General features: G+C 38.9%; 2 protein-coding genes and 1 non-coding gene across 5 annotated transcripts; 1 reads left to right on the top strand and 2 right to left on the bottom strand.

Annotated features, from left to right (window-relative positions):
* Window positions 1-30,230: 30,230 nt before the first annotated feature.
* Window positions 30,231-30,306, bottom strand: TRNAA-UGC (transfer RNA alanine (anticodon UGC)). Its single transcript has one exon. It is a non-coding gene; the product is annotated as a tRNA-Ala (tRNA).
* Window positions 30,307-72,308: 42,002 nt separating this feature from the next.
* On the top strand, window positions 72,309-146,712 carry TEX9 (testis expressed 9). The gene is made up of 12 exons (XM_066343243.1): window positions 72,309-72,353; window positions 72,454-72,545; window positions 81,241-81,304; window positions 84,100-84,179; window positions 96,061-96,106; window positions 96,857-96,939; window positions 100,157-100,335; window positions 103,129-103,211; window positions 103,578-103,751; window positions 140,693-140,827; window positions 145,730-145,864; window positions 146,514-146,712. The coding sequence occupies exons 1-12, from the start codon at window positions 72,327-72,329 to the stop codon at window positions 146,589-146,591; spliced, it is 1,176 nt and encodes a 391-aa protein (XP_066199340.1). The 5' UTR covers window positions 72,309-72,326; the 3' UTR covers window positions 146,592-146,712.
* Window positions 146,713-146,930: 218 nt separating this feature from the next.
* On the bottom strand, window positions 146,931-247,619 carry MNS1 (meiosis specific nuclear structural 1). Of its 3 annotated transcripts, none has more exons than XM_066343240.1 (10): window positions 247,563-247,619; window positions 176,709-176,930; window positions 166,187-166,314; window positions 159,406-159,508; window positions 154,003-154,232; window positions 152,855-153,071; window positions 152,654-152,761; window positions 150,517-150,774; window positions 148,939-149,064; window positions 146,931-147,455 (listed from the first exon to the last, which is right to left on the bottom strand). In XM_066343240.1, the coding sequence occupies exons 1-10, from the start codon at window positions 247,590-247,592 to the stop codon at window positions 147,363-147,365; spliced, it is 1,515 nt and encodes a 504-aa protein (XP_066199337.1). In that variant the 5' UTR covers window positions 247,593-247,619; the 3' UTR covers window positions 146,931-147,362. The 3 variants fall into 3 exon arrangements, with proteins under 3 accessions (XP_066199337.1, XP_066199339.1, XP_066199338.1); XM_066343242.1 differs by lacking the exon at window positions 247,563-247,619 and adding an exon at window positions 177,289-177,329 and having other exon boundaries at window positions 146,943-147,455; XM_066343241.1 differs by lacking the exon at window positions 247,563-247,619 and adding an exon at window positions 177,779-177,847 and having other exon boundaries at window positions 146,947-147,455.
* Between the last annotated feature and the right edge of the window lie 40,739 nt (window positions 247,620-288,358).

The raw sequence follows: 288,358 nt of genomic DNA, 5'->3' as shown, positions 1-288,358 counted from the left end.
CTAGGAGAAATGGTGACATTGGATCACTTATAGAGGAATGGTGGAGTCTTGGTAGCATTGTGCGGGGGTGAAATAAGCGAATCAGAAAAAAACAGGAACTGCAGGATTCCATACATTGGTGGGACATAAAAGCGAGACTAAGAGGCATGGACAGGAGTGTGGTGGCTATGGGGAGGTGGGGGGAGGGAAGGAGGGAGAGGGGGAGGGAGAGGGGTACAGAGAGAACTGGATGGAGGGTGGCATAGGATGATCTTGCTTCGGGTGATGGGTATGCAACAGAACTAAATGACAAGATAACCTGGAAATGTTTTCTTTGAATGTATGTACCCTGATTTATTGATGTCACCCCATTCAAATAAAAATTTATTTAAAAAAAAAAAAGAATAATAGGTATATCAGAGGGAGAAGAGAGAGAAAATGGAATGGAGAACATACTCAAACAAATAATAGATGAGAACTTCCCAAGCCTGTGGAAAGAACTAAAGCCTCACATTCAAGAAGCAAACAGAACTCCGAGTTTTCTTAACCCCAACAAACCTACTCCAAGGAACATCATAATGAAATTGGCACAAACCAATGGCAAAGAAAAAATTCTCAAGGCAGCCAGGGAAAAGAAGAATACAACATATAAAGGAAGGCCCATTAGATTATCATCAGATTTCTCAACAGAAACTCTACAAGCTAGAAGAGAGTGGACCCCAATATTTAAAGTCCTGATAGAGAGGAACTTTCAGCCATGAATACTATACCCATCAAAGCTATCTTTCAAATATGAAGGAGAAATAAAAACATTCACAGATACAGAAAAGATGAGGAAATTTATCATCAGAAAACCCCCACTCCAGAAATTACTAAAGGGGGTTCTCCAATCAGATACAAAGGAAAAAAAAAACAAAGCCACAAGTAAAAGCTCCAAGAAGAACACAATAAAACCAAATTTAAACTGTGACAACAACAAAAAGAAAGGGGGGAGAGGATGGAGATTAACAGTAGCAAAGGACGATGGAGTGCAAAAGTACTCACAAAAGAGTGCACTACAATGAACAGGGTAGGAACCCTTTTCATTACTTAAAGGTAACCACCATTGAAAAAACCACCACAGAAGCACATGATTTAAAAAAGATGGCAACAGAGGAAAGATGTATGGAATACAACCAAATAAAAACAAAAGATAGAAAAATGAAAGAGAAAGATCAAACAAGACACAAAACTAACAGAAAGCAATCTATAAAATGGCAATAGGAAACTCACAAGTGTCAATAATTACACTAAATGCAAATGGATTAAACTCACCAATAAAAAGGCACAGAGCAGCAGAATGGATTAAAAAAGAAAATCCAACTGTATGCTGCCTACAAGAAACTCATCTAAGTAACAAGGATAAAAACAAATTCAAAGTGAAGGGCTGGAAAACAATACTCCAAGCAAATAACATCCAAAAAAAAGCAGGTGTAGCAATACTCATATCTGATAATGCTGACTACAAGACAGCAAAAATACTCAGAGACAAAAATGGCCATTTCATAATGGCTAAGGGGACACTGAATCAAGAAGACATAACAATTCTTAATATATATGCACCAAACCAAGGAGCACCAAAATATATAAGACAGCTACTTATTGACCTTAAAACAAAAACTGACAAAAATACAATCATACTTGGAGACCTCAATACACGACTGATGGCTCTAGATCGGTCATCCAAACAGAGAATCAACAAAGATATTGTGGCCTTAAACAAAACACTAGAGCACCTGGATATGATAGACATCTATAGGATATTTCATCCCAACGTGACTGAGTATACATTTTTCTCCAGTGTACATTGATCATTCTAAAGAATTGACCATATGTTGGGCCACAAAAACAACTTTAGCAAATTCAGAAAAATCGATGTTGTACCAAGCATATTTTCTGATCATAAAGCCTTGAAACTAGAATTCAACTGCAAAAAAGAGAAAGAAATCCCACAAAAATGTGGAAACTAAACAACATACTTTTAAAAAATGAATGGGTCAAAGAAGAAATAAGTACAGAGATCAAAGGATATATACAGACTAATGAAAATGACAATAGGACATATCAGAATCTATGGGATGCAGCAAAAGCAGTGATAAGAGGGAAGTTCATATTACTTCAGGCATATATGAACAAACAAGAGAGAGCCCAAGTGAACCACTTAACTTCACACCTTAAGGAACTAGAAAAAGAAGAACAAAGAAAACCCAAAACCAGCCGAAGAAAGGAGATAATAAAAATCAGAGCAGAAATAAATGAAATAGAGAACAGAAAAACTATAGAAAAAATCAATAGAACAAGGAGCTGGTTCTTTGAAAAGATCAACAAAACTGACAAACCCTTGGCAAGACTTACCAAGGAAAAAAGAGAAAGAACTCATATAAACAAAATCCAAAATGAAAGAGGAGAAATCACTACGGACACTGTAGCTATACAAAGAATTATTGTAGAATACTATGAAAAAATTTATGCCACTAAATTGAAGAACCTAGAAGAAATGGATAAATTTCTAGAACAATACAACCTTCCTAGACTGAGTCAAGAAGAAGCAGAAAGCCTAAACAGACCTATTAGTAGAGAAGAAATAGAATAAACCATTTAAAACCGCCCCAAAAATAAAAGTCCAGGCCCAGATGGCTATACCAGCAAATTTTATCAAACATTCAAAGAAGACTTGGTTCCTATTCTACTGAAAGTCTTCCAAAAAATTGAGGAAGAAGCAATACTTCCAAACACATTTTATAAGGCCAATATAACCCTCATACCAAAACCAGGCAAGGATGGCACAAAAAAACAAAATTACAGACCAATATCTCTAATGAATACAGATGCTAAAATACTAAACAAAATACTGGCAAATCAAATACAACAACATATTAAAAAAATAATACATCACGATCAAGTAGGATTCATCCCAGAATCTCAAGGATGGTTCAACATACGTAAAACCGTTAACATAATACACCATATCAACAAAACAAAGAACAAAAACCACATGATCTTATTAATAGACGCAGAAAAGTCTTTTGATAAAATACAACACAATTTTATGTTTAAGACTCTCAACAAAATGGGTATAGAAGGAAAATATCTCAACATGATAAAGGCCATATATGATAAACCATCAGCTAACATCATATGAAATGGCACAAAAGTGAAGGCTTTCCCCCTTAAATCAGGAACAAGACAGGGTTATCCACTCTCTCCACTCTTATTTAATGTGGTACTAGAGGTTCTAGCCAGAGCACTCAGACAAGACAAAGAAATAAAAGGCATCCATATCGGAAAAGAACAAGTAAAGGTATCACTTTTTGCAGATGATATGATCCTATACATCGAAAACCCCAAAGAATCCACAAAAAGACTACTAGAAACAATAAGCCAATACAGTAAGGTCGCAGGATACAAAATTAACATACAGAAGTCAATAACCTTTCTATATGCCAACAATGAAACAACTGAGAACGAACTCAAAAGAATAATCCCCTTCACGATTGCAACAACAACAAAAAAAAATACCTAGGAATAAACATAACAAAGAATGTAAAGGACTTATATAATGAAAACTATAAACCATTGTTAAGGGAAATCGAAAAAGATATAATGAGATGGAAGAATATTCCTTGTTCTTGGATAGGAAGAATAAATATAATCAAGATGACCATATTATCCAAAGCAATATACAAATTTAATGCAATTCCCATCAAAATTCCAATGACATTTTTTAAAGAAATGGAACAAAAAATCATCTGATTTATATGGAACTATAAAAAACCCCAAATAGCCAAAGCAATCCTAAAGAAAAAGAATGAAGCTGGGGGCATTACAATACCTGACTTCAAACTATATTATAAGGCCACGACAATCAAAACAGCATGGTATTGGCAGAAAAATAGACACTCACACCAATGGAACAGAATAGAAAACCCAGAAATAAAACCACATATATGTAGTCAAATAATTTTTGATAAAGCGGCCAACAACACACAATGGAGAAAAAAAGCCTCTGCAATAAATGGTGCTGGGAAAACTGGAAAGCCACATGCAAAAGAATGAAACTGGACTACAGTTTGTCCCCCTGTACTAAAATTAACTCAAAATGGATCAAAGATCTAAACATAAGACCTGAAACAATTAAGTACATAGAAGAAGACATAGGTACTAAACTCATGGACCTGGGTTTTAAAGAGCATTTTATGAATTTGACTCCAATGGCAAGAGAAGTGAAGGCAAAAATTAATGAATGGGACTACATCAGACTAAGAAGTTTTTGCTCAGCAAGAGAAACTGACAACAAAATAAACAGAAAGCCAACTAAATGGGAAATGATATTTTCAAACAACAGCTCAAATAAGGGCCTAATATCCAAAATATACAAAGAACTCATAAAACTCAACAACAAACAAACAAACAATCCAATAAAAAAATGGGAAGAGGACATGAACAGACACTTCTCCCAGGAAGAAGTACAAATGGCCAACAGATATATGAAAAGATGCTCATCTTCTTTAGTTATTAGAGAAATGCAAATCAAAACTGCAATGAGATACCACCTCACACCTGTTAGATTAGCTATTATTAACAAGACAGGTAATAGCAAATGTTGGAGAGGCTATGGAGAAAAAGGAACCCTCATCCACTGTTGGTGGGAATGTAAAGTAGTACAACCATTATGAAAGAAAGTATGGTGGTTCCTCAAAAACTGAAAATAGAACTACCTTATGACCCAGCAATCCCTCTACTGGGTATATACCCCCAAAACTCAGAAACATTGATATGTAAAGACACATGCAGCCCCATGTTCATTGCAGCATTGTTCACAGTGGCCAGGACATGGAAACAACCAAAAAGCCTGTCAATCGATGACTGGATAAAGAAGATGTGGCACATATATACTATGGAATACTACTCAGCCATAAGAAATGATGACATCGGATCATTTACAGCAAAATGGTGGGATCTTGATAACATGATACGAAGTGAAATAAGTAAATCAGAAAAAAACAGGAACTGCATTATTCCATACATAGGTGGGACATAAAAGTGAGACTAAGAGACAATGATAAGAGTGTGGTGGTTATGGGGGCAGGGGGGAGAGGGAGAGGGAAAGGGAGAGGGGGAGGGGCACAAAGAAAACTAGATAGAAGGTGACAGAGGACAATCTGACTTTGGGTGATGGGTATGCAACATAATTGAACGACAAGATAACCTGGATATGTTATCTTTGAATATATATATCCTGATTTATTGATGTTGACCCATTAAAAAAATAAAATTATTAAAAAAAGAAAAACTCTCAGCAAAGTGGGAATACAGGGAAAATTCCCCAACAGGATAAAGGCCATCTATGACAAACCCACAGCCAACATCATATTCAAAGGGCAAAAATTAAAAGCAATCCCCTTAAGATCAGGAACAAGGCAGGGGTGCCCCCTTTCACCACTCTTATTCAACATAGTTCTGGAAGTCCTAGCCACAGCAATCAGACAAGAAAAACAAATAAAAGGTATCCAAATTGGAAAAGAAGAAGTAAAACTATCATTATTTGCAGATGATATGATATTGTATATAGAAAACCCTAAAGTTGCAGTAAAAAAACTACTAGACCTGATAAATGAATACAGCAAGGTGGCAGGATATAAAATTAATACTCAGAAATCAGAGGCATTTTTATACACTAACAATGAACTGTCAGAAAGAGAAATTAAAGAATCAATCCCCTTTACCATTGCAACCAAAAATATAAAGTACCTAGGAATAAATTTAACCAGGGAGATTAAAGACTTGTACTCAGAAAATTATAAAACATTGATAAAAGAAATTTGGGAAGATACAAACAAGTGGAAACATATACTGTGCTCATGGCTAGGAAGAATAAACATCACTAAAATGTCTATATTACCCAAAGCAATTTATAAATTCAATGCAATACCGATTAAAATACCAATGATTACTTCAAAGATATAGAACACATATTCCAAAAATTTATATGCAACCAAAAGAGAACACGAATAGCTCAGCAATCTTGAAAAGGAAGAATAAAGTGGGAGGTATCCGGTTATCAAGTTATACGACAAGGTCATTGTACTCAAAAGAGCCTGGTACTGGCATAAGAACAGGCATATAGATCAATGGAACAGAACTGAGAACCCAGAAATAAACCCACACTTTTATGGACAACTGATATTTGACAAAGGAGGTAAGAGCATACATTAGAGTAAAGACAGCCTCTTCAACAAATGATGTTGGAAAAATTGGACAGCTACCTGCAAAAAAATGAAACAAGACCACCAACTTACACCATTCACAAAAATAAACTCAAAGTGGATAAAAGACTTAAATGTAAGCTGTAAAACCATAAGCATCTTAGAAGAAAACATAGGCAGTAAGCTCTCTGATATCTCTCACAGCAATATATTTTCCGATTTGTCTCCACAGGCAAGTGAAATAAAAGACAGGATAAACAGATGTGACTTTATCAAACTAAAAAGCTTCTGCACAGCTAAAGACAAGAAGAACAGAATAAAAAGACAAACCACACAATGGGAGTACATATTTGACAATGCGTCTGATAAGGGGTTAATAACCAAAATTTATAAAGAACTTGTAAAACTTAATACCAGGAAGACAAACAATCCAATCCAAAAATGGGCAAAAGAAATGAATAGACACTTCTCCAAAGAGGATATACAGATGGCCAATAGGCATATGAAAAAATGCTCAACATCACTAATCATTAGAGAAATGCAAATTAAACCCACAATGAGGTATCACCTCACACCAGGCAGAATGGTGCTCATCAACAAAACAACACAGAATAAGTGCTGGTGAGGATGTGGAGAAAAGGGAACCCTCCTGCACTGCTGGTGGGAATGCAGACTGGTGCAGCCACTGGAAAACAGTATGGAGATTCCTCAAAAAATTAAAAATCGAACTGCCTTTTGACCCAGCTATACCACTTTTAGGAATATACCCCAAGAGCACCATAGCACTGTTTGAAAAGAAGAAATGCACCCCCATGTTTATGGCAGCATTGTTCACAATAGCGAAGATCTGGAAACAGCCCAAGTGTCCGTCAGTGGATGAGTGGATTAAAAAGCTTTGGTACCTATATACTATGAAATATTACTCAGCCATAAGAAATGATGACATCGGATACTTTACAACAACATTGATGGACTTTGATAACATTATACTGAGTGAAATAAGTAAATCAGAAAAAACTAAGAGCTATATGATTCCATCCATAGGTGGGATGTAAAAATGAGACTCAGAGACATGGACAAGAGGAAGGGGGTTACAGGGTGGGGGGGAGAAGAGGGAGGGGGTCGGAGGAGGGGAGGGGCACAAAGAAAATCAGTTAGAAGGTGACAGAAGACAATTGGACTTTGGGCAATGGGAATGCAGCATAATCAAATGTCAAAACAACCTAGAGATGTTTTCTCTGAACATATGTACCCTGATTTACCAATGTCACTCCATTAAAATTAATCAAAAAAAAAAAAAAAAAAAAGAATTTGTCTCACGGCTAATTCAGGCAGTTAGAAGAATAGTATAAGGATGCTAATTCTGCTTCTCAGGCCACATCCTGCAAAGGGGGCCCCAAGAAAATTGGTGATTTGGCTCCTCTGATTTTGCCAATTGGATTAAAAAAAAAATAGGTCAGGATCGCCCTGAAATGGAACTAACAATACATGGGCATAGATTTAAAGGACTTTTAGATACTGGAGCTGATGTATCTGTTACTGCTAAGCTACATTGGCCTCCTTCCTGGCCCACTCATGCAGCAGCCAGAGAATTACAAGGTATAGGGCAGAATAAATCCCCTCAACAAAGTTCTAGTTTTTTACATTGGGAAGATTAAGAATTGGATTTTTTAAGCCTTACGTTGGATTTTTACATTGGATTTTTTAAGCCTTACGTGCTCTCTGGATGGCCAGTAAATCTGTGAGGTAGAGATGTTTTGAAAAATATGGGAGTGTTGCTTGTCAGTCCTAATGGTCTCAGTACTCAGATGCTTGATCAGGGATTTTTGCCCACTAAGGGACTAGGGAAAGAACAGCGAGGAATTCTCACCCCCATAGAAGTGGCACTCAATACCAGAAGGTGTGGATTAGGATATCAAAATTTAGCATAGGGGCCTTGGTAGCTTCTGCTACCCCAATAATGCATTGTGCAGACCCAATTACTTGGAAATCAGATAATCCTGTGTGGGTAAACCAATGGCCCCTTTCTCAGGAGAAACTTAGGGCAGCTGCTCAATTGGTACAAGAGCAGCTACAGCTTGGGCACATTGAACCATCTAATAGCCCATGGAATACACTTCCATATTTTAATCTTGTTGCCTCCTGGATTATCAAGGGGCATAGGCGACCCTTACAGCTTATAGGTTCTGAGCCTCAAAATTATTGTTGTTCTTTTTTTCAAAGGATCAACAACAATGGCTCTGGGAAACTTCCACTAAATGGCAAATCGCTTTTGCAAATCAATGGACAACTTTATACTGAAACAGTCAACTTAAAATCAGCACAAAGACTAGAATTATATGTCATTATCTTGGCTTTTCAGCAATTGCCATATTCCTCCTTTAATCTATATACAGACAGCAAATATTTACTTATGGTGTTTCCACTATAAAGACTGCTGTCTTAGGGACAAATGCTGATGAACTAGTTCAGCAGTTCCTCCTTCTTCAAAGACTTGTATGTCAATATAGAGCTCCATGTTTTATAGGACATACTCAAGCTCACTCCATGCTCCCTGGAGCTTTAGCACAAGGGAATGCCCTTGTTGATCAAGCTACCCAAAAGAAAATTATTTGGAGCAACCATGACAGATCGAGCAATTCAGTCTCATACTATTCATCACCAGAATGCCGCAGCCCTGTGTAAACAGTTTCAACTTTCTCGGGAAGCAGCACGGCAGATTAGTAAATCCTGTCCAATGGGGTCCTATTCTACAATCTGTCCCTTCATTTGGAGTTAACCGTCAAGGACTCCTACCAGGACAACTTTGGCAAATGGATGTTACTCATATACCTTCATTTGGCAAACAGTCCTATGTCCACATTACAGTGGATACCTATTCTGGATTTACAGTAACCTCTGTCAGAACAGGAGAGGCTGCTAAGCATATTATAGCTCATGTCTGTATGCATTTTTCTATTATTGGATTTCCTAAACTGGTTAAACTGACAATGCTCCTGCATATGTAGCAAAAGCATTTACTGTATTTTGTCAAACCTTTCGAATTATGGGTATTTCTTACAATTGTTAAAGTCAAGGTATTATTAAAGCATACCCAGCAAATATTTTAAGGTCAATTTAAAAAAATTTAAAAGGGGGGATTCATATCCTGGAACTCCTACGGGTCTACCATATCATGCTTTTTATTTAAAATTTTTTAAATTTCTTTTGAATACCGTTGAACAGGAGACGCCAAATCTTTTTCTCCTGCAAACTTCTATCTTCTTTTATTTGATCCAGCTAATAACACTGTTTTGTCTTTTTCCAAATAGCTCCAGATATATGGAAAAGGTTTATATAGGCGGATGGGGATCCTCAAACCCCTCAGCGAGATTTTCTGAGCATGGCTTTTAAGGTACCAAGAGGCAGAAAAAGCCCAATAGAGATCAGGTGAATTACCAGCTTTTAGGATACACCCTTAAAGGCTCCAACACCCCAAAGGTGTCTCATAGGATTCCATCTGGGTCCTGCTACAATAGTGAATAAGAAGGTCATTGAGCTAAAGCCTGCCAGACTTACATGTCTTTGCTGTGAGGAGCTTCCCCCTTGCTCCTCTAAGGGAGGGTTCAGTCTCTTCCAGCTCTGCTTCAGCCACCTATGACCTAACCTTGCCCAGAATGCTGGGGTTTGCCACTGAAGGCTGAAGGTGCCCAGGGCCGTCGGCCCCATCTACAACATTGTGGACGAGCCTAGGGTATTTCTTCCAAGAAGCAGGCAAACTGATCTCACTTGCACAAGGGCCACTTAACTATTAAATGTCTTGCCTGAATAGTCAGGCTTTTTATTCTTCCCTCGAAGATCTCTGTTGTGAGTGTTGATAGTCCTGTTTTCTGCTGCTTTGTTTAATATATAGTGTTTCCTTTATTCCTCCTACTTCAATGCCCCACTCATATTTCAGGCTGGGACCTACTCCTAATTTAGAGCTCTCTCTTCCCTTTTTGCCAACTTCTATTGTGAATTTACTTTTGCCACCCAGCTTAGTGTATCCCAAGGTTCTCTTTACCAAGCCACAGTCGCCGAGCTCCAGGGAAAAGTAACCTGGTCTCATTTCTCCAGGCAGAGGAGAACAGAAGCTTCATCTCCACACATGCTGCAGATGGCTTTTCCAGTCTACCTGAATCATTACCAGCTAGAATCAGCGGTCATTGGGACTTGGACATGAGCTGCAAAGTATAGAATTGTGAGAACAATTCCAGTACCATGCGGACTTTTCCTGGATGTGGACTTTTCCTGGACTCCTGCTCCTTGTGACAGCTCCTAACGGACAGAACTGGGGTTGGATTGCATTTGCAGGGATTTGGAATGGTGTTGGTGCCAACTTGGACTTGGTGAACATGTTAAGGACACTACTCTTCTATGGATTCTTGCTGTATTGGCCAAGAGTTTGCTTAAAGGCCTTAATCACTGTAAAAAAAAAAATTAGAAGACTGGATAAAGAAGATGTGGCACATATACACTATGGTTTACTACTCAGCCATAAGAAATGATGACATCTGGACTTGCCTGGTCAAGGCACATATGGGAGTTAATGCTTCCTGCTCCTCCCCCTTCTCTCTCTCTCTCTCTCTCTCCTCTTTCTCTCTGAAAATCAATCAATAAAATATATATATATATATATAAAAAGAAATGATGACATCAGATCATTTACAACAAAATGGTGGGATCTTGATAACATTATATGGAGTGAAATAAGTAAATCAGAAAAAACCAAGAACTGAATGATTCCATGCATTGGTGGGACATAAAAACAAGACCAAGAGACATGGACAAGAATGTGGTGGTAAGAGGGGGGGGGCGGGGGGGGGGGCGGAGAGAAGAAAGAGGGAGAGGGGGAGAGGGGGGGAGGGGGGGAGGGGGAGGGGCACAAAGAAAACTAGATAGAAGGTGATGGAGGACAATCTGACTTTGGGTGATGGTATGCAACATAATTGAATGACAAGATAACCTGGACATGTTTTCTTTGAATATATGTACCCTGATTTATTGATGTCACCCCATTAAAAAAAATTTTTTTTTCTGAAGCTGGAAACGGGGAGGCAATCAGACAGACTCCTGCATGTGCCCGACCCGGGATCCACCCAGCACGCCCACCAGGGGGCGATGCTCTGCCCATCTGGGGCGTCGCTCAGTCGCGACCAGAGCCACTCTAGCGCCTGGGTCAGAGGCCAAGGAGCCATCCCCAGCGCCCAGGCCATCTTTTGCTCCAATGGAGCCTTGGCTGCGGGAGGGGAAGAGAGAGACAGAGAAGAAGGAGAGGGGGAGGGGTGAAGAAGCAGATGGGCACCTCTCCTGTGTGCCCTGGCCGGGAATTGAACCCGGGACTTTCGCAACGCCAGGCCAACGGTCTACCACCGAGCCAACCAGCCAGGCCATAAAAATTAATAAAACTTTATTTATAAAAAAAAATTTATTTATAAAAAAAAAAGGATTGTTGGTACATGCTTGTTTAGCTCTATCTTATGGGTAGTTAGGCTAAGATCAGTAAATCAATAGCATATTTATTCCCAGTTACAATATGTCTTCAATAAACATGAGGAATGTCCAATCTTACGAGTAATCAGAAAAATGCAAATTAAAATGACTTTCTATTTTTCACTATAAATGTAACAGATTTTTAAATATTGGTAATGCAATTTCTAATGTTAGTAAGATGCCTGCATTAATTGCTGATGAAAATAATTTACATTTATATCAACGTATGGTATAAATATTTTAGAAGTATATATTTTAGCATTATAAAACAACGCACTAAAAATGCTAATTTTTTGGTCCTAGTAATTATACTTGAATTTACCCTAAGAAAATAATCCTAAATATTAAAAAAACTTTATAAGTAAAATTTTGTATAAATATTATTTAAAATGGTGTCCAGTAATAAAAGAATGACTAAAGTATGTCATCATCTAGATCAGTGGTCCCCAATCCGCAGGCCACGGACTGGTACCGGTCCGTGGGCCATTTGGTACCGGTTCGCAGAGAAAGAATAAGTAACTTACATTATTTCTGTTTTATTTATATTTAAGTCTGAACGATGTTTTATTTTTAAAAAATGACCAGATTCCTTCTGTTACATTCGTCTAAGACTCATTCTTGATGTTTGTCTCGTAAGTTCGACAACTATATTTAAAAATACCAGTTTTTACACCGGTCGCATAATTTTATTTTGTGCATTTATCCATCCCACCCTAAAGGCCAGTCTGTGAAAATATTTTCTGACATTAAACCGGTCCATGGCCCAAAAAAGGTTGGGGACCACTGATCTAGATCGAATACTGTACTTCCGTTGTACCACGTATACGTGATTAGAATGTAAAAATGCCTATGTTGTACTATCCTAAGTAGAAAGAAGCAATATAAAATTATATTTAATGAATAATTATTATAGGGTTAAATATAAAATATATTTTTAAAAGATGGGAAGGAAACATAATGGAATATAGTGATGACTTTGATTGAATTAGGAGACTGAGATTTTGGATTTTTTTTTTCTAATTTCTCTAAAGAAAGTGTTTTTTCCTAAAACGACAAAATATGACAAAATCAACATTTTGAATATTCATATTACCGGTATAGTTCTACTTCTCCTTTCCCTGAATTTTCTTTTAATTTAAAATAATTTAGTTGAAAATAAAATAATTAATTTTTTTTGTAGTATATTTTTTTCATATTAAACATCATACTTATTGTGAAAATTTGAGAGTTTTTTCTCTAAGATCCAGAAGAAGACAAAGATGCTCACTATCTTAATTGTATTCACTTATTTTACGTACTTATTTTTTGCTGCCTATTATTTGGCAAAAATTTGCTTTAAATATTTTTAGAACATATCGTTAGGACAATAAAAATTTGAAATGCTTATATCTTCCTGATCAACTATACTTTTTAGATTATAAAATGATCTTTTTTTTTAAACAGAGACAGACAGAGGGGGGATAGACAGACAGGAACAGAGAGATGAGAAGCATCAATCATTAGTTTTTCGTTGCTCGTTGCAACACCTTAGTTGTTCATTGATTGCTTTCTCATATGTGCCTTGACCGCGGGTCTTCAGCAGACTGAGTAACCCCTTGCTCAGCCAGCAACCTTGGGTTGAAGCTGGTGAGCTTTTGCTCAAACCAGATGAGCCCGCGCTCAAGCTGGCTACCTTGGGGTCTCAAACCTGGGTCCTCCGCATCCCAGTCCGACGCTCTATCCACTGTGCCACCGCCTGGTCAGGCAGAATGATCTTTTTTTATCTCTAGTAATTCTTTCCATGTTTGCATTATTTGTTTGTTGATTTAAGATAGCAACAGCTACACCAACTTTTCAGTATTTGCATGATTTTTCACTCCTTTACTTGAATCTTATTGTTTCAGATGTGTTTCCTATAAACATCATATAGTTATATTGTGTATTTACCCAGCTTGAATCTGTCTTTTTCTTCAGTTTCCCATCAGGCAATTTTCAACCTATTTGGGTTGAAATCTCTCATCTCAATCTTTGATTTTTTTTCCTTGTCCCAACTTTCCTGTTTCTTTTTCTCTCCTTCTTTTTTACTGATTTTAAAAATGATATTTAAATATTATGTCTTTTCTAGTTTGGAATTTATAGATTAGGTTTATCTTTTCTTAATGGTGAAACTAGAAATTTAAAAATTCATCAAAGTGTAATCAATACTTTTACTCTCCTCCAGCACAATACACATTTCTTAGAACACATTAACTTCATTTCCCCCTTCACTTACATGTTGTTGGCTTTTAAAATCCTATGTTATAATTTCTTATTATTTCACAAGACAGGATTGTTTCTCTTTATTAAGTCCTTGTTCATTTAGATTTACCCATATATGTACACCTGCTTTGTTCTTTATTCCTTCTTGTATCAGACCCCACATTTGAGATGCCTTTCCTTTTGCCTGGTGTATCATTTAGAATTTGCCTTAAGTCTCAAAAATGTTTTTTCTTGATACATGGAATCCTAGGTTGGCAATTATTTCCTTTAAGAACATTTGGAGATATTCTACTGTCTTCTGGCTTCCATTGTTATTATTAAACAATAAGTACAACAGTTACTTTCTGAAGGTGATCTCCTATATCTGGCTACTTTTTTTTAATCTCCATTTTTGTTTTTACTTATTTTTATATTTTATTTATTTATTCTTAGAGAGAGAGGACTGAAAGAAAAGAGGGGAGGAGGACCAGGAAGCATCAACTCCCATATGTGCCTTGACCAGATAAGCCCAGGGTTTCAAAGCGGCGACCTCAGCGTTCCAGGTTGATGCTTTATTCACTGTGCCAACACAGGTCAGGTACTTCTGGCTTCTTTTAAAATTCTAATTTTGGTGCTCTGTATTTTCAGTATGATGTATCTAGATTGTGATTTCTTTTTATTTATCTTATTTTACTTGAATCCGTGGATTGTTTTTCATCAGTTGTGGAAAATTCTTAGTCATGACCTTTTAAAATATTGCCTCTGTCCATTCTTTCTTTCCCTTTCTCCTTGAATTCTGGTAATGTATATATATTACCTTGTCACTCTATCCCCATTTTTTCCCCATATTTTGTGTCTTTTTGTCTTATATGTCACATTCTGGATAATTTCTTTCAACTCATTTTTCATTTATTTATTTTTTAGCTGGCTATAATATGCTGATAGACACATTCATTACAATTTTTTTTGGTCTATAATAATTGCCAGTTTTATTCCTCTGGCTAAGAGATCCAGAGATGACTCGAAGTTTACATTTTAATAGTTATTTCAAGAATCTAGGTGCCTCCATTACCCTTATAAGCTGATTGCAAATTACTTGATTCTCTTATTAAAAATTAGTAGTTCTGTCTGTGACACGTGTTCATTAAAAATTACATATAAGCAAAAGGAAAACTCATACCACACAGAAATACACACAGTTAAGTTTTTCATGTATGTATATATGCACACATGCATGCACACACACTATTTGGGTTTTTAATCCAACATTTGTGAGCTGGTACTAAATATACTGCTTTGTAACTTCTTATGTTTTACTTTACAATATGAAATGAACATATTTTCATGCATTTATGTGAAACTTCCCAATTAATCTGAAGAATGGATCAAAATACAAAATCCAGGAAGATATTGGTAACAAGAAAACTACCTAAAACAAAATTCCCCCTGATGATTAAAAGTAAAATGAAAAGAAAATATGTCAGAAAACTCTAACAAAAAGAAAGCAGGGGCCAGATTTTACTATCAGATAAGAAAAACAAAAGATAGAATTCAAGGCCTAAAGTACACAGGATGAGGATGTCTGTGTAAATGTCTTTGCTTCCAATACATCATCACAAACTTGTTTCCCATTCTTCTTATTTCTTTCATAAGCCTTTCCAACTCATCTACACCTCTTAGCATTTCTTCAGGGACCAAGTGCCTAACGGGAGTGTCCTCTTTAAATTCCTGAACAAGTTAAACCAGTCAGTGACTACGGTTTCCTTCTGTTTCCTGGCTTACACCTTCTTCAGAGGGTTGAGAATTTCCTTCTGCCTCCTGCGATACATCTTCTGAAGCATGGTCTTCATTGACCTTTGGCATGTTCTGTGGTTTTCCTTCATTTTCTTCAGAAGACTTTTGTATGTTTATTTTTCTGTTATTTTCTCTTTGATTAAATTAATCACTGACCTGCAGGAATCCAGGAGATTTTCCTCTTTACCCCACTTGATTTGTGTTGTGCCCAAAAGACCCAGAGTCCTGAAAGGATCCAGGGCACTTTCATCCTCCAGCAACACCACAGCCATTGCATTTTAAACTATGTCTGTGTATTTTATTTTTTCTTTCTAGAAGTTTCTAATTGGTCATTTTCCATCTATTTTATACATGTTCTCTACAGAAAATTTCAAAATAGCTCTCGTTTCTTTAAATATAGTAGGCATAGAGGGTTTTAAAACTCATGTTTAATAGTTCTTATGTCCAAATACTTGGTGCATTTATTTATTCTGTTATTTCATTTATGGCACTTTGTATTTTTCTATACTTGGTATTTTGACTGTGTATGGCTCATTGCTTTTAAAAATTATTAGTGGGGAGTCTTTGAGGCCTATGATGAAGGTACCTGTATAAATTTCCAATTGCTGCTATAAAAAATAACCATGAACTTTACGACACATTTGATCCTCTTGTAATTCTGAACTCTAACACCAAGTCAGTAGGGCTGTGTTCATTCTGGAGACTCTAGGAAAGAATCTATCTCCTTTTTTTTTTTTTCAGTTTCTAGAGGCTGCCTGCATTCTTTTGCTCACGGCCCTTTCTTTGCCTCACTTCAACCTTTGCTTCAGTTACCATGACTTTGACTTCTGCCGTTGATCCTCTTGCCTCCCTTGTATTAAGAACCTGTGGTTACATTGCGCCCCCCCAGACAATCTGGGATAATCTCCCCATCTCAAGATTCTTAACAGCATCTGCAATGTCTCTTTTGCCAAGTAAGGTAATATATTCACAGATGACAGGGATTTGAATATGGACACCTTTTGTTTTGGGGGAACGAGGCATTATTCAGCCAACTACAGAAACTTCTGCCAGGCTCCAGTCCATGACTGTCTCAAAACAAGTTCATGGCTTATAGCCAGGTGATATAAATCGAGACATTCATGGGATAATATGCTGTATAGCCAAATTCTCAGAGAAGGTTTTAGTTTCTTCTTCTCTTTCTGCTCCTCCTCAGCAGCAAAGCAAAGTGAAGTTTTGGGATTGTTTTGTAGATTCCTGGAAGTGAGAGAGCAGATTTACTTGTTGTTTATCTGTACCCTGAGACTATAGCCTTTTGCGGCCTCAATTTAATTTGGGTAAATCTTCTAGACTTTCTACGTCTCACTTAGAATTTGACATCTGTCCCCAGTACCCTGCAAGCTTGCCAAAACCAAATTCAAGTTTTCCAGGAATGTTAAAAACCCTCAGGCCAAAAAGTGGCTTTGGTGTTGTGACTTTTTTTTTTTTTGATTTTAGCTTTCCTTGGATTTGGCTTGGTAGTTTTTTGTGATCTTGTCAGTTCTTCATTGCTCTTAACCAAAACACATTTTTTATTCAGCATTTTTTGGTGTTTTCAGCATTAATTCAAATGATACTTACCTGACATGATACAAAACTAAGTTCCCAAACACATTTTTTTTTGTATTTTTCTGAAGTTGGAAATGGGGAGGCAGTCAGACAGACTCCCGCATGCGCCTAACCGGGATCCACCCGGCATGCCCACCAGGGGGTGATGCTCTGCCCATCTGGGGCATTGCTCGGTTGCAACCAAACCCATTCTAGCACCTGAGGCAGAGGCCATGGAGCCATCCTCAGCGCCCGGGCCAACTTTGCTCTGATGGAGCCTTAGCTGCTGGAGGGGAAGAGAGAGAGAGAGAGAGAGAGGAAGGAGAGGGGGAGGGGTGGAGAAGCAGATGGGCGCTTCTCCTGTGTGCCCTGGCCGGGAATTGAACCCGGGACTCCTGCATGCCAGGCTGATGCTCTACCACTGAGCCAACTGGCCAGGATCCCAACCACATTCTTTATACTGAACACATATTAGTTTTGCAATTAAAAAATGGGCAAAAACTTCAGAATATTTGAAGAGCAAGAGTAGTCCCAAGATTGTCCATGATTATTACCAAAAGGATGAAAATAGTGATAATTATTTCTTGTGAGTTCAGAAGAAAATTGATTCACCACAGTTTGAAATAGTTTGACAAGTTTAATGGCAGAACTGTGATTTAAAGTGCACAATAGACCAATAAATTTAATTTAATAAAATAAAAAAATACTGCATTAATTTCCATGGCTTCATCTTTATTCAGTGCATGATCAAATCTATATGGATGGGAGCTATTTTAATGAAATAAATCAATGGGGTTTTGATCCCTGTATTTCCCCTCATTTTACCTCCCATTTAAGCATGGAGCTCTCTGAACATTGCCTTGAATGAGATATGCAGCAGAAGGAAAAGCAGAAATAGCCCACAAGTCAGCTTGGTTTTTGCATTCCCAAAGTGTAAACCCTTAGGAATAATTAAAATGGAAGTTAAAAGAAAAGTAGAATAAAATTCCTAGGCATAAGTTGCATGTCACAGAAGAAACAGGAAAGAACAAAGATCTACCTCAGACTGAAAGGATATTCTGTTGGATTGAGTGTAGGAATGACAAGATCTGTGGGGTCCAGTGCTTAGACATTGGGGTCCTGCTTTCAGCTAGTGCCACCAGGGAGACAGCAAAGAGAAAAAAAGCAGCCAGAGAGAAATAGCTTTTGGAGCGTCTAGACAGACAGAGCATAGATTCCCCAGGCGCTAACTGGCACAAAGGCAGTAGAGAGCTTCTAGAATAGAAGAGACCATGGAGATAGGACAATGTACTCCCAATGGGGACTGTAAACACTTTTCTTTGCCCTGGCACTGTACAAGACTCTACAATTAGCCCTGGCAGGATAGCTCAGTTGGTTAGAGCATCGTCCCAATAAGCAGAGGTTGCTGGTTCAATCCTGGGTCAGGGCCCATACAGAAACAGACTGATTTTCTCTCCCTCTTTTCTCTCTCTCAGTCTCATTTTTTTTCTCTCTCTCCTCCTACTTCTCTCTCTCTAAAATCAGTAAATAAAAAAAAATTGTCTTAAACTTCCTGAAATTATGTACAATCCAGAGAGAAGGGGTTTCCCAAGAATGACCAAGACCAATTTTCCTGTTAGCCCAGGGAAGTGGAGTGAGAAAGTAGGTTGAAATTAGGGGGAAAAAAAAGTGGTGACTGACATTCAAATGACTACATCTTTATCTCTGTTTCTGACATTTTTCTCAAGTTCCACCCAAGTGTTTACTGGAAATTTCTAGTTGGGTATTTGACTATCACCTCAAATTTGGCTTTTTTTTTTTTTTTTTTTTTTTTTTTTTTTTTTTTTTTTTGCTATACTGCTAGTATTCCCACTGAGGTAGAGCCAGTTGGGACAATTACCTCTATACTCTTCTTTCCTTTAATCAGGGCAGAAACTCAGGCATAGAGAAAAGCAGTATGAGCAGAGTTTCTTTTATTGTTACTCCAAGTCTGAATGCTTAGTAATTTACCTCAGGCCAAGGGGGATATTATGTTCTTTTAACATAAAGCCTAAGTTTTCAGTAAATAAAATCAAACTTATACCAATTGAATTATGAATCTTGTGTAGAGAGATTGTGTTAAAGAAAATTAAACTTCAAGGTAGATGGGTGCTTGATTATGATTACTTAGAAGAACCCCAACACAGCTAGAGTGGACACTTTCCACTCCTATTCTTTCCCCCACTTTCCATGGGACAGAACCAAACTGTCAAGAGCAGTCAAGGATCTGAGACTGAATCTTACTCTCACGCTAAAAGTCAGCCTGATGCAGTTTCCAGGTTGCTGGCAGAAGACACAATACTCCTGGGTCAGAGACAAAGAACTTTTTACTGATGGCACAGTAGACAGCATGAACTTCATGTTTCTATTGGTTCCCTTTGTCCCCCAAGTTCCATGAGGGTGATACAGAGGTGGATCAAGTAGGTTTTGCTCATGCAATGGATGTACATCAGTCCCCAGGGAGGGCTGGGGCTGAGGAATGGGTGAGTTCTATAGGGATAGGTGGCAGACTCTAAGGAATTGGAGAGGCAGACTGTGCCGAAGGAAATAGAGTAGGTTCAATACAGGGAAAATTTCAAAGTAAGACAGAGAAGGGGAGCTTCTAATTACTATCTGAAGGTCTAGAGAGTGAAGCCTTATATGGAAAAGAGCCAATTTCAAAGACCAAGGACCCATATTCTACTACTGCCAATCCTGGAGAAGCTGTGAGTGGGAAGAGTACTCACTGTGGCAGGCAAGATGATCTGAGCGGTGCAAGGTGTGGGCTAGCATGCTGTCATTCCCTCAGAGCAACATTTTGATCAATGAAGCACCCATATACAATGGTGGTCCCATAAGATTATAACATCTGAAAAATTTCTATTGCCTAGTGAGGTCGTAGCCATGGTAGAGTATTAGAGCAACGCGTTGTTCACATGTTTGTGCTGATGCTGGTGTAAAAAAAAAAACAAAAAAACACCTACTGCACTGTCAGTTGTATACAAATACTGTATTACAGAAAGAAAAATATTTGTAATAAACTTAGTGTAGCCCCAGTGTATAGTAGTCTACAGTAGTGTACAGTACTATGTCTACATTCACTCACCACTTATTTGCTGACACGTCTAGAGTCACTTTCAATTGCAATCTTTATTCATGGTAAGTATCCTACTTTCAGGAGTACCATTTTTAAACTTTTAGACTCTATTTTTACTGTACATTTTCTAGGTTTAGATACACAACTACTTACCATCGTGTTACAATTGCCGACAGTATTGAGTACAGTAACATGCTTGTATAGGCGTGTAGCCTAGAAGAAAAAGGCTATATCAGAAAGGCTAGGGCACTCTATGATGTCCCCACCATGACAAAATCGCCTAATGATGCATTTCTCAGAATGTATCCCTGTCGTTAGGTGACCCATGATGTAAATGCTATTGGTGGCCCACCCAGACACCCTTTACCAGGTTAGTGCATCTGTTTTTGAGCTGCTGCCATTGTCGCTGATACTGGCTCACAGCTGCACCCAATTCTGGAGAATTGACTTAGGCTATCAGTTGCTGTCTAATCCAGAAATGCCCTCGATTACCAAGGGGAGATCTTTGGTTCTGTGGAATGAGCTGCCTGATAGGAGGATTTTGTTTGCCTGGGGACCTTGGGCCACGTCGAATTGATTTTGCCTCCAGAAGGGACTGAAGACTAATGATATCAGCCCAAACTTTAAGGGGAGTGGGGTTGGAGACCACAGGTCAGCCACACAGGCAATATGTAATAGAAGCCCAATAAAAACTTTAAATACCAAAGAGTAAAGTGAATTTCCCTGGTCAAGGAGCATGTTTTCATATATTGGGACCAGAAGGAGTTAACACTATCCCTGACTCCACGCAGAGAGGACAACCAGGAGCTCCACGTTTAGACCCCTTGGCTGATTTAAATCTCTTTTTATCCTATAATTGTGAATATAGCAGCTTTCAGTGCCTCTGAGTCCTTCTAGCATAGTATCAGAACTGAAGGTGGTTTTGGAAAAGCCCTGAATTTACATGTGGTGTTTTAAGTGAGGACAGTCATATGTGTACTCTGCTCCACCTCACTCTACAATTGGCTGAACTCTTTCTCACAGCTGGCTTGGGTCTCGTCTTCATCTCTGGAGCCATCACTAGGTCCAGGTGAGTAGACGGCAGCCTGTTGGCACATTTGATTGGAGTTGGGAGGGAGGGGACCTGGTAGAACAGATCGATGAAAAGATATTATATTCATCAGCGTTTTCTGGAACCTGGAATTGGACCTGCCCTGACAAAAGTCATTCAGATTATTGTTGATGTTGCTTCTTTTCCTTTTTTTCCTTTTACCTGCATCAGAGAGACACTCCCCTTTCATCCCTAATCTTGACCTTCCTCCTCCCTTCAGATGCTCCATGTATGCTTTTGTTTATTGACACATCTGATATTATTTTCTTTGGAAACTGGTGCTGTCTTAGTGTTGCAGCCTTCTTTATCTGGTGCATGTATTTACTTATTACAACTCTTATACTATTTTTCTCTCTGAAAATTGAGTTTCTTTTTAACAGTAGGTTTTAATTATAAATGTTCCTTTATAATTAAACTTCTTTGTAAGTAGATTTAGTATGGCATCCATAGCATCTTCTTTATTAATTTAAGGAGTCTGTGGTCATTTTCATTGAAACTTTCATCATCCTAGCTAATAATATTACCTCATTCCTTAACTTTTTCTGTCATTAGGTATTAGTTGATGTCAGGTACTTGAGACTAGCTTGGAGGAGGCTCCACGGGACTGTTTGGGTGTGACCCAAAGAAATGGAGGAAATGTAGGTTAAAATTTGAATAACAGCAAAGTTTAAACACAAATGCTATTTTACTTAGGATTAGTGTAGGAACTGGGGTAATGTATCTGTAGACTAATTGGGGAAATAAAAAGCTGGATACTAAGAAACCAAGACAGAGATGGAACAGGGTAGACACTATCTAAAGATTTCACTATCTGAATAAGAAAGGGCCAGTGAACATTAGAACATCACATTAGGGAAGCCTACATTTTATCTTCATTTCACTATATATATAAATACATCTATTAAAGTAAGTTTAAATATATGTGTAAATAAAATTTTGGCTTAAATTAATTGGTGATAAACTGTACATATTTTATTCTGTAATGTAAGTCTGTTTCTTCTCAGCTGCTTTCCTGGAAGCAGACCCAGTACAGCACCTCATCAGCCGAGTGCCTGGAGACCATTTAATCTCTGAGTCTTTGTTTTCCTACCTGTAAAATAGCTATAAATTTAACTGCCATGTATTCTAGATTATAGATAATTTATGAAAAGTGCTTGGCTCAGTAGAGGTGCTCAGTAAATGTAGCTATTACTATAAGCTCTCATAACATTTTGGGTTTAAAAAATTAACTCACCAAGCATCCTTAAGGAGGCACCACTCTGGTCTCCTAACTGGATGTACCAGTTGAGCAGCAAACTCTTTTGGATGTACAAACCATTTCTTTTTGGGTACTCAGTTCTTTCTCTATCATGAATAACTTCTCAAGGACTGGACTTTTGGTTTCTGCCTTCTCTGCCCTCTTCTTTTGAAGGCACTGACATTCAGCCTCACCAGGGTCCCGACCATCTTGTACCCATTGCTTTTCTCTTTGTTTTGAAGAGGTAATATTTTATCAGATTCAAACAAGAGCTCTTGGACTGCTGGGTTAGTCTTGCCACTTTAAGCCTGAGTTCTGTATGCCTGGGGTGTGCTCTGTCTTCTCATACGCCCCAAAGCCACAGCTTCTGCTGGCGCCTCTGTGTTATACCAGGCCATTTGAATGGGTTTCTCTCTCAGTCGACTGTTCAGAATTCAAACTCCTCCTTAGGCAGGAGCACTAAGCTAAATTCACATGAACTGAGGGGCTGAATCCTGTGATCCTTAAGCCCAAAGCTTTGTTAGACTTCTGCTCCTAAAATCCATAAAACCGTTGACTTTCCTGACTTCATTATTTTCTAGTCTCTATATCCTTTCCCACTGAAATGGACTAAATTTCTTTCTTTTTTTAAAATTAATTTTAATGGGTGACATTGATAAATCAGGGTACATATGTTCAGAGAAAACATCTCTAGGTTATTTTGACATTTGATTATGCTGCATTCCCATCACCCAAAGTCCAATTGTCTTCCATCACCTTCTAACTGGTTTTCTTTGTGCCCCTCCCTTCCCCAAACCCCCTCCCTCTCCTCCCCTCACCCTGTAACCCCCATCCTCTTGTCCATGTCTCTGAGTCTCATTTTTATGTCCCACCTATGTATGGATTCATATAGTTCTTAGTTTTTTCTGATTTACTTATTCCACTCAGTATAATGTTATCAAGGTCCATCCATGTTGTTGTAAATGATCTGATGTCATCATTTCTTATGGCTAAGTAGTATTCCATAGTATATATGTACCAAAGCTTTTTAATCCACTCGTCCACTGAAGGACACTTGGGCTATTTCCAGATCTTCGCTATTGTGAACAATGCTGCCATAAACATGGGGGTGCATTTCTTCTTTTCAAACAGTGCTATGGTGTTCTTGGGGTATATTCCTAACAGTGGTATAGCTGGGTCAAAAGGCAGTTCAATTTTTAATTTCTTGAGGAATCTCCATACTGTTTTCCACAGTGGCTGCACCAGTCTGCATTTCTACCAGCAGTGCAGGAGGGTTCCCTTTTCTCCACATCCTCACCAGCACTTGAAATGGCCTAAATTTCAATGTCAGTCTGAATAGTGGTGAATTTGTCATTTGAACACTAGCTTGCTGTCCCCTGGCCCCATGACCCAAACCTATAACTGGATCAGTTCCTCCTCCTGTCATATCCTGGTTTCAGGCCCCAGTATATATCAGGATCAAGCTCATACAAGCATCATCACTGCTAAGTGCACTTAAGTATCACATCTTTTAAAAAATTCACGTAAATTATGTTTCTTTTAATACCTTGTAGATTTACCTGCTCCCTACTGGATTACATGTAAGCTTTAAAAAAAACTAATTATCTAATTTTTTTTACAGTGATTCTAGTTTGCAACTGAATTTCAAATTCCATTTTGTTTTTGAGCCCTAGGAAAATTGCACATTGCTTTAATTAGTGTCAATTTGGTTGTCAAATGTTCAAAATGAAGCCATTGTGTTTTAGCCTTATTTAAAGCTGGGACATTAAAATTAGCTGGGGATTTTTCAAGAATTACTCATTATGACCCAATTTAAAGTTATTTTAAATATAACATTAAAAAGAATTATTAACATGTCTGTAATAATCTTTGGGCTACAATATCTCAAAGTTATATAAAAAGCTAATTGTTTTCCACTTTTCATTGCATAAAATATAATGTCAACTCTATTGTCTGTATTAGGAGAAGCACAGGTTGAATAATCCACAAGTAATTTATATTTGTCTTTGGAATGCTTTTCCCCTTAAATTTGAATATGGATGAGTCTAATATCTAGGAAATTCATGTCAAAATAATGAAGCTATTTTATAATGATCTTAAATCAGAAAGCTGACAAATTCAATTCTTTTTTTTCTTTCATTGCTCTTCCAGGTTGAAAGAAGCAAGTTAAGATGAGCTCCATTTGTCTTTGGTAGATTAGAATATTGAACACAGATGTTAAATCATGGGCCTGGGAATTCGGTAGCAGATTAGAAGTTGCTGAAATAACGATTTTTAGATTCCTACTGGGTTATGTGATTAGGGTATATTGGTGTGTTTTTTTCAAAAAAAAAAAAAAGAAATGGAGGAAACAAAAAAAAGAAGATAGATTATATCACAGAAGAAACATTTGCAGAAATTTTGTACAGAGAACAGGGAATGACATCTGACCAAGCATTATACTGGCTTAGAATATAAGTACCACATTCCGCAAGTTGTATGCATGTGGGGAGAGGTAAATTAGAGAAAGAGATAAAATAATAAGCTAATGAAATAAAAACTAGTGTCTTTGAAAATTGTGTCCTCGTGCATAAGAAATGCATATATTCATATATGATATTTAAAAACAAATACTTATATTATTTGAATAATTTTTTTTACCATATACAACTTTTATCTACAATTCAAAAGCAACAAACTAGAAAGTAGACTTCTTGGATTTGAAAATATATAGAATTTGCCTAACCAGGTGGTGGTGCAGTGGATACAGTGTCGGACTGGGATATAGAGGATCCAGGTTCGAAACCCTGAGGTTGTTGGCTTGAGTATGGGCTCACCAGCTTGAGCACGGGGTCTCTAGCTTGAGCATGGGATCATAGACATGACCCCATGGTCACTGGCTTGAGCCCAAAGGTTGCTGGTTTGAAGCCTAAGGTTGTTGGCTTGAGCCCAAGATTGCTGGCTTCAGCAAAGGGTCACTGGCTCAGCTGGAGCCCCTGGTCAAGACACATATAAGAAAGCAATTGGTAAACAACTAAAGTGCCACAGTGAATAATTGATGCTTCTCATCTCTCTCCTTCCTGTCTGTCTGTCCCTATCAGTCCCTCTCTCTGTCTCTCATGCTAAAAGAAAAAGAAAAGAAAGAAAATATTTGGAATTTAACAGTAACAGCAAATGTTCCTCCCAATGACAAGGACCTAACACTCTATCTACTTAACTTAGTTTTCCACAAAATTTCTAAATTGAAAGACAGCATGCTTTGTTTACCTTTTATATGATAGCTAGACTGTAATGCCTTGAGGCCAGTTATTGTTTCATAGTTCTTAATATTCATCATGGGCTCTAGGAAAACACATTGCACATAATAGGTGCATATTTTTTGAATGAAGGATGGCATGGATACTGAATGCATGAATATGTCTGATTGGTTCTGGATGCTGCAAACAACAACCCAGCAATCTGATAGTTTCAGCCATTTTAATACCCCATCAAATTGCCTCTTCTATGTTGATAGTATGATCTGCAGGGAACAATTATGGCTCTTGCAATTTCTTTTATTTATACTCTACCTTGTTTATAGAGAGGTATTTGGATGGCATTAAAATTGCTCTCGTGACTTGCCACCTTAGTGTTTTTTTGTTTTAGCTTTGTTTTGTTTTTAATGCTAACCATTTCAAAGTGCTGTGCCATGTGTGTTTACCTTTTCTTTTATAGTGTTTTATGTTTTGGTAAAACTTTCTTTGCCTCTGAAGATATACTGATTTCCCTTAACTATGCCATACCATCTTTGTTATAAAAATACAAGACACGGGAGATAGTCCTTAATGTTTTAAGCTATAATTTAATAAAGGAAATTGATTTACTGGTGTGTAGATAGCTAGGCTTTTAAAAGATGACTGTCTTTTTCTCATTTCTTAACAATCATATAGATGACCTTTCAGGAAAACTAATATTTAGCAATAATATCTAACATTAATTTAGTATTGACTAGCTTTCCAGCACTGTGCTTTGTAAGTGCCTAATCTTATTTATTAAAAAAAATTTAATATATGCACATACACTTTTATATAAATTTATAACTATGATTATATCACAATAGTGGCAAAAGTGTGAGATTGTGTATGATTTCCTTGTACCTGAAGGCAAGAAAGAGGAACTCAGGGGAGCTACTTATAGTGCTTAATATGTATTTCTGCAGTGTGTGGGACACAGAAGACTGGTGTCGGAATTATACCTGAAAAACCTAAAGGATAAGAGTTTAGAAGAAGTGGCCAATGGCTATAGTTTGGGAAGTAGATGCCCTTTCAGTCTGTCACCACAAGAGCTGTGATGTTTCCCAAGAATCAGATCTGGGTATATAATGTGCGAAAAAGTAAGCTTGGGTTGTCTTTGTTCCCCCCCAAGATAAAGTCTCAAAAGAAGGAGCCCCAAAGTGGACCCCATATATCTCAGAGTGTGGAACAAATAACAAATGACTAGCTAGAATAGAGATGAACTTAAGATACCTAGCCGTGGTTGTGATGATGGTAGAGTTTGCAAAATAACCCAAACATCTTCTAGGAGAGAAAGAGTTAGATGTAAACACCTGCCAAGTCTAAAGGAGCCAATGCAGTCAGCATCGGTATCAGTTAAGTAAGAGTTTCTCTGCCCTTGTCTCCACTCCTCTCTGTGCTCTAACCTTGGAGATTTATAAAACTGGGGGAGAAGCAGTAGAAATGTAATAAAAGGGAAGAGAAGTGAATCATACTCCCTTTCCTGCCTTCTCACTTCTCTGGGTGCAGTAAATCTGAGCCAGATGTGTGAAGAAGCCTAGAATATAAAGTTCCTAATTTTAATAGTCATAGAAATGGAGTTTTTTTGTTTGATCTTATTTGTTTTTTTAAAATATTTATTGTATTGATTTTTTTTTTTTTTAGAGAAAAAGAGGAAGGGAGAGAGAAACAGGAACATTGATTTGCTCCTGTATGTGCACTGACTAGGGACTGAATCGACAACCTCTGCACTTAAGTACAATGCTCTAATCGAGCTATCAGGCCAGGGCCTACATGATTTTTTAAACTCATTATTTTTTCCATTGCAATATAATTGACATATAGCATTATAATATTAGTTTCGGGTGTACAACATAATGAATATATATAGATATATATCAAAATGATAACCACAACTAGTCTAGTTAACATGTGTCACCATACATAGCTATAATTTTTTTTCTTTTTTTGTGGCAGAGATAGAGAGAATCAGAGAGAAGGACAAATAGGGACAGACAGACAGAAAGGGAGAGAGATGAGAAACATCAATTCTTCGTTGCAGCTCCTTAGTTGTTCATTGATTGATTTCTCATATGTGCCTTGATGGGGGGGCGGCTACAGCAGACCGAGTGACCCCTTGCTTGAGCCAGCGACCTTGGGCTCAAGCTGGTGAGCCTTGCTCAAACCAGATGAGCCTGCGCTCAAGCTGGCAACCTCGGGGTCTCAAACCTGGATCCTCCACATCCCAATTCGATGCTCTATCCACTGTGCCACCGCCTAGTCAGGCCATAGATATAATTTTTTTGATGAGAACTTTTAACATTGACTTTCTTAGCAACTTTCAAACATACAATACAGTGTTATTATTTATAGCCACCACGCTGTACATTATATACCCAGGAGAGCCACCCTGTTTTTATTCTAAGTTTCTAGATCTACTTATGTCAACAAAAGTTTCTTGTTATCAATAAGAAAATTAATCTCTAAGCAACTACTTGGCTTCAGTCACTTCCATACTTTTCCTTCAAATAAATATATATTTGCCCTAAAACAAAAGTCACTTTTTGACCTTTCTTTTTCTCTTTATCCTCAATGGAACAATACTGTAATGAGATAGAAATCTAAATTAAATTGTATACTGGCTTTTACATAAGTTAGTATTTAAGTTTCTTTGATATGATTTATGCAGGTTTGTAGTTATTTTATTTAAAGATTATAAATCTTTTTTTTTTTTTGTTATACTTCTTTGTTCCTCCAAACTCTCTATATTGGGCCCATATTATATAATCAGAACAATAAATTACTATGATTTTTTTTCTACCCTGCTTTTTCCTCAAGCTGTCTCATCTATCTTTCTCTGTACTGCTGAACTGGGAAAAGGAGTCCACACATAGTTCGCTTTTCACTGCCCACTCTTTAATCCTCCCATCTCTGGTTCATCTCTCTAATGAAACTGCTTTTCAAAGGTCACTGCTGTCCAACATAAGATTAAAAGTCTCTCTCTCAGGCTCTATCGTTCTGGGTCATGTTTGTGATGGTACTTAATACTGTACCTAGTAAACAATCAATTTTTAATATATTTTAGTTCTGTTCCCCCAAAATTTGTTTAATGTTATTAATGAAATGAATACATCTATGTATAGTGTTCTTTATCTGCATGAAATATATTGCATTGAATGAAACTTATACAAGTTCAGTTATTTCTGGTTTACCTGTTGTTAATATATCTTAATAAATTACAATAATATTTTTTACTCATATTCAGAGTATAGGACCCAATATTTTATAAAGTCACTCTCATTTGTTGTTCTTCATTGCCATACTTAGTAATATAAGTTTTAGGAATGTAATGCAACTATAGTTAACAGTACTGTATGTATATTGTATTTGAAATATGCTAAGACAGTAGATTTTTTGACCAGGCGGTGGCCCAGTAGATAGAGCATCGGACTGGGATGCGGAGAACCCAGGTTCGAGACCCTGAGGTCGCCAGCTTGAGCGTGGGCTCATCTGGTTTGAGCAAAGCTCACCAGCTTGAGCCCAAGGTCGCTGGCTTGAGCAAGCGGTCACTCGGTCTGCTATAGCCCCCCCACCCCCATCAAGGTACATATGAGAAATCAATCAATAAACAACTAAGGAGCCATAACGAAGAATTGATGTTTCTCATCTCTCTCCCTTCCTGTCTGTCTATCCCTATGTCCCTCTCTCTGACTTTCTCTGTCTCTGCCACAAAATAAATAAATAAAAAGGAGTGGGTGCAGGAGCAGGAAACAGCAACTCATAACAGTTGCTTCTCATATGTGCCTTAACCAAGCAAGCCTGGGGTTTTGAACCAGCAACCTCAACATTCCAAGTCAACACTTTATCTTCTGTGCTATCACAGGTCATGCAAGATGGTAGATCTGAAAAGTTTTCATTAGCCAAAAATAGTATTACTATATATGTGAGTGATGGATGGTTTTTTTATTTGTTTTTCTTTTTTGGGTATTTTTTCAAAGTGAGAAGCAGGGGGAGGCAGACAGACTCTCGCTTGTGCCCGACTGGGGTCCACCTGGCATGCCCACCAGGGGGTGATGCTCGGCCCATCTGGGGCATTGCTCTACTGGCTGCAACCGGAGCCATTCTAGTACCTGAGGCGAAGGTCATGGAGCCATCCTCAGCACCTGGGCCAACTTTGCTCCAATGGAGCCTTGGCTGTGGGAGGGGAAGAGAGAGATAGAGAAAAAGGAGAGGGGAAAGGGTGGAGAAGCAGATGGGCACTTCTATGTGCCCTGGCCAGGAATCGAACCTGGGACTTCCACACGCAAGGCTGACGCTCTACCTCTGAGCCAACCGGCCAGGGCCAACTGGCCAGGGCCTGAGTGATAGATGTTAACTAAACTTCTTATGGTAATCATTTCACAATATACACATATATCACATCATGTTGTACACCTAAAACTAATATAATGTTATATGTCAATTATATCTCAGTAACAGGAAACAATATTTAGCTGTCTGACAGGAAAATGACTATATCAGCCATGATATAATGAGTGGGAAACCTGCTCTAGCTCGATAAGAAATCAAGCTGGCAGTCAAATGACACTCAGAGAAGGGGATATAAGAACCTGTTAATTGAATTAAGGTGCCTTTAGATCACAAGCCACTGGTCTCTTGTTAACTTTTATGCTCCATCCTCCTCTCTAGTTGGAGTGGTCTTTGGTGAGGGAATCTGTATCTGTTCCCTAATTTTGGATTCCCCATTCTTTACAAGAACACCCCTCCCCATCCAACAATGTGGACGGCTGTTTCCAATTTCCCTCACTGGCAACCCTCAGGCAGTTCTACCTGATGGCCTGCCAGGGCTGAAGGGGATCAAAGCTGTTAAGTTCTGGGCAGGGAAGAGCCTCAGCTCTGTTATCTGAATTTAGGCTGATGGGAATGAAACCAACTGACATTTATTAAATGCCTACTGTATGCCAGAATTTTTTTAAATAACAGTTTTATTGAGATATAAATCACATACCGTAAAATTCACCCTCCTTAAGTGTACAATTTGGTGGCTTTTACTATAGTCCTTGAAATCACTCATCTACTTTTGTTTCTAGGGATTTGCCTATTCTGGACATTTTATAAAGATGAAAGCCTTTTTTGTCTGGTTTGTTGAACTTAGCCTAATATTTCCAATATTCATTCATTTTGAATTCATTTTGTAGCATGTACCGGTACTTCATTTATTTTTGTAGCCTAGCACTATTTCATTGTAGAAATGTATCACATTTAGTTCATTGATTTATTAGTTGATGGGCAGTTGGGTTGTTTCTACTGTTTAAGTACTATAAATAATGCTACTATGAATATTTGTATACAAGTATTTTCATGAACATAAATTTTCAGTTCTGTTAATTATATATCTAGGAATAGAAATACTGGAACACATGGTAACTCTATGTTTATGTTAAACTTTTGAGAAACTACTAAATTGTTTTCCGAAGTGACTGTACACTTTTATATATTACCAGCAGCGTATGAGCATTCCAATTTATTCAAATCTTTGCCAATACTTGTTATTATTTATTTTTTAATTATAGCCATCTTATTTGGTCTGAAACCTTATTATGGTTTTTATTTGCATATGCTAAGGGACTAATATGTTGAACATTTTTTCACGTGCTTATTGACCATTTGTTTAGCTTCTTTGAAGAAATGTGCACTCAAATCCTTTGTCCATTTTTAATTGGTTTATTCATCTTTTCATTATTGAGTTGTAAGAGTCCTTTATATACTCTTATTACTAGGCCCTTATCAGATTCATGATTTGCGAATAGTTTCTCCCATTTGGTGGATTGTCTTCACTTTCTTGATGATATCCTGTGAAGGACAGAAGGTTTTAATTTTGATGATGTCCAGTATATCTATTTTTTCTTTTTTGTGTGTGTGCTTTTGGTATCACACCTAAGAAACCATTGCCCAGCCCAAGATTATGAAGATAACCAATATTTATGCTTTCCTCTAATAGATTTAGTTCTCACATTTAGGCCTATGATTCTTTGTGAATAAGTTTTTGTATATTGAATAAGGGAGGGATCCAACTATTTTTCCTTTGTATTCAGTGGTCCCAGCACCACTTGTTGAAATAATCATTCTTTCTCCTTGAATTATATTTCACTCTTGTCAAAAATCAATTGCCATAAATAAAAGTTTTTTTATACTCCATGGACTCTTTTAAGTGTATGCCATAGATGTATATGTCTGTCCTTATGCCACTACTACATTGTCTTGATTAATGTGGCTTTGTAGTAAGTTTTAAAATTTGGAAATGTCTTTCTATTTTGTTCTTTTTTAAGATTGTTTTGGCTATTTAGAATTCTTTGCATTTTTATATAAATTTTAGGATCACTTGTTAATTTCTGCAAAAAATCTAGCTGGGATTTTGATAGCAATTGTGTTGAATTGTAGATTACTTTGGTGAGTACTGTCATCTTAATATTGTGTTATGATCCATACATGTGCAATGTTTTTCCGTTTACTTGGGTATCTTTAATTTCTTTCAATAATGTTTTATAGTTATTATTGTACAAGTCTTGCTCTTTTGTTAAGTATATTTGTATTTTATTTTTTTTGATGCTATTATAAATGGAATTTTTTAAAATTTCAATTTCAGATTGTTCATTGCTAGTGTATAGAAATATAATTGATTTTTCTATATTGTTCTGTGTTCTGCAACTTTGCCAAAATCTTTTCTTAGTACTAATAATATATTGTATAGTTTCCTTAGGCTTTTCTATATACAGGATCATATTAACCAAAAATAGAGGTAGTTTTTTTTTTTCCAGTCTGAATGCCTTTTATTTCTTTTTCTCAACTACTTGCCCTGGCTAGAACCTCTAGTACAATGTTAAAGTAAAAGTGCCCAGAGCAGATATCAAATTCTGGTTTCTGATCTCGGGAGGAAGACATTCAATCTTTCACCACTAAGTATGTATGATGTTAGCTGTGGATTTTTAATGGATGGCTTTTATCAGGTTTGACGAAATTCCTTTCTACTCTTAATTTCTTCATCTCAAAGTATTTATTAAGAAAAAATATTAGAATTTGTCAAATTCTTTTCCGTGTCTATTGAGATAACCATGTAGTTGTTGTTGTTTTTTAGACTTTATTTATTCATTTTAGAGAGGAGATAAGGAGGAGAGAGAGAGAGGAGGAGCAGGAAGCATCAACTCCCATATGTGCCTTGACCAGGTAATCCCAGGGTTTTGAACCGGCGACCTCAGCATTCCAGGTCGATGCTTTATCCACTGCGCCACCACAGATCAGGCTAGTTTTTATTTTTTATTCTACTGTGAGTCAATTCTGACAAAGAACTGCAAGGCAAACAAAAGCTTTTGGGGGGAGGGGCCTTTTTGCGGAATTATAATTTGGAAACACAGATTTGGTTAGAAATTCCAGGCTGTCTTTCTTCCAATGGGGAAAGACAGGGACAGAGTTTATAAAGACAGAATAAGGGTGTCATCCAAAAACAGTTACACAAGTTGCCTTGAAAGAGCTGTGATTGGTGCTGGCAAGCAGACTTAAACTATGCTATACATGATTAATTGCTTATGTCTACTGCTAGGTAAAAAATTTATTTTTTAATAGAGAGTTTAGTGATGCAGAGCCAGTTCCAGCAACTGTAAATGATGTAGCTTTTGTGGTTTAGCCCAGTTCAAAAGTTCTGTTTCATATGGAGGGGTATATTAACTCAGATTTCTGGAGGCCTCCCAACTCAATTTAAGATTGATCTCTTTACGATATCAACTCCATTTTGCTGTTTTTCTTTCTTGCTACCAATATTACATTGATTAATTTATGACTGTTCAATCTGACTGCACTCTTAGGGTAAATGCCATTATGTCATGGTAAATCATCATTTTATTATGTTGTTGAATTTGGTTTGCTAATATTTTGTTAATGATTTTAACATAAATATTTATAAGAAATATTGGTCTGTAGTTTTCTTCACTTGTGGTGTCTTTGTCTGATTTTGATATAAGGGTAATAATGGCCTCTTCAAATGAGTTGGTGTTTCCTCTTCTATTTTTATGGAAGAGTTTAAAAAAGATTGACGTCAATTATTCTTCAAAAGTTGAATAAAATTCATTGGTAAAGCATCTGGGACAGAGCTTTTTAAAAATCTCTAATTCAATATCTTTACTTATGGGTTTATTCAGATTTTCTATTTCTTCTTGATTTAGTTTGGTAGTTTGACTTTCTAGGCATATGTTAATTTCATCTAGGCTGTCAAATTTGTTGGCAAACAATCGTTCATTGCCTTATGGTACTTTTAATTTTAGTAAGATAGTAGATATCCCTTCTTTATTCCTAATATTAGTAATTTAGACTACTTTCTTTATCAGTTTAGCTAAAAGTTGTCAATTTTGTTGATCTTTGAAAGAACTACTAGCTCCATTCATTTTCTTCATTGTTTTTCTTTTTCCCATTTTATTTATTTCTATTCTATTCTTAATTATTCTTTTCCTTCTGCTTGCTTTGTATTTTGTTTCTTCTTCTTTTCCTAGTTTATTGTAAGGCAGAAAGTTAGGGTGTCAATTTAAGATCTTTCTTCTCTTTTCATACAGGTGCTTACAACTATAAATTTCCCTCCAAGCACATATTTAGTTGTGTTCCATAAGTTTTACTGTGTTGTATTTTCATTTTTTATTCATCTCAGAGCATTTTCTAATTTCCCTTGTGATATTATTTGATTTGATTTTTTCGGAGTATGTTTTTCAATTTCCACATATCTGAGAATTTTTCAAATTTCCTTCTGTTAATAATTTTTAATTTAATTTTACTGTTGTTGGACTCCAATCCTTTTAAATTTATTGGGAATTGTTTTGTGACCTAACATTTGATCATTCCTTGAGAATGTTTCATGTGCACTTGAGAAGAATGTGTACTATTGTTTTTTTCCCCATAGTTACTCGTGTGTGTATGTGTGTGTGTGTGTGTGTGTGTTGAAAACACTTGAAATTTACTCTCAGCAGATTTCAATTATACAATACAGTATTATTAACTATAGTTATCATGATGTATATTGGATCCCCAGAACATATTCATCTAATAACTGAAAGTGTTTACCCTATGACCAACATCTCCCTATATCCCCCATCCTCAGCCCTTAGCAGCCACTCTTCTACTTCCTGCTTCTGAGTTAAATTTCTTTAGATTCCACATATAATGGAGACCATACAGTATGTACTGTTTCCTCTCTGGCTTATTTCATTTAGTGCCTTCCAGGTTTATCCATGTTGTCACAACTGGCATGACTTAGCTGAATAATTTTCTACTCCGTGTGTGTGTCTGTGTGATGAGTGAATAATATTTTCAAGACATGGAAACACTTAGGTTGTTTCCATGTCTTGGCTATTGTAAACAATGCTGCAATGAATATGGGAGTCCAAGATCAAGGTTCTGGCTGATTCAGTTTCTGGCAAGAGCTCTCTTCCTGGCTCTCAGATGGCTACCTTCTCACTATGTCCTCACATGGCCTTTCTTCTGTGCACAGAGGGAGAAACAAACTCTCTGGCGCCTCTTATTATAAGGACACAAATCCCATCAGATATGAACCCCACATTTATGGCCTCATTTAACCTTAATTATCGCCTTATAGGGCCAATATCCAAATATAGTTAAATTAGTGAGTAGAACTTCAACATATTTTGGGAGCACACAAACATTTAGTCCATAACAGCCCCTAACACTTAACATAATGGTTTATATGTAGTTCTTGAATAAACTAGAGAAGAAAATATGTGCCATTTAAAAAAACCCTGAAGGCTAAAATTTGGTAACTACCATGGCAGTTTGTTAGCATCTGGATATATATTGATTATTTTCTTCATAGTGAAAGAGTGAAAAAAAAAGAAATAATTTAATTATCATGAGAACCAAGAATTTTCATGCTGAGAGAATGACACCATTGGGTACTAACTACTGTTTTGTCAGGTGTCCCATCTTAACATCCTCAACTGTGTTCATCTTAGGACTTCAACTTGTCTAAATGTGTCTGGAGGACCCATAGAATGAGGGTGCTGAGGATCTATTTGCTTTACGAAAGAACAATGCTTTAGGGTCACACTGAAGGAAACACCCAAGGAAGAGCAAAATGCCTGACGTTCAAGATGCTATTGTGTTGCATTTCTTCCATTTGTTTCTCCTCTCCACCCTCTTTTACCCTGTTTTTTCCTCCAGAAGTCTGACCTATATGAACTGCTGATTTGGGCCTCCCTGCCCTCTTGGCTTTTATCCCAAGACAATTACCTAAATTGAGGTTTAGAAAGAAGTAGGGTAAATGACTAGAAACTGGTCACATGCCTAAATGAATCCTGATAAGGAAAGCCAGCAAGGCCTGAAACTGAGGAAGGTGATGCCCAAAGGAAGCTGATGTTGGACAAACATATTCAGGGTAAATGGAGAGATTCTTAAGTCGATATAAGGCTGCCTAAGTCTGTAACAGGTTTACTGTATAGGTCTTGGCTGGTATGAGCCTATAAGACTTTCAGAGAAGCAAGAGAAGAGCATATACAAAGCTCTGGGGTTTAGCAATAAGAATTCAGAGTGCAAGCAACATATTCAGGCATTTAAGTAATCGTTGTTACGTAAGAACAAAAAACTGCAGTCCAACCTAGCCCGTAGAAAGAAGAATTTGATTTCTGTACAAACTCATGAGAACAAAGGCTATAGCAATGGTTTTATTTGGATCTAGATGTTGTGTGGCACGACACATACCAAAAGTCACATTTCTGGGATAAAATACGTAAGATTTTATATTTGTAGAGTGAAATATATTGTATTTTGAACTTCCGGTGACATCACTTAAGATGATACAAGAGCATGAAGTAAAGGGGGTAATCATTCTTCAGGATAATCATTCTTCATGGCCATCACAAATGTCAAAATGAAAACAGCTTACATGTAACTAAATAATAATGCTTATAAATGGCTATTGCTGGGCTAGGGCTGGGGATGGCCTTAAGCCTCATAATTTTGTTCCATAGGAGACCCATTTTCAATTATGATCATAAACAGAAAGTGATTCTTTTGTCTCACAGCAATGTTGTGTACAACTAGGATAGGATTACCAGATAGCATATAATAACCCTGCTTGGGCCTCCAACCCCACGTGCCCCTCCCCCTGCTACATGCCATGTTCTAGTGCTCTTCACAGGGACATGCATCCTACCTCTGAATATCAGGACCTTTTCATGTTCCAGAAAGAGGAGGCCAGACAGATGGGAGACTGCAAGAAGAACCTCAGTGTCCAGGAGAGTATAGAGGACAGGAAGGACAGGACTCCTTCCACTGAGAAGTAGAGCTTGGTTAAGTTTTTTAGTTGTTCCTGACTGGTAGGAAAGATGAAAGGAAAGAGCCAGCTAGGATAAGCCTTGTAGGTATAAGAAGGAATAGAGAATTCATGCTGTACTCATGCATACGTGCATTCGTGTGTGTGTGTGTGTGTGTGTGTGTGTGTGTGTGTGTGTGTGTGTGTGTGTGACAGAGAGAGAGCAAGAAAGAGAGAGAGATCTTTAGTGCATGATGGTTCCATCTCCTATGGCAGGTGATCCAAACAGACGCCTGGAATCTGGCCAATCAGTTTTTTTCAGGAGCAAGGAGAAGAGTTAGGAGAAGAAAGGCTTCCATGAGAGGCCTTCTTCCAAACTGCCCGGAGTGCTCAATCCATGTTTTCTTCTTTTATTTGCTTTCTGTCATCCTGAATGAACATAAAGTGCCTCTTCTCCTCAGGAGTTTGTTGCATCAATTTAAGAATGATAAACACAGAGCATTTTTAGAAGTACAAAGCCATAAAATCACTAAATTGAAAGGAACCTTCAATAACATCTAATAAAATCCAGTGTACCCCATTTGTTTCTGGAGATAAGGGACCTCAGGCTCAGAGAAGTTAAATGAGCATCCAGGTGCTTAATGGTAGAAGTAGAGCTGCCTACAACTTGGTATTTTTTTTAATTTTTAAATTTTACTTAGAAAATTAATTTTAACATGGTGACATTGATCAATAAGAGCACATAGGTTTTCAGGTAAACATTCCTATAACAGTTGAGTTGTTGATTATGTTGTATGCCCAACATCCAAAGTCAAATCATTTTCTATTACCTTATATTTGTCTCTCTTTACACCCTTTCCCCACCTCACCCCTGCCTCCCTCCCCCACGTCTCCTTCACCCTGGTAACCAATTCATTTTTATCTATGTCCATGAGTCTCAGTTTTATATCCCACCTACATGTAAAATCATACAGTACTCAGTGTTTTCTGATTTACTTATTTCACTCAGTATAATGTTCTCAAGATCCACCCATGTTGTCATATTTCAAGATCCACCCACTATGTCATCATTTCTTATGGCTGAGTAGTATTCCATTGTATATATATGTACCACATCTTCTTTATCTAATCCTCTATTGAGGGATACTTTGGTTGTTTCCATGTCTTGGCCACTGTGAATAATGCTTCGATGAACATGGGGGTGCATGTGTCTTTATATACAAATGTTTTTGAGTTTGGGGGGTAGATACCCAGTAGAGAGATTGCTGAGTCATATGGAAATTTTATTCTTTTTTTTTTTAATAATTTTATTTTTTTAATGGGGCGACATCAATAAATCAGGATACATATATTCAAAGATAACCAGTCTAGGTTATCTTGTCGTTCAATTATGTTGCATACCTATCACCCAAAGTCAGATTGTCCTCTGTCATCTTCTATGTAGTTTTCTTTGTGCTGCTCCCCCTCCCTCTTTCCCTCTCCCTCTCCCCCCTCCCCCCGTAACCACCACACTCTTATCAATATCTCTTAGTTTCACTTTTATGTCCCACCTACGTATGGAATAATGCAGTTCCTGGTTTTTTCTGATTTACTTATTTCATTTCGTATCATGTTATCAAGATCCCACCATTTTGCTGTAAATGATCCGATGTCATCATTTCTTATGGCTGAGTAGTATTCCATAGTGTATATGTGCCACATCTTCTTTATCAAGTCATCTATTGATGGGCTTTTTGGTTGTTTCCATGTCCTGGCCACTGTGAATAATGCTGCAATGAACATGGGGCTGCATGTGTCTTTACATATCAATGTTTCTGAGTTTTTCAGGTATATACCCAGTAGAGGGATTGCTGGGTCATAAGGTAGTTCTATTTTCAGTTCTTTGAGGAACCACCATACTTTCATCCATAATGGTTGTACTACTTTACATTCCCACCAGCAGTGTATGAGGGTTCCTTTTTCTCCACAACCCCTCCAACATTTGCTATTACCTGTCTTGTTAATAATAGCTAATCTAACAGGTGTGAGGTGGTATCTCATTGCCGTTTTGATTTGCATTTCTCTAATAGCTAAAGAAGATGAGCATCTTTTCATATATCTGTTGGCCATTTGTACTTCTTCCTGGGAGAAGTGTCTGTTCATGTCCTCTTCCCATTTTTTTATTGGATTGTTTGTTTGTTTGTTGTTGAGTTTTATGAGTTCTTTGTATATTTTGGATATTAGGCCCTTATCTGAGCTGTTGTTTGAAAATATTGTTTCCCATTTAGTTGGCTTTCTGTTTATTTTGTTATCAGTTTCTCTTGCTGAGCAAAAACTTCTTAGTCTGATGTAGTCCCATTCATTAATTTTTGCCTTCACTTCTCTTGCCTGTGGAGTCAAATTCATAAAATGCTCTTTAAAACCCAGGTCCATGAGTTTAGTACCTATTTCTTCTTCTATGTACTCAATTGTTTCAGGTCTTATGTTTAGATCTTTGATCCATTTTGAGTTAATTTTAGTACAGGGGGACAAACTGTAGTCCAGTTTCATTCTTTTCCATGTGGCTTTCCAGTTTTCCCAGCACCATTTATTGAAGAGGCTTTCTTTTCTCCATTGTGTGTTGTTGGCCCCTTTATCAAAAATTATTTGACTATATATATGTGGTTTTATTTCTGGACTTTCTATTCTGTTCCATTGGTCTGAGTGTCTACTTTTCTGCCAATACCATGCTGTTTTGATTGTCGTGGCCCTATAATATAGTTTAAAGTCAGGTATTGTAATGCCCCCAGCTTCATTCTTTTTCTTTAGGATTGCTTTGGCTATTTGGGGTTTTTTATAGTTCCATATAAATCTGATGATTTTTTGCTCTATTTCTTTAAAAAATGTCATTGGAATTTTGATGGGAATTGCATTAAATTTGTATATTGCTTTGGGTAATATGGCCATCTTGATTATATTTATTCTTCCTAACCAATAACAAGGTATATTCTTCCATCTCATTATATCTTTTTCGATTTCCCTTAACAATGGTTTATAGTTTTCATTATATAAGTCCTTTACATTCTTTGTTATGTTTATTCCTAAGTATTTTATTTTTTTTGTTGCAATTGTGAAGGGGATTATTCTTTTGAGTTCGTTCTCAGTTGTTTCATTGTTGGCATATAGAAAGGCTATTGACTTCTGTATGTTAATTTTGTATCCTGCAACCTTACTGTATTGGCTTATTGTTTCTAGTAGTCTTTTTGTGGATTCTTTGGGGTTTTCGATGTATAGGATCATATCATCTGCAGAAAGTGATACCTTTACTTCTTCTTTTCCGATATGGATGCCTTTTATTTCTTTGTCTTGTCTGATTGCTCTGGCTAGAACCTCTAGTACCACATTAAATAAGAGTGGAGAGAGTGGACAACCCTGTCTTGTTCCTGATTTAAGGGGGAAAGCCTTCAGTTTAGTGCCATTTAATATGATGTTAGCTGATGGTTTATCATATATGGCCTTTATCATGTTGAGATATTTTCCTTCTATACCCATTTTGTTGAGAGTATTAAACATAAAATTATGTTGTATTTTATTGAAAGCCTTTTCTGCGTCTATTGATAAGATCATGTGGTTTTTGTTCTTTGTTTTGTTGATCTGGTGTATTACGTTAACCGTTTTACGTATGTTGAACCATCCTTGAGATTCTGGGATGAATCCCACTTGATCATGATGTATTATTTTTTTAATATGTTGTTGTATTCAATTTGCTAGTATTTTGTTTATTATTTTAGCATCTGTATTCGGAAATTTTATTCTTAATTTTTTAAGGAACCACCATATTTTCTTCTGTAATGGTTGTACTAGTTTCATTCCCACCAGCAGTGAATGAGGGTTCCTTTTTCTTCACAAACTTTCCAACATTTGTTATTTATTACCTTCTTATTGATAGTCACCAATCTAACAGGTGCGAGGTGATATCTCATTGTAGTTTTGATTTGCATTTCTCAAATAGACAATGAAGATGAGCATCTTTTCATATACCTGTTGAACATTTGTATGTCCTCTTGGGAGAAGTGTCTGTTCAAGCCTTCTCCCCATCTTTTAATTGAATTGTTTTCTTGTTTGTTGCTGAGCCTTGTGAGTTCTTTATATATTTTGGATATTAACCCTTTATTGGACCTGTTGTTTGCAACTATCTCCCATTTAGTTGGCTGCCTATTTGTTTTGTTGTCAGTTTCTTTTGCTGTGTAGAAGTTTGTAGTTTGATACAGCTCCATTCATTTATTTTATGCCTTTGGGGTCAAATTCATAAATTGTTCTCTATGGCCTAAGTCCATGAACTTAGTACCTATGTTTTCTTCTATGTAATTTATTGTTTCAGATCTTATATTTAGGTCTTTGATCCATTTTGAATTAATTTTGTGAAGGGACAAACTGTAGTCGTTTTATTTTTTTTGCATGTGGCTTTCCAATTTTACCGGCACCGTTTATTGAAGAGGCTTTCTTTTCTTCATTGTGTGTTTTTGGCTCCTTTGTCGAAGATGATTTGACCATATATAGATGGTTTTATTTCTGGGCTTTCGATTCTGTTCCATCGACCTGTATGTCTGTTTTTCTGCCAATACCATGCTGTTTTGATTATCATGGCTCTATAGTATAATTTGAAGTCAGGTATTGTGGTACCTCTGGCTTCATTCTTTTCCCTCAGGATTGCTTTGGCTATTCAGGGTTTTATGGTTCCATACAAACCTGGTAATTTTTTGTTCTAATTCTTTAAAAAATGACATTGGGATTTTGACGGGGATTGCATTAATTGTACATTGCTTTTACAAGTAAGACCCATATAAACCAATCACACTTAGCTTACCTGACACTTAGATGCAGTACCCAAAAGGAATAAACTAAACCAAAAGTCAAAAGAAAAAAAAAGTGTTCTCAAATGGCATTGCAGAATCAGTCTATTTTCTTACACATGACAATCTCTCTCATCTTTATCTGATAGGGTATTTTACTTGCAAAATTGTCTCTAATGTGCAACATGCCTAGATAGAAATAAGTTGGGATAAGAGAACATTTTGTTGACTATGCTGTTTATCTGGTTTTCTCCACTCTCAGTATTAGAATTGTTACTATAAAACTCAGGTAGGGCCAACCTAGCTGAGTTTAGTCTTACTTAACTCAAAATTTTGTTAAAGTAGTTGTAGATATGCTGAAAATGATTAAACCTGAAGACTGGAATAAGAACTAATTTTCTTCCAGAAAATTTTATATAAATGAGAAGTTTTAGTTAATATTTGCAAAAGTGACATAGACCCCAAATTTATCCATGGAGCTCAAGATAAGGTCCTTTGCCATGTCATCTTTCAGGTCCTCTTTCAGCTACTGCAGCTAAAGGATTCATCTCTGTACTGATCCATTCTGCATGGCATCTTTCCCCTGCTTGGCTCCACTTCTCTTGTTTGGAGGTATCACTCTCTAGTTTTGGTGGCTCTCTATTAGTCTCTGTATTTGAGAAAAGTCAAATTCTACCCTGAGAACTGCCTTTATGGGTATGTGGTTTCCACTCCAAAGGCATTACAAAATTCTTGCTGCCAATTTTACTTGTCAAAAATAGCAATGACTTTGGTCTTTTTTTTTTTTAATCCTATACCCCTTGTCTTGTCTATCTAATTTCTAATATCTTCATATTGCCTCCAGATGGGGAGGGAATAAGTTATACATTGTGTACATGTGCTATATATAATTAGAGTAGCCATATAATTTATAATAAAAATTGGTACACTTTGAGAGTGAAAAATGTGCTGTCAATAATTACACCTGGATATCTGGCATGGTCCCTGCAAACAGATCTAAGACTAAAGTGCTGCTTGGTTTTCTTTTGCCTTTGTTGCTTGAGCATATAGCTCGCTCAGAAATCTTGTGAGAAGGAGTGGCTAGAACTAGGAAATGAAGGGCCCTCCAAGGTGAACTCAGGGCTAGGACTTAGGGTAGACCCTCCTATGCATGAGTAAAGCTTGAGCAGATTTGTGACTCATCAGTGGGTGTTCAGGCTACTTTGCAATCACAGCCTACCAACCCCTGGTGTTGATATAGGTACAGAAGTCACAATAACTCACCTGTGATATTTCTTGTTATTCCTACTTCTTATTTTCTACTCCTGGGAAACTCAATCCCTTTATGAATTCATGGGACAGAGTTTCCTTGCATGTGTAAGATTAGTGGCTGTGAAATGGTCAAACAAGAAGACCCCAAGGCTCTAATAACCAAGCTGGAAATTAAAAATTGGCACTTAAACCTTCAGTTACAGTACATACTCAAAATACAGATGTGGCAAAACCAGATAGCCAAGGGCAGAGCATGGAACAGTCAAGTTAAGAAGTGACTGCTGACCCTGGCCAGTTGGCTCGGTGTTAGAGCATCGGCCTGGTATGTGGATGTCCCAGGTTCAATCCCAGTCAGGGCACACAGGAGAAGCGCCCATCTGCTTCTCCACCCCTCTACCTCCCCATTCTCTCTCTCTCTCTCTCTCTTCTCCTCCTGCAGCCATGTCTTAGTTATCTCAGGCACATTGCCCTGGGTGCTGAGGATGGCTCTGTGGAGCCTCCGCAGCAGGCACTATAAATGGCTTGGTTGCGAGCATGGCCCCAGACAGGCAGAACCTCAGCCCCAGATGGGGGTTGCCAGGTGGATCCCGGTTGGGATGCATGTGGGAGTCTGTCTCTCTCTCTCCCCTCCTCTCACTTGGAAAAAAAGAAAAAAGAAGCCACTGCTGCCTGAGCCAGGGAGCACAGACTTAGAGAGAAAGAGAAAAGGACAGGGAGCTGCAGGAACTCAGTAGGTATCCGGCATTTTGCAAACATCATCTGAGACTCATCTTCAGCAATTCAGTGACAATAATTCTGTACTTAAAAGGGACTTTGGGCATTTGTAAATTCAAAGAAGAAAATACTGCAATTAATACTAAGGGCATTACCTAAAGAAGTGATTGTATGAAGGGCAGGATCAGATATTAGGAAGAGAATTAGCAACACTTGATAAAATAGGAGAGAAGGAACATGAGCTAAGCCAAACCAGTACAGAAATTATTCTTTTAACTACTCTATCTTAGGTTTTGCCCTGACACTATATTACATCCCTATGAAAGGTCATATATCATTTATTAAATATATCTATACTTAACATTCAGTCACATTCAACTAATTATTTTGTTATCAAGAACTGATATGTATAACTCCCGAAGACATTAAGACTTTCTAAACCTTGAATAATGGTTACAGTCAAAATTCTAGGACCTAACTACAGGGATGGAAAACTAACAGTGGTTGTAGAGGTTGGGGGAGGGTGAGAGAAGAGGTTGACTACAAAGGGGCTGCATGAGGGAATTTTATAAGACATAAACGGTTTTGTTTTTTTTAGCGAGCGAGAGACAACAGAGACAGAGAGAGACTGACAGGAAGGGAGAGAGATGTGAAACACTTTAGTTGTTCATCGATTGCTTTCTCATACATGCTTTGACCAGGGGCTCTAGCCAAGCCAGTGACCCCTTGCTCAAGCCAGCAACTTTGAGCTCAAGCCAGTGATCATGGAGTCACGTCTATGATCCCACATTCAAGCCAGTGATCCCATGCTCAAGCTGGTGACCTCGCAGTTTTGAACCTGGGTCCTCAGCATTCCAGGTCTGTGCTCTGTTCACTGTGCCATTGCCTGGTCAGGGAACTGCTTTCTATCTTGATTGTAGGGGTTGCTACATGACTCTATATGCATGTGTCAAAATTCATTGAAGTATACATCACAAAGAGTGAATTTTACTGTGTGAAATTATAAAAATAAATAAAAATTAAAATAAATAAAAGAATCCCAAGCCTAAATAGGCAAAAACAGCTGAATAATCTCCCTTCCCCCCTTGCTATTCTAGACTGTTACTTTATATCTTTCTGATGATACGAAGCTATATATACCTTTAAAGTACAGGTATGTTGTAAACCCTATGATACAGTAAAAATAGAACATAGAAATATGTAACTTGCAGCATCAAAAATTCCCTTATATGGTAGTAAGTAGAACCTCAAATACTGATATTTCTCAACACTCAGGCTGATAGAGTAAGAAAGTGGATAGGTGTGGAAATAAAAGAAGGTGACATGTGAAGAGAGTCCTGGATGAAGTCAGGGAGTAAAACCATCACAAACTCTAAGGAGGAGTATTTCAGTCCAGGAAATAGCAAGTGCAAAAGGGGTAGGCATGTGCTTTAAGCTTGAGAATCAGCAACAACTCCAGTGTGGATAGAAAGGGTTAGGCAAGACGTGGGAGGCAGCCAGACCATGTGGAGTCTGCTAGGCCTTCATAAGAAGTGGGTTTACGCCCTTACTTGCCAGCTCAGTTGGTTAGGTAGTTTTCCCAATACACTAGGGTTGCAGGTTTGATCCTGGGTCAGGGTACATATAAGAATCAACCAATGTATGCATAATGCAATGCACATTGATGTTTGTCTCTCTCTCCCTCCCTCCCTCCCTCCCTCCCTCTTTTCCTCTCTTTCTAAAATCAATTTTAAATTTTTTTAAAAAAGAAGTTGTTATAACGTAAGTGTGGCAGGAAGGCATTGGGAATAAGCAGGGAGATTAACTGGTCTAATTTGCATTTTAAAAGCTTCCTCTGGTTGCTCTGTGGACAATAGACATTCTAGGCAAGTATAAAAGCAAGAAAGCTATTGCAGCTGTGCAGAAATGGTGGCAGTGTGGAAGGGTTTGAGTGTGGAAGGATTGAGCGAGAGGGAAAGGTTTGTTCTATTGTCTGACCACAACCACATTGCTGGCTCAGCATAAGTTTAATATCTTAGAAGTCCTTCTTGTCCTGGGCTTTAAGTAGACATTGTTGTAACTGTAGAATTGCAGCTGGGCAATTTGAAACCAAGCAATTTGAAGTTAGAGACTAAGAATTTTCCTGGCTTCAAAGCTCATGACTATATGAGAAGGCAGATGGCTTAATTAATCTATAATCAAGGTTTTGCCAGATGTGTGTTAGGGGTGAATAAAGGGGCCAAAGAATATCACCATAATCACTTATTATCTTAATCCAGTATATAATGATATTATAAAAGACTGTGATATCATAAAAAGAGGAGGCTGTGAAGGATGGTAAGAGGACAGTAATAAGAATGGTAAAGAGAGAATGGAATGAGCAATGGTAAAGAGAGTGTTGGGAGAAGGAGGGTGGAGGAAAGAGAATGTCACAGCATATAATCTAACAAAAATGAATTATAAATGGTGCAACTCCAGGTCTTTTTGGAGAGTAGTCCTTCCTGGAAGCCCTTACATCATATTTTTACATCTTTATAATTTACTTTAGAAGAGTTCATTACTGACAGTGTGATATATGTGTGTATAATTTTAATCTACACCTCAGGCTGGCTAATTACCATTAATTTTGTACGCATATCAGTAGTGTGCCAAAAAAAAAAAAAAAAAAAAAGGAAAGAAAGAAAGAAAGGAAAAAACCTTCACATTTCACAGGTAGCATCTCTAATATCTTTAATCAGCACAGAAGACTTGTAAATTAACATAATACATGTTAGAGATCACTTTTCATTTGTAAAATAGGCAGTATTCAAAAGATGTAGATAGGCTAGGAATGTTGTATGGCCCTTTTCAAGTTGCATGAATGGGGACAGGGGACAGTCACCAAACCAATCAGTCTCTTCCCTTTGGAATGGTACTCCATGCTTAGAATTCCAATTCATCCTGGGTGCAGTCACATAAGAAGGATTTTGTGGCCTGACCTTGAGTAGATGATTAGCTCAATAATGTTGTTTCTGCCTTAAGTGAATCTTGAATGTAAATTGCTTGTTCAAGAGCTTAAAATTACAGAGGTCTAGGGCTTTAGTAAGCATACACTTCAGTCTGGGTGACTGTTTTTACTCCTGCTTGCTAATAGAATGTGTAAGGGTGGCAGAATTTGACCTTGAACTTGATTGCATTTATAACAATCCACATAATAGATTGTAGAGGATGAGACTGCTAGCTCTCCCTTTCCTCTAACTATTGGAAACTTCTAATAAAGCCTAATAATCAGGAACAATTAAACTGGCATCAGTCACTTTAGGAATACACCAGATCAAAGAGTCTGCTTCAGAAGACCTTTGATTCTTTGGTAGATGAGTATGTGTTCTTTCCTTTCATGTAACATTGAATACATTTATATTTCCTTGTAGAAATATAAACTGCCAATGCTGAAAGGAAACTTAAAAATCATAGTCTGATTCTTCATGTTACACTTAGAGAAATTAAAGCTCACAAAGATTGTTACATTCTCAAGGTTAATGCACAAGCTAGTTAGTGGTGAAAGAGGGACCACGTAGATGGTAGATCTCATGACCCAGGAGTCTCACTGCTACACATGGAGCCATATTTTCCAAGCCAAAACACATGAGATAGATATATCATCTAGAAAGTCTAATATGACTTAGAGGGCTTATAGGACAGAAGACTTGGAATTCCAAAGGCGTTAGCAAAGCATCCTCTTTGCTTTTAGCCATCCTTACTGCTGCTCCATACTTATTAATTTTCCCACTTCTATGATTCTATATTTTCTAGTCTCCTCTAACCACACAAGGCAGTTTCTCATTAGCAAAATTGGGGGATCCATCAGTATACACACTGGTCTTTCTTCCCATTTCTGCACTCTCTCATAATATAGGTCAAGAAGAAGTGTGTTTCCTTTTGTTTTAAGGATGCAAATGAATTTTCCTATTTGTCTAAACTGACCACTTCTTCATGGTCTTTGGCTTACCCAGAAGATCATTTCAAATGCTGTAAAAGTATATAAGATAAGACCTGTTTCATGGTTTGACTACAGCCAGTGTTAATAATGGCAATTTTTAAGTCAAGATTTTTTGGGATTCAAATTTAGTAATTTATTCAGTGTCTTAAATCTTTCTTTACCTGTATGTTTTGTGAATGCATTCTTACCATTTGCACAAAATGTGCAATGGTCCTTTCCCTCAGGTTTGAAGGTCTAGGAATGAACATATAGTTTCAAATAATCCAACACTCCAAGTATCATTAGTAAGTATAAGTGGTTCCCTGATAGCCACATCAATTGATGAATTAGACTCTAGGTTGAAAAGGATGTTTAAGGTCCTTCAGGCCAACTGTCCCTAGCAAAGGGTTACTCAAGTTCTGTTCACACACTGTCACTTGTCACTGACTGAACTGAACTGTTCTTTCCCAGAGACAGTTTATTCCAATTTTGGGCAGCTTTAACTGCTAGACAGTTCTTATTTGAATAAATATACTTCGCCTTGTGACTTCTACCCACTAGCATCTTTTTCTATGGTTTCTTTAGTGTTATGATGAATAAATATGTCCAATTTTCCTTTTTCTTATCATCCATTTATTTTTTAATGTTTATTTTATTGGTTTTAGAGAGAAAGGAAGGAATATATAGTCAGGTTGATGAAAAGGGTCAAACCACCAAGAAGATGTCACAATCCCAACTGTGCATGCACACAAAGCAACAGAGCTACAAAATATGAGAAAGAAAAACTGGTAGAAAGGAAACATAGACAAATCCATAATTATAGTTGGGAACTTGAGCATCCCTCTCTCCACAAGAGTTAGGACAATTAGACAGTAAATCAGTAAGGATATGGAAAAATCCAAGAACAGCCTCAACAAATAGGATTTGACATTTTTTTTAACATGCCACTCAATGACAGCATACAGAAGAATAAAGTGGGAGGAATCAGTCTATCCAATTTTAAGACTTATTATATAGCTATAGCCAAGATTGGGACATATCAGTCAATGGAACAGAACAGAGGACACAGAAATAAACCCACAAAAATATGTCCAACTGATTTTTGACAAAGATGCAAAAGCAATTTGATGGGGGACAGACAGCCTTTTCAACAGATGGTGCTGAAGCAATTGGTCATCTATAGATTGAAAAAAATAAACCTTGACCTGAGTTTCACACTGTATACAGGAAGTAATTCAAAATGGATCATGGACTTATGTAAAACTTATTCAAACACTGGAAAAAGTCTCCAGCATCTAGAGCTAAGCAAAGGGTTCTTAAACTTGCAAAAACATAATCCATAAAAGAAAAAATTGATTAACAAGACTCCATTAGAATTAAAACATTTGTTTTTGAGGAAAGACTATTAAGAGAATGAAAAGACAAACTACACAGTGGTAGAAAATATTTACAAACTATATATTTGATAAAGGATCAGTGTCTAGACTACATAATGAATTACTAAAACTCAAAAGTTTAAAAGAAATCAAACAATCTAATTAGAAAACTGGCAAAAAGACTTGAAGAGATATTTCACCAAAGAGGATAAATAAGATGGCAAATAAACACATAAAAAGATATTCAACATCATTAGCCCTTAGGGAGATATAAATTAATACCATAATGAGGTACGTATCTCTATGCAGTTATCAGAATGGCTAAAATAAAAATAGAGACATCAGCCCTGGCCGGTTGGCTCAGAGGTAGAGCGTTGGTCTGGCGTGCGGGGGACCAAGGTTCGAATCCCGGCCAGGGCACATGGGAGGGGCGCCCATTTGCTTCTCCACCCCCCCTCCTTCCTCTCTGTCTCTCTCTTCCCCTCCCGCAGCCGGGGCTCCATTGGAGCAGAGATGGCCCGGGCGCTGGGGATGGCTCCTTGGCCTCTGCCCCAGGCGCTAGAGTGGCTCTGGTCGCCGCGGAGCGACGCCGGAGGGGCAGAGCATCGCTCCTGGTGGGCGTGCCAGGTGGATCCCTGACGGGCACATGCGGGAGTCTGTCTGGCTATCTCTCCCCGTTTCCAGCTTCAGAAAACTACAAAAAAAAAAAAAAAAAAAAAAAAAAAGAGACATCAAGTGTTGATTAGCATGTTGAAGAATCTAGATCAGTCATGCATTCCTGGTGTCAATGTAAAATAGTATGGTCACTGAAAGATAGTGGTAGTTTCTTAATAAATTGAACATGTAACTACCGTGCAACATAGCAAATCCATTCCTGGGCATTTCTTCTGGAGAAATGAAGGCTTATGTTCACATAAAAACCTATACATGAGTATCTATAGCAGCTTTCTTATAATAGCTCCAAACTGAAAACACACTTGATGTTCTTCTATGGCTAAAAGGTTAAACAAACTATGATGCATCTATACCAGGAATTCTACTCAGTAATAAAAAGGAATAAACTGTTGACACATCCATCAACCTGGATGAATCTCCAGAGGATTATGCTGAGTGGGGGGAAAAAGCCAGTCTCAGAAGTTGCATATTGTATGATTCCATTTATATATATAACATTCTTGGAATGGCAAAATTATAGAAATGGAGAATAGATTTGTCATTGTCAGTGGTTTGGGAAGGGTTGGAGGTACTAAGAAAGTGGAGGTGTCTATAAAAGCGTAACATGAAGGGTCCTCCTAGTAATGTAAATGTTCTATATCTTGACTATATCGCTATCAATATCCTGGTTGTGATATTGTATTCAGTTGTGCAAGATACTGCCATCGAGAAAAAGTAGGTAAAGGGTACATGAGTGTGATTTCTTACAACTGCATGTGATTCTAAAATGATCTCAAAATAAAAGTTTCAGAAAAACAAGGGAGAGGGTAAGGTCATTAAGATAGTTTGGACTGACATCTAAACTGCTCACAAGAATTAGGAGATATTTTAAAATGAATATGAAGCGATAATAAAAAAGAAGCATTTTATTTTATTTTCTATTAAACCAGGAAATCAGAAAAGCAAACAAGTCAAAGAAAGTTGTTTGATTATGCAAATGAGATGTAAAACCAACTTTTATTTCAGTGGTGAAAATGCACTATACAAAAGGCTGAAAGTACTGGAGTATCTGCATGTCCCCTGATCCCCTAATTTTTGTGAGCAGTATATTGTGTCATGGGAGTTTGTGAGGTAATTCAAATGGTCTGTAAGGGACAGAAATTACTCGGCAGTAGGAGTGAGAAGAACTGGGATTCCAGCTGCTGGGGACCCAGAGAGAAAGTTTTTTTGTTTGTTTGTTTTTTAATTGTTCCTTTCCAGGCTTGTGACTTGGGACCACCTGGTACACAAAGTTTGTAAAAGCATATAAATAGAATTTAGTAGATTTTTTTTTGGTGAGTAATTTGCTTTAGTCCATGGGTAGATTTACTTTTTCATGCTCTTAAGCAAATGCTAATTGTAATTTGTTTAGGTTATGTTTAACATAGCATAGGTGGTGTGGTGAAGGAGATAATGCTTGTCAAAGGGGCATATGGAATTCAGACGTTATGCCTTAGATAAAACTGAAGGAAGGAAAAAAAGTCAGAAATAAAGGAGTTGAGTGTATGTCATAGCTAGATAAGTCAGAAACAATTAGCTATAATTATTTCATCTGGTTATTTGAGGAACTGACAAATTCATTCTGTTTGCCCACCCTTTAACATTCCTTTCCAGTGACAGGCTAATCACCTCTGTTTCCTTTCTTCATCCATCTAATTTCCTCCTTGAGAAAAACTGGGATCAGTATGCAGCTCTAAGTATTTAAAGCAATTTAAAGGAAAAACTTTTCTTGTTCCTTCATTTCACTCAATGGTGCAGATGCAGTAGGGGAACACTTTTAAGCTGTAGTTTGGGGTCTCTGTGCTAGAGTTCTCTGCTCCTGGCTCAGACACTTTGCTCTGTTATTCTGAATTAAACGTGGCAGTGTTTCAAAGCTGGAGTACAGGGAGTCTTTCTCTAATAATAATCAGGTACAGGTACTATGCTTCTTACCCATTTTACCTAGGCTATGATCCTAATAGAACAGCTGATTTAGAGAAAGTATAAGAATTAGCACCTGAAGAGCTATATGCAAAAAAGCCTTCAGTGATTTGACACCTAAGGGAAACACAGATGCATTCAGAAGGCGTGTAATCTCCAAAATTTAAGTAGTCAGCACTGCATGAGGTCCTTATGCTATAAAACCATTAATATCGGTAGGCTACTTGATTTCAAGTCCAGAAACATATCCATCACTGGTATGGGTACATTCTGAGAATTTCAGACGTTTTGGAGACCAGAGATAGTGAAAATAATGGCAACAAAGTTGGCAATCATTTAGCTCAGGTTTTTAGTTGGAAAGAATACAGATGTTCGAGAAACTTCGTGACGTGATGCAGTGGAGTGGAGGGTAATGCAGGAGTAGAAATGGGATAATAAGCGGTGTGGGGATTACAGAGGAAGCAAAAAATGAGGCTGTAAGAAACTTGACTTTACAGAAACTGGCACTAGAAAATCATCCTCATTCATTTATTAGTTTGTTTGTTCACTTATTTATTATCCCATCCAACCACAAGTCAGCTCGAAATCTGTCTATGCACGTGTGATTCAGTGGCCAGCTTGAGATTTGGGCAGTGTTTATACCAGAATTTTAGGCTATCCCTCTCTGGTGCTCTTTTATAGTTGCTTCACACTCTGCTTTCTGGTTCTTCCATCCTGGAAGACTGTGAATTTTTTTTCAGAGTTTTAGCCACCCTGTGTTATGCTGACTACAGCTTGCCCTCAGGTTAAAAGCTATAAAAATGGGAAACTCCATGTCAGCCCTTTACCCAAGTATAATTTTCCTATCATAAATTACCTTCTTTTTGTCACCTTCCAGTGTCTTTTTATTATTATTATTATTATTATTATTATTATATTGTCTCCAGAGTTTAAACCTGTTAACTGCAAAATGGTTGGTTGTTGGGCAAACAAGTGTGTTAGGCTTGCTCACTTGCACATTGCCTGACTGGGCATGAGCACTGGGCAGCAGCACCATGTGTGTATATACAGTCTCTGTAAGACTGTAGGTGCTTGCCCTCAGGGCGGCAGATTGTAAATTGCAGATTGCCTGCTGCCATTGGGAGGGGCCATTTTTGCTATTGTTTGCCAGAGAAGTGACCCCCCTATCTGTTTTGTTAAGCATCCTGAGAGAGAGAGGGAAGCAGTTTTCTCTGCCTGCTTGCTCGTCCACTGTTGCAAGACTCCAATAAACGGAATGACCCACCAACCTCTGGCTTCACAGTTCCTTTACCATCTGCCCAAATCCAATGTGAACTTGCCTGGCCATGACCACTGGCCTTACATTGGTCCAATGGATTACTCAAGCCTACCAGAATCAGAGCCCTCTGATTCCTTTTTAAAGAGAGAGAGAGTCAGAGAGAGGGATAGATAGGGACAGACAGACAGGAACGGAGAGAGATGAGAAGCATCAATCATTAGTTTTTCATTGTGACACCTTAGTTGTTCATTGATTGCTTTCTCATATGTACCTTGACCATGGGCATTCAGCAGACCGAGTAACCTCTTGCTCATGCCAGTGACCTTGGGTCCAAGCTGGTGAGCTTTGCTCAAACCAGATGAACCCGCGCTCAAGATGGCGACCTCGGGGTCTCAAACATGGGTCCTCGGCATCCCAGTCCGATGCTCTATCCACTGTGCCACCACCTGGTCAGGCACCCTCTCTCTTTTTAACCAAAGAACATCTGTTCATTTGTCAAGAATCAGTTAAGACACTACTTCCTTAAAGAAACACTCCCTTTCTTCCATCTCCTTCAGGTTGAAAGTTAGCTACCCAAGGTACTAGCTAGTTAGGTGTTTCTCCACTGGGCTTTCATAGGCTCTTGGATCAACTTTGCTTTTTGTGTATGTTTCTTTTCCAACTGACTGTATAAATTTGACCTTAGGTACTCTAGTTTGTCTTTATATCGTCAGTGCCTACTACAAGATCAGTATAAAGGTTCAATATTTTGTTGAACATATATATGTTTATAATACAAGATCCTCTCTCTCTCTCTCTCTCTCTCTCAGCCTTGAGCTTGTACTCATTCTTAAAAGGCCCTAATTAGACTGAACAGGCGGTGGCGCAGTGGATAGAGTATCGGACTGGGATGCGGAAGACCCAGGTTCAAGACCCCTAGGTCTCCAACTTGAGCGCAGGCTCATCTGGTTGGAGCAAAAAAAAAAAGCTCACTGGCTTGAGCCCAAGGTCACTGGCTCAAGCAAGGGGTTACTCGGTCTGCTGAAGGCCTGTGGTCAAGGCATATATGAGAAAGCAATCAATGAACAGCTAAGGTGTTGCAACACGCAACAAAAAACTAATGATTGATGCTTCTCATCTCTCTGTTCCTGTCTGTCTGTCCCTGTCTATCCCTCTCTGACTCTCTGTCTCTGTAAAAAAAAAAAAAAAAAAAAAAGGCCCTAATTAAACTGAAAATACCTGTAGGAAGGGTAAGGGTTATAGATGATAATCAATTAACTGATACCTACCTGAGACCAGGATGAGGCTACAATGTGACACATGATGAGTATGTAAAGAAAGTGTTTGTGGCATGTGTGACAATAGAGTGGGTAAAAAGGAAGAACAGCAACTATGAAAACATTTCCATAGCTTCATTGAGGGTCACTGTTTCAGGAGACCCTTGGTCAATAATAATGGAATTATGATAAGATACCATTATTGTTGAACATTTCAGCCCAAAAAGCAACAAAAAGAGGCTTAAAACTCCATTCTCCTTTAGAGAAGATATCTGATTGTAGGCAAGAGTCTGGATTTTCCACCAAAATGCCAGGGTGTATAGTTCCATTTGAACATAAAAATAATTTTTGTCACAAGCAGAGGACTAAAAGTGCATGAGTTGGATTGCCATTCTGGCTGGTTGGCTCAGTGGTAGAACATTAGCCCAGTGTGTGAATGTCCCAGGTTCCATCCCCAGTCAAGGCACACAGGAGAAGTGACCTTCTGCTTCTCCAGACCTCCCTTCTCTCTCCCTTTCTATCTTCCCATCCTACAGCCATGGCTTGATTAGTTTGAGTGCATTGGCCCGGGCACTGAGGATGGCTCTGTGGAGCCTCTGCCTCAGGCTCTAAAAATAGCTTGGTTGTGAGCACAACCCTAAACGGACAGATAATCTGCCCCAGATGAAGGTCGCCGGGTGGATCCTGATTGGGGCACATGCAGAGTCTGTCTCTCTATCTCCCTTCCTCTCACTTGGAAAAGAAGAAAGAAAAAAAAAGAGTTGGATTGCAGCCAGAGTGGTGGCATCTGCATATGTGTAATATTGTTTTGAATGGAGAAGAATGAAGGGACAGCCGGATAATACTTGACTGATCTTTAGGTCTCTAGCTAGACAAAAAAATAGGCCTAGTTAGAGGTCATCAGCTCTAGTTTCATTAAAGTCTGAAGCAATCAGAATTAGCAGTTGCCTGGTTTCACGAACTCATTTAAAATGTAGTCACAAAACTTGGGTTAATAATGTCCTATGTGTGAAAGAGAACTGCTCTTTTATTTGGCATCATGTAGTTCTGTAATTCAAACTAGTATTTCAACTAAAGTACCAAGATCAAGGATACAAGCTGCTACCTTTTGGTTTAAGTCCCCAGTTTGTTAACAAGGTACTTTAGATCCTATTGCAATCCTTCTTAGCACTTTGACCAGTGGGAGAAGATGCATGATAAGTACACACTGAAGTTTTTGGTCTGAAGTTATCCCTATAAATGAGCTTAAAGCTATTTTAAAGTGAACAAGATTGAAAAAGAAGCAACTTTAGTAATACTTTGGGGAATAAACTGCACTTCCAGGAAGTTAGCATGTGCAGGTTTAAAGGGAATCCCAGATGGGAGTGAGTTGGAAACTGTTGAGTGATAGGGTGTTTAAGGCACACCCACATGTTAATTGCTGCATTTCTAGTTTAAGCTTTGCCATGTGTCTTCCATTAGTATTAACTTATTTAAATAATTCATTCTCCTTTTGACAATGCAGTGGCTGATAGCATTTCTATTCTTGTTTATTATCTGTTTTCAGTATTTTTTTTTTTTTTTTTTGTATTTTTCTGAAGCGGGAAACGGGGAGAGACAGACAGACTCCTGCATGCGCCCGACCAAGATCCACCCGGCATGCCCACCAGGGGCAACGCTCTGCCCACCAGGGGGCGATACTCTGCCCCTCCCGGGCGTCGCTCTGCCGGGACCAGAGCCACTCTAGCGCCTGGGGCAGAGGCCAAAGAGCCATCCCCAGCGCCCGGGCCATCTTTGCTCCAATGGAGCCTTGGCTGCAGGAGGGGAAGAGAGAGACAGAGAGGAAGGGGGGGGGGGGGTGGAGAAGCAAATGGGCGCTTCTCCTATGTGCCCTGGCCGGGAATCGAACCCGGGTCCCCTGCACGCCAGGCCAACGCTCTACCGCTGAGCCAACCGGCCGGGGCCTGTTTTCAGTATTCTTACCACATGATGCTTTATATCGGTTGGCAGAAAATGGCAAATATATTTGTTGTCACATCAGAAATATATTGCTTTAAAATTAAAAAATAAGCTTTTCATACAAATTTTACTTACTCCACCCAAACTTTAAAATAAGATATTCAGTCAGTTAAAAAAGATTGAGTTCTGTTACATAACTTCATACTATATGTATAAGCATGCTTGAAAAATACATTTTTACATATCTTTGAATAATTTTCTCCTCTCCATCTTCTCTCCAACTCAGCTCATTATCTAAACCACTTAAGGTAAATTCTTCCCTATTCTTATGTAAAACTGATGAGCAAATATTTGGATCCCTGTGACATAGAGCATAGGGTATCTGACCTGCTTACAGCTCTTTTCCAAACAAATAGGCCAGAGGTAGCCCTTAAGCATAGGTGGCCATGCTTAAGTTTATAGGATCTCAATACAATAACTACAGTTGATTAGACCTAAAGGTAGCAAACAACCTGGCAAGCAGGTGAATGAGCTTATCGTGAGAAATTTGGCTTAAGAGTAGTGTCCTTGTGCCCAATAACTGGCCAATACCAACAGAGACTTCTTTTAGAGAGTTTGAATGAGACACCAGCTGTGAAAGGGCTATTTCATTGTTATTGACAGACAGGAACAGTAATAATAAAGATAGTAACTGAGTGTACTATTATTGGTAAAATGAAGTAAGCAGATTGCTAGAGTTATATCGTTTCTATAATGTTACCCCAGTTCTCCATTGCCTGGTTGTATGGTTATTGAGACTATTTCCTTTTCTTCTAATGACCTGCCATCTGTATACCCAAAATAGATCTCCTCAGTTGAAATAACATGAATATACTTCTTACAGTTCTTAAAATCTGAGAGCAGTGCTTCTCAAATTTTAACAAGCATACATATGTCCTGAGGAGCTTGATAAAATGCAGATTCTAATTCAGTAGGTCTGGGGTGTTGCCTGAAACTCTGCATTTTATATGTGTATATAAAAATGTTCAAATATTTGTAGAATTCAATCATGAAAAATTAGTTTTGAATTGGCAATTTCTATTTACAGTAGAAGTAATCAAAACCATTATCACAGAGTACTTCTTTATTTAAGGAAGTCACTCTGATTCTTATAGTCATTTAGTAGGTAGACAAGTATTATCTAAAACAACACCAGAAAATTGGTATTATCAAGTCAGGACTTGAGTAGACCTTTGTCATTTGGGGGATGTCAGTTCAAAATATGGTGCAGTTTTGCAACCAGATCTAATAATCATTGCCCATAAACATTGGCATAGATAGAGGATTTTAAGTAATTACAGCTAATACCCTGCGTTTGCTCAGGAAGGATTTAACACACTCCTGCCTGACCTCATCTGACATTAATTACGCAATGGTTGAAGGTAGGGAACAGCTGCTGAAAAATACGTAACAAAGAATAAGGGGTGTGAATGTGTCTTGTTGTTTGCTGCCAATTGTCAATCTGCTGAGGAAGAAGATCCAGACATCATCCCTCCCTCCCAAAATAGATTTCTAAATATGTTTAGGGACAGCAATGAGAGGGCAAAAATTTTTTTAAGTATTCATTTTATGTATTCAACATGACTCGAAAAAAAGTTGAATTTTCTATAGCATTGGATTAGTCTGTTTCTTATAACTTAAAAATTTTCTGGTAATGATTTTAAAGCAAATCACTTTAGTAAAGAGATGGTTTTTTGTTTTTTTTGTTTTTTTTATATATAATTTTATTTTTTTAATGGGGTGACATCAATAAATCAGGATACATATATTCAAAGATAACAAGTCCAGGTTATCTTGTCGTTCAATTATGTTGCATACCCACCACCCAAAGTCAGATTGTCCTCTGTCACCTTCTATCTTGTTTTCTTTGTGCCCCTCCCCACCCCCTATCCCTCTCCCATTCCCCCTCCCCCCCGTAACCACCACACTCTTATCAATGTCTCTTAGTTTCACTATTATGTCCCACCTACGTATGGAATAATACAGTTCCTGTTTTTTTCTGATTTACTTATTTCGCTTCGTATCATGTTATCAAGATCCCACCATTTTGCTGTAAATGTTCCGATGTCATCATTTCTTATGGCTGAGTAGTATTCCATAGTGTATATGTGCCACATCTTCTTTATCCAGTCATCTATTGACGGGCTTTTTGGTTGTTTCCATGTCCTGGCCACTGTGAACAATGCTGCAATAAACATGGGGCTGCATGTGTCTTTACGTATCAATGTTTCTGAGTTTTTGGGATATATACCCAGTAGAGGGATTGCTGGGTCATAAGGTAGTTCTATTTTCAGTTTTTTGAGGAACCACCATACTTTCTTCCATAATGGTTGTACTACTTTACATTCCCACCAACAGTGTATGAGGGTTCCTTTTTCTCCACAGCCTCTCCAACATTTGCTGTTACCTGACTTGCTAATAACAGCTAATCGAACAGGTGTGAGGTGGTATCTCATTGCCGTTTTGATTTGCATTTCTCTAATAGCTAAAGAAGATGAGCATCTTTTCATATATCTGTTGGCCATTTGTATTTCTTCCTGGGAGAAGTGTCTATTCATATCCTCTTCCCATTTTTATATTGGATTGTTTGTTTGTTTGTTGTTGAGTTTTATGAGTTCTTTGTATATTTTGGATATTAGGCCCTTATCTGAGCTGTCGTTTGAAAAAATCATTTCCCATTTAGTTGGCTTTCTGTTTATTTTGTTATCAGTTTCTCTTGCTGAGCAAAAACTTCTTAGTCTGATGTAGTCCCATTCATTAATTTTTGCCTTCACTTCTCTTGCCATTGGAGTCAAATTCATAAAATGCTCTTTAAAACCCAGGTCCCTGAGTTGAGTACCTATGTCTTCTTCTATGTACTTAATTGTTTCAGGTCTTATGTTTAGATCTTTGATCCATTTTGAGTTAATTTTTGTACAGGGGGAGAGACTGTAGTCCAGTTTCATTCTTTTGCATGTGGCTTTCCAGTTTTCCCAGCACCATTTATTGAAGAGGCTTTCTTTTCTCCATTGTGTGTTGTTGGCCCCTTTATCAAAAATTATTTGACTATATATATGTGGTTTTATTTCTGGACTTTCTATTCTGTTCCATTGGTCTGAGTGTCTATTTTTCTGCCAATACCATGCTGTTTTGATTGTCATGGCCCTATAATAGAGTTTGAAGTCAGGTATTGAAATGCCCCCAGCTTCATTCTTTTTCTTTAGGATTGCTTTGGCTATTCGGGGTTTTTTATAGTTCCATATAAATCTGATGATTTTTTGCTCTATTTCTTTAAAAAATGTCATTGGAAGTTTGATGGGAATTGCATTAAATTTGTATATTGCTTTGGGTAATATAGCCATCTTGATTATATTTATTCTTCCTAACCAAGAACAAGGTATATTCTTCCATCTCATTATATCTTTTTCGATTTCCCTTAACAATGGTTTATAGTTTTCATTATATAAGTCCTTTACATTCTTTGTTATGTTTATTCCTAAGTATTTTATTTTTTTTTGTTGCAATCGTGAAGGGGATTATTCTTTTGAGTTCCTTCTCAGTTGTTTCATTGTTGGCATATAGAAAGGCTATTGACTTCTGTATGTTAATTTTGTATCCTGCGACCTTACTGTATTGGCTTATTGTTTCTAGTAGTCTTTTTGTGGATTCTTTGGGGTTTTCGATGTATAGTATCATATCATCTGCAAAAAGTGATACCTTCACTTCTTCTTTTCCGATATGGATGCCTTTTATTTCTTTGTCTTGTCTGATTGCTCTGGCTAGAACTTCTAGTACCACATTAAATAAGAGTGGAGAGAGTGGACAACCCTGTCTTGTTCCTGATTTAAGGGGGAAAGCCTTCAGTTTAGTGCCATTTAATATGATGTTAGCTGATGGTTTATCATATATGGCCTTTATCATGTTGAGATATTTTCCTTCTATACCCATTTTGTTGAGAGTCTTAAACATAAAATTGTGTTGTATTTTATCGAAAGCCTTTTCTGCGTCTATTGATAAGATCATGTGGTTTTTGTTCTTTGTTTTGTTGATATGGTGTATTACATTAACCGTTTTACGTATGTTGAACCATCCTTGAGATTCTGGGATGAATCCCACTTGATCATGATGTATTATTTTTTTTAATATGTTGTTGTATTCGATTTGCTAGTATTTTGTTTAGTATTTTAGCATCTGTATTCATTAGAGATATTGGTCTGTAGTTTTCTTTTTTGTGCCATCCTTGCCTGGTTTTGGTATGAGGGTTATGTTGGCTTCGTAAAATGTGTTTGGAAGTATTGCTTCTTCTTCAATTTTTTGGAAGACTTTGAGTAGAATAGGAACCAAGTCTTCTTTGAATGTTTGATAAAATTCGCTGGTATAGCCGTCAGGGCCTGGACTTTTATTTTTGGGGAGGTTTTTAATGGTTTTTTCTATTTCTTCTCTACTGATAGGTCTGTTTAGGCTTTCTGCTTCTTCTTGACTCAGTCTAGGAAGGTTGTATTTTTCTAGGAATTTATCCATTTCTTCTAGGTTGTTGAATTTAGTAGCATAAAGTTTTTCATAGTATTCTACAATAATTCTTTGTATATCTACGGTGTCCGTGGTGATTTCTCCTCTTTCATTTTGGATTTTGTTTATATGAGTTCTTTCTCTTTTTTCCTTGGTAAGTCTTGCCAAGGGTTTGTCAATTTTGTTGATCTTTTCAAAGAACCAGCTCCTTGTTCTATTAATTTTTTCTATAGTTTTTCTGTTCTCTAATTCATTTATTTCTGCTCTGATTTTTATTATCTCCTTTCTTCGGCTGGTTTTGGGTTGTCTTTGTTCTTCTTTTTCTAGTTCCTTAAGGTGGGAAGTTAAGTGGTTCACTTGGGCTCTCTCTTGTTTGTTCATATATGCCTGAAGTGATATGAATTTCCCTCTTATCACTGCTTTTGCTGCATCCCATAGATTCTGATATGTCGTATTGTCATTTTCATTAGTCTGTATATATCTTTTGATCTCTGCACTTATTTCTTCTTTGACCCATTCATTTTTTAAAAGTATGTTGTTTAGTTTCCACATTTTTGTGGGATTTTTTCCCTCTTTTTTGCAGTTGAATTCTAGTTTCAAGACTTTATGATCAGAAAATATGCTTGGTACAACTTCAATTTTTCTGAATTTGCTGATGTTGTTTTTGTGGCCCAACATATGGTCAATTCTTGAGAATGATCCATGTACACTGGAGAAAAATGTATACTCAGTCACTTTGGGATGAAATGTCCTGTAGATGTCTATCATATCCAGGTGCTCTAGTGTTTTGTTTAAGGCCACTATGTCTTTGTTGATTCTCTGTTTGGATGACCGATCTAGAGCCGTCAGCGGTGTATTGAGGTCTCCAAGTATGATTGTGTTTTTGTCAGTTTTTGTTTTAAGGTCAATAAGTAGCTGTCTTATATATTTTGGTGCTCCTTGGTTTGGTGCATATATATTAAGAATTGTTATGTCTTCTTGATTCAGTGTCCCCTTAGCCATTATGAAATGGCCATTTTTGTCTCTGAGTACTTTTCCTGTCTTGTAGTCAGCATTATCCGATATGAGTATTGCTACACCTGCTTTTTTTTGGATGTTATTTGCTTGGAGTATTGTTTTCCAGCCTTTCACTTTGAATTTGTTTTTATCCTTGTTACTTAGATGAGTTTCCTGTAGGCAGCATACAGTTGGATTTTCTTTTTTTTTTTTTTAATTTTTTTATTTATTTATTCATTTTTAGAGAGGAGAGACAGAGAGAGAGAAGGGGGGAGGAGCTGGAAGCATCAACTCCCATATGTGCCTTGACCAGGCAAGCCCAGGGTTTCGAACCAGCGACCTCAGCATTTCCAGGTCGATGCTTTATCCACTGCGCCACCACAGGTCAGGCTGGATTTTCTTTTTTAATCCATTCTGCTACTCTGTGCCTTTTTATTGGTGAGTTTAATCCATTTACATTTAGTGTAATTATTGATACTTGTGAGTTCCCTATTGCCATTTTATATCTTGCTTTCTGTTAGTTTTGTGTCTTGTTTGATCCTTCTCTTTTGTTTTCTATCTTTTGTTTTTATTTGGTTGTATTCCATACATCTTTCCACTGTTGCTATCTTTTTTATCTCATGTGCTTCTGTGGTGGTTTTTTCAATGGTGGTTACCTTTGAGTAATGAAAAGGGTCCCTACCCTGTTCATTGTAGCGAACTATTTTGTGAGTACTTTTGCACTCCATCGTCCTTTGCTACTGTTAATCTCCATCTTCTCCCCCTCTTTCTTTTTGTTGTTGTCACAGTTTAAATTTGGTTTTATTGTGTTCTTCTTGGAGCTTTTACTTGTGGCTCTGTTTTTTTTTTGTTCTTTGAGATGGAGAACCCCCTTTAGTAATTCCTGGAGTGGGGGTTTTCTGATGATAAATTCCCTCATCTTTTCTGTATCTGTGAATGTTTTTATTTCTCCTTCATATTTGAAGGATAGCTTTGATGGGTATAGTATTCGTGGCTGAAAGTTCCTCTCTTTCAGGACTTTAAATATTGGGGTCCACTCTCTTCTAGCTTATAGAGTTTCTGCTGAGAAATCTGATGATAATCTAATGGGCCTTCCTTTATATGTTGTATTCTTCTTTTCCCTGGATGCCTTGAGAATTTTTTCTTTGCTGTTGGTTTGTGTCAATTTCATTATGATATACCTTGGAGTAGGTTTGTTGGGGTTAAGAAAACTTGGAGTTCTGTTTGCTTCTTGAACTTGAGGCTTTAGTTCTTTCCACAGGCTTGGGAAGTTCTCATCTATTATTTGTTTGAGTATGTTCTCCATTCTATTTTCTCTCTCTTCTCCCTCTGATATACCTATTATTCTTATGTTATTCTTTTTGATGGAGTCAGATAATTCTTGTAGGGCTATCTCATTTTTTTAAATTTTTGAGTCTCTTTCTTCTTCTCTCTGTTGTGCCTCAAGTTGCTTGTCTTCTATTTCACTAATCCTCTCTTCTATCTGACCTGTTCTATTAGCTAAGCTTGTTACTTCGTTTTCAGCTCGTGAATTGAGTTTTTCATCTCTGTTTGATTTGTTTTTATAGTTTCAATTTCCTTGGACATATATTCTTTGTGTTCATTGAGTTGTTTTCTGAGCTCCCTAAATTGCCTTTCTGTGTTTTCTTGTATATCTTGGAGGATTTTTTAGGATTTCTATCTTCAATTCTCTGTCATTTAGCTCCAAGGTTTCCAATATATTAAATTTTTTCTCCATAGATTTTTCCTCATCTAGTTGTGTTAACTCTCTTTCTTTTGTATCCATGATATTCGATTTTCTCTTCCTTAATGGCATCTGAGGGTGGTTTTGTTGATAGTATTAATGAGATTTAATAAAGAATAAAAAGTTTAAAAAAATTAAAAAAAATCGAAAAGAGTTGTTTTTTTAAAAAAAAATTAATAATGAAATAAAGAAAAATAAAATAAAATAAAAATTTAAAAAAAAAAAAAAAGGAAATTATTCCCCCCCTCCTTTTTTTCTCTCCTCTCCTCTCCCCTCTTTCTTGATAAAATCTTGTGGTGGACTGTGAATTATAACAAACAATGCCTGTGATGGAGGGCCTGAATTGGGGAAAAGTAATAAAGGGGCAAAAAAAAAAAAAAAAAGAATGAAAAAAGAAAAAAAAGAGCGTATGGACCCACAAAAAGCAAATAAGGAAAAAATTTGGGTCAAGAATAAAATGATTTGCTTTTAGGTGTTGGTTGTCTAAGAGTTATGATGAGAGGATTAAGAGGAAAACGGAAAAATGGGGGGACAAATTAAAAAATTACTATTGTATTTAGTGGAACAAGAACTAGATAATATGGAGAGCCAGGGATGGGAGCACTGCTAGTGAGTTAAAAAGGTGAAGTAAAAACCCCCCAAAATGCCACAAACATAAGTTTGAGTCCCAGATAAGATAATTTGTTTGTTATTGAGGTTTGAATGAGAGGAGATGTAAAGGAGAAAGGAAGAAACTAATATAGAGGGAGAAAAGAAAGAGAGAGAGAGAAAAAAAAAGAGGGAACCACTAAAAGAAGAAAAAAGAAAGGAGAGAGAGAGAGAGAGAGAGTTAAGGGTTTTGGAGTGCAACCCTCATAGAGAGAAAGGAAGAGAAGAGAAAAGATAATGGGAGATGTAACACTTATGGGTAGTGTAGTTCAAGGAGAGGAGAGAGTAAGACCAGTAGAGAGTTAATCGGCCAAATTGGAGGAGGAAAAAAAAAGTATCAAGAATGAAGATAAGAGAAACAAACGAACAAATATAATAAAATGGGATAGGTTATAAAGTCTGCAGATTATTCTTGATTTTGAGAGGTTATCTTCTTGCTTTTTCTTTTCTCTCCCTCTTCCTGGTCGGTGACTCTGTACCCCGGGTTTTGCCCCTTTGCCACGCTCAGGTGGAGGTTTGCAGTTGATAAGTCTCTATGGCAATGTCATGTATTGTGCTTTAGTCTCGTTGGCAGTCGAGGCTATTAGCATTTATAGGCTCCGACAGTGAGAGAGTCGTGTTCCTGGAGCCTTTCTCCTAGTCTTTCCTTCCTCAATTAGTAGCCTGATAATCCAGCTATGGGGTTGCTGCTGCCTCTGCCTGGATAGTAAGAGGCTCAAAGAGCTGGCAACTCCCCACTCTATTTCACTCAGCACAGGGCTCTGGGTAAGGCTCAGTCAGTCAGAGCTGCTAGCATAATCAGGCGGGCTTTCCAGCCATTCAAAGACCTCTGGCTCTGCCACTCTGTCCGGTAACACAGGCGGGCGCCCACTTCTGGGGCGCTTGGAGGAAACTCTCACTCACTGGCTGCGCGCGCAGACCAGGATATCCGGCCAGCAGTCTCACGCTCTGAGTGAAACCCCCAACCGCAGGGAAAAGTTGCAGCGTTGGAATTGAGTCTCGCTCCGTCCCCGTGCGCGGCTTTTGCAAGGCGCTGGGGCGGCCCGAGATTCCGCTTTGGCCCACACAAAGGCCCCTGACTCTGCCCCTCTCTGCGATAACACGGGCGCGCACTGCCGAGGCACTCGGAGGAATCGCTCACTCCTTATCTGCGCGCAAACCAGGATATGAGGCTGGTCGCGTTTCCCTCTGAGTGAAACACCCTCCAGTACGGAAAATCTCCACCGTTGGAATTAGTTCTCACTCCCTCCCGTGCGTGGCTTTCCCAGGGCGCTGGGGCTGCCCAGAGACTCTGCCCTCGGCCCACAGAAAGGCCTCTGACCCTGCCTCTCCGTGGGGCAACACGGGCACCCCCTTCCGGGGCTTAGGAAGAAATCTCCCGCCCACTAACTGCGCACCAACCAGGAGACCGGGTAAAATGTCCGCGCCGCTTGTCTTTCTTTGTTTGGGTTTGGCGCGAGTGTTAGCTTGTATTGCCCGGGTTGCCACAGGATCAGATTTTCCTCGGCTTGGATCTCCGTGCCACAGCCTGGTTCGGCCGTTTGTGTCGCGGCCTGGATGTATTCACCCCCTTTGCCCGCCTCAGTTTCTATATTCACAGTTACCAGAGAAAGCCGCCCTGTTTAGGTTAGTGAGGAAGGCGGAGCATTTCTTACTCCCCTATTTCCTTCGGGGTTTGGTTATATATTTAGCCAATTTTTCACTCAATCATACCTTTGGGTGTATTGCGAAGCATCTGTAAGCTCCAAGTATAGGTTTTTCTGTTTCTGGTTGAAGATCTTGTTGAGTTTTGGGGGAGATTTATCGGTATCGCTTCCTACCCCGCCATTACTCTGACGTCATCCTCCGAGATGGGTTTTACTTAAACATGTATATTCATCAAAAAATATTGAAGGGGGCCCTGGCCAGTTGGCTCAGTGGTAGAGTGTCGGCCTGGCATGCAGAAGTCCCAGGTTCGATTCCCGGCCAGGGCACACAGGAGAAGCGCCCATTTGCTTCTCCACCCCTCCCCCTCTCCTTCCTCTCTGTCTCTCTCTTCCCTTCCCGCAGCCAAGGCTCCATTGGAGCAAAGATGGCCCGGGCGCTGGGGATGGCTCCTTGGCCTCTGCCCCAGGCGCTAGAGTGGCTCTGGTCGCAACATGGCGACGCCCAGGATGGGCAGAGCATCGACCCCTGGTGGGCAGAGCGTCGCCCCTGGTGGGCATGCCGGGTGAATCCCGGTCGGGCGCATGCGGGAGTTTGTCTGACTGTCTCTCCCCGTTTCCAGCTTCAGAAAAAAAAAAAAAAAAAAAAAAAAAAAAATTGAAGGGATAACCCATATTTTAATAACAGTAGCTTTTTCTGTGGGTGAAGGGAAAGTGAGAACTTTCTCTATATGAGTTTGTTACAAAGTTCTTTGATAACGGAAGCTGAAAAAAACTTTTAAAGTTTTTAACTAAACTTAAAACCAAGAAGAGATAACTTAAGTTGGTTCCATAATCTTTCTCCTATTGACCTTACTAGACTGGCCTTGTTTTTTTTTAATCTACTTATAACTATTTACACATTTTAATGTACATTTGATTTATTATATTGTTTGCATTTGCTTGTTTTAATTATATTAATGCATATGCTGTAGTTTGGGTTCTAGTTATTAGCCTTCATGACAGCCATGTTGAAAAATGAATAGTCAATTCCCATGGATACCTTAAAGAAATATTTAGCTTTGGATATTTTTAAGTAAAAAAATGGTAAATAACAATTATTACTTAATTTCCAAAATCTCTATAAAACTACTGAGGAAATAAGTCATACCAGTATTCTAACAAAGAAGCACGTTGGAAAATTATAACTTACAGCTTTCTGAGTTGTGCATCACAGCTTTTTTAAAGGTTACATTAATTTAAAAGGAATCAAATAATTATTAAAAGAAATTCTGACCATAATTAAAAGTTATTTAAAATGACTTGTTGAAAAGAAAATCTAGCAAAAAAGAGAGAATGTGGTAAAAATTTAAAGTGACATGTAAAGAAACCAACATGAGGCAGTTAGTCAGGCTAACTGAGCCTCAGATTTTCGAATATGGACTGATTGACAAGAAATACGCAAGCATACTTTGGCACCCAACTCCTCAAACATATTGTTGTTGTAATTGCCTTTCACTCATTCCCTTGAAACATGGCTTCTAATTCTTCTTCTTTACGATAAATAGCCTTCCTGAGGCCAGCAGGGACTTCTTTCCTGCCAAATCCAGAGGCCTTTTCTCAGTCTGCCTATTGCTCAATCATTCCTTCTGTTGGTTTCATTTTATTTTTAGCACTCTAAATATTATAAAAGTAATGTGTATTCTTTGCAGTGAATTAGAAGATACATTTTTAAAATATCATTTGTGATGACCAAGACTAACATTTTGGTTAGCCTGGCTTTTAAACCCATTTCTACACTTCACACATTTTTATCCTAAATTATGTCAGTTGGGGTCAAAGAATAGGAATCATTCTTATATTAACTCTCATATGTCTGCTTTTGCAATATCTGCTTACAGAGGACATTAATCACTTCTGCAGTGTCCTTCAATTATTTTTGGAAGTCCCTAGAGCTGTGTCTCTGGTACTTACAAAGAAGTCTTACCTTAATGGTACTGCTGCTGCTCTGTGAACTGTCCACCTCCCTCCCAGCAGGCATTGCGGTCTCTGCTAAACACTGGCATTGGCTCCTTAGAACCCCTGAATTGTGAAAGTAGGGTTGATCTCCAAAAGTAATGAGATCGGGAAAAAGATAGACCAGGAAAATCAATTATAAAAATTCTAAATTAGTTATATTTATATCAGATAAAATTGACAAACCAAAATTCATTATTGGAGGTAGATTATTGCATAAGAATAAAAGGCTTCACTTCACCAGTGTTTAAACCTTATTTGTTTCTACCACATTTCAATACAAAGATATCCTTATTTTTCTTCAAATTTTAAAATATCTGAAGTCAGAAGGCATTTATAGTCACAGCCAGATAAGTGGCAGGAGCAATGTGATTATCATTGCTAGAACATTTACATCGAAACTTGCAGAATGGGTGTCAGAAGCATGAAAGCAAATTCTGAAGAAAGAGTAGAGCACTCCTGTTAAGTGCTGCACAATCAACACTTGATAGGACAAAAGAAAATACTGTGTGGAGAAGGACAGAGATCTAGCACTCTTCGATCAAAAGCAATTTAAACAAGTCAAACTGAATATAAGGAACTTTTAAAATAAATATATATATTTAAAATGTTTTATTTATTGATTTTAGAGAGAGGAGAGAGAGAGAAAGGCAAAGGGGAAAAGCAGGAAGTATCAACTCCTAGTTGCTTCTCATATAAGCCCTGATTGGACAAGCCTGAGGCTTTGAACCAGGACCTCCATGTTCCAGGTCAAGGCTTCATCCACTGGGTCACCATAGGTCAGACTGAATATGAGAAATTTTTAGGGATATTTTAACCAGTCTATTTTTTCCTAGCTTTAGTGAGGAATAACTTACACACAATGGAACTCACCTATTTTAAATGTATAGTTTAATGAGTTTGGACATTTAGATCCAGTCATAGATCACCATAATCAAGATCTAGAACATTTCCAATAACCAGAAGTCCCTCGCGGCACTTTCCCCATCAACGCCTTCCTTCCTCCCCCAATTCCTGGCATCCGTCAATCTGCTTTCAGTCACTATGGTTTGCCTTTTGCAGAAGTAAATATTAATGGAATCATATACTACAGAGATTTTCAACCTTTTTCATCTCATGGCACACATAAACTGATTACTAAAATTCTGTGGCACACCAACAAATTTTTTTTGCAGATCTGACAAAAAAATTAGGTATAATTTTGATTTATTCACACCTGACAGATATTGTTGTGTTGGCTGTTGTCATTTTTTTATTTGACAATCTAAGGGAAAAGACGTCAGTACCCCAAACTAAATAGTCAGGCACTGCATGTTTTAAAAATTCTTGTGACAGTCCAGTGTTCTGAAGCACTCTGGTTGAAAATCACTGATACAGTACAGGAGGTCTCCTGGTTACAGCAGTCTCAACATACGACGTTTTGAGTTTATGACGCTCACTCCCATAAAAACTTTAAAAAAATTGAGATGTGAGTGTTTCGGCTTAACACCCTTAGTGTCGTACCTACAGACTACGTAGGCGAACTAGTTTGGTTGTGTACTGTGGAAGAATACGCAGTATTCTTTTCCTGTGTTTTAGTTGTGTTTTTATGTTCTAGATTATGATTTTTAACTGTGTTAAAATAGGTAACTGAGTTAGGCTAGCTAGGGTGTGTTTCTACTTACATCAAATTCGGGTTACGTCACTGTTGTCGGAACAGAACAGTGTCGTAACTGGAGGGATCCCCTGTTACATAGCCTTCTGTGTTTGACATGTTCTCATTTGCCTTGGATAATTAATACTTAGATTACTGTGTTGTATGGTAACTATATAACTAACTTTAGAAGGCACTGCCAAATTGGTTTTTACATGGTATGGAATATGAATCAAGGTTAAACTCTTTTATATGGATTTATAATTTTCCATCAATATTTGTAAGCCTATCCTTTGGGTCCACTGAATGTCTTTGCACCTTTACACCTTTCTAAAAATGTGTAGGTTTACTTCTGGACTTTCTTCTATTGATCCATGTGTCTACATTTTTTTTGGCAGTACTATACTGTCTTGATTACTGTAGTCTTAAAATCAAGTATTGTGAGTCCTGCAACATTGCTCTTCTTTCTCAAAATTGTTTTGGCTAGCTTAGTTCTTTTCTCATTCCATATAAATTTTAGAATCAGTTTGTTAATTTCTACAAAAGTCCCGCTGGGATATTGATTGGAGGGAATTAACATCTTCAAAATATAGTCTTCCAATCCACATACATAGAAGATCTTTCCATTTATTTGGTTTTCCTTGTGTTTCATAAGTACTTTGCAGTTTTTAGCATATGAATTTTGCATATATTTTGGTAGATTTATACCTAAGTATTTCATGTTCTTTTGGTGCTATTATAAATAGCACTCCTTTTTATTTTTTATTTTTTTGTATTTTTCTGAGGTTGGAAACGGGGAGGCAGTCAGACAGACTCCCGCATGTGCCCGACCGGGATCCACCCGGCACGCCCACCATGGGGCTACGCTCTGTCCACCAGGGGGCGATGCTCTGCCCATCCTGGGCGTCGCCATGTTGCGACCAGAGCCACTCTAGCGCCTGAGGCAGAGGCCACAGAGCCATCCCCAGCGCCCGGGCCATCTTTGCTCCAATGGAGCCTTGGCTGCCGGAGGGGAAGAGAGAGACAGAGAGGAAGGCGTGGCGGAGGGGTGGAGAAGCAAATGGGCGTTTCTCCTGTGTGCCCTGGCCGGGAATCGAACCAGGGTCCTCCGCACGCTAGGCCGACGCTCTACCGCTGAGCCAACCGGCCAGGACCAACAATTATGTTCTTACTGATTTTCTGCCAGTTTGAACTATCAATTACTGAAAGAGGAGTGTTTAAGTCTCCACATATTAGTGGATTTATTTATATATTTTTACATTCCTATTAGGTTTCCCCTCTGCATTTCAACATTCATTTTTAGGTGCATACATATTAAGGACTGTTATGTCTTTTTGGAGAATTTATCTCTTTATCTTTATGTAATGCTTCTCTTTGTTGCTGATAATTTTCGTTGTTCTGAAGTCAGCTTTGTTTGAAATATAGTTACTCCAGCTTTCTTTTGATTAGCGTTAGTACAGTGTAGTTTTCTCTGTCTCTTGACTTTTTCATTTTATTTTTTTCAAGTTTAAACAACTTGATTGATGTATTTCACATACCTAAAAATTCACCCATATAAAGCGTACTATTCATTGGCTTTTAGTATAATCACAGAGTTGTATAACCATCATCATAATTAATTTTAGAACATTTTCATTACCCCTTCTCCCCCCAACCACTTAGCCAACCTTCCATTATCTGCCAGGGATAGGCAACCAACAACCTACCTTGTCTCTATTGAGTTGCCTATTCTGGACATTTTATATAACATGTGGTCATATTTCAATAGAATCTTCAGGTGGGGGCTTTGTTCCACTTTGAGTTAATTTTTGTAAATGGTGTGAGATAGGGTCTCACTCCATTCTTTTACATGTGGACGTTCAATTATTTCAGTCCCATTTGTTGAAAAACTATTCTTACCCCCACTGAATGGGTTTAAACACCCTCACTGAAGATTAGTTGACCCTTAATGTGAAGGTTTACTCCGGACTATGGAATTTATTTCCTATAATTGGAATGTTTGACTGTTTCCTGCATTCCAGGAACAATCCTAAGCACAATTAATTCATTTACGTGCCATATTAACTGTGAGATGGGCTTAATTCTTACTCCCGTTTTATAGATGAAGTACTGGAGATACAGAGTGCTTTTGTCCAAGACTACATGACTAGTAAGGGGCACCACCAGGACACAAACTTAGGCCTACTGACTTGAGAGTCTCAGCCTGGCGCATGCTATAAACAATCGTGAGAAAAACTAAGAATTCTACTTAAGAGTTTATTTAAACAAAACGGGGAAGTCGCATTGGCCACTGACTTTGGAAAAGTACAACAGAGTGGGGGCTTTACTATCTTGCTTCCCACCGAGAACTCGAAATGGACCCTGCCTATTTTGGTTGAAACCTTTTCATGACAACTTAAGAATTTGTAAGTCAACGCAGCACATGGGCCCCTCAGGTTCTGCAGCAGCGCAACGTCCTGTTACGGTTTACACGCTGAGGGGCACAGAGACCCGGACCCGCGTCCACGCCCTTTTCCCCCACCTTCAGGCCCCGCCCCACACTTCCCCCGCCCTCAGGCCCCGCCCCACGCTTCCCCCGCCCTCAGGCCCCGCCCAGCCTCGCGCTGCCCATCGTTAGGAGCGCGGGAGTGAATCCAGTCGGCACCCAGGGCTTAAGGATGCTAGAGTATCGCGGGAAGTTACGTCGTTGCCCTGGTAACGGCGTCGTGATCGTGAAAGATGGCGGGGCGAAGTTTTGGCTCCAGGGTCAGTTCAATCGCAGATTCCCGTGTAGCTAATAGGTCCTCGACGGGTTAAGTGGCGATCTCTTTTAACTTGCATCTGAAAGTTTCCGTCTCTTTTACAGACAAGGACCGTTTTACGGTCTCCTCTCCCGCCACGCATTCAGCAACCTGCTACACCTGGACGGGACTTGCTCGCCAAGGAGGAGGAATATAAGTAAGAAATTTGGCAGTTCAGTTTTTCCTTCTTTCTTTCACCTAACTGAAACAAGTACTTTTACTGGTGACTGGTTCTTTGGGAATACTCACTGCCCAGCCTTCTCTTCCATCATCCCGTTTGCTTGCCCTTCTTCGTCTTTTCAACTTGAGCTTTCCAGCATCCTAGAAAGTGTTTGAAGTGGGCGAAAATTTAACCCAAACATCTTCGTTAATCAGATGAGATTGCTAGACGTGGTTTGGATAGGAATTGCCACGGAAATCTCAGTTTCTAGTTTAAGGAATTCAATTTAATTCCCAACTCCGAGAGTTTACGTATGTAATTTTCTTTTAGTCTTTCTTTTTTTTTTTTCTTTCTTTCTTTTTCTTCTTTCTCTCTCCCTCCCTTTCTTCCTTCCTTCTTTCTTATTTAAATTATTTATTGGTTGACCTTAGGGAGACACACACAGAAGAATTTATTTGTTGTTCCACTTAGTTGTGCATTCATTGGTGGCTTCCTGACCCGGGTTCACAACTTTGGTCTTTCGGGAAGTCGCTCCAACTCACTATGCTAACTGGCCAGGGCTAGACTTGGTTTCTAAATTGAAAGCCTAATTCCCTGGGCATTTGGAATTAGAATTCTTGTCCACATTTGATGGAGTTGGGAGAAGGATTTCCTTTCCTTATGTGCACAGTGTAATTACAGACTCCTGACAACACGTGCTCTTGTTGTTGGACGATTTCACTCTTACTCCCCCAGTTTTCACACAGATGCCAAGAGTAATCTTTTAATTTTTTCATGTCATTCCTTTGCCTAAAACTTTGCAGTGCTTTTATATTGCACTTCAAAAGCTCTGTGAGATCTGGCTCCTGCCTCTTGTTTCATCTCTGCTCTCTCCTTTTTGCCTACCACTCTCCAGTCTAACTGGCCTTTTAGTTCCTCAGGCTTTTTCCTTCTCTTTCTTTGAGTGCAGTCATATATGCCTTCTACCTGTAATGCTCACAGTGGCCTTCCTTGACTATGCTAAGTAGTCTCCTCTGTTACTCTTTTTTCATTGTTTTATTAATTTGTCTTTGCGTTTAACATAACGTCACCACAAACTAATGTTAATTTACTTTCTTTTTCCTCCAGTGATGGGTTTCACAAGGTCCAAGACCACGTCTTTTATTTACCATTGTACATACCCTTATAAAAAATTATGTCTTAACAGTTCACTTTCTTTTTAAAGTAACTAATTTAATATAAAATTGGGAACACATTTTGGCAGTTGTAACAGTTAAACAGAGATACCATGTAATTTGTACTTGAAATAAAAGTATTTTAAAAGTTAAAACTTGGCCCTGACCGGTTGGCTCAGCGGTGGAGCGTCGGCCTGGCGTTAGGGGGACCCGGGTTCGATTCCCGGCCAGGGCACATAGGAGAGGCGCCCATTTGCTTCTCCATCCCCCCCCCTCCTTCCTCTCTGTCTCTCTCTTCCCCTCCTGCAGCCGAGGCTCCAATGGAGCAGAGATGGCCGGGTGCTGGGGATGGCTCCTTGGCCTCTGCCCCAGGCGCTAGAGTGGCTCTGGTCGAGGCAGAGCGGCAGAGCGATGCCCCGGAGGGGCAGAGCATCGCCCCTGGTGGGTGTGCTGGGTGGATCCCGGTCGGGCGCATGCGGGAGTCTGTCTGACTGTCTCTCCCCGTTTCCAGCTTCAGAAAAAGAAAAAAAAAAAAAAGTTAAAACTCACATGTACTTTCTTTAGATGAATGAGACACATGCCAACTTGATGTAGCATGTAGGCACATGATCATTCCTCTTTATTTGATGAAATGGATCTATTATTCCAGTTTAAGAATGTACTTAAGCAACAGATCTGATGTCCAATATACAATTCTGAATGACCGTCTTATACCCAACCCAAAACAATTATTTTCATCAGCATACACCAGATAGCACTAAATACCTTATGTTGATTAGGCTGATTTGTTTGTTTGTTTATTTTTGAGACAGAGAGAGACAGGGACAGACAGGAAGGGAGGGAGATGAGAAGCATCCATTCATAGTTGCAGCACCTTAGTTGTTCATTGATTGCTTTCTCATATGGGGCTTGGTTGAGGGGGCTCCAGCCCAGCCAGTGATCCCTTGCTCAAGCCAGCAACCATGGGGTCATGTCTGTGATCCTGCACGCAAGCCGGTGACCTCGGAGTTTTGAACTTGGCCCTCGGTGTCCCAGGCAGACGCTCTATCCACTGCACGACTGCCTGGTCAGTCTCATTTGTTTAAGAGGATATTTTGCACCTGGCTCTGGCTGTCATTAGTAGTATGGTCCTGCTTAAAGGACCACATCAGCTGTTCTATTTTTGCAAAAGTTGTTCTGTGGTAAAGGTGCCTAGGTGTTAGTCATTCTGTTACCTGTAGTCTGCAGTGAGCAAATATGAGGCATTTATTTCAATGGAGTAGTTCCCAAGCTCTGACTAAAGCTTGTTGGTCATTTCTCCACCATGAAGGAAAGTAAAATGTATGGTCATTCTTTTTTTTTTAAATTTTTTATTGTGGTTAAATTTACATACATTTTATATATTTTCAAGTGGCCAAAATTATAATATTTGTATATACTATATAATTACTCCTTCCCAGAAGCCCTGCTACTCTGGTACCTGCCATTCTGGTCTTTGCATCTATGTGTTTTTGTTTTGTTTATTAGTTTTTTGTTTGTTTTTTAATTTTACATATAAGTTAAATCATATGGTACTTGTCTTTGGCCATTCTTTTTTGTTTTGTTTTGTTTTATGTGAAAAATAATAGGGAGATATTCTCTCAGCTTCTGGGGATCAGTAGATGGACAAGGAGCAAACACATTAGTTAGATTATTCAGTATTCAGTGCTTCAGGGTTGCTACACACTTTGAATGCTTCTTGGGACTGAAAGAGTCAGACACACTCCCTCTGAGTTCCAGTACTGGGGCAGCAACTCGAAAGGCACCAGGGACATATGGGGAGAAACTGAAGTGTCTGGCATTAGAGTGAGAGCTGGAGGAGCACTTTGTCCCAGACAGAAGTGTTGGCAGAGGCCATTGTTTCTGTTTTGAGCCCTTCCTTCACAGAGTTGGCGGGTGGGCACCATATCTGAGTCTCCATCAACCTTTTGGTTTAACTTCTCTTCATTCTCTAGAGTCCTTTGGATTTTTGATAAACATAGTATCATATGCAAATTATGATTGTTTTGTTCCTTTATACTTTCTCATGCATCTTTTTCTTTTTTCTTGATCTAGTTAGACCCTCTAGTTCAATGTGGAATAGAAAAAGTGGTGATGAACATTTTTATCTTGGTTATGATTTTTAAGGAACTCATTTTTTTTTTAAAAGATTTTATTGATTTTACAGAGAGAAGAGAAACAACAAGAAGTATCAACTCATAGATGCTCACTTTAGTTGTTCGTTGATTGCTTGTTGTATGTGCCTTGATGGGGCAAGCCCGGGGTTCAGTGTTCCAGGTCAACGCTATATCCCCCTGCACTACCGCAGGCCAGGCAGGAACCTACTTTTAATAACACCACTGTGTTTGAGGTTTGCTATAGAGTTTTGGTGGATATCTCTTATCAGGCTTAAGGATGCTGTTTCCCTTAATTTATTCTGTTCTTGGCAGCTTTTGGTTATCATGGATCATTTGCTCTTTGATTAAAATTGTGAAACAGTCTGCTATGGGCTTTTTTGCCTATCAATTTAATTTCTTTAATAATAGTTGCTTCTAGAATAAATTTTGGTTGATAGTTTTCTAAAAAAGTGTCCATTTAATGTGTTTTAAAACATATTAAAATAAATTTATTCTAATTATCTGTTTTAAATCTTAACTGTGTCTGTAACCCAATACATACCTTTTGGGGACTTTCCAATATTATTTGTATATTTTATTGATCTTTTCAGAGAGTTAGCTTTTGGTTTTATTGCTAATCTAGGCTTTTTAAAATTTCATTGGTCTTTATTATTTCTATCTCTTCTAATTGAGGTGGATTTATTTTTTCTTTTTTGGCTTTGTTTTTCTAATTTTTAAATAAATACATTTAATTTCTATAAATAAATTTATCTCTGACTATAGCCTGTCTGTATTGCAGGACCTGTTTTGATGTGTATGTCTTTTGTGGTAACTTAACAGTTTTAAATATTTTCTGATTTTCTTATTATTTAAAAAGTGTTTTATTTCTAAACATGTTTGTTTTTTTATTTTACTTTAAAATTTATTTGCACTGTTGTCAAAGAGTGTATATAACATTGATTTTCAAAAATGTTTTGGAACTTAATTGTGTTCAAATATATGTTCACTTTTTTAAAGTATTCTTTGATAGAAAGTATATTTGGGGGAGGTAGAAGAGGGCAAAGGGGGATAAATGGTCATGGAAGGAGACTTGACTTGAGTAATGAGTGCACAATACATTACATAGATAGTGTATTATAGAATTTTACACCTGAAACCTATGTAGTTAACCAAGGTTATGCCAATACATTCAGCAATTAACTTTTGTTCTTTTTTTTTTTTTTTTTTTTGTTGAGAGGCTGAGAGGAGAGAGAGAGAGAGAGAGAGAGAGACAGGAACATCAAACTGTTCCTGTATGTGCCCTGACTGGGGAATGGAACTGGCAATTTCTGTGCTGGGACAATGCTCCAGCCCATTGAGTATCCAGCCAGGGTTTGACAAAAAAAATTTTTTTTTAAGTATATTTATTTGTTGACTGTCTGTTAGATCAAGCTGACAGTTCATCACCATTTTTTTTCTACTAGCTGTATTGGTTTCTGTTAGAAATTTACTAAAATCAACTAAAACTGTAATTGAAAAATAATTCCTGTAATTGTGCTTATTTTTGTCTTGGGGGATATAGTGTTAGATTTATTTAAATTCTTTAGATGAATTATTCCTTTCATTATTACATAGTATTTGTTTTGTTTTCTTTTTCATGTTTTTATGTTCAAGCTTTTTATGTCATTTAGCATTAAGAGTATTTCTTTTATATCATGTCTGATAATTTTTGCCTTCTAAAAAGTTAATTTACTTTTTATTATTATTTTTTTTGTTAATTTGAAATTATTTTGGCCATCGTATTTTTTTATTTTTATTTTTGTATTTTTCTGAAGCTGGAAATGGGGAGAGACAGTCAGACAGTCTCCCACATGCGCCCGACTGGGATCCACCCGGCACGCTCAACAGGGGCCACGCTCTGCCCACCAGGGGGCGATGCTCTGCCCCTCCGGGGCGTCGCTCTGCTGCGACCAGAGCCACTCTAGCGCCTGGGGTAGAGGCCAAGGAGCCATCCCCAGCGCCCGGGCCATCTTTGCTCCAATGGAGCCTCGCAGCGGGAGGGGAAGAGAGAGAGAGGAAGGAGAGGAGGAGGGGTGGAGAAGCAGATAGGCGCTTCTCCTGTATGCCCTGGCCGGGAATCGAACCCAGGACCTCTGCACTCCAGGCCGACGTTCTACCACTGAGCCAACCGGCCAGGGCGGCCATCGTATTTTTTGTGTTTTATATTCACTGTGCCTTTTCTTTGGTTCTCCTGACTTCTGTTGGATTGACTGAGTTTACATTGTCTTTATTTTTCTTTTACTAGTTTGTAAACACCTTAGACTGCTTTAACTTGGTTTTCCTGCCTGTTAGGTTAGATTAGATAATATTTCATTTCTTTGTTTTGAAAACTCCGACATGTTATTTTTGTAGTCTCTACTATTTTCGATTTATCATTATGTTTTCTAATTTCTTGGCTCATTATGATTCTTTTTTTCTAAGTTCAGTTTTATTCTCCTGAAAAGTAGACCTCTCATTACTTCTCTGTAAAAATTTGAGTTGTTTTTTTTTATTAATTGAATTTATTGGGATGACATTGGTTTGCAAAACCATGCAGGTTTCTAGTGTACAACGCAATAAAACACCCTATGCACCCTGCATCGTGCATCTTCTGCCCCAAGCAAAACCTCTTTCCTTCCCCATTTTACCTTCTTTGCTCACCTCCACCTAGTCCCTATCCCCTTTCCCTCTGGCTGTCACCACGCTGTTGTGTCTATGTATTATGTGTAAAATTTGAGTCTTAGTCTTAAATTTTCCAGTCTTTTCTGAAAATTTTCTTACTTTGCACTTATTTTTTAAAGACAGTTTAGCTGAACATAGAATTCTAGATGGCCAGTTTTCTACCCCCACAATTCATTAAAGATACGTTGTTTATTGGAATCTAGAGATGTTGATGAGCCATCTACTATCAGCATTTTATTTATTCATTTATTTCTACTATCAGCATTTTAGATAATCATGCTGGTAGATGATCTGTTCTTATTATGCTTTGGTAGTTTATAGAATATTCTCTTGGTCTTTGAAGTTCTGCAGTCTCGCCATGATGTGTACAGGTGTGGGTTTATTTTCTTAATTCTTCTTGAGATCTAGATCTTTCTTCATTTCTGGGAAATTCTCAGCATTATCTCTTCAAATATTGACATTCCCTCCTTATCTGGGATTTCCTTCTGCACCTTCTGTTAGGTAGATATAAATCTTTTTTTTGTCATATAGTTTGTCTTTAATGGATGTTAACAACCTCTCTATTGTATTTTTATCGTTCTTCTCTCTACCTCCTTGTAGGTGATTTCCTCATATCTGTCTTCTAATTCATCCCCTCTTCAGTTCAGTGTTGTTCAACTTATCTGTTGAGTTTGAGTCGTTAATTTCAATGACTGTGTTCTCATTTATATAATTTCTATTTGCTTCTTTTCCATATTCAGTATTCTTTTGTAATAATGTCTGGTTCTTGCCTTATGATTTCTATTCTTGTTTTTTTTTTTGATGAAAAATACTTTTTAAAAAAACTTTAGATTATTTTATTATCTTTCTTATGTTACAAATTTTGTTGCATCTGCTGATTCTCCCTCTTGGTGCCTTGCTTCTTTTTTTCTTTTTTTTTAGAGAGAGAGACAGGGACAGACAGAAAAGGGAGAGAGATGAGAAGCATCAACTCATAGTTGTGACACCTTAGTTGTTCATTGATTGCTTTCTCATTTGTGCCTTGACCAGGGGGGCTCCATCCAGCTGAGCTAGTGATCCCTGCTTAAGCCAGCGATGAGATTCAAGCCAGTGACTTTGGGGCTCAAGCCAGCAACCATGAGGTCATGTCTATGATCCCACACTGAAGCTGGCAACCCCACACTCAAGCTGGTGACCTCGGGGTTTCAAACCTGGGTCCCAGTGTCCCAGGTTGACACTCTATCCACTGTGCCACCACCTGGTCAGGCGGTGCCTTGCTTCTTTATGCAAGTTGTTATCTTTGTGAAGTCATCTTCAGTAGGATTTACTTTCTGAGAGAGTTCTATATGTTCTAGTTGAGTAAATGTCCCTAAGGGTGGTTTTGCATTTAGTTATCAGAATTTTCACTAGTCCAACTTTTTATATTAAAGTTTTGGCATAGAGTCCCTATACCATCTGTATAAGATGAGCTTGGACCACATTTCTGTATGTTGTCACTACTCACAAGAGATTCTTTTCCACCAATAGCTATAGTTTCATTTCCATTCACCTAAGTCTATGGGTAGTGTTTTTGTTTGTGTTTAACAGGTGCAACTCTTTATGACTCCCACACATGCATCATTTTTTAGCTATTATGCTGTTTTGTCTTCTAATCCTGCTAACTGCTCTCACTTTGAGTTGCTGCTTCATTTTTGGTGCCAGGGTATTTCTTTTGTCTGAGTGTGAGCTTAGCAGTGTTTCCTTAACTACATTATATCCAGCATTTCCATGGGTTTGGAGCAGAAGAAAGGCTTTCTGAGTCATCTTGGTCTACTATACTGACCAGAAACTTCTCATGCTTCTCGTTAGGGAAAGTTGAAAACTTTGATAATGTTGCCTTAAATTGAACTTTAAGCCTTTATTAGATAATATTAAATGTAAAAATATTTTCTGAAAAATTTGACTTTTAAGAAGGAGAGGTTGCTGCTTTTTATTTGGGTGGGGGATGTTATAAGTGGTTTGTATTACTTCTGAATCACATCTAAAAAGACAAACAATATTGTAAAAATTGCTCAACATATTTTCTTTATTCAGCTTCAGAAGATCCTAGATGGTCTAGAATGTTTTTTATTCTATCTTATGAATAGAATAAAAAAAGTTACGTGCTTTTGAAGATATTTATTAAAGTGTTACCTTTAAAAGTGAAAAAGGGACTTGAATAATAGGAATAGATTGTACGTTATGTTGACTTCAACTCATTAGGGTATTTTATACTCATTTAAGGCACTAATTATAAAAAGGTGAACATATTCCTACTAATTGTTATGGGAAAACATACTATAAAATTGTATATATGCTATAGGTTAAAAGTAGAAGGGGATATAATAAAAATGTCACAGCAACACCCAAGACCAAAGCAGGCCTCTCTCCCACCTGCCCTATTTCTGTCGCCAGTTGGAATTCATCCCAAGAAGATGAAGAGTGGAATTGAGTTGAACCTACCAGTTTATTCTTCCCAAATAGGTCATTCCACCTGATGTGTCGGAAAAAGGCCAAGAGTTATATTGCTTGAATTTCTAACACAAAAATGGAGGAATCATGGGGAATTGAAGATATATGTTCAAATAGTTATGTTAATTTTAGAATAAAATGTGTTTGTTTTGGAATTAGTTGATTAGCTAAAGTATAGTTACTGAAATTTAATTACTTTTATTTTTGTTAGAATTTTCAGACTATCCCAACTAGTAAATTATTTTCTACTTTTAGGCGTTTAAATGCAGAATTGGAGGCAAAAACAGCTTATGTGGTTCGACAAGCTGAGGAAGCAATAGTAAGTAAATGGTATTAGTAATTCCATGTAAGTGCTAGTATTTTGACTTTTTAATTTGATTTATTATATATAAAAAATGTACCCAAAGAATAAATTTTAAGCTCAATGAATTATTACAAATTCTGGAATATATATATAGATATCTATATATATATATACAGATATAGATATCTATATATATGAATATCTATTATATAGGTATAAATGTGGATATATGCATGCATATGTTTTTGATAAGCACACATTTTTTTTTAAATTAGAGAAAGAAAGATAGACAGACTCCCGCATGCACCCCTACTGGGATCCACCTGAAAACCCCTATCTGGGACTGATGCTCAAATCAACTGAGCTAGCCTCAGTGCCTGAGGCCAATGCTTGAAACAGTTGGTTGAGCCATGGCTGCGGAGGGGAAAAGAGAGGGAAGGAGGAGAGAGAGGGGAAGAGAAGCAGATGGTTGCTTATCATGTTTTCCCTGACTGAGGATTGAACCTGGGACTTCCACAGTCCAGGCCAACACTCTATCCACTGAGCAAACTGGCCATGGTTAATATGTACATATTTTCTAAAAGCCACAGAAAAAAATTTTCATATAGACATTCAATCATCTAATATGACCATTATTTAATAATCTTTTCCACTGTTTTAAGATCACTGTTTTTCACTGTTTTAAGATGTAGTTAAGGCCCTGGCTGATTGGCTCAGCAGTAGAGCATCAACCGGCATGTGGAAGTCCCACGTTTGATTCCTGGTCAGGGCACACAGGAGAAGCAACCATCTACTTCTTCACCCCCTCTGTAGCCATGGCTCAAATGGTTCAAGCAGGTTGGCCCCGGGTGCTGAGGATGGCTCCATGGCCTTGCCTCAAGCACTGAAATAGCTCAATTGCTGAGCAATGGAACAGCAGCCCCAGATGGGAAGAGCATCGCCTGGTAGGTAGCTTGCCAGGTGGATCCCAGTTGGGGTACATGGTGAGAATCTGTCTCTCTGCCTTCCCATCTCTCAATTAAAGAGAAAAGATGAATATTTGAGAGTAGCTATGTAGAATTAACACTGGTAATTCAGTAAGGAAGTAAATAAAATGGTCTCTGGGCAAAAGTAAGATAAAGGGTAACAATCATCAGTTTGTAATTTGTTTCGTATTCAGATAGTAATTTTTTTGCTTAAACTCTGCCATTGGCTATAACTAAATTTCTTAGGGCTAGACCATAATTTGATTTATAGTTATGAAAAATGTAGTGAGGTTGTAACACTAGACAATATAAGCATATTTTGCCCCATTCTGGGTAACAAATTGGTTATTCCTGCTTTAAGCATCCATCATTAAGCATCAGCATTCCTATTATTAATTGATAGTATATAGTAGCACTCCTTAGAGGAATAAAGTGCTGCTTTTAAGCTTTTTTTTATAGTTCTTACTCTAATTTAATTATAATTCTCTCTTTTAAACCCCACCCTCATTCCACCTTGGAATTGATGGGGGCTGGGAAGAAGAGGCAATTATTTTATTTTAATGCCTGATACAGATCTGTCATGTGTTAGTTTAGAATAAGAAACATAAACATAGATAACATTTTAGGTAATATATTTAGATAAGAGTTGCAGATTTGCTACTTGCATTAGTAATTAAATATTTCACTAAAAAGAAAATATTTTTATTACATCTTTTAGTTTTTGCTAGCATTGAAGAGCCAGAAAATACTTGAAGAAACCCAAAGTTATAGTAGAATGAGGGATTCATTAAGTATTCTGCTCCAAGAGTCCTCTAATAAGAACCTTTTTATTCATTCATTCATTTATTTATTTCAATAAAGAGTAGAGTAGAAAACTCGGAAGGGCTGGGAAAGGGGAGAAGGGCTTTCCTGCCCCCACAGAAGCTGATAGGTACAACTTTTTGCCATATTAAATATTTATTTACTCACTTTCACTTCTTGATAAATCTTTGCTAAAAGATTTTACTCTTAGTTCTTCATTTTTAGCCTTTTAGTGGCATTCTTTTTTTTTTTTTTTTGTATTTTTCTGAAGCTGGAAACGGGGAGAGACAGTGAGACAGACTCCCGCATGCGCCCGACCGGGATCCACCCGGCACGCCCACCAGGGGCGATGCTCTGCCCACCAGGGGGCGATGCTCTGCCCCTCCGGGGCATCGCTCTGTCGCAACCAGAGCCACTCTAGCGCCTGGGGCAGAGGCCAAGGAGCCATCCCCAGCGCCTGGGCCATCTTTGCTCCAATGGAGCCTTGGCTGCGGGAGGGGAAGAGAGAGAGAGGAAGGAGGGGGCGGGGGTGGAGAAGCAAATGGGCACTTCTCCTATGTGCCCTGGCCGGGAATCGAACCCAGGTCCCCCGCACGCCAGGCCGACGCTCTACCACTGAGCCAACCGGCCAGGGCCTTAGTGGCATTCTTAACATTGGAGTTTAAAGTGATTTGCAGCAAGTTTTTCTACCCATTAAACGGATTTATGTTTTCATTTCTTTTGAGTCTAATTTCCTTTGCATGTTATACAAGATTGGAGACTAATGTAGTATGGAAGCAGGAGTCTGATAAGGTCAGATAAAGGCATTGACACTCTTACATTTTTCCTTTAGAATTGACTTTTTTAACCCAGAATGGATTAAAGGTGAAACTACATTGTTACAGACCATATTTTTATACTATGAATTTATTTAGAATTCTGTGCTTCGATTTGGTGAATACTGCAAACAACTCTGAAATGATTAATGATCACAAAGGCACTTGAATAATTCCTACTTTTGTGGGGGTTTTTACCTATGTGACTTATCTTAACTCATTTAACTAGAGGGATCAGCAAGAAGTACAATCTCGGCCTATTTCAACACAAATTAAATCATGTGAAGAGGAAGATTATTATGGTTTAAGGTAAGTGATTTAAATTCTCATACACCTATTTTTAACTGGGTAAATGCTTTAAGATTGCTTTTAAACAAATTAAGATCAAATCAACATACAACCTTATATTAGTTTCAGCAATATTTTATATTTATATATTGTGAAATGGTCACCACAATAAGTTTACTTCATCCATTACCTACATAGCTACAGAATTTTGTGTGTGTGATGAGACTTTTAAGATCTACGTTCTTGGCCCAGGTGGGTTGGCTCAGTGGTAGAGCTTCGGCCCAGTGTGTGGAAGTCCCAGGTTCAATTCCCGTTCAGGGCACACAGGAGAAGCGCCCATTTGCTTCTCCACCCCTCCCCTCTCGCTTCTCTCTCTCTCTCTGCCCCCTCGCCCCCCTCCCTCTGTTCTCCTCCCTTCCTGCAGTGATGGTTCGATTGGAGTGAGTTGGCCCTGGGTGCTGAGGGTGGCTCCATTGCCTCCTCCTCAATCGCTTAAAAATGGTTCCAGTTGCAACAGAGCAAGGGCCTCAGATGGGCAGAGCATTGCCCATCCTGAACTTGCTGAGTGGCTCCCAGTCGGGGCGTGTGCGGGAGTCTGTCTCTGTTTCCCCTCCTCACTAAAAAAAAAAAAAAAAAATCTTTCTTAGAAACTTTCAAATATACAATACAATACAATATTAATTGTACATTACAGCCTTATGACTTATTTATATACTGTATTTCCCTATGTATAAGACACACTGTTTTTCAAAAACTTTGAGGTCTGAAAACTGGGTGCATCTTATATAGTTATTTTAGATTTTTTTTAACTTTCATTTCCCGCCTTTTTTTTTTTTTTTTACAGAGACAGAGAGAGGGCTAGATAGGGACAGACAGACAGGAACAGAGAGAGATGAGAAGTATCAATCATTAGTTTTTCGTTGCGACACCTTAGTTGTTCATTGATTGCTTTCTCATATGTGCCTTGACCATGGGCCTTCAGCAGACCAAGTAACCCCTTGCTCGAGCCAGCGACCTTGGGTCCAAGCTGGTGAGCTTTGCTCAAACCAGATGAGCCCACGCTCAAATTGGCGACCTCACGGTCTCGAACCTGGGTCCTCGGCATCCCAGTCCGACGCTCTATCCACTGCACCACCGCCTGGTCAGGCTCATTTCCCACCATTTTGCACTTGTTTTTTGCACTCATTGTGGTAGATTTTTTTACTTAACATTTCCTGCTTTTTTGCGCTTGTTGTCTTTGGCTCATTGTTTCACACTTGTTACCTGTACATGATGTTTTGCCACATTCTGCCCAGAAATGGCTCAGAAAAGATTTTTGTACAGTGCTGAATTCAAGTTAAAAGTGGTCCAGTTTGCAAAAGTGAATGGGAATTGTGCTGCTGAATGTAAGTTTGGTCCCCCTCCAACTGAGAAATCAATCTGAGACTGGTCACGGGAAGAAGAAACCCTACTGGAAACACCACGGCAGAAGAAGGCCATGAGAGACAAGTCAGCAAAATGGCCTGATTTAGAGAGGGAATTGAAGATATAGATTGAAAAGCAAAGGGCAATTGGAATTCCTGCGTCCACAAAGATGGTTCAACATGAGGCAAGAAGAATTGCTGAGGAAAAAGAAGTTACTGATTTCAAAGGAGGACACAATTAGTGCTTCAGGTTCATGAAGCAGAATGGACTAAGCATGGGTACGTGCACCAGACTTACCCAAAAGATGCCGGAGCAGAAAGAAGGTCCTTGAACTTCATCATTTTGTCATTCAATGTCGGAAGTTACATCAGTTTGAATTGGGACAGACTGCAAATATGATGAAGTCCTTCAGTTTGATGTCCTAAATAACAGTACTGTTGATAAGAAGGGGATGAAAACTATGACTGTGAAGACAAGTGGACATGAAAAGAGCCATTACACAATTGTTCTAGCTTGTGTCAGTGGAACCAAGGTGCCTCCTATGCTGATTTTCAAACGCAGAACAATGCCAAAAAAAGACATTCCTCAAGGAGTGATTGTCCACATCATGACAAGGGTTGGATCAATCAGGATGGGATGAAGATCTGGTTTGAAAAAGTTTGGAGAAGGAGACCAGATGAGCTCTTATGCAAACCTGCCCTATTGGTGCTTGATCAGTTCAGGACATGCATAACAAAAAACACAATGAAGATTGCTGCAGAGCAAAAAACAAAACTTGCCGTCATACCTGGAGGCTTGACATCTCAGCTCCAACCACTTGATGTCAGCATTAACAAACCCTTCAAAGCTGCCATGAGAGATGAATGGAACTAATGGATGAAGTCTTCTGGGGACAATTTGACACCAGCAGAAAGAGTGAAAAAACCAACTATAGGAGAAGTTTGTACCTGGGTGAAAAGATCCTGGGATAATATCAAGATTGAGATTGTTGTCAAGTCATTAAGAAGTGGGCATTTCAAATGCCATAGATGGAACTGAGGACAAGGTGATATATGAAGGCAGTGATTCGTCATCAGACACGGATGAGGACAAGCTTATGGATGGGAGTTTTGACAGTGATGAGGAGTTGTATGAATTTTATGATGAATAAAACTTGAGTTCAATGACTTTATGTAATACATTTTTTTTCAAATTTCTGTCCCCCAAATTAAGGTGCATCTTATACATGGGAGTGTCTTATAAATGGGGAAATATGGTATGTTGGGGTATGTTCCTTCTCTTCCCACTATGGTGAGAGTTTTTATCAAAGAGAGCCCAGAAATAAACCCACGCCTTTATAGTCAATTAATGTATAACAAAGAAGGTAAGAACATACGGTGAGGTAAAGATAGTCTCATTTCAATAAATGGTGTTGGGAAAACTGGACAGAAACATGCAAAAAAATGAAACTGGACCACCTTCTTACATCCTACACAAGAATAAACTCAAAATGTATTTAAAACTTTGTTAGAGTCAAACCATACAAACCTTAGAAGTAAACATAGGCAGTAAAATCACAGATATTTCTTATAGCAATATTTCTTCTGATATTTTATCACCTCGGGCAAAGGAAACAAAAGAAAAAAAATAAACAAATGGACTACATCAAACAAAAATTTTTTTTCACAGCAAAGGAAACCATCAACAAAATGAAAAGTCAACCCATTGAATAGTAGAATATATTCACCAATATATCTGATAAGGGCTTAATATCCAAAGTTTATAGATTACTTCTAAAACTCAACACCAAACAAACCAATTAAAATATGGACAAAGGACCTGAATAAACACTTCTCCAAAGAGGAATACAGATGGGCAATAGGCATATAAAAAGATGCTCAGTGTCACTAATCAAAGAAATGCAAATTAAAACCACAATGAGATATTACCTCACACCTGTCAGAATAGCTGTCATCAATAAATCAAACAACAAGTGTTAGTGAGGATATGAATAAAAGAAAACCTTCATGCTGCCACAGCTGGGCCCTCCCGCCCTTTGGAGGGTACTCAGCAGTTTGTGGGGCGGTGTAACCCAGACCTCAGCACTCAAATCCTGTGTCCCTGATGCGCCCCCTGCTTCTAAGTGACTCTCTGCACTGACTGGAGCAGGAGAGCCTCTGGTGGGCGGGGTAATTGCTTCCCTTTGCTGGCTTGGTTCTCCCAGGAAAAATGATCACTTTAGGTTTGTGGAGTGACCCAGTATAGGGGTCAGGGTGGCTGTCCCCCACAGTCTCTCCCTGTGCCCCCGAGACTACACTCTCCTCTCGCTACTCCAGTCCTCTAGGCCAGGGGTCGGGAATCTTTTTGGCTGAGAGAGCCATGAACGCCACATATTTTAAAATGTAATTCCATGAGAGCCATACAACGACCCGTGTACATTACACATTATCCAATAAAAATTTGGTGTTGTCCGGAGAACAGGTGTGATTGGCTCCAGTCACCCGCAACCATGAACATGAGCGGTAGGAAATGAATGGATTGTAATACATGAGAATGCTTCATATTTTTAACATTATTTTTTTTTTATTAAAGATTTGTCTTGGCTCAGTGGTAGAGCATCGGCCTAGCGTGCGGAGGACCCGGGTTCGATTCCCGGCCAGGGCACACAGGAGAAGCGCCCATTTGCTTCACCCCTCCGCCGCGCTTTCCTCTCTGTCTCTCTCTTCCCCTCCCGCAGCCAAGGCTCCATTGGAGCAAAGATGGCCCGGGCGCTGGGGATGGCTCTGTGGCCTCTACCTCAGGCGCTAGAGTGGCTCTGGTCGCAACATGGCGACGCCCAGGATGGGCAGAGCATCGCCCCCTGGTGGGCAGAGCGTCGCCCCTGGTGGGCGTGCCGGGTGGATCCCGGTCGGGCGCATGCGGGAGTCTGTCTGACTGTCTCTCCCTGTTTCCAAACTTCAGAAAAATGAAAAAAGAAAAAAAAAAAAAAAGATTTGTCAGCGAGCCAGATGCAGCCATCAAAAGAGCCACATCTGGCTCGCAATGTTCCCAACCCCTGCTCTAGGCGCTCCCCGCTCCTGGAGCCTCAGTTAAGTGGCTGTGAATGAGGTTTTCTGCGAGGTCCCTTTAAGATGGAACCTGGGTCTGAGAGTTCTGTCTCCCTCTTGCAAACAGTAACTAGGCTCTTCTTTCAGCTAAATACTGTTTGTACACCTCCTCTAGTCTCTGGGGCTCCAGGCTAGGGTTTCGGTCCTGGGGCTGAGAACCCACAACCTTCAGGGCAACCCTCCCCGCCATGGGAGACCCTCTGGGCTGCCTCTCACTCATGGGAGCAGGGCAGCCCTTTCCACATCTCCACCCTTCCTACCAGTTTCAGTGTGGCTTCTTCAGTGATGCTTTGTTATAGATTCCTCTTAGTTTAGTCCAAAGTTGGTTTTTCAAGTTGATTGTTCCTAAATTAAGTTGTAATCTACTTTGGTTCTGGGAGGTAGGAGTTGTAACGTCTGCCTACTCCATCGCCATTTTCCCTCTCCTTCTTTAATTTTTTAAAACTTAGCCCTGGCCAGGCCCTTGCTGGTTGGCTCAATGGTAGAGCATTATTAGCCCAGCATGTGGAAGTCCCGGGTTCAATTCCCAGTCAGGGCACACAGGAGAAGCGCCCATCTGCTTCTCCACCCTTCCCCTTCTTCTTCCTCCAATTCCCCTCTGTTTAACCAAGAGAAATGATATATTTGCAAGCAAAAACTTGTATGCAAATATTTATAGCCATTTTATTCATAATAGCCAAAACCTGGGAACAGCTCAATATCCATCAATTGGTGAATGGATAAACAAATTGTGGTATATCCATGTAATGGAATACTACTTGGCAATAAATTGCAATGAACTACAAATACTGCAGCAACATGGATGCTAAGTGGAAGAAGCCAGACTAAAAAAAGTATATACTGTATGATTTTATTTATTTGATGTTCTAGAAAAAGTAAAACTATAGGGACAGAAATTAAAGAAGTGGTTGTGTGGGGCTCAAGGGAAGGGAGGGGATTATCTACGTTTGGGCACAAGGAAACTTCTTGTGATGATGGAAATATTCTGTCTTGGTTGTTGTAGTGCTTACCTGACCATATAAGTTTGTTCAAATTTATAGAACTGTATACCTGATAAGGGTATATTTAATTGTATTTCAATAAAACTGAAAAAATAATTTTGAACACCGTTAGTGCCAGGTCTAACTAATGGTGGTACAATGATGAGTAAACAGAGCAGGTCTTGCTCCCAAAGAATCAATGCCTAGTGTGTTGTTTTTATTTGTTTTTGAAATTAAACAAATTTGCCATATACATTACATCATCAGTTTGATATATGTATGTATATATAACATGGAACTACTTATCTTTATTATAGATAATGCTCTGATATTTTATGGAAAATGATGTTTAATAGTTATCAAAATTTCAAACTTTGGATTACATTAGGATGGCTTTTATTTAGTAAACTAAAGGATTAGAGTGATGGTAATAAAAGCTGATCTTTAGTTTCTGTTGAAGCAAGTGAGAGACTGATTTCACAAGCATAGATCTGTTGATTTTCTTTTACTAAATTTTCCTTAAGTGCTAAATGGTGATGACACCTCTCTTTACCTAGATCAGGTGGCTTTAAAAAAAATGATTTTGAACAGATGGCTTTTACCACATGAAACATGGCACTAGGCTATTACTTGGAAATTACTGAAGGTGGGAGATAATTTGTAAAGAGATTATTTCAGTTTAGAACAATGATAATTTACCTAGATTATTACAGGCAGTATATATAAATATTATAATAAGTATTCTGCATCCAGGGTTACTTTGCCAAACAATGTGATAGGAAAACCAGAACTTAGAGTCCTAAAGGTATAGCATACATAACCTTCAGTCTGCTGAAAGCAAGGTTTACCACACAGAACATTTCAAATATGTTACAAACCTTTCATGGAATTGTTTAACAAAAATAATCAGAATACTGTGTTCTTTAGTTCATTTATTTTAATGAAAATAATATTAGCAAAGTAATAGCACTGCTAAAACTGAAGGAAACAGATAAGCGTTAAATGTCCTTTGGCTGATGTGTATATGAGGTGGGAAGGGGAGATGGCAGATGCAGAAAATGTAAAGAAATGGCAGATATTAATTTAAAATGAGGGTGGTTAAAGAGGATACTTAAAATTTACATAAAATCTGAAAACATTTTCATGTCATATGTGAGAATGATTCTTTAATCTGTAATTTTAAGATATTTTGAAAGCCATTTTTTCTTCCAGAGCTTTTTCTTTTTCTTTAAGAGTTTATATTTAATAACATCTAAATATATCTTTGTATTTAATGTTAGGAAAAATCTATATATTATTAGTTCAGTGGGTGGCATCTGATGAAAAATAATTTTGTTTTTATATCCTTTACTATGGTTAGGAGTTCTTAGAGAATATAAAGGAGGTTTTGTTTTTGTTTTTCATGGCAACAGTAGATAACTAGTGTGGTAGGTTTTTAGATCTATTAAAACATGTTGGAAATGATTCTAGACGATTGATCAGGGTAGGCAGACTTCCTGTGAAGAGCAGACAATAAATAGTTTTGGATTTGTGAACTAATCTTTGTTGCAACTTATTCAGCTTTGCTGTTGTAGTCAAAACATCCATAGACAATGTGGAAATGAATGGACATGGTTAGATTCAGCCTGTGAGCTATAATTTGCAGATCCTCCTAAGCACTAGTTGTTTTAAACTACAAATATATTTTGAATTATGTAGGATACCAGGTAGGTACTAGAGTTATTGGGAGGATCACTTCATAAATTATATAAATGTCTAACCACTGTGCTGTCTACCTGAAAGTAATATTAAATGTTACCTGTAATTGAAAAAAATAAGCTACAAATATATTTTGAAAAATTTGTGCATAAAAGTGAATTTTATTTTAAATATATTTATACATTTAACAAATGTTTAGTGCCAATTTAAGAGCTTATATGCCAGGTATATGTTCTAGAGCAGGTGAACAGTGAACACATCATTGCTACCATCATGGAGTTCACAATGTAATGGGTAAAACAGACACTGACCAACTATATATTTAAATGCATTAGACAAAGGAATAATAACATTGAGTGGGCTCATGGTAAAAAGCCCTGTGGTGAATCATTTTGTAAAAGAGATAATCTCTGTGTATATCCAATAATCACTTCTTATGATTTTCCACTCATTAAGATTTATGCTGTATTTTTCTTTAAAAAACTTGACATTATAGTATATGTTACCAAAAGTGAATTATTTTTTAAATCATTTTTATTTTTCAGTTACAGTTGACATACAATATTATATTAGTTTCAGGTGTACACCCCAATGATTAAACCTTATATAATTTACTAAGTGATCATCCTGATAAATCTCATTCCCATCTAACACCATATATACTTATTGGAATATTATGAACTATGTCCCCTATGCTGTACTTTATATCCACGTGTCTATTCTGTAACAGTATGTACTGCTTAATCTCTTACCTTTTTCACCTACCCCAGTTCCTTTCCCATCTGGCAGCTGTCAAAATGTTCTGTGCATCTATGAATCTGTTTCTGTTCTGTTTGTTTTCTTTTAGATTCAAATGTGTTAGGTATGTATTTATTGACACTTTATTCTTACTTTTTATCTTTAATTTTTCTTCTTCTTAGAAAAGATTCTTTCATATTTCATGTAATACAGGTTTGGTGGTGATGAACTCCTTTAGCTTTTTCTTGTCTGAGAAGCTCTTTATCTGTCCTCACTTCTATCTTTGCTTGATGATAGTTTTGCTGGGGTAGAGTAATCTTGGTTGTAGGTTTGTGCTTTTCATGATTTTGAATATTTCTTGCCACTCCTTTCTGGCCTACAAAGTTTCTGTTAAGAAATCAGCTGCCAGGCCCTGGCCGGTTGGCTCAGTGGTAGAGCGTCGGCCTGGCGTGCGGGGGACCTGGGTTCAATTCCCGGCCAGGGCACATAGGAGAAGCGCCCATTTGCTTCTCCACCCCTCCCCCTCCTTCCTCTCTATCTCTCTCTTCCCCTCCCGCAGCCAAGGCTCCATTAGAGCAAAGATGGCCTGGGCGCTGGGGATGGCTCCTTGGCCTCTGCCCCAGGAGCTAGAGTGGCTCTGGTCGCGGCAGAGCGACGCCCCGGGGGGCAGAGCATCGCCTCCTGGTGGGCAGAGCCTCGCCCCTGGTGGGCGTGCCGGGTGGATCCCAGTCGGGTGCATACGGGAGTCTGTCTGACTCTCTCCCCGTTTCCAGCTTCAGAAAAATACAAAAAAAAAAAAAAGAAATCAACTGTCAGTCAGCCCTGGTGGGTTAGCTCAGTGTACAGCGTCAGCAAATGTGTGGAAGTCCTGGGTTTGATTCTCGGTCAGGGCACATAGGAGAAGCACCCATCTGCTTCTCCCTTCTCCACCCTTCCCCCTCTTCTTCTTCTCTTATCTCTCTCTTCCCCTCCTGCAGCCAAGACTCCATGGCCAAGACCCTGAGGACGGCTCCATGGCCTCTGCCTCAGATGCTAGAATGGCTCTGGCTGCAACGGAGCAGCACCCCAGATGGACAGAGCATCGTCCGTTGGTGGGCATGCTGGGTAGATCCCAGTCGGGCACATGCGGGAGTCTGTCTGGCTGCCACCCCACATCTAACTTCCAAAAAATACAAAAAAATAAAAAGTCAGCTGACAGCAAATGGGAGCTCTCTTATAGATAATTAACTGCTTTTCTCTTGCCTCTTTTAAAATTCTCTCTGGTGCTGGCTGGCTAGCTCAGTGGTAGAGCATCAGCCCAGTATGTGGAAGTCCCGGGTTTGATTCCCGGTCAGGGCACACAGGAGAAGCGCCCATTTGCTTCTTCACCCCTCCCCCTCTCCTTTCTCTCTATCTCTCTCTTCTCCTCCTGCAGCCAAGGCTCCATTAGAGCAAAGTTTGCCCCGGCGCTGAGGATGGCTCTATGGCCTCTGCCTCAGGCCCAAGAATGGCTCAAGTTGCAGCAGAGCAATGCCCCAGATGGGCAGAGCATCGCCCCCTAGTGGGCATGCAGGTGGATTCCAGTCGGGCGCATGCATGAAGTCAGTCTCTCTGCCTCTCTGCTTTTCACTCCAGAAAATACAGAAAAAAAAGTAAAATAAAATTCTCTCTTGTCTTTAACCTTTTGCATTTTAACTAAGATATGGCTTGGTGTGGGCCTCTTTGGGTTCATCTTGTTTGGACTCCTTGTATTTCCGGGACTTGTATTTCTGTTTCCTTCACCAGGTTAGGAAAGTTTCTGTCTCTATTTTTTTAATAGATTTTCAATTTCATGCTCTCTTTCTTCCAACACCACCATGATGCAGATGTTGGTACACTTGAAGTTGTCCCAGATAGTCCTTACACTATTTTCATTTGGGGTTTTTTTGTTGTTGTTTTTTTTTCTGTTCTGATTGGGTGTTTTGTGCTTTCTTATATTCCAGATCTCTGTTTTGATCCTCTGCTTCATCTACTCTACTGTTGATTCCCTGTAATGAATTCTTCATTTCATTTAGAGCAGGGGTCTCAAACTCGCGGCCCGCCGAATAATTTTATACTGATTTTTTTTTGTTTTCAACTGCAGTGAGAAAAGTGTTGCGTAACAGTTGCCTTTTGTAGACCTAGTGCGGCCCGCTGAACGGCTGTGATCTTGCTCTGTGGCCCACATGCTGAGTTGAGTTTGAGACCCCTGATTTAGAGTATTCTTCATTTCTGACAGGTTTTTTTTTATGTTTTCTATCTCCATTTTTCTTTCCTGTGTCTTTTCTAAGTTCTCACTAAGTCACTGAGCATACTTTTAACCAGTGTTTTAAACTCTGCATCTACTTGGTTGTCTCTATTTTGTTCTTTTTCTAGTTTTGTTCTGTTCTTTCATTTGGGACATGTTTCTTTGTCTCCTCATTTTGGCGGCCTCTCTGTGTTTGTTTCTATGTATTAGGTAGAGTTGCTATGACTCCCAAGCTTGGTAGAGTGGCCTTGTGTAGTAGATATTTTTGTGGGGTCCAGTGGCACAGCCTCCCCATTCACCTGAGCTGGGCACCAGTAGTGTGACCCTCAACCCTCATGGGCTGTGTACACCCTCCTGATGTAGTTTAGCCTTGATTGCTCTTGGCATATCTGTGGGAGGAATTTACCCCTCAGCCAATCAGCTGCAGAGACTGGCTTCAACCACCGTGGAGGATCACCTTTGTGCAGCCCACTCCATGGAGCAGAACTTACTTCACCTGTTCTCTGGGGCCCCTGAGGCCACCCTTTGAGTGTGTCACTTGAGATGGTTGGGTGATGCCTTGATGTGGTCTGAAGCTGTCCTCTAGGTATGCTGGCTCTGGGGTCTTCCAGAAGGTGCATTCCAAGGTCAGCTGCTGCCTGTGTTCTGTGTTCTGCCCCGAGTCACCTGGTATGAGCTACAAAGTAATCTGCGGCTGCTACTAGTGTTGGGCTTAGCGGTGCCCAGGAGAGGCCAAGCTGTGAACCAAGGCCAGCTGTTGCTAGTGCCAGGCCTGGGGCCACTTAGTGGGAGATATGGGCATGCTGAGGCCAAATGCTGTTGTTGGAGAGATTTTAAGAAGGTCTGAATAATGATCCAAGACAGGCCATTCAAATGGAAAAGCCTCTGGAAACAGCTTGGGTGGTCCCACAAGTTGGGTGGGGCAGGATCTCAGGGAATACTGGTTGATGGAGACTCAGATAAGGTGCCCGCCTCCAACTCTATCTGGGGGATGGGGGTAGGTCTCAGAAAAGGAACAGTGGCCTCTGTCAGCGTTTTTGTCTGGCAGGAAGCTGCTTCCCAATTCTTACTCTGACAGGAGACAGTTTAGTTCTTCCCGGTATGTCCCTGGTTCCTTTCAAGCTGCTGCGCCAGTGCTGGAGGTGAGAGAGCCAGTATGAGGTAGTTCATGGACGGGCCCTTTAAGAAGAGCTTCCTGGGACTCCAAAAGCCCTTGGTCTCACTTAGCCACAACTCCTGCTGGGGTTTTACAGCTACAAATTATGGGGACTTCTTTCTGGCACTGGGACCCTGGGCAGTGAGGTCTGGTGTGGGCTGGGACCCCTCTCTTTTCAGGGGGAATCTCTGCAGATGAGATATCCCTCCTGATTTTTATCTGCCACTCATAAGTGTGGGACCAGTGTGGTTTGTGTCTCCACATCCCTACCAGTCTCAATGTGGCTGCTTTATAAAATCCCTAGTTGTCAGACTTCCATTCAGCCAGATTTCAGGCTGTTTTGTAGTGTACTGTAGTTGTAATTTTGATGTGGTTGTGGAGGATTCAATTACCGCATTTCCAAGGTGAATTACTTAACCTAAGCACTTTTCTCTTTTGTGACACTCATGTTAATAAATTAACATATGCATAACTAGAATTATAGCAAAGTCTACTTGATGTACATTTTTCCTTTCAAATATAGTTGCTGTTGAATTTTATTGTGTCTCAGCTCAGTCTCATCTGTTATTAACATGTATTTATTTTTGGTCTGTAGAGATTTGTTATCTGAAGGGACAGTTCATCTACATTCAGAAACTCAGGTATGAAATCAAACTTTTTGTGAATATAATTACATTCTGTAAAATCTTGGTTTTTTTAGACTTAGTCAAAACAGAAAGGGTTATGACTCTAGAAATAGATTAAAGCCTTGGTAGATGCCTTCATGAAATTTTACTCATAAAATAAATGGAGTCCTTTCTTGTCTCATTATTTCACTGAACAATTTGGAGATACAATGGAAAAAATTTTAAGTAAAATGAGCCTGTACCTAAGGATTTTTTTAACTTTCTCTCTGAAACCCAAATTTACTACATAGAAGATCTGGAAAAGAAAAGTGTTCATTTGCAAAGAATGTGATTTCAAAGGTTTATTCATTCATTTAAATATTTACAGAGTAGAGATCACTATTGTAGATGCTGAGCTTACTGGGATCTGTAAGTTCCCCACCACGGGGATCTGGGTTGAGGTAACATGAAAGCCTGTCTGGGGAATTATTAGTAAAGAGAACTAAATTCTGTGAGTCAGAACATCCAGTTTAATATTCCACCAGCTAGCTGAATATTATTGAATCTTTGGGACTCATTTTCCTTATCTTGTAATATCTTGGTTCTAATGGTATGTAGGTCTCTTCCAGCTTTACAAATGTGGGATTTTAAAAAAATACAATTTGATTCATTTCATGAAAATAACAATTCTTTTATGTAGCAAATTAGCAAGTTTGTATAATACAAAATTGCTTTCCTTGGCGAATAGTTAGGATCTAATCAATAATTTAAATTCTCTTCATGTAGTCAAAGGCCAAAAACATTGATCCAGTAAACAAGGTTAAAAAAAAACTATGCTCTGCAGATAAAGGGAGGAAAACAAATTCAAGGTATAGTACAGTTTTAAAAGTATACTTTCTTTTCTAAATTTTATAATTTACAGTATCATCATTCTTAATTATTGGACTTTCTGTTTCTTCAGATCTTTTTTACCCTAAAATGTATAAAATTACATTGTATATATCTATCCATATTCAATAATTTAAAATGTTTTCTACTCAGAAATGTTTTGCAGCGGTTAGTTTTTTTTTCATTCACTCAATCAGCAAATATTTATTGTGTACAGTATATGCCGGGCACTCTTCAGTCTGTCTGGTAATTATTAAAACCCACATTTTACACACGAGGAGGACACTGTTCCTGAGGTAAATGACGACCCCAAGAGGTCAAAGAACCAGTTAGTTCAGTAGCAAAACCAGGATTCTAACTCAGGTTTCTGAATAAGCACAGCACTCCCCCCCTCCCCCCGGCCCGTTCCTTGCAGTTCTCTATTATGTGACAGGAAGGTAAAGAGAAAAGAAAATAAAGGAGAAAAGGAAGCTTGTTTAAAAAAGGTGGTGGGGCAAAATATTTAAATAAAGAAAAAATCAGAAGCATAAACTTCCACTTTCTGTATTTCACTTCGGTCTCAATAAGCTCATACAGAGTGAGAATTTTTAAGTTGGGAGTTTTTGTCCCTTTATGCCAATAATTACTTGAATTTAGGTAAGTCAGTTTATCTTTCTGGGCCTCAGTTTCCTCAAATGCAAAGTGAAGTTACTGATCTAATGATCTCAATGGCCCCTTTCTTTCAAAAATTCTGTTTCATAATAATTGCAAGAAGTGAAATACTTATTTATGTTATTTTATACACTTTCAATTTACTACTGTGAAAGAGTCTACTCTGTTCTCCCAACTTTTCCACTACACTGAAATTGAAACTCCTCACCAAATGAGAAGGTCTCTGAGCTTAACCTCTGAGCCCTGTATAAAAAGACACTCAAAAAACACTTGCGTGGCCTGACCAGGCAGTGGTGCAGTGGATAGAGCATTGGACTGAGATGCAGAAGACCCAACTTCGAGACCTCGAGGTCGCCAGCTTGAGCGCGGGCTCATCTGGTTTGAGCAAAGTTCACCAGCTTGGACCCAAGGTCCCTGTCTTGAGCAAGGGGTTACTAGGTCTGCTGAAGGCCTACGGTCAAAGCACATACGAGAAAGCAATCAGTAAATAACGAAGGAGTCGCAAAGAAAAACTGATGATTGATGCTTCTCATCTCTCTTCGTTCCTGTCTATCTGCCCCTATCTATCCCTCTTTCTGACTCTCTCTCTGTCTCTGTAAAAAAAAAAAAAATACTTGAGTGAATAAAAAAAAAACAACAGTCAAAAACAGGCTAGGTTTCATTTTTTAATATGATTTTTAAATTAAATTCATCAGTGCAAAAATTAACTGATGGAACTAAATTCTCCCAAGTAAAATTTGAATTCTTTACATGCCATCTCATTATTCAATATTTTAATACGGTAATGCATGTAATCAAGGCATAGTCTTCAAAATGGAAGTATAAAAAGCATAACCTTGATTCATGAATTTACTAATTATTCTCCTTAATAAATGGCAGATTTTATGCAAAATCATACACATGTATGTATGTGTATACATCTACAATTTGTATATTTTCTTTCAACACATGTACAGAATTTTGATGACTGTTTCTTGGCATTGTGAATTTACTTATAAAGCACATGACAGAAAATGTTATTTTTAGTGAGATATTTACTTAGAACTATGATTAGAACCTAGGTCTTATTTTCTGCTTAGTTCTCTCAAGTAATCGAAATAGTCCTATACTGTATGACTGTTTAACAGGGCACCATACCTTATTGTATATTTTGAGGTATATAATGATTTTGCTTGCTCTAAATAAGACTATAATTATAATTTACATTCTATTGTTTTTAATACAAAAGAATTCAAGTCTGTTCTTAGTATTTTAATTATAAAATGGGACCCAAGAGGGTCATACCTGCAGTGGCTTGCACCAGTCAGCTTCTTCTTCATAGGAAGTTGTTAAATTGAATGTCTAGGCCCTGTCCAGTTGGCTCAGTGGATAGAGCATCAGCTTGGTATATGGACATCCCAGGTTTGATTCCTGGTCAGGGCACAGAAGAGAAGCAACCATCTGCTTCTCTCCCCCTCCTTCTCTACTTTCTCTCCCTCTTCCCCTCTTGCAACCAGTGGCTCAGTTGGTCTGAGCGTCGGCCTCGGGCACTGAGGCTAGCTCTGTTGACTAGAGCATCAGTCCCAGACTGGGGTTGCTGGGTGGATCCTGGTCAGGGTACATGCAGGAGGAGTCTCTATCTCCCCTCCTCTCACTTAAAAAAGTTTTTTTTATATGTCTATTACTTATCCAAACTGATAATTGCATTATAATTTGGGAAAAATCTTTGTTCATTCTTGTGTCTTTTATTCAATTAAATAACTTTTTTCAATAAAGGAGAGATAAAAATAGTGAAAGGATAGGAAGGGGAAATCTAAAATCCATCACTTGAAGAAAAGAGAACATCTATTATATGCATACATAACTAGAAACTGTTATCGTATTTTTAGACTTCAAGTCTACTTTGTAAAGAAAAACTTGTTTTTCTAAATAGAATTCAGAAGCCTTTGCTTATGTGTCAAAAGTAGTTACACTTAAGTAAAAAGTAAGGCTTTTGGAACCATAAACCTGGTTAGATCTGGCACATACTTCAGTGCCTTTGGAAGTGACCTTTATTTCATATTTCTTCCCTTCATTTTGTCGACTTTGATCCTGGTTATAGGGTGTTCCTTTAGTTTGAAAAAAATGTTGAGTTAGAGCTAATAACTCTTTACTCTGTAATGCTTTTTCAAGAGTTACTATTATTGTTCAGTGTTTGCAGAATTATGGCTAGAGTGCTATCAATTTGTACAGTTCTCTAGAAGCGTGTAAAATTAAAAACCACAGGCTAGCTTTTACCTACAAGGCCAAGTTCAGTTCTCTTAGTTTTGATGTTTGTTTTGAGGCAATATCTAAACAAACTGGCCTCAAAGCTTTCTCTAGCCCTCTGGTTGTGTAATTCATAAAGATTGAAAGTCTACTAAGTTTCTTCTACAATAGTCCTTGAAAATATCAATTATATAATTTGAAATTTATAATAATTTTGATATACTTTGTATTTGGATAAAAGTCATATCTAGGAGTCATACCTTATTTATGATATATAAAGTTTATATAATGTACATTTATCTATGTGATTTTCTTTTTTAGTATAAAATTGAAGTACTCTGATGTACAAACTGTGAATGATGTTGCCATTCCAGAGGATTTCTCAGACTTTTCTCTTGCAAAAACAGTTAGCAAAATTGAAGGGCGACTGGAAGAAGAAGGCTTACCTGATTATATAGATGATGATATTTTTTGTGGTATTAGTAAAAACATTGGAACAGGTAGGTTTTCTTTTGTTTCTATTACAATTACTTAGAAAAAGATATTTAGGAACTTCCCTTGTTGCATTTAAAAATGTACTGTGATGTCTTGTATCTGTCTCAAGTGGGATATGGCAGTAGAAGGAATGAGTTGGTATTGTAAATGAAGTGACTGGTTCTGAGTCAGTAATTGTTGAAAGTGGATGATGGGTAAGTAGGGTTTCATTGAACTAGTCTCTTTTATGGTATTGGTTTCATTGACCTGTTCAGCTAAGGTTAAAATACCCCAAAGCTAATCATTAAATTTTTGAATTTTTTTAATTTTCTGTTATTCTACTTATTTCATATTAATTTGACACATGCAAAAGGATAAATGTATTATAGATGTAGCATCAGGTAAAATGATCAAATGAGTTTCTAATGAATATAATTTTTTTCTTTTTCTATTAAATTTATTGGGGTGATACTGGTGTTGAAAGATATGCAAGTTTAAGGTGTATAATTCAGCAAAACATCATCTGCACACTGCATTGTGCCAGTGAGCTCTGTTGGTTAAAGCACTGTCCTGATACGCCAAGCTTGTGGTTTTGCTCCACAGTAAGGGCACATACAAGAATCAACCAATGAGCACATACACGGGTAGAACAACAAATTGATCTTTCTCTCTATGAAATCAATAAATAAATTAAAATATTTTCTTTCTTGTAAGCTCATTTTCTTCATACCACTAGGAAAACAGTAATATAAGTTTAGAGCATCTAAAAACATTGTTAGTTAGTACCAGTAATGCCTTTATGAGGAGTCAGCTATGCTATTGTAAACAAAAACTTAGACAATATGTTAGTATATACTCAAGTTAATGCTGAACTATAATTAATTGTTATTTCAGGTGAGCTACTTTTAGCCCCTCTATAATAGTAATATCTTAGTTTCAAAATTTAGTAGTTAGTATTGGATGATTATAATTTTTATCTTTAAAATTCTGATTCTGTGAAAATCACAACCATTAAATGTATAATGATTATCGTGTGTGTGCTAGTTAGTCAAGTGAGAAACAATTCTTTTATGCATTTATTACATTTATTGACCTATCCAAGCTTTCTGAGGCTAGTTGTCAGGAGGGAAGTTAAATGAAGCAGGAAGTTGCCTTTATATCTCTGTTAAGATGCCTTCAAGGACTCAGTGGTCTGGTGTTAGCTGTTCCTCAGTACACGGTCAACCATGGTCCTGTTACAGTGTTCATCCTCCCAGCTAACAGGGAACCAGCACCAACAGCCTGCCTTAAATTGCTACGTTTTCTAATTGCTGAATCGCCCTTCTGCCACTTTACCTCCCTGTTGAGAATTTTTGGCTTAGGTGTCTCACCTTTTATTCTTTTATCCCAGATGATTGCCTAGGGTTACCTGTGGGGGGTGAGGTAGGGAGATCAAAAAATAGTTTAGCAGCACAGATTGCTTTGTAAGACTGAGGTTGGAGTGTGATGGGGAGGTTAGTGTTGTAGACCTAAAGGGGAGAGAAGGAGATAGTAGAAAAAAATCATGCTGTCCCATTCTTCCTTCCTTTCCCCTAGTGACCAAGTGCTAAAAATATCACACTTTAAATGTATCATTCCCATTCCATCTCCTGTTAGCCTGAAGTTACATGAGAGGCTAGAAGGAGAATTGACTCTAGAGAGATCTAGGTGGGTTAGAGTCAACCACAGTTCATCAGTCCATGGTAGCACTGAGGACATTTCATGAGAGCTTTGGAACAGGAAATATGTACGGAGATGTTTTGTGCCCTGTGGGATTTATCCTAATGACTGCTTAGCGATGGTTTCAGAATGTTTACTCAAGCTCCATGAGGGCCAAGCTTGCCTTACATCCCTACTATGCCTGGAACATGGTAGAGACTCAATGTTTGTTTTTGGAATAAATGATTGAATCAATTACAAGTTAGTTCTAAGTTCCTTTTTCACTTTATTTACTTTTATAAGCCTATAAACCTCAGAGATTTACTGTTGATATTATTGAATAAAGGTAGATCTTAAAAAGAGTTTGTGGCCTGACCTGTGGTGGCGCAGTGGATAAAGCGTCAACCTGGAAATGCTGAGGTCGCCGGTTCGAAACCCTGGCTTGCCTGGTCAAGGCACATATGGGAGTTGATGCTTCCTGCTCCTCCCCCCTGACTCTCCTCTCTCTCTCTCCCTCTCTCTCTCTCTCTCTGCCTCTCTCTCTCTCCCTCTCTCTCTCTTCTCTAAAATGAATAAATAAAAATTAAAAAAAAAATTTAAAAAAAAAAGAGTTTGTGGGAGAAAGCTGTAAGGTATTAGTGTATTTCTTTGTTTCTAGGACACATTTTAACTTCTCTGAAATTGGGATGTGTCTTACAAAGGCATTTTATAATTATAGTGATTGGGTTTGAAGTATAGTTTTGCTGGAGAGAATTTGTTTGTTTCTGCCAAACACTTGGGGACATTACTTACCTGAGGACCACTTTAAATTGTTTGGGGTGTTTTGGACCACCTACGTAAGTATGAATTCAGCCTGCAAACTTACGTGAATACTGCCTTGTGGTTCAGATTTTCAGGAGGGGTTTTTTTCCCCCCTTTCTTTACTTGGTTCCATTGTTGAGATGTGAACAGTTTGTTTCTGTTGGGTGGATTTATTTTTTATTTATCTTTACATGAGGGTTATTTAGGGTCTTTAGTGTTCCCAAAAAGAGATCTCTTGTGAGACCTGGAGCATTTTTGTTCTTTCATACTATAATGATCTGTCTTATAAATGATGACATCTTAGATTCAGTGAAAGGCAATAAGTATAATTAAATCCACAGAAGCACAGATCCGATTTCTGAAGGCCAAACTTCGTGTTATGCAGCAGGAATTGGATAATGTTGTACGTGAATGCAGTAAAAAGGTAAGTTTTGAAAACCTCTCACTATCCATGCTCTAATATTAAAAGATATTTTAGGAGCAATTTCAATTATATTTTTAAAATAGCTTCATTGAGACATAATTCAGTTAAATTTGAATTAAAAAATTGTATGTAAATACTGAACTTTATTCTAAGATGTTGAATTTTCAGAGCTAAAGCATTTTAAATACTTGTTAGCAATCAGAATTCTCTATATTAGACTTATAAGTACAAGCTCTTAAACATAAATAAAATAACTTCCATTTTTTAAGATGAATATCAAAGATCACCTGAAGTTCCTTTTTGTTTTTTGTTTTGATACCAAATCATGTGCATGTTTTTACATAATTTATAATTTTATAACTATAGGAGGATGAAATTAAGGATTTAAAATCTCAAGTAAAAAATTTTGAAGAAGATTGTGCAAGACAGCAGCGAACAATTAATTTACAACAGTCTCAAGCAGAAAAATATAAAACACTTTTTGAAGAAGCAAACAAAAAGTGTGATGGATTACAACAACAGCTGTCTTCAGTAGAAAGGGTAATTACTCTGCTAAAAGTGCACTAAAACACTAGATTTACACATTTGTATAGACACCACTTTTGCTTGTTTATTTTGTTAATATTGACTAAAAACTCTTACCCCCCCATATAAGAGACTATTTTTAAATAGCTTTATTGAGATATATTTCACATATAGTACATCTCACTCATTTAAAGTGTACAGTTCAGTGGCTTTTAGTATACTCACAGAGTTGTGCAACTGTTGCCACTATTAATTTTAGACTATTTTTATCACTCCAAAAAGATACCCAAACTCTTTAGCCAAGTATCCCAGTCTCTTTTTCCTCAAACCTCTCAGCTCTAGGGAACTTTTTATTTTTAATTGATTTTAGTTAGAGAGGCAGGGGGAGGGAGAGAGAGGAACATCAATCTGTTACTGTATGTGCCCTGACCAGGGATCAAACTGGCAACCTCTCTGCTACCGGACAACACTCTTAACCAACCTATCTGGCCAGGGCTCTAGGGAACTTCTAATCTACTTTTTGTCTCAATAGATTTGCCTATTCTGAATACTTCATGTACATAGAATTATACAGTGTGTGGTATTTTGAGGCCAACATCTTCATCTTAAAGTGTTTTCAAGATTTATCCAGCCTGACCAGGTGGTGGCACAGTGGATAGAGTGTCGGACTGGGATGCGGAGGACCCAGGTTCAAGACCCCGAGGTCGCCAGCTTGAGTGCGGGCTCAGCTGATTTGAGCAAAGCTCACCAGCTTGGACCCAAGGTCGCTGGCTCGAGCAAGGGGTTACTCGGTCTGCTGAAGGCTCGCGGTTAAGGCACATATAAGAAAGCAATCAATGAACAACTAAGGTGTCACAACAAAAAACTGATGATTGATGCTTCTCGTCTCTCTCTGTCCCTGCCTATCCCTCTTTCTGACTCTCTCTTTGTCTCTATAAAAAAAGAAGAAGAAAAAAAGATTTATCCACATTATGGCACTTTAGTCCTTTTCAGGGAGAGTATAGATATAACACATTTATCTATTCATCAGTTGATGGATATTTGGGTTATTTCCACTTTTTGGCTGTTATGAATGGTGATGCTACGAACATTCACATACAGTTATTTGTGTGGACATGTTTTCACTTCTCTTGGGTAAATGCTTAGGAGAGGGATTGCTGGATCACATGTTAACCCTTTATTTAACCTTTTGAGGAGCTGCCAACTGTTTTCCATATCAGCTATACCATCTTTACATTTCCACCAGCAGTGTATAAGAGTTCCAACTTCTCTACATCTTTACCAACACATTAGATTATCTTTTTTTCATTATAGCCATTCTGTTGGTGTGAAGTGGTTATCTCATTGTGATTTTGATTTGCCTGATAACTAATTATGTTAAAGTTTTTTCATATGCTTATTGGCCATTTGTATGTCTGCTTTGGAGATATGTTGATTCGGACCCTTTGCCCATTTTTGAAATTGGAATTTTTAAATTATTAAGTAGTAAGAGATCATTTTGTATTCTAAATACAGTCCCCTATCAGATGTATGATGTGCATATATTTCTCCCATTCATTGGGCTGTCTTTACACTTTCTGTATGGTAACCTTTAAAGCACAAAAGTTTTTAATTTTGAAGTCCAATATATCTAATATTTCTTTGGTTGCTTGTGCTTTTGGTGTAATATCTATGGTGAGAATATATTTTAAATAAACTATCCTATTTAAAAATTTCATATTATAAAAAAAAATTTCATATTATATACCATTATATTAATAAAAATAAACTATGCAGTTTTACATTGCAAGATGGAGGGATGATAAAGTTTATGTACTGTAGCATGTATTGAGATTTAAGTAGTAAGAAAATATACATTCTTCATTACTGCTTCATACTTCTCTTTAGTTTGTTCATATAAAAGTGCCTATTTTTAAACATTTTGATCATGTATAATTAGCATTATATTCCGGTAATACATTTTTAACATCAGATTTATTGAGATATAATTTATATACAATAAATAACCCTATTTAATATACAGTTCTATGACTTTTGATAGATGCAGAGTCATGTAACCATCACCATAATTGAGATATAAAACAGATCCATCATCCCACAAAATTCCCTTGTGAATTTAGTCAAGTTCTTCCTCTTCTCCCAGCCTCAGGCAACCACTCATCCGGTTTTGGTTCTTATATTTTAGCCTTTTCCATAATGTCATAGAAATAGAATCACATGGTAGCCTTTTGAGTCTGTTTTTTTTTTTTTCACTTAGCATTCAGATTCACCATGTTGTAATAGTCTATTTGTTTGTATTGCTGAGTAGTATAACATTACTACATTTTATTTACCTACTCATCTGGAGATAAAAGCTGATTATAGTATCTAATACTCTCATCCTGTGCTGTCCAATACAGTAGCTACTCAGTGTGACTAGTACAAATTGTGACGTGCTGTAAGTGTAAAATAAACATCAGATTTTGAAGACTAAATGTAAAAAAGTAAAGAATGTAAAATTTTATTAATATTTTAAAATTGGTTACATGTTGAAATGATAATATTTTGAATATATTGGGATAAGTGAAATATAGTATTAATTTTACTTATAAAAGTGGCTACCAGAAAATTAAAAATATGTTTCATATTATATTTTTATTGATCTAAATCTGGACAAGTGGTCTAAGTGGGGAAAAAAAGCTGTTGTATCTGGGAAACAACCGTTTTATTTTGTATCGACTTTATCATTTGTCATTAGGCAACTAAGCTCTGGTCATATCATTGCTATAGTCTCACGTAATCTTGAAGCCTCGTTTATATCTTTGATTCTTTTCTTGTTCTTGGCCCTCATACCCAATCCTGTGCATTTCCTACTGTTTTCATTTATCTCTTCTTTTCGATTCCCATTGCCACTTATTACTTGGTTCAAGCTACTATTACTTCTGATCCTCCTCACTGGTTATTTTATGTCCTTTCTCTTTTCCTTATCCATTGTATCCTGTACTCTTGTCAACAGATTAATATTCCCAAAGCACTACATTGATTATAACTCCACCTTTGTATGGGCAGAGAAGGAACTAACTTTTTTTTTAGTGCTACGTGCCAGGCAAAACACAGTTTACAGAAAAGGAAACTGAGTCTGAGAGATTAAGGAAATTGGCCAAGGTCATATAGGAGTAGCAGAGCAGAGTTCAGTGTTTGTCTCCAAAGTATGTGTTTTTCTTTTCCCTACAAACCATGTACACTCCTTCTCTAACCCTACTCCCACCACCACAGTAAATAGACTTAAGCAGCCAGGTATTCTAAAATGTCACTGCTGTTTAGAGTTAAATATTTGAAACTTGGTTCATAGTGACCGTACTCAGTAATTGTGATACATTGCTTATCTAAAGATTTTTGTGGGAACTTTTTATTTGCTCTAAACTTCCCAGCTTGGATCCTTATCTACCTAGCAGCCAGAGAAGTGTAATAACTCTTCTGGGTTATATGGAACTCAAGATTGAATCTATCTTTGTTAATTCCATTTACTTTATATATTTCTAGAAACAAATCTCTTATATAATTCACAGAAATACAAAACAGCTTGCATTTGACGGAGTGCTTCTATAAACATGCAAAAGCTAATTATTTAAACAATTATGTATATTATTGTAGCTGCTGACACTAACAGATGAAATTATTTCTAAAACAAAAACAAATCATTTTATTTCAGCATTGGGTTTTGTTTTACTCTGAATGATCTCTGTTTAAAAATCAACTTTACTGAGGAATAACTAAAATACGATAAAATATATGTGTTTAATAGTACAACTCTTGAGTTTTTACAAACTAATCCATCCTTGTAACCACCACCACCACCACCACCACCACCACCACCATCACAATAAAGATAATGAAAATTTCTATCACTGCTCTCTTTCCAAAATTTTTCTTAGTTTGCTCTCCCCATCAATCCCTACTTTCTTTCAGTGGTCCCAGGCAACCACTTATCTGCATTCTTTTACTACAGATTAGTTTTTCCTGTTCTAAAATTTCATATACATGGAATCATAAGTATGCATCGGGCTTCTTTTGTTCAGCATATTGTTTATAAGAATCATCAATGCAACTGTGTGTTGTGTTAATTTCCTTATATTGCTGAGTAGTATTTGTGTATGAATTGACCACATTTTGTTGATTTGTTTGCCAGTTGATGTGCATTTGATTTGATTTCAGCTTTGGACCATTAGAAATAAAGCTACTATGAATTTTCATGTACAGGTGTTTTATGTAGACACATTTTTGTGTGTGTGTGTAGACATATTCAAATCACTCATAATGTTGAATAAATAACTAGGAGTAGAATTCCTGGGTATGATGGAAAGTGAATGTTTAACTTTTTAAGAAACTGTCAAATTATATGTTCCACAGTGATTGCACTATATTTTATTCCTACTAGCAATATATGAGAGTCCAGTTATTCTGTAGCCTCATCAACACTTGCTATTGTCAGTCTTTTTAGTTTTAGCCATTCTGGAGGGCAGAAGTTCTATCTTATTACAGTTTTATTTATATTTCCTTTATAACTATTGATCTTGAGCATCTTTTCATATATTTTTGACCATTTGTATATCTTCTTTTGTGATGTGTTAGTTCAAACCGTTTGTCCACTTAAAAAACTGAGTTGTAGTAAGAGTTCTTTGTGTATTTTTTATATAATCCCTTTGCTAGAAGAGTATATATTGTGAAGTTTTTCCCAATCTGACTTGGCTTTTTAATTTTCTTGATAATATCTTTCAAAAGGCAGCAGTTTCAAATTTTGATAAATTCCAAAAAATTATTTTTTGTGGTTTTTGTTTTCATCCTATTTAAGAAATCTTGCCTGACCAGGTGGTGGCGCAGTGCATAGAGCGTCGGACTGGGATGCTGAGGACCCAGGTTCGAGACCCCGAGGTTGCCAGTTTGAGCGCAGGCTCATCTGGTTTGAGCAAAAGCTCACCAGCTTGGACCCAAGGTCGCTGGCTCGAGCAAGGGGTTACTTGGTCTGCTGAAGACCCGCGGTCAAAGCACATATGAGAAAGCAATCAATGAACAACTAAGGTGTGGCAATGCGCAAGGAAAAACTAATGATTGATACTTCTCATCTCTCCGTTCCTGTCTGTCTGTCCCTGTCTATCCCTCTCTCTGACTCTCCCTCTGTCTCTGTAAAAAAAAAAAAAGAAAAGAAAAAGAAATCTTTGCCCTTCTAAAAGTCATGAGGATTTTCTTTTTGTTTTCTTTATAGAAGTTTTATGGTTTTAGCCTTTATGTACGTTTGATATATAAATAGATCTATGATCTAGTTAATTTTGTGTTATGGAATGAGGATAAAAGACAAGGTTCACTTTTTTTCCCCCCACAAAATCACCATCATTTGTTGAAAATACTGTTCTTTCTCTATTCAATTATCATAGCACCTGTGTAGAAAATGAATTGACTTTCTTTGTAGACTCTATTCTTTTACATTATTCTATATGTTCATTTATCTATATGTTTGATATAATTTATTGGTAAAACCTTATGGTGTGGAGTTTTCTTTTAGGAAGGATTTTAATTCCCATTTCAATTTTTTTAATGCAGATAAGTCTATTTTTATTTTCTATTACTTGTCAGTTTTGGCAATCTGTGTTTTTCAAGAAATTTTTCCATCTCATCTAAGTAGTCAAATTTATTGGTTTATATTTTTCCAAAATAGTCCTTTATTATATTTAAATGCCTGTATGATTTATACTAATGACTTCTGTATAATTCTTTATATTAATACTGTATTTCCCCATGTATAAGACACTCCCATGTATAAGATGCACCTTAATTGTGGGGCCCAAAATTTGAAAAAAATGTATTACATAAAGATATTGAACTCAAGTTTTATTCATCATAAACTTCATACAACTCCTCATCACTGTCAAAATTCCCATTCATTAGCTTGTCCTCATCTGTGTCTGATGATGAATCTCTGTCTTCATATATTGCCTTTTCCTCATTTCCATCTATGGCATTGAAATGCCACACTTCTTACCCCTTTTTGAGTAGTGAGTTCTTTTATGTTCTCTGACCCCTAGGAGTAAATTTTTTTCCACAAAATGAAATTAGTTCCAGTTCCAGTTTTATTAACTTAAAATCATGTTTATTTGGGCCCTGGCCGGTTGGCTCAGCGGTAGAGCGTCGGCCTGGCGTGCGGGGGACCCAGGTTCGATTCCCGGCCAGGGCACATAGGAGAAGCGCCCATTTGCTTCTCCACCCCCCCCCCCCCGCCTTCCTCTCTGTCTCTCTCTTCCCCTCCCGCAGCCAAGGCTCCATTGGAGCAAAGATGGCCCGGGCGCTGGGGATGGCTCCTTGGCCTCTGCCCCAGGCACTAGAGTGGCTCTGGTCGGGGCAGAGCATCGCCCCCTGGTGGGCAGAGCGTTGCCCGCTGGTGGGTGTGCCAGGTGGATCCCGGTCGGGCGCATGCGGGAGTCTGTCTGACTGTCTCTCCCCGTTTCCAGCTTCAGAAAAATAAAGAAAAAAAAATCATGTTTATTTAATAATCAATTTATGGAAACAAGGAGAACATACATTTACTGCTCCAGCTCAAAATTTAAAGACATACGTGTACAATTGTACTCTTGGATGGTCAGGAGGCACGAGGACGTACATAAACATTCGTACTACTCCAAGGTTAAATGACTTAACAACGATCTCTCTCTTTTTTTTTTTTTTTTTTTTTTTTTACAGAGACAGAGAGAGAGAAAGTCAGAGAGAGGGATAGATAGGGGCAGATAGACAGGAATGGAGAAAGTTGAGAAGCATCAATCATTAGTTTTTTGTTGCGACACCTTAGTTGTTCATTGATTGCTTTCTCATATGTGCCTTAACCAGGGGGCTACAGCAGACCGAGTAACCTTTTGCTTGAGCCAGCGACCTTGGGTCCAAGCTGGTGAGCTTTGCTCAAACCAGATGAGCTCACGCTCAAGCTGGCAACCTCGGGGTCTTGAACCTGGGTCCTCCGCATTCTAGTCTGACGCTCTATCCACTGTGCCACCACCTGGTCAGGCACAATCTTATTCTTGATATCATCCCAGGATCTTTTCACTCAGGTACAAACTTCTCCTATAGTTGTTTTCTTCCCTCTTCCTGCTGGTTTCAAATTGTCTCCAGAAGACTTCATCCATTGGTTCTATCCATCTCTCATGGCAGCTTTGAAGGGTTTGTTAATGCTGACATCAAGTGGTTGGAGCTGGGATGTCAAGCCTCCAGGTATGACGGCAAGTTTTGTTTTTTGCTCTGCAGCAATCTTCGTTGTGTTTTTTGTTATGCGTGTCCTGAACTGATCAAGCACTGATAGGGCAAGTATGTGTAAGAGCCCACCTGGTCTCCTCCAAACTTTCTCAAACCAGATCTTCATCCCATTCTGATCCGTCTAACCCAAGGGTCCCCATTCTGATCCGTCTTACACAGGGGACCAGTTCACTGTCCCTCAGACTGTTGGAGGGCCGGACTATAAAAAAAAACTATGAACAAATCCCTATGCACACTGCACATATCTTATTTTAAAGTAAAAAAAAACGGGAACAAATACAATATTTAAAATAAAGAACAAGTAAATTTAAATCAACAAACTGACCAGTATTTCAATGGGAACTATGGGCCTGCTTTTGGCTAATGAGATGGTCAATGTCTGGTTCCATATTTGTCACTGCTAGCCGTAACAAGTGATATGACGCGCTTCCGGAGCCATGACGTGTGCATCTCGTGTCACCGGAAGTAGTACTGTATGTGAGCGATGCCACATACAATACTCCAGGAGCACAGGATGTGGATGCATCTTATGCTCCTCTCACCACCAATGAAAGAGGTACCCCTTCTGGAAGTGCAGTGGGGGCCGGATAAATGGCCTCAGGGGGCCGCATGTGGCCCGTGGGCCGTAGTTTGGGGACCCCTGATCTAACCCTTATCATGATGTGGACAATCACTCCTCAAGCAGTGTCTTCTTTTAGCATTGTTTTGGGTTCTGGGTTTTTTTTTTTGTATTTTTCTCAAGTGAGAAGTGGGAGGGGGGGAGGCAGACAGGCAGACTCCCGCATGCACCCGACCAAGATCCAACTGGCATACACACCGGGGGGCATTCCTCCACAGCAATTGGAGCCATTTTAGCACCTGAGGCAGAGGCCAACTTTGCTCCAATGGAGCCTTGGCTGCAGGAGGGGAAGAGAGAGATAGAAAGGAAAGGGGAAGGAGTGGAGAAGCAGATGGGCACTTCCCTGGCCAGGAATCAAACCTGGGACTTCCACATGCCTGGCCGATGCTCTACTGCTGAGCCAACTGGCCAGGGCTTTTTGGCATTGTCTAACAGTTGAAAATCAGCATAGGAGGCAGCTTGGTTCTGTCAACACAACAAGGTAGAACAACTGTGTAATGGCTCTTTTCATGTTTACTTGTCTTCACAGTTACAGTTCTACCCCCTTATCAATAGTTCTGTTACTTGGGACATCAAATTGAAGGGAGACTGTCCATATTTGCAGTCTGTCCCAACTCAAACTGATGTGTCTTCCAACATTGAATGACAAAACGATGAAATTCGAGGATCTTCTGCTCATAAGTTTTCAGGCATCTGTTGAGGCTGGTGCATGTACGCATGCTTAGTCCATTCTGTTTCATGAACCTGAGGCGCCAATTGTGTCCTCCTTTGAAATCAGTAACTTCTTTTTCCTCAGCAATTCTTCTTGCCTCATGTTGAACCATCTTTGTGGACACATGAATTCCAACTGCCCTTTGCTCTTCAATCCATATCTTCAGTTTTCTTTCTAAATCAGACCATGTTGCTGACTTGCCTCTCATGACCTTCTTCTGCCGTAGTGTTTTCAGTAAGGTTTCTTCTTCCCGTGGCCAGTCTCGGATTGATTTCTCAGTTGAAGGAGGACCAAACTTATGCTCATCAGCACGATTTAAATCAAATTTTGCAAAATGAATCACTTTTAACTTGAATTCAACACTATACGAAAATCTTTTCTGAGCCATTTCTGGGCAGAATGTGGCAAAACGTAACCTACCATAATATACCGGTAACATATGCGAAACAGTGAGTGCAAAAATGAGTGTGAAAAAGCAGGAAATGCAAGTAAAAACAACAAAACAAAAAGAAACTATAACCACTGTATAAGACACACCCAGTTTTTAAACCCCAAGTTTTTCAAAAAAGGGTGCGTCTTATACATGGGAAATATGGTAATTTGCTTCTTCGCTGTTCTTTTTTTTCCGTAATTCAAAATTGGCTTATTTTTATTTTTAAATTTTGTTTTAACTTTTATTTTTTATTTAGAAATTAAATTTAATGTGGTGACATTATTCCATAGGATCACACAGGTTTTAGGTGTACATCTTGGCACACGGTCTATACATTGCTTTGTGTGTCCGTCACTCAAAATAAAACCACCTTCCAGCACTGTATAATTGACCCCTTGAATACATCTACCCAGCTTTCCTCTGGTAACCACTGTACTTTTGTATATATGTGAGTCTCAGTTTATATCCCACATAAGAATGAAATCATATAGTTCTTACCTTTTTATGACTGACTTTATTTCACTAAGCATAATATTTTCAAGGTCCATCAATATTGTTATAAATGGCAGTATTTCATCTTATGGCTGAATAATATTCCATTGTATATATGTACCACATCTTAGATAATTATCGATTTCATTGAAATTTTCAATCAACATTTGGCTTCATTGATTCCTCCCCCCCCCACTGTTAGTCAGTATTTTATATCTTGATTTTTACCCTTTAGATTTCCGTTTGCTCTTTTTTTAGGAATCTTAAGGTAAAGCTTAGATAATTTTATATTTTTATATTTTTCTTTTTTCCAATATAAGCATTTAAAGCTATAAGTTTTTCTCTTTAAGTGCCGCTTTAACTACATCCCACAAATTTTCATATTGTCTTTATATTTTGATTAAGTTCAAAGTATTTTCTAATTTCATTTCTGATTTTTCTGGATTATTGGATTATTTAGAAATGTATTTTTAAATTTCTAAGTCATTATGGAGTTTTTGTTTTTCTGTTAACTGAGTTCTAATTTAATTCTGTGTTGTGAGAACCTGCTCTGTATGATTTCACTCTTCTATAATTTTTTCCAATTACTTTTATGGACCAGCATTTGGTCTCTCTTGGAGAATGCTTCATGTGCACTTGAATAGAATGTATGTTATGCTGTGTTGAGTAGAGTGTTCTATAACTATCAGTAAGGTGAAATTTATTAATTCTGTTCTTCAAGTAGTCTATGTATCCTATTGATTTTCTACTTGTTATATCAATTACTGAGAGAAGGGTGCTGGTGCCCAATTCTTTGACTAGAATTGTGGATTTGTCTGTTTCTCCTTTCAGTTGTATTGGTTTGGCTTCATGTATTTCCAGTCTCTGTTTTCATTGTTTGACATTTAGGATTATAATAGTGTTTTCTTTTTAATTTTATTTTTCAATTACAGTTGACATTCAGTATTTTATATTAGCTCTAGGTGTACAGCATAGTCTCTAGATGAGTATGTAGTTTATGAAATGACCACCCCAATAATTCAAGTACCCACCTGGCACCATACATAGTTATTACAATATTGACTATATTCCTTTTATCATACAGCCGTCCTTCCATCTGGCAACCACCAGTTTGTTCTCTGCATCTATAAGTCTGTTTCTGTTTTGTTCATTCATTTTGTTTTTTAGATTTCCCTTAGCAAAATACCCTCTACGTCCATCCATATTGTCACAAGTGGTAAGATTTCATTCTATTTGTGGCCAAGTGATATTCCCTTGCATATATGTGCCACATCTTCTTTATACACTCATCTACTGATGGGTACTTGGTCTGCTTCCACATCTTCACTATTGTAAATAACTTTGCAATGAAAATAGAGGTGCATATATCATTTCAAGTACTTTTTCAGTTTCTTCAGATATATAGGAGTGAAATCGCTGGGTCATAAGGCAGTTCTATTTTCAGTGTTTTGAGGAACACTGTTTTCTGTAAGGGGTGCAACAATCTTCATCCTTACCAGCATTGTTCAACGGTTTCCTTTTTCTTCACATCCTCACCAACACTTGTTTTTGTTGATTTATTGATGATAGCCATTCTCACAGGTGTGAGGTGATATCTCAATGTGTTTTCATATGTATTTTGCTGGTGATTAGTGATGATGAGCATCTTTTCATGTCCGTTTGCCATCTGTATGTTCTCTTTGGAGAAGTTCCTATTCAGGTTCTCTGCCCATTTTTAAATTGTTTGTTTTGGTGTTGTTTGAACTCTTTATAAACTTTGGATATTAACATTTTATTGGATGTATCTATGGCAAATATCTTCTTTAGTAAGTTATTTCATTTTGTTGCTAGTTTCTTTTGCTTTACAAAAATCTTATTAGCGTCGGCCTAGCGTGCGGAGGACCCGGGTTCGATTCCCGGCCAGGGCACACAGGAGAAGCGCCCATTTGCTTCTCCACCCCTCCGCCGCGCCTTCCTCTCTGTCTCTCTCTTCCCCTCCCGCAGCCAAGGCTCCATTGGAGCAAAAGATGGCCCGGGCGCTGGGGATGGCTCTGTGGCCTCTGCCTCAGGCGCTAGAGTGGCTCTGGTCGCAACATGGCGACGCCCAGGATGGGCAGAGCATCGCCCCCTGGTGAGCAGAGCGTCGCCCCTGGTGGGCGTGCCGGGTGGATCCCGGTCGGGCGCATGCGGGAGTCTGTCTGACTGTCTCTCCCTGTTTCCAGCTTCAGAAAAATGAAAAAAAAAAAAATCTTATTAATTTGATGTAGTCCCATTTATTTGTTTGTTTTTTGTTTCCTTTGCCTGAGGAAAATACCAGAAAAAATATTCCTAAGAAAAATGTTTGAGTTTACTGCTTGTATTTTCTTCCAGGGGTTTCATGGTTTTGAGTCTTACATTAATTCTTAAATCTATTTTTAGTTTATTCTTGTATCTAATGTAAGAAAGTGGTCTAGTTTTATTTTTATTTTTTTTCCTTTTCTTCTTTTTTTCTTTATTTTTTTATTATTAATTTTAATGAGGTGACATTGATAAATCAGGGTACATATGTTCAGAGAAAACATCTCCAGTTTATTTTGACATTTGATTATGCTGCATTTTTATCACCCAAAGTCCAATTGTCTTCCGTCACCTTCTAACTGGTTTCCTTTGTGCCCCTCCCCTCCCCAAACCCCCTCCCTCTCCTCACCGCAGCCCGTAACCACCACACTCTTGTCCATGTCTCTGAGTCTCATTTTTATGTCCCAGCTATGTATGGAATCATATAGTTCTTAGTTTTTTCTGATTTAGTATTTCACTCAGTATAATGTTATCAAGGTCCATCCATGTTATTGTAAATGATCCAATGTCATCATTTCTTATGGCTGAGTAGTATTCCATAGTATATATGTACCAAAGCTTTTTAATCCACTTGTCCACTGACGGACACTTGGGCTGTTTCCAGATCTTCGCTATTGTAAACAATGCTGCCATAAACATGGGGGTGCGTTTCTTCTTTTCAAACAGTGCTATGGTGTTCTTGGGGTATATTCCTAACAGTGGTATAGCTGGGTCAAAAGGCAGTTCAATTTTTAATTTTTTGAGGAATCTCCATACTGTTTTCCACAATGGCTGCACCAGTCTGCATTCCCACCAGCAGTGCAGGAGGGTTCCCTTTTCTCCACATCCTCTCCAGCACTTATTCTGTGTTGTTTTGTTGATGAGCACCATTCTGACTGGTGTGAGGTGATATCTCATTGTGGTTTTAATGTGCATTTCTCTAATGATTAGTGATGTTGAGCATTTTTTCATATGCCTATTGGCCATCTGTATGTCCTTTTTGGAGAAGTGTCTATTCATTTCTTTCACCCATTCTTTGATTGGATTGTTTGTCTTCCTGGTATTGAGTTTTACAAGTTCTTTATAATTGTGGTTATTAACTCCTTATCAGACGTATTATCAAGTATGTACTACCATTGTGTAGTTTGTCTTTTTATTCTGTTCTTATTGTCTTTAGCTGCGCAAAAGCTTTTTAGTTTGATATAGTCCCATTTGTTTATCCTGTCTTTTATTTCACTTGCCCATGGAGATAAATCAGCAAATACAGTGTGTCCGTAAAGTCATGGTGCACTTTTGACCGGTCACAGGAAAGCAACAAAAGACAACAGAAAGGTGAAATCTGCACCAAATAAAAGGAAAACTCTCCCAGTTTCATACCTATGCAGTGCAGTTCGATGTGGGCTCACGCCCAGATTTTTTAGGGCTCCTTAGGTAGCTATCCTGTATAGCCTCTACAGATCCGTCACTGACTGATGGCCTACCAGAACGGGTTTCTCCACCAAACTGCTGGTTTCCTTCAACTGCTTATCCCACCGAGTAATGTTATTCCTATGTGGTGGCGCCTTGTTATAAACGCGCCAATATTCACGTTGCACTTTGGTCACGGATTCGAATTTAGCAAGCCGCAGAACACACTGAACTTTCCTCTGTACCGTCCACATTTCGACTGGCATGGCCGTGGGCTGCTCCGCTGTATACACGGTGTTACATCATCATCTGCGCATGTGCACATGCTGTCACATCATCCTACAGAAACTGGGAGGGTTTTCCTTCTATTTGGTGCAAATTTCACATTTCTGTTGTCTTTTGTTGCTTTCCTGTGACCAGTCAAAAGTGCACCATGACTTTATGGACACACTGTATATTGCTGCAAGAGATGTCAGAGAGCTTACTGCCTATGTTTTCTTCTAAGATGCTTATGGTTTTACGGCTTACATTTAACTCTTAAATCCATATTTAGTTTATTCTTGTATCTAGTGTAAGAAGGTGGTCTAGTTTTATTTTTCTGCATGTATCTATCCAGTCTTTCCAAACATTTATTGAATAAACTGTCTTTACTTTGTTTTTTGAATATTCTTGCTTTTTTGTCAAATATCAATTGATCATGTAGGTACAGGGGTTTCTGGGTTATGACACAGTTCCGTTCCTCCAACAGTGACGTAACCCAAATTTTGGTGTATGTCGAAACACACCCTAGCCTAAGTCACTTACCTATCCTAACACAGTTGTAAAATCATAACCTAAAGCATAAAAACACAACTAAACTACAGAAAAAGGAAAAGGACATAAATGTACTGTGCACTCTACTGTAGTAACAGAAAAAAATGACAAAAAGAGTAAAAATCCTTACCTTTATTCCTGTGGTTGGCTTGCACACTGGAAGGGGCATTGCAAGGTGGGAGAGAGTGACCTATTGGGAGGAGGAAGCTAGTGAGGCAGGAGAACCTGCAGAAGGTGCTGGAGATACTGGGTCAGGTGAGTCAGGATTGCCTAAGGAACATGCAGGAGACGCTGGAGATGATTCTGCCTATATTACAGGTGTTTCATCTCAAGCAGCTGATAGAGAGGGTACAGAATCAGTTGCAGGCCTCTCTACCTTCTTAAAGAACTGTTCTAGGCTAGTCTGGAAGGTTGATGACTTCTCTTCCAAAATCTGCCTATAGCATTGCAAAGCATCCCTAACAGCTGAAATACTCATGTCTCAATTTTTTTAAGTTTTTATGGGAGTGAACGTTGTAAACTGGAAACATTGTATGTGGAGAGAGACTGTCGTAACCCGAGGACCACCTATATGGGTTGATTTCTGGGCTCTCTGTTCTGTTTCACTGATTTTTGTGTCTGTTTTTATGCCAGTATCACACTGTTTTGATTACTATGGCCTTGTAGTATAGTTTGTTATCAGGTGATACCTCCACCTCTGTTCTTTCTCAAGATTACTGAGGCTATTTGAGGTCTTTGTGGTTTCATATAAAGTTCTGATTATTATTCTAGTTCTTTGAAAATGCCATTAGTATTTTAATAGGGATTGCTTTGAATTTATAGATTCCTTTTGGTAGTATGGACTTTTTAACAATGTTAATTTTTCCTGTCCATGAACATGTTGTATGCTTCCATATGTTTGTATCTTCTTTCATTTCTTTAGTGTCTTATAATTTTCCAAGTATAGGTATTTTACCTCCTTGGTTAAATTTATTACTAGTATTTATCTATCTATTTATTTATTTAGATTTATTTAGATGCAATTGTGAATGGGATTGTTATCGTAGTTTCCCTTTCTGGTAGTTCATTATTTGTGTATAAAAATGCAACTGATTTCTGGATATTTATTTTGTATTCTAATACTTTACTGAAATTTTCAGTTGTCATAGTTTTTTCTTGGATTTTTAGGGATCTCTATTATCATCTATCTGCATGTCTGTATATTATCTCTCTACATATTATATCTGCAAATGGTGACAGTTTTACTGTTCATTTTGGATAGCTTTTATTTCTTTTAATAGCCTGATTTCTGTGGCTGGTAATTCCAATAGTATGGTGAAGAAAAAGTGGGGACAGTACATATTTTTATGTTGTTTTTTATGGTAAAGAGAAAGCTTTCAGCTTTTCATTGTTGATTATGATGTTGGCTGTGGCTTCTCATTTATAGCCTTTGTCAACAAGTATTTTTTCCCTCTATTCCCACTTTATCAAGAGTTTTTATCATGAGTTAATGTTGGATTTTGTAAAATGCTTTTTCTGCATTCATTGATATTATTTTATGATTTTTATCCATCATGTTTTTTGTGTGCTGTGTAATATTTGTTGAATCAACCTTGCACCACATGGATAAATCCCACATGATCATGGTGAGTGATCTTTTTAATGTATTGGTAACTTCAGTTTGCTGATATTTTGTTGAGGATTTTTGCATTTATGTTCACCGGGTATATTGGCTTATAATTTTTTATTATAGTGTCATTGTCTGGTTTTAGTAAGGCTGGCCTCCTAAAATGAGTTTGGGAGCCATCCCTCCTGTTCAGTTTTTGGAATAGTTTGAGGACAATATTAATTCTTTTAATGTTAGGTAAAAATTCACTTGTGAAGCCATCTAGTCCAGGACTTTTGTTTGTTAGGAATTTTTTGATTACTCTTTCAATTTTATTAGTAACCAGTTTCATTTCTTCTGTTTCTCCCTGATTCAGCCTTGGAAGATTGCATGTTTCTAAAGAATTTGTCCATTTCTTTCTGGTTGTCCAGTTCCTTGGCATATAATTAGCTATAATATTTTCTTATAATTCTTTGTATTTCTCTAGTGTCAGTTGTCACATTTCTTTCATGTCTGATTTTATGTATTTGGGTCCTCTCTCTTTTTTTTCTGAAGTTTTGTGTCTTTTTTCTTTTAGTGAGCAAGAGAGAGAGGGACAGACAGGGACAGACAATGACAGGAAGGGAGAGAGATGAGAAGCATCAGCTCATAGTTGCAGCACCTTAGTTGTTCATTGATTGCTTTCTCATATGTGCCTTGACCGGGGGGCTCCAGGAGCCAGTGACCCCCTGTTCAAGCCAGAGTGACCTTTGAGCTCAAGCCAGTGATGACCATGGGGTAATATCTATGATCCCATGCTCAAGCCAGCGAACCCTCATTCAAGCTGGTAAGTCTGTGCTCAAGCTGGTGACCTTGGGGTTTTGAACCTGGGTCCTCAGCATTCCATACCAACGCTCCATCTTGTCTTGCCTGGTCAAGCTCAGCTTTCTGTTTTCAGAGAACCAACTCTTGGTTTCATCAATATTTTCTATTGCTTTTCTAGACTCCATTTTATTCATTTTTCTCTCTGATATTTATGATTTCCTTTAATCTACTCACTTTGGACTTTGTTTTTTTGTTTTTTCTGGTTCCTTCAATTGTGAAGTTAGATTGATATTTTTCTTATTTCTGGAGGTAATCCTGTATTGCTGTTAATTTTCCTCTTAGAACTGCTCTTCTATGTCCCATAGATTTTAGGTCATTTTATTTTCATTTTCATTTGATACCCTTGTTAAACCATTTGCCATTGGTAGCATGTTATTTGAGTTCTACATTTTTGTGTATTTTTCACTTTTATTATTATAATTGATTTCTAGTTTTATACCATGTGATCAGAGATTCTTTCTTTTTTTTTTTTTTTTTTTTTTTTTGTATTTTTCTGAAGTGAGAAGCAGGGAGGCAGAGAGACAGACTCCTGCATGTGCCCAACTGGGATCCACCTGGCATGCCCACCAGGGGGCGATACTCAGCCATTGCTCTGTTGCAACTGGAGCTATTCTAGGGCCTAAGGGAGAGGCCATGGAGCCATCCTCAGCGCCTGGGCCAACTTTGCTCCCTTAGAGCCTTGGCTGCGGGAGGGGAAGAGAGAGACAGAGAGAAAGGAGAGGGGGAAGGGTGGAGAAGCAGATGGGCGCTTCTCCTGTGTGCGTTGGCCAGGAATCGAACCTGGGACTTCCACACGCCGGGCTGCCGCTCTACTGCTGAGCTAGCCAGCCAAGGCAGAAATTCTTGATATAATTTGAATCTTCTTAAGTTTATCAAGATTTGTTTTGTGTTCTAACATTTGGTCTATTCTGGAAAATGTTCCATGTGCACTTGAGAAAAATATGTATTCTGCTGCTTTTGGGTGAAATGTCTTTAAAATATCTGTTAAGTCCATCCGTCCTATGTGTCATTTAAGGCCACTGTTTTCTTGTTGATCTATCCATTGATGTCATTGGGGTGCTCAAGTACCCTACGATGACTATAATGCTATTGATCTTTGCCTTTATGTCCATCAGTATTCTCTACATATATTTAGGTGCTGCTACATTGGGTGTGTAGATGTTTATGAGTTTTATCTTCTGGTTGGATTGATTCCTTTAACATTATATAATGCTCTTTTTGGTCTCCTGTTATAGCCTTTATTTTAAAGTCTCTTTTGTCTAATATATGTATTTCTACCTCAGCTTTTTTTTTCCATTTGCATGAAATATGTTTTTTCATCCCTTTTCATTCAGTCGGTGTTTCTTTTGATCTGAAGTGATTCTCTTGTAGGCAGTGTATATGTGGGTCTTGTTTATTTTTATCCATTCAGCTGCCATATGTATTTTGACTGGAGCATTTAGTTCATTTACATTTAAAATGATTATCAATAGGTATGTGGTTATTGCCATTTTATGTTTTCTGATTGTTTTTGTAGTTCTGCTCTGTTCCTTTCTTATTCTCTTGCTTTTGCCTCTTGTATGTTGTTGAGTTCATTCTATAGTGTTATATATATATATATATATATTTTTATTATTATTATTCATTTTAGAGAGGAGAGGGAGAGACAGAGAGAGAGAAGGGGGGGAGGAGCTGGAAGCATCAACTCCCATATGTGCCTTGACCAGGCAAGCCCAGGGTTTCGAACTGGCGACCTCAGCATTTCCAGGTCGACACTTTATCCACTGTGCCACCACAGGTCAGGCGTGTTATATATATTTAGATTCTTTTAGTTCTTGTATATCTTTTGTAGATTTTTGGTTTGTGATTACCATCTGCTTCCTGTATACAAGCTATGTTTATACAGTCTATTTCAAACTGTTGTTTCCTTAAGTTTGAACACATTGTGAAATCACTGCAATTAAATATTTTTTCCATTGATTTGAGTGAGAGAGAGATCGAAGAGAGAGAGAGAAGCATTAACTCATTTCACTTAGTAGTTCCACTTGGTTGTACACACATTGGTTGCTTCTTACATATGCCCTGACTGGGGTTCCACTTGGTTGTACACACATTGGTTGCTTCTTACATATGCCCTGACTGGGGATCAAACCCACAACGTTGGTGTGCTGGAACTACACTCTCCACTAAGCCACCTGTCTAGGGCCAACACTGCAATTTTTAAAAAATATTTATTGATTTTAGAGAAAGAAAAGAGAGAGAGAGAGAAAGGGTGGGAAAGAGTAGGAAGCATCAACTGGTAGTAGTTGCTTCTTGTATGTGCCTTGACCAGGCAAGCCTGGGGTTTCAAACAGGCGACCTCAGCATTCCAGGTTGATGCTTTATCCACTGTGCCACCACAGGCCAGGCAGTAATCACCTCTCCACATTTATGGTTTTGTCATTATTTTTTACTTCTTTTGGTAATTATGCATAATTTCCTTCTTTTGCTTTTTATCATGTGTACTAGCTGTATAGTTGATTGGTACACTGATTTTAATATGTTTGTCTGTCAGTGAGAATTTTTTTCATTTCTGTATTTTCATATTCATATAGCTTTTCTTCTTGAATAAGCCCCTTTAACATTGCTTATAATGAACTACTTCAGTTTTTTTCTTGTTTGGGAAATTCCTTGTTTTCTTCTATTCTAAATGATAATCTTCTCGAGTACAGCAATCTTGATTGTAGATCCTTGCTTTTCATTACTTTGAATGTTTCATGTAAATCCCTTCTTTCCTGCAATGCTCTGTTGAGAAATCAGCTGATAGTCTTATGGGAGTTCTCTTGTATGTCACTAACTGCTGTATTCTTGGTATTAAGATTCTTTGTCATTAACCTTTGGCATTTTAATTACCATGTGCATTGGTTTGGGCCTCTTTGGATTCACCTTGTCTGGGATTCTCTGCACTTCTTGGATTTGCATGTTTATATTTCTTTTGTCAGGTTAGGAATGGTTTTAGTCATTATTTCTTCAAATAGACCTTCAATCCCTTGTGCTCTCACTCTTCTAGTACCCCTATCATGCAAATGTTGGTACACACTTGATGTTGTCCCAGAGGTCCCTTAAAAACTATCCTCATTTTTGCCCTGGCCGGTTGGCTCAGCGGTAGAGCGTCGGCCTAGCGTGTGGAGGACCCGGGTTCGATTCCCGGCCAGGGCACACAGGAGAAGCGCCCATTTGCTTCTCCACCCCTCCGCTGCGCTTTCCCTCTCTGTCTCTCTCTTCCCCTCCAGCAGCCAAGGCTCCATTGGAGCAAAAGATGGCCCGGGCACTGGGAATGGCTCCTTGGCCTCTGCCCCAGGTGCTAGAGTGGCTCTGGTCGCAACATGGCGACGCCCAGGATGGGCAGAGCATCGCCCCCTGGTGGGTAGAGCATCGCCCCTGGTGGGCGTGCCGGGTGGATCCCAGTCGGGCGCATGCGGGAGTCTGTCTGACTGTCTCTCCCTGTTTCCAGCTTCAGAAAAATGAAAAAACAAAACAAAACAAAACAAAACAAACAAAAAAAAAAAACTATCCTCATTTTTAAAAATTATTTTATCTCTTTATTGTTCTGTTATGGTGTTTTCCACTACCTTGTGTAAAAAAAAATCACTGATTTGCCCTGGTTTGTTGGCTCAGCCTGGTGTGTGGAAGTCCTAGGTTCGGTTCCCAGTCATGGCACACAGGAGAAGCACCCATCTGCTTCTCCACCCGCCCTCCTTCCTCTCTGTCTCTCTCTTCCCCTCCCACAGCCAGAGCTCCAATGGAGCAAAGTTGGCCCCAGGCTCTGAGGATGGCCCATGGCCTCTGCCTCAGGCGCTAGAATGGCTCCATTACAATGGAGCAACGGCCCAGATGGGCTGAGCATCACCCCCTGGTGGGCATGCCGGGTGGATCCCAGTCAGACACATGCGGGAGTCTGTCTAACTGCCTCCCAGCTTCTAACTTTGGAAAAATACCAAAAAAAAATTAAAAATAAAAAAAAATTGCTGACTCAGTGCTGTGCTTCATCTAATCTGCAGTTGATTGCATCTAATGTATTTTTCACCTCAGTTATTGTATTCTTCATTTCTGACTCATTCTTTTTTTATGGTTTCTATCTCTTTGTGTGAGTTCTCACTGAGTTCACCTGTCCTTCCCCTAAGATCACTGAGCGTCCTTACAACCAGTGTTTTGACTTTGTACCTGATAGATTGCTTGCCCTTATTTTGTTCTCTTTCTGGAGTTTTTTACTCTTCTTTGATTGGGAACATATTTGTCTCATAATTTTGGCTGCCTCTCTGTATTTGTTTCTGTATATTAGATATAAGTGCTATGTCTCCTGGTCATGGTGGAGTGGCCTTATGTGATAGGTGTCCTGTGGGGCCCAGTGGCACAACCTCCCCAGTCATCTGAGTGCAGTGCTCCAGGTAGCACCCCTTGTGTGGGTTGTGCACACCTTCCTGTTTGAGTTGAACCTTGATTGCTGTTGATACATCTCCCGGTGGGATTGACTGTCTGACTGACTGTGAGGACCTGCCATGACTACAGCAGATGAGCTGCTGTGTGGGGGATAAACCCATAGAGCAGGACTAACTTCAGTGGGGCAGTCTCTGATGAGTCTAACCCTGAGTGCCTCACTCATGGATGTAGTTGGGTGGTGCTCCAACCTGGTCTGAAGCTGACCACCAGGTTTGGTGTACTGGTTCTGTGGCCTCCCAGGAGGTGCAGTCCAAGATTAGCAGCACCTATGCCTTGCCTGGGGCCACCTGGCATGAGCTGTAGAGTGATCTACAGGTGGCTGCTACTTGTACTGGGCTTAGAGGTGCTCAGGAGAAGCTAAGCTGTGAACTAAGTCCAACTGCTGCTACTGCCAGGCCCAGGGCTACTTAACAAGAGGTATGGGGCACGTGGAGGCCTAATGCTGCTTGTTTGGGGTCTGTGAACCTTTGAGAATTAGGACAGCAGAATGAGCCAAGACAGGCCATTTAATTAGAAGAAAAGTTACTAGAAAGGGTCTGGTGGGGGGCTACCACGTTGGGTGAGGTGGGGGTCTCGGAATCAGCAGGGTGGGGTGGAAGTGTGAGCCAGGCTGATGGCGATTAAGATATGCCACCCTCCTGATGGCTGTGTGGGGGAGGGGCTCAGTAAAGGGACAATGGCCAGTGCCAGCACTTCTGTCTGGGAAGAAACTCCTCCTCCAGCTCTTGCTCCAAAGCCAGACAATTCAGCTCCTCCTCATGTGTCCCTGGCACCTTTCAAGCTGCTGCCTCAATGCTGGAGCCCAGAGTCACTGAGTTTGATTAAGTCTGTGGTGGGCTTTTTAAGAGGACCATCTGGGATTCTAGCAGTCCTCCGTTTCAGTCAGCCACAATCCCCACTGGTTTTCACAGCCAGAAGTTATGGTACTTCTCTTCCCAGCACTGGAACACTGGGGAGCCTGGTGGGGTGGGGGGTGTGGGGGGTGTGGGGGGGTGGGCTCCTCCTTCCTCAGGAGGACCTCTGCAGCTGAAATATCCTTGCCAGTTTTTAGCTACCACATGTGTGAGTTGGACTGGCCTGTTTCTGTCTCACTCTTCTAGTCTGGATGTGGCTTGCTTATATCCTTAGTTGTTAGACTATTGTTCAGCTAGATTTCAGGTGATCCTGAATGATGGTTTTTTTGTATAGTCTAGTGGTATTTTTTATGTGGTTGTGAGAGGATGCGAATAGGGCCTTTATGTATGCCACCATTTTGACCAAAACTTGACTCTCCACTGCCTATATTAATTTGCCACCAATGTAGTGTGTGGGAAAAACCCAACCCTGGTTAAATTAAACCAATCTCTACCCTGACCTGTGGTGGTGCAGTGGGATAAAGCTTCAACCTGGAATGCTGAGGTCGCCAGTTTGAAACCCTGGGCTTGCCTAGTCAAGGCACATATGGGAGTTGATGCTTCCTGCTCCTCCTGCCTTCTGTCTCTTTGTCCTCTCTAAGAATTGAATAAATAAAGTGGGTTTTTTTTAAAAAAAATTAAACCAATCTTCCCCCCTACTGCATGTGTATTCATGACGTGTGGATTATGTCTGGACAAAAATCACAATAGATTGCTCCTACTTTAAATTTATTTACAAATATCAAGTGTAATGCCATTTCTTTTTGCCACTTTGAGAGGTTAGTTCTCTCTTACACATCCAGAGACGATTTTAAACAGGTGATATTTTCATTTTTTATTTTTTAAGGAGAGAGAGAGATGGAGGGACAGACAGGGACAGACAGCCAGGAAGGGACAGAGATAAGAAGCATCAACTCATACTGCGGCACCTTAGTTGTTCATTGATTGCTTTCTCATATGTGCCTTGACCTGGGGGCTCTAGCCAAGCCAGTGATCCCTTGCTCAAGCCAATGACCTTGGGCTTCAAGCCAGTGACCTTTGGGTTTAAGCCAGCGACCATGGGGTCATGTCTATGATCCCACACTCAAGCCAGCGACCCCATGCTCAAGCTGGCAACCTTGGGGTTTCGACCTGGGTCCTCATCATCCCAGGCCAATACTCCATGCACTGTGCCACTGCCTGGTCAGGCAAACAGGTGCTATTTTCACTCCAGTTTTCCAATACCTCTTCTAACCTTCCTATTCTGTTCAGAACTTTGCCTTCTATTTTACTAAGTAAACATAATCAGAAGGTAAGTCTTCCTCCCCTTATCACTAAATCTGTCAACTTCTGCCTCTGTACCCACCTACTCTGCTTTCTCCCTCGTTATAATGGATTACTACTCTTTTAAAGCTGATCACTTCACACTGCACTGGATCCTGTATTCTCTTTTTTACTCAAGGACTTTGCTTCTATAATTATCCTTTATTTTTCTTAAAAACAATCAGATTTATTCTATCGTATTATTCATATTAGCATAAAAGCATGCTATAGAATCTCTAATATATTTTTTTAAAACCTCTGTAGATCTCACATCTATCTCCAGTTTTATATCATTGCCCCTCTTTATAGCAAAGCATCTTAAAATAGTGGTCTCTACTTAATGTCTCTATTTTGTCATTCTCTCCTGAAATTACTACAGTTAGGTTTCCATCTCTACTCTGCTTCTGAAACCATTCTTAATGAGGTCACCAATCCACATTGCCAGTAGTCTAGTTAGTTATTTTTTCTCAGATAATTTATATATCAATAATATTTGACATAGTTGATTACTTCCTCCTTGAAACACTATTCATTTGACTTCTAGATCACCACAGTCTTGATTTTCTTCCTCCTGTTCCATGCCTTGATCCAATCCATCAAGAAGTCCTGCCAATTCTGTCTTCAAAATATGTAGAATTAACTACTTCTCAGAAACTCCTTACCTCCTCCCTAATATAACCTACTTCCACTTGTACCATTCCAATGACTGCCTGGGTTGGTATTCCTGTACTCAGTAGCAATACCACAGTAGCTAGAACAGGGGTCGGGAAGCTTTTTGGCTGAGAGCGCCATAAACGCCACATATTTTAAAATGTAATTCTGTGTTAGCTGTTATTAGCAAGTCAGGTAACAGCAAATGTTGGAGAGGCTGTGGAGAAAAAGGAACCCTCATACACTGTTGGTGGGAATGTAAAGTAGTACAACCATTATGGAAGAAAATATGGTGGTTCCTCAAAAAACTGAAAATAGAACTACCTTATGACCCAGCAATCCCTCTACTGGGTATATATCCTAAAAACTCAGAAACATTGATACGTAAAGACACATGCAGCCCCATGTTTATTGCAGCATTGTTCACAGTGGCCAGGACATGGAAACAACCAAAAAGCCCATCAATAGACGACTGGATAAAGAAGATGTGGCACATATACACTATGGAATACTACTCAGCCATAAGAAATGATGACATCGGAACATTTACAGCAAAATGGTGGGATCTTGATAACATGATACAAAGCGAAATAAGTAAATCAGAAAAAAACAGGAACTGTATTATTCCATACGTAGGTGGGACATAATAGTGAAACTAAGAGACATTTATAAGAGTGTGGTGGTTACGGGGGGGGAGGGGGGAATGGGAGAGGGATAGGGGGTGGGGAGGGGCACAAAGAAAACAAGATAGAAGGTGACAGAGGACAATCTGACTTTGGGTGGTGGGTATGCAACATAATTGAACGACAAGATAACCTGGACTTGTTATCTTTGAATATATGTATCCTGATTTATTGATGTCACCCCATTAAAAAAATAAAATTATAAAAAAAAAAAAAAAAAAAAGAAACAGATACATACAAATTAAATAAAAAAAAAAAAATGTAATTCTGTGAGAGCCATACAACGACCTGTGTACGTTACGCATTGTCCAATAAAAATTTGGTGTTGTCCCAGAGGACAGCTGTGATTGGCTCCAGCCACCCGCAACCATGAACATGAGCGGTAGGAAATTGGATTGTAATACATGAGAATGAGAATGTTTTATATTTTTAACATTATTATTTTTATTATTAAAGATTTGTCCATGAGCCAGATGCAGCCATCAAAAGAGCCACACCTGGCTCATGAGCCATAGGTTCCCGACCCCTGAGCTAGAGTAATCCCTAAAAGATTTCTGTGTCACGACACATAGAAACCCCTCCCCCACGCACATACACACAGGCTCCCCCACTTAAAACCCTCCAAAGGCTTCCTATATCATTCAGAATAAAATTCAAACTCCTAGAAATGAATTACAAGATCCACCTAAGCTCCCCCTGCCTGTTTATACTTTCTCAAAATCTAATGCTGTGCCTACATCATTCAGCTGAGGCCACACTGACCATCTGTGTAATCTTTGAATATACTAAGTGGATTTCTGCCTCAGTGTCTTAATTTTTCTTCCAGATCTTTATATGAATCATTCCTCATTTGGAAGCCTTACCCCTAACCACTTTATCTTAAATAATTATGCCCCTCCCCATAGCTCTTTCCCCTTACCCTTTATTTTTCTTCATAGCTTTTACCCCAGATATTACATATGAGTTTGTGTGTGTGTGTGTGTGTGTGTGTGTGTGTGTGTGTGTGTGTGAGAGAGAGAGAGAGAGAGAGAGAGAGAGGGAGAGGGAGAGAATGAATGTGCTTATCATCTGTCTTTTCCTTTAGGATTCAAGCTTTATAAGAGTAAGGGCTTTAGTTAATTATCATGTGCCCATGGTGTATCTGGCATGTAGTAAGTGCTCAATAAATGTGTTGAATATTACTTGTAATTCTGACTGTCCTTTTCAGATGTGGAAACTGAGTCACCCATTGCTTTTTGTTTCTTAGCCTCTTGTTTCTAGAGCCTTATCTGATAATTTATTTATCCACACTGATTTTCCTCATCTGAATTACTATGGCAATTTGTGTTACTCTTAAAGTGTTTACATTTTGTCTTGTGCGACTGATGCATACCGTTTTCCTTGTCCTCTTCTAGTGCCTTGTGATGCTTTAAAAACTATAAGAGAAAAAAAATTATAAGAGAATGACAAATTATTTCTCCTTGGATCTCATGGTATTTGAGTTTTAAAGTTAGACTTGATTTTCTTAAGCTATACAGCCTTTTAAAACTAATATGAATTTGAGAGCTAAAGAACTATCATAAATTTTTTCTTTAGCAATATGAAAACTGCTTAATATTTTTTAACAATAGATTTTATTGAGTATTTTCAGGACACAAGCTCTCTCATAACAATATTGGTATCCTGTCAGTACTTTGTAACAAGTACTTGAGTACGATTGAAAACAAATGTTCTCTATTTTTGATAAGGTTTTTCCTTTCTGTAGTAGATTTACTTATATAGAAAAACTTTATTTCCTACTTTACTGTTCCTCTTAGTCTTTTTCTTTTTCACTTCTCCCAAGAAAAGGGCCTGGAAATACTGATTCAGGGGTAGGGGGGACATCATGTGGTGAAGGATGGTTTTCATTTTTTTGTGAAGTAGGTTACAACATCACCAAGAATCGTGGACTTTGTAGTTAATGAGAAATCTCTGCGTTTACCCTGTGAGCAGTGAGCTAAATCAGGCTTACTGTAGTGTAGGCTGCCACCCACAAAGCTGTGAAGAAGGCTGGTGATAGCAGATGGTATCCATACACAGTTCGATTTGTTTAGAAACCTACATAAAGAGCAGCATGTGTTTTGTTTTGTTTTCCCCTTAATTGCCCAGAGCCTGGGAGATCAGTTTTCAAATAAAGTATAGTGAAAGAGCCAGGAGAAAAACTGACAAAATAAGAAAATAGGCAACTGTACTTTTTTTTTAACTTTTCTATTTTTTTATTTTTGTGGCAGAGACAGAATCAGAGAGAGGGACAGATAAGGACAGACAGACAGGAAGGGAGAGAGATGAGAAACATCAGTTCCTCGTTGCAGTTCCTTAGTTGTTCATTGATTGATTTCTCATATGTGCCTTGACTGGGGGGCTACAGCAGACCTAGTGACCCCTTGCTCGAGCCAGCGACCTTGGGCTCAAGCTGGTGAGCCTTGCTCAAACCAGATGAGCCTGCGCTCAAGCTGGTGACCTTGGGGTCTCGAACCTGAGTCCTCCACATCCCAGTCTGACACCCTATCCACTGCGCCACCGCCTGGTCAGGCGGCAACTGTATTTTTAACTACATCGTTTCAATTGCATATTTATTATGTTCTTTATAAAAGGCTCTGTACTAGGCATTGTAGGTGATGCAAAGAAGATTAAGTATTACAAAATAAATTCCCTCTAATAAGCATGACATTCGTGCCTCTTATATGCCACCAAAGTGCTGAGAATATAGACATTAAGACAGTTCCTATCTTCAAGAAGCTTACACAGTATAGTGGGGAGAATGAACAAAATGGAGGTTTTCAGTTTTACACAACAGGTACTGTCTTATATATCAAGATGCTATAGAAGTTCTGATGAAGGGAACCTAATCTAACTTGGGAGGATAATGAGGAAGATACTGAGGACAGGCTACAGGAGGAAGTAAAACCATAGTGTATATATAGCCCTATCTGTCTTAAAGGGTGAATGGACACTAGCCAGGTAAAAATGAGGAGGAGGGAGGGATCAAGGCAGAAGGAAAAGCAAGAGCAAAGGCTCAGAGGCAAGAAATACAGTGGTACCTTGAGATATGAGTTTAATTCGTTCTGTAACCAAACTCGTAAGTCAGTCAACTCGTGTATCAAACAGATTTCTCCCATTTAAAATAACTGAAATAGATTTAATCCATTCCAGCCCTGTGAAACATCCCCAAACCATCATAAATTATAAAAAAGACATGTGTTTTTTTTTTCGTGTTTTTTTTTTTCGTTTTTTTTTTTTTTTAATAATTTTATTTTTTTAATGGGGTGACATCAATAAATCAGGATACATATATTCAAAGATAACAAGTCCAGGTTATCTTGTCGTTCAATTATGTTGCATACCCACCACTCAAAGTCAGATTGTCCTCTGTCACCTTCTATCTTGTTTTCTTTGTGCCCCTCCCCACCCCCTATCCCTCTCCCATTCCCCCCTCCCCCCCGTAACCACCACACTCTTATCAATGTCTCTTAGTTTCACTATTATGTCCCACCTACGTATGGAATAATACAGTTCCTGTTTTTTTCTGATTTACTTATTTCGCTTCGTATCATGTTATCAAGATCCCACCATTTTGCTGTAAATGTTCCGATGTCATCATTTCTTATGGCTGAGTAGTATTCCATAGTGTATATGTGCCACATCTTCTTTATCCAGTCATCTATTGATGGGCTTTTTGGTTGTTTCCATGTCCTGGCCACTGTGAACAATGCTGCAATAAACATGGGGCTGCATGTGTCTTTACGTATCAATGTTTCTGAGTTTTTAGGATATATACCCAGTAGAGGGATTGCTGGGTCATAAGGTAGTTCTATTTTCAGTTTTTTGAGGAACCACCATACTTTCTTCCATAATGGTTGTACTACTTTACATTCCCACCAACAGTGTATGAGGGTTCCTTTTTCTCCACAGCCTCTCCAACATTTGCTATTACCTGACTTGCTAATAACAGCTAATCGAACAGGTGTGAGGTGGTATCTCATTGCCGTTTTGATTTGCATTTCTCTAATAGCTAAAGAAGATGAGCATCTTTTCATATATCTGTTGGCCATTTGTATTTCTTCCTGGGAGAAGTGTCTATTCATATCCTCTTCCCATTTTTTTATTGGATAGTTTGTTTGTTTGTTGTTGAGTTTTATGAGTTCTTTGTATATTTTGGATATTAGGCCCTTATCTGAGCTGTTGTTTGAAAAAATCATTTCCCATTTAGTTGGCTTTCTGTTTATTTTGTTATCAGTTTCTCTTGCTGAGCAAAAACTTCTTAGTCTGATGTAGTCCCATTCATTAATTTTTGCCTTCACTTCTCTTGCCATTGGAGTCAAATTCATAAAATGCTCTTTAAAACCCAGGTCCCTGAGTTGAGTACCTTTGTCTTCTTCTATGTACTTAATTGTTTCAGGTCTTATGTTTAGATCTTTGATCCATTTTGAGTTAATTTTTGTACAGGGGGAGAGACTGTAGTCCAGTTTCATTCTTTTGCATGTGGCTTTCCAGTTTTCCCAGCACCATTTATTGAAGAGGCTTTCTTTTCTCCATTGTGTGTTGTTGGCCCCTTTATCAAAAATTATTTGACTATATATATGTGGTTTTATTTCTGGACTTTCTATTCTGTTCCATTGGTCTGAGTGTCTATTTTTCTGCCAATACCATGCTGTTTTGATTGTCGTGGCCCTGTAATAGAGTTTGAAGTCAGGTATTGAAATGCCCCCAGCTTCATTCTTTTTCTTTAGGATTGCTTTGGCTATTCGGGGTTTTTTATAGTTCCATATAAATCTGATGATTTTTTGCTCTATTTCTTTAAAAAACGTCATTGGAAGTTTGATGGGAATTGCATTAAATTTGTATATTGCTTTGGGTAATATAGCCATCTTGATTATATTTATTCTTCCTAGCCAAGAACAAGGTATATTCTTCCATCTCAAGTCTTTTTCGATTTCCCTTAACAATGGTTTATAGTTTTCATTATATAAGTCCTTTACATTCTTTGTTATGTTTGTTCCTAAGTATTTTATTTTTTTTGTTGCAATCGTGAAGGGGATTATTCTTTTGAGTTCCTTCTCAGTTGTTTCATTGTTGGCATATAGAAAGGCTATTGACTTCTGTATGTTAATTTTGTATCCTGCGACCTTACTGTATTGGCTTATTGTTTCTAGTAGTCTTTTTGTGGATTCTTTGGGGTTTTCGATGTATAGTATCATATCATCTGCAAAAAGTGATACCTTTACTTCTTCTTTTCCGATATGGATGCCTTTTATTTCTTTGTCTTGTCTGATTGCTCTGGCTAGAACCTCTAGTACCACATTAAATAAGAGTGGAGAGAGTGGACAACCCTGCCTTGTTCCTGATTTAAGGGGGAAAGCCTTCAGTTTAGTGCCATTTAATATGATGTTAGCTGATGGTTTATCATATATGGCCTTTATCATGTTGAGATATTTTCCTTCTATACCCATTTTGTTGAGAGTCTTAAACATAAAATTGTGTTGTATTTTATCGAAAGCCTTTTCTGCGTCTATTGATAAGATCATGTGCTTTTTGTTCTTTGTTTTGTTGATATGGTGTATTACATTAACCGTTTTACGTATGTTGAACCATCCTTGAGATTCTGGGATGAATCCCACTTGATCATGATGTATTATTTTTTTAATATGTTGTTGTATTCGATTTGCTAGTATTTTGTTTAGTATTTTAGCATCTGTATTCATTAGAGATATTGGTCTGTAGTTTTCTTTCTTTGTGCCATCCTTGCCTGGTTTTGGTATGAGGGTTATGTTGGCCTCATAAAATGTGTTTGGAAGTATTGCTTCTTCTTCAATTTTTTGGAAGACTTTGAGTAGAATAGGAACCAAGTCTTCTTTGAATGTTTGATAAAATTCGCTGGTATAGCCGTCAGGGCCTGGACTTTTATTTTTGGGGAGGTTTTTAATGGTTTTTTCTATTTCTTCTCTACTGATAGGTCTGTTTAGGCTTTCTGCTTCTTCTTGACTCAGTCTAGGAAGGTTGTATTGTTCTAGGAATTTATCCATTTCTTCTAGGTTGTTGAATTTAGTGGCATAAAGTTTTTCATAGTATTCTACAATAATTCTTTGTATATCTACGGTGTCCGTGGTGATTTCTCCTCTTTCATTTTGGATTTTGTTTATATGAGTTCTTTCTCTTTTTTCCTTGGTAAGTCTTGCCAAGGGTTTGTCAATTTTGTTGATCTTTTCAAAGAACCAGCTCCTTGTTCTATTAATTTTTTCTATAGTTTTTCTGTTCTCTAATTCATTTATTTCTGCTCTGATTTTTATTATCTCCTTTCTTCGGCTGGTTTTGGGTTGTCTTTGTTCTTGTTTTTCTAGTTCCTTAAGGTGGGAAGTTAAGTGGTTCACTTGGGCTCTCTCTTGTTTGTTCATATATGCCTGAAGTGATATGAACTTCCCTCTTATCACTGCTTTTGCTCATCCCATAGATTCTGATATGTCGTATTGTCATTTTCATTAGTCTGTATATATCTTTTGATCTCTGCACTTATTTCTTCTTTGACCCATTCATTTTTTAAAAGTATGTTGTTTAGTTTCCAGATTTTTGTGGGATTTTTTTCCTCTTTTTTGCAGTTGAATTCTAGTTTCAAGGCTTTATGATCAGAAAATATGCTTGGTACAACTTCAATTTTTCTGAATTTGCTGATGTTGTTTTTGTGGCCCAACATATGGTCAATTCTTGAGAATGATCCATGTACACTGGAGAAAAATGTATACTCAGTCACTTTGGGATGAAATGTCCTGTAGATGTCTATTATATCCAGGTGCTCTAGTGTTTTGTTTAAGGCCACTATGTCTTTGTTGATTCTCTGTTTGGATGACCGATCTAGAGCCGTCAGCGGTGTATTGAGGTCTCCAAGTATGATTGTATTTTTGTCAGTTTTTGTTTTAAGATCAATAAGTAGCTGTCTTATATATTTTGGTGCTCCTTGGTTTGGTGCATATATATTAAGAATTGTTATGTCTTCTTGATTCAGTGTCCCCTTAGCCATTATGAAATGGCCATTTTTGTCTCTGAGTACTTTTCCTGTCTTGTAGTCAGCATTATCCGATATGAGTATTGCTACACCTGCTTTTTTTTGGATGTTATTTGCTTGGAGTATTGTTTTCCAGCCTTTCACTTTGAATTTGTTTTTATCCTTGTTACTTAGATGAGTTTCCTGTAGGCAGCATACAGTTGGATTTTCTTTTTTAATCCATTCTGCTACTCTGTGCCTTTTTATTGGTGAGTTTAATCCGTTTACATTTAGTGTAATTATTGATACTTGTGAGTTCCCTATTGCCATTTTATATCTTGCTTTCTGTTAGTTTTGTGTCTTGTTTGATCCTTCTCTTTTGTTTTTCTATCTTTTGTTTTTATTTGGTTGTATTCCATACATCTTTCCTCTGTTGGTATCTTTTTTATCTCATGTGCTTCTGTGGTGGTTTTTTCAATGGTGGTTACCTTTGAGTAATGAAAAGGGTCCCTACCCTGTTCATTGTAGCGAACTATCTTGTGAGTACTTTTGCACTCCATCGTCCTTTGCTACTGTTAATCTCCATCTTCTCCCCCTCTTTCTTTTTGTTGTTGTCACAGTTTAAATTTGGTTTTATTGTGTTCTTCTTGGAGCTTTTACTTGTGGCTCTGTTTTTTTTTTGTTCTTTGTATCTGATTGGAGAACCCCCTTTAGTAATTCCTGGAGTGGGGGTTTTCTGATGATAAATTCCCTCATCTTTTCTGTATCTGTGAATGTTTTTATTTCTCCTTCATATTTGAAGGATAGCTTTGATGGGTATAGTATTCGTGGCTGAAAGTTCCTCTCTTTCAGGACTTTAAATATTGGGGTCCACTCTCTTCTAGCTTGTAGAGTTTCTGCTGAGAAATCTGATGATAATCTAATGGGCCTTCCTTTATATGTTGTATTCTTCTTTTCCCTGGCTGCCTTGAGAATTTTTTCTTTGCCGTTGGTTTGTGTCAATTTCATTATGATATGCCTTGGAGTAGGTTTGTTGGGGTTAAGAAAACTTGGAGTTCTGTTTGCTTCTTGAACTTGAGGCTTTAGTTCTTTCCACAGGCTTGGGAAGTTCTCATCTATTATTTGTTTGAGTATGTTCTCCATTCTATTTTCTCTCTCTTCTCCCTCTGATATACCTATTATTCTTATGTTATTCTTTTTGATGGAGTCAGATAATTCTTGTAGGGCTATCTCATTTTTTTTAATTTTTGAGTCTCTTTCTTCTTCTCTCTGTTGTGCCTCAAGTTGCTTGTCTTCTATTTCACTAATCCTCTCTTCTATCTGACCTGTTCTATTAGCTAAGCTTGTTACTTCGTTTTTCAGCTCGTGAATTGAGTTTTTCATCTCTGTTTGATTTGTTTTTATAGTTTCAATTTCCTTGGACATATATTCTTTGTGTTCATTGAGTTGTTTTCTGAGCTCCCTAAATTGCCTTTCTGTGTTTTCTTGTATATCTCGGAGGATTTTTAGGATTTCTATCTTGAATTCTCTGTCATTTAGCTCCAAGGTTTCCAATATATTAAATTTTTTCTCCATAGATTTTTCCTCATCTAGCTGTGTTACCTCTCTTTCTTTTGTATCCATGATATTCGATTTTCTCTTCCTTAATGGCATCTGAGGGTGGTTTTGTTGATAGTATTAATGAGATTTAATAAAGAATAAAAAGTTTAAAAAAAATAATAAAAAAAATAAAAAATCGAAAAGAGTTGTTTTTTTTAAAAAAAATTAATAATGAAATAAAGAAAAATAAAATAAAATAAAAATTTTTAAAAAAAAGGAAATTATTCCCCCCCTCCTTTTTTCCTCTCCTCTCCTCTCCCCTCTTTCTTGAGAAAATCTTGTGGTGGACTGTGAATTATAACAAACAATGCCTGTGATGGAGGGCCTGAATTGGGGAAAAGTAATAAAGGGGCAAAAAAAAAAAAAAAAGAAAAAAGAAAAGAAAAGAAAAAAAAAGAGAAAAAAAAAAGAGCGTATGGACCCACAAAAAGCAAATAAGGAAAAAATTTGGGTCAAGAATAAAATGATTTGCTTTTAGGTGTTGGTTGTCTAAGAGTTATGATGAGAGGATTAAGAGGACAACAGAAAAATGGGGGGACAAATTAAAAAATTACTATTGTATTTAGTGGAACAAGAACTAGATAATATGGAGAGCCAGGGATGGGAGCACTGCTAGTGAGTTAAAAAGGTGAAGTAAAAACCCCCCAAAATGCCACAAACATAAGTTTGAGTCCCAGATAAGATAATTTGTTTGTTATTGAGGTTTGAATGAGAGGAGATGTAAAGGAGAAAAGAAGAAACTAATATAGAGGGAGAAAAGAAAGAGAGAGAGAGAAAAAAAAGAGGGAACCACTAAAAGAAGAAAAAAGAGAGAGAGAGAGAGAGAGAGAGTTAAGGGTTTTGGAGTGCAACCCTCATAGAGAGAAAGGAAGAGAAGAGAAAAGATAATGGGAGATGTAACACTTATGGGTAGTGTAGTTCAAGGAGAGGAGAGAGTAAGACCGGTAGAGAGTTAATCGGCCAAATTGGAGGAGGAAAAAAAAAGTATCAAGAATGAAGATAAGAGAAACAAACAAACAAATATAATAAAATGGGATAGGTTATAAAGTCTGCAGATTATTCTTGATTTTGAGAGGTTATCTTCTTGCTTTTTCTTTTCTCTCCCTCTTCCTGGTCGGTCACTCTGTACCCCGGGTTCTGCCCCTTTGGCACGCTCAGGTAGAGGTTTGCAGTTGATAAGTCTCTATGGCAATGTCATGTATTGTGCTTTAGTCTCGTTGGCAGTCGAAGCTCATTAGCATTTATAGGCTCCGACAGTGAGAGAGTCCGTGTTCCTGGAGCCTTTCTCCTAGTCTTTCCTTCCTCAATTAGTAGCCTGATAATCCAGCTATGGGGTTGCTGCTGCCTCTGCCTGGATAGTAAGAGGCTCAAAGAGCTGGCAACTCCCCACTCTATTTCCACTCAGCACAGGGCTCTGGGTAAGGCTCAATCAGTCAGAGCTGCTAGCATAATCAGGCGGGCTTTCCGCCCACTCAAAGACCTCTGGTTCTGTCTGCCACTCTGTCCGGTAACACAGGCGGGCGCCCACTTCCGGGGCGCTTGGAGGAAACTCTCACTCACTGGCTGCGCGCGCAGACCAGGATATCCGGCCAGCAGTCTCACGCTCTGAGTGAAACCCCCAACCGCAGGGAAAAGTTGCAGCGTTGGAATTGAGTCTCGCTCCGTCCCCGTGCGCGGCTTTTGCAAGGCACTGGGGCGGCCCGAGATTCTGCTTTGGCCCACACAAAGGCCCCTGACTCTGCCCCTCTGTGCGATAACACGGGCGCGCACTGCCGAGGCACTTGGAGGAATCTCTCATTCACTATCTGCACACGCAAACCCGGATATGAGGCCGGCCGCATTTCCCTCTGAGTGAATTCCCCAGCAGCATGGAAAATTTCCACCATTGGAATTAGTTCTCACTCCCTTCCGTGCGTGGCTTTCCCAGGGCGCTGGGGCTGCCCAGAGACTCTGCCCTCGGCCCACAGAAAGGCCTCTGACCCTGCCTCTCCGTGGGGCAACACGGGCACCCACTGCCGGGGCTTAGGAAGAAATCTCTCGCCCACTAACTGCGCACCAACCAGAAGACCGGGTAAAATGGCCGCGCCGCTTGTCTTTCTTTGTTTGGGTTTGGCGCGAGTGTTAGCTTGTATTGCCCGGGTTGCCACAGGATCAGATTTTCCTCGGCTTGGATCTCCGTGCCACAGCCTGGTTCGGCCGTTTGTGTCGCGGCCTGGATGTATTCACCCCCTTTGCCCGCCTCAGTTTCTATATTCACAGTTACCAGAGAAAGCCGCCCTGTTTAGGTTAGTGAGGAAGGCGGAGCATTTCTTACTCCCTATTTCCTTCGGGGTTTGGTTATATTTTTAGCCAATTTTTCACTCAATCATACCTTTGGGTGTATTGCGAAGCATCTGGAAGCTCCAAGTATAGGTTTTTCTGTTTCTGGTTGAAGATCTTGTTGAGTTTTGGGGGAGATTTATCGGTATCGCTTCCTACCCCGCCATTACTCTGACGTCATCTGAAAAAAAGACATGTTTTTAATTAAGAAACACATATGTATACTTTACCAATGCATAACAAAATATATGAAATGAAAGAAAAAGATGTTACTTAGTACTGTATTCTTACCTTGGAGACTGATGAGTGTGGCTAACAGAGGTGAATGGCGGAGGAGGAGGGAAGGAGGAAGGGATGCAGGCACTGTAGACACGTAAACTAAAACTGCACTTTCTTAACACTAAATGGAAACTAAAACTGCATTTTCTTTATTTTAAACAAAACTAAAACTGCACTTCCTTTACTTAAAATGAAACCACAAAAATTTAATTGTAAAAATATGCACTTTCTTAACTTTAAACTTAACCTAAGCTTTACATTATGTATTTTTCATTTAATCATCACTCGTTTTTGCCTTTTTGGCTGCACTTTCGGCACTTTCACTTGCAGGACTTTTGAATAAAAATCTATCCAAAGAGGTTTGCTTTTGCCTGCCTTTTAAAATGTTATGGAAATGTGACAAAACAAGTGTCATTAAAAAGTGCTGAAGCACAACCAGTTGATTCCGACTCGTATCTCGGAATTTTGCTCAGATCTCAAACAAAAATACAGACTGAGTTGCAGCTCATATCTTTAAAAAATCATATGTTGTTCTTCTTGTAACTCAAGGTACCACTGTACAATGGTTGTTTGGGAGAGATCTAAGCACTGCTGATATAGCCAAAGGTAACATTGTTGGCAGGAGATGAGATTGATGAGATTAAGATGCCAGTTTATGGTGGAGTTTGGAGTTTATCCTATAGATTCATGTTTCTTCATATGTGGCCTATAGATTCTTTGTAACAACATCTCAAGAATATTTGCAGAATGCAGGTATACACCCACCCTGATAATGTGGAAAATAATGCATAAGATCTGTTGTTTTGCTCAGAATTTGGATTTTCCTGTAAGGCTAATGTAGAATGCTGTGTAATTAAGAAGTGTTTTTTAATGTTATACTTTGTCAGGTTTACACAAACAGCATTTATGAGTTTATGTCTTACATTGATGTTTTGGGTGGTTCCCAAAGGAATAACTATAGTTATAAAGAGTTGCTTATAAAATAAATATAGAGGGCATATATACTGTATCTTGGGGTCAGTAAAGAGTCAGAAAAGCCCAAACAAAAAGTAATTTATTTGAAAGCTTAATTTGCAACTATATCTTTAAAGATATATTTTTCTAATACCAATTCAGGGTAAGAATTCTCTAAGACCTCTATCACTCAGGGCTCAGCCTCTGGCAGAGAGAGAGAGAGAGAGGTGTGTGTGTGTGTGTGTGTGTGGAGAGAGGGAAAATGTTGCAAAACAGTAGAAGAAATTTATATATTTATAAATGTTCTATATAATTCTTTTACTCTACAGGAATTAGAAAATAAAACACGACTACAGAAACAAGCTGCCACTAGCCAAAGTGCCACGGAAGTTCGCTTGAACAGAGCTCTAGAAGAAGCAGAAAAGTATAAATCGGAGCTGAGTAAATTAAGGCAAAATAACAAGGTATAGAAAAATTGAATGGTTTTGGTAGTGATCACTTTTGGTAACTTCCTCTGTTATGCAAGAGTCAAAACTAAATACTTTTTAAATGATAAATCTTGTGAACATTTTTCTTTCAAAAGAAATACATTCATTATCGATATGCACGTTTTCAGTAAGTTAGGATTATACTGCTTGGGCTATTGCTGTTATTGAATGATACCACAACTGTTTGGAAGATTCATTCATTTAATTCAACAAATCTTTATTGTGTGCTCATATTATATGCCAGACACTTTTCTAATCTTGGGATAAATGTGGGAAAAGGTCTCTTTTGTATTTTAGTTTGTGTTATCCGTCTTTCAGCCTCAGTTTTCTAATATATAATAGAAGGGGATATTTTACAGGTCAGTGGTTCACCTGGAGGGCTTGTTAACACATACATTGCTGGGCCCCACCCCAGAGTTTCTGCTGCAGTGGGCCTGGGCAGGGGCGTGAGAAACTGCAGTTTTAACAAGTGCCCAGGTGATGCTGATGTCTCTGGCTCTGAAATATTTAGATAACCACTGTTACAGTAGTGTTGAGAGATTCACCATGGTATTCCCAGTATCTGGTTAATGATTGGCATAGAATTAGCACTCACTTCCTAAAATATCTGTGGACTAAATGAAGGCCCAAATATCAATGTTTGTGAAAACATTTTGTACACTATAAACACTGGCTGTTAGTTTGGGTTGTATGTCAAACTGAAAGTGATGCTCCATTGGAATCTCTCCCTCAAGGCAATATTTAGTTTAACAATGGCTTGGGTGATAAAATTAGGAGCCACTCTCATTACATACACAAAATGATATTTTGGATTAAATCAGTAGCATAATAGGACACTGAACAAAATTGATGTTTGTTAAGTCCTCCAATATGTTTAACAGAGGCATATGTTTCAGTGACTACAGAATTTAAGATAGCTTCTGTGGGATATTTTACCACGGGTAGTCAGCATTTTTATACCTACCGCCCACTTTTGTATCTCTGTCAGTAGTAAAATTTTCTAACTGCCCACCAGTTCCACAGTAATGGTGATTTATAAAGTAGGGGAGTAACTTTACTTTATAAAATTTATAAAGCAGAATTACACAAGTTAAAGCATATAATAATAATTACTTACCAAGTACTTTATGTCAGGTTTTCACTGTTTGGCAGAATAAATCTTTATAAAACAACTTAATATAGTTAAATTATCTTTTTATTTATACTTTGGTTGCTCCACTACCGCCCACCATGAAAGTTGGAACACCCACTTTGAGGGCGGTAGGGACCAGGTTTTCTACCACTGGTTTATACTATATGATCTTACTGTGTTTATATAATATTTAAAAGCCATCAATGATGGCATGATGATGAGGATTTATTAATAGAAGTTATTAAATAAACAAGTTAGGAAGTCTTTATAAACTTGCCAGTAATTAGCATGTTCTTAGAGTATTATTTATTTCCAATTTGGTGCGTTCTAAAGGGAATCTGAAGAAAATTAAATGGAATAACCAATTATGTTAGGATTTGCTCATTCTGGTTGTAGATTTTATCTCTTTTAGCACACACAGTAGAAGAGTAGAAAGTAAAACTTATTTCCAGGACAACAGATGAGTCTCCTAATTCTAGCCAGCCATTTTTCAAATTCAGGTAATGACTTGGTATGTGAAAAACTCAGTATAAAACCCATCAACACTATACAAACAACCTAGATGTGTTCCAGAAAAACTTCCAACCCCAGGACTGCATTATGGGTGGTCGATTTAAACATAATGGGATGACAATGTGTTATTTACTATCAAATTTTCTTCTAGGAGTTTCATGGCTTTTGGTCTTAGATTTAAATCTTTAATCCATTTTGAGTTAATTTTTGTGGGTGATGTAAGATAGGAGCCTAGTTTCATTCTTTTACATGTGAATATCCAATTTTTCCAGTCCCATTTGTTGAAGAGACTTTTCCATTGCATATTCTTGGCTCTCTTGTCAAATATTAGTTGACCATGTGTGCATGGGTTTATTTCTGGGCTCCTGATTCTGTTCTATTAAGTTTGTTTCTAGTTTTTTTATGCAGTACCATACTATTTTGATTTCTGTAACTCTCTGCCTCCCTGCCTCTTAATAAAAAAAGAATGCCATCAGAATCTTGACAGGGATTTGCATTGAATCTATAGATGGCTTTGGTAGTATAGACATTTTAACAATATTATTTCTTCCCATTCATGAACCACAGGATACCTTTCCACTTATTTGTGTCTTTGACAACTTTCATTGATATCTTATAGTTTTCAGTGTACTATAGCTTGGTAAAATTTATTCCTAAGTATTTTTTTATGCCATTGCAAAGGGGATTGTTTTATTTTTGTTAGATAATTTATTAGATTATAAAAACACTACTGATTTTTTCATGTTAATTTTGTATTCTGCATCTTGAATTCATTGCTTAGATTTACCAGTATTTTATGGAATCCTTAGATTTTCTCCATACAAAATGTCATCAGCACAGAGAGATAGTTTTACCTTTTCCTTTCCAATTCTGATAGCTTTTATTTCTTTTTCTTGCCTGATTGCTCTGACTAGGGCTTCTGGTACTCTGTTGAAGAGGAGTTGTAAGAGTAGGCATCCTTGTCTTGTTCCTGATCTTAGAGGAAAAGTGTTCAACCTTACACCGTTGAGTATGATGTTAGCTCTGTACTTGTCATGTATGGCCTTTATTATGTTGAGGTATGTTCCTTCCAAACCTAATTTGTTAAGTTTTTATCATGAACAGATGTTGGATTTTGTCAAATACTTTTTTTGTGTCTCAAGTTGAGCATGTGATTCTTTTCCTTCATCCTGTCAGCGTCTAACCTGACATTTAAACTGTGCCACCATTCCATTAGGTGAGACAGAAAACAGTCCTTCAGGCCTGACTAGGCAGTGGCGCAGGAGATAGAGTGTCAGACTGGAACACGGAGGACCCAGGTTCAAAACCCTGAGGTCACCAGCTTGAGCACAGGCTCCTCTGGCTTGAGCAAGGCTCACTCGCTTGAGCAAAGGGTTACTCGGTCTGCTGGAGCTCCCCAGTCAAGGCACATGAGAAAGCAATCAATGGACAACTAAGGTGCTGCAACAAAGAATTGATGCTTCTCATCTCTTCCTGTCTGTCACTGTCTGTCCCTCTCTCTGTCACAAAAAAAACAACCAAACAGAAAAAACCGTCCTTCAGGCAGCCCCCCATACAAGTCAGAACATCACAACCAAGTTCTATTCTTTTCATCCCACCACATAGGACCAGGAGGCTGAGATGAAAGGGTGAGCATAAATGCAGTGAAATGTCCTACTAGTTGTATGTGGGTCTTGCTTGGTTACTGCTGCAGCTTAATTGGCATCTATTGAGTTCTCAAAATGCTATGCTACATGGATCTGTATATTGTATAAATATATTCAGTGTTTCCATGGATGTTCTGTGGGGGAATAAGGAGCTTCCTACTCTGCAATCACTCTCAATTATCCTTTAGCCCTGGCTGCTTGGCTCAGTGGTAGAGCGTCAGCCTCACGTGTGGAAGTCTCGGGTTTGATTCCCTGTCAGAGCACACACAAGAAGCAACCATCTCCTTCTCCACTCTTCCCCCTTCTTTTTCTTCTCCTCCCACAGCCATGGCTTGAATGGTTCAAGGAAGTTGGCCCTGAGCACTGAGGATGGCGTGATGGCCTCACCTCCAGTTAGCCTGGTTGCTGAGCAATGGAGCATTGCCCTGTAGGGAGCTTGCTGGGTGGATCCCGGTTGGAATGCATGCCAGAGTCTGTCTGTCTGTCTGCCTGCCTCCCTGCCTCTTGCTTAATATAAAAGAATGGACACATCTTTTAAAGACATTTTTTTAAAAAGTGTAATATTTACCACATTGCTATTTCTGGTACTTTTTTTCCCTTATGTGTATAAAGACTTCTATTAACTTTTTTGCCAAGTAGAGTAGGTCCCCAAATGTCATTTCATTCAGTAGTGTTTTGTTACAATGTTGATGACATCATAGGAACTCTTTAAAATTGGTTTCATTATACATTATTTTGCTTAATGTCAGAGAAACTATCAACAATGTTAAGTGAGGATTTACTGTATAAGATCATCTGGTATTAACTTCTGACCTGTCTTAAAATTCAGTGATCCTTTTCCTGCATTATCTAAATTGCTTTGGAGCTCATCCAGTGAATTTTTACCAAGATTACAAACTGGTCTCCCTTATAATGGGCAGTGGCTGAATTCTGTAACTCAGCTCTTTACACCACAGTTGTTGCTTTTCATGGGTTCCTAGGACTTTCTCCTGCACATGGTATTTAGATGTCTGCCAAGGATTTGAGGTGTGTATATATATGCCGATTTTGAGGACTCCCTTCTGTCCAGGATTTACCACCGGAAATTTCTACCACCCTGGCAGCCCTGCTGTCTCATTCCTCAGCCCTGTATGACTGATACTTTTGGCTTGAGGTCTATCCCCTGTGAACCCAGGAACCCGTGCTCTCAGAAACCAGTTGAATGTGGATCTTAACCAGTATGCTCCCATTTATTCAAGGATCATGTCACCTCCATTCTGCTTACTATTGATTACTCACCTACATCTTATCAAATGTTTTTAAAAATATGTCCAGAGTTTACATCTGTCTTTTCCAGTAGTGTTGGTCCAAGGCAAGCTACTTTGCTATTACTGGAATTAGAACTGAGTTGTTACTTTAAAAATGTTTTTTAAAATGTGAGAGACTTGAGCTTTCTTTCATTAAGGTATCAAAGAATATAAAGAAAACTTGATCTACCAAAATTTTTATATTTCAGGTAAAAAATGGTTTTATTACTGATGTGATAGTTTTTATAATTTTTTATATTAAAAGACTGCAAAAAGTATGAGATTTTTTTTTCTTTTGCAGGATATAGCAAATGAAGAACACAAAAAAATAGAAGCATTAAAATCAGAAAATAAGAAGCTAGAAAAACAAAAAGGAGAATTAATGATAGGTTTCAAGAAACAATTAAAATTAATTGATGTTTTAAAAAGGCAGAAGGTGAGTCTACCCTAAAAAAAGCAAAAATAAATCATAGATATTTGGACCTCTCTACTAAAACATTTATTAGTATTTGTATGTTAGGTATGCTTGTTTTGACATGCTTAGGCACAAAATATATAAAATGCATTATAAAAGATATATAGTATACATACACACATACACATCATCCATGAAAATGGGTATTTTCATGCAAATATTCGTAATGTGGAAAGGGACTGGTAAATACAGTGTGGGTACTCCCTAACAAAAACACGCCATATATAAGAATATTATCTTAGGGTATTGGTTTATCTCTTGAAATCAAGAAGAATGAAAATTTATTTCAATCCACTATTGTTCCAGTCTCTATTGAGTTACCTGGTAGTGACAAGATACAAATTCCTGGTCTGCCTTTCTTTTTGCACAGGTATTAAATATTATTGCATTGTCTGTCAATAGTAGGTTGTATAATACAATACCACCGCTGGACAAATAGGCTTTTATATGCTGACCCTTGAATATAATTACTGTTTCAAATATGTTTATTGATATTCCTACAACAGAGCTTATAATTTGATATTATACAACACTTAGAAATTTCCTCTTGTTGTATGGTTTACTCTTAAAACTAAATTAAACAAGTGATTTTTGTTTTTTAAAAACACAGATGCATATCGAAGCTGCCAGGATGCTGTCTTTCACTGAAGAGGAATTTATGAAGGCACTTGAATGGGAAAATTATTAAGTGGGCCACTTAGTCTCTATAACCAGTAGTGTGTGATGGATATACATTTTTATTTAAATTAAATTGTAGTGGTTTGATTATTTTTACTCTTAATAAGCAGTGAAAATATTTGATAATGAAATCAATCCCAAAGAATTCTCTTTTTGGGGGAATACAAAATTGATATGTAATTATTAGGAAAAGAAAAATTTTATAAAATCAGAATTTAATTTTCTGATGACCTAGCTCTTTTTCAACTGTACCTGAATAAAAATATTTTATGTTCTGAAGATGTAGCTTTAGTTTACAAATAAGTTTATCTGAGAGAAATTGTTTTCTCCTCCCTTACAGTAGACTGGTTTGGCCTGCAATCTATATATATAAATATACATACACATGCAGGGTGAGACAAAAGTAGATTTACAGTTGTTTATAGGGAAAATAGTACAAGAATAAACTGTTTCTTGTATACTTGGAACTGTAACCCTATTTTTGTTCCACCCTGTATATGGAATGTTGTAATTTGGTGTGTTGTAGAACCCAGATCTTCAAATTTCAGTACAAAAACAACAGTTTGACTAAAAGCAATTTTTCAGTTAAAAGTATTCAGTAATTTTAATTTTTATCACAAAACAAATGTTTTCTTACAAAGAACCACTTATAAATGATGAAGAGATGTTTTAGAAAATCCAAAAAGACAACAGATTCCTACGATCACTGAACTGTAAAACAGAAGTTACACTGACATCTAGTGGTAACATAAATGAATCCAGGTTTCACCAAATCTTGGTATCACTTTTCTTCACAAATTTCACTCCTTTTCTGATACGCTTTCCTAAACTCTTCACCAAGCATATCAATATCATCCTCTTTTTTGAATACTCCCTACGAGAAAAACATTTATGGGTTACTTGAAATGCCACAATATTTCTTCAAATGCTTGTAAGACTAGCAAATACAGACATGAAATTTGCAGTTATTTCCAAGATAATAAAATCTATTTAATAGATTTATGAAAAAAGATAATTTTATGAAAATTATGATTTGACATACATACTGAATATTCTTAGACTGACCTGGCTTCCTGATTTATCAGTTCTGGTGTTGGAACTTGGCATAGGAATCTACTTGGTTACTACAAGCACTCCTGCTTGGACTGGGTGAATGGGACTTTCATCTATACTGTATGCTGCCCTGTCCTGAGAGAGCCCTACAGGAGTGTGAGGGCTCAGGGTGAAGAGTCTGAGCTTTGCCACATTCACGCATGGGACTGGCTCTCACTTCAGTTCCGTGGCTAATCAGCACACATTCAACCTCACAAGAAAGAATCCAGGCTTGGTGTTAACCCATTTAAGCAAGCCCTTTGAAATTCTTTACTTTGGTTTCCCTTACAGTAAGAAACTTTTTAAAACAAAATTGAACTTAAATATTTACTTATCTTATAATTACAAAGATCTAAAGACTAATTTAGGTCATTCAGGGCCATTAAGACCTAAAGGATAAAATGTCATTTTAGGATATCAGGTTTATTAGGCTCTTCTCAACTCCACAATTACCTCTCTACAAAAAAATCTAAATCTCAAGACTCTCCCAGAATTTGTAGTCTGTTTCACGGAATTTATTAATTCTGTATGGCTTTTGTTAATACATCATTTTGTATTCATTAACCCTGGCTAAACAATTAGACTGTAAGGTCCTGTGGGCAAGCAGTAATTAATCGTGTTTCTCTTTCCTTACTTTGTACTGGACTAAACATAAAATATGCACTTGATTCTTCCAATTGAATAAAATACCAAGTGGCATAATTTCTGTATCTAAGGATGGAAACATTTACATGAGTCCAGATGTTTATGTGGCTGGTGAAACTCAGTTTATCTCATAGTCACAATATATCTCAGACGTACATGAAAACTGGCTATCTTCTGGAAGTACTTCTGAAAACTGAGGTTACCTAGTTATAACACAAACTCCTGTTATACAGCAGATCTGTCACAGCCTGGTTCAGGCATGTAGCTGTACTGGTGTTACTGGTTACAAGATTTCCTGTATATCATCAGCTTTGGTGTACAAAGTATCACAATTGCTTTATGGTACTTTAGTTTTAGAACACCTACACTGAAAGGGGAGAAAAGATCTCTAAGCTATAAATCCAATAAATCTAGCTCAGACTTATAGAAATGTACTAAGACTTCTAGAAATGTGCTAAGACTAACTCATTTTAGAGATGTTCAGTGACTGGCCAAGATCCCACTGCTGCTGGTAACAGCAAGAAGTGAATGAAACCCAGGACCTCTGTAATCCCAGTACCGTGGTTTTTCTCCACTAGTAGAAATTATGAGGATTACACTTTGAGTTAAATCTCACTTACTTTAGGGAGATATCCCAGCAATTTTGTAGCATGTTCCTGAAGAAGTTTCAGTCTTTCTTCTTCAATAATTGCATTAACACATCCCTGTCTTCTTTGCTGTGACTGCCATTCTTCCAGTTCACGTTGCTAGAAATGTAAATAAAATGTTGTCATAGCCTGACCAGGCGGTGGCACAGTGGATAGAGCGTCGGACTGGGATGCTAAGGACCCAGGTTCGAGACCCCAAGGTCGCCAGCTTGAGCGCAGGCTCATCTGGTTTGAGCAAAAAGCTCACCGGCTTGGACCCAAGGTCTCTGGCTCAAGTGAGGGGTTACTCGGTCTGCTGAAGGCCCGTGGTCAAGGCACATATGAGAAAGCAATCAATGAACAACTAAGATGTCGCAATGCGCAACGAAAAACTAATGATTGATGCTTCTCATCTCTCTCCGTTCCTGTCTGTCTGTCCCTGTCTATTCCTCACTCTGACTCTCTGTCTCTTTAAAAAAAAAAAAAAATGTTGTCATACAATACATTAATCTTAAATTGGCAAAACTACTCTTGCAGTGAATTAGATAAAACTGATGAACTATTTATTGATACCAAGTTTAGAAGATACTAAATGATGTATGGAGTGGGACAAAAGTAGTTTTACAGCTGTTCGTATGTAAAATACTAAGTAATATAAGAATACATTTTTGCAGATGAATTGTAATCCTACTTTTGCCCCCCCCCCCCCGGTATACATATCATATACATATTGTAAATTATTCCTTTAAAGTTATAAGAACAATACATGGTGAGGCAAGAGTATTTTTACAGTTATATTACTATTTATTACTGTATTATGCATACAAAGACTAAACTGTGTTTCGCATACTTAAAACTGTAAACTTAACTTTTACCCCACACTACAGTGATAACTGGGGTTTTAGGAGGAAGGTACATATTTTCAGAACAGTATCTTCCTTACCAAGAGAAGTGATTTCCTAAATAAATCAACTAATATTTATTGAATGCTTACCATATGGCAGGTGCTGAAAGCAGCTTACAGTGTAAGGCAAAAAAGGTGGATACAACAGTATAGGGATATCTTAAATATTTCCTAATATATTAAATTTTAAAAAGCAGTATGAATCACATGAGTAGCAGCAACAGATCTACAGGGAGAACCAGATTTCCCAGGAGAGAGTTCTGAATATTCAACCACACCAAATTCTGTGCCACATGATATGGAAGAGATGACTAACTTTAAAAAGTTTTAGGGCTTAAAAGAACTCTTAAGGAAACATATCCCCAAAATCCTATTAGGGAAGGATGCTAAAATGCAGACCTCTGAAATAGTGATGAATTCCTGCCAAGAATTGTTTCAGTTAAAGTAATATGCAAAGCTTTTGTTTGAAATAACTAGTTTACTAGGGTCACTATTTCTTCTGACCACTCCTTGTCAAAGTCATGGAAACCAGAAAGGAAAATAATTTATATATCATATATGATGAATATCTAGTATCTGGCACATAAAAATTTCTCAGTTTTAGTGGATGAATACGTGATCTGATTGCTGTCAAATGACAATGCAAAATAAAGAACACTTTTTCTTACTTTGTCTGCAAGGAACTGGTTGCGACGCTCTTCAATAAGTTTTTCCACAGCCCTCCTGTGTTCTAATTGCTTCATTCTTTGTTTTTGAGCATTCATTAACTCTATCCGGTCATCCTCAGCGAGTTTAGCTAACATGGCTTTTCTAAAGGTCTCCTCTTCCTCTTTTGCAGCCTGTAGTACTAGTTCCTTCAAGGTCATTTGTTCTATAAAATTTTGCTTCAATTCCTTTTGCTTTCTCAATTTCTCTTCTGCTTCTTCCTAAAAAAAAATTTAAATATAAACATTAGTTTGGTGACTATTTCTTTAAAGCAGATTTATAAAGAAATGGGGGATAGTTTAGTTAAGCTTAGTGTTACAATATGATATAAAACTGAGAAATTGTCTTTTTAAGATAACATTGCCCTATTTTTTAAAAACTAATTGGATAAAGGACCTGCTACTTTTTTTTTTTTTTTTGCATTTTTCTGAAGCTGGAAATAGGGAGAGACAGTCAGACAGACTCCCGCATGCGCCCGACCGGGATCTACCTGGCACGCCCACCATGGGGCGAGGCTCTGCCCATCCTGGGCGTCGCCATGTTGCGACCAGAGCCACTCTAGCGCCTGAGGCAGAGGCCACAGAGCCATCCCCAGCGCCCGGGCCATCTTTGCTCCAATGGAGCCTTGGCTGCGGGAGGGGAAGAGAGAGACAGAGAGGAAGGCGCAGCGGAGGGGTGGAGAAGCAAATGGGCGCTTCTCCTGTGTGTCCTGGCCGGGAATCGAACCCGGGTCCTCCGCACGCTAGGCCGACGCTCTACCGCTGAGCCAACCTGCCAGGGCTAGGACCTGCTACTTTTGAATTGTCTTCTATTACTTGTTTTTAAATTTTAATTTGTATATATTTACAATCTTGTTCTGGACTCAGAATTAACACAAATATTTTGAAAAGAACTGATATAAAACCTTTTCTGACTCTTAAATTTATTAAATCTGTCCTGTGAAATTTGTACCAACTGTGAGTCATTCTAGATTCTTGCGTGAAACTATTGTTAAATCATTGACAAATATTTTTCAGAATTTAACAATGGCAATCAAGTGTTTCAGGGAAATTCAAATTTACTTGGAATAGTTAAAAGTCCTTTTCTACAAACTTTAATTTTCCTGACATTTTATTATGAAAATTTCAAACATAACCAAAAAAATATAAACAACTTTATAATGATCACCCACATACCTAACACCTGGATTCTACTAATAATATTTTACTGTTTTTGCTCTATCCTCTATCTATTGTGTTAGGACTGAAATAAATTTTAAGCCCTTCTCTAATCTAACCAACCTTGCCCAACTCTTACACAAGTTCCAGACAGGATAGTATCCAAGGCATTCAATATACTGCCTTAACAACAGCTATATGAATAGGGTTCTTACTTACAGATAACACAAACTATAAGGGATTTACTATATAGGCCATCAGGTGGCACGGAGGACTTTCAGGAGGTCCAGGGAATCAAGCTGACATCCCACTGCTCAAATCCCATGATGTGAACTCTACCAAAGCTGCCCCGATGACCTGCTCTTCCTAGTGTGGTTGCTATCTCACTGTGCTCTGTATTTTCACATCCTCAAAGAGGGGGCGGAGGGTGATAACTGCTGGAGATAACCTAGTCACATGAAGAATTCTAGCTAAAAGAAGAGAAATGCAGTTTTAACTTTATAGTCTTTATAATAAGGTAACAGATGTTTTTAAAACGGAGTAGGAGTGGGGGCCTTGCCAGTGGCTCAGTGAATAGATCGTCGTCAGCCCAGCATATAGATGTCCCAGGTTAACTCCCAGTCAGGGCACACAGGAGACATGACCATCTGCTTCTCTTCCCCTCTCTCTCCCCCTTCTCTCTCTCTTTCTGAGGGTACCTCGGTTGTTCTAAGCGTGTCAGCTTCAGGCACTAAAAATAGCTGGGTACTCAAGCATCAGCCCCAGATGGGATTGCTGGATGGATCCTGGTCAGGGCATGTGAGGGAGTATGTCTCACTATCTCCCCTCCTCTCAATTAAAAAAAAAAAAGATATACAATTGTTGATTGTAAATCTTTCTACTGCTTTGTCTCAAAATGATATTATTCTCTATGTTAATCACTCTTTCAATTTCCAAAACTTACCTTTAGTTTCCTGTCATGTATTTCAGCCTGTTCTTCCTGGTATAATTCTTGTCGCACTTGTTCCAAATCTTCTCGTTGCCGTAGCATTTCTTCCAATTTCTGAGTCAGCTATTAAATTAAAAACAAACACTTATAGGAACCAAATCCTGTAACAAACATTTCAGAATTTACCCAGTATTTAAAAAGTGGTTATTTTAATACCGTATTCTGAAGCTGTAGCCTTTTTTGTTCATTTTCTTTAACTTTTGCCATCCAATCTTCTTCTCTTTGTTGCTGAAAGTTGGCAAACTCTATGATTTTTCTGTTTTCTTCTTCCATTTCCTCACGTTTCTTGTTTCTCCAGAGAGTCTGCTCTTTCTGAAACTCTTCTATATACCTTCGAATTGCATTCATTTTTTCTAATTTTTGTTGTCTTTCTCTAAGATGCAATAGTAAGTGCAGTTTTAGAATGACAGAAATAAAGTGTCAAAAAAATATGTCATTTCTTTCCAGTAATGTTGGAATGTATAGTCTGTTCATTCATACAACAAAACATTTTTTTTTTTTTGTATTATTCTGAAGTTGGAAACAGGGAGGCAGTCAGACAGACTCCTGCATGCGCCTGACTGGGATCCACCTGGCATGCCCACCAGGGGGCGATGCTCTGCCCATCTGGGGCGTTGCTCTTGTTGTGACCAGAGCCATTCTAGCGCCTGAGGCAGAGGCCATAGAACCATCCTCAGCGCCCGGGCAAACTTTGCTCCAGTGGAGCCTTGACTGCGGGAGGGGAAGAGAGAGACAGAGAGGAAGGAGAGGGGGAGGGGTGGAGAAGCAGATGGGTGCTTCTCCTGTGTGCCCTGGCCAGGAATCGAACCCAGGACTCCTGCACTCCAGGCCGACACTCTACCACTGAGCCAACCGGCCAGGGCCCAACAAAACATTTTGAGCATCTATTATGTGCCACTAAATATACAACAGGTATTTTTTCTGAGTAAAATACTAATATGCCTCTTCCTATTTCTCTAACCTATTAATGAAGTTTTATGCATCTCATTTCAAAAGTCTACAACCTGTTTTCTTCTCCCTCACAAGCACTCCATACTTCAGCCGTTTACCAAGGAAAGTCATCAGAAAATTAGTCTTCTGACATATGATATGGCATATTTAACAAAAGCAAAGGTTTAGTCATTGTCACTTAATAAGCATTTATTAATTACCAGATAATTAGCATGCTAACAGACAAGCAGTTGGTCTGTTTCTGTGATAACATTAATGAGGATTGTTAGGCACTGCTTACGTGTTTCCCTCTTCAGAACAACCCTGAGACTAATGGAAAGTGTAGACGTGTAACAAAGTTGGTATTAACTTACAATTGATCTTCTTCATAGATCTTCCTAACAATTTCATCAATCATGAGTTTCTCTTTCAGCAATTGCTCATAAGTTTCTTGCTTTTTCTTTTCTTGTTCTTCAAGTTGTTTCTCTAAGTCGAGGTAGTACTGTGCCTTCATCTTACCCCGTCTGTCTTCTGCAGCACTCTCTTCCTTTAGGACTCTCTCGTGCTCTTCCTTCATGGTTTTGACTATTTCAGCATCACGTTTCTGTTATTAACACAAAATTCATCTTTCCATTTTCAAATCGGAGCACAGAGTGACAGAATATTTTAAGCAGATATAATTGAATATTACAAAGCCTATTACATAAAATACATATTTTCCTCTATGTGGGTAAAAAGCAAAGGTAAGTCACTGTTACTTGAAGCATTTGAATGATGAGTCAAACACTAAAGATGCTTTCCCGTTCCTTCAAGCAGCTCTTTCAGGGAAATACATAATGAGGATAATTAATAACATTTGAATAATAGTAAAATTAGAAGTCTCTATTTATAACTTAACTGATGTTAACTGCAGTAGTCATCTTTTTCATTTTTTCTTCTACTTAATGGTGGCAATTTTCACAATTTTTAGCTCTATTGTGGATGTGGATGAAAGAAGGGGTTCTATGGAGAGGAACCTCACAGGGTGATCTAATCCTAGATTCCTAACTGGGCAGGTCATAGTGGGTAGTCATGCCCAGGCATATCACTTTTTAGTAAAAGGTGTATCTTTGCCTTAAGCCCTTCCCATTGTTTCTGTGCATTTAGGTTAACACACCAGCATACACACATAATACATCAGCAGAACACATCATAACACAGCAACAGAGCACACAATCTTGTTGACTACCCTATAATCCAGTCCCCACCTTGCTACCTCCCACCTCCAAGTAATCTTACTATGTTCACTCGTTAATTTCAAATGCATAAAAGAAGCTGCAAAACTTATTCTCTGGAGCATTGGAGGTCTTGCTCCCCAGCATATGTCATCAGTTTGGCTCAAATAAACTCTTATAAAAATTCTCTACAGATCTGGACATTTCTTATGTTGACATGTATCAGCTGCTGTTTAGTGTAAGGATGGTATAGGCACACCTCAGAGATATTGCAGGATCAATTCAGACAACTGCCATAGAAGTGAGTACAGCCAGAAAGCAAGTTATAATACTTTTGCTGATGGAGGGTCTTCCTTCACTTTGTATAAAAGACAGCACCTGTGGAGCACGAGGAACTGAAGTGCATTGAGATGAGCAATGCCTGCCTGTACTATCTTTTTCATATATGTCTGCTTTTAATAGCTCTGAGCAACTCAAGTTCTTCCCAGTGTAAGTTTCTTTCTTTTTTTTTTTTTTTTTTTTTTTTTTTTGAGCGAGCCAGAGAAAGAGATAGGAAGGGAAAGAGATGAGAAGCATTAACTCACAGTTCTGGCACCTTAGTTGTTCACTGAATTCTTCTCATATGTGCCTTGACCTGGGGGCTACAGCAGACTGAGTGACCCCTTGCTCAAGCCAGCGACCTTGGGCTCAAGCCAGTGACCATGGGGTCATATCTATGATCCCAAGCTCTAGCTGATGACCTTGGGGTTTCACACCTGTGTCCTCAGCGTCTCAGGTGGACACTCTATCCACTGCACCACCACCTAATCAGGCCATAAACTTTCTTGCCACTGACTTTTTTATTTTTATTTTTTTTGTTTGTTTTTTTCATTTTTCTGAAGCTGGAAACAGGGAGAGACAGTCAGACAGACTCCCGCATGTGCCCGACCGGGATCCACCCGGCACGCCCACCAGGGGCGACGCTCTGCCCACCAGGGGCGATGCTCTGCCCATCCTGGGCGTCACCATGTTGCGACCAGAGCCACTCTAGCGCCTGAGGCAGAGGCCACAGAGCCATGCCCAGCGCCCGGGCCATCTTTGCTCCAATGGAGCCTTGGCTGCAGGAGGGGAAGAGAGAGACAAAGAGGAAAGCGCGGCGGAGGGGTGGAGAAGCAAACGGGCGCTTCTCCTGTGTGCCCTGGCCGGGAATCGAACCCGGGTCCACCGCACGCTAGGCCGACGCTCTACCGCTGAGCCAACCGGCCAGGGCGCCACTGACTTTTTAAGTTTCCTTTTTCTCATTTATGAAAAGGCCCTTTGTAATTTTAATTTCAAAGTTACTATGTCTGTTTTCTGCAGCCTTTACTTCACTCATTCAAAACCATTCCTTCTTGCCTGACCTGTGGTGGCACAATGGTTAAAGCATCGACCTGGAATGCTGAGGTCACCGGTCCAAAACCCCAGGCTTGCCTGGTCAAGGCACATATGGAAGTTGATGCTTTCTGCTCCTCCCCCTTTCTCTTTCTCTGTCTCCTCTCTCTAAAATGAATAAATCTAAAAAACAAATACATTAAAAAAATCCAACTATTAAAAAAAATTTTTTTTTAATTCCAACTGTTATTTTAAAAAAAAAGAAAACCATTCCTTCTGAGTTACAGTATTGCTCCTTGAATGGGTTAAACGCCTTATTGGTTTCAAGCATTTTGAATTCACTTAACAAAATAAGTTTTAAATATATATTGGGGCAATTTAAAAAAATGCCCTTTACTATTATGATCACATCCCACATGGTTAGATGCTAGAACTGTCAGCACCATCAAATATAAAAGAACCAGCTCAAAATATGAATGCTAAATGCCATTCCTGATCTGATACCTTTAACATGTATACACTGTTAATAAGACTTAACAAAATTCTTTGCTTCTGTTTTCTTAGCACATTTAATACCAGGTTCTTTAGAAAAAAATATAAAATGACAAAAACATGTATTACAGATTATCATTTATAAAGAGTATTTTCATTTCATAGGTAAGAAAACTACGGCTTAGAAAGACTAAACCAAAACTAACACCCAGATATCTTGAAACCTAATCAGTTCTAGGAGTATTTGACTTTAACTTTTGTGGATCAATTTTATTTAGAAAACAGCAATTGTTTCATGTATCAGAGTAAAATGTCTACAATGGCCTTGAATAACCTCAATTATCAGGATAATTAAAACTGCTAACTACTAGACAAATAGTATATTGTTTATATTCTACTTTATTTTTATTTATTTATTTATTTATTTTTACAGAGACAGAGAGAGAATCAGAGAGAGGGATAGGGACAGACAGATAGGAATGGAGAGAAATGAGAAGCATCAATCATTAGTTCTTTGTTGCAACACCTTACTTGTTCATTGATTGCTTTCTCATATGTGCCTTGACCGCGGGCCTTCAGCAGACCGAGTAACCCCTTGCTTGAGCCAGTGACCTTGGGTCCAAGCTGGTGAGCTTTTTGCTCAAACCAGATGAGCCCGCACTGAAGCTGGCGACCTTGGAGTCTCGAACCTGGGTCCTTCCGCATCCCAGTCCGACGCTCTATCCCCTGCGCCACCGCCTGGTTAGGCTCTACTTTATTTTTAAAGGGGTAGAATAGAACAGTGTAGCTTAAGATAACATAAAGTTTCCTCACCTTCCCGTACCCATCACTGTTACAGCATACTATATAACCTTTTAGATATTTTATTTTTATTTATTGGTTTTGGAGAGAATGGAAGGGAGAGAGAGAAGTATTGATTTGTTGTTCCACTTATGTACACATTCATTGGTTGATCTTGTATGTGCCTTAATTGGAGATCAAACCCAGAACCTTGGTGTTTCAGGACAATGCTCCCAACTAACTGAACTACCTAGCCAGGGCAGATTTTTCCTATGTTAATACATACACACTCAACCTGACCAGGCGGTGGCGCAGTGGATAGAGCATCAGACTGGGATGCAGAGGACCCAGATTCGAGACCCCGAGGTCGCCAGCTCCAGTGCGGGCTCATCTGGTTTGAACAAAGCTCACCAGCTTGGACCCAAGGTCGCTGGCTCGAGCAAGGGGTTACTCAGTCTGCTGAAGGCCCATGGTCAAGGCACATATTAGAAAGCAATCAATGAACAACTAAGGTGTCGCAACGAAAAACTAATGATTGATGCTTCTCATCTCTCTCCATTCCTGTCTGTCTGTCCCTATCTATCCCTCTCTCTGACTCTCTGTCTCTGTTAAAAAAAAAAAAATACATACACACTCGTACATCACTATGGTCAGCATTTGTTCTTAACTTGATGCCTGTTTTGCACTGTATTAGTTAAATATTTTAATATGACCTCTCTGGCTGTGTGTATATGTGTATATTGTTATATATAACACATTTGTATGTATACATGTTTATAGCCCCATACATATATGTACAGTTTTTTAAAATAAAAATGGTCTGTGTATGTTTTCTTTTTCAACTTGATTTTTCTGCAACGATTTTTCTTTTTAACCTAAAATATATTCAGTGCAACTTCAAAAGCCAGAACATTTACACACCTCTATCTCTTTCTCTTTCTCTTTGATAGCCATATAACATCTTTTGAGAGGAATCTAGGGAGAAGGAACCCAGCCACCAAATGCTCTGCAGCATAACAGCAATGCGACAAAGGGAGAATGGAAAAGCTGTGTAATGTGGAATCAGACCTTTTATCTGTGTCTAGCCTTTCTTTGTGACAATGAGAGCTCAAATGATGATGCATTCGCCTGCTTTTAAGTGTTGACTGGTGAATGTGTCTGAAACTCCTTTGCTCAAGAGTAAGTCTTGCCCTACACTTGGCAGTATGTCAGGGGTTAAAAAAGGGGATAAAATAGAGGGAAACATGATAAGAAGAGGTTGCTGTTTACAAAGCAAAAAAGTTTACCTAGAGTTTTTAAATTTTCTATTTTTTAGAACATTAAAAAATGAAAAATTAATAACATTAACCCTTTGAGTAGTGGGGTTTTTTCATGCTCCCTGACCCCTGGGAGTGAGTTTTGTTTTTTTTTTAAATGAAATTAGTTCCAGTTATAGTTTTATTAACTTAAAATCATGTTTGTTTGATAATCGATTTATGGAAACAAGAAGAACATACATTCGCCTTTTTTTAATGTTGCCTTACACATGTACGATAGTACTCTGGATGGTCAGGAGGCACGAGGACGTACATGAGCGTTCGTACTAGGCAAAGGGTTTAAATTATACTAATCATGCTAACAACTTGTACTGTATTGGTTTGTCCAAGAACAGTCGGTTAGAAAATATAAAGAAGGCTGGGAGTTACTGAATATAGCCGTTCATTCTGAGCAGCAACCGAACCCTTTGTGTCCCTGAAAGACTCAAATATTATTATAAACAAAGCTCAGTATTAAATAATACACAATATCCTCTGCCTTAGGGATCTGAAAAGTATAAAAGTATTTGAGAAATCTAGCATTGTAAATTCTTTATATATGTAACAATTTTCAAAAAATTGGTCTATTTTTGTTTTTTTAAATGAACCTAAAAATACAAAAAACAATGAGCAGAAACATGATTACCATTTGTTCATATTTAATGGCATCCTTTTCAGCGATCTGAGCTGCCCTTTCTTTATTCAAGTAAGCTGCTTGTAATTTCTTCTCCAATTCTCTGAGCTCAATGCTGTTTAAAAAGAAAAAAAGACATTTAAATTTGACGACCATTACTATAAAAATAATCTATATCTGAAATATAAAAGGTTTTTTCTAAATGTGTAAAACATATTTATATTATTATTTAAATATTTTGAAAAACTCTCCTTTCATCCAAAGAAAAATCGAAATGCACGTAAAACGGGACACTGAAATTCAATTTCTAGACAAAACAACCGTCTTCTGAATGCTCTGCAGTGTTAATTTTGTCATAAAGTAAGCGTGCATATATGCATGGATCTGTTTTGGGATTTTCTATACCATCCTTCAACTGGGATTCCAGAAGAGAATTAAGCTTAAAAAAAGAAAAAGTTATTTTGTATTTTTACTTTTCTCAAAGAGTATATAGCAGGTATTATTTTAGATTTGTAGGAGGTAAGTTAATTCATTATATTGATATAAAATGGATGCCTTAGGTCATTATGGCTTAAATTTTCTGGTTGAGAAGAGCTGCTCTAATCTGATCTATTGATCCATTTGTTTATCCTGTGCTAAAACCACACTATCTTAATTATTGTACCTTTAAAATGAGTACTCAGATCCTGGAGATGTCTCTAATTTTAGTCTTCTTAAAGATTGTCCTAGGAGACTTCCGGTCAGGTAAATACTGTGCTCACCCCCTCCCATGACCACATCAAAATTACAACTGAATTACACAACAGCCATAATTGAGAACCACCAGAAGACTAGCTGAATACAATTCCTATAACTAAGGATAGAAAGAAGCCGTGTCAAGACCGGTAGGAGCAGTGGAAAGGGCAAGTCCCACACACACAGTGTGCCGATTAAGAATTGTAGGCGTATTTCAGCTGCAGAGTTCCCCTGAGGAGCAAGGGGTCCCAGCCTGGGACACTAGTGCTGGGAAGAGGAGTCCCCAGAACAGCTGGCTGTGAAAACCAGCGGGCACTGCATCAGTGAAACAGAGCAGTACTGGAGGAGTTCTGCTTGAGGAGCTCACGCATGGGCAGTTCACACGCTTAGGGCTCCAACCCGGGCAGCAGCTCGAAAAGCACCAAGGACAAACGGGGAGGAACTCACCTGACTAACTTCAAGGCAAAGATGGAGGGAAAGGGGTCAGGGCAGCTCTTTCAGGCACAAAAGCGCTGGCAGGCGCCACTGATTCTTTGTTGAACGCTCCTCTCACCCAGGCAGCTGGCGCAGGTGGGTGCAGATCTGAACTCTCCTTTAACTGAGCTAGCACTGCTCGCCCCACCCTGCTGATTCTCTGAAACCTGCCTTGCCTAATTTGCATGCCCAACCTGAACCTCTTCCAGTGGCTTTTCCACACAAACTGCTTGCCTCTGCTCACGCTGTGGACTTTCTTAAATCTCTCAAACCTCCCAAAAGTAACAGCTAAGCTTGGTGTGCCCAAAAACTCTTGCTAATCAGCTCCAAACCAAGCACAAGCAGTGACCACTGTCAACTTGCACGGCTGACTCCCTGTCACATGGCCCCAAGCCTGGCATAAGTGATGGCCAGTCTTGACTTGGAACAGAGGTTCAATGAAACAGCCACCACCTGGCCAGGGGCAGCTGGCCTCAGCTCACATACTGGCGCCCACCACGGTGTCCCAGTTTGAACAGGGGCAGCCAGGCTCCGGTCACAGCATAGCCTCTCACAACCCCAGCATAAGCAACAACTAACCACAGATTACTGTGTAGCTCCTACCAGAGGGCCCCAACCTGGTCACAAGCAATGGCGGAACTTGACCATACTGAAGGCTAGACCACAAAACAAATCTCAATAAATTTAAGAATACTGTCTCTTTGAGTTTGTTTTGCTGTATTCTCCAGTCACAATGGTATAAAACTAGAAATTACAAGGAAAAAAAATGAAAAAAACAAACACATGGAGGCTAAGTATCACGCTACTAACCAACGAATGGGTTAACAAAATCAAGGAAGAAATCAAGATACCTTGAGACAAATGAAAACACAATGTCCCAAAAATCTATGCGACACAGCCAAAGCAGTTCTAATACAGAAATTCATAGCAATACATGCCTACCTCAAGAAAAAGTAAATGTCACCTAGATTTACTACACATTTACCTTCCAAAAGTTCTGACATTAATATTGGGATCATTTCCATTCTTCTACCTGAAGAACTTCGCTAGTATTTCCTTCAATGCAGGGTTATTGGTGATCAAGTCTTTTTTTTTTTCTGAAAAATGTTATTTTTCATCCATATCACATACTTAATTTTAATAATATCTTGATTATCAGTCTGGAATATAATAGTATTGGCATCAGCAAGGAACAGGTTATACGTTTCAATAAAGGATACTATTTCTGTCTCTGAGTTTGTTTTTGCTGCATTTAAATACAAATTATATAGGAGATATTTTTTTGCTGCAGTTAAATACAAATTATATATGAGCTACTGTTTTTGCTTTCATAAACCCATTTTACTATGTAACATGTATAGTTGCTAATTATGTAATTATAAGTTGTATCATTATTATACAACTATATAATTAATGAATTACTTTGTACTATATGTATACAGGATTTCTAAAAATGGGTAATGAGTTTCTGAACTCCACTTAAAAGTAGTGATAAAATTGTCCTTTAAATATTTACTTGGATAAAAAATAAGTCGTGTTCAAAATTCAATAACAAAAGTCTCATGACTTCTGAACTTATTTTTAAAATAAATTTCAATTATTTTTAGAAATTTACCCTGAGCTTTAAAAATTTGTTTTAAATGTAAACAGCCTAATCTTAGTATAGGTGACATTGAGTTACTTTGGATACATTTTTTTTTTTTTTTGTATTTTTCTGAAGCTGGAAACGGGGAGAGACAGTCAGACAGACTCCCGCATGCACCCGACTGGGATCCACCCGGCACGCCCACCAGGGGGCGACGCTCTGCCCCTCCAGGGCGTCGCTCTGTTGCGACCAGAGCCACTCTAGCGCCTGGGGCAGAGGCCAAGGAGCCATCCCCAGCGCCTGGGCCATCTTTGCTCCAATGGAGCCTCGCTGCGGGATGGGAAGAGAGAGACAGAGAGGAAGGAGAGGGGGAGGGGTGGAGAAGCAGATGGGCACTTCTCCTGTGTGCCCTGGCCAGGAATCGAACCCAGGACTTCTACACGCCAGGTCGACGCTCTACCACTGAGCCAACCGGCCAGGGCTTTGGATACATTTTAAATATCAGAGTAACGTATCCTTATATGTACCAATTTAAAGATGAACATACTCATCATAAAAATGGTGCATTTCTGCCTGCCATTCAAAATTTTTCCAAGGCTTAAGCACAAATATGATATTCTTAGAATTTTGCATTGCCGAGAGGTAGCATACTCTATTTGAATGAGTGCTTAACTGAATTACTTTTGCCTTCAATTTGAAGAAAATTTTCGCAATAGAATTTTAGATGGGCTATTATTTCCGTTAAGCCCTTTAATTCCACTGCCTTCTAGTTTCCACTGTTGCTACTAAAAATTCACTCATACTTTTTATTGTTGGTCCTTTAAAGGTAATAGTCTTTTTTTCTGTGTGGCTACTTCTGTTATTTTTATGATTGTCTCTACAGTTGGATTTCAAAAGTTTGACTCTGAGGAGTATGGGTGTTTTCATTATTTAAGGCACGTTAACCTGTGGCTTTATGTCCTTTATCGTTTTTGGAAATTCTTGTCCAGTACCTCTTCATATATTGCTTTGCATCATTCTCTTTCATGTCTCCTACCAGGGCTAAAATTACGTATGTTAGAACTTTCCACCATATCCCTAATTTCTCCAGTATCTTTTTCTATCCTTTTGTTTTGCTGTGCTTTATTCTGGATATTTTCCGCCAACCTGCTAATACTTTCTCTCTTCATCTGTTTCAATCTAATAAAATCTAATTAAATTCTATATTATTGAAGTAAAACATGCACTAAAGTACACAAATCTAAAGCACGTAGCTTATACAAACATCAAACACCTGGCCAAATGCTTATGGACCAAGTTCTGCTTCATATAACTCTCACCCATATTTTTGGAATCAGATTATAAACTCCAGGCTCACCACTCTGGTTTCCCTGCTCTCCCAGATCTTACTTTTATACAGTGTGTCCGTAAAGTCATGGTGCACTTTTGACTGGTCATAGGAAAGCAACAAAAGACGATAGAAATGTGAAATCTGCACCAAATAAAAGGAAAACTCTCCCAGTTTCATACCTATTCAGTACAGTTCAATGTGGGCTCACGCCCAGATTTTTTAGGGCTCCTTAGGGAGCTATCCCGTAGAGCCTCTACAGACCCGTCACTGACTGATGGCCTACCAGAACGGGGTTTCTCCACCAAACTGCTGGTTTCCTTCAACTGCTTATCCCACCGAGTAATGTTATTCCTATGTGGTGGCGCTTCGTTATAAATACGCTGATATTCATGTTGCACTTTGGTCACAGATTCGAATTTAGCGAGCCACTGAACACACTGAACTTTCCTCTGTACTGTCCACATCTTGACTGGCATGGCCGTGGGCTGCTCCTCTATATACACGATGTTACGTTATCATCTGCACATGCACACATGCTGCCACAGCATCCTACAGAAACTGGGACGGTTTTCCTTTTATTTGGTGCAGATTTCACATTTCTATTGTCTTTTGTTGCTTTCCTGTGACCGGTCAAAAGTGCACCATGACTTTACGGACACACTGTACTTTCTCCAGACAGTCTCTTCTCAGAGGGAGCACTTATCTGGGTCACTCAGTCTACAACTGCGAGGCGTGGAAAGCTCCTCGATTTAAGTCTTGTGTCAGTGAATTAGACAAAGACTTCTTAAATAATATAAAACTATGAGTGGTAGCTAACAATGATTGCAGAATTAAGGTCCAAAAAAATAGTTTGAGACTAGAACAATATGATTATATTAGCAGTAATTCTAAATCTTTTTTTTTTTTTACAGGGACAGAGAGAGAGTCAGAGAGAGGGATAGATAGGAACAGACAGGAACAGAGAGAGATGAGAAGCATCAATCATCAGTTTTTTGTTGTGTCACCTTAGTTGTTCATTGACTGCTTTCTCATATGTGCCTTGACTGCGGGCCTTCAGCAGACCGAGTAACCCTTTGCCCGAGCCAGTGACCTTGGGTCCAAGCTGGTGAGCTTTTTTGCTCAAGCCAGAAGAGCCTGCGCTCAAGTTGGCAACCTCGGGGTCTCGAACCTGGGTCCTTCTGCATCCCAGTCCAACGCTCTATCCACTGAGCCACCGCCTAGTCAGGCTAAATCTCTTTTAAGAATTATAATCCCCTAGAGAATTTAAAAGTTGTAGACTTACAAAAATATACATGGATTTATTTGCCAAACATAAATTAAGATATAATTTAACAAAGCTTAAAACCCCTGAAGCTCATCTATGGGTCCTAGCATATTCTGTAGAAACCCTGCTCAGTTAAAATGAAATGCAACAATTTTCAAAGTAATTTTCCAATGTGTATATTCACAATGTAAGTACAGGATGGGCATTTAGCCCTGAGTTTTCATTAAAAGGGTAGCATGGCTGCCTCTAAAAAAATAAATCTTAGGCAATATTAAGAGACATTCTAGAACAATGTGGTTAATAGTCCCACTACTTGGGGGTAGTAAGCAGTAGGAAGTGTGATTAGATGAAGAAATTGTGGGGGCACCTGACCAGGTGGTGGCACAATGTATAGAGTGTTGATCCAGATTCGAAACCCCCAAGGTCACCAGCTTGAGTGCAGGCTCATCCAGATTGAGCATGGGCTCACCAGCTTGAGTGTGGGGTTGCTGGCTTGAGTGTGAGATCATAGACATGACCCCATGGTCACTGGCCTGAGCCCAAAGATTGCTGGCTTAAAGCCCAAGGTCACTGGCTCGAGCCTCCCAGTTAAGGCACATTTGAGAAGCAATCAATGAGCAACTCAAGTGCCCCAACAAAAAATTGATGCTTCTTATCTCTCTCCCTTCCTCTATCTGTCTGTCTGTCTCTCTCTCTCTCTCTCTCATGCACTTAAAAAAAAAAAAGGAAAAAGAATAAAAAAGAAATTGTGGGGACAATATTTTGTTAAGGAAGACCAATCTAAATTAGATCTTCAGAAGAGAACCTGGATGGTGAGCAAATAAAGAAATGAGGATGTTAACTTACAGAAGAAAACATTTAGTGGACTCATAAATATGAAAGGATATCCTAAAGAAGAACTAAATATTTTCCCCATCAGAGAGCAAAACTGAGACAAGTGCATGAAAGTTACAGGGAAATTAATTTTGATACAGCAGTGGAAAAAAAAGATTATTCAAAGTTAGGGCTGAATGAAAGAGAAAGCTCCTATCAAAATCACTAGAGGTGCTGACCACAGCTGACCAGCCACTGTCCAGAATGCTGTAGGAAGTTTACAGAGGAGTAAAAAATTAAATGAGGCATCACCTAAGATTTCTCTTAAGATTCCATGAGTCTTTTATAAGAGATCATTTTAAAAATTATGTTTAAAGAAAAGAGCAAATGGGATTGACTTACTATTTTTCACTTTAAGTATCAACACTACTTCTAGGAATACAATTTCTTATAAAGCAGTTAAGTATTTCCAGGCAAAATATTAACTAAGCACAATAATGTAAAGGAAGAAATTTCACTCTCAGGTACTAAGCATTACATAAAAGCTTAAAGATAAAAACGAAATAAATGAAATTTAAAGAAACCAAGATACCTGTTTTCTCTTACTTGCTGCCTTATCTTTTCATCCTTTAGACTTTCGTGTTTCAGTTTTGCCAGTTCCATAGCCAATTTTTCTTCTTGTTCAAGCTGGAGTTCCCTCAATCTTTTGTTTTCTTCTGCCTGAATAAAAAAATACATAACTACTTATTTGCCATCTAGAATCAGTTTTTTCACTAAGGTTGAATTTACTTGCTTATAACAGAAACCTGCAAGTGCCTTCAGCATAACAATCACCTATTTATGTTTTATTTTAAAATACAAACTATTATTTAAATAACTTTCCAAATATTTTATCGTGGGAAATTTCAAACATCACTAATAGTAAGAAAAATATTAAAAAACCACTCCCAGGTAGCCATCGTTCCTCTGCAGTGATTATCACTATTTTGCTAACCATTTTTGCTCTACCTTTACTCCCCACCGTTTTCTTTTTTCCTAGAGTAACTTAAAACAAATCCTATATATGCCATTACCATGTAATAGAATATTGATCTCTACTTAATAAGAATTTCTTCCTATATAACAACTATGCCATTAACATGTCTAAATAAATTAACAGTAATTCCTTAGTAAGGTCTAACATCTTGTCCATATTCACATTTCCCCAATTGTCTCAAAGATGCCTTTTTTGTTGTTGTTCAGATCAAAATTCAAGTAAGGCCCACATATTGTATCTGGTTATTATCTCTTTTAAGTCTCCTTCTTTTTGCAACAGTCACCCCCATAGACACACTTTTTCGTTCCAAGCCATTGATTTGTTTTAGAAATTAGGACCTATCTCCAAGAGAATGTTCCACATTCTAAATTTAACTTACTGTATTTAACTTGTCTCTTTTGTATTTTCCTGTAAAATGGTAGAAGCTTAATTAAGTTCTGTATTAAGGGAAGAATAAGCACATGAATATGTGTTCAACAGCATTAGCCACCAGGAAATGCAAGTTAAAGCTACAATGATGTATCACTACATACCTATTAGAATAGCTAAAATAAAAAAGAGTGGCAAAACTAAATGCTGGTGAGAAATTCCATTATTCACACATTGTTGGGTGGGGATGTAATATGATATAGCCACTATAAAAAAGTTTGATAGTTTGTTATAAAACTAACATGCATGCAATTAACCATACTAGTCAACAATTGTACTCTTTCTTAAGCATTTATCCCAGAGGAATGAAAACATGTTTATTTGAAGACCATACTCAAGTGTTTACAACAAATTTATTTAAAAGAGCCAATACTGGAAATACCAGATATGTCTCAACAGGTGAATGGTCAAATAAACTGTGGCATGTCCACACCGTAGGATACTACTCAGGAAGTATGGACACAAGCAACAACCTGGACGGATCTTCAGGAATTAGGCTGAGTGAAAAAAATCCAGTCCAAAAGGGTTACATACTGTTTGATTCCATTTATATAATGTTCTTGGAACATGTTCTTTATTTTAAAATTGAGATATTCACATAGCATAAAATCCACCTTTCCCAATTTACAACTCAGTGGTCCCTTAGTATAGTCACAATATCGTGCAACCATCACCACTATCTAGTTCTAGAACTTTTTAAAAAAACCTTTTTATAGAGGTTTGGTTTCATAGCAAAACTGAGCAGAAAGAACAGTTCCTATGTACCCTCTGCTTCCACACATGCACTGCCTCCCTGCTATCAACATCCTGCTCCAAGGTGGTACACTTGTACAATCAGCCTGCATTGCCACGTCATCGTCATCCGAAGTCCACAGTTTACGTTAGGGCTCACTCTGGCGTTGACCATTCTGTGGGTTTTGACAAATGTATAATGACACGTACTCACCATTACAGTGTCCTACAGAGTAGTTTCACTGCCCTGCAATTCCTGTGCTCTGCCTATTGATCTTTCCCCTGAGATTTCTCACAACCAGTGGTCTTTTTATTGTCTCCATAGTTTTGCCTTTTCCAGAACGTCAGATAGTTGAAACCATACAGTACGTAGCCTTTTCAGACTGGCTTCTTTCACTTAGTAAAATACACTTTAAGTTCCACCATGCCTTTTCATGGATTGTTATCTCATTTCTTTTTAGCACTGAATAATATTCTATTGCCTGAATTACTTATCCATTCACCTACTGAAAGACATCTTGGTTGCTTCCAAGTTTGGCAATTATGAATAAAGATGCTATAAAATTTATGTACAGGTTTTGGTGTGGCCACAGTTTCCATGTTTCAGAACGTTTTCATCATCCCGCCCCCTAAAACCCATAACTGTTAGCAGTCACTCACCAGTGTCCTCACACCCCCTCAGCCTCCGGCAACCACTAATAGGGATTTGCCTATTCAGGTATTTCATTTAGTGAAGCCATACAATACATACTCTTTTTGTATTTGGCTTGTCTCATTTAGCATAATGATTTTCAAGATTAATTCATTCCTTTTGGTGGCTGTACTGTAATATTCCATTTTGTGGATACAACAAATTTTGTTTATCAACTCATGGGCATTTGGACTGTTTCCACTTGTTGGTCATCATGAATAATATAGCTATGAACATTAATATAGAAGTTTATATGTGGACATGATTCCAACTATCTTGAGTATATACCTAAAGTAGGATTGCTGGGTAATATAGTAACTATATTTAACTTTTTGAGAAACTATCCAACTGTTTTCCACGGTCACTACACTATTTTAGATTTCTGCTAGCAATGTACAAGGGTTCCAAGTTCACTACATCTTTGCCAACACATTTCTTTTATAAATTACAATCATCAGGGTCTGAAGTGATATCTCATGTAGTTTCAATTTGCATTTCCCTAATGACTAATGATGTTGAGCATCCTTTTCTGTGCTTACTCATTTGTATATAGTCTCTGGAGAAATGGCTATTGAAATCCTTTGCCTATTATTTTTCTTTTTATTGTTGAGTTGTATATATAACGTTCTTGAAATGACAAATTATAGCAATGGAGAACATATTAGTGGTTGCCAGAGTTAGGGATAAGGTAGAGGTAGAGAACAAAGAGATGGTTTGCTTATAAAAGGACAAAATGAGGGATCTTCATGGTTGTGGAACTCCTATATCCTGACTGTGCTGCTGGATATACAAATATACACACGTGATAAACTGCACAGAACTAAATACACATGCACACACATGCATACAAGTAAAACTGGGGAAATCTGAACATGACTGATGGATGGTGTTGCTGATATGTTGTTTATGATCATACTGTAGTTCTGCAAGATGTACCATTGGGAAATTTTTGGTACAAGGAATATAGGATCTCTCTGTATTATTTCTTACAACTGCATATGCATCTACTATTATCCCAATAGAAAGTTTCAATTAACAAAAAACACCGCAAAGCAACTAGAATTCTTACATATTACTTGGGAAAATGTGAAAACAGGGAAGCAACTTTGGAAAACAGTTTGGCAATCTCTTATAAAATGAAATATATACGCATCATATAATCCAACCATCCTATTCCCTGATTTCTATTCAGTAGAAAAGAAAAATTATGTTCATACAAATGTTTGTAATCAAATGCTGATAGCAGCTTTATTCTTAATTGCCAAAATCTCAGATTTGGAAAAACTCAGATTTCCTTCAACCTGTGAATGGATAAAATATGGTATAGCTACACAATGGAATACTACTCTACCACTCAGCAATTAAAAGGAGTAACTCACGCAATAACATGGAGTCTTAAATTTGTTTTGCTAAATAAAAATGTCAAACCCAAAAGGTTACATATTATATAATTTCATTTATAATATACTATGAAAAGGTGACAAAAGTCACTGTTTTCCCAGGGATGGGGGAGTGAGCAACTGACTACAAAGCAGCAGCATCACACTTCTTGTGTAATGGAATTTTGTATGACATTGTGATGGTAGAAACAATTCTATGCATTTGTCAAAATCCATCAACTATACATCAAAAAGAATGGATTTTATAATATGCAAACTTAAAAAGAAATCAACCAGTATATCCATACTATGTACTACGAAATGATAATAGAAAGGAATCAACTATTGATACATCTAACAACATGGATGAATCTCAAGAGCATTATGTTGAGTGAAAAACGGCCTACGCAAAGATGACAGACATATGTATGGAATCACAAACATGATTACAGTTATATAACATTCTTGAAATGACAAAATTATATAGATGGAGAACAAATTACTGGTTGCCGGTCATAGTGGGGACTGAAAGGAGCACGTGACTATTAAGGGGTAGCATAAATGAGGTCTTTGCGGTGGTGAAACAGCTCTGCATCCTGAATGAGATTGTAGCAGAAACACATACATGTGATAAAATGACATAGAAGCATATTGTACCAATTTCATTTTCCAGGGTTTGATATACTACAGTTATATAGACATAACCACTAAGGGAAACCAGCCATGGATACAGTGGACCTCTCTGTACTATCTTTGCAACTTCACAAGAATCTGTAATTATTTCAACATTAAAAAAAAATTTTTGGCCCTGGCTGGTTGGCTCAGTGGTAGAGCATCAGCCTGGTGTGCAGGAGTCCCGAGTTCGATTCCTGGCCAGGGCACACAGGAGAGGTGCCCATCTGCTTCTCCACCCCTCCCCCTCTCCTTCCTCTCTCTCTCTTTCCCTCCCGCAGCCAGGGCTCTCCATTAGAGCAAAGTTGGCCAGGGCACTGGGGATGGCTCCATGGCCTCTGCCTCAGGCGCTAGAATGGCTCTGGTTGCAACAGAGCATTGCCCCCTGGTGGGCATGCTGGGTGGATCCCGGTCGGGTGCATGCAGGAGTCTGTCTGACTGCCTCCCTGTTTCCTACTTCAGAAAAATACAAAAAAAATAAATAAATTTTTAATGAATAAACCAGATGTAGGAGGGAACAATGCAGACTATGACAGGCAGGAGTGGATATAAGTAACTCTGGAACATTGTTTGACTAGATATTGTAAGGCTAAAGACAGAAAAAAGCTGAACCCAAATCTACAATGTAGTAAATAAATTCGTGGTTCACAGAGGTGCAGGTCAGCAATTCTGAAACTTTTATTTGTATAATAGGGTTGAAAAAATAAGTAAATATATTCTAGACAATGAGAGCCAACTTTCTCTTGTTGGAGAAAGCAGTTACAAAAAAGGAAAGGGGAAAAGTTAAAATGATCAATGTGATGTCAAATTTGAGTCAGCAGTACCAGTTATTATAGTTATTTTTTTTTCTATTAACAAATATATGCAGATAGACACAAAAGTAAACATAGATTTGTATGCACTGATTAGTGTACATTTATTTTCTAATTCTTTTCACCTAGAGGGAATAAAGCAGTAAACCCCAGTAACAATGAACATACCCATCATTCAGATCTTGGTTTCTAAACACCATTCTCCAGTTAAAGAAACCAAGTCTCCTTAGAGAAATAGTCAATTCCAAGGCAAAGAGAGAATAAGCTGAGCCTGGAACATCTTGTGGTTCCAAAAAGCAAGTAAATGGGAAAAAATAGAAAGAGAGAGAGAGAAAGAAAGAGAGAGACAGAGAAAGAAAGAGAAAGAGAAAGAAAGAAAGAAAAAGAAAAGAAAGGAAGGAAGGAAGAAAATAAAAGTAGAGCATGATGTCAGAAGGGGACAAAAAACATTAAAAAAAGTTTCCAAAGGGCAAAATTGGAACAACAAGCACAACAAAATAAGTAACAGTAGTACTAATTATAACAAAAAGTATAAAATAAATATCTAATAATCCACACTGATACAAATAACTGAACAAATATACGGGGGAAAAGGGACCACTCTTATGGAGAAATTTCAACTAATAAATGAAGAATGAGGCAAATAGAAAATTACCATTAGAATCCAAAGGTAATAATTGCTAAAGATTCACCAATGAATGTTAATATCAGTGGGCAGAAATTTAAGCAGAAACAGGATATTTCCATAGTCTTAAAGTATCTCCTTCAAATATTTAGTATTTACAAAGTGTAAAATAATTCTAAAGTGCGAACTTTGCAGAGGAGAATCCTGGTAGATATCACCTTAATCGAGTAATCAAGGTTAATATCAAGAATAAAACATATCAACATCATGTATCCCTGATAAAATATATGAAAAGGTTATTAAGGTCCCCAATCATTTGACTTTGAGTTAACCAGAAAAGAGATTCTCTTAGGTGGGTCTGACCTAATCAGGTGAGCCCAAAAACTAGAAAAGAGATTCTCCTAGGTGGGTCTGACCTAATCAGGTGAGCCCCAAAACTAACAAGTAATAGTTGAAGTTACTGCCCTGTGGAATTTAGGGAAGCAAACTGTCATGTTGTGGAGAGGGTTGTGTGGCAGGTAATTCAGCACCCTCTGAAAGATAAGGGCTTTGGCCTACTTACAAGAACACGAATTCTGTCAACTCCAAGAAAACCCCAAGAGGACCCCAAGATCCAAGTGAGAATGCATGCCAGACAACACCTTGAATTCAGCCCTGTGAGACCCAGCAGACAATCCAGCTATATGGTGTTTGGATTTCTGACCAACAGAAACTGTAAGGTAATCAATGGTGTTTTAAGCCACTAAATTGTGATAATTTGTTACACAGGAACAGAAAACTAATATAACAAATAAACAGTAGTCTTTAATATTGTCAAAATCATGAAAAGACAGGAAAAAGTGAGGAACTCTCATAGACTAGAGGAAACTAGGATTAGAGAAACTAGGGAGACATGACAACTAAATGCAATTTGTGATCCTGGAACAGAAAAAAACCATTAATGGAAAACTGATGTAGATCAGTATTTAACATCTCAATAAATCCTGTACAGCAGTTTAGTTACCAGTATTGTGCCAAAGCTAATTTCCTCATTTTAGTGATTTTTCTATAATCATTTAAGATGTTAAAATAAAGGGAAGTCAGGTAAAGAGTATACAGAAATTCTCTATACTATTTTTGTAACTCTACCATAAATCTAAATTTACCTCAAAATAAAGTTAAAAATATGCATATTTCCAAGTTCTGTCCACTAAAAGACCTGGAATCAATGATAACCCAAGAATAGAAAGCACATTTAACACCCTAATTGTCTCTAAATATTATTATTATTATTATTATTATTATTAATTAGGTGGAACAAGACTGTCACCTTTTTTTTCAAGTTGATTTTAGAGAAAGGAAGGGAGGAGAATGGAGAGATGGGGTAGGAAAGGGGGAAGAGGAAGAGAGAGAGAAACATCAATTTGTTGAGTTCTGACTGGGGATTGAACCTGCAATCTTGGAGTATTGGGACGACACTCTAACCAACTGAGCTGACTGGCCAGGTCTAAATATTATTTCCCCTAAATGATAAATAATAACTGGCCTTGGTACAATGGCCAATTCCAGGTGTGAAGCAAGAAATGTACAAGATAAGCCTTGTATTGGTCAGGACTTTCCAGAGAAACAGAACCAACATAATAAGGAATTGGCTCATGTGAGTATGGAAGCAGGAAGTTCCAGGATCTGAAGGGTGAGTCAGAAAGCTGGCAACTCCAGAGAGCCAATAGTTTAGTTCCAGTCTGAGTCTGAAGGACTGGAACCAAGCAAACTGATGGTGTAGTTCCTGTCTGAAGGCTGGCAGGCTGGAGACTCAGGAGGAGCAGAGGTTTCGGTTAAACTGTGAAGGTAGGAAAAAGCTGATGTCCCTCCTAGCTGGAAGGCAGTCAGTAGCAGTTTCCTCTTCATCAACCTTTTTGTTCTATTTAGGCTTTCAAATGATGGGAAGAAGCCCGTCCACATTAGGGAAGTTTGCTGATTTAAATGTCAATCTCATCCAAAAACACCCAGACTAATGTTTAACCAACTGCTTGGGAACCCCATGGTCCAAGCAAGTTGACACACAAAATTAATTATCACTACCCTGGAATATTTTTCGCTGACAGAATGCAAGGAAACTGTCACAGATTAAGGAGTCTGGTCAAAAGGACACAAGCAATAAAAGGGCATCCACTAAAAAAAAAAAAAAAAAAAAAAAAAAGGGCATCCACTGGCCAAGAGGGGACACTTTGAGCATTAAAAAATTCAATTAATAATAACTGTAATCATAAAGGCCCATAAGTCCATAAAGATATTCTTTAAAAAAGTAAACTAGAGGAAAATTTAAAAGAAACAACAACATAGGCAGACACCAATGGAAATGACTAGGGCACCAATTATTTACTGTGAAAATTAACTACCTCCCTTCCCAGTAAGAACTGTATTTTAGGGTACTAGAAGGCCAGGGGCCACTGCCATCGTGGCCATTCACATGTAGGTTCTCATTGAATTCAGACAGATGGTAAAGAAACAGAGGAGTCAAAAACTGGTGGTCCATGCCTTTATTCTAGCCTCGCAACCGGCTGGTGAGTAAAAAGACACAGGACACCAAAACCCACTCACATGTTCTCCAGTTCTACAACCAGGAGAATCTTTTCCAGTTTTTCCTAGAATCAAAGGCCCCCCACCAGCTTCAGTCCCCTCTGCTTCCCCATCTCCTTTCTGCACAAATTGGTTTCTCCTTCAGCACTCTGCCATCTTGGCTGCCTTTTCTGCAAAAACATGGCTTCCTTCTTCATCCTTCTTCTTCTTAAAACTTTTTGGAGCGAAACCCCTCCTCCAGTACACATTAGCATAACAAAGCCCCTTCCCAAGCAGGAAGGTAATTAGCAATTTCAACTGGCAGCATAGTTTATGTGGGCAGTGATCATTTTTAACAATAACAGTGAGTAAAATCAGAAAATACAGATTTTATAAACTCATTTGCCCAACAGGTACCAAAGAACTCGATAAGGGAAAGTTCTTTACAGAGGAATTTCAGCTAAATGTCAAAGGACTAACAAAATTAGAAATCATTGTTTTACAGCCCCCAAATGAAGGAAAAGACTCACTGACGAAACCATAGATGAAGGTTTGATGGTATCTTTACAGTGGAGGGACCCGGCTTTCTCACTAAACCCAATGATCAACATTAGCATCACTAACAACCCATCATCATGTGGCTGCTGATGTGATACAATGTCAAGGAGAGCATCATCTATGGAGTAACTGCTAAAATATTGTATACAAATCTAATCATGCTTTTAAAGCTAACTTCCACTTAGAGGAAATATGAGAAGAACAAATAAAGAAACCAATGAGGTAGTAAACAGATAAATTCAGAATGTGGGATATTCTATACAACTGGCCTAGTTAACAATCCAGAAACATGAAGTTAAAAAAATTAAGAATAACAGATCGGCTGTCTTGGATTAAAAGGGACCTAACAGACATCACAACCAAATATACTGTATGAACCTTGTTTAGACTCTAATTAAAACCAACCAACTGAAAAAAATTTCTGACACAATCACAGAAATTTGCTTACAAAATGGTATTCAATGATACCTAGAAGTTATTGATAATTCTATTGGGTGAGATACTGGCATTATGTAATAAAGTATCTATTTTATCAGATGCACACTTAAGTATGCAGGAGGTAGTTGATAGGATATCTGAGATTATCTTAAAATTAATAAAAAAAAATAAGAAAAAAATCTAAACCTAGAGATCTTGCTCAGGGTTAAAAAATCATGTCTAAGTTTCTGGTTTGGAACTCAGAGATGGCTACTACTTTTATAACTTGCTTTTGCCACTTCCCACAACGTCCTACAGAATGTTGAACATAAAACAGGTACTCAAAAATACTGAAATATAGCACACCTTTTTCAAATTTATAAAAACCTCATTTCTTATCAGTTTCCCTTTTTCTACCACCCTCATCCCTTTCAATATTTAGAAATTTCCATTGGAAAATTATCTCCATATTTTAGAAATAATATACATATACCTGAATTGTTTTTATTTTTTAATCTTTCCATTGATTGAGAGAATAAGAGGGTGGGGGAGGGGAAGGGGAGAGGAAGCATCAACTCCTTGTAACCAGGGATTGAACCTATGACCTCAGTGCATAGGGATGATGCTTTATCTGCTGTGCTGAGCTACCTGGCCAGGGCCTATATCTGAATTCTTCAAGGCAGTATTTCAAAAATAAAAAAATAAGTAAATTCTAACAATAATACACATGGTTTAATCTCAGTAAATTCAAAAGGTATTACATTTTTGTCTTTAGAATTTTAAGGAAGGCAACAGAATTGTACTTATGTGAACAAAACTGTGGATGTTAGTAATTATGGGATTTCATATGTGGGGGGGGGGGGGACCTTAGTGCTAACTCTGTTCCAGGCACTGTCCCAAGGGCTTTACATGTATTAATTCAAATTATTAAAACAATCAAATGAAGTAGGTACTGTTATTCCCATTTTATAAATGAAACATAAAAAGTAAAAGCAAAACCCACCTAAGGTTCCACAACTAATATATAGCAGTACTAGTATTCAAAGACATCTAGCTCCAAACTCCAGCTCTGAACCACTACCTGAGCTGATTTACAGTGAGGCATCCTTTGCCTGATGCTATTGTCTATCTACTCACTTCCAGTTTGAGCAGTTAGTTTTCATTCATTGTTTCCAAGGAGAAAATGAAGAAGACAAATTATGCAAGAATGAATAGTAAAACTTACCTTTTGAATGGCCTCCTCCATATCCAATTCAAATTGTTCATTATGTAATAATCTGAGGAACCTCTTACGCTCAGCCCGGTCATCATTTTCACTACGCACTGTTTGGTCCCTAATTTGATTCTCTATCTTTTTCAGTGCATCAACATGCAGTTTTTTGCGGTAATTCATATCTACTAATTTCTGATGCCTTTCACTGAAGTTCAAAGTTCTCCTTTTAGAAGCCTGCAATGCAAAAAGTTAAAATTAAAAAATAAAAGTATGCATATTTTGGTGTTCCAAAATCTAATTTTTAAAAATATATTTATGTACACATCAGTAACAAATAACACAAAGATAGGTAACAGTAATAAAAGAAGCATCTTTGGCTCCCTTTCTAAATTCAGAAAAACATACCATAATAAAAGTATAACTATGATAGATAAATATATTTATATATCAATGAAGTAGGTACTATTATTATTCCCCATCTTATAGGTAAGGCGTCAAAAGTAAAAACAACTTTACAAGATTCTTTATCGAGTACATAGCTGTAGTAAGATTTAAATACACGCAGTCCAGCTCTATAGACCCAGCTCTTTACCCCTCAGGGAATTCCTCCTCTCCTCATCCCGCCATCCTCTCCCTTCCTCCTTCCCCTTTCTTCCACACACGCCCCTCCCCCTCCGGCTTGGCCATAAAAAGCAGTTCAGATGCCTGCCAGGTTTTCCTAATACAGATTTAATAGGACGACCCACTGCTTAGTTATTCATTCGCTCTCTCCTGGACTTTTATTTCTACCTACTCATATGTTCTGCTGTTCTTAACCTTTTCCTAAAGTTTCTGAAATATGGGAAATAAGATTTTTTACTGGGCAGATCTGTGTGGGTGCAATGTCGAAAAAGCTGGAAGCTACCGCAAGCAACCCTTAAGTAATTGCACCTGAGGCCTCTGAAAGTAATTACGACTTTCCCCCTAATTCTCAGGTTGGGCATTTCAAACCTTTTTTCAGAAGCAGGCTAGCTCTAAACTACAGCTCAACCAGTTGATAAACAAGTAGTTTCGAGACATCCCCATTCGCTCCACCCGCTCACCATCTTTTAGGACGAAAGTCCAATCCCAGTCTCCAGGCCACAACCCTCAACGGCAGACACTATGGCAGGAGGCGCACTCTGGTGTTTACGAGGTTTCCTAGCAACAGCTTCAGTGGCGCCTCCGAACCTGATCAAGGCGCGGCCTCCCATTGGACAAGCAAGATCCAACCGGCTGTCAGCTTCTTGGGAGGCTGGCAGGGCATCTACTTCTATTGGTCTAAAAGAGACAGGCGGGAGCTCAAGATACTACTCAGATACAAGATACTACTGTCGTTGTTGGGAAAAAGCCAAGCTAAGGGTACTGTTTACATAGAAATACACAAACTCCTATCTAGAACAGGAGGCTAAAGTCACTTTCCATGTTCTCTGTGCCCTCAATGCCTGTTCTGCCGGGGTTGATGATTGTCTTTGTCCTCAGCAGTGGGAGGCACATCACACTGGGAATGGTGAGGCGTGGGTAGCGTGTGCTTCCAGGAGCCTTCTCCTCACCCCCACCCCATCTCCACCCCCCAGAAGCTGTTGCTAAACTGGGAATAAAATGTATGGGCCACATGGATATTACTTTGCTATGTAATACATGGTCGGGGTACCATGAGAGAAAATATGATGCCAGCATGTAGGTCTCGTTTATCTTACCAGCAGGTTAAATGCTGAAGTCCATTTTGAATGGAAGAATTGAAGGACAGGAAGGAGCTTAGAGAAATTCGTCAAATATTGATTTTAGAGATCACATATTTAGAGAAATCTCATCAAAACTAAAAAAAAAAACCCACAAAATTTAAGATAGTATGAGAACTTGACTCGCTTTGTGTTATCGAATTTGAGGTCCATCTTGTATAGTGTTGGTCAAATAAGTTTGTAAATGTTATAAAGTACAGCACGCCAGATTCTGAAAGGCACTGTACCTCATTTCATCAAGTCCACGTAGAGACACCCAGTACAGATGAATTTTGAAGAGTTTTATTGAAGGAGGAAATTTGTTAAATATGTCAGCTGCATATGGCTGACACGGGGCATAGCAGGCCCAAATCGTGCGCTCCAAGTATATTTCAGGGGCTGGTAATATACTGTTGGGCAGATAAAATATATTATGCTCACTTTATTAAAGATAGCGCTGCCCACATGGAGGCCCGTCTCCCAGGTGATGATATCAGTTGCCCTTATACTTGGAATGGGCGTAATTATATCATATTAATGTGTGTTGGGGGCGGGCTGTGGGCAGGCAGGATCCTTGTAGCCTGGGGTTTGGTTTTAGGACTAAGCCTTTCCCACTCCTTTTGAGGTGGGGTGGACTTTGTATCAGAGACTTCCCTATTTTGTATATTGGATTAAAGGTTTTGATTTCTTCACTATAAAATGGGGGCAGACGGGAGCTTGCTCTCTCGGTTTCTGAGATTAGCATTAGAGAGGAGAACAGGGAAAGGCCACGTGGAGGAGGCCAGGAGAAGCAGCCAAGATGGTGGAGTGCTGAGTGAGAAGCCAGTTTGTGCAGTTTGTGCAGGGAGAAGGAAGGAAATGGGGAACAGAGGTGAATAAGTCTGGTGAGCCAGAAACCTTTGATTCTAGGAAACTCGGATAAGTCAGTAGCTTTGTGAGCACTGAATGAGTGGGTTTTGGAGCCCAGTGTGTGTTTTACTTGCCCGCCAGGTGCAAGCTAGGATTAAAGCTAATGGCCAACCAGTTCTTGGCTCCGTTGTTTCTATACCGACTGTCTGAGTCCAATGGGAACCTGCATGTGAATGGCCACGATGGTGACTCCTGACCACACAACATGGTATTTTTGATGACTTGATAGAGAATGAGTATGGACTAGCATGAGTGAAACTACTAAAAGCCCCCACACCTCCTTGTGTTTTGCTTCCAGGAACCCCAGCAGGTTCTCACAGTGAAAAAACAAAAAAGATCTCTCTGGGATGAGAATAATTATTGTGAAATATGTCCAGAACCTTCTCTATAATAAAAGCCTACTGTCCAGAAGAAACTACCACAGTCTTATCCCACCTGGGACATTTCTCAGACAAGCCTCCTCCAGCCTTCCTCAGTGGTAAGAGATAAGCTAAGAAACACTTGTGAAGGTCACAGCCATACAAATAGAGATTTAATCATAAAATTATGAATGATTTCCCTTTTCTGTGCTTTACCACCATACCAACAGTACTTCAGTGTAATAGTTCATTATAGCTGGGACTGCTGCTACCTAACGAGAAATTCTTAGGGAAACACAAGTACAACAGGAGACAGAAACAAAACCCTAGAGGAATCTGAAGCCTCTGACACCTACAGATACAGCAGACATTAAACAGAATCCAACTTTTAGCAATGCAACACAACACCTCACACCTCACTAAACTATTTACTTCAGTTCCTGTTACCCAATATACCAGGTCATTTTTTGTATTGTTTTGTTTTGTTTTTCAGCACGCAAGAGAGAGAGAGAGAGAGAGACAGACAGACAGGTAGACAGACAGGGACAGAAAGCCAGGAAGGAAGAAGGATGACAAGCATCAACTGATAGTAGTGGCACCTTAGTTGTTCATTGATAGCTTGCTTTCTCATACGTGCCTTGACTGGGGGACTCCAGCTGAGCCAGTGACCCCTTTTCAAACCAGCGACCTTGGGCTCAACCCAGTGACCTTGGGCTCAAGTCAGTGACCATGGGGTCATATCTATGATCCCACACTCAAGGCACCAACTCTGCGCTCAAGCTGGTGAACCTGCATTCAAGCGGGCAACCTTGCATTTTGAACCTGGGTCCTCAGTGTCCCAGGTCGCTGCTCTATCCACTGCACTACTGCCTGGTCAGGCCCAAGTTGAGCTTTCAACAACAAAAAAACTACAAGGCTAATGGCAAGTTGCTAAAATGCAAGGAAAAACACAGTCTGAAAGGAAAAGCAAGCATTAGAACTAGACTTAGCTTTGACACAGATGTGGAGATTATTAAACAGGAACTTAAAATAACTATTATTAACGTGCATATTAACATTTCTCATGGAAATGTAGACAGTATGCAAGAACAGATGGGTAATGTAAGCAAGAAATGGAAACTCAAAGAATTTAAAAGAAATTCTAGGAATCAAAAACACTAACAAATGGCAGATGTCTTTGACTGGACACTGCTGAGGTGAGAATCAGTGAGCTTGAAGATATGTCAATAGAAACTTCCCAAACTGGCCCTGGCCGGTTGGCTCAGCGGTAGAGCGTCGGCCTAGCGTGCGGAGGACCGGGGTTCGATTCCCGGCCCAGGGCACATAGGAGAAGCGCCCATTTGCTTCTCCACCCCTCCGCTGTGCCTTCCTCTCTGTCTCTCTCTTCCCCTCCCGCAGCCAAGGCTCCATTGGAGCAAAGATGGCCCGGGGAGGGGGGGGGCTGGGGATGGCTCTGTGGCCTCTGCCCCAGTGGCTCTGGTCGCGGCAGAGCGACGCCCCCGGAGGGGCAGAGCATCGCCCCCTGGTGGGCAGAGCATTGCCCCTGGTGGGCGTGCCGGGTGGATCCCGGTTGGGCGCATGCGGGAGTCTGTCTGACTGTCTCTCCCTGTTTCCAGCTTCAGAAAAATGCAAAAAAAAAAAAAAAAAGAAAAGAAACTTCCCAAACTGAAATGCAAAAAGATTGAGAGCAAAATTATAACCTTGTTGGGCTTGGAGACCTCACCTAAAACTCAAATTATTTTCCTACATTAGAAGAAGGCTTATGGCCATGTGTGTATGGCAGGTATTTCAATGCTTTTGTATTTGGGGGCCTTTATATCCAAATCCACCTACTGCAAAATTAAACTTGACTACAGGGTGTGTATAATGCAAAATATTTTGACACCAGGCAGCAACTGTCATATGCACTTAATTCCATTAGTCAAGCAACTTCCACAAGAATTTTACCAAAGACATGGCTTATGCATGGCTTCCCATAAAGCAGCCTCTAATTAAAACTTGTTGGCTAGGCTGTCACCAGAAGTTGTTCTTTTGAACACAGCTGTATCCTAAACATTTAAGATAGTGCCTGGCATTTAATTGGTGCTAAATAAATATTTGTTAAATGAACAAATGATTGCTATTACATTACTGTTATGCACATAGGAGAAAGCTCTCCCCAGAAATAACTGTGAGGAAATACTGTTCATCAGTTTTATTAATTTTATTTATATTTTCAAGGAGCAAACTCTGAGTTTTTTTCCTACTGTTTTTCTACTTCCAAGTTCATTGATTTCTGTTCTTACCATCATTAGTTCCTTCTCCACTTGCTTTGGGTTTAATTTGCTTTTCTCTCTATACTTTCTTAGGTGGGAGCTTAAATCTTTAAGACCCTTGTCCTTTTGAAATACAAATATATAATGCAAAGTTCCTTCTAAGCCCCACTTTAGCTGCCTTCCACAGATTTTGATATGTTGTACTTCCTCATTTCATTCAATTCAAAATATTCAAAGATTTCTTTGACCCATCAACTATTTAGAAGTATTTTTGTGAACTTTCCAAATAGTTCATTTGTCCAGGTATCTTTTTGTTATTGATTTCTAGTCCAATTACAATATGGTCAGAGCATATACTCTGAATGACTTCAAATCTTTTAAGTTGGTTGAGGTTTGTTTTATTGTGTGTGCAGAATACAATCTATCCCGGTGAGTGTTTCATGTGCAGTTGAAAATAATGTGTATTCTAGTGTTGTTGGTGAGGTGTTCTATAAACACCAATAAGGTTAAGTTGGTTGATCATGCTCTTCAAGTATTCTATATCTTTAAGCTATTTCTATCTATTTGCTTTATCAATTATTGAGAGAAGTGTTGAGGTCAAATATTATATAATTGTGGATTTGCTTATTTTACTTTTCAGTTCTTTTTTGTTTTTTTAGCTCCATGTGTTTTAAAGTTTTACTGTTAGGTGTATATACTTTTACAATTATTATTAATGTCCTGATAACATTTTGTCATTAAAATTTTGAAATGACTTTTTTATCCCTGGTAATAGTCTTTGTTTTGAAGTCTATTTCATATGAATGTGGCACTCCAGCTTTTTTTAAAAATGGTACTTACACGAGACATTTTTCTCCATGTTTTTACTTTGAATCTGTGTCAAAATGTTTTCCATCGACAGCACAGAGTTGAATATTGATTTTTTATTCAAACTGACAATCTCTGTCTTTTAATTGGTATATTTATGACATCTACATGTAATTGATATGAATTAAAATCTACAGTTTTGCTAATTTTAAATTTTATTGCACTGTTTTTGTTCATTTTCTTTTTCTGTCTTTTTTTGAAAAATTTTGTATTCCATTTTATTTTCACTACCAACTTATAATTTATACCTCATATTTTTATTGATTGCCCTAAGACTTAATACATACTTCTCACAAAACTTAGGAGATATTTCAAAATAAATATGAAGTGATAAAATATCCCCTAATTTCTGTGAGCAGTATATATATATAAATATTCAATATTCCAATTCTGCCTCATCCATTGTGTATAAACTTTAAAGCAGGGGTCCCCAAACTTTTTACACAGGGGGCCAATTCACTGTCTCTCAGGCCGTTGGAGGGCCGGACTATAAAAAAAACTATGAACAAATTCCTATGCACACTGCACATATCTTATTTTAAAGTAAAAAACAAAACAGGAACAAATACAATATTTAAAATAAAGAACAAGTAAATTTAAATCAACAAACTGACCAGTATTTCGATGGGAACTATGCTCCTCTCACTGACCACCAATGAAAGAGGTACCCTTCCAGAAGTGCAGCGGGGGCCGAATAAATGGCCTCAGGGGGCCGCATGTGGCCCGCGGGCTGTAGTTTGGGGACCCCTGCTTTAAAGAGTATGATTCTAATTTCTCCATCCAATAGCACATATTTTGTGCTATTGTTATTATACATTTTACTTTTACATATATAAGTCTACAATATATATGTTTTCCACTTATGTTACACTGTTTGATATTGCCTCAACATTCTCAAATGCTCTATTTTTCTTTTTCTCCAATCTTTTTCTCCTTGTGTTTCTGTTTGGATCATTTTTTCTGATATATCTTCAAATTCACAAACTCTCTCCTCAGCTGTGTTAAGTTCTGTTGAGCCTGTCAAAGGCATTCTTCATGTTCATTGCTGTTTTGGTTTTTATCTAACATTTCTATTTAACTCTTAAGAGTTCCCATCTTCTCAGCAAAAATTACCCACCTTTTCATGTATTGTCTACTGTTTCTACTAGAGTCTTTAATTATATTAATCATAGCATTTTAAATTTCCTGTTTGAGAGTTTCACCATTTAGGTTATATATGAATTTTATTTTATTCTATTAATTGCTTCATTTTTATATACTTTTTTTTTTTAACAGAGACAGAGAGAGAGACAGGGATAGACAGGGACAGACAGACAGGAACGGAGAGATGAGAAGCATCAATCATTAGTTTTTCGTGGCGACACCTTAGTTGCTCATTGATTGCTTTCTCGTATGTGTCTTGACCGTGGGCCTTCAGCAGACCGAGTAACCCCTTGCTCCAGCCAGCGACCTTGGGTTGAAGCTGGTGAGCTTTTGCTCAAACCAGATGAGCCCGCGCTCAAGCTGGCAACCTTGGGGTCTCGAACCTGGGTCCTCTACATCCCAGTCTGATGCTCTATCCACTGCGCCACCTCCTGGTCAGGCTTATATACTTTTAACAATGTTTTCTTGCTTATTTTGTGGGTCTCATAAATTTTTTATTGGATGCCAGACATCATGTGTAAGACAGAGACTACAGTAAACCATATTTATGCCCGGAAATAAAAACACCTATTCTCCTGCTACATTAGTGAAGGAGGTTGAGTCAGTGTAGTCAGGAGTTGAGAGGGAAATTTGGTTGTAACTACGGTTACCTTCAGTGCTCCACTATCCTCAGCTTTCTTTGTTGTCCTGTGTTATACTGGGAGCTGGTTTTCCAGGCAGCTTCTCTCAATGTTCCTGATCCACCCCTACCATTAGGCTTTGCCGTGTTCCTGCGTGTCACGGTGTCTCTCCCCACACCCTAGCTCCTGTCCCCAGCAGGAGATCCCTGTTTTAGGGTGTTCATGCTTTTAAGCCAGGTGGTAATGCAGGGTGGGTTCTCGTTTGTCCTGGTTCAGTCTTAGCATTAGTCAGCTAGGGGTAAAGGGTCTCATAAATCGGAAAATTTTTTCTTAAGTATTCACTGTTTTCTTATTGGCTTTAAAGGTTTATATGTCTACTTCAAGTTTCTTTTTCTAACTTTAGCCACAGGGGACTTCTTTGAGCTCCTTCCTGCCAGAGTGCCTTTGTAATAAGACTGAAACCCCACCAGCCACCTTGCCAATAAGGAAATATATGCTCTGGAGGGCAGAGCAGAAAAAATAGAAGGAGCTTTGGTCTTTTGTTTTTTAACAAAGAGCTACCATACCAGTACTGCCTAATTCTTGACCTCATGCTATATGAAAGAAAAATTAACTCAATTTATCTAAGCCTCTGTGTCCTTTTTCACCCAGGATTCTCTTACTGCTAGCCAAATGCAACTTCTGACTCATACAAGCACTATCTCTTTTTAATCTCATGGGTGAAAATGACTAAGGAAAACAAAATTTTTGCAGCATTAATTGCCTTTTTAAATCAATATTTGATTTTGAACATTAGTCAGTAGAGTGAAAAATCTATGATTTCCTTTCCCATATTTTCCTCTCTCCCTTTTTCATCTTCTAGAAGCTACTGGCCAGTTTTCTCCTTTTCTTAATCTATGTGCTCTCAGAGTCTTTTTTTTTTTAATATATTTTGAGCACTTTTATTTTTTTACAGAGACAGAGCGAGAGTCAGAGAGAGGGATATATAGGGACAGACAGACAGGAACGAAGAGAGATGAGAAGCATCAATCATCAATTTTTCATTGTGACACCTTCGTTGTTCATTGATTGCTTTCTCATATGTGCCTTGACTGTGGGTCTTCAGCAGACTGAGTAACCCGTTGCTCAGCCAGCAACCTTGGGTCGAAGCTGGTGAGCTTTGGCTCACACTAGATGAGCCCACGCTCAAGCTGGCGACCTAGGAGTCTCGAACCTGGGTCTTCCGCATCCCAGTCCTACGCTCAGAGTCTTGATCACAACATTTGATTCTTAGGTTTTCCAAAATATCCAGGCAACATATTTGTCCAATAATTTGATAAATCCCAGAGTCATCCATTTACAAATTGGATAAGCATACCTTATGTCTTCAAATACTTCATAGATAAAAATGTGGACTAAGATGGGTGAATACAGTGCCCTGATATGCACCACGAGAATATCTCTCCCACTGCAAATAGATCAGCAGTCTTTGAGTATGACCATTCAACTAGTTACCAATGCTCCAATTTTACTAATACACTACCAATATTCCTATAACTTTTCTGTAAGAATTTACTGGGAGAATTCTACAAAAACACTTCACTAAACTCTAGATCCATTATGATTTCTTAACTTCCCTTAACTGCCTAACACAATCCAATTGATTGCTTGACAATTTTTTTGGTTGAATGGATTCAGGTCAAAATTATTTACCTGAAATGCTCACAGATCAATAAATATAAATGTCTTTAAAGCATGAACAGGATGTAAATCTGATCTTTACATGTTTAGCTACTTGATAAGGGTAAATTCTATGTGTACAATAAACTTCTAAATCACACAGATATATTTTTGCAAGGAAATATTTGTAACTTAAAGACTAGTTAATTAATCAAGTACACAAAGTGTTTCACTGATCAATACATAAATATTAAAGTCAGGCTGTTATGAATACCACTTGCTTCTCAAAACACGCCGTATTTCAGAATACCACACCCAGTAGGTAATAGTTTTAATGCATTATTGTCTAAATTTACCAAAATATGGCTAGCACAGAGCCCTGGACAGAGTGTAGCTTAACAGACATACACTGAATGACTCACAGTATATTTAGATATAGTAGTTTCAGTGCTAGATGATCAGAAGGATAATTCAGATGGAGAATCTATTGTGTAGAAGGAGAAAAGGCTTTGCATTTAGTCAGAAATAAACTAAGAAAAAACCATGTAGGTCACCAGATATTAAGACGAGAGACAAAAGAATATTTAAGAGGCCAGACTGTGGAACGGTTGGCATGTTTTTAACCACAAGAGTAAGGGGAAGAGGGGGTTACGGGGTGGGGGGGAGGAGAGGGAGGGGGTTGGGGGAGGGGAGGGGCACAAAGAAAACCAGTTAGAAGGTGACGGAAGACAATTGGACTTTGGGTGATGGGAATGCAGCATAATCAAATGTCAAAATAACCTAGAGATGTTTTCTCTGAACATATGTACCCTGATTTATCAATGTCACCCCATTAAAATTAATTTTAAAAAATATTTATTAAAAAAAAGAGTAAGGGGAAGGGAAAAACCAATAGGAGTCTGATCAAGCAGAGCTGGAGTTCTCAGAGAGCTCACACTGCTCTCCAGGTTGCCCTGGCTAAGGGCCCCTACTTTAAGTCATAATATAATAAAAACAATGTTTCCTAACAAAGAAAGTTTTGATTAAAGATATGGCCATACTTAATCAAGTTAAAATATGCAACATTCATGTTGTTAAAAGAAATTCTGGTAAGGAGGATGAAAGGTATATATGTAGTAAAGACTGAGATGATGAGGAAAAGAACATGAAGCATGAATAAAACATTTAACTCTTGAGCCTTGAAAGAGTACCTGGGAGCTGCAGATCTTCTCCTCTCTCTGGCCTGGGGTCTTTGATCACATGGCTGTATATCCACATCAAGGGTCCCCAAACTTTTTACACAGGGGGCCAGTACACTGTCCCTCAGACCGTTGGAGGGCCAGACTATAAAAAAATCTATGAACAAATCCCTATGCACACTGCACATATCTTATTTTAAAGTAAGAAAACAAAACGGGAACAAATACAATATTTAAAATAAAGAACAAGTACATTTAAATCAACAAACTGACCAGTATTTCAATGGGAACTATGGGCCTGCTTTTGGCTAATGAAATGGTCAATGTCCAGTTCCATATTTGTCACTGCTAGCCATAACAAGTGATATGATGCGCTTCTGGAGCCTTGACGCGTGCGTCCCACCACACCGTGTTTTGCGTTGTCCTCTCACTAACCACCAATGAAAGAGGTGCCCCTTCCAGAAGTGCGGCAGGGCTGGATAAATGGCCTCAGGGGGCCACATGCGGCTCACAAGCCGGCCGTAGTTTGGGGACCCCTGGTCCACACGATCTCTACTGCTCTGCGCATTGGCAACAGGGTAGGAGAGGAAGAGAGAGAAAGCACAACCTTGCCCTCCTGGTGTTTTTTACAAATTGACTGGGGATGAAGCAAAGCGTCTCCTTCGAGAGTTAGGTTTTCTGTAGTGAGGGTAAAAGATGAGGATGTATCCAGGCTGACACAGGGTCTAACAGGTTCTATCAAGTAGAATTTGTTAATTCTTAAGAGCGAAATGTAATGCAGCATTGCAAAGTATTCTAGAGAATGTGTATGCTTTTCATTATCTTTTGCTTCCCTAACTTTGGTTCTAAAAGAAAGTGTAGTGACAGCTCTTGGTTTCCAGTCTACCTTGGGATATTGCAGATCCTACAATAATTTGTGTAATTTAATAGGTGCTCTGTCAGAAAAGGATTGTTGGCCTGAGTGTTCATCTAAACCAAGGGCAACTTTAATTAAGTGCAATAATTAGCTGATTTTTACCTGGGAAGATAGTCTAAAATTATGTTTTAATTAATAGACATTGCTTTATAGAGCAGTTTCTGTTTTACAGAAAAAATGATAGACCACAGAGAGTTCCCACATGTCCCTCTCCCTCCACACGCAGCTTCCACTATCATTAACACTGGACATTGTGTGGGACATTCGTTAAAATTGATGAACCAATATTGATACATTATAAACTAAAGCTCATAGTTGACATTAGGGTTTACTCTGTGTTGTACATTCCATGGGTTTTGACAAATGCATGTTGCCACATATCTACCATTACAGGATCATGCAGAATAGTTTCGCTGATTTAAAAATCCCCTGTAGTCCACCAATTCCTCCCTGCCCCCTCCCCCACCCAGCCTCCTGGAAACCACTCATCTTTCCTACTGAATCTATAGCTTTTTCTTTTCCAGAACGTTTATACTGTTGGAATCATATAGTATGGAGCCTTTTCAAACTGACTTTTTTCACTTAGCCATATGCGTTTAAGGTTCCTCCACATCTCTTCATGGCTTGAAAGCTCATTTATTTTTATCACTGAATAATATTCTATTATGGCTTTTTAACAAATAACGATAACATTTAAAGATTATTTCTCATGATAAATTATTACTATTGTAAGTGATATTTTATTGTTAAGGAAGGATTTATGCCCTCCCAGCATTAAAGAGAAATCTAGTTCTTTTTCCTTTGGAAGATAGCTTCTCACCTACAGGCCTATACTAAATGTTTAGAGTACTGAAGGGAAAGAGCTTTTCCTAATAATACATGATGGATTATACTGATTAATGTTTCCAATAGTTACGACATAACAGGGTTGAACATATCAGAGTTGCTAATCTGAAATAAGACAGGTTAATAGCTATATCCAAGAAGTTCTAACCATATTGTAAAAATTATTTACAAAATTGGGTGGCTTCATAAAATAAAGCAATTAGAACAAGACAATTTTTCTTTCGTTCAAAAAAGTGCTCACATCTAATCTAATTTGCTGCAGCTGGACACCACCTGCCGATGACTGTTTAAGTACTCTGAACATTACGCACTTATCTTTTAAATATTGATAATGCCATTTTTCATTTTCTTGACATGAAATCCCACAGGGAATAATTATGCTAATAAACCTTAATGATTCTTGCAAATAAATGATCAAACCAAATTGCTACTGTTGATTTATATTAATGGATGCCTTTAGGACGAGATCTGCCAGTACGGTGCTGCCTCTTGAATCTCAATTCATCTTATTTAGCTGAAGAGTGTACATAGTTTGTTAAATGGATGAAGTGTTTAAAATATAATGTGTTTGCGCAGTTTCTGTGCTTCATAATATTCAAGCATTACCATCTTGCCTTGTGGCAAATGTGCATTTAATGGTTTCATTGTATATAACTTCTTTCCTACTTTTTGTCTCTTATATGCAGTTAGGAAGTGACTACTTTCTGGTTAATTCCAAACAGGCCCGCTTCCATATGTTGAATCTGATTGTTTTATTAAGAGAATAAGATCTGTTTCTGGATATTTTAGCCACCATAATCTAGGAATCACATGGACTATATGATAATGTGACCGAGTGGCTGACTAATTAATTGTTGGGGGGGTAAGGGTACTATTAAGGGCTTACTTGTTGCCCAGTATAAACCTAGATTAGTGGGCCTCTTCATCTACTGCTCTCTGTCACTCTTGCTCCTGCACCCTCATCAAGTCTATAGAAAGTGGAAATTCCTGACATGAATTCTAACATAAAACTGGGAAATAACTACACAATTGTTATCATCATCATCATCCATTTCTAGGGTTGGGGAACACTATGCAGAAGAATGCTTATTCATTGTGGATATGAATAAAATTTTACCTGGGGAATTTGATAAAAAGCCACTTTTATTTAATGTTCCATATAATTGAAAAAAAATGACCTTCATTCAGATGATTGCCTCAATTGTCCATTTTTCTGCATGAAAAGTCATATTCTAAGCATAGGAGAAAAACAGAAATACAAAACAGGTATAGGCATAGAATTGAATGCAAAGTGATGTAACTTGGTAAATGGGATTGGCATACATATATTATTCATACATAAACAGGATATGAAACTTGTGATGTCCAGTAATAGTTGCTTAGGGATTTGACACGTGGGCACAGAAACTAATTTGGTTAGTGGTGAAGCAAAGGTGACCACATTTAATTCATTGTGAAGAACAGAGAAGTCCTGTTCTAAATTATAAAGCACTTATTTTTTTAAATATGTATATTCTTATTAATATATATATACATATGTACATACATACATAAACTACCTTTAAAAGGTGTTATTTTTTATTTATTAACTTTAGGAAAAGTGCCTAATTTGCTCAAATATGACACATTTATGGCATCTTTTTCTAATAAAAAATTAACCAGACCAAAAAACTTAAACCAATAAGTGCATTATTTTACTTGTAAAATTTCTAGTTAAGCAAAATAATGAGGGATGACCCAAATATGTAATGATAAGGAAATGATTAAGGAAATGATAGGACATCAGCTCTACAGCTAGCTAGGTGTGTCTAGAGGGCAAGGGGGAAGAGGGGGACAGACCAGGGAGGGGTGATCTGTGGGGAGCCTGAGCAGCCTCTAGGAAAGCAGAATGACTGGGCCCTCAGTACCTGAGCAGCAACTCTATGGTCCTGGGGAGAAAGAGGGACATAATAACCCTCCGGGAGGAATGGCAGATGAAGAAGGCAAAGAGCCCAAGCTGGCCGTGAGCACTCGGAGGCAGCCGAGGAACAGTGGTGCAAAGCTGGTTAAGCTGTCCTCAGACCCAGCCCTGCTTGGCCAACTGCCATGAGAGGGTGGAGGGAGGGAGGGAGAGAGGGAGGGAAAAGGAGGGGTGGGGAGAGAGAAGGAGAGGCTGTATCAATTAGCTGATAAAGTTAACAGGAAATAATGGCCCAGAAAATGTGGAACAGACAAGGAATAACACTCATGTATTTTTCAGAGGCAGAGACTTTTCCTTACTAGACACAGGGAATGCTAGTGGAAACTGATGCAGGCATAAGGACTGTGTCTGGAGAGAGAGGAAACAATGGTTTTAATCCTAATTGTAAAAGAAGTCAGTGCCGAAGGATCCAATATTAGATAAGCAGATATATTTCTGGGGAATACAGGCAACAGATGCCTCCGTCTCACCCATCTCCCTGGGGACGATTGGTAACCTTACTGAATTTGCTTGGTCCTCCACTCCATCCTTCTAACCACACATCAACATGAGGCCAAAACAGAGAGTGAAAACCTTTGTCATATGTCTTGTTATACAAGATGCTGCTGGGAATGTGACAGAATAACCAGAAGAGCGATAAGGTAGACTATGGTCTGTTAAGTAAACATCAATCATAAAAGTAGCAAAAAAGGGCCTGACTAGGTGGTGGCTAAGTGGATAGAGCATCGGACTTGGATGCAGAGGACCCAGGTTCGAGACCCCGAGGTCGCCAGCTTGAGTGTGGGCTCATCTGGTTTGAGCAAAAGCTCACCAGCTTGGACCCAAGGTCACTGGCTCGAGCAAGGGGTCACTAGGACTGCTGAAGGCCCACGGTCAAGGCACATATGAGAAAGCAATCAATGAACAACTAAGGTCTCGCAACGAAAAACTGATAATTGATGCTTCTCATCTCTCCGTTCCTGTCTGTCTGTCTCTGTCTATCCCTCTCTCTGACTCTCTCTCTGTCCCTGTAAAAAAAACCCAAAACAAACAAAAAAAAACAAAACAAAAAATGTAGCAGAAAAGGGAAAGTAAAACAGTGAATAGGGTCGGAAGCAAAGGAGCATATTTTTTTGCTTATTATTTTTAATGCTTCATTGGATCTCTATTTCTATACTAATATATCCATAGCAATAGTTACCCACTGTTCACCTCTCCATCATGTCATTCTACTCCCAAGGGTTTTCTTTTCCTTTCCTTGTAGATAGTCCTAAGAAATAGCCAAATAATAACCCACAAAGGCTAATTCAGCCCCTTAGTTCTTTATAATCTATTGCAGGACCTAGCATCTGGTGACCTGAATTGAGCTAATGTATTTTAATGAGTCCATGACACTATCAGTGGTAGGAAGCACTATCATTAGTAAAGAAGAAAAAACTCTGCCAATTAAATTGACACATCATCTATTTTAAGACCCACCTCAATTTCAGAAGGGTTAAAATGCAAAAAAATAAAAATTGTATCTTGTAATCTATGAAACATGGATTATTTTTTCATTAGAAGTAAATTTTACTGCAAAGTATGCATGGCCTAAGGCCATGCCATTACGAAGGAACATAATCAAAGAATTACAATAATGGCAACTACAACAACCAAACAGAAACCATTCTTATTAAGCCTCTACCTGCAAAGTAGAATCCTAATTCTTTCTCAAGTCCTTCTTTTATCCCTCCTTGGCATCAACCTGAGTAATTGCTATACTTTGGGTCAGCTAGGACCTTCTGAGATTCAGGTGCCAAGACAGAATTGGCTGGTCAAGATTTGTCGGGGAAAGCCTCTAAAAGATAAAGTAGAGGGCAAAGGTGAGGGTAGTAGGGAAAAGCCTTCAGAACGGATGCAGGTCTGACACCTGGGAAAGGAGAGAGGAAAAGAGAAAGCAGGAGCACCATCTGAGAGGGTCGGTGGCAGGATAATGGGAGTCTGCAAGCGGAGACTTCCCATTAGAGATTAGAGCCCAAAGTCTTAGCTCTAATGCACACAGGCTGTGCTCAGACATTGCCAGGGGCGGGGGCAGGAGGGGGCAGCTTTGGGAGAGCATGGCCTCATTTGGGAGAGTGTGGCCTCAGCGTAAATGCACAGCCTATCTGAATGTGTGGCACCTGGAGGTTCTGCAACAACCACTTTTCACAGCAGATTCCCTTAAAGAGAGATTGGAGTAGAGCGTCTCCATCGCTGCCACATTGACACATGGCTTGCCACCATGCTTCCCACATTCATAGCGGCTGTCTCATTTCCTCTGATCTTCTCACATGTCATCTTTGTTACCATCGTTGCCCTATGGTACCTTCTCCAAAAAAATACTCCTTGCGCCAACTTTTTATACTTACATCTTGAAATCAATCACTAAGAAGCCTTAAGGATGGTATGACCTGCAAGGTGCCGCCATGTTTAGGTGTCACTCACACTGTCAAACTGGGCCCCTCGTTTTCCCACAAGTCCACGCAGGGCTGCTCCTCTGTCTCCAGAACTGTTGTGTGGGAAGACACAGGGCAGGGCCCTTCCCACTTCCCCTTTGCTGCATCCACAGCATTCCCATTTTTATTTATTTTTTATTTTTTACAGAGACAGAGAGAGTCAGAGTGAGGGATAGATAGGGACAGACAGACAGGAACGGAGAGAGATGAGAAGCATCAATTATTAGTTTTTCGTTGCGCATTGCAACACCTTAGTTGTTCATTGATTGCTTTCTCATATGTGCCTTGACCGCGGGCCTTCAGCAGACCGATTTACCCCTTGCTCGAGCCAGCGACCTTGGGTCCAAGCTGGTGAGCTTTTGCTCGAAAGCAGATGAGCCCGCGCTCAAGCTGGCGACCTCAGGGTCTCGAACCTGGGTCTTCCGTATCCCAGTTCGACGCTCTATCCACTGCGCCACCGCCTGGTCAGGCAGCTTCCCATTTTTAAAAAGCGAAAGATTTATATGATCTGAAGAGAAACCAGAGGATAGGCTTCACATTTTTAAAACTGAGGCTTGGAAACTCTTGCAAGAGGACATTATGAGATGAATTTTCATGTATTTTGTGAAAGGCTATACCATAAGAAAAGCCTATCAATATTTCATCATCAGATGCAAAAAAACCACAAAGGCTTTAAGAAAGCAATACTGAACCTGTTTACAGAAAGCCATGGCGAGGACAGACAGTATCTTTGACTTTGAACAAGTCATTTAACCTCCCTGCCGTCTGTTTCCTCCCTTACACAATAAAGAGGGCGGACCAGATCATCCTCGGGGCCTCTTCTAGCACTAACATTCTATGAAATGAAAGCCAACTGAAAGATTAATTGGGTTTCTGAGCCTCAAGCAATTAATTACACTGTCGCTGCCCTTTAACAGACCCATCACAGAAGAAAATTGGATTCAAGTGACAGATTTTAATCTTCAAGTCATGTTGATTTTATATCCAAAATCATTTTTTTAAGATTTGCAAATTAATGCTTTCACAAAAGGTTCAATAGTTGTCTGGGCAAGAATTTTGACTAATAGACATATTATAATACTGAGGCCATTCTTTTCATTAAAAAAAAAAAAAACCCAAAGTCATTGTGATGGCTTTTTTCTTTTTCTTTTTTTCCTGTATTCAGAAACTCAGCAGGCATTCTACTATAGTTTTATAAAATGACACTGGTTTTATGAAATTCTTTATAAATTTCTGAAGGACATCTGAGGACATGGACTTTAGTTGTGCCCACACCTACTTCATCTAATTCCATTATATTTTTCTAATCCTTTGGCTTCTGCATTTCCTTTACTTTGGATCAACATGAAATTGTTAGTAGAAAAACATATTAATTTTCTAGCAAAAAAAAAATTAGTTTTGATTTCCAGTTAGTAAGGAAGTCTTTTTTATCTTCCTTTTAATACTTATTCATTTCAACAATGCTGATATTTTCCTATTTTTCCCTTAAATAGTATGGTTTGTATCTAGTTTATCTTTTAAAAATGAAATACACCACATTTATATAACTTAGATTTCTGATATCTTACTTCTACTTTTGTCATGTCACTTCCATCGGTAATATTCCTGACACACAGAAAAGTATGGAGAACAATATGGACACTCATGTCTCTTGACATGAGAAAACTAAAGAAGTAGAATGCCGGTGGGCATCTTCTGGTCTCATTTGTTCCCCCTAGAGATAACACTATTTTGTACTAGCACTTATCATTTTCATGCATGTCTTTATCCTTTTAATATGAGTCAACATTTTAAAAATGTGATATTTTGCATGCGTTAGGATAAGACTGAGTTACACCTCTGCAAATTGCTTTTCATTTCACATCATGTTTATGAGGTCATTCCATGGTATTGCATGTACATCTATTTTGTTTTCTCCGAGCTATGACTTATAGTTTTACATTCTCTAATGTGCCTTTTTTTGTACAGAAATTTAAAATCCAATGTAGTTAAATTTATCCATTATTTCTTTTATGTTTTATGTGGGGGGGGGTCTTGCCTTATTTAAATAACCCTTTAATATTGTGAGATTATAAAGTTTTCATGATTCTTCTATATGTCTGTTGGGCAGATAAAATATATTATGCTCACTTTGTTAAAGATGGCGCTGCCCACGTGGAGGCCATTGCCCAGGTGATATTTTACAATGTCACATAAGGTTTACCAATTTTTTGAATAATGTGAGGTGGGTGTACAATTTTATTATGCTTTTGTCCATATAGACACCACTGTACCTGGGCCCTTATCTTTCCTTGTTGATCTGTAATACATCAATTTCACAGTTTCAATTACTACACATTTACAATATTTGCCTCCTACTTCAGTATTATTACCTAGTGATCTGATTTATTACTCTTTAAATTTTTCTTGGCTAACCTGACCAGGTAGTGGCGCAGTGGATAGAGTGTCGGACTGGAACACAAAAGACTCAGGTTCGAAACCTCGAGGTTGCAGGCTTGGGCGCAGTCTCATCCAGTTTGAGCCTGGGATCACTGGCTTGAGCATGGGATTATAAACATGACCCCATGGTCGCTGGCTTGAAGCCCAAGTTCGCTGGCTTGAGCAAGGGGTAATTCGGTCTGAGCCCCCAGGTCAAGGCACATATGAGAAAACAACAGATGAACAACTAAGGTGCCGCAACGAAGAATTGATGCTTCTCATCTCTCTCCCTTCCTGTCTGTCTGTCTCTATCTGTCCCTCTCTCTGTCACACACACAAAAATTTCTTGGCTATTCTTTGTCCTTCGTCCTCTATATAAATTTAGCTTTCCTGTCCCAGATTCCATGAAAAGAAAGAAGAAAAAAAAACTGTTGGGAATATAATTGAAATTTCATTAAATCTATGGATCAATTTGGAGAAAAACAAATGCCTTCATGATAGTATGTCCCCTAATCTATGTAGAGGGTATATCTCTATGACTTTTTAAAAAATGGTTTTTTAATTAAGTGTTGTAATTGTTGCTATACTAAATAATATCTATATCATTTAAAGTGTAAGTAGGAAAGAACACTCTCATCTGGGTCATTTATAAAGATGTAAACAGGATTTAAATAAACTACTAGGGATTGTACAGTACTCCGAGATCAATAACTTTGGGGAACCATTCCTACTCCCAAACCTAAGGGCAAGGGGAGGAGGCAGTTTTCCAGAACCCAAAGACACAAAAAGCTACTGAAGAGAATCCATTGATGGGAACTATGACCTTCAGTCAAGGCGTACAGCCAGCCAGGAGCAACACCACAGGAAGAGAGGTGAGGTAATATAATCCATCCTCTTTTCTCCCTCCCTTGATCTCCAGCAGGTGCTACCACTGACTGACACTAACCAGAAGCCAGAGAATAAGGGAGCCTGTGATTGCGTGTCGGTGAGGTACAACAGGGTAGACAAGGGTGAAGGCTAAGTCTGGAGGGCCAAATGGATGTTCAGCACTGTCTGTTTTGCATAAAGAATTGTTTTTTCCTGTTATATAGTAATGCAAATAGTTTGTGTATATTTACTTCGTATCCACTAGTTTTGCCGCATTCCTTTTTAAATTCTAATTATTTATCTATAGATTCTCTTGTTTTTTTATGTTCATGATTTTTTTTCTTTTTTTTCCTCTACCTAATACTATTAAATATTTTTCTTCCCTGATTGAACCATCTAAAACCTACAATGAAGTTATAAAATTATAAATAGAAGAATAAATAGGGGCATTCTTGAATTTTATATGTTTGACGTCTCACTTCTAAGTATGGATTGCTGTAGTTTTTTTGTTGTTTTGCTTTTATTATTGCAAAAGCAGTATATGTACATTATAAAAAGAATATATAGTTGACTAAATATAAGACCAGAACATTATATTTGTGTCACCCAGAGATTATAATTATTAATACCTTAGGAAACTACACACACATTTCTGGATAAGCTGACTGTACTGTGTGTGCTGTAGGAAGGTCACCGCTGTAAACTGCTCTTTACACTGTTTTATTTCCCTACTTGTCAAGAGTTTTCATCCTAAATGGGAATTCAGTTTTATCATTTATTTTTATGTTCAGAGAATTATAGTTTATTTCTTATTAATCAGTTCATGTCCACCAGAATAGTTCTAAATACCATTCTTACTTGGTTGTTTTGTGAGAGAAGATGTGGGATAGTCTGGAGAAACAGCTTGCTAGCTCAGTTAGCCTTGGGTGCACCAATTCCAAAATTACTGTGCTAAAATAAAAAGTACCTTCATCTTATTTATCTTATGATTTTTCTTCCATCTTTTACTTCTTTAATAAATTAAACAAAATTTATTATATTTGATCATTTCATTAGGTAAAGTCTTAGGGATCTAATTTTGCTTTTAGATTTTTCTGTTGACTCTCACACTTGGTAATTATTTTCTTGGATTCTATAATTTGGGTCAATGAGCTCATCTTTACAGAAGTGTTATTTGTGGGAACACCGAGAGGCCTAGGTCACAGATATGTCCATTAACGGGAAAGTTTGTTTTTGTTCTAGGGACCCTTAACCACTTTTTAAATGCTTATTTCTAGGCTTTGTCTATTTATTTATATTATTTGTTTGTTTGAGGTATCTGGGCCAATTAGTAGATGTGAAAGAAGCAGATAAAATATGGAAATATCACAGAAGGTAGCAGTTATTTCACATTTTAAATTACCCTCAAACTGTAAGTATAATGAGGCATGAATTTTGTTCAAATATTTGTTCCTTTTACCATTTTTTTGCCAAAAATGGACAATCTGATATTTGAGCATATGGGAAGTGGCCGGATAGCACTGGAATAATGTAGTGGTTTGTGGGAGACTGCAAGCTGGCAAAGCCCTCGCAGTTTAAGGCTTAAGCTAAAGGCTAAGCTCTTCCCCACAACTCCATATTGGCTCTGAAGCTGAGTATTTGTACTCATCCCATCCCCCACCTCACTTGATTGATTAAGTTGCTAGAGGCCATGTACATGCCCTTCCTCTTACCTTTTGTTTTGTGAAGATGTTATGCAGGGAGGAGGGTTTTCTGCACTTAGGAGAATTCTTGGGTTGCCTTGAAAATGTGACTTTGTATCAGAGATCTCTGATTTGCTAATGACTTTGCTCTGTCCTATAAAGCAGTGTGGGGGTGGTAGAGACTTGCTCTTGCAAGCTTTCGGCTGTGCAGAGACCTCCCGATCCCATCTTTTTTTCTCTGAGCTTATTTCTTTATTCTGCATTGTTCTCACTCAGGACCTGGACAATGACTAGCTGCGCTGGTCCACAGCAGGGGTTCACAACCAACAGAGACATCTGTGAAACTTTGGGTGTAAGTGCAGTTACCACATGCAAAATGATAATGTTGGACTCTTACTTCACACCATATACAAAAATTAATCCAAAATGAATCAAAGACTTAAATATAATATAAGAGCCAAAATTGTAAAACTGTTAGAAGAAAACATAGGGTAAAAGGTTCATGATCTTGGGTTTTACAGTGATTTTTTTGGACATGACACCAAAAACCTAGGCAACAAGAGAAAAACATAAACTGGACTACATAAACAACAACAACAAACCCAGAGAAACTTCTGTGCAAAGGACATAATCAACAATGAAAAGGCAATGGAATGGGAGAAAATACCTTCAAATCATAAATCTGACAGGGGGTTAGTGTTCTGAGAACTCTCACAAGTTAACAACAACAAAAAAACAAGCAGCAAATTTTTGAAATGGGCATAAAATTTGAATAGACATTTGTTCAAAGAATAGATACAAATGGCCAAAAAGCACATGAAAAGATGCTTCATATCTAAATTTTTAGTCATTGGGGAAATACAACTCAAAATGATGAGATGCCGCCACACACCCTTTAGGATAACTCCCATTTTTTAAAAAAACCCAAACCAGGAAACAATTGTTGACAAGGATATGGAGAAATCAGAATCCCTGACTGTTAGTGGGAATTTAAAATGGTACCACCAATGTGGAAAAGTTTGGTGCTTTCTTAAGAAATTAAAAATGGGCCTGACCAGGCGGTGGCGCAGTGGATAGAGCGTTGGACTGGGATGCGGAAGGACCCAGGTTCGAGACCCCAAGCCCCCTTGAGCGCGGGCTCATCTGGCTTGAGCAGGGCTCACCAGCTTGGACCCAAGGTCGCTGGCTCCAGTGGGGGGGTTCCTTGGTCTGCTGAAGGCCCATGGTCAGGGCATATGTAGGAGAGTAATCAATGAACAACTAAGGTGTCGCAACAAAAAAAACTGATGATTGATGCTTCTCATCTCTCTCTGTTCCTGTCTGTCTGTCCCTATCTGTCCCTCTCTCTGACTCTCTCTCTGTCTCTGTAAATAAAAAATTAAAAAAAAAATGGAATTACTATATGATTTAATAATTTCATGTCTGGACATATACCCAAAATAACTGAAAGCAGGGTCTTGAAGAGAATATCTATATATCCAAGTTTATAGCAGCATTATTCATAATAGACAAAATGTGAAATAACCCAAGTATCTACCAATAGCTTAATGGATAAACAAACTGTGGTGTATGTATGTGTGTGTGTGTGTGTATGTATACATATATATACACACACACACCTATATGTATATATACACATATATATATATTTATATATACATATATATATTTATAGATAGATAGATAGATAGATAGATAGATAGATAGATAGATAGATAGATATATTACACATACACACAATGGAATATTATTTGGCCATAAAAAGGAAGGACATTCTGACACATGCCATAACATAATGAACCTTGAAGATATTATGCTAAGTGAAATAAGCCAGTCACCAATGGACAAATATCATACCATTCCATTTACATGAGGTTCCTAGAGTAGTCAGATTCATAAAGACAGAAGTAGGATGGTGGTTACCAGGAGAAGGGGGGAGGGAGGGTCGACTTTCAGTTTTGAAAGACGAAGAGAGGCCCTGGTCGGTTGGCTCAGCGGTAGAGCGTCAGCCTGGCATGCGGGGGACCCGGGTCCGATCCCCGGCCAGGGCACATAGGAGAAGCGCCCATTTGCTTCTCCACCCCCCTTCCTTCCTCTATGTCTCTCTCTTCCCCTCCCGCAGCCAAGGCTCCATTGGAGCAAAGATGGCCCAGGCGCTGGGGATGTGCTCCTTGGCCTCTGCCCCAGGCGCTAGAGTGGCTCTGATCTCGGCAGAGCGATGCCCCGGAGGGGCAGAGCGGTGGGCGTGCTAGGTGGATCCCGGTCGGGCGCATGCGGGAGTCTGTCTGACTGTCTCTCCCCATTTCCAGCTTCAGAAAAATACAAAAAAAAAAAAAAAGAAAGAAAAAAGAAAGATGAAGAGAATTCTGGAGATGGATGGTGGTTGCACATATATACATATACATACATATATATATACATATATATATACTTAATGCCATGGAGCAGTATACACTTAATGGCTAAGATAGTAAATTTCATGTTATGTTTATTTTACTATATATTTAAAAAATTTGCAGATGAATGAACCCCACTCACCAGAGAGTCTGATTCAGGAGGCTGGGAATAGAGCCCTGGCATTTCTCTCTCCTTAGCCTTCACAGTAAAAGCCAAAATAAATTGAGAGCCCCTTAAGTAAAAAGAAGGATGGAAACGCAATAGAAGAATGAAATGTAAATAATAAAATACCTAACTAAAGCTTGATTATATTCCATCTCTACTGGATGCTAATCTTTCCTGATGCCTCCAGAAAAACCTTTACATTTTAAAAATGATTCTCATCTGTAGTAGGTCAAGATATCAAAGCTTTTACAATTTCAGAGGGAGGTGATAGTTTATTTTAAGTTCCCTTTTTTCTCTCCACCTTTCCTTTTTCTCTATTGCATATTGACTCTCTTGTGTTTCTTTTCTACTTAACTCCTCAAACTTTCTTAAAAGTCTGGAAAAAGATTCACAAATTTTATCATTTATTCAGACTGAGTTTATACCTATGACTTTCTTCACATACAAGAAACTATATTAATGGTAATCACATTGCTTAGAGTCATTGTCTCCATGACTAATTACAATAATCTTTTAGCATCAATTAACAAATGTGTCAAGTAGATGCATGATACCATGTGAAAAATAACGGAAATTTTACCAAAACACCAGAGAGATGTGGTCCCAATTCTAAGAAAGCATAGAGTTGAGTGCATTTAGACTCATGAATACAAAGCAGAAATTTATATATATATATAAATTTATATATATATATAATATATATATATTCAGTAAATTTTTAAAGATATTTTCCTAGTAACCTTTTACCTCCACTCAGAACACCCACTCAATGTAACTGATTCATAGTGGCATTGAATAAATACTTGTTGAATGATAAATGAAGAGTATGTTCAACTAGAAAAAGCAATATGGCCCTGGCCAGATAGTTCTGTTGGTTAGAGTGTCATCCTTATATACAGAGGTTGCCGGTTCAATTCCCAGTCAGGGTACATACAGGAACAGATGTTTCTGTGTGCCTCTCCCTCCTTCCCTTCCTCTCTCTCTAAAAATCATTTTTAAAAGTTTTTTTTTTTACAAAAAGTAATACAGTATATAAGAAATACTTTTCTAAAATAAAAAACCAATAGGTATTCTAACATTAAATATTTAAATATTCCAAATAAAATACCTACAATGAGTAAGGAGAGTGCTAGAATGTATTAAATCTCACAGAAAACTGTTCCTCCTGCCCAGTGAATGACACCTCAGCGGAGCAGAGCCTGTTGGCTTCCAGATCAAAATTTGAAGATCTGTTCTTAAGAATTTTTTTGTTTGTTTACAAATAAACTATTACTTACATGACTAGTACTTTCTTATAAGAAAACTAGGTTGTTGAGTTTGGTGAGGACACATCTTGTTCTGCTCAGCTAGGAGAGGCTTTTTTGGTTTAGCAAAGTTTAATTCCTTGACTGACTGTGTCTTTTATGATTGACAGAAACACATTCCTGGCCTTCCACTTCCAGCAATAGCCACTCCTAACTTAACATTTAATACTACCTTTGCTACCATTAAGTTGCTTAGTCCAGCTCCCACAGTTACATCTACCTTTAAAGTGAGAATCTGACCCTGGCCCGTGGATCAGTGGATAGAGTATAGGCCTGGTGTATGGATGTCCCAGGTTTGATTCCTGGTCGGGGCACACGTGAGAAGCAAACATGTGCTTCTCCCCCATCCCTCTCCCCCTTCTCTCCCTCTTCTCCTTCCACAGTCAGTGGCTTGACTGGTTCGAGTGGCCCCGGGTACTGAGGATAGCTCGTTTGGTCTGAGCACATCCACCTCAGGCACTGAATTTGGTTACAGGAGCATCGGCCCCAGATGGGAGTGCCAGGTGAATCCTGGTTGGGGCGCATGCAGGAGTCTGCCTCACTATCTCCCCTCCTCTCACCTTAATAATAATAGGAATCTATCTCATTGGTTTTAACTCTACATGGAAACTATTCTTTATTGCTATTTTATTTACTTAATTGTATGTATTCAAAGAATTATCAGCTCAACCACGGCTATCTCCCCTCTCTTTGTCCAAGAAGTTATCCACATGATCTTAACCTAATCTTATACCTATGAACGCATTCCTGGCAAATAATAAAATCTACTTACTGTTTTTACTATGCATCATCAGCACTTCCTACATATTGTCTAATTTAATCATTTTAATAACTCCAGGATTGGGCACTATGGTCATTGTTAATTCAGATAGGAAGAAACTAAGACCAGACTGCTCTGATTGCCGAAGATAATACAACTACAAAGTGACAAAGCCAGGGTTTCATAGTCACCTGCCAAGCCACTGGACAATATTGCCATCCAAACACGGCACTGAGTAGAGCTTCCTTGGCAATAAGCAAGCTGCAAGGAAGCAGGTGAATGTCTCTCATCATTCCAGGAAAGGGAGGTGGGCCCAGGAAGCACCTGGAACCAACTCTTCGTCCCAACCTCATTAGAATCCCAGACAAGTCGACCATCTCTAATAAGAATCTGGCCTGACCAGGCGGTGGCGCAGTGGATAGAGTGTCAGACTGGGATGAGGAAGGACCCAGGTTCAAGACCCCGAGGTCGCCACCTTGAGCGCAGGCTCAGCTGATTTGAGCAAAAAGCTCACCAGCTTGGACCTAAGGTCGCTGGCTCAAGCAAGGAGTTACTCGGTCTGCTGAAGGCCTGCAGTCAAGGCACATATGAGAAAGCAATCAATGAACAACTAAGGTGTCCAACGAAAAACTGCTGATTGATGCTTCTCCTCTCTCTCCATTCCTGTCTGTCTGTCCCTCTCTCTGACTCTCTGTCTCTGTCAAAAAAAAAAAAAGAATCTGTTATTTACCTAATGTTTGCTCAGATATAAGGCCAGTATCCATGGCCACCATCATAGCCACCTGGCCCATACAGGTTTGCATTGGATTCGGACAGTCGGTAAAGAAACAATGGAGCCCAAAACTGGTGGGCTGCCTGACCAGGTGGTGGCGCAGTGTATAGAGCATCAGACTGGGATGCGGAAGACCCAGGTTTGAGACCCTGAGGTCGCCAGCTTGAGCGCGGGCTCATCTGGTTTGAGCAAAAGCTCACCAGCTTGAGCACAAGGCCACTGGCTTGAGCAAGGGGTTACTCGGTCTGCTGAAGGCCTGCAGTCAAGGCACATATGAGAAAGCAATCAATGAACAACTAAGGTGTTGCAACGAGCAACAAAAAACTAATGATTGATGCTTCTCATCTCTCCATTCCTGTCTGTCTGTCCCTGTCTATCCCTCTCTCTGACTCTCTCTCTCTCTCTGTCTCTGTAAAAAAACAAACAAAAAGAAAACCCCCCCAAAACTGGTGGGCCATCATCTTTAATCCTAGCTTGTACCCAGCAGGCAAGTAAAAACACACACTGGGCTCCAAAACCCACTCATTCAGTGCCCACAAAGCTCCTGACTTATCGAGTTTCCTAGAATCAAAGGTTTCTAACTTCACCAGTCTCATTCATCTCTGGTCTCCATCTCCTTCTCTCTACACAAATTCTGCACAAACTGGGCTTCTCACTCAGCACTCCACCATCTTGGCTGCTTCTCCTGGCCTCCTCCACATGGCCTTTTTCTGCTCTCCTCTCTAATGCTAATCTCAGGAACCAGAACCAAGAGAGCAAGCTCTCAGTCTGCCCCACTTTATAGTGCAGAAATCAAAACCTTTAATCCAATATACAAAATAGGGAAGTTTCTAATACAAAGTCACTTATCTGAGGCATGATGGATTGCACCACCCCATATCAAAAAGGGTGGGAAAGGCTTAGTCCTAAAACCAAGCCCCAGGCTACAAGGATCCTGCCTGCCCACAGCCCGCCCCCAACACACATTAATATCACCTGGGTGACAGCTTCCATGTGGGCAGCGCCATCTTTAACAAAGTGAGCATAATACATTTTATCTGCCCAACATCAGACATATGTAGAATTTACCAAGTATAACTGCCTTACTCTTTCTTGTACATATGTTCTGCAGAGATGAATGAGTTCAGGTATAGACTTATTTCAGAGATTAAAATTGTCAGAGTGAAGAACCATAGTAGAAATAAGGTCCTTTTGTTTTTGTCCACTGGCTAGGCCTGAGCAATAGAACCTACAATCATGTGTCCTTAAGGCCTCACTTACCCAATAAGAATCATTTTTCCCTCTCCTGTGGGCCGCCTCTGTGTTTTTTCCCATCTCTGAGCCACAGAACACATTAATTCTCAATTATGTTTACTCAAGGCCCTGGTCTGCAGGCCGTACATACAAAAAACTGCAATGGGAAGCCTGAATAATTAGTTCCTCCAACGTGATGTAGGCTGAGGGATTTATTTATTTATTTAGTTTGTTTGTTTATTTTAAGGAAAACTCCTGGGACCTGGATTCAAATGAGTCTACAGGATTAATGAGAGTGGAATCTTATCTTCCTAATCAGCCAGGCTGGTCACTGCAGATGGCTAAGAAACAATCCCAGGAGCCTGGAGCATCCTGTGAATGCTTCCCAAAATGTTAATAAGATTGACAATAACATCAAAAAACAACACTCTAATCTGCATATGATTATAGCACATATGATGGATAGAAAAGTGAAAGTACTTCAGATGCATAGCATTCACAAGGAAAGATTCCTCAGTAGTAAAGCCAACTCAGCAGAGACTCTTTGTAATTTATCTAACTGCCTTGCGATAGAGACCCAGAATAATATTAGCAACGAAAAAGGAACACCAACATGAAAACTCTAGGTGTAATAAATGCTGTGCCACGCTTCCCAGATCTGTCTTCAGGTCTAAAGACTCATTTTCCTCTATTGCCGGGAGTGCCGTCAGTAGAGAGTCCTCGGCTCTCAGCCCTCTCCAGAACTTGCTGGTGGCAACAGAGCAACCTCTCTCACCCAGGATTAGCTTGCATCAATCTCCAGTGGATGAGGGGTTGTGAAACCCTGGCTGCCCCACTGCAAGGGGTGTCGAGTCTAAAAGGCCATCCCAGCTCTAGGGAAGAGCTCCTTTGGCTGGAGCCGAGGCCTTTGCTGAGACTGCTCTGAGCTCAGCTTTTCCCCGGCGCAGTCCTGTCTCCTTCCCTTCCGTGAACGTTGATCCCAAGGGTACTACCTGAGCAAGTTTGGCATGCTAATCTCTGTCTCCAAGCCTGCTTCTTAGGGAACCCAGATTGGACTACTAGGAAAATCAAATTATTTGTTTCTAACATGTTATTAAAATATAAGTATTACCTTATAAAGAAAAATATGTTTTTAACCAGCATTTAATAACATGACATTGTTTGGGTTTTTCAAAATTACCTGCTACAGAATGATTTTCCTCTGGAGACAGACAGTGCTCACTGATTTCCTGTGATAGAAAAAAACAATCAGGAACGAGAAGAGTATTGGAGATAGACCACGTTGTCAAGTCTCCTTACTCAGGAAACTGCGATGGAAGGTGGGGAGTGGGGAATGGACTTGAGGGTCCATGAGGAGGAGAGTGAAATTCAAAGGTTGCTAGTCCCAGTGGGATCCACACAGCGAGTTTTTTGTTCAAGTCTATAGCCATCCAGCTTCTGTAGGACTGATTTCCTCAAAGGACTCTGTGAAGGTATTATGGTGAAGAAAACTATGATAACCATCTGTCTTCCCTCTGTTCTTAGTCCTCTCTACTCTTGGTCTCATCTCTCAGAAAGTCTTTCTTCCCTAGTTTTTTATTAACCAATAGACACATGCTGAGGGTATTTGAATTTTAGTGCAGAATTCAAGAGAAGGCGAAAACCTTTTAACATAGTGTCATGGACCTGAATTGCCAATGGAAGGGTTTCAGACACCATGACAAGAGGAAGAAAGGAAGTTTAGGGCAGACAGCCTTCCCGGAGGCTAAGCCAGATACAGTACTCTCCTTAACTTTTTGTAAAGACTTCAGTCAATCGTGCCTGTGCTGACATGATGTCATCCAGCTCACAGCGACTCCTTGGTAGTACAGTCTGCTTCACTTTCAGTTTGCATTTCAAGTCTGGATTTAACAATTCATTCAAAAGGTAATTACTGAGAACCTCTCAGGTGCCAGAGATCCAGTTTTAAGATTGGTTTTTTTTTTTGTATTTTTCTGAAGCTGGAAATGGGGAGAGACAGACTCCCGCATGCGCCCGACCGGGATCCACCCGCCACGCCCACCAGGGGGCGATGCTCTGCCCACCAGGGGGTGATGCTCTGCCCCTCCGGGGCGTCGCTCTGCCGCGACCAGAGCCACTCTAGCGCCTGGGGCAGAGGCCAAGGAGCCATCCCCAGCACCCGGGCCATCTTTGCTCCAATGGAGCCTTGGCTGCGGGAGGGGAAGAGAGAGACAGAGAGGAAGGAGGGGAGTGGGGGTGGAGAAGCAAATGGGCACTTCTCCTATGTGCCCTGGCCGGGAATCGAACCCGGGTCCCCCGCACGCCAGGCCAACACTCTACCGCTGAGCCAACTGGCCAGGGCCAGAGATCCAGTTTTAAACAAAACAGACAAGGCCTATGCTTTCTATTGGGGGAGGCGCTACAGAGAAATAAACACAAACAAATATTATAGTTTCAGATAAGAAGAAGAGGGAGCAAGGTTAAGATAGAGGTTCATTGTGGGGAGGGGTAGTGACCATTTTAAACTAGGGGGCTGGGTCAGTGAAGACTTTTCTGAAGCAGTAACATGAGAACAGATCTGAGTGGTAATCATCAAGCCATGTGAAGATTTAGGCAGAGAGCACCAAGGCTCAGCTACATTCCACAAACAGCCAAACGAGGCACAGCAGGAACGCAGCCAAAGAAGGGGAGGATGAGAGAGGGGTGGACTACGGACAGGGCCAGACCCTGAAGAACCCTGAAGGCCAAACTTCAAGAGTTTGAATTTTGTTCTAAATGTAATAACCACTGGAAAGAATTTTTTAAAGAGGAAGAAATACAACATGATGTGAGTTTTTGAAGACCACTTTAAGAGCTGTGTCCAGATGTAAGGGGACAAGAGTGAGGTCAAGGAGAGCAGTCGGAAGCCCAGACTGTACAGCAGCTGAGGGCCGAGAACGGTGGTGGTAAGGATGATGGGAAGGGATTGGGTCTAGAAGGTATTTTAGAAATAAAGCTAACAGACTGGATGATGAATTAGGTGTGAAGACTGACAAGAAACGACTCAAAGATAACTCCCAAGTTGTCTTTGACAGCATCACCTAGGGTGGATTTGGAGGTCAGGAAAAATCAGGAGTTCTATTTGGACTGGTTAAACTCGAGATGTCTACATCCCAGTGGAGATCTTGAATAGGAAGTTGTATATCCTACAAGTCCACAATTTAGCCTGACCAGGTGGTGGCGCAGTGGATAGAGCATTGGACTGGGATACGGAGGACTCAGGTTCGAGATCCTGAGGTTGCCAGCTTGAGTGCAGGCTCATCTGGTTTGAGCAAAAGCTCACCAGCTTGGACCCAAGGTCGCTGGCTTGAGCAAGGGGTTACTTGGTCTGCTGAAGGCCTGCGGTCAAGGCACATATGAGAAAGCAATCAATGAACGACTAAGGTGTCGCAACGAAAAACTGATGATTGATGCTTCTCATCTCTCTCTGTTTCTGTCTGTCTATCCCTCTCTCTGACTCTGACTCTCTCTCTGTCTCTGTAAAAAAAAAAAAAAAAATCCACAATTCAGAGAAGAGGGTAGGACTAAACCCATGAGACTTGGGACATAGCCAGGGGTGGGGAGATATTTAGGACTAAGCTCTGAGGAACACTAACATTTGCAGCTGAAGTTTAGACACTGGAATCATCAAGAGAGCTTTAAACAAACATTGAACTTGGGCCCACCTCTGAAAAATTCTGATTCAATTGGTGTGGGGTCCAGCTTTACTATCAAGCAATTTAAAAGCTCCCAGTGACTAATGTGCAGCTAAGATGGAAAGTCCTTGATTTAAAGATTCGTAATAGGAGATTAAGCCAGAATGACCAGATGAAAGTGGTCTTCAGTGACATAGGAAGAAAAATCAAAAGAACAAGGTCTTGGAAGTTCAGTGAAGGGAGTGTTCCAGGATTGAAACGGTCAACTATGTAAAATGCTGATGAGAGGCTAGGCAAAGGTAAGAAGGGTGAGGGTGACCTATCCATGAAAAGTTCTGATGAGGTTGTAGGGATGGAGGCCTACCAGGGTTGGCTGGAGAGGCAGGATTAGTGAGAAGTAGGAGCTATTGCAATCTTCAGGATTCCCTCTGCTCCAGAAGCAGGATCCCCCCACCCCACCCCAAGTCCTGGGCTCAGATCCAGAGACTCTGGCTGCCTCTCGTCCAGCAACTTGGATATCCAGCACCCCTCAAATAACACCATCTCAATTATGCATTTGCAAAGCCAGTCAACATTTATTCCACATACTTACTTAATACACGCTGAGCACTTACACATGCTAGTCATTGTTAGGCAGTGGAGATACCAAGTTAAGTATGATACACTTCTTGGTCTCATGAAATTTTCAATCCATTGAGGAGAAGAGTCACAATAACAAAATAGTATTTTCTTCTTGTTTTTTTTTTTAGAGAAAGACAGGAAGTGGGGGAAGGGAGAGACAAGCAGTATCAACTCATAGTTGCCTCACTTTATTGATTGCTTTCTCATACGTGCCTTGACTGGGGGGCTCAAGTCAAGCCAGTGACTCCTTGCCCAAGCCAGTGACCTTGATTTCAAGTCAGCGACATTGGGCTCCAAGCCAGCAACCTTGGGATCATGTTGATGATCCTGTACTCAAGCCCATGACCCTGCGCTCAAGATGGCAACTTCGGGGTTTTGAACCGGGGACCTCAGTGTCCCAGTTCGACGCTCTACCCACTGTACCACCACTGGGTCAGGCCAAAATAGTAATTTTGATTCTACATCTATAATGTCAATTTACATTCCATTCCCATTTCCATTTCCACTAACCTAGTTTAGGCCTTAGTAGTGAATAATTGCGTCTTCACCAGTCTCCCTGAAACCAGTCTGTTCCTTCTTGCTAATCTAGTTTAAACCTTGCTGCCAAATTCCTCTTCCGGAAGCACAACTCTGTTCAAGTCATTTGTTATCTGAGAAGGCATTAACTCAGCACCTACTACAAAGAAAAGGAAATCCTAGTCTTCTCTATGACAGAGGGTCAAATTCTGGTTCAAAAATACTGATTATGTAATTACAATCAGGAGTCACCTTAGCAGTTATCTAGTCTGTGCATGAATCCCCTTTGTGAATCGCTGTAAATCGTAAGTGGGATAGCTGGATAAAAGCAAATCTAGTCAGTACTTATACCTTCAAGGATAGAAAATTCATTTATTTATTTTCTTAAAGAATTTGAAATTTTTTTGATTTGAGAGAGAAAAGAAACTAGAGAGGGGATAAAAGGGGAAGGGGGAGAGATATCAATCTGTTGTTCCACTTATTTATTCATTGATTCTTACGTGCCCCACCGAGGATCAAACCTGCAACTTTGGTGTATCAGGGTGACGCTCTAATAAACTGAGCTACCCAGTCAGGCTGAAAGTTCCCTTCTTCAAAAGGAGTTTGATACAAGTTCAAAAGAGGCAGGAAATTTTTATAAGTTCTGCCTTTATAGTGCTTCCTGCACCAGGTAAGGCAGCTTCCTGGCTGGCACCCAAGGTCTGCTATAATCTGACCTGAAGGCTTTCCCAGTCTTAGCTTCTGACACTCTCCCTCACGTTTCCTTCCCTGAAAGTGCTTTCACACCACGACACTTCCCTCCTGTTCCGTTATAGCAAGTCCTTCAGTATGGGGTTTCGGTGCCACCCTCCCCATAACACTACCCTTCAGTTCCTCAGCTGACCCTAACCTCCCTCACCTGAGATCCTCAGGCTTATTCTTACCTCCCTTGTGGGTTTCCACCTTCGCAGACTGGGGCACATGACCCATTTTTTGTGCCTCACTGAAAGGTCCCGTCTCCTGAGCGTGACTTCAAAGTTTCATTAGACACGTGTGGAATGAATAAAGTGGGAATTCTCTGGGTCTCTTTCCCATTTTGTGAAAGGAAGAAGCTACAGTAGTAGCTTTTCTACTGACTCTAATTTTTTGAATTCCAAATTGAAAGTATTAGATGCTTACAGCACACCTGATATGTGTTTTTCCCCTCTCAAAGTAAAAGACACAATTGTGATTTTTTTTTTTGAGAGGGGGAAGCAACACATAAAATACTTATAAACTGTGTATAATAAAATCTTGTTATAAGCAACAGAAAATAAAGCTCACAGAGGGAGGAGATGCACGTGGTCAGGAGCCAACGTGGAGGGTTAAGTGGAAGAGAAGTTAGTTGAACTGGGCTTTGAGTCCCCATTTAAATATATGTATAGAATTCGTAAGTCTAAAGCCTGAAGCGCAGGCTGAGCCAGGGACACTAGAGGGAGCCAAGGCTGCAGTCTGAAGAGAAAGCCTTCCCACTCAGCTGGCCTTGAGTTCACGGATTCTAAAACATTTGTTTAGGAAATTGAGAAGGATACTCTTTATCACGCATGCAAATGCTTCTACAGGACAATTTCAAAAGTGAAAACTATTTTGAATCTATTTTCAATTTCCTGCTGTTAAACGTCTTTTGAGAAGTATTCAGTATTTCATGCTGTGTATTTCATGTCACGTTTGCCAGTAACTAGCTCCTGGCTCTTAACTGTGAGGTCGTGTAAGACACTGAACAACCCTTAATGGAGTTGTTGGGTTATGGATGTAAGAAGAATCTGGCGGGGCCCTGTTCCAAAGACCTCCCTGCCCACTGAGTCCGCCTGGAGCTGGGCTGCTCGCTCTGTGACCACAGCTCCCCAGAGCTGTCGTGTTGTCCCAAGCCAGGCTTGGGGAGTGGCCGCCTACGCTTTCCAATACCAGGCTGCCAGGGCTGATTACAGCACAAAGGTCCCCCCCTGGCCTTTTCACTTGGTCCAAATCCACAGAAAATCCTAAGCAAGAGTTTAAAAGTCCCTGGAAGTTTGGGGCAGCAGTGTAGGCTCAGTGTGGCTCACACCGGCCCTGCCACGCCAGCTGACAGACATGGCCCAGGCTCCCGTCACCGGGCAGGCGATCACGGTGAGGAGTACTTGGAAGGTGGAAAAAAGCAATGTGGGCACAGCCCTGTCTCACTGCCCGACCTCAGATAGGTGATATTAAACAATGTGAGACGGCACTGCTAGCAAAGAATAGAACTAGATATCCCCCCCCCCCACATGTGTTTACTTGTACTAAATTTTGGCATAAAGGAACTTTAAAAAATAAGAGGTAAAAGGGTATCCCAAGTCTAAAGCAGCAGTGACTTCGCTAGCCCAGCCCAGAGCAGAGGAAGCCCCAGGCCCTGCCAGACAGAGCGGACACCTCGCCAGCTGCCGGAGTGCCCAAGACACTCACTCGCTCCCTTTCCCTCCAGATGCCACTTGCAGAACTCCTATTGATGTGGATGTCGCCAGTCTCCAGGTCAGTCAGGTTGGGGCAGGAAGCTAAAGACCCAGGTCTAGAGGAAAGGATGCAGAGGAAGGGGGGGGGGGGCAGGCTTTTAAGGTAAGTTAAGGAGAGAGGTTCATTATTCAGCATCTCTCTGTGCCCCCCCCCCCAGCTGCTGTCCTGGCATCATGCCTTCTCTCCCCCCAAAATCCAAAGGAAAGAAGGAAAGGGAGAGAAAAGACAGCAAGCTGGAAGGTGGAGAAGGCTGGCCGCTGGAGACACCCAGTGAGAGGGCCCGGGCGAGCAGAAGCGACTGCAGGCTGAAGCTGCTCCTCCTGCGGATGGGGTGGGACAGGACGCGGTTCCAGGTAGGGTCAGGGTGAGTGACCAGGCGCGCCCTGGCCTGGGCAAAGAAGGACCCTTCTGTGCGGCAGGAGGGCTGTGGAGAGCTGACCTGAGGGCGGAGGGGTTAGGGCTGAGGGCTCGGATGCCCTTCCCTGTGCCAGCCTGGTTTCTCCCTGTGGAGGGAGCAAACCCCAGAGGCAGAGCGCGGGCAGAACTGAGAGAGCGCTCTGGTCTGTCTCCAGGGGCGCGATTTGAACCCTGCAATAACCAGGGCCAGGCCCGAGGCAGGAACATAAATGCATCCCATGTGGGCAGCGCGGAGCTACGCCCACAGGTGAGCCTTGTCTAATGGGCTGGGGCCGCGGCCCACGGGATAGGGTCAGGCCCTCATCGCCCACCTTCCGCTGCCAAAGGCAAGTGGAACTACAAGCTTCCCTGCACCTGGAGGTGGGGAAAAGAGCACCAGTGGAACTGAGAGAAAAAGAGGAGTGAGACAACTCTGTTTGTGTCGGGGAGCTGGGGACATCCGCATCGAGGAGCTCTGACTCTGCTGGACGGAAGGTCCTCTTTCAGCAAACCCTCAGGAGTCCCACCGTGGGTGGCAGCCACAATCACAGTCGTCCCAGCTGATCCCTGTGGTCTGGTTTTGAATTGGACATAATACATTCACACTTGAAGACTGTTCCCCCATTCCCACATAGCAAGGCCTTCAATATGGGGTTTCGGTGCCACCCTCCCCACAACACTACCCTTCAGTTCCTCAGCTGACCCTAACCTCCCTCACCAGAGATTCCCTCGGGCTTATTTTTACCTCCCGCGTGGGTCTCCACCTTTGGTGACTGGGGCACGTGACCTGTTTTTTTTCGTGCCTCACTGAAAGTTCCTGTCTCCGGGCCATCTGTCTCCACAGCGCCCAGCACAGTGACTTCAAAGTTTCATTATACACGTGTGGAATGAATAAAGCAGCAAGTCTATGATTTTGTTTCCTATTCTGTGAATGTAGGAAGGTTTCTACAAGCTCCTATGTTCTGATTATTCTTAATTTAGATTAAATACTGGACACCTGCTGCATGTCTGATACTGTGCCTCATTTCAAAGAAGCGGAAAGACACACATGTGATCTTATTGTGGCAACACAGCACACAAGAAACAATTGTATTATGAGACTGAATTTAATAAAGTGCTAAATAGTACATTGTAAGAGGAGCTCGGAGGAGGGGGAGATGCATGTGGTCCAGTGAAGGCCTGGGGGGCTGAAAGGAAGAGGGACCGATGGCAGGCTTGCACGGTCAGCAGCACCACTGGTGGCCGGCGCTGCGGCCCTTGTGCCCTTTGGCCCTGCCAGTGGAGCTCTCCACGGTGCTGTTACCACTGAGTGTGCTAGGACACGTCAGGAACCTGGAGCAGCCTCTGGCAGAACAGAACACCCTCTCCTCAGCTGTCCTGTCCTCTTGATCGTCAAGCCTCCCAGGCAGAAGCTGCAATTGTGGAGAATAAGGGCCAACCATCAGGACTATTCCTGGATTTCTGCAACTCAGACCTCGGGAAAACTGGGTGGGAGTCTTTCTTGACCTCACCCTCCTGTTCAGCTAAGAAGGAGTGGCCTTCACTCTCCACACAGACCTTTCCCTGATCAGTCAGGACAAAAGCTTCCAAACTGCTATGGGACCCACACACTTACCCTTGCTACAGTCCCTGGAGTGTTTTCTTCAGTCCCCATCATCCAGGTATTGAGGAGGGACTGTGATGCTCAGCTGGTGGTCACAGGAACCTGTCCTCACTCAGACACCCAAGATGCCTCTACATCCCTTACCTGAGAGGTGAGTCTTTCCTTCTCCAGACTCTTGTCCATGCGTGGTTTACTAGGTAGAAAAGTCACGCAACTGCAGGGGATAGGTTTGCTTATCTGTCAACATGTGGCAGGGTAGCAACAGAGCTGCCTAGAAACCAGTCTCAGGCCTTGGTGTTTCTTTTTCATCCCAGTATAGAACCTGTTCTGGGATGACATGGTCTATGAGTCCAACCAACAGACACACACTACACTCAGCACATGGGCTGCCAGTGAATGGTGGCGTGCTTTATAGCTTCCCACGGAGCTGCACTGTGTTTCCTACCACAGCCACCACCATCCATGCCTATATGCATCCTTATGTCCCCCATGCCTGGCACGAACCTGGCACACAGTAAAGCTCCTATAAATGGTGCTGAATCCTGAGGGAGACACTTGGCAGATGAATAGCACGAGCTAATGCAGCCTTAAAGGTATGTAGTATGACACAATGACAAAAATAAATATCCCCTATCTCATTTCGCAACAGTAAATGTGAAACCTCATTTTTTTTTTTTTTTTCACAAAAGCATTGTCTCCACCACGACGCCATGTCAAGGTTCCTGCTTATCAAATTCTGTTGAGCAAGTGTGGAAGAAGATCTCCATAATCTATTTACCTTAAGGAGCTCAGTCACATGCTCGGCTCACAGCCGTTTATCAGGATGAAGGATGCTCTCTGGAGAGAGCAGACAGCCGGACAGGCCAAGCTCAGATGATAGTCTGCCCGGTGGAGATTGACTTTAATGAAGCACAGAATAAACAGGAAGATTAAGAGGGTGCAAAAAGCAGTGACAAGTTTTGAGTTCACCTCCCTGTAGGAAATGAAAGGTTCTCTGTGCAGCTGAGAGCTGTCTCTGAGTTATAGATGAGGGCATCTGCTTGGCCGCTAATGATCCCAGGCCATCTAAATCAGCCTCTGTGAAAGGAAAGAAAAGTTTTCTCTTAATTTATGGGCCATTCCTGTGCATGTTAAGTGTACTCGTGATGGGATGTGATTTGCTTTACAGTCAGTAGAAAGATTGGAGTTATTAGGGGGTTGGGGAAATTATTTAATGGACTATAATGTTAGCCTGATAAACAGGGACCAAATATTTTATTTTGCTCTTCTATACATCCCTGCATTTTGCGCTGGGAAATCACGCTCACTCAGAGGTCCACGACCCAGAGATATGCCCAGAATTGTAGCTATGGCTCACCTGATGAAAAGACTAAGTTCATGGAATAAAACACAAAAATGAGTCTTCCTCATCAAACAGTACCATTTCCATAGGAAGCTAATGACATTAGACATTTTATTGTATATTGTTTTGGTTCCTTATTTCATACATGATTTTTTTCAATAAATAGAAAGAAAAGGTTGCAAAATAGCCAGAGGCATATCCTATAGTTCACACCCATTTTTTGGCAATAGTTTCATTTAGGGACATAATGCGGATCCCTTCTTGTTTCGTTGTTAATTCATTTTTGAAAACATAGATCTTATTAAAGTATTGAGTTGATAGGGTGTATTTCTTCTAATCAAACTGTGGTGAGAACTTGTGCGTATGTGTGTATGCATGTAGTAAACATGTGTACTTTCATTAGGCAGAATGTAATCATGTTGATACTACTGTGGAATTTTTACCAGTAGGTGGCACTCTGTTTCAAGTTGATATTCTAAGCTTCCAGTTGTCCAGAAGTAACAGTTATTTAATGGTAACTGTGAGGAAGACACTGTACTAATCAGCTGTACCCAAGGGAAAATGTGTGGCAACACACAAGTAACTCAGAACTATATTTGCCGACTATCTTAGGGAAGTTGACATGTACAAGGATAAGGATGCAAGGCACAATCGTGATGGAGTGGTCAGAATGCCTGCACCAGCTGCAGTCAGTTGAGAACTCCTTCATGGAAGACCTTGCTAAAGCAGAGTGCTTTGAAGAGAGTCCAAGAGATTTGAGGCAACAAGAAGTAGACATTTCAGGCAGGAGAAGTGGCCTGTAGAAATGTTTCTTGAGAGACAGAGATATGTGTATGAGGAGTTTGAAATGGTTTGGGTCTATTTGATGCAGGTTTAAAGTCAATAGCTAACCTTCACATAATAAAAAGAACATTGTGACCCTGGCCAGTTGGCTCAGTGGATAGAGCATCAGTCCAGTGTGTGGATTCCTGGTTTGATCCCCCATCAGGGCACACGTGAGAAGCGACCATCTGCTTCTCTTCACCTCCTTCTCTTCCATTCCACTCCCTCTCTTTTTTCCCCTCCCTTTCCTCTTCCCCTGCTTCTTCCCCTTTCTCTCTTGCAGTCAGTGGCTCAGTTGGTCCAAGTGTTGGCCCCAGGTGCTGAAGATAGCTTGGTTAATCCAAGCATTGGCGTCAGATGGGGGTTGCTGGCTGGATCCTGGTCAGGGCACATGTGGGAGTTGGTCTATCTCCCCTCCTTTTACTAAAAAAAAAAAAAAAAAAAGAAGTTGCAGGGCAGGGGAGGAGGGTGAGCAAGAAAAACATTCATCTTTTTAAAAAAATGAAAGCATGGTCAGCAAAAGTTGTATGTCTGGCATCTTATTTTTCTCTTTTTTTATTAATATTTTTTTTGAGAGAGATAGGAAGGGAGAGAGGGAGAGAGAAAGAGGAAGAGGAGAAGAGGAGAGAGTGAGAAGCATCAACTTGTAGTTGCTTCATATAGTTATTCATTGATTGCTTCTCGTATGTGCTTTCACTAGGGAAGCACTGGAGGGGGGTGCTCAAGTCAACCAGGGACCCCTTGTTCAAGCCAGTGACCTGGGGTTTCAAGCCAGCAATCTTGGGATTATGCTAATGATCCTGCGCTCAAGCTGGTGAGCACACGCTCACAGCCATGAACCTGCACTTAAGCCAGCAACCTCAGGATTTTGAACCTGGACCTCAGAGTTCCAAGTTGACGCTCTATCCACTGCATCACCACTGGTCAGGCTGAATTTCTCTTTTGATTATTTCCCAATAAGTAAAATTTAAATCAGCCAATTGAGCCAATCTCTTTAATTTCTGGTTTTATATATGTGTAAGTACTTACACGTATATCTTACATTATATAATTGTGGAGATGGTGGAACTTGTACTAGTCAAATTAAATGCTGAGTTTTCTACCTAAATATAGAACTCTGAGCCAAGTGTCTCCAGCACTTCCAAAAGCCATCCATGAACTTTACTTTTTTATTACCTTAATAACTTCCTAACCTCCTGGCTATCTCCTTCTGCAATTTTTTGTGTACTATTTATTTATTTTGCCTAAGCATAGGATAACAGAAAGGTCAAGGTGTAAAGAAAAATGTATTCACGGTTGGGATTTAGCTTGTATTTATTTTTAGAGTATTTGAGGCAACAGAGGAATCTTAATTGGCATTGTACTTTCTAATGCAAATTCAAAATTAAAGCAGTAAGGAGGTGTTTTAAATAATTCAGCAGAAACTGCACCAAATGAACAGTTAAATTTCAAGGTCTCAAGTATAGCAAACCATTAATGGAAACTATGTTGCTTAATCTACAGAAAGTGTCTTCCATTCACCATATGTTGCCGGGCTATCATTAAAATACTAATTTATTTTGAGGATGAGTCTTTAAAATGCTGCGTTGAGGCCCCAGGTTCTGGAGCCTCTGGCTAGGTCAGCACTTTGTGATTTAAGCAGTGACGTGCCTTCGGTAAGAAATAGAGGATGAGGTTCATTAATTCTCGATTTGCCTTAAACACAGAAATACTGTACTCTTTTTTTTTTTTTTTTTTTCCTGGAAGGGAGAAAGCACCTTTAAACAAATAGGTTAAATACCTGATTGGTTAGATTTCCCTCAAGATTATTAATGTCTCCCTTTCAATGTGAATGGATGTTCCCGACAAGCTGTCACCAGAACAGGGCTTTGTGACTTGCCAAAGGGAGGGGGCTATTATGTGGTGCTTGCTGCTGTCATGGTCGGCTAGAGGAGAGGGTCAAGTTAAGTGTTCAGTCTGGTAGAAAAGAGTAGAGGAAATGTAGCTGTCACGCTGGGGTCATGACCTGAGCCCTGTTAGCCCACTGCTCTGCTTCAGCCAGGCTCGGTCCCTCTGAATTTCTATGTGCCACCGTTGTACTGCAGGCTTGCTGGCCTTCGCATTTGAAGATCGTCCCTAGGCCTTGTTCCTTGAATGGTGAAAATGCCTGTCCTGTTCAAGTAAGCTTATGAGGCTGGAGGGAGGTGGAAAGCTGAATTAGGAACCGTAAAAAAATAAATCTAGAAAGATAGAAAAAAAGTTAATCCCATTGTGGAGGGTGTTGGACCCTAGAACTTGGGTCTTTTAGAAGCAAGTCTAGGATTGAGGCCCTACACACACACTTACATTTAGTCCCAGTTGTTTATGACGTATTTGCCAAAGCAGTTGCAACTTAAATTTTTTATTTCCAACCATAACCCGTGAAAAGAATCTTATAGCCCCTAAAATATTCATGTTATTGCTGCTGCATGTTCCTTCTAGAATTTGAGGGCTTGCCTTCAGCTATACCTTAGCATAAAAGAAATCGTAGTAAAAATAATTGGCATAAAGCCATCAACTTGCTCATTTGCTGTCTTTCACTGTAAGACAATAAAAGAATTAAATGATGTCTCATTTGGTTTCATACATTTGCATATTTAAATGTTTGGATATTTTCCTGCTAAGTAAATTGGGTCTGATCAGACAAGCTAGTGGTAGATGAATACCTAAAATTTCCAGATGCATTCATTCTTTCTGCATGTGGATTACAATAAAAATAGTAATATTTTTATTGGCTATTATACTATATCAAGGCTATATTGTCAAATGGATGAAGCACATTAACAAAGCTGTATGCTACTTGTGAAAAAAGGGTTATATTCATGCGGTATATATTTTTCGAAATATATATAAAATGATAATACACATATACACATATAAACCCAGTATGTCAAAGCATATTATGAGCACAAAGTCAGTCATATTAACACTTAATGCCCCAAATACAATGGCCTTGAGCTCTTCTCCTGCTTTTATCCAGGCTTTTACCAAGTCTACTTCCCAAAATAATTCTGAGAGCCCCAGGGGAGCTCACATGCATTAAAAAATATTAGTCTCAGGCCAGATGATTTCATTAATGTGTAACCTCCATCTACATTTCTGCCAAATTTGAGCTTTGTTCACACAAAGCAAGAACAATGAAAAAACAAAGTGGTTTCGTTGTAATTACCTATTCCTGCCCAGCACAGCATAGAGCTTTCATGTTTTGTCCAGGAAGCAGCAGTTTGAAGGTAACAAAAGAATTCTCTTTCTTTGTGTTTCCCCATCATATAAGATGTCCCCAAACAAAGCAGTTTGTCTCCCAAGTGAAAGCTACACACACACACACACACACACTCATGTACACATAAACACATTACCTTTCTCCAAGGTATAAGCCACCCACAGCGCCTAAATTGAAGCAGCTTTCTCTAATTCTCCTTCCACTGAGAGAACCTCATTAATTTCCTTCCTTCCTTCTCTACTTTCCCTCTTCTTACGATTGTCAATAAAATACGTGCCTTCATAAGAGTAAGTCCTCAGCACAGTACACTCAAATTGGATACAGAGGGTAAAATAAATACAGTGGTACCTTGAGATACGAGTTTAATTCGTTCTGTAACTGAGCTTGTAAGTCAGTCAACTCATATATCAAACAAATTTCTCCCATTTAAAATAACTGAAATAGATTTAATCTGTTCTAGCCCTGTGAAACACCCCCAAACCATCCTAAATTATGAAAAAAGATGTTTTTAATTATGAAACACACATGAATACTTTACCAATGCATAACAAAATATATGAAATAAAAGAAAAAGGTGTTATTAGTATATAATATAGTACTGTATTCTTACCTTGGAGGCAGATGAGTGCGGCTATCAGAGGTGAATGGCGGAGGAGGAGGGAGGGAAGAAGGGATGCAGGCACTGTAGACACGTAAACTAAAACTGCACTTTCTTAACACTAAATGGAAACTAAAACTGCATTTTCTTTACTTTAAACAAAACTAAAACTGCACTTTCTTTACTTAAAATGAAACCACAAAAACTTAATTGTAAAAAATGCACTTTCTTAACTTTAAACTTAACCTAAGCTTAACATTACATATTTTTCATTTAATCATCACCTATTTTTGCCTTTTTGGCTGCACTTTCACCACTTTCACTTGCAGGACTTTTGAATAAAACTATCCAAAGAGGTTTGCTTTTGCCTGCCTTTTAAAATGTTATGGAAATGTGACAAACAAGTGTCATTAAAAAATGCTGAAGCATGACCAGTTGAAACTTTTTCTGGGTGTTTCTTTTCAATGAAACTTGAAAGCTTCTCCCACATTGCCAGCATGTCTTTAATTTCACTTGTAGAAATCACTTCCTCCGACTCTACCTCCTCCTCACTACTAATCTCTTGCAGAAGCTCCGTATGTTGCATCATCTGTAGCTCCTTCAGCTCCTCAGTTCAGAGTTCCTCCTCATGTTCCTTGACGAGCTCGTTTACATCACCCTCATCTACCTCCAGACCCATCAACTTTCCGAGGGACATAATCTCCTCCAACGCTTCTACCTTGGTCTCAGTCTCTGGTTCGAATCCTTCGAAGTCCCTGTCTGCAACATCAGGCCATAACTTTTTCCATGCTGAGTTCAAGGTTCTTCTTGTAACCTCTTGCCATGCCAAGTCAATAATATGTAAACATATCACAATGTTGTAGTGATCTTTCCAAAACTCTCAAAGGGCTAGATTTGTATTCTCAGTCACCTCAAAGCAGTGGCGGAATAAGTGCTTTGTGTAAAGCTTTTTAAAGTTGGAAATGATCTGCTGATCCATAGGTTGCAAGATTGAAGTTGTGTTGGGTGGGAGATAGAGGACTTTCACGAATTCGAACTCATCGAGAATGTCATCTTCAACACCAGGTGGGTGGGCTGGAGTATTTTCAAGGGTTAGTAATGCTTTCATTGGGAGTTTATTTTCCTGAAGATATTTCTTCACTGCAGGATCAAAGACTAGATTTATCCATTCAATAAAAAACTGCCGCGTAACCCATGCCCTAGCATTGTGTGCCACACAACCTGCAGTTTTTCTTTAAGAATTTTGTGAGTCTTAAAGGCTCGGGGATTTTCAGAATGATACACTAGCAGTGGCTTTACTTTACAGTCACCGCTAGCATTTGCACACAATGCAAGGGTCAGACGGTCCTTCATGGGTTTATGACCTGGCAGTTTCTTCTCCTCTGTAGTGATGAAAGTCCTCCGGGGCATTTTTTTTCCAAAACAATCCTGTTTCGTCACAGTTGAACACTTGTTGGGGGATGTAGCGTTCCTTTGCGATAAGTACAGCAAAACGTTTGATGTACTCCTCAGCTGCCTTAATGTCAGCACTCGCAGATTCACCATGCCTCACCACCGAGTGGATGCCAGATCTCTTCTTGAAATTTTCAAACCAGTTGTGACTTGCCTTAAATGTATCTTCTGCTGCCTCTTTTGAGGCTGATGGTTCTTTCTTCTTCAAATTGCCATAAATAATACATGCCTTTTTGCATATTACAGTCTCCGTCACTGTATCTCCTGCCAGCTCTTTCTCTTTCACCCATACCAGCAGAAGCTTCTCCATTTCTTCATGGATATTTGTCCTTAATTGGGACAGAATTGTAATTCCTTTCACTGAATTTGCACTTTTGATGGCATCCGTTTGTTTAAGAATGGTACAAATTGTAGATGTATTGTGGTTGTACAGCCTTGCCAGTTCAATCACTCGTACACCACGCTCATGTTTGTCTGTTATTTCTTGCTTTATTTCTATCGACATCATTCTCTTCTTCTTCTCACCACTGTTCTTTACACTCACTTTCTTCGGCCTCATGATAGCACACAAAAAAAGTTAGTAAAAAATGCAAAAATAATGCAAGAACAAGTACAGTGCATGAGATTCAACTTGATTCTGCAGGTAATACGTGAGAAAGAACGAGATGCTGGTGTTGTGCTGCCGATACTGGACCTGTGCCAACATGCCAACTAGTGACAGCTTCCTGAATCACGACTAATATCTCAGAATTCTGCTCGGATCTCGAACAAAAAATATGGACCAAGTTGCAGCTCGTATCTTAAAAAATCCGTATGTTGGTCTGCTTGTATCTCAAGGTACCATTGTACCCCCTCCTTCACCCAATTCATGCCCAATTGTTTTACTGACATGTTCAACCCCAGTTTAGGAGGTTTTTAAGTCCATGTGGCTATCTTTTGTTCAGATTTTTAAAAATCAAATATAAAGAAGACAAGTAACAAAATTAAGAACTTGAGTCTATCTACCTTACCTATCCTCTATTTGCATATAGACACCCTAACTGTCATGTATCTATCATTACTAAGAAAGAATGTACTTCTTTTTCAAGCATATATGAAATATTTATTCAAATCAACTATGTAACAGGCCACAATAAATTCCAATGAATCAAATGATACAGTATTACCTGACCAAATACTACTCAACCACAAGAAATGGTGACATAGTATCATTTACAACAACATGGATGGACCTTGAGAATATTATACTGAGTGAAATATAAGTAAATCAGAAAAAGCTAAGAACTGTATGATTTCACACATAGATGGGATACAAAACTGAGACTCATGGACATAGATAAGAGTGCAATGGTTACCAGGGGGAGGGGGACGTGATGGCAGGGAAGGGGAACGGGAGTTGGAAGGGTGTAAGAGGGACAAATATAAGGTGACAGAAAATAATTTGACTTTGGGTGATGAGTATACAGTACAATGTCATAGACCAGTGGTTCTCAACCTGTGGGTCGTGACCCACAGGTTGAGAACCGCTGTCATAGACTGTTCAAATGATGTGGAGATGTTTACCTGAAATCTATGTACTCTTATTGATCAATGCCACCCTGTTAAATTTAATTTTCTAAAAAAAAAGAAAAGAAAAAAAATCAGTACAAGAAAAGAAACTTTAAAATATATATATCTGGGAACTAAAACCTGTACCAAAACTCTTTGGTCCTTTAAGGAGAAAACTTAAAATTAAATGGTATTAAAAATATGCAGGTCAGTCCTGGCCAGTTGGCTCAGTGGTAAAGCCTCAGCCCAGTGTTTGGATATCCTGGATTCAATTTCCAGCCAGGGCACACAGAAGAGGCGACCATCTGCTTATCCACTCTTCCCCTTCCCCCTTCTCTCACTCTCTGTTTATCTCTCTTTCTTTCTCTTCCTCTCCCTCAGCCATGGCTTGATTGGTTTGAGTGCATTGCCCTGGTGCTGAGGATGGGTCCATGGAGCCTCCACCTCAGGCACTAAAAATAGCTCAGTTGTGAGCATGACCCCAGATGGACTGAGCATCGGCCTCAGATGGAGGTTGCCAGTTAGATCCCAGTCAGGGCCCATGCAGGAGTCTCTCTATCTTTCCTCCTCTCACTTGGAAAAGAAAAAAAATTTTCAGGTCAAAATTTGTAGGACACACTAGGCTCTGGCCGGGTATCTCAGTTGGTTAAAGTGTCATCCTGATAAACCAAGGTAGTGAATTCACTCCCCGGTCAGGGCACAAACAAGAATCAATCAATGAATGCATAACTCAGTGAAATGGAAAATCATTCTCTCTTTCTCCCTTCCTCTCTCTTTAAAATCCATCAATCAATCAATAAAAATTTGTAGGACACACTCACTACTTAGAAAAAAATTTATAGATTTGATAAATTTATATTTATCGAAAAAACAAGAATGATTTGTTTCTGTTTTTAAGTGAGAGAAGGGTAGATAGGCAGATTCCAGCATGCGCCCCAACCAGGGTCCAACCAGCAACCCCCATCTGGAGCTGATGCTCTAATCATTAGAACTATCCTCAGCTCCTGGACCTATGCTTGAACCAGTCAAGTCACTGGCTGCAGGAGGGGAAGAGAGAGAAGGGGGAAATGAAGGGGAAGAGAAGCAGATGGTCGTTTCTCGTGTTTGCCCTGACCGGGAATCCAACCCAGGACATCCACATGCTGGCCAATGCTCTATCCACTGAGCCAGTAAGAGCACAAGAGTGATTTAAAACTAATGAGTTAAGTTCTTACCTCAGGAAGTTTGAAAATGAAAAACAGAGAAAGCCCAAATGAATATGTAGGAAGGAAACAGTAAATATAGGAAGTCAATAAAATACTGACCAACAACAGCACCAAAAAAAGAGAGAAATTTAGTTAAAGCAATGCCTGGATTTTTAAAAACAAAAAATAGAGAAGTTTCTGGCAAGAATAATAAAGGGAAAAAAGGAGAAATTGGGAATAAACAAAACACAGAAAGAAATTAGCAATTTAAATTATACACTCACATACATGCACACCAATATTTTTGAAAACTTAGACAAGAGGAATAAATGACTATGAAAGTACACAAAAGCCAAAAATGATGCAATATGAAATCTAAAATGTGAAAAGACCAAAACCACTAATGAAATCAGAAACCCAATAAAAGAATTCACCTTTCCATAAACAGAATTAAAACCCTACATACCCAGACTGTTATACAAGTAAATTCTCCCAAGTATTCTAAAAAATACAATTATTACCATATGCAAGTCATTCCAGAAAGGAGAAAAAGAGTAAAAGTTTCTCAACTCACATTATGAAGTCAGTAAAATCTGAATTCAAATACAAAACAATGGTAATGAAAGAAAAATTAGACCCATCTCATATATGAAAATGTATGTGAAATTCTAAAAAAAAAAAATAGCTAACTAAATCTAGCAGTGTTTTAAAAATAATGTCTAATAATAAAATAGAATTTATACTAAGACTGAAGAATAATTTTATAACAGAAAACCTGTCCATGTACATCATCATATTAATAAACTAAAAAGAAAAATTACACAATTATCTCATAGAAGCCTATAAAACTATTTGAAAAAAATTAACTATTTGAGCCCTGGCCAGGTAGCTTAGTTGGTTAAAGCATCATTCAGGGAGTGACGTCACGGAAATGGTGCCGTGAGCAGCGCGTCCGACAGATCTCCCCAAAATCACAACAAATTTATCAACTAGAAACAGAAAAATTTATCCTCGGAGCATTCCAGAGTTCCACACAAACTGAAAGCGAAAGGACTGTTATCACTTGAATCTGAGAGACGAGGGTGTGGAGAAAGCTAACTACCGCAGGGACGTTCATTCAAGCCGCGGAGGGAGTTCGCCTGTGTGCTATCAACAAGACCACCCTCAGATGCCAATAAGAAAGAGGAAATCGAATATTATGGATACAAAAGAGATAACACAAATAGATGTGGAAAAATCTATGGAGAAAAGACTTAACATATTGGAAGCCTTGGAGCTAAATGACAGAGAATTTAAAATAGAAATCTTAAAAATACTCAGAGATATACAAGAAAACACAGAAAGGCAATTTAGGGAGATCAGAAAACAACTCAATGAACACAAAGAATATATTACCAAGGAAATTGAAACTATAAAAACAAATCAAACAGAAATGAAAAACTCAATTCACGAGCTGAAAAACGAGGTAACAAGCTTAGCTAACAGAACAGCCCAGATAGAAGATAGGATTAGTGAAATAGAAGACAAACAACTTGAGGCACAACAGAGAGAAGAAGAAAGAGACTCAAAAATAATAAAAAATGAGAAAGCCCTACAGGAACTGTCTGACTCCATCAGAAAGAATAACATAAGAATAATAGGTATATCAGAGGGAGAAGAGAAAGAAAATGGAATGGAGAATATACTCAAACAAATAATAGACGAGAACTTCCCAAGCCTGTGGAAAGAACTAAAGCCTCAAATTCAAGAAGCAAACAGAACACCAAGTTTTCTTAACCCCAACAAACCCACTCCAAGGCACATCATAATAAAGATGACACAAACCAATGACAAAGAAAAAATTCTCAAGGCAGCCAGGGAAAAGAAGAGTACAACATATAATGGAAGGCCTATTAGATTATCATCAGATTTCTCAGCAGAAACTCAACAAGCTAGAAGAGAGTGGACCCCAATATTTAAAGCCCTGAAAGAGAGGAACTTTCAGCCAAGAATACTATACCCATCAAAGCTATCCTTCAAGTACGAAGGAGATATAAAAACATTCACAAATACAGAAAAGATGAGAGAATTTATCAGCAGAAAGCCCCCACTCCAGGAAATACTAAAGGGGGTTTTCCAACCAGATTCAAAGAACAAAAGAAAACAACACCACAAGTAACAGCTCCACCAAGAACACAATAAAACCAAACTTAAACTGTGACAACAAAGGAAAAAAAGGGGGGAGAGGATGGAGATTAACAGTAGCAAAGGACGATGAAGTGCAGAAATACTCATAAGATAGGGTACTACAATGAATATGGTAGGTACCCTTTTCATTACTTAATGGTAACCACCCTTGAAAAAATCACCACAAAAACACTTGACTTAAAAAAGGTAGCAACAGAGGAAAGAAGTATGGAACACAAACAAACAAAAACAAATGATAGAAAAACAAAAGAGAAGAATCAAACAAGATACAAAACTAACAGAAAGCAATTTATAAAATGGCAGTAGGACACCCACAAGTGTCAATAATTACACTAAATGTAAATGGATTAAACTTACCAATAAAAAGACACAGAGTAGCAGAATGGATTAAAAAAGAAAATCCAACTATATGCTGCCTACAAGAAACATATCTAAGCAACAAGGATAAAAACAAATTCAAAGTGAAAGGCTGGAAAACAATACTCCAAGCAAACAACACCCAAAAAAAAGCAGGTGTAGCAATACTCATATCTAATAATGCTGACTACAAGACAGAAAAAGTACTCAGAGACAAAAATGGTCATTTCATAATGATTAAGGGGAAGTTGAATCAAGAAGATATAACAATTCTTAATATATATGCACCAAACCAAGGAGCACCAAAATATATAAGACAGCTACTTATTGACCTTAAAACAAAAACTAACAAAAATACAATCATACTTGGAGACCTCAATACACCGCTGACGGCTCTAGATCGGTCATCCAAACAGAAAATCAATAAAGATATAGTGGCCTTAAAAGAAATACTAGAACACCTGGATATGATAGACATCTACAGGACACTTCATCCCAAAGTGACAGAGTATACATTTTTCTCTAGTGTACATGGAACATTCTCAAGAATTGACCATATGTTGGGCCACAAAGACAATATCAGCAAATTTAGAAAAATTGAAATTGTACCAAGCATATTTTCTGATCATAAAGCCTTGAAACTAGAATTCAACTGCAAAAAAGAGGGGGAAAAACCCACAAAAATGTGGAAACTAAACAACATACTTCTAAAAAATGAATGGGTCAAAGAAGAAATAAGCGCAGAGATCAAAAGATATATACAGACAAATGAAAATGAAAATACGACATATCAGAATCTCTGGGATGCAGCAAAAGCAGTAATAAGAGGAAAGTTCATATCACTTCAGGCCTATATGAACAAACAAGAGAGAGCCAAAGTAAACCACTTAACTTCACACCTTAAGGAACTAGAAAAAGAAGAACAAAGACAACCCAAAACCAGCCAAAGAAAGGAGATAATAAAAATCAGAGCAGAAATAAATGAAATAGAGAACAGAAAAACTATAGAAAAAATCAATAAAACAAGGAGCTGGTTCTTTGAAAAGATCAACAAAATTGACAAACCCTTGGCAAGACTCACCAAGGAAAAAAGGCACAGGACTCAAATAAATAAAATCCAAAATGAAAGAGGAGAGATCACCACAGACATCATAGATATACAAAGAATTATTGTAGAATACTATGAAAAATTATATGCCACCAAATACAACAATCTAGAAGAAATGGATAAATTCCTAGAACAATACAACCTTCCTAGACTGAGTCATGAAGAAGCGGAAAGCCTAAACAGACCAATCAGCAGGGAGGAAATAGAAAAAACTATTAAAAACCTCCCCAAAAATAAAAGTCCAGGCCCAGACGGTTATACTAGTGAATTCTATCAAACATTCAAAGAAGACTTGGTTCCTATTCTACTCAAAGTCTTCCAAAAAATTGAAGAAGAAGCAATACTTCCAAACACATTTTGTGAGGCCAACATAACCCTCATACCAAAACCTGGCAAGGATGGCACAAAGAAAGAAAACTACAGACCAATATCTCTAATGAATACAGATGCTAAAATACTAAACAAAATACTGGCAAACCGAATACAACAACATATTAAAAAAATAATACATCATGATCAAGTGGGATTCATCCCAGAATCTCAAGCATGGTTCAACATACGTAAAACGGTTAACGTAATACACCATATCAACAAAACAAAGAACAAAAACCACATGATCTTATCAATAGATGCAGAAAAGGCTTTTGATAAAATACAACACAATTTTATGTTTAAGACTCTCAACAAAATGGGTATAGAAGGAAAATATCTCAACATTATAAAGGCCATATATGATAAACCATCAGCCAACATCATATTAAACGGTATAAAACTGAGGACTTTCTACCTTAAATCAGGAACAAGTCAGGGTTGTCCACTCTCTCCACTCTTATTTAACGTGGTGCTAGAAGTTCTGGCCAGAGCAATCAGACAAGACAAAGAAATAAAAGGCATCCATATCGGAAAAGAAGAAGTAAAGGTATCACTTTTTGCTGATGATATGATCCTATACATCGAAAACCCGAAGGTTTTTAGAAACCTTCAAAAAGATTATTAGAAACAATAAACCAATACAGTAAGGTCGCAAGATACAAAATTAACATACAGAAGTCCATAGCCTTTCTCTATGCCAACAATGAAATATTAGAAAACGAACTCAAAAAAATAATCCCCTTCACGATTGCAACAAAAAAAATAAAATACCTAGGAATAAACATAACATAGAATGTAAAGGACCTATATAACGAAAACTATAAGGCATTATTAAGAGAAATAGAAAAAGACACAATGAGATGGAAAAATATTCCTTGTTCTTGGATAGGAAGAATAAATATAATTAAAATGGCCATATTACCCAAAGCAATATATAAATTTAATGCAATTCCCATCAAAATTCCTATGAGATTTTTTAAAGAAATGGAACAAAAAATCATCAGATTTATATGGAACTATAAAAAACCCCGAATAGCCAAAACAATCCTAAGGAAAAAGAATGAAGCTGGGGGCATTACAATACCTGACTTTAAACTATATTATAAGGCCACGATAATCAAAACAGCATGGTATTGGCAGAAAAATAGACACTCAGACCAATGGAACAGAATAGAAAGCCCAGAAATAAAACCACATATATATGGTCAAATAATCTTTGATAAAGGGGCCAACAACACACAATGGAGAAAAGAAAGCCTCTTCAAGAAATGGTGTTGGGAAAACTGGAAAGCCACATGCAAAAGAATGAAACTCGACTATAGCCTGTCCCCGTGTACGAAAATTAATTCAAAATGGATCAAAGACCTAAATATAAGACCTGAAACAATAAAGTACATAGAAGAAGACATAGGTACTAAAATCATGGACCTGGGTTTTAAAGAACATTTTATGAACTTGACTCCAATGGCAAGAGAAGTGAAGGCAAAGATAAATGAATGGGACTACCTCAGAATAAAAAGTTTTTGCTCAGCAAGAGAAACTGATATCAAAATAAACAGACAGCCAACTAAATGGGAAATGATATTTTCAAACAACAGCTCAGATAAGGGCTTAATATCCAAAATTTACAAGAACTCATAAAACTCAACAACAAACAAACAAACAATCCAATAAAAAAATAGGAAGAGGACATGAACAGACACTTCTCCCAGAAAGAAATACAAATGGCCAACAGATATATGAAAAGATGCTCAGCTTCATTAGTTATTAGAGAAATGCAAATCAAAACTACAATGAGATACCACCTCACACCTGTTAGATTAGCTATTATCAACAAGACGGGTAATAGCAAATGTTGGAGAGGCTGCGGAGAAAAGGGAACTCTCATCCACTGTTGGTGGGACTGTAAAGTAGTACAACCATTATGGAGGAAAGTATGGTGGTTCCTCAAAAAACTGCAAATAGAACTACCTTATGACCCAGCAATCCCTCTACTGGGTATATACCCCAAAACCTCAGAAACATTGATACGTAAAGACACATGTAGCCCCATGTTCATTGCAGCACTGTTCACAGTGGCCAAGACATGGAAACAACCAAAAAGCCCTTCAATAGAAGACTGGATAAAGAAGATGTGGCACATATACACTATGGAATGCTACTCAGCCATAAGAAATGATGACATCAGATCATTTACAGCAAAATGGTGGGATCTTGATAACATTATACGGAGTGAAATAAGTAAATCAGAAAAAAACAAGAACTACATGATTCCATACATTGGTGGAATATAAAAACGAGACTAAGAGACATGGACAAGAGTGTGGTGGTTACCAGGGGTGGGGGGAGGGAGGACATGGGAGTGAGGGAGGGAGAGAGTTAGGGGGAGGGGGAGGGGCACAGAGAACTAGATAGAGGGAGGCAGAGGACAATCTGACTTTGGGCGAGGGGTATGCAACATAATTTAATGACAAAATAACCTAGACATGTTTTCTTTGAATATATGTACCCTGATTTATTAATGTCATCCCATTATCATTAATAAAAATTTATTAAAAAAAAAAAAAAAAGCATCATTCAGATATGCCAAGGTTGTGGGTTTGATCCCTGATCAGGGCACATACAAGAATCAACTAAGAATGCACTCTGTTCTGACCAGGCAGTGGCGCAGTGGATAAAGCATCGGACTGAGACGTGAAGAACCCAGGTTTGAAACCTGAGGTCAACAGCTTGAGCCCAAGGTCCCTGGCTTGAGAAAGGGGTCACTCGCTCTGCTGTAGCTCCCTCCCCCCAGTCAAGGCACACATGAGGAAGCAATCAATGAACAACTAAGGTGCCGCAATGAAAAACTGATGCTTCTCATCTCTCTCTCTCTTCTTGTCTGTCTGTCCCTCTCTCTGTCTCTCTGTCTTTGTCACATAAAAAAAGGAATGCATAAATAAGTGGAACAACAAATTGATATCTCTCTGTCTCTCCCTCCCTCTCTCTCTCTCTCTGAAATCAATAAATAAAATATTTTTAGCCTGACCAGGTGGTGGCGCAGTGGATAGAGCGTCAGACTGGGATGTGGAGGACCCAGGTTAAAGACCCCGAGGTCGCCAGCTTGAGCGCAGGCGCATCTGATTTGAACAAAAGCTCACCAGCTTGGACCCAAGGTTGCTGGCTCGAGCAAGGGGTTACTCAGTCCGCTGAAGGCCCATGGTCAAGGCACACATGAGAAAGCAATCAATGAACAACTAAGGTGTTGCAATGAAAAACTGATGATTGATGCTTCTCATCTCTCCGTTCCTGTCTGCCTGTCCCTGTCTATCCCTCTCTCTGACTCTGAAAAAATTAATTAAATAAATAAATAAATAAATAAATATTTTTAAAAATCAACTATTTGTAATGTAAAAACACAAACCACAAACTCTGAGATAACTAGGAATAGAGGAGACATTCTGAAACTTGTTAAGGCTCTATATTGCTACCTGCAGCAAATGTAATACTTACTAGAATTACTTTAAATGCAGCATTTTAAGAAAATCAGGAACAAGGCAAGCAAACAGCTATCATCACTGTTCAGCATAAGTTTGGAACTCCCGGCCAGTGCAATTAGACAGAAAAAGAAGTAAGAAGGAAAAATAGTGAGAGGAAAGAGTTTTTATTGTATCATTATTGGCTGATGACACTTTTACCTACATGGAAAATTCTCTGAATCTGAAGAAGAGAGCTAGTGTTTTCATTACACTAACAATGATTAAAGAGAAAAATTTAGAAATGACATCACCACAATAACAACACCACCTATGTAATATCTAGGAATAAAATATTAAAGCATGCATAAGACCACAATGAAAAAAAAATAAACAAATTTTAAGGATATAAAAAAAGAATCTAGCCCTGGCTGGATGGCTCGGTTGACTGGACCATCATCCTGAAGCTCAGAGGCTGCCAGTTCGATTCCCAGTCAGGGCACGTACAGGAACAGATGTTCCTGTCATTTTCCTGCTTTCTCCCTTCCTCTCCCTAAAATCAAAAGAATAAACATTTAAAAAGAAAAGAATTTAAATAAATGTAAAGATTTTTTATGTTAATGGATAAAATGACTTACACATTTTAAAATATCAATTCTCCCCAAATTAGTCCATAAATGCAAAAAAAAAAAAATCCCAATCTAAATGTCAGCAGCAATTTTTGAGAAGTTTGACAAACACTCCAAATTTTATGTGAAAGAATACGAGTCTATGGGTAACATCAATTTTGAAAAAGAAGGATGGGATTGGGAGACATTTACCCTATCCAAAAGAGATATCATAAAGCATCGTGGTAACGCTATGGAAATAGATCCAGTGATGGGATTCAAATAATTTAACAACTGGTTCTCTGCCCTAATGACCATTTTATAAATAATAAAACAATATACCTAAAGGTAGTTCATTATTTCATGCATTTAATACTTAAATAAAAACAATAAAACAGGGACACAAAACTAGATTATAAGAGTTTTAAAACATTAATGAAAAATATTAAATAATACCTGATAAAAAACAATAAAACTATTATTTAAGATATTTCCATATTGTGTAACACAAAGCTGAAACAAATGACAGCTTGTCACCCCTGGTTGTTTGGCACTTTTTCTCTTTACTTTATATGTTTGTTTACTGAAGAAACAAATGCGAGGGAATTAAAATGTAGTATTTCATTAAGGGTATAAGTTTTATGGAATGAATAAATAGATATTACAAACATAGTTTTATCAAATTTTTTTCACCTAGGGGCAGAATGAACATTACTACAGGTGCTTAGAATACGCTGTTGCACCGATGAATGTTAAAAAAGAGTAAGCAGAAAAAAACAAGAACTACATGATTCCATACATTGGTGGAACATAAAAATGAGACTAAGAGACATGGACAAGAGTGTGGTGGTTACCAGGGGTGGGGGGAGGGAGGACAGGGGGAGAGTTAGGGGGAGGGGGAGGGGCACAGAGAACTAGATAGAGGGTGGCGAAGGACAATCTGACTTTGGGCGAGGGGTATGCAACATAATTTAATGACAAGGTAACCTAGACATGTTTTCTTTGAATATATGTACCCTGATTTATTAATGTCATCCCATTACCATTAATAAAAATTTATTTAAAAAAAAAAAAAAAAAAAAAAAAAGAGTAAGCAATGTAAATTTGTGGTTTCCACATTGAGCAATTTCCCAGGCGCCTACCTTAGAACCCTGATTAAAGTGCCATTTTAACAATTGGTTCACCAAACTCAACAAAAAATTAGGTATTGGTTCTGTCAAACCGGTGTGAACTGTCTGAATCTCAGCATTGGACACATTGAACCATGAAACAGAATTTGAGTCCTCAGAAATAAACCCATGATTATTTAAGTACTTGCTAAATGAAAAAAGTGACACCTCATATCAGTGGGAAGAAATGGATTCTTTAGTAGATGGAGTGAGGTTAATGATGGAGGAGTCATTGAGAGGACATAACTGTTGGCTGACCCAAGAGCTGGACCCAGGCCGTCAAAGGCTCCTCACCCCCTCCATGTCCTTAGAATGTATAGTCTGCCTACCATTCCCAAAGTAGGAGCTATTTCAAGAACATAGCCTTAGGACAGGGGTTGGGAACCTATGGCTCACGAGCCAGATGTGGCTTTTTTGATGGCTGCATCTGGCTCACAGACAAATCTTTAATAAAAAAAATAATAACGTTAAAAATATAAAACATTCTCATGTATTACAATCCATTCATTTCCTACCACTCATGTTCATGGTTGCGGGTCACTGGAGCCAATCACAGCTGTCCTCTGGACAACACCAAATTTTTATTGGATAATGCACAACATACACAGGTCGTCGTATGGCTCTCATGGAATTACATTTTAAAATATGTGGCGTTCATGGCTCTCTCAGCCAAAAAGTTTCCTGACCCCTACCTTAGGAGATTAAAGTGTGGTTGAGGTCATCTGGACTGAATACCAGACTAAACCCAGTTAAGGCCTCTATATAAACTTTTAAGATTCTGGCAGGTGGATCTGGAGATCTACTTATCTTGTGGCCACCCAAGACAAGCCTCTTAGATAAGTTCCCTTGCTTATTAAAACTTCCATCTACTAACTTGGAGTGGTTGCCCCTTTCTTCGGTCTCTTCTTGCTGTACAGGTGTCAGTTTGCTAACCAATGGGTAACTTTCTCACTATTTGAAGAAAAATAAATTTAGATCCCTACCTTATACTATACACAAAAGTGAACTTCTGACCAATAAGAGATTTAAAACTATGGGGCCAAAAAGAGAAAACGTAAAAAGGTATCTTTGTCCATTTGGGGGTTGACAGAATTGTATTAAATGAGACCTAAAAAAGTGTATATATCTTAACATACAGAAAAACCCCTGATGTATTTGACTTTATCAAATTGAGTATTTTTGTTTGATGAAGAACACTGGATAAAATAACAGGGGACGCCCTGGGAAAACATGTTTGCAATGATTAAAAGAACCAAGGCATTAATATGTAAATATATAAGGAATACCTACAAATAAATAAGAAAAAGAAAGAAAACCCAGCAGAAAAATAGGGAAAGAACATAAACGAGAAATTCACATAAAGGGAAATCTGAACAGTAGAGAAATATATATTAAAGTGAGATTCCACTTGACATATGTAAGTGCCAGTAGAAATTACAAAGTCAGGAAATACTGAATGTTGGTGAGGATGAAGAGACATAGTATTTTCATGTCTTATTATTGTGAGTGGAAACTGGTATAGCTGATCTGCAGAGTTATCTGCCAGTGATTGGTAAGCCAACAATTCATAAAGCTCATATCTGCATTCTTGAATACATATTCTAAAGAAATTCTTACCCAGTTCCATAATAGGACATATATGAGGATGTTTATTGCTGCATTGTTTGTTTTACAGGACAGTGTACCTCTTGTTCAACTTCAGGGGAAAGGATCTGAAAATGTGAATAGTTTCTGTGGAATGTTATGCAGATATAGGAAGTGATAAAATCAATATACATAGAATTACAAGAGAGATAAAAAACATAGTGTTAAATGAAAGAAGTGTTCTATCACAATACCGTTTGTATGAATTAAAAACACATATACAAAAGAGCAGAGGATAAGTTACAAGGATACATAAATATCTGAGGACACCTCCCAAATCTATCCAAGTGGCTGCCTCTGTTGGGAGCAAGTATGGGCATGAGGATCATGGTTGAAGGAAGAAAAAAGAAATAAAATAATATAATGAAATAGATGAGGGGCTGTGCATAGACCCATGTCAACAGGGTGTCGTGAACCAGCTCTTAGCATTTGAGAGAAGTGGGTCAAAGAAAGAAAGAGATTGCAGAGCACTAACCTGGCCTGAGATTAATCTCTATAATCAAAAGGGTCAGAAGTTTTACTTCCTGTCACCTGTAAAATAATACTCAAGCTCCTTAGCAATACATTCAGAACTTTTCGTCATCTGACCCTTGCTCTCTTCAACCTCATTGAACTTTTCTACACTTCTGTCCCCTAAGGATGCGTTGGACTGTTTCATTCCTCTGGGTCTTTGCACCTGGTACTCCCACTGCGTGGAATGCTTTATCCCCACCGGTCCAGCTGACAAACTCCTATTCATTCAACATGGCCCCCTTTGTGAATACTTTCCTTGACCTTTCTCCTCCTTCACTCGCTCTCACTCCCTTACATACTCCTATCAGGGCATTCAGCACACGGCATTGTAATTTCTTCTTCACATATCTCTCTCCTGCACTCGATCATGAGCTATTTGATGACATGCTTCTGTATTATTTTGGCACTCTTAGAATGTAGTTAGAATATACAGGCTCCCTATAACTATTAATTAAATGAATGAATGAAATCTCAGTCGTGGGAGTTTGTAGAGATTTTTAATGAGCCTCTATCTTTATGCCCAGAGAATGTAATAAAAAAGTGGTAGGAAAACACCACTGTGTAGTGTTACGAAGGCTGTAATGATAGAGGAAGGACTGTGAAGCTAAAGATGTGGGAGAAAGTTACAGCTGGTGTCAATGATCCTGCCACTTCCTCCCCTTCTAGTGGAATTCCATCTCCACTACTCTATAGATAGCAGCAGGCACAGTGTCAGGAGATACATTTGCTTAGCCTCTTTGACCACTTGATTTGCCCTGGACTGCTGCTGTGATTGCCATCTCCTTTGTGCCTTCCCAAGCTGCCATCTCCCCTCAGTCTTGCAGCTTTAACCTCGTTAGAATTGAACTTGATATTCTGATGATGATGCAATGACCTGGGGCTGGCTCATCACTTAGATCAAGCAGGTATGACCTGAGGTGCTCTGTTCTTTCAGTGCAACTTCCTGCCCACAATAATCCCAGCTGTCCTGCCGCTATGACTGATTTTCTCTTGGTTAGAATCAGGCAAGTCCCAGGCTATCCAAACCCTCATTGTAGACTTTAAAGACAGTGCCTTGTAGACACCAACATATGTATGCCCACTATCAGGTCATCACATTAGCAATTTCATTATCTAGGCCGGGGATCTGGAAGTCCATCCTCGTGAGATTAGAGGAAACAGCAGGAAGGAAGGGGAGGTCAGGGAAGGTGTCCCTGGGCCAGGCACAGGCAGCTAGGAGAAGGCACAGAGCAGAGATAAAGACAGAATGGGCTTAGCATGGACAAGGATGTATAATATTATCCATCTCCCAAGTTTATTTCCTGTTCTCCATACTTCTTCCATTCTTATTATGAAGTTCTTACCTGGACAGCCTTTGTAGGTATAATTTTTCTTCTTTTTTATCTACTTCTTTATCTTCAAAGGGTCTCCCCAAAGACATCTTTTTACCTCCGCTTGAGTTTTCATCATGAAACTCACTCTAATCCCACCTCCAGTATCCCCAATAAACTCCCAATGTAAAGTTAAACTGATCGGGCTGAAGGTCAGTCACATTATACTTAAGCATAGGGAATATCAAAAACATTAGGACAGCCTGACCAGGCAGTGGCGCAGTGGATAGAGCGTCGGACTGGGAAGCAGAGGACCCAGGTTCGAGACCCCAATGTTCGCCAGCTTGAGCGCGGGCTCATCTGGTTTGAGCGAAGGCTCTCCAGCTTGGACCAAGGTCTCTGGCTGGAGCAAGGGGTTGCTCGGTCTGCTGAGGGCCCGCGGTCAGGGCACATATGACAAGGCAATCAATGGACAATTAAGGTGTCACAATGCGCAATGAAAAACTAATGATTGATGCTTCTCATCACTTCATTCCTGTCTGTCTGTCCCTGTCTATCCCTCTCTCTGACTCTCTCTCTGTCTGTAAAAAAAAAAAAAAAAAAAAAATTAAGAATAGAACTACCATATGACCCAGCAATCCCTCTACTGGGTATATACCCTCAAATCTCAAAATCATTCGTATGTAAAGACATATGCAGCCCCATGTTCATTGCAGCATTGTTCACAGTTGCCAAACCATGGAAACAACAACAAAAAAAAACCAAACACACACACACACACAAAAAAACATTAGGATACACAGTACAGATTTCTGCAGTTACACTTTGATAAGCCCGGAAGCTGTGGCCATTTGGGCTCCCTCATGGGAATTAAAAAACATAAAACAATCTTCAGGCAATAACACTGAGTCTGCCTCCTCACAGAGAATAGGAATCAATGGAGTAAGACTCAGCATCAGTGAGCTTGGTACCGAATCTAATTATTCTGTGGTGTGAACTTGTTGTGGGAAATTTAACAATTGGTATTGACTTTTAAACATTTCTGAATATATATATATAAAACCTAATTTAACCATGTATTTCCTAGTATTATTGAGAATGAAGCAAAAAAATTGGGAGAGGGATCAAGTTTTTCTTACTTGTTGCAAAGGGACAAATGGAACTAACCCTTAAAACCATTAAATTGCTTATATATTTATGAAACCCACTTTTTTCTTGACATGAACCTCAAACTCTAAATGTCAGTTTGGTCAATTAAAGTGGTATGTGCTGCTTGTATGTTTATTCTTTGCCAACCAAGAATTATAATTTAAGAAAAGAAAAGGCAAAAAATATGTAAAAGAAAGAAAAGACATAATCAAAATCTAGTATGAACCAACGTGTCACTACTTTTCTCTACTAGGAGTCACCTACGGAGTGAAGAAACAGTCTAAGGTAGCAGAAATTTATGTAGGCACTGTCCAATTTAATCCAAGTGCAATTCAGCTCCCTAAAAATGCTTTAGCAGAACGTGGATTTTACAAAACAGAGTTGTGACTATCCACTAGTTGGACTGAAAGACATTTTAGACTTCCGATAGTAGCTTTAACTAACAAAGTCCATTTACTGAGCATGTAGTAAATACATCAGGCCCTATGCTAAGCAGTTGTATTTACATTAAATATTACAAAGCTAATTTCAGAAATTGGAACATTAGACTTAGAAATAGTAAAGAACTAGACCATAATTTCATAGCAATTATGGGCAAAGCAGAGATGTCAATGTGGTTCCATAAAATTCTAAGGCAGTGGTCCCCAACCTTTTTTGGGCCACGGACCGGTTTAATATCAGAAAATATTTTCACGGACCGGCCTTTAGGGTGGGACGGATAAATGTATCATGTGACCAAGACAAGTGTCAAGAGTGAGTCTTAGATGGATGTAACAGAGGGAATCTGGTCATTTTTAAAAAATAAAACATCGTTCAGACTTAAATATAAATAAAACAGAAATAATGTAAGTTATTTATTCTTTCTCTGTGGACTGGTACCAAATGGCCCACGGACCGATACCGGTCTGTGGCCCGGGGGTTGGGGACCACTGCCCTAAGGCATAAGTTCTGTCTTCCACTCCACACACAATCTCTTTCAGAAGTGCCTTAGAGCCACCAGCAAATGGTTTTGACATCCTTGGGCAGGAAACTTAAACACTTGAGACTATATTGGATAGTAAACAGCCCAGAGTCGTTTGGAGACTCACCTGCTGTGTAAAGTGAATGATCAATGCTGATATGAATAAAAAATAAAACAACTACTTAAGAATAAGGCCGTTTTTCTGGTGCACCTTATTTATACAATTACCTTACTTTGCTTCTCCTTTCACTTGTAACAAGGGTAGAATTTAGATAAAACAGTAATGTGCTTTTCTCATTTGCTTCCCGGAACCCAAGACTTTCCTCCTAGCCTGTGTTTCCACCAGAGACGTGTGTGCATTTACTGCTGGTGGTGGCTCTAAAAGGCAGCTAACGAGAGTGAAGAGTTAATACTTAATGTTTGATAGTCAAAATATAATTTTGCAGAAAATTGTTAGAACCAAAGCCAGATGGTTTTCTCCAGACAAGATTTCCAAATTTTCTTTATTTCCCCTTGGACATATTAAGCACTAACTATGGAAGTACCAATTCAAAGTGTTCTCTCATATTATAAAGAACTCTCATATTATAGGAAGATACTCCTTCCACTATTGTGGCTAGGCCAAGGAGCTTATTGTCCCATGGTAAGAGTAAGAATATAATATATAATATAAAATATAATAGACAAAAAATAAAGGTCAGGAGAGAAAAAATTATTTTTCTGATCATAACAGATGGTGTGAAGAAGGGAACCAGAGACAATGGGCTCCAGAGGGTCTGTTTTCTCTCTCTTTTTGGGGCAAAGCTTTGACACAGGGTGTCTATGGAAAGTCCAACCAAACTGAGGGACACACAGGATGCAGGGAGGGACTAAATCCTTTGTTCCCATGTGCCCTGGTTCTGAATTGGGGGTACTTTTACTGCCATTCTTATGAACTTCTGTATGATTCTTGTCAAGTACAAGAATTGGTGAGGTGCCCTCACAGCAGAGGCTTGAAGTGAACTCCTCAGGCCAGGCTTCCAGGTGGATCCCATTGGAGCCCTTAGTAGTAAGGGTACAGGGGGAGGGTCTCCAGGAGTGAGAGTGAGGGGAAGGCAAGTCAGCCACAGAGACTCTAGACTAGGGGTCAGCAAACCGTGGTCCATGGGTCAAATCCAACCTAGTGGTCTATTTTTAAAGTAAAGTAAACACCCATTCATTTATATGTTGTCCATAGTGATTGTGACAGAGACTGAGTTTACAAAGCCTAAAATATTTATTATATGGTTCTTTATGAAAAGCCTGCCAACCTCTACCCTAGACCTTATGAAAGGCCTCAGGACAAGCTGCAATAAAGCCAACATGAGATGGTACCTTGGAGGAACCAGAAGATACCAAGAAAACTCCAGGACCTGGATTCCTTTCCTTAGTCATCAGGTCACATAACATAAGCCAGTCCCCTCCTTTCAGGCACCCAGAAGCTGTCCTGCAGAAATGCTGGAAAAGGGACTAAAGACTGAATTAAGGCCCTGGCCTGTTGGCTCAGTGGTAGAGCGTCGGCCTGGCGTGCAGGAGTCCCGGGTTCAATTCCCAGCCAGGGCACACAGGAGAAGCGCCCATCTGCTTCTCTACCCCTCCCCCTCTCCTTCCTCTCTGTCTCTCTCTTCCCCTCCCGCAGCCAAGGCTCCATTGGAGCAAAGTTGGCCCGGGCGCTGAGGATGGCTCTATGGCCTCTGCCTCAGGCACTAGAATGGCTCTGATTGCGGCAGAGCGATGCCCCAGATGGGCAGAGCGATGCCCCAGATGGGCAGAGCATCGCCCCCTGCTGGGCATGCTGGGTGGATCCTGGTTGGGCGCATGCGGGAGTCTGTCTGACTGCCTCCCTGTTTCCAGCTTCGGAAAAATACAAAAAAAACAAAAAAAAAAACAACAACAAAAAACCCAGAAGACTGAACTAAGACATTCAAGAGGCTGAGCATTTTTACCTAGAGAAACTGAGTATTGTCTAAAAGGATGGTTCTATCATTTCATTAGATTGGCTTGGATACAGATTCTTCAACATCAAAGGGTTAAGATTCTTGAGCAATGCCTGACCAGGCATTGGTGCAATGGATAGAGCATGGGACTGGGACACAGAGGACCCAGGTTCAAAATCCCAAGGTCTCCAGTTTGAGTGCAGGCTCATGTGGCTTGAGCGTAGGCTCATCCAGCTTGAGCTTGGGGTCACTGGCTTAAGCATGGGATCATAGACATGACCCCATGGTCACTGGCTTGAGCCCAAAGGTTGCTGTCTTGAAGCCCAAGGTTGTTAGCTTGAGCCCAAGGTCACTGGCTTGAGCAACGGGTCACTCATTCTGCTATAGCTCACCGCCTCCCCCCCCCCCCCTCAAGGCACATAGGAGAAAGCAATCAATGAACAACTAAGGAGCTGCAACTAATTGATGCTTCTTATCTCTCTCTCTTCCTGCCTGTCTGTCTCTATCTATCCCTCTCTCTGTCTTTGTCACACACACAAAAGTAAAGATTCATGAGCAAGTTCATATCAGTCACAGATAAAGAAATTACATTCCCTCTGAACATCACATAATGTGGCAGAAATGTTAAAGATACTTTAAACCTCTTCTCTCATTGCATAGATAAGGAAACAGTGTCCCTGAAAGACCATGTTCCTGAAGTTAGGTAGAGGGTAAACTGAGACTAGAATCCCTGATCCAGTTGTTCCAAACACCAGGTTTTCAAGGAGAGGGGGGAATTATTAGTGCTGTATCCTCAAAGTCTTGGTAGGAAAGAGCACGAACATCAAAGAAATGAAGAGAGTTGGATAAAAAAACTTTACAAAGGCGTGGCCAGGGTTTAGGTGTACAACAGGGAAACAGGGAGAGTGCAGTACACCAGGGCTAGCGTCAGTGGGGAGCTCCTAACACCCAGGACTGGGCCAAGGGGTGAGGTACTGCAATCAACAAGACTGGAGGGATGCAGCAGGCTAACTCAGAGAAACCTGCTGGAGAAAATTCCAAGGAAATAAGTCTCCTGACTGCACACTCTCCTTCTACACTTTTATCTTCTTGCTAGCTTATTCCATTAGCTGAATCCAGAGTACGCAGAAGCTCTATAGAGAAGTCTGTAAAATTCAGCCCCCCCCAACGTACAGAAAAGGATAGAAATAGTATCTAAAAGAGAAAATAGAAAAAAAAATAGTACCATCCTATAAAACAGTACCTGAAAACATGTCAGGCATATGGTAGGTGCTCAAATATTTTTTGAATGAATAACTTGATGAACGAGTGAATGTTTACTGCTGTTAAAGCCATCCTTATGAACTTTCGCATGATTCTTGTCAAGTACAACATCCAGCCAACAGATCATCCATCCCAGCAGGAGAGTTCTAAAGAAAGACATTGCTTCCCCCCAACGGAGCCTGGAGCTCCCATCGTGTCAGGGTTATCAGCGGTAGGCTTTGCATTTGTGATTGTATTAGTTTTCTATTGCTACATAAAAAACTACTAAAAATTTAGAAGACAAAAACAACACAAATTTATTATCTCATAGTTTCTATGGATTAGGAGTCCAGGCATGGGAAAACTGGTTTCTTTGCTCAGGATCTTACTGGGATGAAATCAAGGTGTTGGATAGGGTTGGGGTCCCCTCTGGAGTTTGGGGCCTCTTTCAGGCTCATTCAGATTGTTCCCAGGATTCATTTCCTTGCAGCTGTAGGAATGCGGGTTCTGCTTTTGCTGGCTGTTGGCCAGGGGTTGCTCTCAGCTCCTAGAGGCCGCCTGCCCTCAGATTCACCTACAGGTCATGTCCCATAAGCATTCTCACAGGTCCAATCTCTCAGATCTGCCCACATAACTCCCCTCCCCCCTTTTTTTTTTACAGAGACAGAGAGAGAGTCAGAGAGTGGGATAGACAGGAATGGAGAGAGATGAGAAGCATCAATCATTAGTTTTTTGTTGCGACATCTTAGTTGTTCATTGATTGCTTTCTCATATGTGCCTTGACCGTGGGCCTTCAGCAGACTGAGTAACCCCTTGTTCAAGCCAGTGACCTTGGGTCCAAGCTGGTGAGCTTTGCTCAAACCAGATGAGTCCACACTGAATCTGGCGACCTTGGAGTATCGAACCTGGGTCCTCCGCATCCCAGTCCGACGCTCTATCCACTGCGCCACCGCCTGATCAGGCCATAACTCCCTTTTGATGAATTAAAAGTCAATTTATAAGTAACCTGATGTGTGGTACCCCATATTTACAGGTTCTGCCTACACTCCAAGGGAAGCCAGGTACAGAGGTGTGCCCCAGGGGCTGGAATCCGCAGGGCCGCTGTGGAATTCTGCCTTCCATAGCGATACAAGTTCTAGCACTCTTCAACGTTCCTAGATTTGTTTTTTTCAAGTCAACAGTCTGTTTACACCCAGAATCTTTTCATTCTAGAGTGTTTTATTTCATTTTGACTTGGGAATCTAGCCAGGCCATTTGTGGTTTCAGAGATGTGTGCTGAGGAGTCTGGAGCACCAGTGGCTATGCTTGCGTTTTAGATCCACTCCTGACCAGGGAGTCAACTAGGTCTGACGTCAGTCACGAAAGAAGAGAGAATGGTGGCTTTAAATTGTGGAAATACGATTCAAAGCACCAAGTGCCTTATAAATCCAGATCAGATTTCTTTACATACTTAGCCACATTTGCTTGGCTCCAAACGTCACACACATGATAGATAGCCAGAGTAAAAAATAATTTGTAGATAAAATCATGAAGAAGTAAACCAACTGCAGACCACTTACAACCAATCCAAGAGAGCATTATTGGACCAAATAATGTTTAAACTTAATACCAAAAATAACAGTATTTTTATGTTTTCCTGATGATATTTGTAAGATAAAAGCAATTATGCAAATTGCCATATTAGACTCTTTTTAAAGATTTTTTTTTCATTGAAAAATGAAGAAAAAAATCCTACTAGTAAATACAAGAATTCAATTCCACAACTTAACTCTCTTTGAATCTTTAAAAACAAAAACCGAAAACAGGGCTCTTGCACAAGGTGAGATCATATTGAGTGTAGACTTTTAGGATTTTAAGGTGAAATGTATCAGACAAGTTATTGTCCATAAAAACTTTGCATATTCTCTTTGGATTTTGCTTTGGGTTTTATGAGAAAGGATTAGGATTTTCAATATCCACTTGAGGCAGGCATCCCCAAACTACGGCCCACGGGCCACATGCAACCCCCTGAGGCCATTTATCCGCAGCCCCCTGCTGCATTTCCGGAAGGGGCACCTCTTTCATTGGTGGTCAGTGAGAGGAGCACTGTATGTGGCGGCCCTCCAACGGTCTGAGGGACAGTGAACTGGCCCCCTGTGTAAAAAGTTTGGGGACCCCTGAAGGTTTTCTTCCAGAATCCTACTGAGGCCAGGGAAGGAAGCAGGGGGGACTGTGGGATGGTTGGTAGTAGTGTCTCCGTTGAAGCTACCATATGGCATGGACTGATTTTGTTACTGCAATGATCACATTTTGCGGAAAGTTCATTAATGAATGCAGTTTGATCAGGGTATGATGAAGCGAGGAGGAGAGATTGCTCGGATTGTTCTGTGAACTCCCTGCTCCTCCCACTTTTTTTTTTTTTTTTTTACAGGGACAGAGAGAGAGACAGAGAGAAGGATAGATAGGGACAGACAGACAGGAACAGAGAGAGAGATGAGAAGCATCAATCATCAGTTTTTTGTTTGCGACACCTTAGTTGTTCATTGATTGCTTTCTCATATGTGCCTTGACCATGGGCCTTCAGCAGACCAAGTAACCCCTTGCTCAAGCCAGCGACCTAGGGTCCAAGCTGGTGAGCTTTTTTTGCTCAAGCCAGATGAGCCCATGCTTAAGCTGTCAACCTCGGGGTCTCAAACCTGGGTCCTCCACATCCCAGTCCGACGCTCTATCCACTGCGCAACCGCCTGGTCAGGCTCCTCCCACTCTCTTATCATCTCACTACCCCTTTCCCTGCGGTGTCGAGCACAGAAACCACAGGGGAGAGAAGGTAGAGGGGAGCAGGAGACACAGAGAGAAGTGCTGTGGGGAGTGCTCTGGGAATCACTCAGGAGTGGTCCTCACCTCCTCATAGATGCGATAAAAAGAAAGTCTTCAAATACGGAACTGGAGAGTATTCCACCAGGTTCCACCTTTTCTCACACCCTAAACCCTAAATTCAATCATGTTAACCTGCTAAGTCAGAGTTGCCATCATCATAAAATGCTACTATTGACCACTGGGTTAGCTAATATATTTAAGAAGTTATGTACTAACTACAAAGGCAGATTACATTTTAGAAAAAATTCAGGGAGCTTTCCCCTTACAATCCAGACAAACAATAGCTTCCCTGAAGGCCCCACTGAGCTCATTTTCTCTTACATCTCATTGGGCAGAACTGGATTACATGGCTACCCCTAGCTGCAAGAAAGTGATTTCTTTTTAAACTGACACATGGCTGCCCCAATCAAAATGGAGTTCTGTCAATTCCCAGTCAGGGCACACAGGAGAAGCGCCCATCTGCTTCTCCACCCTTCCCCTTCTCCTTCCTCTCTGTCTCTCCTGTCTCTCTCTTCCCCTCCCGCAGCCAAGGCTCCATTGGAGCAAAGTTGGCCCGGGCGCTGAGGATGACTCCATGGCCTCAGGCGCTAGAATAGCTCCAATGGCAATGGAGCAACACCCCAGATGGGCATTGCCCCCTGGTGGGCATGCTGGGTGGATCCTGGTTGGGCTCATGAGGGAGTCTGTCTGACTGCCTCCCCACTTCTAACTTCGAAAAAATACAAAAAAAAAAAAATGGGTTCTCTTAACATAAGACAAGAATTTGCAAACTTTTTCTGTAAAGGGCCATATAGAAAATATTTTAGGCTTTGTGGGCCAGAAGACATCTGCTGCAACTGCTTGGCTCTGCCCTTGAAGCATGAAAACAGCCATAGGCAACAAATACGTGGTGAGGTTGTGTTCCAATAATACGTTATTTATAAAAACAGGCCACCAGCTGGATTTAGCTTGCAGACGATGGTTTGCTCACTCTTGATGTAGGAGAAAGGCAACTAGCAGGGTCTGCCATCCCATCTGTCTGATTTTTAATGGTTTATTATTTTTTAGTAATATGCCACATGTATTTCAACTGTATATGACAGATGTCTTTTTAAATTGAAGACAAACATTTCATTGCCATATGCAACCACAAACCACATCTGCATGCTCTATGAGGCCGTGCAACATTCAGGTATAGATCCAACCGAGCCTTCAAATGGCAGTTACCCACTAAAATGGTTTTGCCATTCACAGATAGAAAAGCACAATATATAGATTCCCCCCCCCCAAAGTCTGATAGTGCTAAATATACATTACTCTTTTGGGAATTCTATGCAAAATACATAATTAATATAGTATGCATACTTATGGCAAGGTTAATTGATTGGGAATACTAGTTAGGCCATTTGCAAAGGATCTGGTAATGGCTTAAACCTACCTTCTAATTCAAATTGTTTATCCTTTCATTATAATACTAACTGTACACAGAGATATTACAGAATTACATACACAAAAGTCCTTATTGTCAGTATGACTGAAGACGGCGAAGTAGAGACACAGCCCTTTGGACGCCACGTCCCCACCGCCACACAAGAACCGAGCTTAGTCCCACAGCACTAGTACCTCCAACCAGGTCACCAGAGCTAACGGTGATACACATTCAGAACAATTCTACACCAACAAAAAAAGCCTGGTTATTTTACTTCAGTGACCTTAGCAACAAGAAAAATCATTGAAATCATTGTCATAAATGGCTTTAACTAGTACAAAAAAGGAATGATGGGAAAGTGCCAAACTTCGGCGTATAGAAATGAAAACAACTCATTACGACAATTCAAATGACACTTGGTGTTAAAGAAAGATCCAAGTGCAGCGACTGTATTCCAATGCTGCGACATATACGGCACAGGTGTGGCACAGGCCGCCACGGTGACGGAGGCCTGGCAAAATATCGATGATCCTAGTCTCACCTGTTTGTGCTTAAGGATTGCTCCCCACTCCCCTTCCCCACCCTGCATTCTAGTTCCTGACCATACCGGGACAATAAGGATCAGCAGACAAGGCATTCCACGTTTGGGAGGGGCGTGACCTCTGGGCTGTCACGAGATGCTGTTTCTAATTCTCTCCCGATGTAGTGTGTGTGATTCTGCGCAAAGCGGGGTGCAGCTACACCGGCATCTTAGTCCTGCCCGTCACTCAAGCGCAGGAGGGCCCCACTGCGCCACCGTCTAGAAGTTACAAGCAAAAGCGAAGAAGTGGCTGTCACAAGATGATGAATGGCTGTCCTTGGAAGTTTTGATTTGGATCCTGGGTGACAAAACTGGACCAACCTAGGAAACTTGGTAATTTTCTCTGCTGCAGAGCAGCCACCTGGCGATATCACAGTGCAATCGCCAACCCTTGGCAGAGGTTGGAACGGCAGCTATAATTATAAAGAGCAGGGCGGAGACTTCAGAAATCTCTTCTGAGTGGCAAAAATTCTGAAAATCAAGATAATTACAATACTAGCTCATTCTGATTTGCTTGGCTATTTATAGATGAGGAGATGCTGATGCACTGAGAGCTTTTTCTTTTTTTCTTCTTTTTGATTTGCATTAAATCCTGTGTGGCTCCTCTTTGAAATGTGTGCATATGCTGAGTTCATGTGAGATGCCACCACTGGCACTTGTCATAAGAATTAAATCCCTCTCAAGCTTGTTTACAGCTCAGCACTTGTCATATGGGTCCCTTGAGCTTCATGGCTGGTTGGGTTCTTTTTCTCCCCAGCTCTGCGGAAGATTTAATTCCTTTTTTTGTTTATGTGTGTATTTACCCTTGCAGGTGCAAGAAAGAAAAAAAATTGCTGTGCCCAGATGTTTTGAAGCTGCAGCAGCATACATACAACTCAGATTGAATGGGAAAAAAATTGCATAAGGCAGGCATTTAAAGTACATTATTCTATAGGGTATTTAATAAACCTATCATGTTTTCTTGACAATAAGACTCTTGAATGTAACTTTAGGAACAGAGGAATATTTTAAGGCATCACCAGCTCAATTCGTTAATAAATGATTTTACAACAAGATCTGTCATTTTGGAGTGGGGACTGTTACATTTACTCCATTTTCAACTTAGAAAATGTCTTCCCAGAACAGAACAGTCTGGGAATTAGGTAGAAATATCGCCCATCAAGCTGTCTCAGTTCATTACTGAATTAGTTAGGCCTCGGGGATCTGAGGCCAGATTTCACCTCTGTTTTGGCACTTGGCAAACATGAGCCAAGCACAGACAGCTCTCTTGCTGCTTGTTGAGCCCTGTACTAATATGCAAAAGGCCTGCCCAAGTTGCAGATGGATAATGCTTTTGTGTCTCCCCAGTTTGGAGTTTCCTTCACCCAAGGCGATGGGATAACCTGCTTTGCACACAGCTGCTCTTGGTGGGGTGGGGGTGGGAGGGCTGGAGTTCAGTTCAGGAGAAGGGACGATGCTCAACGTTCTCCAGACTCCATTTCACCCGCCTCCAGCAACTGCTCCCCGTGACTGCACAGTGGTAGCTCAGCACCTTCGGCAGCCAAGAGTTGTAAATATTCCCTTGCAGCTAAAGCCTAGATCCTGATGCTGGTGTGAGGGCCTACACAGTATACCCACCCCTGCTTTGTGACATTGTCCCCTTGAGGGGCCATGAGCATATTGCTGTTTTTAGCTTTCCCAGGAGGTGGAGAGGAGTTCCCGGCTGACCTGTTTAGGATTTGGTTTAAAAGAAAACCTCCATTTCCCTTGGCTCATGAAGCTAAAGACCCTCAGTAGAATTGGGAAAAGAGCACCACAGGCCTTTGTTTCTTTGTAGGAGAAAAGAGGTTGTGCAAAAAAGAGAAGCTCTCACATTTTAATTTGAGTGCCAGTCCTAATCCCTAGTTGGCAAAGCCTTTTATAGTCAGTTCCTGGCACAGCATTCTGCATCTGCAAGATCACAGCTTATTAGTATCATCTCTTGCTTCTGCCTCCCAGTGCTGCCACCAGAGACTATGAAAGACAGACTGGCACACACGAGGCAAGTGGCTCTTCCTTAACTGTTACAGTGCAGGTTTTGCTTACACTGAAAAACTTACACCCCCTTACCACAGTGATAATATCAATTTGTTTTTTCTCTCTTGAATTTGTTCAATGTATATGATCAAATACTAATTATTCTTAAGGAAAGAAGCCTACAGATATAGTGGGACTTTATGAATGAAATCTGTGGTGGTGGTGGTGATGGTAGTTTGCTAGAGTAAATAATTTACTACATCTTTAACAAGTAATAATTATAAATACTTTAACAAGTAATAATTATAATACTTTAAGATGTGAATCTTGTCTACTGAAGCTCCGATTGAGCACAGCTTCCCACTACCATACCACAGGTGACAGGACCACAAGTGTGCCAGCCAGTAAGATGGTTATTGTTAGATGTGGCTCCTCACTCTCAGTGAACTGTGAGCTCAGGTGATGACTTCAGCAACCCCCCAAAAATCTGCTTCCCTCTTCTTCTGGAATCTTCACAAATGCATACACAAGCACACACCACATATTTGCCAGAACAAAAATTAATTTGTATGAAACCTTAAACACTTCAGCTAAGAGTCAGTTGTGTTATGTTAAGAAGGGTACAGGTCTGACCTGTGGTGGCGCAGTGGGATGAAGCGTCGACCTGGAATGCTGAGGTCGCTGATTCAAAACCCCAGGTTTGTCTGGTCAAGGCACATATGGGAGTTAATGCTTCTTGCTCCTCCCTCACTTCTCTCTCTTGCTCCTCTTTCTTTATAAATAAATAAATAAATAAATAAATAAATAAATAAATAAAAATAAGTAATACAGTGAAGCTACTGTGTTTTTTAATATGTGTCTCAAATTCATTTGAGCCTGGAGCAAAGTGTCTCCATGAAGAGGGGAGTCTTTTGCTGGCAAAGTCTGTTAGATTACCAAAATAAAAAAAGCTAGAAAGAAATCTGGAGACAGAGGGTATCCTTGGGAAGAATGGAAAAGCAGTAGAAAGGATACCAAAGTTAAAATGGCCATCATCAAAAAGACAAGAGATAACAAATGCTGGCAAGGAGACAGGGAAAGGGGAACCGTTATTTATTATTAGTAAGAATATAAATTGGTGCAGCCACTGTAGAAAACAGTATGACAGTTTCTCAAAAAAATTAAAAACAGAACTACCATATGATCCAGTAATTCTACGCTGGGAATATAGCCAATAGAAATTAAAACATTACCTCAAAAATATATTAGGCCCTGGCCAGTGGCTCAGTGGATAAAGCATCGGCCTGGCATATGGATGTCCCAGATTCAATTCCTGGTCAGGGCACACAGGAGAAGCGACCATCTGCTTCTCTCCCCTCACTCTCTCCCTTCCTCTCCTGCAGCCTGTGGCTCGATTGGTTTGAGCATTGGCCTCAGGAGCTGAAGATAGCTTGGTTGCTTCTAATGCATCAGTCTCAGTCACTAAAAATAGTTTGGTATTCTAGCATCAGCCCAGACGGGGTTGCCAGGTGGAATACAGTTGGGGCACATGTGGGAGTCTGCCTCACTATCTCCACTCCTCTCACCTAAAAAAAAAAAGAGGTTGGCATCTCATGTTAATAGCAACATTATTTACAATAACCAGGACATGGAAAGAACGTAAGTATCTATCCATTCGTGACAACATGGATGGATCTTGAGGGCATCCTGCTAAGTGAAATAAGTCAGAGAAAGACAAATGCTATATGATCTCACTTAAATGTGGAATTTAAAACAAAACAGTAACAACAACAAAAACAACCCCACCAAACTCAGAAAAAGAAGTCAGATCTGTGGTTATCAGAAGTGGGAAAAAAAATTTTTTTTAATTAAAAAAAATAAATAAATAAGTGGGAGTGGACTGGGGGGCAACTGGAGGAAGGTGATCAAAATGTACAAACTTCCAGTTACTAGGGATGTAATAATGTACAGCATGGTGACTATAGCTCACACTGCTGAATGATATATAGGGAAGTTGTGAAGAGAGTAGATACTAAGAGTTCTCATTATAAGGAGAAAATTCTTTCTCTTTTTGTTGTATCTATAGGAGATGAGGGATTTTAACTAAACTTGTGGTAATCACTTTACAATATATGTAAACCAAACCCTCACGATGTACACCTTAAACTTATATGGTGATGTGTGTCAATTATTTCTCAGTAAAGCTGGGGAAAAGCAGAGGGACAGTCTGCACTTCAGCTGCTTTAAAACTCGGTCTTGAAAATGATCGAACTGGTAGGCAGCAGGAGGAAGCCACGCTAGGGTAATCTGGAGGCAACTCCATTAGCTCTAAGCCCACAAGTTCAGAGGGGCAAAAGCTTTTAATGCAATTATTTATTTCCTCTTTTCTATCTAGTAATCCCAACTTCCCTTTCCAGTTCACCTCCTGCCACTCAAATCTTTGCCTAAAGCTTTTCACCTTTCGTGGACATTTCATACAATTCCGTGCCTTCATATGTCAGCTCAAGGTGTTTGCTCTCGTTGGAAAGTTCTTTGCCACCCTTTTGCATTTAAAAACTGCCCATCTTTTAGAACCAGGCTCAAAGGTGTTATTCACTGTGACATTTCTGTCTAGTAGAACAGTTAGTTCCTCCACTGTTTCCCAGTGCACATCTTTCACATTTATTGCTTTGTATTAGGATTGGTTGAGTTTTGCTCTCCATCAGGATTGAATTCCCAGAGAGCAGTCATGGCATTTGATTATCTATGCTTCCATCCTCAGTGTCTGTTTACTCCATGGTAGGCACTCATTATGTGTTTAATGAGTGAATGAATGGATGGTGCATCACAGTTTTTAAGGGAAGAAAAAAGAGTGTAAGGGATTAGCAGGCGTGAGAGTTCTAAACAAGGTGCTAATCAAAACTCCAGCCATTTTCTTACAGATTTTCATCTTTCACTTCCAAACATTTGACTCTCAGCACTTACAGGCTTAGAAAAACCATTGGAAAAGTCTTGGGATCCTAATAATTTGAAGATGAATTTAAACTTCTGTAAAGTGGAACATTGCCTGCCTATGTTAATTCTGTATGTATTTAATAGAGCACTTACCTCTCGAAACCCAGCTGCGGCTTGATCTTACAGGTTCTTCATTCTTGCTTCAACACCTGTTAACCACAACACTGGGGCTGCCTGTCCCGGCTTCATCTTGATCTCTGACTGTTGCTACGACGGTATAACTGTGGCTCCGCAGCTGCTGCGTTGGCAGCCATTCCAGGTTCTTGGGCTGGCCTTTGGCCCTGGGGTGCTTTAACAGTCACACAGGTTCTTTTTGCATGAGATGCCTTCTCCGCTCTTCTGGCTCCCACAGCCCTTTGCTCATCCTGCCCTTATAAAGCTCATCACTGCAATGTAGTCAACCTCTAGGTATCAATCACCCTCACTGGACTGGAAGTTCTATGGAAGAAAGACCATTTTCTACTCATTATTGTTTCTTTTGCACTGACCAGGGCCTGGCATTGGAAGCAAGAATGAATAATGGAGAATGAATGAATAAAAATGTTCTCATTAAAATTCTTTGTTGGAACTTGAATTAAATCACTCATCACTCCTATCAGTTATTATCCCCCACCCCCAGTGATAATTCTGATGTAGTGTAATTGGTTGCTTTTCCCCCTTTACCCTGTAAACAGGTCATCTTACTTGATTATCAACAGCTTTACTATAATACAAAAAATAGAAAAGCAAAATCTAGGCATGTATCAACCTGCTAAAGCCTTCCTCTCTGAGAGAGCTATCTTTGTACCTCTCTAAATCACATTTGATGTTTGATTTCCTCAACATCTCAGGCCAGATGGACATGGTGTGCTCTGCTTATGCAGCTGAGCGTATCTAATTCCATTAGTGCCAAAGATATAATGTCACTGAATTTAAAAAATGCTACTTGCATATTTTTCATCTGAAGAATGGAGTGTCTCTGCTTTTTTGTGTAAGAGATGTGTCTCTCTGGAATCTTTGTGAAATTAAGCAATACACTGAAACTTTTTTTTAACATCTTTTAGTAATAATAATGCCAAACAGATGACTCTTTCCACTTCAGTTCTCTATTTTGACTAAGCTAAAGTGAATTTTTCATTGCCAGGTGAGAGCACTTATGGGCATGGTGAATGAGGGCCTGAACTCAGCTGACTAAAGGTGACTGGTCAACTTGGCCACAAATTATCAAACTCCTTTCTCTTCATGTCTGTAAAACAGGATAATAATTTATTTTATTTTGTTTTTTACAGGGACAGAGAGAGAGAGTCAGAGAGAGGGATAGACAGGGACAGACAGACAGGAATGGAGAGAGATGAGAAGCATCAATCATCCGTTTTTCGTTGTGAGTCCTTACTTGTTCATTGATTGCTTTCTCATATGTGCCTTGACCATGGGCCTTCAGCAGACTGAGTGACCCTGTGCTCAAGCCAGCGACCTTGGATCCAAGCTGGTGAGCTTTTGCTCAAACCAGATGAGCCCACGCTCAAGCTGGCTACCTCGGGGTAACAAAACAACGTCCTCTGCATCCCAGTCCGATGCTCTATTCACTGCGCCACCGCCTGGTCAGGCAGGATAATAATATTGACTGCACATGGTTCTTGTGAACTTTAAAAGAAAACATTGCATGCATAATGTCCATAGCCAGATTCTGTGAAGCAGCACTTCCTGTATTGATGTTGGTCCCCTCTCTTCCCTAACTAGCTAGTCTCCACTAGTATTTCTTTTCCCAACAGGGTGCGCTGTGGTGTCAATATACAGGTATAATTTCTGCAATAGAAGGAAACCTGGAAACAGTTGAGGCAAATGGTAAGAACGATTTTGTAATAGTTTGGTATTTTTCACTCCAGAAATTTCTCTTCTAAGCCCCAGTCTTTGGGATTACTGTTCTTCCTGCTTTACCCACATTCCTTTTCTCCTAACCCTCTAAATCTCAGGAGCACGGTCTTTGCTTCTCCACCAGCCATACTGGAAGTTCTCTTTGTTTCCAGTTCGGCCAGCTTCCTCCCTGGGTTCCCCTCACGGGAAAATGCCCTAGTCCAGATGCCTCTTCTCTGGTCTGGGCCTTCCCCCAGGAGCACTCCCAAGTGCATTCCCAGCAGCTCTGTCTGAGCAAACACTCCTGTTCTCAGCTTTTAATACTCTTCTTGACAGGGCAGTGCTCCAACTTCTCTACTGAGTCATTTTGTTTCATTCTTCTCTGGATCTTTAGTTATCCTAAAAACACATCTTAGCTCATCATAATCATTCTCATTCAACATTTTAATCTTCTTAGACTCATGAGGAAAACCCCAGGGGTTTTCTCTCACAAGGATAATAGATGACCACAGCCAAAGGCACGTTTACAGCTAAAGAACACTCTTGCCTCTGGAAGCTGTTTCTCATCTTCTTTCACAGAAGTGAAACCTGTTCACACTTACTCTCTGTTACATCTACTAATTCCACCTTTAATAGCTAGTTTCCTTTCAATTAACAATCGGGTAGAAGAAGATTTTTAAAGTAAAAAATGTTAGTTTTCCTCTTTAAAATCATTTTACTGTCAAAATGTAAAAAATACAAATAAACAAACAAACAAACAAACAAAAGATTCTACATGAACCCCCAAACCAAACCTAGCCTCTGCCAACTATGCTGCTCAAAAAATTAGGGGATATTTTATCGCTTCATATTCATTTTGAAATATCCCCTAATTTTTGTGAGCAGTATATTTTGTTTTGTATCTTCTTCATATAGATCTGTGTATCTTTATCCTACAAAATCACTATACACATTCCATTTTAAAAATATATTTAAAAATTTTTAATTTATTGTTTTAACATGGTTTCAAGTGTTACATTTAACACCCTCAACCCCCCACATCATGCCCCTCCTGCCCCCTGCAAAGACTCTTCCGTTCCCATTCCACCCCCTCCACCCCACCTCCATCCACCCTTTCCCGCTATCTATGTGTTACGTATATATAATTTCCTAATTCCCTCACCTTCTTTGATCCCATCCCCTGAATCCCTTCCCTCTAACAGCTATCCATGTTACTTATAACCCTAGCTCTGTTTGTTTTGGGGTTGTTTTTTTTTTTTGTATTTTTCTGAAGTTGGAAATGGGGAGGCAGTCAGACAGACTCCCGCATGTGCCCGACTGGGATCCACCCAGCATGCCCACCAAGGGGCGATGCTCTGCCCATCTGGGGCGTCGCTCTGTTGCAACCAGAGCCATTCTAGTGCCTGAGGCAGAGGCCACAGAGCCATCCTCAGCGCCCAGGCCAACTTTGCTCCAGTGGAGCCTTGGCTGCGGGAGGGGAAGAGAGAGACAGAGAAGAAGGAGAGGGGGAGGGGTGGAGAAGCAGATGGGCGCTTCTCCTGTGTGCCCTAGCTGGGAATCGAATGCAGGACTCCTGCACGCCAGGCCAACGCTCTACCACTGAGCCAACCGGCCAGGGCCAACCATAGCTCTATTTTTATTTTGTTCCTCAGTTTAGTGTGTTCCTTAGATTCCACATATAAGTGAGATCATATCATATTTGTCTTTCTCTGCCCGGTTTATTTCACTTAGCACAATAATCTCCATGTCCATCCATGCCATCACAAAATGTAAGATTTTCTTTTTTTTTTTAACTGTCCTGTCATATTCCATTGTGTACATGTGTATGTATATATAATTTCCTAATTCCCTCACCTTCTTTGATCCCATCCCTTGAATCCCTTCCCTCTGACAGCTATCTATTTGTTACTTATAACCCTAGCTCTGGTTTTTTTTGTTTGTTTTTTTATTTTTCTGAAGTTGGAAACGGGGAGGCAGTCAGACAGACTCCCGCAGGCACCCAACCAGGATCCACCTGGCACGCCCACCACTTTTTATCCACTCATCTACTGATGGGCACCTGGGATGTTTCCAGATATTGGCTATTGTAAACAATGCTGCAATAAACATGGCGATGCATAACTTTTTTTGAATGATTGATTTGGTATTCTTAGGATATATTCCTAAAAGTGGGATAGCTGGGTCAAAAGGAAGTTCCATTTAAAATTTTTTGAAGAAACATCATATTGTTTTCCACAGTGGCTGCACCAGTCTGCACTCCCACCAGCAGTGCAGTAGGGTTCCCATCAGCACTTGTTGTTTATTGATTTGCTGATGAGCACCATTCTGACAGGTATGAAGTGGTATCTCATTGTGGTTTTAATTTGCATTTCTCTGATGATTAGTGACGTTAAACATTATTTCATATGGCTATTGGCCATCTGTATGTCCTCTTTGGAGAAGTGTCTTTCAGTTCCTTTGCCTATTTTTTAATTGAATTGTTTACCTCCCTGCTGTTGAGTTTTAGAAGTTCTTTAAAAATTTTGGTTATTAACCCCTTATCACATGTGTTGGTGAATATGTTCTCACTGAGTGGGTTGTCTTTTTCTTAATGGTGTCTTTTGCTGTGCAAAGTCCTTTTAGTTTGATATAGTCCCATTTGTTTATTTTTTCCTTTATTTCTCTTGCCCGCAGAGATATATTGGCAAAAATATTGATATGATATGAGAGATATTGGAGAGTCTACTGTCTAGCTTCCAAGCTTTTTATGGTTTCACGTCTTACATTTAAGTCTGTGATCCATTTTGAATTTGTTTGTGTGAGTGATGTAAGTTGGTGGTTTAGTTTCATTTTTTTACATGTACCTGTCCAATTTTCCCAACATTGTTTATAAAGAGACTGTCTTTACTCCATTGTATGCTGTTGCCTCCTTTGTCAAATATCAACTGACCATAAAGGCGTGGGTTTATTTCTGGGTTCTCTGTTCTGTTTCATTGATCTATATGCCTGTTCCTATGCCAGTACCAAGCTGTTTTTATTACAATAGCCTTGTAGTATAACTTGATATCAGGAAGTGTGATTCCTCCCACTTTGTTCTTCGTTTTCAAGATTGCTGAAGCTATTGGATTCTTTTTCAGTTCCGTATAAATTTTTGGAATATTTGTTCTACATCTGTGAAGTTATCCATTGGTATTTTAATGAAATTGCATTGAATCTATAGATTGTTTTAAGTAGTATGGACATTTTAATGATGTTAATTCTTCCTATTCATGAACACGGTATATGATTCCACTTGTTTGTATCTTCCTCAATGTATTTTTCCAATGTCTTATAATTTTTTGAATACAAGTGTTTTATCTCCTTGGTTAAATTTATTTCTAGGTACATTATTTTTTGTTGTTACAATAGTGAAGGGGATTGCTTTCTTAATTTCTCCTTCTGACAGTTTATTGTTGGTATATAAAAATGTCTCTGAGCCTAACCAAGTGGTGGCACAGAAAATACAGTATTGGCCTGACACCAGCCAGGTTCAAAACTCTAAGGCTGCTGGCTTGTGCACAGGCTCAAGAGCTTGAACACAGAGTCGCTGGCTTGAGTGTGGTATCATAGATATGACCCCATGGTCGCAAGCATAAGCCCAGTTCGCTGGCTTCAGCAAGAGGTCACTGGCTTAAGCAAGGAGTCACTGGCTTATCTGGAGCCCTAGACAAAGCATGTATGAGAAAACAACCAATGAACAACTAAGGTGCTGCTCTAACTATGAGTTGATGCTTCCCACTTTCTCCCTTCCTGCCTGTCTGTCTCTGTCTCTCTCTCATAAAATAAAATAAAATAAAATATAAAATAATAAAATGCTACTGATTTCTGAATATTAATTTTATATCCTGCCGTCTTGTCAAATTCATTTATCAGGTCTAGTAGTTTTTTTTGCTGAGACTTTAAGGTTTTCTATGTCCATTATCATGTAATCAGCAAATAATGACAGTTTTACTTCTTTTCCAATTTGGATGCTTTTTATTTCTTCTTCTTATCTGATTGCTGTGGCTAGGACTTCCAGAACTATGTTGAATAAGAGTGGTGAAAGAAAACATGCCTATCTTGTTCCTGATCTTATGGGGATTGCTTTTAATTTTTGCCCATTGAATATGATGCTGTCTGTTGGTTTGTCATAGATGACCTTTATTATGTTGAGGTATGTTCCCTGTATTCCCACTTTGCTAAGAGTTTAGATCATAAATGGGTGCTGGATTTTATCAAATGCTTTTTTTTTTCATCTATTGATATGATTGTGTGACTTTTATCCTTCATTTTATTTACGTGGTGTATCACATTTAATGATTTGGAGTTGTTGTACCAACCTTGCGTCCCCAGAATAAGTCCCACTCGATTGTGGTATATAACCTTCTTAATGTATTGCTGAATCTAGTTTGCTAATATTTTGTTGAGGATTTTAGCATTTATGTTCATCAGGCATATTGGCCTATAATTTTCTTTCTTTGTGGTGTTTTTATCTGGTTTTGGAATTATGATAATGCTAGTCGCATTGAATCTTCCCTCCTTTTGAATTTTCTTGGAATAGTTAAAGAAGGATAGGTGTTAATTCTTCTTCGAATGTTAGGTAAAATTCACATGTGAAGCCAGTGGGTCCAAGACTTTTGTTTGTTGAAAATTTTTTGACTACTGCTTCAATTTCACTGGCTATAATCTCTCTATTTAGATTCTCTGATTCTTCCTGATTCCATTTGGAAGATTATATATTTCTAAAAATTTATCCATTATATCCAGATTGTACACATTTGTTGGCATATAGTTGTTCATAATATTTTCTTGCAATTCTTGTCAGAATGGCTATCATCAATCAATGAACAAAAAACAAGTGCTGGCAAGGGTGTGGAATAAAGGGAACCCTCATGAACTATTGGTGGGAATGGAGACTGGTGCAGCTACTGTGGAAAGGAGTATGGAGTTATCTCAAAAAAATTAAAAATAGTACTGCCTTTTGACCCAGTGATCCCACTTCTGGGAAAATATCCTAACAATCTCAAAACACTAATTAGAAAGAATACATGCACCCCTATGTTCACTGCAGCATTTTTTACAGTAGTCAAGATCAGGGGTCCCCAAACTACAGCCCGCGGGCCGCATGCGGCCCCCTGAGGCCATTTATCCAGCCCCCACCGCACTTCCAGAAGGGGCACCTCTTTCATTGGTGGTCAGTGAGAGGAGCATAGTTCCCATTGAAATACTGGCCAGTTTGTTGATTTAAATTTACTCGTTCTTTATTTTAAATATTGTATTTGTTCCCGTTTTGTTTTTTTACTTTAAAATAAGATATGTGCAATGTGCATAGGGATTTGTTCATATTTTTTTTGTAGTCTGGCCCTCCAACAGTCTGAGGGACAGTGAACTGGCCCCCTGTGTAAAAAGTTTGGGGACCCCTGGTCAAGATCTAGAAACAGCCCAAGTGCCCATCAGTAGATGAGTGAATAAAAACATCTGTAGTACATTTACACAATGAAATACTATGTGGCCATAAAAAATAAAGAAATCTTACCTTTTGCAACAGCATGAGTGGTACTGGAGATTGTTATGCTAAGTGGAATAAGCCAGTCAGAGAAAGAGACGTACCGTTTGATTTCACTTATATGTGGAATCTAATGGACAAAATGATTTAACAAGCAAAATAGAAACAGACTCATAGATAGAGAGCAGGCTGACAGCTGTCGTGGTGGATGGGTATTTGAGGGAGGTGGAGAGCTAGAGGGAAAAAAAAAGACAAAAAGAAACACCAAAACTCATGGACATGGACAAATATGGTGATTGCTGGGGGAGAGGGGAGGTGAAGTAGAGTATAAGGAGGGATCAAAGGTAATGGATGAAGACTTGATCTGTGGGGGTGAACACACAACACTGTGTGCCGAGATGTGTTATAGAATTGGGCACCTGAAACCTGTATCGTTATGTTAACCAGTGTCACCCCAATAAAATCCAATTATAAAAATAAGATAAAGTGAAAATTTACAAAGACAAAATAAAGTATGACATGGATATGCAAAAGAAGTGAATCAGTAAAATGCAGCCAGTCTTGTTCCTAATGAAATATTTTTTCCCTCATGATAAATATTAATTCATGACAGATACAACTCTTCAGCTTTATGTAAATTTCACAGAAAAAATATGTAGATTTGTCATTTTTCTTATCTCAAATTGAAGCTGCATTTGAAAAGGTTAAAAGGCTGCATAATTACACTGTTATTAAATGTCACATGAACTGATATTGTTTAGGTCAGGCCAAGTGGCTCTGTAACTTGAGTGTTAATTATTTGCAAACTGGCATATGGGAGGCCCCTAATGATACCATTACTGAGTTACCAGCCCTTCTCCTGGCTTCACTGCTATTAGTGTCAGCAAAGTCAGAGAATCTCTGCCTTGTCTTTCCTGTTTATTCATAGAGGTTGTAGTGGTATTTTAGCACTAGTCTTGCTTTTCAGGTATAATTGGTTGTACTTTTGAATTTATATCTCATGTAACATTTTAATAACCTTTTCCATTCATAGCTAACTTAAAGTATGTAAAAGCCAACTTATTATTATCATCATTTTTTTTAAGTGAGAAGAGGGTAGATAGACTCTTGCACACACCGCAAACGAGATCCACTTGGCAACCCCCATTTAAGGCTGATACTGGGACCAACTGCGCTATTCTTAGCACCTGAGGCCAATGCCCAGACCAACCAAGCTATCCTCAGCTCTGGAAGCCAATGCTTGAACCAATCAAGTCACTGGCTGTGAGAGGGGAAGAGGGAAAGAAGGAGAAGGGGGAGAAGAGAAGCAGATGGTCACTTCTCATGCATTCCCTGACCTAGGATCAAACCCAGGACATCGCATGCTGGGCAACACTCTATTCACTGAGCCAACTGGTCAGTATCAAGCCAACTTATTGTTAACTTATTCTGACAGAGAGAAATTAATGAGAGATTAATACTAACAAGCGGAGAAAGGAAGCCACCAAGATTTCCAATTATTAATAGAAATAGGAATTTGATCAGAGACTTCTGATAGGAGATACAGGTACTGAAAGGTCTTATTTTAACTGGCATGGAAAAATGACATAGAAATTCTCTGAAAATTCTAAGTAAAATGGTAGAAATAAGAATAAAGAATATCATGCCCATATTTTAAAAACTATTTGGAGAAGTCTTCCCTTAGCCTTGTTTGCAAAACTAATCTAAGTTGTTAAACAGCAATTACAAAACACTATGTTTTTATCATTTACTTAACTATACTTACGTATTGTAGGTATTAATTGTCTTTAGCTGGATATGAACAGAACAAAATAGCTATTTTTTATAAAGTATAAAGTGAAAGTTGCTGGTTTTGTTTTTTGTTTTGTTTTCATGTGAAGAAAGAAGATAGTGAGGCAGACTCATGCATGCACCCCAACTGGGATCCACCCAGCAATCCCATCTGGGGCCAATGCTCAATGCTTGAATATGGAGGTATTGTTAGCACCTGAGGCTGATGCACTCCAATGTAGCTATCCTCAGTGCCCAGGGCCACTCTCAAACTAACTGAGTCATTGGCTGTGGAATGGGAAGAGGGAAAGAAGGGGGAGAGGGAGGGAAGAGAAGCAGAGTTTGCTTCTCCTATGTGTCCTGACTGAAAATTGAACCTGGGACATCCATATTCAATGCTCTAGCCACTGAGCCTCCAGCCAGGGCCAAAAGGTTGCTGTTTTTAAGTCTACTGCTTCTTGTTCTTATGCCAGGAGAGCATCAGGGAGTGCTTGAAAAAGAGAAATTATGAGAAATTTTAACCCAACCTGAGAATTTTCATTTAGAAACAGCTTTATGATTGGGGATTTGTGTGACTGACAATAAATGTATATAACTATAACCTTCCACTGTATTTCTCTAAGTGATTTGAGAGAGAGAAAGAGAGAGAGAGAGAGAGAGAGAGAAAACTCAATTTGTTGTTCCACTTATTTATGCATTTATTGGTTGATTCTTGTATGCACCCTGACCAGGGATCGAACCCACAACTTCGGCATATCAGGATGACGCTCCAAGCAACTAAGCTACCTGGCCAGGGAATTGATAAGCATTTAAAAAAGTATCTACTATCTTTCTGTATCGACCATGGGAGAGATGGCCACTGCCAAGTTTTATATATATTCAAAATGGTGCCCCCTCTGAAAGGTAGAGTGCTCCATATCAGGAAGATCAAGTGCCCGGATCTGGGGGGTCAAATCTTGGTTCTGTCCCTTATTAACATGTGAACTTGGGAGATTTACTTAATCTCTTCTAAACTTAGTTTCATTTGTTTCACTGGGTGAGCAACACTAAACTCGTGGGAGTATTTGAAGGAAAGACCAGGCACTAGACAAATGGCAGCTATGTGGTAATATGTTTGGCTCATCCATATGTCATGACCAGGAGCTAAAACCTTTGGTAGGAAGGGTAAAAAAATAGTGAAAACCTTCTGCTCTATTTCTTGCCTGCCCTCCGTCTTCTTTGCATCTCCTCACTCAGTAGATAGCAGTGAGGGGTAGAGGAGGCTCGGGAATGTTGAGGAGAGCCGCCACCAGACTCCAGCTCACCTTAGTACTGGATCCAGGATTTCAGGGAGCAGGGTGGAGCAGATCACTGAGTGTACTGTCCAGGCCAGTTCACTGGGGTCACTAAGCAGACAAAGACAGAGTCAGAAGCTTTAGTGAGGAGTGCAGACCGCACACTGGGCTTCCGAGTCTTCTGCATTGCATTTCATAATAATCTACGTTTTCTCTAGTATCTCAAAGAGTAGTTTTTCTTATCAAATTTTGCTTTGTGCAGAATTTATTTTGGTGTAAATTGCCTTAACATGATTTATTTGAAGAATCTCTCTTTTCTCCACTAATGTCACCTTCATCATAGACCAAATACCTATATCGAATCGATTAGACTTTATGGATTGTATTTTGTTCCATTCATCTTTCTAGTTATGTAATATTATTTTTAAGTGTGAATGACATTCACAATCTTGTCCTCAGAAATGAACATCATCTACCTTATCTGCATCTTATCACAAGAAAGATAATAAGTAATTGCTCAGCTTACTATTTTAATAAGCCCAAAGCTAAATATCAGTCTTTCAAATATACCGCTTAATACTTATTACTGAATGTTACATTTATATTAGATAAAAGTAACAACTTTAAAAATGTAATAATATAGGATTCTAGGAAAATTTTAATATTTTAGCATCAGTGAATGAATGGAATGCACAGTACCTATTTAGTTACCCTATTTAAGACTGCTAACATAAAATCTTTTTGTAGTTTATGGTGTCCTCCAAGGAATGACTGATAATTATGCTTAGTGCAGCAAACAGCAATTTTCTGATTGCACTGCAGCTCTAGTTCATTAGGACTGAGCTAGAATGAGCTTGCACATTTTGGATTAGACTATAGAAGGGTGCAAGTAGTAAATGAATCTTGGTGCCATTTCCAGATTGGCATGTGAATACCTAAAAGGCACGCTTTGTCTATAGTCGTTTCTTAAAATATTGAAAATTAATAATATTTCCCTTTAAATGAATATGTTAAAATTTGAGGACTGGAGAAAAATCTTTTTTATAATAACAGGGTCAGTAAACATGAATCATTATTTGTCTACAGATTCAGGGGACTGTAACAGTAGAGTAAGTTGTCTATGGCCTCTCCAGCCTGAGTACAAATGGAGTCACAGTAACAACAACAACCGCAAGTCCTCATCCTTTTAGTGTCGTAAATTTTAGATGAGTTCTGGTTTTGTGGATTAGATCTGCAGTCAGGGCACGTACAAGAATCAACAAATGAATGCATAAATAAGTGGAACAACAAATCAATGTTTCTCCTTCTCCCCCTCTCTCTTTTTAAAAAATAAAAATAAATAAATTTAAAAAATAAAATAAAAATTAAAAAATCAATAAATAAAGCCTATTGCTAGATGGTATTTTGAAACTGTCTGACAATCTTTGTGTTTCAAAAACCAATTTAATCCATTTTACTTATTATGATTACTGATATATTTGGATTCATTTCAATGACATTGTATTATTTTTTACTTTCTGTGCTTTGCTTTCATCCTACTTTGCTTGCTTGTATTCAGTTGACTGAGTTTTCTTTATTCACTTTTTTCTTTACTGACTTGTGAGTTTGTTTGTTTGTTTTTTTTTCTTTTCCACAGAGACAGAGAGTCAGAGAGAGGGATAGACAGGGACAGACAGACAGGAACGGAGAGAGATGAGAAGCATCAATCATCAGTTTTTCGTTGTCGTTGCAACACCTTAGTTGTTCATTGATTGCTTTCTCACATGTGCCTTGACCGCGGGCCTTCAGCAGACGGAGTAACCCCTTGCTCGAGCCAGCAACCTTGGGTTCAAGCTGGTGAGCTTTCGCTCAAGCTGGCGACCTCGGGGTCTTGAACCCAGGTCTTCCGCATCCCAGTCCGACACTCTATCCACTGCGCCACCGCCCGGTCAGGCCTGACTTGTGAGTTTTTGATTATTCTTGACTGAAAATATAAAATTAGGTGATACCTTTTCCTCCTTAAAACGTTAGGACTCTGATGATAAACCCCCACCACCACCCTCTTCCATGTTCATTCAGTTTCTTAGTTTCACCTTATCTTTTCCAGTCTATAATAGTAATTCTTTTCTCTTTTTAACATAATCAGGTATTAATCTGATATATTCACGTGATTTGCTCACATTCTTTTTACAGCCCACACCTTACTCTGGTTTATATTTTCTAAAATATATTTTTTTATAAATATTCAGTGATCTGAGTTTTATAAATTTATTTTTTGCTTGTTTAGAAGGAATTTTATCTTTCATTACTCTTGAAGACAATTAATCTAGGTATGACTGAGAGTTATTTTCTCTCAGTATTTTGAAATTATTATTCTACCTTCTTATGACTGTCAATTAAGTCTACAGTCGGTCAGTTGAATTTTTTTCCATTATAAATGCACTGTCTTTTTCTCTTTGGTGCCTTCCAAATTTTTCTTTGTCTTTTGTACTTTGGTGACAATGTGTCCACTTCTGCATTTCATTTGATTTATCTAGAGGGGATTTGGTGTACCTTCAGTCTGAAATTTTGTCTTTTCTTTTTTCCCATGTATTTTCTTTAATTCCCAAAGATCTGCAGCAATTTTCTCTTCAAATAGTGGTGCTTCTCTATTCTTTTCCTGTAGAACTGTTCTGAGGTATATGTTGACCTGCTAATCATACCCTTCATACCTTATAACCTTTATTTTGTATTTCCATATTTTTAATCTCAATTCTGTGCGATATCCAAAGATCTAACTTTCAGGTCACTAATTCAATTCTTTTTTTAATTATTTTAACATTTATTGAGTTTTAAATTCCAGTGACTCTAATGACTATTTCATTTATAAAATATATCTAGATTTTAAAATATTTTGCCTCTTCATTTCTCCAGTGGCTTATTATTATTATTATTATTATTATTATTATTGTGATTGCTATTACTTCTTTCACTTCTTTGACCATTTTAACAAACTTATTTTGTAGACTTTTTGAGATTGGTGTGTTACCTCAAGTTTTAGCCTGTTAATTCTCTAGTTTTTTATGTCTGTGACTCTTCTTCATGCTAGATCATTCCAAACAGTCAAAACATCATGAAAATAACAAAGTTGGAGATTTTACACTTCCTGGTTTCAAACTTACTACAAAGCTACAGTATTCAAAACAGTGTGGTGCTGGCATGAAAATAGACATCTAGACCAATGGGCTAGAAGAGAAAGCTGAAAAATAAAACTTCTCATATATTGTCAAATGATTTTCAAAAATGTCAAGACCACTATAGGGGGAAAGAGTCTTTTCAACATGTGAAAGAATAAAGCTGATCCTCACCTTATATTATATATAAAAATTAACTAAAATTGATCAAACACCTAAATGTAAGACTTAAATTAGAAAGTACTTAGAAAAAAACATAGGGAAAATCTTCATGATTTGGGATCTGACAGTAATTTCTTGCATATGACACTAAACAATCAGGCAACAAAAGAAAAAAACAAATAGGACTACATAAAAATTTTAAATTTTGTTCATCAACAGAAACTAACAGAACAGTAAAAAGGCACCCCATAGAATAGAGGAAATATTTGCAAATTATGTATCTAAAAAAGGGTAAATATCGAGAATATGTAAATAAAGACTTGTATAATTCGCCTGACCTGTGGTGGCGCAGTGGGTAAAGCGTCGACCTGGAAATGCTGAGGTCGCCAGTTTGAAACCCTGGGCTTGCCTGGTCAAGGCACATATGGGAGTTGATGCTTCCAGCTCCTCTCCCCCTTCTCTCTCTCTCTGTCTCTCCTCTCTCTCTCTCTGTCTCTCTCTCTCTCCTCTCTAAAATGAATTTAAAAAAAACAAAAAAAAACAAAAAAACAAAACAAAAAAAAAGACTTGTATAATTCAACAACAAAAAACAAACAACCCAACTTCAAAATGGGCAAAGGATTTAAATAGACATTCCTTGAAAGAAGATAAAAAATAGGCAAGAAGCACATGAAAAGATGCTCACCATCACTGATCTTTAGAAAAATACAACTCAAAATCACAATGAGATACCACCCGACATCTGTTAGGATACCTACTGTCATAAACAACCCCAGAAAATAACAAGTGTTGCCAAGGATGTGGAGAATTGGGAACCCACATGCACTGTTGGTGGGAATATAAAATGGTACAGCCACTGTGAAAAACTGTTTCATGTTTCATGAAAAAATTAAAAGTGGAATTTTCATATGACCCAGTGATTCCATGTCTGGAAATACAAGGGGTCCTCAGGTTATAACACAGTTCCATTCCTACAACAGTGACATAACCCAAATTTTGGTGTAAATCAAAACACTCCCTAGCCTAAGTTACTTACCTATCCTAACACAGTTGTAAAATCATAATCTAGAACATAAAAAACACAGCTAAGCCACAGAAAAAGGAAAAGGACATAAATATACTGTACCGTACACTGTACTGTAGTAACAGAAAAAAAAACAACAAAAAAGAGTATAAAAAAAGTACAGTGCTAACGGTGTAAGCCAAAACACTCACGTCTCAATTTTTTTAGGTTTTTTATGGGAGTGAACATCATTAATTCAAAATGTCATATGTTGAGACTGTCGTAACCTGAGGACCCCCCTGTATACCCAAAATAACTGAAAGCAAGGACTTTAAAAGATGTCTATACGTGTCTGGTTATAGGAGCATTAATCACAAATAGCTAAAAGGTAGAAGCAACCCAAGTGTTCATCAGTGAATGAATGAATAAGCAAAATATGAGGCCCTGGCTGGTTGGCTCAGTGGTAGAGCATCGGCCTGGCGTGCAGGAGTCCTGGGTTCGATTCCTGGCCAGGGCACACAAGAGAAGTGTCCATCTGCTTCTCCATCCCCCCCCCCTCCTTCCTCTCTATCTCTCTCTTCTCCTCCCGTAGCCAATGCTCCATTGGAGCAAAGTTGGCCCAGGCACTGAGGATGGCTCTGTGGCCTCTGCCTCAGGCGCTAGAATGGCTCCGGTTGCAACAGAGTGATGCCCCTGATGGGCAGAGTATCGCCCTCTCGTGGGCGTGCCGGGTGGATCCCGGTCAGGTGCATGCAGGAGTCTGTCTGACTGCCTTCCCCGTTTCCAACTTCAGAAAAATACAAAAAAAAAAAAAAAAGAATGAAATTCTGACACATGCTACATCATGATGAACCTTGAAGACATTATGCTAATTGAAAAGAGGCATCCTCAAAAAGACAAATACTGTATAATTCCACTTACATGAGATACTTAGACTAGTCAAAATCACAGAGGCAGAAAGTTGAATAGTAGTTTTCAGGTGTTGGGGAAAAGGCATCAAGAGCAGTTACTGTTAAATTAATCTAGACCTACTGTTTTGCCAGATGAAGAGTTCTGGTGATGGTTACACAACAATATCAATGTACTGAATACTTCCAAACTGTACATTTAAATACAGTTAAGATGGTAAATTTTATGTTATATATATTTTTCCCAAGAAAAGTTTTAATAATTCATTGGTCATGGATATATGGCTTACTTCTGGATTCTCAATTTATCCATTGATATCTGTGTTTGTCCTTATGCCAGAGCCAATTGTGATTATGCAGCTTTGTATAAAGTTTTGAAATCAGAAACTGTGAGTCCTCCAACTTTCTTCTTCTTTTTCAAGATACTTTTGGCTATTTGGGACTCACTGAAAAATTCCATATGTATTTGAGAATTAGTGTTTCCATTTCTGCAAAAACCACTGGAGATTTCGAGGGATGCATTGAATCGGTATATCATGTTGGGTTGCTTTGTCATATTTACAATATTATGTCTTTAAATCACTAAACACAGGATGTTGTTTCATTCACATAGAATCTCTGTATTCGTCTATGTTCTCCAAATAAACAGGACCAATAGGATACATGAGAGGAGAGAGAGATTTACTATAAGGAATTGGCTCACACAATTATGAAGGTGGAGAAGTCCAAGATCTGCAGTTGGCAAGCTGGAGATTCAGGAGAGCTGATGAGATTCTTCCACTTTGAGTCCAAAGGCCTAAGAACCAGGAGAGCCAATGATGTTAGTTCCAGTTTGAGTCCAAGTATGAAGGAAGGAGATGGCCCAATGTACAAGTTCTGAGACAGGCAAAGAGAATGATTTCTTTCTTAATCAGCCTTTATTTTATTCAGGTCTTAACAGATTGAATGAGTCCCATCCACATTGGGGCGAGCAATCTGCTTTGCTCAATTTAATGATCAAAAGATAATTTCAACTAGAAATGTCCTCACTGACACACCCAGAAATAGTGTTTAACCAAATATCTGCACACCACGGCCTAGTCAAAATTACACATAAAATAAACCTGCAGCCAAGGTTGAGAACCACTACACTGGGTACTGGAAAGAATTAAATTAAAACCTGCAACTGTCTTCAAGGAGTGAAGAGTCATCTCATTGGTCAGGTGCTTCTCACAATCAGTAGGAATACAAGATTGGAAATGGCTGAATGGGTCAGCTTGGGATGAAGAAATGAGAGGAAATGATATCATAACAAAGGTTTGCATTATATAGATCTAGAAAAATATTCACTTTTCTCCATATCCCCATACAAAGGAAAGAGATTCTCAACATGTGAACAGGGATTTTGAGCTCTTTTAAACAATGAACTACTTCAAAATTCTAATGCACTTTTGTTGCATAGAACAAGAAAGATGACTTTAATTTTCCAGCATAATTTGAAAACTTGCCATTTAATTACTAAATATTTAAAAACTTACCAGTATGTTCCCTCTTGTATTCTTATAAACCTTTTATGAGCTGGGGAAATCAGTGTAGCATTCATAAATAAGTAAGCACAGAGACTGCATTAGTGCAAATTCAATGATCATCCCTATTTTGTTCTGTCATTTGGCAGCAAGAACAGACTTAACAGCTAAACATAATCAGCACTGAATTTGTGATGTTTTATCCTACAACTCCAAATTTCAAAATACAGAACTTGAATCTGTTTATCCTCTGGTAGTATATTCAGACACCAAAGGCAAACTGTTGAGTGTGAATTCTGTTTCCTGTTGGCAAAGTGTGGACCTGTTCTTCATTTCATGCAGCATCTCTGTCAGTCACAGCAACTGGCAAAAGGTACACTATGAAGAAACGAAACCAGCTGGTGATGTATTCTTATCTCAATCAAAAGCTGATTTCTGACTTCTTTAAAGCTAAGCTCAGACCTAACCACCCATGGCTGGACAGAAAACATCAGAACAGAGTTACACCACCAGAGTTCTGAACTCTATTTTCTTATTCTGTATAATTTAGCTAACTTTGAGAAAGCTCTCCAGGTTTATTAAAGCTACCCAGGTTTCTTTTTTATTAATTTATACAAAAGTTAAAATTTATGATTTTGCCTAACTCTACAAATTCCATTAAAATTATACTACTGGGGTAAAATGACAGTAAATGAGTATGTTCTCTTTTCATCAGGACCCTTCCTACCTCTCCAAAGGTAACTATTGTACTGACTTTTATTATTATTATTTATTCAGCAAGAGGAGGGGAGGCAGAGAGACAGACTTCCGCATGCATTCCGACCAGGATCCACCTAACAAGCCCACTAGGGGGCAATGCTCTGCCCATCTGGGGTATTACTCCATTGCTCAGCAATCGAGCTCTTCTTTAGCACCTGAGGCTGAGGCCATGGAGCCATCCTCAGTGCCGGAGCCAACTCACTCCAATCAAGCCATCGCTCTAGGAGGGGAAAAGAGAAAGAGAAGCAAGAGGGGGAGAGGTGGAGAAGCAGATGGGCACTTCTCCTGTGTTCCCTGACTAGGAATTGAACCTGGGACATCCACACGCTGGGCTGACACTCTACCACTGAGCCAACCATCCAGGGCCCTAATGTACTGACTTTAAAAAAAATTATGGTGAAAATTTACCATCTGTATCATTTTTAAGTGTACAGATCAGTAATGTCACATACATTTATATTGTTGAGTAACCTATCTTCAGAACTCTTCATCTTGCAAAACTGAAATTCTATATTCATTAAACAATAACTCCTCATTATTGCTTCTCCCCAGCCCCTAGGAATCACCTTTTCACATTCTGTCTTTATGATTTTGACTACTCTAAGAGTACCATATATAAGTGGAATCATATAGTATTTGTTGTTCTGAGGCAGTCATATTTTACTTAGCATAGTGTTCTCAAGATTCATTCATGTTGTAGCATGGGTGAGAGTTTCATTCCTTTTTAAGGTGAATAATATTCTATTATATGTATATATAGCAATTCCTTAAGTAACATTGTTTCATTCAAAATCATTTCATATAATGATGAGGTGCTATAAGAGCTTTACACTTGTTTATATAAATTAGCCTATGGTAAAATTGGTTTTGTTATACACTGTTTTGCTTACAGTCAAAGAACCTATCAACTTAAAGTGTAGACTTACTACTGTACCATATTTTGTATATCCATTCATTTATTGATGGATACTTGGGTTGCGTGCACCTTTTGACTTTTGTGATTAATACTGATATGAACATATTTGTACAAATATCTTTACAAGACCCTTTTAAAATTATTTTGGGTATATTTCCAGACATGAAATTGCTGAATCATATGGTAATTATAATTTTAGTTTTTTAACAAAGCACCAAACACTTTTTCACAGTCGTTAAACCATTTTATATTCCCATCAACAGTGCACAGTTTCTCCACATCCTTGTCAAAATTTGTTATTTTCTGTTGTTGTTGTTGTTTTGACAGTAGGTATCCTAATGGATGTGAAGTGGTAATTATTGTGATTTTAAGTGCATTGCTCTAATGATCAGTTATGTTTTGTATCTTCTCGTGTGCTTCTTTGTCATTTTTATCTTTTTTTGAGAAACGTCCTTTTATGTCCTTTGCCCATTTTGGAATTGAGTTGTTTCTTTTTTATTGAGTTTTACAATTTCATTTACATACTCATGATATTTACCCTTTTTCAGATATATAATTTGCAATTATTTTCTTCCACTCTATAGGTTATCTTTTTACTGTGTTTAGTTTCTTTTGATAAACAAAAATTTTTAATTTTGATATAGTCCTGTTTGTGTATTCTTTCCTTTTGTTTCCTGTTTCTTTGATGCATCAACTAATTAAATTTCTACAAAGGTGCCAAGACCATTCAATGGAAAAAGAAAAGTCTCTTTACCAAATGATATTGGGACAACTTGATATCACAAGCAAAAGAATGAAGTGGTACCCATACTTAATACCATATACAAAAATTAACTAAAACCTTATTAATTAACTATATAGAAACTAAAATGAAAAACTTTTAGAAGAAACATAGTAGCAAGTTTTCATAACCTTGTATTTGGCAATGGATTATTAGGTATTACATCAAAAGCACAAGCAACAACAACATTTTAAAAAGCAGAAAAGTGGACTTCATCAAAATTAAAACTTTTGTGCCTGACCAGGTGGTGGTGTAGTGGATAGAGCATTGGCGTGGGATGCAGAAGACTCATGTTTGAAACCCCAAGGTCGCTGGCTTGAGTGTGGGGTTGCTGGCTTGAGCATGGGACCATAGACATGACTCCATGGTCGCTGGCTTGAGCCCAAAGGTCGCTGGCTTGAAGCCTAAGGTTGCTGGCTTGAGCAAGGGGTCACTGGCTCAGCTGGAGCCCCCTGATCAAGGTACATATGAGAAAGCAATCAGTGAACAACTAAAGTGCCACTACAAAAAACTGATGCTTCTCATCTCTCTCCCTTACTGTCTATCTGTCCCTATCTGTCCCTATCTGTCCCTCTTTCTGTCTCTGTCTCTTTCTTTCTAAAAATAAAAATAAATAAATAAAATCTTTTGTGCACTAAAGTACATATCAAAAAGTGAAAAGACAATGAACAGAATTGAATAGAATACTTTTAAATTATATATCTGACAAGGGACTAGTATCCAGGATATATAAAGACTCTTAACTCAACAATAAAAAAGACAACCTTGTTTTTAAAATGCCAAAAATTTGTATTCACATATCTCCAAAGAAGATATATACAAATGGCCAAGAAGCACACTTTTTCTGCCCAATATCTTTAATCATTAGGGAAATGCAAATTAAAACTACAGTGAGGCACCACTTCACACAAATCAGGATGGCAACAACAGCAATGGTGTACTATTCAAGTGCTGGTTAGAATGTTGAGAAATTAAGTAAAACCACCTAGTCACTGTGGGAACAATTTGGTGGTTCCTGAAGTTAAAAATAGAATTACCATATGACTCCCCAGTTCCACTTCTAGGTGTGTACTTCCCAAAGCTGAAAACACATACTTCAACATGTACATTAATGTTCATAGCAGCACTACTCACCCTAACCAAATGGTGGAAGCAACCCACGTTTCCACTGATGGACAAATGGCTAAACAAATTATGGTATGTACATATAATAAAATATTATTCAGCAATAAAAAAGAATGAAATACATGCTACAATGTAGATGAACCTCAAAAATCTTATGCTAAGCTAATGAAGCCACCACTTGCATAGAAGCTTCCTCAATCGAGTTACGAATGGTATGGAGGGCACAGGTAGCCTGGAAGAGCAAATATTATGCCATTGTGGAAAAAAATGAATTCTTAATTGGTCTTGCATTTTTGCTCCATTTTCTGAGTCCTAATTAGGAGCACATCTGATTAGCAGAGTCTAACTCAAGTGCTCATATCCTAGCTCGAAGGGGTTGGGAAGACAAATATTTGGCCTTTTCTGCTTATACAGTTAGAGGCAGGCCTTACCTGATTTACTGGGCAAGAAATTCCTCCACAAAGAAATGGTTCAGATGGTATGTAGCCTTTTCCCTTCAAATGGTAACTGAGTACTACATCATTTGACCTTGTTTTGGAAGTTTTAGGTTATGCAATAAGAAAATATTGGGAAAGGAGAAATATATCTTTATTTGCAGGTGAATCTCAGTGAAAAGATGGAAATGCCAGTGAAAAACTCCAAGAATTACTGAGAAAATTTATTAAAATGGATAGATTCAAGATGAATATATAAACACCAATAGCTTTTCTAACTCACTGGAAATGGAAATGGAAAATTTCCCATTATCATAGCATCAAAAATACCAAATATGTAACAAAACATATAATAAAAAGTTCTGTAATCTCACTGAAAGACATAAAACAAAGCTTAAACAAATAGACATACCATATCGATCATGAATAGGAAGAGTTAATGTTTTTAAAAATTAATTCCTCCTCAAATTAATACATAAAATAAACATAATCCAAATCAGAAGGGTTTTTCATGGAAGTAGGTACATTTGTTCATATGAAAAAGGTCATATGGAAAAGTTCACATGGAAGAGGAAAAATCTCCAAGAATATTTAAAATATAGAGAATAGCCAAAATATTGTGAAAAGCAATTGCCTTCAGACATCAAACCTTACTAAAACTACTGCAATGAAAACAGTCTAGGATAGACATTAAAGTAGACAATGAGACAGTAAAACAAATAGAGGCATAAGAATCAGGATCTGGAAGGGGAATAGGGAGAAAATAGGCTTTCATTTTTCATTTTACATGCTTCTGTATTATTAGTTTAGATTGTATTGTTTTTTTATGTTTGTTTACAAAAGAGCAAAGGCACAGTTTGATAGAATCGATGCTTATTGAACAAGCATTGAATTACTTTCACTGTTCTCTGTTGAAATGTGTCACCATGGGCCTTATTTATTTTTGAAATATCCACATTCCGAGTGTTGCTTGTTTATAAAGACTAGCAATTCTGAGGCCTCGTCAGTTGTCTTCAATATCAACTTTCCATTAGACTACTGTATAATTTTAGGCTCATTTTTTTCAGTATTCAATAATATTAACTAATTTCAGACAGTCAATTGGTTTCAGATTGCTTGATATAATCAATGTATCATATTTTTAGTCACAATTTATTTCCTCTGTCAATAAAGTCTTAATATATATGACATGTTTTCCAGAATAGGTCACCAAATGTTTTTCAATATAAATATCAACTGCCTATATAAAACATTCATTTTGGACTTCAGCTTCAGCTGTTCTGAGTTATTTACCTTATCTAAGCCTCACTTTGCTCATCTCTAAATGACTATAATAGCTATACTTCTAAATAAAAATGTGAGAGATAATGGACACACAATACTTAGTATGACGCTTGGCAAATAGTAAATAGTTTGTGAATACAGTATTATAAAGATCATCTGGTTTCCGATATCTAAAAAAAAATGTTCCTTTGGAATCCTTCCAAACAATAATCTGTTTATTGAAATTACAAAATGAATTAAGTACTAGGTACAAAACAGTAACGTATACAAGATAAAAACAATGGAATAGATTATAACATTGCATTGTAAGAACTCTAGCTTTCATTTTTCCATTCATTCATCCTTCTTAGCAACCGCTGCTATGCCCAGGCACTCTCTTTTGGATGGGGGATAAAGAGATAAAGTCACTTGACCAAAGGTGTTAGCTGGCATAGTAGAAGACTTAATTATCCCCAGCAATTTCTCTTTTCTTTCTGATGGGTACATGGCAGCTGAGATTAAAACGACATTTCCTGGCTCCTGATGCAGCTAAGTGTGGCCACATGACCAAGTGAGGTCAGAGGCAATGGGTTTTAAGAAGTGAATGCTGCTGAAAGAGAAGTGTTCTTTAGTTGTCTTTTTCTTAAAAAAAAGAACGTACCTTTTATAGCAGTGTTAGGTTCACAACATAGTTGAGAGGAAAGTACAGAGATCTCACATATACTTTCTGCTGAAGAACATTTTTAAAGCTCTTTTTAGCATAAAAAATTTAGGTTACATTAAAAAAAACTGAATGGCCTGACCAGGCAGTGGCGCAGTGGATAGAGCGTTGGACTGGGATGCCGAGGACCCAGGTTCAAGACCCCAAGGTTGCCAGCTTGAGCACGGGCTCATCTGGTTTGAGCAAAAGCTCACCAGCTTGGACCCAAGGTCGCTGGCTCAAGCAAGGGGTTATTCGGTCTGCTGAAGGCCCGCGGTCAAGGCACATATGAGAAAGCAATCAATGAACAACTAAGGTGTCGCAACACGCAACGAAAAACTAATGATTGATGCTTCTCATCTCTTGGTTCCTGTCTGTCTTTCCCTGTCTCTCTCTCTGACTCTGTCTCTGTAAAAAACAAACAAACAAAAAAACTGAATGACTAATTCTCTATCTCTGAGATGATTATTTTTGGTAGTTACATATAAAACCATAGAATTATTTCATTGAGACCACATTAACATTTGTTGGATTCTATTGCTGAGTTTGAAATAATAATTTAAAACTTTTATACTTTTTACTGACCTAAATTGGCCACATTTAATCTGATAATTCTTGCCTTATATTTACCAGCTGAAGCAAAGACGAAAAAACATTTCACTGTGAAATGTGTCATCCTCTAGGAGTTTCATCAAATTGTCTTTGCCCAACAGCTACTGCATAATAAAGCTAATGCATCTACTAACATAAAGTAGTGTACTGGTTTTGTTGAGGTTTATTTACTAGTCTAATGATTATTTCTGTAAAGCAAGGGCTCTAAATGACAACTACATGGATAATTGCATTGTAATGTGTTTCCTTTTCAATTTAATCAGGTTAAATCCTATATCTAACAAAACTAGTGCCTTACAAATGTTGTGATTGGTATAATATAAATAAAAAACAAATTATTTATAAAATATTCTAATATCATCTATTGTGTTCTTTGCAAAGTATCAAAGTATTGCTTTATAATATTAATAAATACCAACAAGTCATTTGTTGCTCATTTGATAAATTAACTTTTGCATTTGAGAATGAATATTATGGTCTTGGCCAGTTTGCTCAGTGGTAGAGCATTGGCCCAGCATGTGGATGTCCTGGGTTTGAGTCTTGGTCAGGGCACACAGGAGAAGTGACCATTTGCTTCTCCACCACCCCTCCCCCTCATTTCTCTCTCTCTCCCTCTCCCTCTCTCTCTCTTCTCTTCCTGTAGCATGGCTTGATTGGTTCGAGCACATCAGCCCTAGGTGCTGAGGATGGCTCGTGGAGCCTCTGCCTCAGGTGCTAAAAATAGCTTGGTAGCAAGCATGGCCCCAGATGGGAGTTGCTGGGTGGATTCTAGTCAGAGTGCATGTGGGTGTCTGTCTCTCTATCTCCTCTTCTCTCACTTGGAAAAGAAGAAAGAAAAAAAGAAGAATGAATATTACAAATGTATTATATATTTCTGAGACTAGAAAAAGTTAATTTTCTGCAAATGTGAGCTCTGAGATTGAAATGGAAGTTGATACCTACAAGGGTCACTTCATTGAACTCTTGGTTGTCATGGAATTCACCATTTAAATTATTAAAAAAATGTGACTTGCTTTATTATTCTTTCTGTGGTACCTTTTTAAAAATATATATAATGAGGTCTAATTATAATGTATTGAAAGTTATCAGTCCTTCTTTATGGTTAGTGCTTTTTTCTATTGCTTAAGAAAACTTTCTATACACCAAAGTTATGAAGTCATTTTTCTATATTATCTCTCAACATTTTATTATTTCACTTAGATTTATAATCGCTTTCAATTGTTTTCATGTGTAACAAGGTAAGGTCAAGTTCATATTTTTCCATCTGGATGGGCTTTCTCTCCCTTCTGATCTACAATATCACCTTTGTTATTAATCAAGAGCCCATTATAGTTCAGCTGTAATGTCAATACATAATAAGTACAATGATTTGCCATCTATTTTGACAGTAGTACAGTGTGGGGCAAAAGCAGGTTTACAGTTGTTTGTATGAAAAATAATACAATATTTTAAAAATAATAATACAAGAATATACTCTGTGTTTCATGCACTCACAACTATAAACCTACCTTTGCCCCTCCCTGTATATTCCATATTCCATTGTGCCTTAGAAACAGGACATTTGGCATCCACTCTTACCTTCCTTACTTGGTTTGACATGATGGGGATACACTGGTAATAAGAAAAACAAAAAGATTGCACTATGGACAAACACATGACACCTGAAGTGCTGTTTAGTTATAACTCCATCATTGGGATGTGTAGTGACACCAAGCAGCAGTGTGAAGTGCTACAGATGACCTCTGTTGCTACTACTCAACTCTGCTAGTATAAGCAAATGAGTGTGCTGTGTGTCAATAAAACCATGCAAGGTCAGTGAAATTTAAATAATTTTCAAGTACCATAAAATATAATCCTTTTGAGTTTTTTCAATTACTAAAAAAGCAAATAAAGAAAAAAAGCAAAACCATTCTTAGGTCACAGGCTGTACAAGCAGCAGCATGAATTTGGCCATTTTAGACTATAATTTGCCAACTTCTAACCTAGATGGTCATCCAGGATTGTATTTATCAAAATGTGTTTTGAGGATCTCTACTTCTAAAAAATAGTTCTCAAGAATATAAAGGTCAAATAATTTTATTAAAAGCCATACACTATATTTCCCATTGTAGAATCACACTATGAATATTAGTACTCTGAAAACTTCTGCAATAGAGAAACTTGTCTATTTTTGCCTAACCCAGCTGTGATGAACCTTATTTATTTCCCAGAAAACTCTTATTTGCACAGCACTCCTCTTGGAAGCCTTAGAACCAAGGTACAGTATATACTTTGAAAAATGTTGATATGGTCTGGCCTCTGTATTTTATAAATGAGTAAAATGAAGTAAAAAAGTGCTGATAATAAAAAGTTCTTAGCTTTTAGAAAAGAGCAAGCCACTTATTGGCCCTAACAACAACAACCAGAACCAGTTTTAAACACATTCTAATATATTAATAACTTCACGTCACTGATCAGCCAATGAATGATAGCCCCCTCTGAAAGTCAGCCAATCAACAGCTTCACTCCAATAAACATGCTTATGCAAGTCAGCCTGTCAACAAGTTTCACTGCAGTACATTTGCTTCTAAAAATTAGCCAATCAGCAATAGTGTTCATTTAAGTCACTATACTTCAACAGCTGAAGGTTAAATACTTCTTCCATATCTTTCAAGCTTACATACAGTGAATTAAGAGAAAGTTCACAGGGAAAGGTGACTGTTTACATTTATTAGTTGGGAACTAGTTTTCCATTAGAACCTAGTGTATTCTACCACATTTCCAGGTGAGAAGTCTGTGGGAAACACCCATTTGAGAGTAAATGGCCAACTCTCTCTGTTTGGTGGATGTAAAGTAGTGTGGATCCTTTGAGGAGAAATCAGATCTTCATCATCCTAAAAATATTTGGGGCATTTAGGGTAGAAACAATTACCAGAGAGAACATATTTGGCCACAGAAGTTTAATCACTAACTAAATTTGATTAATTTTTGGTCTAATCTAAAACTTAATAGGTCTTTATAGTTTACCTATTGTCTCTCTAAATCTGAAAGTAGCTTTAGATGCCTACCCATTATTCTGGCAACAAAATATTGGCGATTTGCTTAACTGCTTATAATAAAAATGTTCTCATCCTCTTTCCCAGCAAAGAACTGATTGTTCTCTGACCATGGCATTAAATACCCTCCAGAATCAGGTTTTAAACCTGTCTCAATCTTTCAAAGACAATCTGGCATCAGTAACTAATGCTTCTTGAAAGCTACAACATTCTTCACCAAGCTGATATTTTCAGGGTGCCCTTATTGCCTTTCTCAAGTTATAAGTTAATCATTCAGTTCTTCATTGAATGCTCATTATGTGCTATGATGTTCTAGGCCAGCAGTTCTCAACTTGAACTACATATAGGTCAACTATAAATGTCTAAAATTGTGGTGCTTGCATTCTATTTACAGTAATTTCTCTGTCTCGAGTGTAGCCTGAGCATTGGGTTTCTCATAAAGTTTGACTGGTTCTTACCTGCAACAGTTGAGAGTAAGGTCCTGAACAAATACTTGCACACCTATATTCATAGAAGCATGATTTATAATAGCTAAAACATGTAAACAACTCAAGTATCCATCTATGGATGAGTGGGTAAACAAAGCATATTATATCATATATATGCAATAGAATATAATTCATCTTTTAAAACAAATGAAATTCTGACACATGCAACAGCATGGATGAACCTTGAGGACATTAACCTAAGTGAAGTAAACTATATAATTACAAAATGACAAATACTATATGATTCCACTTATATGAAGTACTTAAGAGTAGTTAAAATCAAACAGAAGGCCTGACCAGGTGGTGGCGCAGCGGATAAAGCGTTGGACTGGAATGCGGAGGACCCAGGTTCAAGACCCCAAGGTTGCCAGCTTGAGCACGGGCTCATCTCCTTTGAACAAGGCTCACCACCTTGGACCCAAGGTCACTGGCTCCAGCAAGGGGTCACTCGGTCTGCTGTAGCCCCCAAGTCGGGGCACATATGAGAGAGCAATCGATGAACAACTAAGGTGCTACAACAAAGAATTGATGCTTCTCATCTCTTTTCCTTCCTGTCTGTCCCTGTCTGTCCCTCTCTCTGACTATCTGTCTCTGTCACAATAAATAAATAAATAAATAAATAAATAAATAAATAAATAAATAGTTTAAAAATCAAACAGAAGGTAGAATGGTGGTTGACAGGGATTGAAGGGAGGGGAGAACAAGGAGTTATTGTTCAATTGTTATAAATAATAGAATTTCAATTTTACAGGATGAAGAGTTCTGGAGATAGATGGCAGTGATGGTTGCACAACAGTATGAATGTAGTTAATACCACTGAATTGTACACTAAAAAATTATTAAGATGGTAAAGTTTATGTTTGGGTATTTGACCACAATAAAATTTTTTAAAAACTAATTGGTCAGGGATACAGTATATGGTTTATTTCTGGACTCTCTTTCCATCCAATTATCTATATGTTTGTCCTATTGCCAGTACCAGTTGTTGTGATCATGTAGCTTTGTAGTAAGTTTGAAATCCCGAAGTGTGAGTCGTCCAACTTCGTTCTTCTTTTTCAAGATTCTTTTGGCTATTTGGAGACCCTTGCAAATCCATATGAATTTGAGAATTGGATTTTCTAATTCTGAAAAAAAGAAAAGCACAGTAACATTTGCCATGGACTGCACTGAATCTATAGATCACTTTGAGTGGTATTGTCATCTTAACAATGTTCAGTCTTCTAATCCATAATCATAGGATATTTTTCTATTTATTTAGGTCCTCTTTATTCTCTTTGAATAATGCTTTGTAGTTTTCAGTGCACAAGTTTTACACTTTCTTGGTTTAATTTACTCCTAGGCATTTTATTCTTTTGAATGCTAGATAAAATTGTTTTCTTAGTTTTTTTTTCCATTGTTCACTGGTAGTGTATAGAAACACAACTAGCTTGACCAGGCAGTGACACAGTGGATAGAGCATTGTCCAAGGATTCTGAGGACCCAGGTTTGAAACTTCAAAGATGCTGGCTTGAGCGTGAGCTCATCTGACTTGAGTGCAGGGTCACTGGCTTTGTGTGGGATCATAGACATGACACCATGGTTACTGGCTTGAGCCCAATGTTGCTGGCTTTAGCAAAGAGGAATCATTGGCTTGGCTAGAGCTCCCTAGTGAAGGCACATATGAGAAAGCAGTCAATGAACAACAAAGGTGCCACAACTATCAGTTGATGCTTCTCATTTCTCTCCCTTCCTGTCTGCCCCTATCCGTCCTTCCCCACCCCTTGCTAAACAAAACAAAAAAAAAAACAAAAAACAAACAAACAAAAAAAAGAACAAGAAACACAACTAATTTTTGTGTGTTGATTTTGTACCCTGCAAAATTTTCTGAAATTTTTATTAGCTCTTAGTATATTAGCTCTTTCTTGTGGCTTATCAGAGACTTTTTTTTTTTTTTTTTTTTTTTTTTGTATTTTTCCGAAGTTAGAAGTGGGGAGGCAGTCAAGCAGACTCCCTCATGCGCCTGACCAGGATCCACCCGGCACGCCCACCAGGGGGCGATGCTCTGCCCATCTGGGGCGTCGCTGTGTTGCGGCCAGAGCCCTTCTAGCACTTGAGGTGGAGGCCATGGAGCTGTCTTCAGTTTCTGGGCCAACTTTGCTCCAATGGAGCCTTGGCTGCGGGAGGGGAAGAGAGAGACAGAGAGGAAGGAGAGGGGGGGAGCTAGAGAAGCAGATGGGCGCTTTTCCTGTGTGCCCTGGCCTGGAATTAAACCCAGGACTTCCACATGCTGGGCTGATGCTCTACCGCTGAGGCAACCAGCCAGGGCCTCAGAGATTTTTTATATATAACATCATGTCCTCTGTGAATAGAGATAGTGTTAATGCTTCTTTTCCAATCTGACGCCTTCTATTTACTTTTCTTACCTAAACTGTTCTGGCTAAAATTCCCAGTACAATGTTGAATAGCCATTGTGAAAGCAGGCATCTGTGTCTTGTTCCTGATCTTAGGGGGAAAGCTTTCAGTCTTGCACAATTAAATATATTTTTTGCTGTGGGTTTTTCATTAATATTCTTTCACATGTCGAGGAAGTTCCTGTCTATTCTTAGTCTTCTGAGTTTTTATAAAGGGTGTTGAATATATGCATTGAGATGATCATGTGGTATTTGTCTTTGATTCTATTAGTGTGATATATTACACTGATTTATTTTCTTATGTAGCACCACCCTTGCAGTCCCAGGATAAGTCCCATTTGGTTCAGCTGTTTAATCTACTTATATGCTATTGAATTTGGCATGCTAATATTTTGTGAAGGATTTTTGCATCTATACTCATGAAGGATATTGTTGTGTAGTTTTTTTTGTGATGTTTTTATATGATGTTGGTATCAAAACAATGCTAGCCTTACAGAATGGATTAGTAAATGTTCCCTCCTATATTCTTTTTTTTTTTAAAAGCGTTTGAGAAGGATTTGTATTCTTATTTAAAATGTTTGGTAGAATTTACCAGTGAAGCTTTCTGGCTCTGGACTTTTTTTTGATGTTCTTGGGAGGATTATTACTAATTCAGTCTCTTTACTTGTTATAGCTCTGTTCAGATTTTTTATTTCTCTTTGATTCAGTTTTGGTAATTTGTGTGTTTCTAGGAATTTGTATTATCTATTTAATTTTTTGACATACAATTGTTTATATTATTCTCTTGTATTCCTTTTAATTTTTCTAAAGTTGGTAGTAATGTCCTCACTTTCATTTCTGATTTGTATATTTTTTCTTCATATTATACTAGTTTTATAAACATTTTTCATCTTAAATCAGCAAGAGTAGCTTTTCTGTGACCTGTAACTAGCTAGTAACTAGGACACTAACACAGCAAGCATCCCTGTCTTGCTCTTAGTTTAGTGAAATTTCAGTTGGCTACTACATGAAATTTTCCTTAGATTAAATTTCTTACTTTTTTTCTTTTCTTTCCTTTTCTTTTTCTTCTTTTTGTAAGAGAGGGAAGTGGGGATAGAGACAGGAAGAGAGAAAGATGAGAAACATCAACTCATAGTTGTGACATTTTAGTTGTTCATTGATTGCTTCTCATACATGCCTTGACTGGGGGGTTCCAGCCAAACCAGTGACCCCTTGCTCAAGCAAACAACTTTGGGCTTCAAGCCAGTGACTTTTGGGTTCAAGCCAGTGACCATGGAATCATGCTGATGATCCCACATTCAAGCCAGCAACCCTGCACTCGAGCTGGTGACCTTGTGCTCAAGCTGGTGACCTTGTGCTCAAGCCAGTGACCCTGCGCTCAAGCTTGTGAGTCTGCACTTAAGCCAGGTGAGCCCTCATTTAAGCTGGGAACCTCAGTGTTTTCAACCTGGGACATCAGCATCCCAGGTGGTGCTGTCTTCACCGCACCACCACCAGTCAGGTTAGATTAAATTTTCTATGGAAAATTTTAAGAAAATTTTAGTCTGGTATTGTAACTGCTTACATGTCAACTTTGATTTCTTTTATTTTTATGAATAAACAGTCTGCATTACTATTGCTGTTTTTAATTATAAAACTTTTATAAGGATTCCAGTTCTAGGTAAGATAGAGTAAGCACACTCCACTGTGACTCTCCCACTGAATGAGGCTATAAAACCTGGACAGAATGCATGTAACAGTTTTTTTTGAGGACACTGAAGAGTAAACACTAACAGGTGAATTGGAAAAGGGGAACACCTCAAAGTATCACCTAATCAGTGGTGAGTAAACTATTTTCCCCCTCTAGGATTCATCAACATGGATTTAAGATAGCCTGAAATTGGGAAATGGGCATTGGCGTGGAGATTCCAGAAAAGTTTTCTAGCTCAGGTTTAGAGAGCACATTAGGGATCTCCTGGAAGCCACAAGACCCCACCAGCACCAGAAACTCTGAGGGAAAAAGTCTTCCCAATCCAAGGAGTTGTCGTATCAAGAAGGTGAGACAGTCTCCAATGCTTTATAAACTCTCACTGACCTCTCGCCACTCAGCCCTGCCATAGAGGGTGGTTATGGTAAGTATGTGGCAGAATAAGGTAAATAAAGCCCGGAATTATAGACACAGGAGCAAGAGGGATCCCCAGGAAATTGATAAGTACTGGGGAGAGTATTTAGAGGGAGAAGTTTTGTACAATTACGATAAAATTGTTTATGAACTTCTGGTATCTCTTCTGATGAATGCACGTGTGTTTCCAATCATAAACAACATACCAAAGACTGAGTACTGAAGACAGATGACCGCCCAGGACTCAGACTAGCCACTGATCAGCATATATATATATAAGACAGACTTGAATAAAACTGTGCAGACTTTGAAAATGGAACTGACACTGAAACCACAACCCACAGATGGCTGGTTGGAACTTGCAGCCAGATCCCAACCATGTTAATTACCCGCTAAAACAAAAATACCAACAACATTCACCACAGATACAACCAATCACCCAGGATATAATCCAGAATTACTCAGTATATTAAAAACCAGACAGATCTAAACTTAATGAGAAAAAGACAATCAACACATACCAATGCTGATTTGACACGGATGCCTGAATTACCTGGCAAAACACTTAAGAAGCTATTATAAAAGTGTCTTGGAAAGTAAGGGCTAACACTCTTTAAAATGAATGAAAAAATATAAAGCTTCAGCAAAAAAATTGAAGAAAAAAAATTTACAATTAAAAAGTACAATAACTAAACTTTTAAAACATCTCACTGGATGTGTCAATAGTAGAATTGAGATAACAAAAAAAAGTGAGTTAATTAGCATATAGATCAATAAAAATTATCTGTACTGAACACAGAGAGAAAATATTTATTAAAAAAAAACAACAACAGAGCCTAAACAACCTAGTAGACAATACCAAAAGGCAAACGGCCTAATGTTTGTGTAATCAGAGTCCCAGACAGGAAAAGAAAGAAAAAATAGCTTATATTGTTTACTAAGATGTCTAATATCAGAAACCCTAAAATTAACATGTGTTGGTGAGGCAGTGGAGAAATTGGAACCTTCCTACACGGCTGGTAAGAATATAGAAGGTGCAGCCACTGTGGAAAAGTTTGGTAGTTTCTCAAAATGTTAAATACAAAATTACAATATGACTCAGTAATTCTATTCCTATGTGTATACCCACAAGAACAGAAAACAAGGACTCAAACAGATACTTGTATACAAATGTCATAGCAGCATTACTCATCATAGCTAAAAAAAAAATTCAAGGGTCCATCAGAAGATGAATGGACAAACAAAATGTGGTATATACATGCAAGGGAATATTATTCAGTCATAAACAAGAATGAAGTTCTGATATATGCTAGAACAATGAACCTTGAAAAAATTCTAAGTGACATAAAAGGACAATGTATGATTCCACTTATATGAGCTATGTAGATGAGACAAATTCACCATGATAGAAAGTTGCTGCTGCCAGGGTCTAGGGGGTGGGGAATACATAAAGAGTACAAAGTTCCCATTTGGGATGATGAAAGAGTTCTGGAAATAAATAGCAGAGAAGGTTGTACAACATTGTAAATGTATTGAATACCACTGAGTTATACACTTAAAAAAGTTAAAATAGTCAATTTTACATTATGTATATTTTACCACAAATCTGAAAAGGGCCCCTATTGCTGACAACTCTTCAAATGGGTAAAAGACAGAACATACAAATTCAAGAAATTCAGTACATCCAAAATAGTATAATACCAAAGAAATTCACACCCAAACACACTATAATCAACCTACTGAAAATTAAAGACAAAAAAAAAAAATGTATTATAGAGGAACAATGATTCAAATGGCTGTTGATTTCTTACTGGAAACCAGAGAACCAAATGAAGTGTCACAATATTTTTTAAAGAGTAGAGAGGAAAAAAAATCTACTTAAAATTCTATATCCAGTTAAAATGAACCAAGCTGAAATGAAAACACTTTCAGATGAAGAAAACTGAGATAATTTTTGTTATCAGATCTAATCTTAAAAAATTACTAAAGGAAGTTCTTCAGACAAAAGAGAAAAATACTTGAAGGAACATTATGAATAAAGGATGAGCAAAACAATGGTAAATTTCTGACTATTCTCTGAAGTTTTTTAAAATATATACTGCTCACAAAAATTAGGAGATATTTCAAAATGAATATAAAGTGAAGTGATAAAATATCCCCTAATTTGGCCCTGGCCGGTTGGCTCAGCAGTAGAGCGTTGTCCTGGCGTGCGGGGAACCGGGGTTCAATTCCCGGCCAGGGCACATAGGAGAAGCGCCCATTTGCTTCTCCACCCCCAACCCCTCCTTCCTCTCTGTCTCTCTCTTCCCCTCCCACAGCCAAGGCTCCATTGGAGCAAAGATGGCCCGGGCGCTGGGGATGGCTCCTTGGCCTCTGCCCCAGGCACTAGAGTGGCTCTGGTCATGGCAGAGCGATGCCCCGGAGGGGCAGAGCATCGCCCCCTGGTGGGCAGAGCTTCGCCCCTGGTGGGCGTGCCGGGTGGATCCCGGTCGGGCGCATGCGGGAGTCTGTCTGACTGTCTCTCCCCATTTCCAGCTTCAGAAAAATACAAAAAAAAAATCCCCTAATTTTTGTGAGAAGAACATTTGATGATTAAAAACAAAAATTATAACACTAAAGAAAATTTTAGAGTGATATCAGAGAAATGGCACCGTGAGGAGCACGACTGACAAATCTCCCCAAAATTTTAACAAGTTCATCAACCAGAGACAGAAAAATCTATCCTTGGAGCATCCGAGAGTTCCACACACTGAAGGCGAAGGTAGGATCGAGCAAAAAATTGACTAAATATATAATCAACCCTGAAGGAAATAAGTCGGACAGAGAAACACTCTGACTTCCTCACTAACCTGAGCAAAGGCTGCTTTCACTTGGAACTGAGATAGAGTTGGGGGGGCTAAGGGTGTGGAGGAAGCTAGGCTGCGGCACCGATGTTCATTCAAGCCGAGGAAAGAGTGTGCCTGTGGTGGGTCAGCCCCTGCGAGCAACCGCCCACAACATGAGCAGCAGCTGCCAGCGGCGCGCCGGGAGTGCGCCAAAGCAAACTTCCCTACACCCGAGCTTCTCTAGACGGGCGGGGCGCCTCACCCAGCCATTCAAGTTAACAATCAAGCGTCAGGGAAGGGGCGCACGGGCAGCTTGCAGTCCTTTCTGGAGCAATTTGATGGATCCAATTGCTGAAATTAGTTTAACCCACAGGTTGCTAACCTCCCAACTGACCTAGGCGGCTCTAATTGACAAGATCTCTCTCAGTTTAGCGATCCAAGACAAGAGGCGTAATATTTTTTAGTGCCTCTTGCTAAAGGGGTGGGGGAAACTTCTGATTGGCAGAGCTTTCATACTCAGGGATATATGCTAAAAAGAGGGACATGGCAGATGTTAAGACCTCCTGGAGGCAGCGATTGGGCATCTTCCTCCCAGTCGAAACAGGGTACAAAGTGTGGAAAGCCTAGGGAGAGTGGTCCCACAGAGTGCTAGGCATGCTGAACAGGCCTGGAGGCTCATAGAAAGTCACCTTGAGAGCAATTGGCTCCCAGCCCTGCCTGATTATGCTGGCAGCTCTGACTTCCAGAGCCTTACCCAGAGCCCTGCATTGAGTGGGGATTTGCCAGCTCTTTGAGCCTCTTACTCCCGAGGTAGAGGCGGCGGTAGCCTCATAGCTGGATCATCAGGCTGCTAATTCAGGAAGGAGAAACTAGGAGAGAGGCTCCAGGAAAATGGACTCTCTCATTGTTGGAGCCTGCAAACGCTAACAAGCCTTGACTACCAACGAGACTGAAGCCAAATATATGACATTGCCGTAGAGTCTCATCAACTGCAAATCCCTACCTAAGCGTGCCACAGGGGCAGAGCCTGGGATACAGAATCGCTGACCAGGAAGAGGGAGAGGAAAAAAAAAGGAAGAAGTTAACCTCTCAAAATCAAGAAAAATCCACAGACTTTATAATTTGTTCTACTATTTTTTTGTTTCTTTCCGCTTCTTGCCTTTATTATTATTATTTTTATTTCCTCCACCTTGGTCCTTTTATTCTCTACCCATCTTACTCTTTCCTTTTCTTGAACTACACTACCCATAAGTGTTACATTTTATTTCTTTTCTTCTTCCTTACTCTCCATGAGGGTTACACTCCAAAACCATTAA

Source organism: Saccopteryx leptura, chromosome 6 (genome assembly GCF_036850995.1).
Source record: "Saccopteryx leptura isolate mSacLep1 chromosome 6, mSacLep1_pri_phased_curated, whole genome shotgun sequence".
NCBI lineage: Eukaryota > Metazoa > Chordata > Mammalia > Chiroptera > Emballonuridae > Saccopteryx > Saccopteryx leptura.
Note: the sequence above shows the minus strand (reverse complement) of the source record. Positions and strands in the feature narration are given on the sequence as shown.

Excerpts from the sequence above, each read along its gene's own strand:
- TEX9 (XM_066343243.1), top strand. The coding sequence starts at position 72,327 with ATGGCGGGGCGAAGTTTTGGCTCCAGG. Across the intron at positions 103,212-103,577 it reads TACGTGAATGCAGTAAAAAG|GAGGATGAAATTAAGGATTT; the intron begins GTAAGTTTTGAA and ends TTATAACTATAG. Across the intron at positions 140,828-145,729 it reads AATTAAGGCAAAATAACAAG|GATATAGCAAATGAAGAACA; the intron begins GTATAGAAAAAT and ends TTTCTTTTGCAG.
- MNS1 (XM_066343240.1), bottom strand. The coding sequence starts at position 247,592 with ATGCCTTGTCTGCTGATCCTTATTGTCCCG. Across the intron at positions 166,315-176,708 it reads TGGAGGAGGCCATTCAAAAG|GCAGAAGAAAACAAAAGATT; the intron begins GTAAGTTTTACT and ends TTTTTTATTCAG. Across the intron at positions 147,456-148,938 it reads TGCTGGGATATCTCCCTAAA|GGAGTATTCAAAAAAGAGGA; the intron begins GTAAGTGAGATT and ends TTTTTCTCGTAG.